Source organism: Typopeltis vanoorti, chromosome 20 (genome assembly GCF_054136105.1).
Source record: "Typopeltis vanoorti isolate ZY-2024b chromosome 20, IOZ_Tvanoo_1.0, whole genome shotgun sequence".
NCBI lineage: Eukaryota > Metazoa > Arthropoda > Arachnida > Uropygi > Thelyphonidae > Typopeltis > Typopeltis vanoorti.
In genome coordinates, this window is record NC_143568.1 from 100106801 (window position 1) to 100361931 (window position 255131).

At 35.9% G+C, this 255131-nt stretch overlaps 2 protein-coding genes across 3 annotated transcripts; one reads left to right on the plus strand and one right to left on the minus strand.

Annotated features, from left to right (window-relative positions):
- Nucleotides 1–5308: 5308 nt before the first annotated feature.
- On the minus strand, nt 5309–205314 carry LOC150095712 (uncharacterized). Of its 2 annotated transcripts, none has more exons than XM_090410298.1 (13): nt 204964–205314; nt 178365–178483; nt 154573–154717; nt 147015–147121; nt 123467–123576; nt 101193–102554; nt 67916–68022; nt 63481–63615; nt 47580–47668; nt 43550–43608; nt 33931–33997; nt 11883–11998; nt 5309–5369 (listed from the first exon to the last, which is right to left on the minus strand). In XM_090410298.1, exons 1-13 carry the CDS (start codon nt 205048–205050, stop codon nt 5314–5316), a joined length of 2559 nt encoding a protein of 852 aa, XP_090266424.1. In that variant the 5' UTR covers nt 205051–205314; the 3' UTR covers nt 5309–5313. The 2 variants fall into 2 exon arrangements, with proteins under 2 accessions (XP_090266424.1, XP_090266423.1); XM_090410297.1 differs by having other exon boundaries at nt 43550–43620.
- A 12384-nt stretch (nt 205315–217698) lies between these two features.
- LOC150095713 (uncharacterized) lies at nt 217699–219147 on the plus strand. Its single transcript, XM_090410254.1, has one exon. It carries the CDS (start codon nt 218107–218109, stop codon nt 218872–218874), a length of 768 nt encoding a protein of 255 aa, XP_090266380.1. The 5' UTR covers nt 217699–218106; the 3' UTR covers nt 218875–219147.
- Nucleotides 219148–255131: the final 35984 nt, after the last annotated feature.

Genomic DNA, 255131 nt, shown 5'->3' on the forward strand with positions numbered 1-255131 from the left:
ATAATATTGTGCTCAGACAGATGAGAAGTTTTAGTCAATTGTTAACATTTGAGAGAATATCCTCTTATCATATGTGTGGAGTCTTTTTGTGGTGGCATAATCGCCTTCCCACATAGAGTTTAATAACCTATCTTTTGTGTTTTGTTAGTATTGCTTTGTATTGCTTCAGCTTAGTATTGAATTAAGTTTTAACGAATTTTAATGTACTGTATTGTGCTTATGTGTATAATAAACTTTCGCTCATTGAAAAGTCAGTTGTTTGAAATTGCCATTCAATGTGCACCGCTTGTAATAATACGAATCTAGCCACACAGGGGGGTGGGGGGGGTTAAGTTACGAGTTGACAGTCACGTGTGCATAACTGTTTCACACCTAAACATATTTAAGAAATTATTTCTTGTTTTGATTCTTTTCATAAACTAAATGTTCTAAATGGCGCAGCTAAAAAATATAAATGTTTTAGGACACTAAGGGGAGCAAGAGCTTAGATACCTTGTATTTGGGTGATATCATGTATAGTAAGAAATTTGTTACAAACAAGATAAAAAATTAAACTTGTAAGAGTAATTAACAATTATAGGATGGTAAAAAGGGAACACAACATTAGCATTCAAGAATGTGTCAGCAGAGCTAATCTATGATAGTATGGTCACTTAAATGGAATGTGAGAAGAAAGGTTAGAAAAATAGGTGTACTTGATACCAGGAAGATAGAAAAAGACACAGATCTAGGTGATGTAGCTAAAAGTGACTTAGAAGACTGAAAAATAAGATAATAATATTGTGAGTCGTGAAAGATAACACTATTTATAGAAAGAATATCGACAGAAAGTTAACAGTATTATACACTCATCACGGTACTATCAGTATGCAGTACATTCCCTGACAATACATATCAGAAATTTGTGATGATAATGTGCAAAACAACAGTATATTTTAAGAAGAATGACATACAGGCTGACCTTGATTAAGATGATTAATTCATTCTGCAAATCCATTGTCCCTGTAACTATCATCATCATCATCAAATTCCTGCCATGTACCCTCAAGGAGTGTACAGGATATGATAGTCCTACATGAAAAACATTACATCATTACTAACTTCCTATCTACAATTTTCCTCCAAATCAGTCCGTTACTTGTCAAGACTCCAACATTATCAGATCTTATATTTCTATTGTCTAAGGCACTTTGTACCGTATCAATCCACCTATATCTTGGTCTTCCTCTAGGTCGTTTTGCTGCCAACCTGGCATAGAACATTTGTTATGCTAATCTTTCCTCGCCCATACTGTTTAAGTGACCATACCACTTGAGATTAGCTCTGCTAATGCATTCCTGTAACTATATACCATGTAAAAGATAATGAAATTTCACTGTAATTATATAATTAAATGTTTATTGTATACTGGAAATATTTGAACAGTGTTGGCAGTGTTCAATATTTGAACAGCATCTCTTTCATAATACAATTTCCAATAGCTAACAAGTTTCTCTAGATCCTGGTGAAATACATCTGCTGCCAATGGTTGATGGAGCACACTAAGGCAGGTAGCAGGCAATAACATTTATCACTCATGTAATAAGCTTAGTGTGTGATTCAAATATTTTTCAACTGTCACATTAATTGGAAATTTACATCATTTAAAGTAAAAAGTGGTACAGTTTTTTCAAACTGCAGCAGTAACTGAAAAATGCATCAAATGAACTCACATTATGTGAGGCTTGGCTGTATAGGATTTCTGAATACTATGAAAATGGCAAGTAGAATTACAACCAAAGATAAATGTACAATTAAACCTGTGGAGAATTCATGACTAAACAAACACACGTAATAACATTACGTTAAAACTCATTAAAACTTATTACTGTGGTTATTACGTGTGTTTGTTTAACCAAAGATAAAGTTACAGAAAACCATAATGTAATTTATATCCTCTCCTTATACATTGTATTCTAAGTACAGTATATATTTGTATCATTCATTTCTTTAGTATTTTCACTGTGATTCTTTCAAAGAAACTTTTTTTTTTGCAATTAATAAATAAAACCCCCAAAAAGTGTCTGAGTTTGCAAATGGAGATTTCTGTTGCCATACCAATTTAAGGAATAGTATCACAATATCACAAAGATAGAAAAAAAGAAAAATTCAAATTAATCCAATCCTCTGTGGGAATTAACAGTATTCACACCAGAAATGAAAGGGGAGAAATGAGTGGAATTTGCAGAAGAAAGGAAATAAAAATAATGAACATTTTTTTTTTCAAAAAGAAAGTTAAAAAAAAATGGAACAACTAATAAGAATGAAATTGATTATATATATTAACAGACAAAGCATACATTGTAGACAAATATTTTAAACAAAGTAAGATAGCAATAAACCTAGGAATGGAAAGACAAAAACTGATTAAAAAAAAAAAAAGAAGAAAGAAACATCTTAGAAATATTTGAAAAGAAAAAAAGAAGAATTTTAAGTAAATTTATTAAAATACATTAAAAAATTTATCTAATATCGAATATTGAAAATTTCAACAGCATCCTAACAAAAAAGTATAATAAGGTGCTGAAAATCTATCTGGGAATTTAAAAAAAAGCACAAATAGAAAAAAAGACCTAACAGAAAAAAAGAAGAAACATGAAACAGGATGTACATAGTGTAAGTGTGAGAAACACAGAATATACTGAACTTTGCAGTACCCGAACCTGATGAAATATTAATAGAAATGATAAAAAATGGAGATCTCTCATATATAATCTATTAGAATAAAATCTTGCATACTATCACAATTGTATACTGAGTGTTTAAGAACACGAAGAACCCCTAAGAGTTGGCATACTGGAAAAATCATCTTTCTACATAAGAAAGATGATATAAAAACTGACATAAGAAATTATAGACCTATAACTCTTCTCCCAGTTCTTTATAAGCTTTTTCCAAAAAATTATGGATGGCAGAATAAACAATATATTAAATTTATCAACCAAAAGAAAAAGCAAGTTTCAGAACAACCTTCTCAACTAGAGATCATTAACAAGCCTTAAATTAAAAAAATTAAAGCCTTAAAAACAAAAAAAAAAAAAATATAACATACCAATTTCTGTCTTTTACAAATTATTAAAAAAAAATCTTTAATTCAACAGACCTATGTAAAATGCTAGAAGCTTCAAAACAGAGGAATAGACTATATTTATATTAATATATTAACTCATATATATAAGAGAGGCTCAGTAATAATAAATTTAAATATTTAAACTGGTTAAAAAGAGGAGTCAGATAGGAAGACTCTATCTTATCAAAAGTATTTGCTACAGTGAATACTTTTGGTGAGATATTGAATTCCTTGAATATGCTATGAGAAACTTGAATTGGGAGAAAAGAGGACTGAATATTGATGGAGATAGTTAAGTAATCTATGATTTACTGATGATATCATACTAATAGCAACACCACAAAAAGAATTATAATATATGATTATTAAATTAAATGAAGTTTGGAGATAGGCATGCAAATCAATATGGACAAACAGAAAATAATGTATAGTGAAAATACTACTAAAAGAGAGACTGAAATAGTGAGTTCATAACAAATATCTAAGACAAATCATTACAAACAACCATAAATTTGATAATGAAATTTCAGCAAGAATAACAGCAGGATGGAAAGTTTTAACCATTAAAGAGATATATTTAAAGGCAATTTACCAAACTGGTTAATAAGTAAGATCTAAACCAGTGTGTACGTCCAACAATGTCCTACAGTAATGAAACCTGGAGCCTGACTAAAAAACAGCTGGAGAAACTGAAAATAACACACAAAACATGGAAAGAACAATTATGGGAATAACATGGTTAGATAAAAAGAATAACTGGATAAGGAAGAAATCAAATGTAATGGCCATTGCATCAGTAAGAAAAGGCAATGGCATAGGGAAGGACATGTGATGAGAATGTCTAACAAATGGACAAAGAGAACAACAGAATGGATACCAAGAATTGGATATCGGAAACTAAGAGACTAGCAGTAAAAAGGGATGATGAGATTAAGGTATCGTGGACATTTATGGTGGTGGTGGAGAGATGCACAAGATTGGCCAAAATGCAGGAAGCACGGAGAGGTATTTGTCCAACAGTGGACCGAAGAAAGCTACTGCTGCTGATGATGATGATCATAATATATTTGCATAAATCCACTCAGAAGCCAGGCATATATAATGTAAACATATCAGTAACATTGATAAAGAGGGAAGTCATGTTTTAGTTTCCACACCATCTGAGAAAAAACAATATTATTATTTGGAATGAAGCAGCTGAAATGATCCCACTTTCATTTAATGTAATAAAAACCACAATATGATTCTGAATCATACGTAATCTGCTTTGATTAAGCAATTCAACCAACACAATATGTTGATCAAGTCAACAATAAAATTCACATTTCCTGACATATACATGCAGCATATGGTTATTCATTTAGTAATCCTGATGTATACCAGAGTGACTAATAGATAAGTAATAAAATATTTTATCAAAGCTTGTTGAAGGGGAAAGGAATAGGTAGTTGTAGGTAACTCCTACTAAATGCACTGAAAAATTTACTTAAGTATAAAGAGCTAATAAGCTTCATTTCGACAATGAAAACATTACTTAAATTAAGGGGATATTAGATCCCACATAGTTTTAAAACTGAATAAGAAACTCAAAGATTGGAATCAGAGAGTTTCATGCCGAATATAGTAAACTATAAAGTATCGGCGATCACTTAGCGTGAGCTAATGCAAGTGACCCTAGTACATAGTACAATACTGGACGACTCGTTGCAAAGGTGGGGGAAGTTCAGATCGCTATTCTTAGGTATTTTCCATAATGTAAAAACACATTTCCTAGGAAATGTATGCTGTTATTACATTATGGAGGGAGGTCATTACCCAATAACAGCATACATTTAATAGGTAATAACAGCATACATTTCCTAGGAAATGTGTTTTTACATTATGGAAAATACCTAAGAATAGCGATCTGAACTTTCCCCACCTTTGCAACGAGTCGTCCGGTATTGTACTACGTACTAGGGTCACTTGTATTAGCTCACGCTAAGTGATCGCCGATACTTTATAGTTTACTATATTCAGCATGAAACTCTCTGATTCCAATCTTTGAGTTTCTTATTCAGTTTTAAAACTATGTGCGATCTAATATCCCCTTAATTAAAGCACTGAAAAATTTTTACATTATATTTTAACATATTAAATAACCTTCATTTGCAGTTTAAATTATAAAGTTAAAAAAATAATAATAATTAAAACACTTACAGCATTCATAAAACAATTGCTACATGGTGTGTTGGAGCCCATAAAACTTTTAGTGGTGAACCTATTTATAAGAGAAAAATATTTATCTCGAAACCAGACGTAATGATTTTTTAAAGAGTAATTTTTCTATTATGAAAATTCATAATTCTAACAAGTAATATTCATAAACAATCCACTAGCTGCAGTAGAATGAGTATGTTGAATTTAAGGTGAGTACAATTAAAATGATGTTTGCAAGTTCTTTCACATATTTATCATAATGTAAATATAACCTTTAAAAAAAAATCAGCTAATGCCTTTTTATCCCGTATAGGGAGTATAGGCAAGGCCGTTTTAGCCCTATCTAACTTTTGGAGACTGAGTGGGCAGTTCAATCTCCACCGGTACCCAATTAGAGATAGCTGGCCCAAGGCCATCGCTAATTAAGAGGCATGCAGTGAAGAGAGATGGCTCAACAAGTGCCGTCATCTCGTGGTTCCTAATCCTAACACAATATATTTAATGTCTGAAATAGTGTGGGTTCTACAGTAGATTTTCTTGAGTTTATGGGACGAAAAACCTGAGTTTCTGGAGAAAAAAACCAGCCTGCCTGTGCCAGAGATCGACTAACTTGGGAACTGGTCGAAAAAAAAAAAAGGCTTCGAAAAATTTCCTCTAGTCATTGACTAGATTTAAACCATGGTGTGCAAACGCCACATTCACTGAGCTACACAGGCTCTTATAATTATTATTATTACGGGCAACTCCAGGGAGTCCTTAGACTCATCGAGGGAGGCCCCAAATCATGTTCATCACAACTATTCGACATTCATACAGTATCTATCATACCTCGCCTTAAACTCATTCACTGTCACAGCATCCACCACAGACTCTGGCAGCCCATTCCACTCATTCACCACTCTAAAAGTAAAGAACCCAGCTCTAACACCCTTACTAACCACACTTTTGCCCAGTTTCCATGGATGTAATATAATATAATGTAATATAAATATGATAATTTTATTGTATTTATCATTTATAGTAATGATTTTTAAAGAGAAATTTTTCTATTATGAAAATTCATAATTCTAATAAGTAATATTCATAAATAATCCACTAGTTGCAGTAGAATGAGTATGTCGAATTTAAGGTGAGTACAATTAAAATGATGTTTGCAAGTTCTTTCACATATTTATCATAATGTAAATATAATGTAATATAAATATGATAAATTTATCATATTCATCATTTATAGTATTGATTTTTAAAGAGAAATTTTTCTATTATGAAAATTCATAATTCTAACAAGTAATATTCATAAACAATCCACTAGTCAGTAGAATGAGTATATTGAATTTAAGGTGAGCACATTTAAAATGATGTTTGTAAGTTCTTCCACATATTTATCTAAATATTAGACTTCTTTTTAAGTGACTGTTTCTAACAATAATGATCAACAAGAATTTTGTAACTAAAATCAAAACAAGTGAATTTTATATATTTTAGAGGACAGAATTTAAAAATGGAACTTTTTTTTTTTTTATCATTGATTAAAACAAAAATTGTCAATTAGAAAAAAAAAAATACATTTCAGAAAATTGATTTAACCAGCCAAAATTCAAGCTTACATATATTACTATAGGTAAAAAAAAATTATAATAAAACATATTAAAAATATGACTTTAAAACTTAAATTCAAACTATTGATATACAACTTAAATATAAACTATGTACTGCTTGGCATTATGCCCTTTATATTCTGATCCTGACCTTTATTTGGTCTGAACCCAGTTTGTTCTTTTCCATATTTTTCTTTTGCAATTTTTCTTAGTCTCTTCCCAACTATGTTTGCAACACTCAATAGGGAAATTCCTCTGTAAATCTCACATTCAGTTTTATTTTTCCTTTTTATGGATGAGCACCATGAGAGTCCAATTACAATCATCTGTACTTCAACCTTCTGCTCAGGCCTTTTGAATTTTGAAGTGCAGGCATGTAAAACTTTTATATCTCCATATATAAGCATTTCTGATTAAATATCATCTGTTTGTGCTGACTACCATATTTCAAGTTTCTGACTGCTTTTCCCTATCTCTATATCATTATATTAGATTTATGAAGATGGTCACATTTCTGATTGAAATGTTTACCAGACAAAAAAGAAATGTTTTGGAAAAATCTGTAGAAAAACGCTATTCAAGACATAGATCATTACAAATGCCATGTTCCAACACAAAGATGCGAACAAATGTGCATGAGGTAGACACAAGAAATAAGAAAAATCTTGTTGACCATGTTATTATAGATAGTGATATCTTCATGATGGTTCAGGACACAAAAAAGTATACAAGGGATTTGAATTAGGAAGTGACAATCATTTAATTTTAAACTGGATGACACTGAACATACTGAAAAGAAAAATGTGTAAGAAAGTTTAAAAAACTGCAAGATTCTCTGAATAGTTGAATGAATAACTTGTAATAAATTTGGACTGAGAATCAGCAACAAAAAGACAATGAAAACAACTGTATCCTTAACAGTGAACCTACAGAACAAGAAAAACATTTCAACTATTTAGACATAATTTTTAGTGAAAACGATAAATTAAATATGGAAATAGACACAGAATTAGTAAAGCAGGTATGGAAGTCAGTTGCATAAATTTATATGGAATAAGAAAGAAATTAGTCAAAACACTAAATTAGCTGTGTATACAAGAGTGTTTAAACCAATTTTAACTTATGGATCTGAGAGTTGGGTTACAAATAAAATACTTGATCAAAGACTGGAGACCACAGATATGACAGTTCTGAGAAAGACTGGTGGAATCAATGGCAGTATCACATTAAACATGAGCATAATAGAAAGGGACGTGCCATTATTAGCATTCAGGAGTGTGTTAGTAGAGCTAATCTCAGATGGTGTGGTCACTTAAACAGAATACAAGAGGAAAGATTAGCAAAACAAGTGTTCTTTGCCAGGAAAGAGACTCAGAGGAAGACCAAGATGTAGATGGATTGATACAGTAAAAAGTGCCTTAGAAGTTAGAAATGTAAAATCTGATAATATTGGAGTCGTGACAGATACTAGATTAATTTGGAGGAAAACTGTTGATCAAAAGTCAGTAATGGTGTAACTTTTTCATGTAGTACTATGATAATTATCCTGTACACCCCCTGAGGGTACAAATCAGGAATTTGATGATGATATAGAAATATCATTCAAGAAAAAATTAAACAGTTTGAAAACAAACTTGAAGGTCTATCACAAATCTTTAAGGTTTGTGATAGACCTTGAAGAAAATATTGACTGATTCAACAACAGAGGCGCATGATGAGGTTGTCTGCATAGAATAATCAATACTATGTGGAGGAATCACAGGAAGTAAAAGAGGGAATTACAGTAAAAAAAAAAGTTGCCAAGCAATGTGTAAAACTAGCTAAACAAAATTCATGGGAAGATACATTGGTAAGAACACAGATAATAAATATTTATCAGGAAGGTGGGAAAAAATTCTGGAATCTATTGATAAAGCTTACAAATGGAGGAAAAGTATGTAAAAGGAATCAAAGATGATAAAGGTGACATGAATGATGATAAAAATATGTCTGGAGTAATTACCCTGAAAAACTGCTAAATGAAACAAGCAGTGGCAGAAGGGTGGTAGACAACACTCAAGAGAAATGCCCAGAAATTCAAACTGGAGTAGATGATATTTGATCAGAAATGCTCAAATATCGAGGTATCAAAGTTTTATAGTGCCTACACCGCATAAGGTCTTATGAGAGGGGTCAAGATGACTGGAGTGGAGCTCTCATAGTTCCCACTATAAAAAGCAGAATAAAAATAAATATGAGAATTACAGAGAAATTTCTCTACTAAGTGTTCCTGATAAAATTTATACAAGTACAGTCATACCTCAGTGAATGTTACCTCTGGTAACGAAGCCTCAATATAACGAAGTCTGCAATTTCAAGTCCCATTTTATGTAAAAATATTAAAATTTTAAGGTCAACCCCGATAATCATCTGATTGGCAAACAACAGCAACTTATCACATACTCCCAAGCTGTGGATGTGTCTGTTTTAACAGTTTTGCACGTCATCTGCATAATTTAGTCATTGCTTACCCGTCACAGGATGTGTTTCAGTGTGATGCATTGCAATAAATGACATATGTTCTCTGATAGCATTATTGTAGATTTTGTAAATATCAATATTTAGTTAAAATGTCAGAATCAAGGAAAAGAAAAGCAATTTCTTTAGAAACTAATTACATATCGTACAACATGTTGAAAGGGGTGAAAGAAAATCCGATGTGGTACATTCTTTAGGATTAGTGCAGTCAACTTTAACAACCATACTTAATCAATTAGAAAAAATAAAACAGTCTGCTCAAAATTGTACAGATGTTACAGCAGCAAAATTAACTCGCTTAAGGAGTCCAATTTTAGAAATAAATGGAGAAAATGTTGTGGATAGATGATATGTCACAATGCCTTTAATGATGATTCAAGAAAAAGCATTATTTTTGTTTAATCACCTGAAATCTAAACAAACTGATTTAGGAAGAAGTCATATTGAGGAAAATTTTATGGCTTCTCGTGGTTGGTTTGAGAAATTTAAAAAAAGGGCCAGAATTCATAGTGTAAAATTATCAGGAGAAGCTACAAGTGCAGATGTTGAAGCTGTGAATAAGTTTCCAGAAAAACTAAAGGATATAATTGAAAGGGAAAATGTTTCACCAAATTTGCTGTTCAATGTTGACGAAAGCAGTTTGTTCTGGAAACGGTTACCATCAAAAAGCTTCATTTCTATTGAAGAAAAATTAGCAGCTGGGTTCAAAGCAGCCAAAGACCATTTAATGTTACTCTTAGGATCAAATGCCTCTGGTGATTTTAAATTAAAATTGTTATTAGTTTACCATTCACCGAGAGCGTTAAAAGGTAACATAAAAACAAATTTACCTGTAATATGGAAAGTTAATAGAAACGTGTGGATTACCAAAGAATTTGCTGATTGGTTTGTTAACCATTTCTGTCCAGAAGTAAAACGGAATTGCCAAAGAAATAATTTTGAAGAAAAAGCTCTTTTGTTGTTGGACAACGCTCTGGGGCATCCTACTGATCTTAACAGTTTGTTAGAGACACGCATTCTTGTCAAAGTTGTCTTTCTTCCAGCAAACACATCATCCCTGATTCAACCAATGGATCAGGGAGTAATAGCAACATTTAAAGCTGATTTAAATATTTAAACATTTAAAGCTTATCTGCATGGTACATTAAGCAATTTAATTGAACTAGAAGATAAAGAGCAAATGTCAATTAAAACTTTTTGGAAAAACTACACCATTAAAGATGCAATTGAAAACATTAATAGTTCTTGGAAAGAAGTCACTCAGAAATGCTTATATGAAATTTGGCATAAATTGTGGCCAGAAGCTGTACTAGAAGAAGAAAATAACATTCAAGAGATTAGAAACAAAGTTATCCAGATGGCTCAATCAACAGGTTTCGAAAATGTCAACGAAGAGGATGTAAGATTTATTAAATGCAGAAGATAATTTTTCAGTGGAAGATTTATAAAACCTCGTTAGCAGCGAAGCCAAAGAAAATGAAGATGAAATTAAAGAAATGCCTACTGAAAAAGTGTTAGCAAACAAAGATTTAAAAAGGTGCTTGAATTACATTGGAAAGGTTTTACATTTTTTCAGTGAAAATGTTCCTGATTTAGGAAGTGATATTGTGAAGTGATCAGTGTTAAATGCAATAAATCCGTATAGGCAATTGTTAAATGAAAGAGAAAAAAAAAGCATAAACAATCCACTTTAGATTCATATTTTAAAATGTCATGATTTTATCTTTGTTAGGTATGTAATATTGACATTTTATTTAATAAAGTTTTTCTTTTTTCAAAAAAAAAAAAGTCTTTCATTTTCTTTATGTACGAACGTAAAGAAATTATTATGGCCATATTAATTTTACCTCTGAGAATGAAGTTTCGCTTAACAAAGTAATTTTGTGGAATGCAGCCACTTAGTTAATCGAGGTATGACTGTATACATGAGAAGAGACTTAAAAAATTGTGAAGGGAAACTTGGAAAAGAGAAAGCTGAGTTTCAGGTTGTGGAATGCATCCCATGACGATAGACCGAGGCTTTGTAGGTTGCAGAAGTTGGTTGATAAGCAAAAATAGAAGGGATATGAATAGAAACTTTTAAGTTACTTCAAAGATTTTATAGGATTGATGCAGGGGAAGCGTGTCATTCCTGGAAGTTGAGTCAAGTAGAGTTAGTAGTTAGTAGAGGAATATATTTTTCACTTGGAGAGTAGTGAATGAATAGAATGGGTTGCTAGAGACAGATGTGAGTGCTGTGTCTGTTAATGAGTTCAAGGAGAGGTATTATAGATATTGTGTGGATAGTTTGGGTCTCTTGTGATGAGCATTCAGACTCCATGGAGGTGCCAATACAACAATAATGTTTCACAATTGTATGAAGTGAAAATGTCAAAATTATGAAAGCTTTTGGGATGATCTTATAGTTGTGCTGTTAGAGTGTCTTATAGTTATATATAACATAAGGAAAATAAAATTACCTTTAATAACAGCTTCATTAGTCAAAACATGAACTGACTGTGCAAATGACCTGGGTATATACCATTCCTTCTGAAGACGCTGAACAGCTTGTAAGGCAGGATTCCACTCATTTGGTCTACAAGGGGAAATTATCTATTTAATCTATGAATAACAACATTTTTGAGAATAAAAATAACTTTCAAATTCGTAAGAGATTATACAACAATATAAATTTTCATGAATAATAAATCGATCACAAGTTAAATGACATAACATGGCAACTTGCATATCAGCCATAAATAAAGATACATTAATTTTAAAAAATTAGGGAAACAACTACCATGTTATAGTAAAACTTCATTTTAATATAAACCAGATTAATAACCCAACATTTTGACCTTCATATCACAGTCACCATGTGGATTATATACGCATATATATACAAAGAAACAAGCTACATTACAATCTACATAATATGATAAAATCACAGTAATTTGGTCAATCGTTAACACTACTGGATTAACCTTTGGTGGAAAAAAAAAAACTTACATCAAAGTTAGAGTTCTGTTGTTATTATCATCATCATCACCAAATTCCTGACATGTACCCTCAAGGGGTGTACAGGATATGATAGTAATACATGAAAAATTTACATCATTACTAACTTCCTATCTACAATTTTCCTCCAAATCAGTCTGTTACTTGTCAAGACTCCAACATTATCAGATCTTATATTTCTATCGTCTAAGGCACTTTGTACCATATCAATCCACCTATATTCTTTTCCTGCCAACTTGGCAGAGAACACTTGTTTTGCTAATCTTTCCTTGCCCATTCTGTTTAAGTGACCATACCACCTAAGATTAGTTCTGCTAACGTATTCCTGGATGCTGACAATGTCAAGTTCTTTCCTAATATCCTCGTTTTTAATATGATATTGCCATTGATGCCATCTGTTCACGCCTCTAATCTTTCTCAGAACTCTCATATCTGCAGTCTCAATGTTTTATTTCTGACCCAGATCTCAGATCCATAGGTTAGAACTGGTTTGAACACTGTCTTGTACACAGCTAATTTAGTGTTCCGACTAATTTCTCTCTCATTCCATATGAATTTATTCAATTGACTTCCCACCATACCAGCTTTGCTGATTCTGTTGTCTATTTCTATATTTAATTTATCATCTTCAGTAAAAATCGTGCCTAAGTAGCTGAAATGTTTCACTTGTTCCACAGGTTCTCCATTCACAACACAGTTGACATTTTCAATGATTCTACTTATTTTTATTGTCTTTGTCTTTTTAATTGAGACCTTCATACCATATCTATTAGAACAGTTATTCAATTTAGTCAGGGAATCTTGCAAACTTGTAGCGGATTTATTTAGAAGTATAACACATCATCCGCATAAAGCAAAGAGCTGACATTAACATCTCCAATTCTGATATCATGTTTAATACCACTTTCTTTCATAATGTGATCCATATAGATAATGAACAACAGAGGGGATAATGTACATCCTTGTCTCACACCAGATTTAACATTAAACCATCATCCTGTACTTCCTTAAATTCTAACTGCTGACTTACAACTCAAATAAAGACTAAGTATTGCTTGATATAATGCCCCATTGACACCATATAACTGTAGCGTATTGAATAGCTTCTCTCTAGGCACCTTGTCATATGCCTTTTCTAGATCGACAAAACTTAAATACAGATCTTTGTTATATTCCCATGCTTTCTCAACTATTTGTCGTAAAGTGAAGATCTGATCCTGACAGCCCCTATTTGGCTTGAATCCAGCTTGTTCTTTTCCAAGCTTTTCTTCCACAATTCTGCTCAACTGTTTCTCAAGTATACTTGCATAGATCTTGCCAGGAACACTCAGTAGGGAAATACCTCTGTAATTCTCACATTCAGTTTTATTTCCCTTTTTATATATGGGTACTATGAGAGCTCTACTCCAATCATCGGGAATTCGTCCCTCTGTCCAGGCTTTCAGAACTATGCAGTGCAGCCACTGTAAGACTTTTATACCAATATACTTCAGCATTTCAGGTCGAATATCATCTATTCCTGCTGCCTTTCCATATTTCAAGCCTTTGATGGCTTTTTCTACTTCAAGTATAGATATGTATTCTTGACTGCATGCCTGGTCAGTGTTTTTTTAACCACTGTGCTATCACTGCTTGTTTCATTTAGCAATTTTTCGAAATAATTACTCCATACTTCAAGGATAACTTCTTTTTCCCCAGTTTTCATGTCACCTTTATCATCTCTAACTCCTTTTAAGCACTTTTTCCTCCATTTCTAAGCTTCTTCAACAACCTCCAGAATATCTTACCACCTTCTAGATATTTATTTTCTATGTTCTTGCCAAAGTCCTCCCATGACTTTTGTTTAGCTAGTTGTACACAGTGTTTAGCTTTCTTACATTTGTCTCTGTATTCTCTAAGAGCACAAGCTGACTTATTTGCTAGGAACTTTTGATATGCTTTCTTCTTTTCCTTCACTGCCTCTTTAACTTCCTGTGTCCACCATGGAGTTCTGATTTTTCTATCCTTGCAGACAACCTCACCACATGCCTCTCTGGCTGAATCAATCAGGGTTTTCTTCAAGGTTTGGTTTCTGTTCTCAAACTCTTTCATTTTGTCTTCAATAATCTTTGTGCTACAGTTTACATCTGAGAACTGCTCAACTTTTATTCGCTTTAAAACTTTCTTACATGTCATTCTTTTCAATATGAAATTCAATTTTATCCTGCTCAAGACTAAATAGTGATCACTTCCAATTTCAAATCCTCTGTACACGCTGGTGTCCTGCACCAAGAAGAAAACATCACTATCAACAATAACATAGTTAATGAGACTTTTCTTATTCCTTGCCTCTTCACTCCATGTGAATTTTTGCACATTTTTATGTTGGAACATGGTGTTAGCAATAACAAGTCCATCTCCTGAGCAGAAATCCAACAGATATTTGCCATTATTATTAGCTTTGCTCTTTTCTCCAAATTTTCCCAAAATATTTTTGTATGACTCACAATCATTTCCTATTCTGCTAATTAGATCCCCAACAAGGACCAACTTTTTCTTTTTCATTGTGTCAGTTGCTTTTTCTAAAGCCTCAAAAAATTCCTCCACTTCTACCTTAGTAGAACCTTCTGTGGGACCATAGGCACAAATAAGTCTCATTGTCCAGTTCCCCATTCTCATATTTGCCCACATTACTCTACTTGAGACTGACTGCCATTCAAGAAGATCAGCCTCGTATTTTGTGTTGAATACTATGGCTACTCCTTCTTTTCCTTGACTGAATATAACATTTTGTGTTTATTGCTCAAAAAGATCTCACCAGTTTTGGCTTTTTTGTTTCAGTCACCCCTATTATGTCGATCTGGTACTTATCGAATTCTTCAGCTAGCTCCATTTCTTTGCCATTCAGGCTTCTTATGTTGACAGTACCGATCTTTAACTCTGGTCATGTTGAGTTCGGGTGTGCTTTCAGATTTGTTCCAGTAGCTGACTTTTCACTGTTCGCCCTGGTGAAAAGAACGGGGGCTTTGTTTAACCGGGCAACGCCCCAGCCGGCATGAAATTTTTGTCATGTTGTACCATAATTTTGTATATTGGTTTAAGCCAATAAGAATACAATTTGGTCGCCTAAATCTCAAATTGCCAGCCCATCCTCGTTTGTTCAGTATCCAGGTAGATACCCAACAGGATGCACCATGAGAAGGCGAGGATTGGATATTAGGTCTTCTGACCTAATCTGTTCTCCGCATTCCTTTAAAGGCTATGTGGAGGTCTCCTCTCAGTTATACAGCTTTGACCCTTAAGCATCCCTGTTGTTATTATTATTATCTGTTTGATTACAAATCATTAAGAGATATATTAAGGTAGAGAGCAACTTGCTCTTATATAATTTTAATAGATAAATTAAAACAAAAACTGTCTAGATGATGGCCAGTAATGGCTGAAATTATTTAGAGTCCTAAAGTAAGGGTTTGCTAGAGAACATGAAGAACTTATGTGGGCTGAATGTGTGCATCAAATTCTTGGGATTTTTATGCCACCATTACTGTTTAGATGAGGAGGGCCTGTTCAAAATTTTATAGGCTTCCTGAATTTGCATTTATACTAAGTTTTTGTATGATGTAAGAAACAGGTATTTTCTCTAATCAATTTGGTGTAGGGTGTTAAGAGCATGATCTGAGAGGCCTTCTTTACTAAAATTGTTAAATTTCATGTGTCATTTGTGTTCTTTATTATGGATAGGAATTGTGCATGCAGTTTCACCAATATAAGGTAAGTTACAGATGCAATGGATCCAGTATATGGGGGGGGGGGGGAATCCTTGTAAGAGTTGAATATGTTTTTTAATTTTATAGGTGGCTTAAAAGTAGCATGAAATTGTAATGGTATAGAATTCTATTTATTTTATCTGATAAACTTTTAATGAATGGGAGAGCTATGGTTTTATTATAATCTATATTATTTGAATTTTTTGATGAACTTTATTGATGGTATTTTTACTATAGTCACTGTTTATAAACATATTGATAGTAATTTGTAATTCTCGTTTAAGAGCCTGTTCATTAGAGAAAATTGTTATAGCTCTGTTTTTGACAGTGTTAATGACTCTGCATTTTTATGAAGGGTGGTGGTAAGAGTTAGCATGTACATATTGGCTGGTATGTGGAAGCTTGTGGAGACAGTGAGGAATAGACTACCTGAGGGAAGACGTGTGACCAGTGTATCCAGGAAAAGAAGTGAGTTTTGATTTTCAATTTCAATGGTAAATTGTATGCACTCATGATGTTTGTTCAGGTGGCTGAGGAAGGTGTTTAAAGTTTGGTGGCCATATAGCCAGATAATGAAAACATCAATGTATCCAAACCAAACTGTAGGTTTTTAAATTAAAGTAATCTAGAGCACATTGCTCAAAAGCTTCCATATAAAAGTCAGCAATTAAAAAAGGGGTGATAGTGGTGAGCCATGGCAGTACCTTCTTTTTGTAGGTAAAACTTATTTTACTACACAAAGTAACCAGAATGTAGTATGTGGGCAAAGAGAGCTGAAATATCAAATGGACATTTGTTCTGTAAGAGAAAAACTGTGTCACTGACTGGAATATTTGTGAAAAGGGCAGAATTGTCAAACTGACTAATAAATCATATTTTGCCAAGTGCTATGTTTTTAATTTTGTTTATGAAGTGTTGTATGTTCTTTATATAGGAGAGGGAATGACCAACCAAATCCTTGAGTGCTTACACTAATTTTTTGGCTAGGTAACAATCAGGGCTGTCTATATCTTCAACTATCGGCCAAAGCGGAACATCATTGTTGTGAACTTTGGGAACCTCATACATTCTGTGTGTGTGTGAGAGAGAGAGAGCATAATGCAGTAACAGTTTTTTAACAATGTCCAATGGCCAAGAAGTGACAGACTTAAGTAATTTAACAGTTTTCTTTTTAATCCTGTTAGCTGGATTATAGTTTACAAGTTGATAAGTGCTGCAATCAGAGACTAATCAACTCATTTGATGAAGTTAAGCAGATCTGTTTAGTATGACCATAGTCACACTTAATTATAACTATATTCTTATTGGCTTTTAATGATTTGAAGGCTGTTAGTTCTGTTTTGGTAAGATTGCTACATATGGCTTTTGTTAATACAAAACATTACAGGTTTCTAAATGAATTTTATCAGTTATGTTATGTAGAAGAAATTTAATACTTCTTTCTATGTGGTATATAGCATCCAGTTTATTAACAGTTCTAGGTACTACTATGAAGTTTATACCTTTATTAAGCAGCGAAAGGTCATCATTATTTAGGATGTGGCTAGATAGGTTGATTACATGGCATTACTTAATATGGTTCGCTGCTCATCATCTCCCTCGTTTGTGATCTGCTGCTGCTAAAGTAACATGCTGTAGAAGACATATTCCTGATTGATTAAATTTGTATGATCGTGTTCAAATTCTGCTACTGTTTTAATATATGAAATTTAGCTATAAGTTTTTCTTTGTGACTTCCCAGAATATGTTTAGCTGAGTTATCAGTGATCCTTTCAAGCACATTTCAAATATTAGGATTCATATAACCAGAGATTCACGTCTAAATTTTGTCAAACAAGGTCTAAACTTTGATTTTGGGCCATTGCTAGGTGTTTGTGGTCTGTTTGAATTTCCTCCCTAAGTATTGCTTTCTCTTAGAAAAATTAAACACGTAAACTAAAACTTACATGATATAAAATTTATTAGTTGCATAATTTTGTCTATATCTTTATTTTGTACTATTTTGTCTATATGTCTTTTTTCTATATATCATAGGCAAATTCAGTACAATATGAAAATGGAACACAATATAAAATTACAATTAAAGAATCGTTTTTAAAAGATGTCATGATAGCATTAACAGGACAACAAACAATCAGTAAAATTCCCAATTATTTATATATATATATATATATATATATAGACACACACAGATACAAAAAATTAATAATCAGTAATTTTCATAAAAGTGATGTAATAATATCTCCCACAAAGGAAAATATTTTTCTTTATGCAAGTTGACATGTTTTCAAAGTATGTTCAGCCTACGTACCTATATGAAATCTATATTAAACCAGCTATTGCTTTCTCTTGCAGACATTCAAAGTGCTTTGGCTGAAGTAAATTTCTTTTTCAGCTTAATGCAGTTAGGAATAACATTGCTGTTTCTAACACCTCTTCAAAAAAGCCAGCTGACTGATCAAAAGTGAAACGCATATCATCAGCATACCATAATGACTGCACTGCTTGTGAGTTGCATCTTCATGGATTATGAGAATCCTTTCCTTCATAATTACATGGTGATCAGCATTCATTTTTAAAAAATTGTGGAAACAACCACTGTGCTATAGTAAAACATTAATATAAACCAAAATAATCATCTGATGTTTAGACTTTCATATCAAGGTCATCATCTGGAATGCACACATATATACAAAAAAAAAAAAAAAAAAAAACCAAGCTACGTTACAATCTATATAGTAAAGTCACAGTAATCTGGTCAACCATTAACTGGACTGATCTCTGGTTTAAAAAAACAAACAAACTTGACAACATCAAAACTAGAATCCTATTATTATCTGCTTGGTTACAAATCATTAACAGATATATTAAGCTAGAGAGCAATATGCTCTCACATCTCATAGTTCTTCAAGTCCTCAGGCAAACCCTTACTTTAGAACTCTAAGCAATAATTTCAGCCCATATTGGCCACCATCTATACTGTTTTTGTTGTAATTTATCTATGAGTAATTATTTGACAGCACGTTGCTCTCTATCTTAATATATCTCTTAATGATTTGTAATCAAACAGATAATTTTTTTTAAACATTTTTATTATTTCTCAGATAAATTATATACATTATACGAACACAATTATGCATAACAAATACTTTCTAGTACATAAAGTTTTTTTAAATAATAACAATAACAATAATTGTTTACAACTTATATTATTATAATATTCATAATGATGATTATTACAGATGTTTCTTTGCAATTTTACACTCTATATATACAATATCAATGGATATAATCACTCTATATTGCATACTTTTGTTACAGTTATTACATACATTTGATTACATATGATACATTACTTACATTTGTTTACATATGATACTTACATTACATACATTTGTTTACATATAATACATACATTACATACATTTGGTTACATATGATACATCTTGGATGAGAACTAATTTCTCTGCTTTCATCCTTGAAGCTTATATGTAAGCTTATCTGAGGATGACACCAGTTGGTTATTATTTATTGTTTTTTTTTGCTGTGTTGGGAAGCTACGAAATCTATGATTGAGAAATTAGCGCATACAAGCACGCACAATAATAATAATAATAATAATAACAATAATAACAACAACGACACTAGCTTTGATGCCCAACCTGTGGTCAGGCCTGTAGTGTTAACAGTTCAGTTAACCATATTACTGTGACTTCAGCATGCTATAGATGTAACGTAGCTTGTTTCTATGTATATACATAAAAACAAGCTATGAAAGAAGAAAGAAAGAAGTCAATGGAACCACAGTGTGAGGAACAAATAGTCACGGAGCCCACCTTAATAAAATGTAGGACATCCTTTCCACAAGCATACAATAGTGAAAATTACGACTATTCTTCCTGTAGGCATGTAATGAGGTCCTGAACTGTTGCGGAGCAGATGTCCCTTTACCTCATCCAACATTCCAGTTCAACCTCAGATATTCAACAGAGTTGAGATCAGAGCTCTGTGAAGGCCAGTCTAGTGTGGTGACATTCCTGTCCACAAACCAAACCATGCAGTTACAGCAGCAGCCTTATGACATGATGCACTGTCTTGCTAAAAGAGACAATGGTCAGCTCCAAAGAAAGCCACAAACTAGGAAGCATTACATTGTCCAGAATGTTCAGATACCACTCTGAGTTCAGTGTTCCTGGCACAAACAGAGGTCCAAGATCAAACCATGAAAAACAGGATCACATACCATCACACCACCACCTCTGAATTTCAGAGCTGGGAATCTTCCCCACTCATCCATTTGCTCTGTAGAGGGTGTAACGTAATTTGTCACTCCATAACACAGCTTTCCACGCTTCCATGTTCCACTGTACATGATCTATGCACTACTGACAACAACGTTGCATGTTGGTTTGAGTATTGTAGGGATTGCATATTGTGGTCCTACCATGGAAACTCATATTGTGGGCCTCGGATTTGAATGTTTTTGTACAGATTCATGTTCCATTCAATCTGCAGAACTCTGTATTCAACATGTCGGCCAATGAATGGCGATTTTTACCCATTTTCTTTCGTAGCACCCTATGGTCATGTTCAGTGAGTATTGTGGGTTATTCACTGCATGAAGCATTTGCAGTTGACTCCCTGCATTTCCATCTCAGTATGATATAACTAATTGTTGATCTGTAAGGGCCCAATTTGTAAACAATCTGGCAAACGACGTCTTACAATATGCCATCCTATCACAATGCCTCTTTCAAACTCTGTCAGTTACCTTCTTGCAGCCATTTCATCCAGACACAGTTGCACTGACTTGGGAGCATCAATGCCTCTAAACTGGCTACAAACACAACTCGTTACATGGTACAATGCACCTTGCTCAAGGGGGGGGGGTGACCATTGTCCAAGCAGTGTTTATGTATACTCCAGATGATGATGACCTTGATATGAAGATCGAAATATCAGGTGATTATATTGGTTTATATTAAACTGTAGTTTTACTATAACATGGCAGTTGCATCCATAATTTTTTATAAATGGATGCTGATTACCATGTAATAACTATGAAAAAATTGAAAGTTTATTTTTCACTTGGTTAGACTATAATAAATTTAGTTTAATCCTTTATCCAAGTGTGAGCAAACAAAGTTTGAGCCTGAAAGTATCTTCAGGACTAGGACGGCTCATGGGAGGCCACTACCCAGACTAGTTTCGACCTTTATTGAGGTCTCTTCAGGGGGAGCCAGGCCCAGACGTGGAGATACCAGGCAGAAGCATTAGCAAGGTCATCTCTACCAATAGTCTGGGTAGTGGCCCTCCCCTTAATGCAAAACATTATACATATCAGCAAGGAGATGTGTTTTGCATTATGGAAGATAGTGAGATAGGAGTGATGTTATCTTCCTCCACCTTTGCAACGAGTTGGCCGGTGTTGTACTACCTTACCCCAGTCCTGAAGAAAGATACTTTCAGACGCAAACTTTGTTTGCTCACACTTGGATAAAAGATTAAACTAAATTTATTATAGTGTAACTATGAAGGAAAGGATTAGTAAATTGAATTTACACATAACAAATATATATATATATATATATATATATACGTAGAAAGTTTTTTACCTTGGGTATAATATATGTTAAAGATACCAAGTAATTTTAAATATAAAACTGTTTTTTTTTCTTTCTCCATTTCCCAAGTAAGCAAACAGACAAGTTTGCACTTGCACGTAGTGCAAGTCTAGCTGACCCACAAAGTAGTGCAAATCAAGGCAACTCGTGGTAAAGGTGGAATAAGCTCTGATCACTATTCTAATATTTACCCTTAATGCAAAGCCCATCCCTTGAGGAGATGTATGATGCTGTGCATTAAAGGCAAGGGGCCATTATCCAGACCGGTTTCGACCTTTATTGAGGTCTCATCAGTGGGAGCCAGGCTTAGAAATACCAAGGTTAAGTAATACAGAGCTTATAAGTATTTAACCAACACAAGTTACCATAAGGTGCTTTGAAAAAACCAGGTTTATATTTAAAATAACTTGGTATCTTTAACATATATATATATATATATTTTTTTTTTTTTTTCTTTAACAAGAAATTCCATTTCTGCAATCATAGTGTCATCATCATCATCAAATTCCTGCCATGTACCCATTGAAAAATTTACCTTATTACTAACTTCCTATCTACAATTTTCTTCCAAATCAGTCTGTTACTTGTCAAAACTCCAACATCATTATCAGATCTTATATTTCTATCGTCTAAGGCACTTTGTAGGTATCAATCCACCTATATCTTGGTCTTCCTCTGGGTCTCTGCCAACCTGGCAGAGAACACTTGTTTTGCTAATCTTTCCTCGCCCATTCTGTTCAGGTGACCATACCAATTGAGATTAGCTCTGCTAACGCATTCCTGGATGCTAACAATATCAAGTTCTTTCCTAATATCCTCGTTTTTAATATGATATTGCCATTGATGCCATCTGTTCATGCCTATAATCTTTCTCAGGACTCTCATATCTGCGGTCTCTAGTCTTTGGTCAAGTGTTTTACTTCTGATCCAGCTCTCAGATCCATAAGTTAAAACTGGTTTGAACACTGTCTTGTATACAGCTAATTTAGTGTTCCGACTAATTTCTCTCTTATTCCATATGAATTTATTCAATTGACTTCCCACGATACCAGCTCTGCTGATTCAGTTGTCTATTTCTATATTTAATTTACAATCTTCAGTAAAAATCGTGCCTAAGTAGCTGAAATGTTTTACTTGTTCCACAGGTTCTCCATTCATAACACAGTTGACATTTTCAATGATTCTGCTTACTTTTATTGTCTTTGTCTTTTTATTGCTGACCTTCATACCATATCTATTAAAACAGCTATTCAATTTAGTCAGAGAATCTTGCAGACTTGTAGCAGATTTATTTAGAAGTATAACATCATCCACATAAAGAAAGAGCTGACATTAACATCTCCAATTTTGATATCATGTTTAATACCACTTTCCTTCATAATGTGATCAATATTAGATAATGAATAACAGAGGGGATAATGTACATCCTTGTCTCACACCAGATTTAACATTAAACCATCTTCCTGTACTTCCTTCAATTCTAACTGCTGACTTACAATTCAAATAAAGACTAAGTATTGCTTGATATAATGCCCCATTGACACCATATAACTGCAGCGTATTGAATAGTTTCTCTCTTGGCACCTTGTCATATGCCTTTTCCAAATCGACAAAACTTAAATACATATCTCTGTTATATTCTCATGCTTTCTCGACTATTTGTTGTAAAGTGAAGATCTGATCCTGACAGCCTCTATTTGGCCTGAATCCAGCTTGTTCTTCACCTAGCTTTTCTTTCACAATTCTTCTCAACCATTTCTCAAGTATACTTGCATAGATCTTGCCAGGAACACTCAGTAGGGAAATACCTCTGTAATTCTCACATTCAGTTTTATTTCCCTTTTTATATATGGGTACTATGAGAGCTCTACTCCAATCATCGGGAATTCGTCCCTCTGTCCAGGCTTTCTGAACTATGCAGTGCAGCCACTGTAAGACTCTTATACCACCATACTTCAGCATTTCTGGTCGAATATCATCTACTCCTGCTGCCTTTCCACATTTCAAGCCTTTGATGGCTTTTTCTACTTCAAGTATGGATATGTATTCCTGACTGCAGGCCTGGTCAGTGTTTTTTACCACTGTGATATCATCACTGCTTGTTTCATTTAGCAGTTTTTCAAAGTAATTACTCCATGCTTCAAGGATATCTTTTTCTCCAGTTTTCATGTCACCTTTATCATCTCATATTCCTTTTACAGCACTCTTTCCTCCATTCTTAAGCTTCTTCAACAGCCTCCAGAATATTTTGCCACCTTCTTGATATTTATTTTCTATGTTCTTGCCAAAGTCCTCCCATGACTTTTGTTTAGCTAGTTTTACACACTGTTTAGCTTTCTTGCATTTGTCGCTATATTCTCTAAGAGCACAAGCTGACTTATTTGACAGGAACTTTTGATATGCTTTCTTCTTTTCCGTCACTGCCTCTTTAACTTCCTGTGTCCACCAGGGAGTTCTGATTTTTTTATCCGTGCACACAACCTCACCACATGCCTCTCTGGCAGAATCAATCAATGTTTTCTTCAGAGTTTGCCGCTGAATCTCCAAGGTTTGATTCCTGTTCTCAAAGTCTTTCATTTTCTTTTCAATAATCTTTCTGTATTTTAGTCTACAGTTCACATCTTAGAGCTGCTCAACTTTTATTCGCTTTAAAACTTTCTTACATGTTATTCTTTTCAATATGAAATTCAATTTTATCCTGCTCAAGACTAAATAGTGATCACTTCCAATTTCAAATCCTCTGTACACTCTGGTGTCCTGCACCAGGGAGAAAACATCACTATCAACAATAACATAGTCAATGAGACTTTTCTTATTCCTAGCCTCTTCTCTCCATGTGAATTTGTGCACATTTTTATGTTGGAACATGGTGTTAGTAATAACCAGTCCATGTCCTGAGCAGAAATCCAACAGATATTTGCCATTATTATTAGCTTTGCTCTTTTCTCCAAATTTTCCCAAAATATTTTTGTATGTCTGACAATCATTTCCTACTCTGCTATTTAGATCCCCAACAAGGACCAACTTTTCCTTTTTCATTGTGTCAGTTGCTTTTTCGAAAGCCTCAAAAAATTCCTCCACTTCTACCTTAGTAGAACCTTCTGTGGGACAATAGGCACAAATAAGTCTCATTGTCCAGTTCCCCATTCTCATATTTGCCCACATTACTCTACTTGAGACTGACTGCCATTCAAGAAGATTAGCCTCGTATTTTGTGTTGAATACTATGGCGCTACTCGTTCTTTTCTTGATTATCATTGCCTAAATATAACATTTTGTATTTATTGCTCAGAAAGATCTCACCAGTTTTGTCTTTTTTGTTTCAGTCACCCCTATTATGTCGATCTGGTACTTATCTAATTCCTCAGCTAGCTCCATTTCTTTGCCATTCAGGCTTCTTATGTTGATAGTACCGATCTTTAACTCTGGTGATGTTGAGTTGGGGTTTGTTTTCAGATTTTTTCCAGTAGCTGACTTATCGCTGTTCGCCCTGGTTCCCTGGCGAAAACAACAGGGGTCTTCTTTAACCGGGTGACACCCCAGCCGGCATGAAATTTTGTCATGTTGTTAACAGCACTGAGTTCTGCAACAAATCGAGGATTGGCTGCTCTGGACCTCAATTGTCAGTCCAGTTTGTCCCACAGGTGTTTGATGGGTGTTCACAGGTGTTCGTTTAACGCCCATCTTTTCATACCATTTCATAACAGCTGCAGCTTTGTAGCATGGGTCATTGTCATCTTGATAGTAACATGGATCCATTCCATAAAAACTCAACAGTGTAGGCAGCACCTAATTATCCAGAATATCAAGGTACTGAGCTGCTTTCATGGAACCATGGACAACAACCAGCGGTCCCACTCCAAACCAGCTGAACGCACCCCACACCATTACTCCTCCACTACTAAACTTTACCGTGGGTACAACACACTGTGTTAACAAGCGTTAACCAGGCTGCCTCCACACCGTGCCATTGGACTGGAAACAGGTGAACCTTGAATCGTCACTCCAGGGTAGTTTTCTATTGGTCAATTGTCCGGTTCACTTGCTCTTTGCATAATGCCAGGCGAGACACCTTGTTCTTGTTGTGATGTTTGGCATGTGTGCCGCTACTCTTCTTTGGAAACCTAGTAAATAGAGTTATTAGTTATTTTCGTACAGTATTAGTGCTCGCCATGGTGTTACTAGAACTCTGGAACTCATTATGGATGGTCTGTGTCAATTGTAGCAAGTTTTTGCGTGCCACCCATTTTAACACCCTCATGTCCCTGTCATTTATTTTCGGTGGCAGCCATGGGTGTTTTCCTGCACTACTGATGCCAGAACATCTTCATTTGATGATCACATCGCTAACTGTTGATTCTGGATGCTCCAGTTGAGTGACAATGGCACGTATGGACATGCCACCAATGTGACATCCCACTATGATGCCTCTCTCAAAGTCACTGAGTTCATGTCGTGTTGCCATACCACCTGTATTCAACAAAAACGATGAAATACTGCTTCCTACTATCTGTACACCAGTTTTTATGTTATTTACATTCCAAAACCTCAAATAACACGGGTGGCCAGACTTTTATTGTTAGATAGTGTATGAATCATCATGTCTTATTTATTTTTTTAACACTCATGATGGCCAAAAACAATCTACAAGTAAAAAAAAAAATACATGTTGCTTACTACTATATGCATCGCAGAATACTGCAAGCAAAAGCGGAGTGATGATAATATTAATATTATCCTTACTACTTCGCCACATCACCGTTGCTATGGTGTTATCAGTTTATTACTATTATTATTACTATTACTACGGGCTACTCCAGGAGTCCTTAGACTCATCGAGGGAGGCCCTAAACATCATGTTCACACAACTGTTCAACATTCTCACAGTATCTATCATACCTTGCCTTGAACTCGCTCACTGTCATAGCACACACAACAGACTCTGGCAGCTTATTCCACTCATTTACCACTCTAAAAGTAAAGAACCCAGCTCTAACACCCCTGCTAACCACGCTCTTGCCCAGCTTCCATGGGTGTCCCCTAGTTCTCCCACCACCAGTCCTGATCTCAAAAATATCATCTGAATTAATCCTATAGAATCCTTTTAGCAATTTGAATGTCTCAATCATATCTCCCCTCTTCCGCCTATCAACTAGTTTCTGCAACCCACAAATCTTCAACCTGTTCTCATATGGTTCATTCCATAGACCTGCTATCATCTTAGTCACTCGCCTCTGGATCCTCTCCACCTCCTCCCCATCAAGAAGGAACCGAGGTGACCAAATCTGGGCACAGTAGTCGAGATGAGGTCTTATCAGGGCTCGGTACAGAGGTACAATAACTTGCTTGTCTCTGCTCGTCAAGGTATTTTTCAACAACCAAGTGAGTTGATGAGCTGATTTAACTACTTTCGCAATGTGCCCACTAAACTTCATCTCCCTATCCACCAACACTCCCAAGTCCCTGGCCTCATCAATCTCTTGGAGTACAGTTCCACCAATGTGGTATACTGCTGCTAATCTTTTCACTCCGAAATGCATAACCTTACATTTTGTCACATTAAATTGATATCCATTCTCCTTAGTCCAGAACTCCAATCTATCTAAGTCATCTTGCAAGACTTTGACATCTTCTGCGTTCACTATCGCCCTACCAAACTTTGCATCATCAGCGAACAAATCAACTGTCCCACTTAGACCCTTCCCTATATCGTTAATGAACAGATTAAACAGCAGTGGTCCAAGAACAGAACCCTCTGGCACACCACTAGTCACAGGCCGTCTTTTGGACTCTACTCCGGAATAAACTACTCTTCGATATCTCTCCATCAACCACCCAGCTATCCATCTCACCAACCCTATATCCATTCCCATATGTTGTAGTTTACGGATTACAATTCCATGTGGTATCCTGTCAAACGCCTTTGCCAGGTCCAGCAGTATCACTGTAAACACTCATTTCCCTTATCCAGTTCAGCCGTCACCTTGTTATAAAACTTGAGCAAGTTACTGAGGCATGATCTACCCTTCACAAAGCCATGCTGTCCTCTGTACAGTATCTCATTTTCATCAATCCATTCCTGTATTTTTCCCTTGACTACTTTCTCCAAGACCTTGACAACGACTCCTGATATGCTGATCGGTCGGTAATTTGCAACCATAGTCTTGGATCCTCCTTTATGCAGTGAAACTATTTTCCCCTCTTTCCATGCCTTCGGGACTAAGCCAGACCCGAGACTCAGATTAAACAACATGGTCAAGGGCACTGATAATTCATTAGCCGCTTCATGCAAGACCCGTGCCGGTATACCATCCAATCCCACAGATGTATTCACATTAAGGTTCTGTAATAGACTATTCACCTCCATTTCATTCATCACAATTCCTGTATAAACTAATGGTTCCTTCATTTTTTCAACGTCACCACCTGGACGATATACTTTTGCAAAGTACGCACTCAGTAACTCCACTATATCGACTGGTTCAGTGAACTCTTTACCATCGTCATTCCTTAAAATCATTTTGCCATGTACAGTTTTTTTCTTGCTTGCAGCATATTGAAAGAACTGTTTGGGATTCTCTTTTGCTTGCATAGCTAGTTTCCTTTCATAATCAGCTTTTGCTGTTTTTACCACACTCGTTACCCTTCTGGCCTGCACTTTATACCATTCGTGTGCCTGCAGGTCACCCCTTTCTTTAAATTCCCTCCATAGTTGTTTCTTTTTTTGCAGCTCAAGCTTAATGGTGTTATTCATCCATTTAACCCCTCCTTGTTTCACTATTCAGACCTTAGGTATACAATCAGCCATAACCTCTTGTAAATGCTCTTTGACCACTTCCCATGCTCTATCGACGTCCAGCCCTTGCAGTTGTACATGCCATGGCACTGATCCAAGCAATCTCCTAAGCTTGTCATACTTGCCAGCACGGTAATTCCACATATACCCTGTCTTAATCACAAATTGCACACCTTTAGCCACCTATTGGTGAGACCTTATGATCACTCTCACCAATAGGTGGCAACATGGTCATATTCTTTACAGTCAAATTCTCAGATACTATTACCAGGTCAAGCACTCTCACACCCCTAGTATTTTCAATTACATGCTGTTTCAGATAGTTATCCCTTAATAATTGAATAAAATCCATTTCCTTCCTCACATGTGTCCTCTCCTCCTTCCAATCAATGTTACCATAGTTGAAATCCCCCATAATAATTACCCTCCTTCCACTCATTTCATCAATTTGTTTATGCATACCATCTCCACCATCTATTCCATCACCTGGTCTATAGCAGCACCCAACTGTATATTTTATTCTGCCAGTATCAATCTCACACCAAATAGCCTCAAATGAGCTCCTTTCACTATCCAGCAATACTTCAATTCTCCTTGGCTGCAGTTCATCAGCTATCATCAATAACACCCCTCCCCCAATTTTATTCTCTCTGTCCCTCCTAAACATACTATAACCTACACATTCTATCCCACTAACTATATCATCTTCCGTCAGCCATGTTTCACTAATGCCAATAACCTGTGGCCAGGAAGAGCCAATCAAGGCCAAAAATTCTTCCTTCTTGTTCCTAATACTCCTGGCATTAGTATACATGAATTGCAGTGATCCCTTTGTCCCACCCCTATCTTGATGCGTTATTCTAAATGTCCCATTTAGAATAACGCCATTCCCGTTTTTTGTCCTTAGTGCTGGCTCAGGTACATTATATACATTTTTACACTCAACTGTCTCACTGATGTCTGGATATCCACTTCCCCCCCTCCTTGGTAGTTCTAGTTTCCCTGGTTCTGCACATCCATTTTCACTTCATTCAGCAACACTTTTTCCAGTCTCCGCACACCAAGTCCATTCAAATGCAGGCCATCCATCTTGTATAAGTCCTTTCGCCCATCAAACTCATTCCACACGTCCACGAATTCCACACCACACCGTCCGCATAACCTGCGCATAATATCATTTGCGATTATAGCCCTCCTTCTAAACTCCTCTCTGTCATACCGTGGTAACAGACTCACCATTCTAACTCTGTCACTCTTTTCTTTCGCTACCTTTAACAATACTTTCAAGTCCTCTCTCATAAAAAATTTATCACCTTTCAATTCATTCGTACCCGCCACAATTGTTAATTCTTTCACCCTCTGTTTTTGCACTCTAATACTCTCACTTACATCCTTAAATTTCGCACCCGGTAAGTACGATTTAGTTACGCTCCCATCTATTACTCCTCTTAATAACGAGTCACCATACAACACTCTTTCCTTCATTTCGGAAACTCTCCCACGCTGTTTATTTACATTAGCTGAATCACCCTGGAAAGAGTTTTGCAGGTGCTCTAGTTGCCACTGCGCATTTTGTATCACTGCGTGCAGCCTAGCGATCTCACTTCCTACAAATAATTCCTCATTTTTTTTATCATTCAAACCATTTTCTCTTTCTGTATAATTGCTCTCACTCTTTCTTAGATCACCACTCACATTGCCATCTTGTACACCGCAATTCCCTATCGAGCCACTATTTTCACTCGCATTCCGGCTTTCTTCAACCATAACTGTCTCACAACCTGACACATACTTCGACTCCTCACTTTGCATACACTTTCTACACATTCTCCCGCCACTATCACTTTCAATCCAAACTCCAGCCTCATTCGGGAATGCATACATTCCACACACATCACATTGGACAAATTCTTTCACATTATAGTTTTTGAACAATGGCGTCGTATTTTTGGACGCCATTATCTTACGTCGCATTGGCGCCATATTCAAATCTATGAAACGTATCATTAAATACTAAATTAATTAACGGAATTTACACCAAAATCACACAGACACAACAAGCTACCAAATTTAGACAATATTACGTTATGATTTTTAACATATATTCTAATTTCCATTCAAAATTGTACTTAGCTTTCGGGAGCTCCCTGAAAACACAACCGTTCGCCTGGCCCTGTCCATCAGTTTGAACTGATAGACAGCTGAAAAGATGTAATCGTGCTTGAGAAACTGAGCTTATTCAGCCATGTATTAGTGCAAAGGTCACGTGTGTGTGACACATCGAATTTTCTAAATATTTTGGTTCGTGACAAATGTTTGTCAATCTCTTTAAAATTGGTGGATATTTGTGCAGTTCCTGGGTGTAAAAATTATACCATTAAAAAATCTAAAAACTCTGAAAATCACATTCAGTTTCACAGATAAATAAATATGTATTTAAATAAAATTTATAGATTATAACCAAAAAATTCTTTACAGATTTCCTTTCAAACGTCCTAATATCTTAAATTTATGGATTTAAGATATAGTTAATTTTGTCTAATGACTTCAGTAACTATGGCCAACAATTAAAAAAAAAAACTTAAATATAATGATAAACTATTAAGAAATTTTTTTTATTTGTAAAGCATACAGTATTTAAAATTCATGTCTAATACATAATTATGGTCCCAATCTCCCATGGAGGTGATGGGGATCCCTGATCTAGATGACTTCACATGAGGAATGACTTCACATTGGGAACCCCTGATCTAGATGATTTCACATGAGGAAGAATTATTCGAAAGCTTGAAGAAGGTTGCAGAATTACTGATATTGCCAAAAAGTTTGGAATCTCACATAGTGAGATCCAGGCTCTCGGCAGCATGTCAAACCAATGGAATGAGTTCTAGACATTTGCTAAGAGGTCACCCTTGTTCCACCATGGAGCATGAAGACAGATTTTTGGTTATAACAGCAAAACGTAATTGACACACCATGGCAGGTCAGGTTGCACAATTGGTTCCATTCAAGCATAGGTATGTGGATATCTTGACAAACTGTGGTAAGACATGCAACAAGTAGGCCTATATGCCCAAAGACCTGTAGTCTGCATCCCCTTTATCAACAGCTTAACATAGAGCATGTTTTCAGTGGTGTTGTCTCCATAAAAATTGGAGAAGACACCAATGGACTAATGTACTCTTTACAGATGAGACACACTTCAGCCTTCCCTCAGATTCTAGACGACACTTGATCTGGCATGAAAGTGGTACTGTTTACAGTACCACTTACATGCCAGAGGACTTTTAATGGACCTACTGAGCTACAAGTGCTGGAAAAAGGGACTATGACTGGTGAACAATATTGCAACAAAGTTCCTGACATTGACAAGACATTGCAACAATGTCATGTTCGATTGTTCTGTGGTGCTGTGGGTGAAGAATTGATTTTTATGGATGGCAATACCAAACCATATTGTGTACAAGTAGTGGAGATACTTCTGGAGACGAAGGATATTAATCGAATTGAGTGGCCAGAACGCTCCCCAGATCTGAACCTCATAGAACACGTTTGGGATGCATTGCTGTTCAAAAGTCCCTTCCAGAAAACAATCAAGGCCTTAGCCTTGCTCTGAAGGAGTAGTGGGCCAGTTTGTCTCAAGAACCCCTGATTCACTTGGTGCTAAGCATGGTACAACATTATGAGAGTTGCATCGCAGTTTGAGGCAGACATATTCCATATCGAAATGTTTCTCTGCATAGTTTTCTTGTAAGCACTGTACATTAATTCCTTAGCTGTCCTTAAGAAATTTGTAACTTTTGCCAAAAACGTATTGCAATTTAATTTGTACAAAATCTATAACACATTTTTTGTCTAATATAATTTATTAGTATGCCTGGCAATAAATTTATGTTCCCAGTTGGTTGTTGTCATGAAAATATTTTTTCATATACAGGTAAAAATGTTTGTCCTTAGCTTTTGGACAGCAGTGTACAAATGATAGAAGATGAACAAGTTCATACTGTGTTTGACTGGAGACTTAAAAAATTTGTAAACCATTTGTCAAATGACAATCATCAAGATGATATTCAACTTTATGCAACATTTTGTTCAATTTGTCTAGTGTCACCTCAACAAAATGGACACAATCTAAAAATTATATTATCTCCACTGCACAGATAAAATCTCAAAAAGCACATACCACTTGTAAATGCTCTTTTTCACTGGAGATTGTTAAGGAAACATTTTAAAGCACAATAAATTTCTGCATAGTAACAATTGATTTCATCTCAGCAAAATGGAGAATATTTTGTTTTCTACACCTTAATAACACTATCTGCATCTTTACTGGACATTATAGCAAAGTTTATTTCAATTGTTGAACTAAATGTTGATAATCTGCTTCACTATCATGTCATTCTAATAAATTTAATGAAAGGGCTTCACATTCTGAATGACCTTGTATATTGTATTTGACAAGATATAATTATACATGTCATATTTTACCTTGTATAAGCACACAACAAAAGTTTGCAGGGAAGATTTCATGATTATTTGCACACTTTGGTTGCTTGTATAGAGAGGGCAACTCATCTTATTACCAGTTTCTTTCAGTATACCATAATGCAAGGAATACTTTCTAGTATATGTACTATCCAGTACATACACTAGATGTGTTTTATCTGCTACCAAGGTCTTATCAGGCTTATAGTAAGATAAAATAACAATTTCTTTTATAGTTATGCAAAAAAATTTAAAGTTATGCTTGGTTTCAGAGGAAATGCAAGTTATGCATTTCCTCTGAAACCAAGTTTATAAGTGTAAAACTTTACAGTTTTACACTTATAAACTTGGTTTCAGAACAAATGAGGAGAAAATGAAAAGATAAAGTCTGTCCTTGTATGAAACTGTGCATATGAGGACAGACTGATGGAATATGATCTTCAAAATTTTAGCAACAGATGAAGAGAGGAATTATGAAAAAAATATATAAGTTGGTACAGAATTTTGCAGTATAGATGCAAATGAGATTTACAGCTCATGGCAGATGGGAAGAACTTGGGTCATCTCTGGAAACTAAGTAGTAGTGTGGTTAGGAAGCATGTGAAGCACAGATTCTTCAATGGCATGTAGTGAGTTGTGTGGAATGGACTACCAATAAATGTTGTGAGTACAACTTCACCGAATGCTTTTAAAGAAAGAAATGATAAGTATTCAGGCAAAGACCTGGAAGAGTCCATTCCTTGAATGAATGAAGATTATTGTTGCTTATAAATAAAAACAGTAATAAAATAATAATAAAAATCACTTTAATGCATTTATACTGTACTTAGTATTGTACTCAAATTACACATTTCCTCACCGCTTGTGTCTTCTTTCACAGGGATCACATTCCTTAAGTTCTTCAGTATCAATCACACAATACATTCCTGAAAATATAAAAATATACAAGTAGTCTAGTATTGAAGATACTTCACGCACATACTTTGTTCACTTGGGTAAAGATAACATTAAACAAGAATATAATTATAGGTATTATTTCTGGGAAGATTCCCATGTTACTCCTCTAAGTAAATATTATATTTATTCCCCACAAGCACTTTCCCCATGAACTCTGAAGACGACGCACTGTCGAAACAGCTCACACCCTGTTACTCCCACCCCTGATCTTATCCCATCATATCCTTCTCTAACCCCAAAATTTCTATTCTTCACCCCCCCCTCCCAAAGTATTTTCTGCCTGCCTTTAATAAAAAAAAAAACAAGGTTTCTCAAAAGGTTCACATACCTCTTGCCTCACCAATAATTCTCCCACATCTCTCTACCTCCACATTTCCAAACCTGGCTACTTCCTCTTAATCATACTTCCTTCCTTTAACAGCAGATGAATGTATATCACCATAAACCAGGATGCCACTGAATAAGAAGACAGTTGGCTACATCCTGCAAAGGTATGTCCGAATGATTCCTCCTATGTATTCTTCATATATCTCTCCATATAAAACATCAGTAATGCCTAAAATTTGAGTAAAAAGCCAATAACATTACAAAAGGGGCACTCCTAAACAAAAATAGGCTGAACAGCCATAAATAGAATCAAGAATATAATTTCTTGGCAAGTATAATTTTAGTTTGTAGCCAAGTGAAAAAAAAATTTCTACGGCAACTTGTGATTCAGTGTATTTCAATAATAAGGTGATACACTTTTTTACTACTTTTGTATGGGAAATATATTATGACACATGCATTAATTCAAATTTGATATCTTCCTAAATCTAGCTTCCACTGAGGGCACCTCAGAATTATGACAAGATAAGTACTTGTATTTTTTTCTTTTTTTTTACTTGGATATTTATGGGGAAAAAGGAAATCTTTGGGATTTTCTTTAGTTTGCTCAATTAATTTCCTCTCATAATCTAATTTTGCCTTATCATGCCATCTTTATTGTCTGTGCCTTGTGCTGCTCATGAGCTTGCTTTTATACCTTTCCCCTTACACATTCTCTACATGTACTTTTATCTGCTTAACAATATTACTCATCCATCTAACTCCTACCTGATTTATCCTGCTGACCTTCAGTATGGTCTGGTATTGCTTCCTTCAAACACCCTTTAATCATCTTCCATATATATATACTGCTACTATCCTTCCCTTGCAGAATTTTTATGCCATGGCAATACTTCAGGCTACCTCGTAAGCTTATTATTATTATCACCTAGCCTGTAGTTTCATATATATATATATACATCCCTTCTTAAGTAACAATTCCATGTATGGCAACTTCTCCAGTGAAGACTGCATGGTGACTCTCTTTCTGGCTAACTAACCTTCAGCTGAAAAAGCCTAATCAAGGTTCCTCATATCCTAGAATTAGAGACAATATGGTTATGGACAGACCCTCTTTGGATTCTGATACTATCATGAGATTCAACATTCTCAAAGTCCAAGCCCCTCCCCCATCATCAAGTAATAATAACCTAGTAGGTAAATAAATTCCAATTCCTTCCTGCTATGTAATCATCCAATCTATGTCCTCATTGTTGAAGTCCTCCCATCTCCATAATAGTTACAACCTGTGCTAATTTTCTGATGCTTATCATTCAAATTTTCCCTTATATTTCTGGCCTGCAGCAGCAGCTGACTGTATTTTTTCCTGTTGACCTCTATCTCACATCAGATTACTTCAAATGCACTGCCTTTCACAATGCTGTCTTCCAGATAACCTCCTAATTTATTATAATTATCATAATAATAATTATTATTATTACATGACACCTCCAGGTAGTCCAAAGACTCATCGAGGGAGGGAACCTACTCTACTCTGTCTCCACCACTCAATTCTGCAACTACAATGAACTGTAATTACCATCATCATCTACACCAACGCCATCTACTGCCCACCACCACTAGTATTTTCACAGACAATCACATCCATGCCCATGACAGGATTTGAACTCGCAGCCTTTTGACTGGAGAGTGGATATGCTAACCACTCGGCCAACCAGGCTGGCATATGTTATCACCAGCAGTATCCCCTATCTCACTGTCTTTATCCTCCTTGGAAGTACTATATATTCCTTCAATTCTATCCCATTAACTATGTCTAGGGAGTGTTTTTGTGAATGTATATTATTTGGAAAATTGAAAACAAGAACCATACTTTAGAAAATGAACTGCAACATCTGAAGAAAACATGACTAAGTCAGGGGGCACGTGGCACACAATGTTTACAAAGACAGACAAATCAAACTGTGAGGAAAACAGGAAATTAAAGAGAGAGGCAAAATAGGAAATAATCATAAAATAATTATTTACTTATTTTTAAAGCAGTGAAGAGTTTGGCAAGAATAAAGAAGATAATTACAGTCAACTCACAATCCAGCAAACCTGCAATGACTAAAGAAATAGTCATATAACGGATAATCAATTATCTACTATAACAGTGAATTTCTTTCAGAATTGCACCGTAACTATATTTGGTCAAGACTTTTTTTTTTGGGAGGGAATTTATTACATTAAGTAAGTTTGTTGTAATAGCTTTCATGTCATGAGAATTCACTATATCATGGAGGTGATCATATATTTGGAGATTACTAAGGAAGCTGAGAAATGGAAGAATGTGTACTACAAAAGGAATCAAAGATCATAAAGGTGCTATACAAACTGAGGAAAAGAATACTGTAAATGTCTTTAAAATGAATGAATTTCCTCACTCAGTATTATGCTACTGTCCTGCTTACTGGAAGCCTGAAGTAGCTATAAAAGTTCCATGTTTGTTCTCTGGAGCAAAATTTCAGGATTATGCCATTTTTTATAAAAAATATAAATAAAGGGAGTCATCTAAAAATAAAATAAAACTTTGAAAAATGCTTTGGTTTAGTTTGAATTTTAGCTACAGCAACCAAGGCTATTATTATGTATTGTTTGTTTAGTGAGTATGTTCTCTGGCCAATTTGCCTGTTTTGCAAGATAAAAAAAAATTTCCTTCACAGGATAAAAAGCTGTTCCACCTTTGTATGGAGGTGGCTAACTAACCTTCAGCTGAAAAAGCCTAATAAAGGTTCTTCATATCCTAGAAAATGGTTTAATGGTTTAAGCTAAAGATAGCAAGTGTGATGAAAAACAACCAGGAATGCAGTAATGTATAGATTTCAGTACTAAAAAAAAAAAAATCACTGGAATAGATGATATTTGAGCTGGAATGTTTAAATAACATACGGAGGTATAAAAGTTTTATGGTCCCTACTGCATAATTTTTAGTGGACATAATAAGAATGTTGAATCCCAGACTGGAAGAGAACTCTCATCATGTCTATTTATAAAAACAGAAATAAGATTATGCGAAAATTATAGACACATTTCCCTACAAATGTTCCATAAAGATTAAGGCAAAATTACTTGGAAAAAAAAAAAAAAAAAATTGTGGGTATTAGGAAACAAGTACATTTCAAGCTAAGACCTGTCAAGCAAAGAATATTGACAGAAATAGAAATACAGTTGACCCTTGAACAACGCAGTGGTTAGGGACACCGACCTCCTGCATTGTTCGAAAATCTGCATATAACTGCAGATTTTCGAACAATGCTATTAATTACTAATAGCCTACTGTTGAATGGAAGCCTTAACCATAACAAAAACAGTCGATCAACACATTTTATATGATATGTGTGTATAATATACTACAGTACTGTAGTGTATTTATCGATACCGTAAGTTTATGTCATCTGTTTACAAGGTGAATCGTATGCTTGTCAGTATCTACATCAATATTGCTTATATGATATAAAACACTGTAGATGTTATATATATTATTAACACTAGACATCAAAAATGAAAAGATAATGTGAAAAAGAAATGATTCATATTTATTTTCAGGTATAACAAATCATGCATTGATAACAAAGCAGCAGCAATATGATTGCTTTATGGTAGCCTAGTGCAATCGATGCAATTACTATTCTTACGATGAAGTATGCTAGAGAAAAGAAAAATGCTATTAAAGAAAATCATAAGGAAATGAAAATACATTTACAGTAGTGTACTGTATTTATCGTAAATGTAAGTTTATGTCGTCTGTTTACAAAATGAAGCTTATGTCTGTCAGTACCTACATCAACATTGTCTTATATGATACAAAACACTGTAGATGCTATATGTATTACTAACACTAGACATTAAAAATGAAAAGAAAACGTGAAACAGAAATTATTCATATTTGTTTACAGGCATAATGATTCATGCATTCATAAGAAAGCAGCAGCAATATGATTGCTTTATGGTAGCCTAGTGCAATCGATATGACTACTTTGCAGTAGCCTAGCCTATACACTAATGAATGAATCGTTATAAAAATTTATTTTATGCTAATTAATTAATTTGACTAATTAATAACAGTTAATTTTATGCAGTTATGATTTAACGCTGCATCTTTACGTTTGTTTACATTTCTCTTGAGTGCAAATGGCCATGTGCAGTCTGTAAGTGTTTGTGTGTAAGTTTTGACAAATTTTAACTTTTTTATAATAGATTTGTGTATACCTTATGGTAGTAAATGATAAAATAGACTAGTATCTACATATATTTTATGAATACATAATATACCTAACTTTTTCTTAATTTTTTTGATATTTCTAAGCTACGCGGTTCGTTTGCAATTTTTTTCAAATTGTTGCAAATCTCAAAATTTTCCAATATATTTATTCTTAAAAAAAAAAACGCATATAAGTGGATCCAAGCCTTTCAAACCCTTCAAGGGTCAACTGTACTAATCAATATAATACTGAAAAGTGTAAGGATATAAACATACAAAGACAATATGCAGAAAAGAGAATGCAGGAAATACAATATTCAATCTCTTCTATACCTGAGATAACAAAAATCAAATGGACTCAAATCATTATCAGCATTTCCTGATATGTACCCTTAAGGATATTATGTACAAGATATTATGAAAGTGCTACATGGTTGAGGCATTGGAATGCATTGCCTTGCATTGTGGTGAATGCAGATACATTGAATGACTTTTAAGTATAGTTTTATGGGCTTTGTGTGTAATGGTGCACATCTCCTGCAATGAGTCTTTGACTCCATGGAGGTCTGGTGTTAATAATTATGAAGAAACTTAACATTGTCAGCAGGGCTAATCTAAGGTGGTATAGTCAGTTGAACAAAATGGGAAAAGAAGGGTTAGCAAAACAGATGTTTAATGCCAAGATGGCAGGAAAAAGACCTGGAGAAGACAGAAATTTTAATGGACTGATTCAGTCAGAAGTGCCTTGGAAGACCGAAATGTTATCTAATAATACTGGAGTGTTGGAAGTAATAAGCTAATTTGGAGGAAAATTTTTGATAGGAGATTAGTAAGAAAGTAAACATAATTTACATATACATATACACATGTGTAAATTTTTTTTATTTTTAACGTGAATCCTACCTATAAAAGGATGTAAATCTTTTATGTGTGGACTAAAAAGCAGATAATCCAGGAACTCTGCTTTATAATGCAAAATAAACATGCAACAATTCATCACCCACTTCAGCCTTCTAATTAACAGGATTGTAGTCTAACAGTGATCTGAGAATTTCATCAATCACCTAAAGAAATTTACAAACATTTATGTCTGTTTCAAGAAAAGAGATGCTTCCATTTGGCAAAAGGTGCCTCCTTGACTAAATATATACCTCATAAGACAGAATAATGAGAGGTGACTTGTTTTGCTGGTCAGTTGCAACTAACCATATTGCATTTCAAGTGGCAGATCAACAGCACAGTAAAATCAATTATATATTTGGTTAAATACTTTATCCAAGTGTAAGCAAACAAAGTTTGCACCTGAAGTATTTTCAGGAATGGGGCAACTTGTGGTAAAGGTGGAATAAGTTCTGATCGCTTGCCTTAGTATCTCCCATAATGCAAAGCACATCTCCTTACAGACATGTATAATGCTATGCATTAAGGGATTATGCAGACCGGTTTCGACCATTATTGAGGTGTATTTAAGTAAAGACCTCTCTAAAAATTAGACGATCCCAAAAGATCGCCCAACTCAGATTTGTTCCACCCAGTGACAGGCTCACCCTGTCATCAAGAAGAACTTCTCAGCATTGGCTCTACCCAGTGGCAGGCTCACCCTGTCATCAAGAAGAACTTCTCAGCATTGGCTCTACCCAGTGGCAGGCTCACCCCACCACCAGACAGAGCCAAAATCTCAGTGGTGGCTCTACTCAGAGACAGGCAAAAACTTACCCCAAGCAGAGCCTCTCATATATCCAGCATGGGAGGCAGACCCAAATGTGAGGTCTCATCAGTGGGAACCAGACTCAGAGGTGGTGATACCAAGGTGGAAGTAATGCAGAAGTCGTATTACCATACACCAATTGCCAAAAGGTGTCAACACCTTATTATTAAAATTCTCTGGATTAGAGACAGTTGATGGAAGTTTTTTCACTTGGCTATGCTACCAATTATATATTTGGTTTAATCCTTTATCCAAGTATAAGCAAACAAAGTTTGCACCTGAAAATATCTTCAGGACTGGGACAACTCATGGTAAAGGTGGGGCAAGTTATGATCACTTGCCTTAGTATCTCCCATAAGGCAAAACAGATCTCCTTGTGGACATGTATAATGTACCTTAATGTTGGAAGTTTATTTTTCACTTGGTTAGACTACAATAAATTTAGTTTAATCCTTTATCCAAGTGTAAGCAAACAAAGTTTGCGCCTGAAAATATCTTCAGGACTGAAGTAAGGTAGTGCAACACCAGGCAACTCTGAGCAAAGGTGGACCAAGCTCTCATCACTCCTTGTCTCAGTATCTCCCATAATGCAAAGCACATCTCCTTGCAGACATGTATACTGCTATGCATTAAGGGAAGGGCCACTACCCAGACCGGTTTCAACCTTTATTGAGGACTCGTCAGTGAGAGGCAGACCCAAGCATGGAGATACTAAGGCAAAAGCAATAGGAGAGGTCATATTTACTTATAGGAGTTGCCAACAGGTGTACCACCTTATTATTGAATTACTCTGGATTTAGAGAAAGATCTTGGAAGTTTATTTTTCACTTGGTTAGACTATAATAAATTTAGTTTAATCCTTTATCCAAGTGTAAGCAAACAAAGTTTGCACCTGAAAATATCTTCAGGACTGAGGTAAGGTAGTGCAACACCAGGCAACTCCAAGCAAAGGTGGACCAAGCTCTCATCACTCCTTGTCTCAGTTTGGATCTGCCTCCCACTGACGAGACCTCAATAAAGGTTGAAACCGGTCTGGGTAGTGGCCCTTCCCTTAATGCATAGCAGTATACATGTCTGCAAGGAGATGTGCTTTGCATTATGGGAGATACTGAGACAAGGAGTGATGAGAGCTTGGTCCACCTTTGCTCGGAGTTTCCTGGTGTTGCACAACCTTACCTCAGTCCTGAAGATATTTTCAGGTATTTGCTTAAACTTCGATAAAGGATTAAACTAAACAAATTATTGTACCTTAATGTACCTTAGTATCACCACCTCTGGGTCTGGCTCCCACTGATGAGACCTCAATAAAGGTCGAAACCGGTCTGAGTAGTGGCCCTTCCCTTAATGCATAGCATTAATTTCCACAAGGAGATATGCTTTGCATTATGGGAGATACTAAGGCAAGTAATCAGAACTTATTTCACTTTTACAACGAGTTGCCCCAGCCCTGAAAATACTTCAGGTGCAAACTTTGTTTGCTTACACTTGGATAAAGGATTAAACCAAATATATAACTGGTAGCATAGTCAAGTGAAAAAACTTTCATCAGCACAGTAAAATGTGGTGAAAGAATGAGATGGAATTTTCTGTGGATTATAAGGTAAAGTCAACAAGTTGGACATGCTGAGTTCCTGTTGCACTGCAGCTTGAATTCAAACTATATATTTTACAACTTGCAAAATGGTCTTATTTTATGACCAGGGTTGTTAAGGAATGTGTTGCTGTGATCAAACAGTTCCATAACAGCTAGTTTAAAAAAAACATTGAATCAGCTTGCAATGATTTAGTCATTTGCAACAAGATACTTGAACTTCTGAATAATGAATCCTGTGACAATCTATGATGAGGAAAAGATTTGATGTTCTTCTTGGGATATGAGATGCTTTTTCAAGCATTCCTTGCTGCATGCAGATGTTTCATTCATAACAAAACATGAAACAAGTGACATTCCACTTTCAAAGTGAGTTCTACTTCTTTTCCCCATTAACATGCAGTAAGGTGGTGGTAGGAACACATTTTTCTTGATACATACAGATAATTCATTGCTAGCTATACATGAACCATGTGATCTATTTTTAAATCTGATTTTTTTAAATAAGATTCATTGAAAAAGAAAACAATGATAATCCTTTCCTTTACAGCATAACCCCACCCCAGCCTGCAACAATGTAGTGTTATTAAAATTTTACCAAATAGAGCTAAAATCATCTATCCTGCTCAGACCATACTAACCTGTCCAGAGAATTCAATCACTTTGGAGACACTTTTTTAGGTAATGGCTTTCTCCATCCAAAAATATCAACAAAAGAAATTACATTTTTCTTCCAGACCAAACCTTTCCCAAACCCAGATTTAAAAAAAAAAAAAAAAAAAAAAGCACTGCTATTCCTTACGTCCAGGATATTATCTCAGAAAAATTTTATGTGCTCTAAGATATAATATTTAAATTTCCTTCAGGCCTAACCAAAAATTGGCTGTCTTTATCTGCTGACTAAAAGATGTTCTCCATCATTTAGATCATGTTGTATCTACAGTATTCCTTCCTCCTGAAAAGTAACACATCCAACATTTGGATGGATGGACATAAAAATATATCTGACATGCTACATAGAGTCACTCTGAGGATGCAGACTATGCCATTGTAGCGGAGAATATCAATGAAGTAGTTAATGAAACTAGTTGGTTTAATAAGTATAGCTCATTAACTTTTTACAAAGTTAGTTTTTTCAGTTAAAAATTAAATTAAATAAAAAAATAACTGTCCTGTCCAAAACTTATTTACAGCATTAAAAGATTTAGGAAAATGATTGGAAAATTGAGACAAGGCAATGAAATGATGTCTTCATCTGTTTTTCAAAAAGTTAATTTATTGCAGAGTTTGGCAATTCTAAGGAAAATACTTTGTTTTTCATCAAAAAAAAAAAAAAAGCTATTTTTAAAAGAAATCCTAGTTTGTACTAACAATATTAAGCAAATTGCATTTAAAATATTTGTTTTATTCATAATAAACAGTAAAAAAAAAAAAAAAAAAGAAGAGAAAAAAATAGTGACTTTTGCTACTATTTAGTGACAGTGATTAAGCTAAATTCCTGATTAACATCACTAGCTACATATAACACTCACAGGCGTTCACAAATATAACAATTTAGCATACATTCATAAGTTTCTGATGCACAATGTAAAAAAAAATGGATACTGTGAGTAAACACTGAATTACTCTTATTGCGAATAATATTTCCGTACCTGTGTCTATATTCCATTCAAATTTGAAACCAGTTTGAAAAAGGCGTCGCTCAGCACTTCTATAAGATAAACTGATTTCAGAAAAACAATTCACAGTAATTTTAATACAGCAATATAAATATATAAAAAAAATACTGAAGCCCATTAAAAATAAAAATCCTTATAAGAAAGTACTAACCCTCATAACCTCCATCTCTCATAGTGATTAAACTCTAACGTACTATAGAAATGTTCTGTTCCATCATCAAATTAGAAACTTCAATTGTGCATGTTCTAAACATATCTTTGGCTAATGCATGCACATGCAAAGATCCCCCCCCCCAATGATTATTGAGTAACATACAAAAGATTTTTTTTAATCCCATACTCGAGAGGTATAAGAACTTATAGCACATCAATGCTGGGTGAGAGGTGTAGATAAGGATTGAGAAAGAAGAAATCTATTGACATTTTCCCTAAAGAGCTGGAAGTTGAAGTTGTTCCAGAGGTAAATAAAATAAATGAGGAAGACGAGCAGATTCGATGTGTTTACAGTTGTACTGAAAAGGGATGTTAAGCAGTAGATGCTGCACTTGTTTTAACATGCCCAACTGGCAAGTGGAGGAATGATGTTTGTCAACTCACTGGAATATTGACTTGTAGAAGAAACACAGAGCTGCAATATTGCATCTATGAGACAGAAGCTGAAGTGAGCTTGAGAAGGAAGAGTCATCTATGAGCTGAATTGCTCTCCTATGGACAGCATCAAGAATTTTTAAGGAATTTTTAGGTGCACAACCCTAAATGTGTGAACAGTATTCTAAGGATGGACAGATTTGGGATTTGTACAGAGTTAGTATCTAGATGGGTGTAAAATAGATTCTTGAGGGGAGGAAAAGTTTGCTTAGCTTTTTAAAGACTGAGGAAGCTGCTGATGTGTTTGTGCCAGAAGAGGCTGGAGGTCAATGTCAGTACAGGGAGAGATAGCTCATCCTATCTGGTGATGTGTGTGTATTACTGAGGATAACGGAAGCCAAGCTGAGATCATTTCTGTGAGAGAAAAGACGGGGCTCTGTTTTGGTGGCTGAAGGTGACTAGTTTATCTGGAGGATGGTATGGAGGTCAGTGTTTAAAGCACAGGTTGCAGATGATCTTGATGTAAGGGATGTTAAAGGAGTAGGATGAATGAAGAGTGCTATCACTGGCAAAGCCATGGACAGGATTTGTAGAGTAGGTCATTTATATATAAGAGAAAGAGGACAAGTGATAGAATGGAGCCCTGAGGTACTCCTGCATTGGTGGTAAAGCTTAAAGAGAGGGTGCCGTCCACCATGTTACACAAAGAACAACTAGAGAGAAAGCTAGCTATCTAGTTACAGAGCATGGGGGAGGGGTGGGGAGGTAGACTGAAGAAAGCAGTTTGCAGAGCAGGTCTTGGTGCCAAACATGACTGAAAGCAGTGAAAATGTCAAGGGCAACAGTGCATGTTGCTCTCAATCTTTATATGGCACAGGTCTGGTGATGGGTGATGTCAATTAAGGGATCAGACATGGATCTCAGTTGTCAGAACCAATACTAGTGGTCACTGATTAAGTGGTGAGCTAGGAAGAAGTTGACTATTGATAACTTTCTCCATTATTTCAGACAGGATTGATTTGATGGCAATTGACCATCCATCCCTTTTTGAAATGGGTTAGATATATGCTTGCTTCCATGAGATAGGATAAGTGCCAACTGACTAAAGAAGATTGAAAAGACAATCAAGAACATGTGTTAGCTCTGGAACACAATGTTTGAGTACAACAGGAGAGATGATGTCAGGACCACATGACTTTGTAGTGTTGTCTAATCTTCTTCAGTCTTTTTTGGTGAAAGACCACAGAAGGCATATGCTGCTTGGTTGCTGACATGAAAGGAAGTGAACTGCTTTTGTCATCTATGCAAGAGTTAGAGAAAAAGAGTGATGCCAGGAAGTCAGTTTTTTTCTTTGGGTGCTATAGCAGTGGTGCCATCTGGATGGGAGAGAGAGGTGGAAGCACAAGTGAGCAGAAGTTGCATCCTATAGCTTTTGCGAGAGACCAGAAGGCACGCTTCTGCTTGGACAAGAGGCAAATTTTCTGCTATTGGTCCTTATGAAGTTGGATTTGGATATGCTGATAGCTGTTTTACATTTATTGCTTGTTTCTGCATAGGCTAAGTATGAAGCTGGGGTTCTTGATGCAAGCCACCTGTAGTAAGCTGACTTTTTTCCTTCAACTGTTTTCATACATCTTCTGTTAAAAACCAGGGCTTGGAAAGTGAACTGGAATTTTGGATGGAATGAGGGATGAATAATTTCATGTCAGTGTGATGATTTCTGTGACTCGCTCAGTGTAGGTGTCCGAATCAGAACGGCAGAAGCAATAGTTATTCCATGGAAAGAGTAGTAGTTCCAGATGTCATTTCACTTTGTACCTTTATAGTGCCAAAGGACATGAGGCTGGGTGTGGTCAGAGGAGGAGCATTCTGTGACAGTGGAATTGGTAGGATTTGAAGAAGGGTAGCCAGTTGGAGTTGTGAACATTCAGGTCACCTAAGAAGAGGACTTTGCTGTTAGTATGGCTGGATTGAAGATGGTCAAGCTTAATGGAGAGAAAAGTGAAGAGGTCTGAGTGGTGCAATGTGGTGATACATGGTTGCTGGACATCCAACTTCCTGTCAACTGACATTCTGACCATCTTGATAGAATTTAATTCTATGCTTGATCTTGAGCACTATTCACAGTAGTAACATAAACAAGGGAGTTATAATGATCATAATTACTGTCTTCTGTTGATGGCTCTTTAAATAACTGATAAATGCAAACAGTCCTTTTTTAAATATGATTTATTTTATTTTTGGTTTTACAATCCTTATACAAACAGTTAAAAAAAATCAAATTTTAACATCAAGCAGATACTGAGGGCTACTAAATTAATTAACAGCATATCATGCGAGTATTTATTTAGCGTAAATAATGATTTTTTTTTCCTTTTTGAGGTATGTAGTTACTGATCATCACTTTAAAAACATCTTATGACTATATGCTTGTTGACAAGATGTTATTATTCTAATAAGGAAACTGAAAATGCTTTTGAAATGACAATACATCATACTCAAAAATAAATTGATATATATTGAAAAAAGTTCATATAATTGATATAACTGAAACCAAAAGAAAGCTATCAAGTTATAAACATGTACAAACAAGAAAATTCTAAAAGTAACTATTTGCATGCTAGTTACTTAATTACACCTTACCTTACCAGCCAACCAAATGTACATTTGGTTTATTAGCCTTTCACGTTGGTGGCTGCTGATATTGATGACAAATTATTTGTCAACTAGAATTGAACTTAGATCTTTCTTCGGGCAAACTAGTGCTGTGAATGCAAACATCACTTCCAATGAACTATACTGGCCTATTACTTCATGATATTATTCTATTTTTATAAGAATTAAGCCATAATGAAAAGTTCTATTCATTAAATAATTACAGACATTAAAATAAACATACTAAACCCTCAATCAATTAATATAATTCATTTTCTTTTGTTATACATGAGAAAAGCACACCATATTTCATTTCTTGATATTAAGAAATAATTACTGCACATTTATTTTCTGTATAATATCATCAACTCATACTATAGCAAACTCATTAGCATAAACTAGTTAAAATCCACAATTGAAGTTTAATGCATAATGCTATCATAAAGGAACTTTACTAAAGCAAACTGTCCACTATAACGTCATCTGTATACGTGAAGATCTGTCAAAATACGGTGCTTAATGGATTATCTCCAAGTAAGAGAAGCTTTCTTACTTTTTTTTTATATAAGGAAAACTGAACTGAAAAACGTTTAAAGCTAGTAGATTTGTAATTCTTCTTAGCTTAAAGGCAAAACAAGACATGTTCCTAGAAAATAAAATTCGCTAAATCAGGCTCATTTTAATATAAAATATACCCATAACTTGTTAACAATTTGTGTGAGATCAACAATAATTTAGTTTAGTCATGAAATTACAATACCTGACTGCTTTTGCAACTCCTTTTTTGCCAATAACAGCTTGAACAAGCATGACAACAAGAATAACAGCAGTACCTGATGCTGGACAAAGCTACAAATAAATAATAAAATAAAACACAAACACACATACAATTTTCATATTTTATAAAGTATGCTGCAATTCATAAATAGAAAATATTTAAAAAAAAAATTTATTATTATTATTATCCAGGGAGTCAGAGACTCATTGACGGAGGCCACATACTACACACTCCAGCTATCATACTTATTCTTGAATTCATTCACACCGCCTGCACTCAGAGCAACCAATGGCAATCCATTCCAATCACGCACCACCCTATGAAAGGAAAATCTAGTCCTCACCCCCTTCTTAGCAGCATTCATTCTCAGCTTCCAAGGATGTCTTACTGACCTATCCCCACCCTCCATAAATTGAAAAATTTCATCAACTGAAATCCTGCATGACCTTTCAGAAGTTTCTTTCTAAGTCTCAATCATATCACCCTCTTTCTCCTGTTTGCTAGTGTCTGCAGTCTACAAATTCTGAATTCGTCTTCATAATCAATATTCCACTGTCCTGATATCATTTTTAACACACACTCTCCAATATCAGAATCACAATGAAAACCAGGAGACCAGAAAGGTACACAATAGTCCAAGTGGGAACTCTTATCAAGGCTTTGTAAAGAGGCAAAATGACATTTTTACTTTTCTTCTTCTTCTTCATGTAGCTTCCTCAGTGAGAGGATGCAGCACCATGTCCTTCCAGTTCTCTCTGTTGGTGGCTTTCCTTTTTGTTTCTGCACAGCCATGTGATCCTGTCCATGATCTTATATCTTCAAGCCATGTCCTTCGTTTTTTGCCTCTTGATCCTGTTCCCATAATTTTTCCTTCTAAAACTGTTAATATCCTCTGTCCTACTGAACCTCTCAGTACATGTCCTGCTAATCTCATCTTTCTCTGGATCATTTCCTGTAATAAATATCTCTGTGTTCTCATTTTCTATAGGACATCTGTATTTGTCACATGTTCTGTCCATGGGATTTTCAGAGCTCTCCTATAGCACCACATTTTAAAGGCCATTATCTGTTGCCTTACTCTCATCTTGAATATCCAGGTCTCACTTTCATATGTGAAAATTGGCCACACTAATGTTCTTATCATTCTTTTCTGTCTCGATACTAACAGAACTTCTGAGCAGATGTTTATATCCTTCTGCATCTTTACCTTTACATGTGAATATTAATTTCAGCATTGAACTTATCTTTTGAGTTGTATTTGCAATCTTTACTAGATGGCCCTGATCTTCATCTTCCTATCTACTAACACTTCAAGATCCCTAGCTGCATCAGTTTCTTCTTGCATAATCCCACCAATATAATACGACATTGGATATCTAATCGTGTCGAAGTGAATGACTTTACATTTACTGACATTGAACTGACACCCATTTTCCCATGCCCACAATCCCAGTCTACTCATATCATTCTGCAAGTACTGCATATCGGCAGAATTCCTGATTACCCTACCTATATTTGATTCATCAGCAAATAGCTGTCGCTTATCAAATCCTTCCCAATATCATTACTGTACAGACTGAATAACAGTGGACCAAGCACTGATCCTTGTGGTACACCACTTGTTATTTATTTATTTATTTATTTTATTAATCTTTGTACTGGTTATGGGCAGTACTATCCTTATATCACGTCCAGACATCTCGTCCAGACTTGATACAGGCCTAAGCCTTTACAACGATAACTAGAACAGGCACAGGGTAAAACGCCATGCCACCCGTCTGCCCTGTAGGGCCCTCAAATAAAGAACTTTTATATCCTTCTGTATAAACCTAAGATGTTTTAAGTCCTTATAGCTATCTGCGCTCCATACGCCATGTAAAGAGATGATGGCACTGGTAAACCTCGGAGTTGCCCCATGCTCCTCCCGTATCTTACTAACTAGATCTTGGTTATTCTTGTAATAGTTTACCTTATTATTATGGCTATAGGCTAGTGGGCACCTATAGCCATAATAGGCTTAAACCTTAAGTTTTAAAAGAGGTATACTGTGAGTAGACATATTGATACAAAATTAATAACGGAAAAACTCACGTACAGAGATTATTTAACAGTATAATTTTTGCCTGTGGGTCACAGGCATCTTCAGTACATTAAGCTCAAATTAAACAATAACTGACAATTCCAAAAAGCGCCACCTAAGTAGCTGGTGTAAGATAACTAAAAAGGTCAATAACTTTCCTAAAAAAAAAAAAAAAAAAAAAAAAAAAATCGATACAATAAAAAGTTAGGAAAGATTAGCTGATTTGTAAAGTACTAACTCCCATACTGACTTTTGTGAAGAACTCGTCTTTCTCCAATGAACTCTATGTCTGGTTAAAATGGCATGTTCTGCAAGTCCAGACTGTTCAGGTTTAAGGTACTGAATGTAAGACTGGTGTTCTTCTAGTCGAATAGAGGCAGATCTTCCCGTTTGTCCGAAATAAGATAATCCACAAGAGCACGGAATCTGGTAGACACCTGGATGATTAAGATGTGGAAGCTTGTCCTTAGGAGAAGTGAGAAAGGTGGAGATTTTTCTGAACGGTTGAAAGGCAACAAAAATATTCAGTGGTTTTAAAACTTTTGCTATACGTTCACTGATGCCTTGTACATAAGGGATAGTAATGCGTGTTATTTCTTCTGTGTTTGAAGAGGAAGACATATTAAAACTACTCAAAGTTCTTTTAATGAAGCAATTCTTATAACCATTAGATAGAAAGGAAGAAGTTATATATTGTAGTTCTTTCTGTAAAAGATCGTCTGAAGAACAAAAGGAGTGGGCCCGATGAACCAGTGTTTTAATAGTTCCTGCCTTTTGACTGGGATGGTGATGAGATTCCGCATGGATATAATGGCCTGTATGAGTCTTCTTTCTATAAACTGAGAAATGTAGGTTACCATCTGGTTGGCGAAGAATTAGAAGATCTAAAAAGGCTAACTGCTTATTTGATTCTACTTTTAGGGTAAACTTGATCCTAGGATGAAATGCATTTAACTTAGTGAGAAATTGTTGAAGTTCATCTGAAGAGCCATTCCATATAGCAAAAATGTCATCGACATATCTGAACCAATGAGTAGGTCTGGAAGAAATGTTGTCAAAGATACATTGTTCAAAATGTTCCATAAAGAAATTGGAGATAGCAGGAGAAAGAGGATTACCCATTGCTGTTCCTTCAATTTGTTGATACAACTTATTTTTAAAGGAAAAATAACCAGAATTTATTACAAAATCAAATACATTTACAATGTCTGAAGGAAATTCCTGCTGTAGTAATTCAATGCTTTCCAAAAGAGGCACATTTGTAAATAAAGAAACAACATCTAAACTGATCATGATATCAGAAATGTCCAAGTGAAGATCTGAAATTTTATTTTTGAAATCCAAAGTATTTTTTATATAAGTATCAGTTCTTCTAGTTGAAGAGGAGAGTAAATTTGATAAAAATTTTGAGATTTTGTAAGTGGGGCAACCTATACAATCTACGACTGGTCTTAACGGAATGCCTGGTTTATGAACTTTTGGAAGTTCATAAACCAGGCATTCTTTTTGATATCTGTCAGCCAGCCATCCTCTTATCCATGCTAATATTCTATAATCCAAATCCATTTTCTCCAATTTATGCAACAGTCTACCATGCTGTATTCTGTGAAAAGCCAAAAGTATCATGGTGTATCCATTCCCCTTGTCTAGTTCAATGGTAACATTGTTATAGAACATGAACAAGTTGCTAAAACATGACCTTCCTTTAGTAAACCCACATTGTTCATTGCAAAGTAGAGATTCACTGTCTACCCATTTCTGAATGTGAGCCTTGACCAATTTTTCCAAAATCTTCACCACCACTCCTGAGATACTAATTGGTCGATAGTTGGATAAATCGGTCTTTGCACCACAATTGTGCATTGGAATTACCATAAATTCTTTCTGTTCCTGCAGAATCTTCCCTGTTCTGAGCCTCATATTAAACAGCCTGGTCAAAGGAATACCCAGTTCAGCTGAACACTCTTTTAGCACAAGTGCTGATATCCCATCAACTGCTGCATTTCTTCATCACTAGCAACCAATTCACCGGGTCTGTAACAACACCCCACTATGTAATCGATCTTATTAGATTCCACCTCACATCAGATGACTTCAAACTCACTGTCACATGAAATATTCTTATTCAATTTGTGCAACAGCTCTAATACCTCATCCTCATACACCTGCGTTTCTTCATCTAGTGAAGAGGTAACAGTGAGCTCAATGTTGCACACACTGTTACTGTTATCTATCAAACTGCCAGGTTGATAGCTTTTAACAAAATGGGCACTCATTAACCGAACAACCTCTTCTGCATCTGTAACCCTCACACCATCTGCATTTAGAAGAGTTATTCTTTCATATTCATTCTTTCTTTTACTAGCAGCATATCAATAGAATTCTTGTAAATTGTCTTAGCATGCAGAGCCAGTTTCTTTCCATACTCACACTTTGCTTTACGTTCAACAGTTGTGATTATTCTAGCCTGCTGCTTATAACGTTCATAATGGACATCATCCTTATGTACTATAACGTTCATAATGTGGAAAAAATACACGGTATTCTTTCCACATTGTCCTTTTCTTACAAATCTCTTGCTTAATAAAATGGATTACTCATCCATTTGACTTCTACTCTATTTATTCTTCGAACTCTAGGGGCACATTCTGATATCGCATCAATTAAGTATTGTTTAAATGCTTCCCTTGCACTGTTGATATTCTTTCTGTCGCAACTGATCCCATCCACTGAACTCAGTATACTCCTCAGTTGGTCATAATTTCCTGCTTTGTAGTTCAGCATGTAACCTTTTCTGAATGGAACATTCATAAACTTAGTCACTTCCCAAGTGAGTACTGCATGATCACTATCACAAACCGGAGGCAGAATAGTTATGTCTTTAACTGAAACGCCCTCTGACACTATAATCAAATCTAACAATCTTGCCCTCAAGTTCCCTCAAATGCTGCTTGAGGAAGCAGCTCAATAAATGCATTTTCATTCCTCTCACAAGATTCTACTGCTACCCAATCAATATTTAGATAATTAAAGTCTCCCATGATTACTCTTTTTGTGCTCATCTTTTCTATTTGGTGCTGCATTTCTTTATCACTAGCAACCAATTCACCGGGTCTGTAACAATACCCCACTATGTAATTGATCTTGTTAGATTCCATCTCACATTAGATGACTTCAAACTCACTGTTACATGAAATATTGTTAGTAACAGTACTACAAACTCCAATATCATTAGCAGCACTACCCCCTCCTCTTATCCTGCCTAAAAATACTGTACCCTTGACGCTCGATACCAGTTAGTTGGTCTGATTCTGATAGCCAGGTCTCACTCATATCTACAATCCGAGGTTGCAACATATTGCCTAAGGCAACAAACTCTATCCCTTTATTTCTGATACTCCTAGCATTCATGTACAGAACATAATAATCTACCTGTTTGTTCTTTTGTATTGTCTTGTCTGCAGTCTGCCTGACACAGTTGGAGAACTTGTAGATCTCTATTCTTCTCTAATGCCTTACATATGTAGATCTCTTTGCACATATTTGATGGGTCAGAACCAGACGAACACAAACCTGAAATTGTTCTCTCCTCGTCAACATTTCCATGACAAAGCCCATTCCCGTCATTAACAGAGTTATATAACACTGTCGCTCTGACACTCATATCCACACCATTCCTTCCTTTATAATTTAGTTTCCCTGACTCTGCGTTACAGAGAGTCAGGATTTAAAATTTTCATTTGTAACGAAATGGCTAAATTCAGTGTATAAAATAAACATTAAAATAAAAAATAAAATAAAATAAAAAAATTATGAAATATCTACAGTGTTGCTATCACTAATATAGAATAGAATTGTTGAATCATTCAAAAGAGATTTTCTGCATTGCTATAAGACAAAACACTGCTGGGAGACAGCAGTATTTTGCTTTTAAATACATGAGTGTCCAAAACCTAAGGACAAACATTATTTCTGAAGATTACAACTGCAAATCCAGACAAATCAGCTTGTGGCAATTTGTATAACTGACAATTTTGAGTAGAAAGCAGGTACACATTCAAATTTTAGAATCACATGCAAAGGGATCATGTGGCAGCCACTCAACAGGATAAAAGGCAAAAAGCTGCACTGAGTGAATTGTGTTTGAAGGAAACTATTTTCATGAAGGAATAAAGTTGCAGACTTGGACATCTTGTAATGTCTCAAAGACATCATCTAGATGATTTCACATGGAGAAGAATTATTGGAAAGCTTGAAAAAAGGCCACAGAATTACTGATACTGCCAGAGAGTTTAAATCTCACATAGTATTGTATCCAGGCTCTGGGCAGAGCTTCAAAAAAATGGAATGTGTTCCAGATGTTTACTAAGATGTTGTCTTCACTCTACCACAGAGCATGAAGACAGATTTCTGGTTATAACAGCAATTTGGTTATTTCAGTGGCATTGTATCAATAAAAATTGATACAATGCAACTGAAAAGACACCAATAAGCCTGAGTAGTGTCCTTTCCCACAATGCACAGCATCATACACATAAGAAAGGATGTGTGCTTCGTATTATGTGATACTAAGGCAACTGACATAAAGTCATTAGGCCTCTGTGTACAAGTATCCTAGTTGTGAAGATATTTATACACAAAATTTATTTATACACAAAATTTATACACTTGGTTAAAAGATTAAACAAGAAAATTGCCATATAATTTCTTGGCAAGTTTAATTTAATTTATAACCAAGTGGGAAAATCTTTCTAATACTACCTCTGATCAAGAGCATTTTAACAATAAGGTGATAACCATTTTGTTACTTGTATATGAAATATATATGTTCTCCATTAATTCAACCTGTTCTAAATTTGGCTCCCACTATGTGGTTTTTTTTACTGTGGATGTGGGAAGTAGTCCTGTGGAACCTTTAGTGGATGCTTTTCCCTGAGATACAAGCAGCTTTGCTCGATGATAGGGTGGGCCTGTCACTGGGCAGAGCCAAAACTGAGGGCTCTACTCGGTGCTAGTTTGGGCTTGGCACTCCTGAGTAATGAGTTAAATGATCCTTCAGGGTAACTGTCAGGTAATCTGAGGGATTGTGCAAGTTTTTGGAGAAGTATCCCTGCACTTTAATGTACCTCAATAAAAGTTGAAACCAGTCTGGGTATTTGCCCTTCCCACAATGCATAGCATTATACTGCCTGAAAGGGTAATGCTTCGCATTATTGGAAGAATAATGCTTTAGTGTCCCATATTTTTATTTTATTGCAAGTTTAATTTATTACCATGTGAAAAAACTTTTTACAAAGAGATTTTTAGCGAAAGATGATCAAATAGTGGAAATAGTAAGTTGAATGCTCCATGACATGAGATATCAGTCATATGACCTAATCATATTTGACAAAGACACACCTGGAACACTGACGCTTATAGACCTTCTCCCTGTACACCTCCACTTAGGGAAAAGTTCTGATGCCACATATTTTGGCATTTCCAAACAGGTTAGGTTACTGGGATAAAATGAAAATATGAGAAAGAATGGGACCAAAGACTTGAAAGAAATATTGAATGATTTGAGAGCAGCAATGTATGAGGATCTGATGATTAGAGATGCAGTGAATGAAAAGATTGTTTTCCAGGCGGTGGAATGAGCAGGGTTATTGAAACATTGGATAAGAGAAGTACATGAGCAAAAAAAGTTGGTAGTGGTAGTTGGTACAAATGATTTGACTGGTAACAAGGAGAATATAAAGATGAATGTCAAGAGATTGTTAAGTAGAGTAAAAGATATAATAGTGTGGTAGGTATGGTAGTCAATGTGTTGCCCAGGTATGATAATGATGAATTGAGAAGATGAGCAAATTTATGAATATATGCTAGTAGAGTTGTGTGAGGAGAAAGGAGTTCATTTTGTAAATGTGTAAGATGAATTTGAGGGATGGATAGAGTTGTATAAAAGAGATGGGCTACAATTAAATGGATATGGTGTGAGTCTGTTGCTGCAAGAGAAAATAATGACTGATACTAGCCTGTGTAGCTCAGTAGAAGTGGCGTTTGCACTTTATGGAGCTTGACTGCATGACAAAAGGCGTTCGAATACTAGTCGCTGACTAGAGGAATATTTTCTAAGCCTTTTCTCAACTAGTTCTCGAGTCAGTTGATCTCTGGCACGGGCAAGCAGGTTTTTTGTCCCATAATCTCAAGAAAATCGGCCGTTGAACCCACACTATTTTCAAACATTAATAATATTCTGTAAAGGTTAGGGACCACGAGATGGCAGCATTTGCTAGCTGCCTTCTTCACTGCATACCAATTAATTAGCCTTGGGCCAGCCAATCTCTGATTGGCTACCAGTGGAGAGTGAACTGCCCACTCAGTCTCCAAAGTTAGATAGGGTTAAAACGGTCTCACCTACTCCCAATATGGCAACAAAAAGGTGTTATCTGATTTGATGTGAATGGAAGACCTCAGGAAGCAAGAAGCGGTGTGGCAGAGTAAAATAGGCAACTTTGCAAAAGGATAGGCGATTGGCACGAGTAAAGAGAATGAGAGAGAAGGAACACAGGTGGATTGGATAGGGAAAAGGGGGAGGTCAGGGTGGATAGGAAAATACTACATGAGAAGTGTAGATAATTTCCGGAGTAGATATGCGAGTATACAAGAAAGGAAAGATAGTCAAGGATGTGGGAGTGACATTTAGGGGGGGGGGGTAATATCAGTGATAATAGAGAGGAATGGACTGGGGGGGGGGGGGGTTGGAGCAGCCATATCCGATAAAGCCGGGTCAGTGAGACTTGTTATAGACACAAGGAGAATGAAACTAGCATTGATAGAGTTCATTCACCTAAAAATTGTTGGAATAAGTGAGACATGGTTGAACAAGGATGACATTTTGACAGTAATAGAAATGGAGGGATATGTGGTCTTTTATGAAGACAGACAAAGGCAAAAAGGGGAGAAGGAGTGCTAATTGATGATGGTAGAGGAATTGTGCTCATCTACGGTGGAGATACAAGGAGCAAATAGTGAAAATGGTTTTGAAGCAGTATGGTGTGAAGCGGAGGTGGACAGAATGAAATGTTTAGTAGAATTTTGCTATAAACCTGGTAATGTGTGAGGCAGTGAGAAGGAAATGAGAAAATTGGTCTGGCTAAGAAAAGGGTAATCATTACAGGCAATTTCAATTATTGTAATATAGACTGGAATGAAGAGACAGTGTCTGAAACCAAAGAGAATGAGTTCTTTGCATTTTTGAGAATCAACCATCTTAAGCAGTACATAACAGAAGCTGCATGTGGATCAAGCGTCTTGGATTTGATTATCTCATCAGAAGATACTATTTTAAGTGAAGTGTCATATCTTCCTCCAGTTGATGAAAGTGACCATGAAGTCATCACTTGGGTGGTGGCCAGGCATAAGTGAGAAAGTATATGTGGAACTATAAGGCAGATGATTATGACCAAGTCAGGAGGCAGATTGCAGTAATAGCATGGAATGGGGGAATTGGATGGGAAGAAAATCAATGCTGCTTGGTTTCTACTTGAAAACTAACTGGCAGAAGCAATTACTGAGTGTATTCCAAAGGTCAGGAGATTAAATAAGGTAGCCATAAAATGGATGATTGAAGAGGATGATTAAATCATGCAATCTTGAAGAAAAAAAGGAATTGTGGAGGCTAAACAAGATAAGTGGCAATAATCAGTTATATGAGGAGTACAAAAAAGCAACAAAGAAGGTGACTTGCTTAGTAAGGTTAGCAAAAGCGAAGTATGAACAGCAGTTAGCAAATGAGGATAAAGGAAATCATAGGGAGTTTTTTTGATATGTGGCCATATAGCAGATGTGTTTAAAATGAGGAGGATATAACAGATGTGTTAAATGAGCAGTTCATTAGAGTATTCCATCCTTGTGATTGAAACATGATGCCAAACTTGAGAGTGGGAATGGGAGAGGAACCAATGATGGTGAGAGCAGGAGTTATATGAGGGATTGAGTAAACTCGATGTCATCAAGGCCATGGTACTTGATGGTATATCACTGCATGTCTTGAAGGAATGTTCCAGAGAATTAACAGCTTTAACTTAATTTTTTAACATGAGTCTTAGATTGGCTCACATTCCAAAGGAATGGAAAGAAGGCAAATGCTTATCTGGAGTTGTAGTCAGGTTGTTAAAGAAACCAGTAAGGACAAGGATTCAGAACCAGGTTGACAGGAGCAGAATTCTCTTTAATGGACGGGTGTGCTAAAGGAAGATCATGTTTTAGTAATCTGCTAACTTATTATAACAAGGTGATGAATACATTGGACAAGGGGAATGCTCATACAGTAGTATAAGCATCCCTCTTGATTTAGATTTTGCAAAGGCTTTCAATTACCACATGACAAGCTAGTAGTTATATTGCAATAGATGGGGGTGAAAAGTAGATTAGTGTGTTTGATAGGTATTAGACAGCCAGTCTGATACCTATCCGGTTATGTATGGGGAGGTGATATCTCAGAAGAGGAAAGTCACTAGTCGTGTGCTCCAGGGGTCTTTTGGAGCCATTCTTGTTAAATTTGCATGTAAATGACATTGGAAAGGACATGAATGGTGATATACAGTTGTTTGAAGATGATGCAAAGTTGGAGAGGGTTATGAGCAATAGAGCAGATGCCGTAGCCTTGCAAGAGGACTTGAATAGACTGTCTGAATAGATGAGTTTAATGTTGCAAAGTGTAAGGTTTTAAAATTTGGGAAGCAAAGTTGGATACAGTGTTAGTATCCAAATTTGCTTCCCAAAAAAAAAAGTTTGCTCTGGCATGTGGTGGGCAGTGGAGAACCCATATCAGAACTTTCTTTCCACAAGTTAAAAAAAATGTTATTCCTAGTTTAATATGGAGTCACCCTTCAGAACAGACTCCCACAGGACTCTGTGTTATCCCCTTTACTCTTTAACATCTACGACTTACCACATACCAGATCAAATAAGTATACGTATGCTGATGACCTAGAAATCCTACATCAATCTACCTCCTTTGCCAACCTGAAATCAACCTTGAACAAAGACCTGAACATCCTGGAAGAGTACTTCAAGCAGTAGTACTTGAAGCCAAATCCAACAAAAACTGTGTCCACAGTATTTCACCTGAACAATGCAGAGGCGAATTGACACCTCAACCTTCCTTTCTGTGGAAAAATGGTAGAATACGAGCCTCACCTGAAATACCTTGGAGTGAGCCTGGACAGAAGCCTAACCTATAAAAAGCACATCACCAACCTGTCCAACAAAATTAAAACAAGAAACAATATCATTTCAAGGTTTGCTGGAACAACCTGGGGTTGTGGTGCAGAAGTCCTAAGGTCGTCTGCACTAGCCCTCACATTCTCTGTAGCAGAATATTGTGCCCAATATTCTTCTGTCTGGGAAAGAAGTGCACACACTAATATTATAGACACCCAGCTAAACTCTACCATGAGCACAATCAGTGGGACAGTGAGAAGCACCCTCTCTCCTGGCTGCCTGTCCTATCTAACATTGCTCCACCAAACATATGAAGAAGACAAGCCTCAATTAAAGAATCTCATAAAGCAATGAGCAACCCACTCCTGCCTCTGCACCAGACTCTCATAAATCCATCTAGTCTTCACCTAAAATCTAGAAAGCCTTTCTGATCCATGGATGAACTCTCTTCAGTTGCCCTGTCATGAACGCCTGACATGTGGAGAGAATACTGGTCCAACAATCTCCCAACAAACGGCTTCCTGATAGAAGATCCCTGTGCTCTGCAGCATGGTTTTGCTCTTCCTAGGAAGATTTGGTCATCAATCAACAGGATCAGAACTAACCAGTGCAGATGTGGCTACCTACTACATAAATGGAGGCTGTTAGACAGCCCTTATTGTGATTGCTCTCCCGTGGCTCAGATGATTACTCATGTTGTGAACAATTGCCCAAGGCGCAATTTCATGGTGGTGGCCTATAGGGCATTCACAAGGTGACAGATGACGCCTTGGATTGGCTTTCAAGACTGGACATTGACCTGTAGCTGTTCTATATTCCTTTTACCATAAGAATAAATAAATAAATATGGAATCTTTAAATGTTTGATGATTATGTCACCCAGAAGCTGATGCTAATAGCTGATGACAATAAAATGTTAATAACTAAGATCTTATATCAAAGGTAATATTAACAAATGTATGTATAATGGCAACATATTTTATTCATATAAAAAGAACTGCTAAAAAAAGTTAACATTTTCACTTAACAAATAGCCTTTAAATCTAGAAATGCCTAATACCCCCCCCCCCAACACCACCACCCCCGCCAACAAAACCAAAGTGTTTAAAGACATGCATGTAAACCATATTATTATTATACAATCAATACCAAAATAACAAAACATTTTGGGAAAATTTGGAGAAAAGAGCAAAGCTAACAATAATGGCAAATACTTGTTGGATTTCTGCTCAGGACTGGTTATTACTGACACAATGTTTCAATATAAAAATGTGCACAAATTTATGGAGAGAAGAGGCAAGGAATAAGAAAAGACTCAATGACTATGTTATTCTTGATAGTGATGTTTTTCCACTAGTGCAGGACACCAGAGCATCCAGAGGATTTGAAATTAGAAGTGATCACCATTTAGTCTTGAGCAGGATAAAATTGAATTTCATACTGAAAATAAAAACATGTAAGAAAGTTTTAAAGCGAATAAAAGATGAGCAGCTCTCAGATGTAAACTATAGACTAAAATACACAAACATTATGAAAGAGTTTGTGTATTTTAAAAATGAAAAAATGAAAGGGTTTGAGAACAGGAACCAAACCTTGGAGAGTCAGTGGCACAACTCCAGAAGAAAACATTGATTGATTAAGTCAGAGAGGTATGTGGTAAGGTTGTCTGCAAGGAGAGAAACATCAGAACCCCCATGGTGGACACAGGAAGTTAAAGAGGCAGTGAAGGAAAAGAAGAAAGCATATCAAAAGTTCCTGGCAAATAAGTCAGCTTGTGCTCTTAGAGAATATAGAGACAAATGTAAGAAAGCTAAAAACCATGTAAAACTAGCTAAACAAAAGTCATAGGAAGACTTTGATAAGAACATAGAAAATAAATATCAAGAAGGTGGCAAAATATTCTGGAGGCTGTTGAAAAAGCTCAGAAATGGAGGAAAGAGTGCTGTAAAAGGAATTAAAGATAATAAAAGGTAACATGAAAACTGGTTAAAAAGATATCCTTGATGCATGGAGTAATTACTTCGAAAAATTGCTAAACGAAACAATCATTTAGATTGTTTGACATTTTTGACAGCACCGTAGTTAAAAACACTAACCAGGCATGCAATCAGGAATACATATCCATACTTGAAGAGAAAAAGTCATCAAAAGCCTGAAATGTGGAAAGGCAGCAGGAGTAGATGATATTCAACCAGAAATGCTGAAGTATGGGAGTATAAAAGTCTAACAGTGGTTGCACTGCATAGTTCAGAAGGCTTGGACAGAGGGACAAATTCCAGATCATTGGAGTAGAGCTCTCATAGTACCCATATATAAAAAGAGAAATAAAACTGAATGTGAGAATTACAGAGGTTTTCCCTATTGAGTGTTCTGGTAAGATTTATTCAAGTATACTTGAGAAACAGTTGAGAAGGATTGTAGAAGGGAAGCTTGGTGAAGGACAAGCTGGATTCAGGCCAAATAGCGGCTGTCAGGATCAAATTTTCGCGATATGACAAACAGCTGAGAAATCGTGGGAATATAACAAAGATCTGGATTTAAGTTTTGTAGATCTGGAAAAGGCATATGACATGGTGCCAAGAGAGAAGCTGTTCAAAGTGCTACAGTTGTATGGTGTCAATGTCAATTGGTGAAGGACAAGCTGGATTCAGGCCAAATAGAGGCTGTCAGGATCAAATTTTCACGATATGACAAACAGCTGAGAAATCGTGGGAATATAACAAAGATCTGTATTTAAGTTTTGTAGATCTGGAAAAGGCATATGACATGGTGCCAAGAGAGAAGCTGTTCAAAGTGCTACAGTTGTATGGTATCAATGGAGCATTATATCAAGCAATGCTTAGTCGCTATTTGAGTTGTAAGTCAGCAGCTATAGAATTGAAGAAAGTACAGGAAGATGGTTTAATCAGACAAGGATATACGTTATCCTCTCTGTTATTCATTATCTATATGAATCACATTATGAAGGAAAGTGGTATTAAACCTAATATTAAAATTGGAGATGTTAATCTTAGCTCTTTACTCTATGCAGGTGATGTTACATTTCTAAATAAATCTACTACAAGTCTGCAAGATTCCCTGAATAAATTGAATAACTCTTGTAATAGGTTTGGTATGAAGGTCAGCAATAACAAGCCAAAGACAATAAAAATAGGCAGAAGCATTGAAAATATTAACTGCATTGTGAATGGAGAACCTATAGAACAAGTAAAACATTTCAGCTACTTAGGCACGATTTTTAGTGAAGATGGTAAATGAAATATGGAAATAGACAACAGAATCAACAAACCTGGTATGGTAGGAAGTCGAGTGAATAAATTTACATGGAATAAGAGAGAAATTAGTCAAAACACTAAATTAAATGTATACAAGACAGTGTTCAAACCAATTTTAACTTATGGATCTGAGAGCTGGGTTAGAAATAAAACACTAGATCAAAGACTAGAGACCACAGATATGAGAGTCCTGAGAAAGATTAGTGGGGTAAACAGATGGCATCAGTGGCAATGTCATATTGAAAACGAGGATATTAGGAAAGAACTTAATGTTGTTAGCATCCAGGAATGTGTTAGCAGAGCTAATCTCAGTGGTATGCTCATTTAAACATAATGGGAGAGGAAAGATTAGCAAAACAAGTGTTCTATGCCAGGTTGGCAGGATAAAGACCCAGAGAAAGACCAAGATATAGGTGGATTGATACAGTAAAAAGTGGCTTAGAAGACAAAAATATAAGATCTGATAATGTTGAAGTCTTGGCAGGTAACAGATTGATTTGGAGGAAAATTGTAGATAGGAAGTTAGTAATGGTGTAAGTTTTTCATGTAGTACTATCATATCCTGTACACCCCTTGAGGGTACATGTCAGGAATTTGATGGTGATGAATCAATGCTATGCCTTTATGCTTTCTCGTAAATTCATTCAATATTAATACATGTGTCCTGTACTAATGCATTTTCACACATCTACCCTTTCTAAAGAAATATCTGCTCTCTTCTTTACACCAACTTTCTGTCATATTCCAGTCCGGTATTTCTTGCTATTTACTAAACTCCATAAATCTACATTCTTTCAATTAATTCTCAGAGCTGGCATTCATCCCATAGCCCTCATAACATTTCGGTTACTTGCTATAATTGTATTTATCTCTCATAATTGATGCAACCAAATCTAAACATTATTATTAAAGGTAGAGAAATGCAATATAATAATAATTATTATTATTATTACGTGTTACCTGCATGGAGTCCAAGGACTCATTGTGGGAGGGCACACAATTCCACTACAACTCACTGTTTCCCTTCACATAATTAAAGCATAAATGTGATCTCTTAAATAATGTCCCCTATTTTTCATTTTTAAAAGGCACAGTCAACTTTCTCTATAGCAAACATTATAACATTTTATTATAACCATTATAACAATTTCACACACAATAAGAGTCCTAACTGAAGCTTCACAAGCACAATGCTATTCGAAAGAAAATTCAATGCGAAAAACCATCAACTATAACAAATATTCTTGTAGTCTCTATGAGTTTACTATAGTGAGAGTTAACTGTACTAAAATAGGTTTTATTGAAAATTCTTACTTACATCAATTAACTGTACATCATAATCATTGAATGCCAAATATTTTTTTCCTGCTTCAGTACATAACTTTTGTGCCATTTCATGAACATACTGCTCAATATCAAATACAGCTTGATGAACCACCAATACTGGAAATTTCTATAAATTTAAAAAAGTACTAAAATTAATCAAAATAAGAACAATTTTCAATGAAAATGGTCACTTAGTCTACTCATATCTGATATAACAAAAAATTTAATTTATTATTATTACTCATATTTATTAATTTATTGTATCAGGAATAAGTCCTGATAAACAAACATCCTCACTAAATACTTTTTGTGATACATGATATCAAGTATACATGAGAGAAACACTTCTGTTATGGATATTAATTAACACTATAATTTCAATATTGAATCTAGCCTGTTATTATTCAGGATCTCTATGGAGTCACAAGACTCATCATTGAGGCCCATCTTAGATAATACAAAGTCTATCATGCCACTCTTTAAACTCATTCATCATTTGTGATTTCACTGCCTTATCAGGCAACAATACATTTCATGGTACTACTACCCTCCATGCAAGAAAGCTGCTGCTCACCTCTTCCATTCATCACTCCATGTCCTCACTCCCTATCTCCCCTTGTTCTACCATACAAAAGAATTCCCACTATCAATCCCAACTACTTCTCAACAGTTTAAATGTCTCAATCATATCACCTCTCCTTCTTCTACCACTAACCTCTACAGTCCACATCTTCAGTCTATCCTCATAGCTAACTCTACAGTCCTGATATCAATTTTTGTTATCTGCCTCTGCATCCTCTTTAACATTAATTTATCCCCTTTGAATCCCAGTGACAGTCTGGGCAAAATAATTCAGATGTGGTCTGATATTTATCCTCTTTGAATTCCAGACAATCTGAGCATAATAATCCAGATATGGTCTGATCAGGGTTTATACAAGGAATCACCACTCTTCTATCTCCTGGTCATTATCCTTCTCAGTATCGCAGCAATTCTCTGGGTTATCTTCACCAACTTTGTGATATGTCACCCAAACTTCCAAGTTTCTATCAATCACCCCAAGGTCCTTTATTTCCTCCAGTACAGTTCATCCAACAGAATATGCAGCCTTCCATCAATGGATCCCAAATGAATCAGAATGTAAAATGACATCCATTCATTAGCCCATCTGTACAGCTTATTCCAACCATCCTAAAGGACTACAATATTGGCACTATTACAAATAACCCTTCCAAGCCTCATATTATCTGAAAACGTCTCAATATTCCCCGCATCCACTGATAATATCATTGATATAAAGGTTAAGCAATACAGGTTCCAAGTACTGACCCCCCCCTCCCCTGCAAAACCCCACTTATACCTTCTGATTCCTTGGTACCACTCCCTCACACACAACTCTTTGATAGTTATCAAAGATCAAATCCAATTCACTAACCTGATATCTAAACCTATATTCTGTAACTTAAATATCAACTTATCATGTGGTACCTGGATAAATGAATTTGTAAAATCCAAAAAAATGGAAGTACATGCCTTTTCCCCATCAACCACTCATTACTTGACTATAAAAGTCAGTCAGATTACTAAAACAATGCTCCTTAACAAAAAAAAATCCATGCTTTCCCTCACAGAAAACATTACTCTCATCTGCCCAGTGCTGTATACCATCTGTAACTAATTTTTCCAAAATCTTAACTTCAGAAGTAGTTTGAAAGTATCATTTTGCCACCATTCCTTGGGCACCATTCATTATTGACCAGACTCTCACTGAAAAGTCAAGTCAATGAAGCAATCAGTTCTTTAGCACATTCTCTTAAAACAGGTGACAAAATCCCATCCATTCCCAATGCCTTATTGACATCCAAAGCACTTAGTATTTGAAATACACTCTCCTCATGTAATTCTAAAACCTTGAACTCTTCCTATGCCTCTGGTAATAAAACTTATTTTTCCAGGATGAAATACTCCAATAAAGTGGTCATTAAACAACTTCAGTGTGTCTTCTACATTAGTCACTCTACTTCCCACTTTCTTCTAACAATGTCATTCTCCCACAATCGTTTCTCTTCCTTACTACATAATGAAAGAATACCTTTGGATTTTCCTTGAATCTCACCTTATATTCAACCATGCTAGTTACTTTCCTGGCCTGAGTCATATATTCATCATGCAACTGGCCTCTACCCTTCTCTATATACTTTTTCCATAAATTCTTCATTTGTAGTTCCTGTTTGATATCGTTAGTCATCCAATTTACATCAAACCATGTTCTCTTTTGACTTGAAATATACAACTTGTCATGGCTGTTAATAAATATTTCTTCACTAGCTCACATGCACTGGTGATATCACGTCCTTCCAATTCTTCCATCTATGGAACTGCAGAAGTAGTTTATGATAATCACCTGTCTTATAATTCACAAATAAATTCCTTTCTCCTTGATACTGCATGTCTATTCATCCCCCAAGTCAAGACTACATTGTTGTTTTCTCCAACCAGGGAGAAGGATGACATCTAAGTTACAGGACCAAATTCAAAACTCTTGAACCTTATGTTCCTTCTACTACTTGCCTAAGACATTTGCCCCTCAAGAATTCCAAAAATTTCATACTATTACTAACACATGCTGTTTCTTCTTCCCCATTTATACTGCTGCAGTTACCCATACATGGTACTATGTACTATAGGTTGATCAATCAACCTCTCATGTGTGGGCCTAACATAAAATCTCCCATAATGTTCACATGTTATGCCAAATTCAACTGCTTAAACATCTTCTGCTCTTTAACTTCTGTATTCCCTGACTTATAGCAACATCACTAAATATCCCATCCTGCTGACCTCCACCTCACACACCATACTCTCCCAAAATCATTACTCACTGAAATATGCTATAAAAGATTTAGTCAAGGATTCACACTAACAATGTTTTAACAATAGTTAAAACATTAAACTAAAGGTTGGTGGTTCTTACAGAAATCACATACATACTAGTCTTTATTTTTTTTTTTAATATACGAGGTGTGACAATTTAATTCCCAGAATGCCGTGTAGTGATTTGGTTGGAGTCATGTGAGTAATCGTGTTTTGTACATCTTTTAACTAATGTGTGTGCAAACCTCAAGCCGATAGAACCATCTGCTAGTTGGCTATTGCAAAAACAATAGAGATCTACACATAAACTTTGGCATAAAAATGTGTCATCAAAACCTGGAGCAGCATGTTAACATCAAATATTGGAGCTGTTGAAAGTGGCATATGGTGTGGATGCTCTGAAAAGTCAAGTGTCTTTGAGTGGCATAAGAGATTAAAAGGTGGGTGAGAAGATGTGAACAATGACGAAAGAAGTGAGCAGCCAAAAACAAAAATGACGGACGCAAATGTGAACAGAGTGTGAGATTTGGTACGGTCTGACATATGATTAAGTGTGTGATTAATGACTGATGAACAGTCATTTTCAGCACCTATTTAGAGGTGTTGAAAAGATTACAAGATTCTGTTTGGGGAAAAAGACCTGAATTGTGGCCTTCCATCATGACAATGTGCCAAGCCATAGTGCGCTCATCGTGAGAGAGTTTCTGGCCAAAAAATCGATTACCGAATTAGGTCATCCTGCTTATTCACCTGACTTAGCTCCCTGTGATTTCTAGCTGTTTCCAAAATTAAAGACTTAATTAAACCAGTGTATAAATGCCCAAGGGGATTACTTTACTTTGAAGACAACAGTAGCCACTAATGTATAGTTCCGAATGTAGGTGTTTTACAGGTGCATTCCAGGAATTAAATCGTCACACCTAGTATAATATCAATTCCATACATAACAGGTTGCAAAACTTATAACATAACACTGCCATTTGACAGTAAGTGATTATGTTGAAATAGTTGGGGGAGGGAGAAATAAAATGGAGATGGATGCTTCCAAAAAACAGAAGTAGATGGAATGAAAGAGGAGGTGAGAAATTGGTTTGGTTCGGTAAGGCTGTGGATGAATATGTGGTGGATCAGCATCTGTTTTACAAATTTAAAGAAAAGTAGAAGAATGGTGGCAGCCAAATTGGCCATCACCACTACCATTCTTCTACTTTTCTCTAAATGAGGCATAATACCCATGGAATCACCTATAGAAAAAAGAAGAGGGATCCAATAAGATCTGCCATTATCTGGATAGCATTCATATTCGGCATTCAAAGAGAGGTTTTTGGCAGAGCATTCCAAATGTTTGAGCAGCATTCTAAGGTTAGGTGATTTGGAAATTAAATGGTATTAGGAGATGTAAAGATAAGAAGTAGTGTCTTGAATGGAAAAGGAAGGACATCAAATTTTTAAAATGGCAATTAATTTAAATTATGAAGATAATCCAGAAATGCTTCTTTCACAATACTTCATTATCTAACTGATGAATATGATAACAATACAGATTAATATACCATATTCACTGATTTTTCTAGTTGCATTATCTTTAGTGGTGAATTTCCATTTCCACATACTTCCAACTGAAGAACGTTGTGAAATTCTGAGCACTCTGATTCCTCATCTGTAAAACATAATTTATTAATTAAAGAACAATATTCTATGGCTGTTTTATTAAACAGCTATTTATAACAATTTTATCATATAAATAAATTTCAATAAGTAGAAAACTTGGAAAAATTTTTGAAATTAAATCATCTGAATTGTACATTCCAAAAAATGTTAAAAATCACATTTATGATCAAACTCTTTATTATTTCAACACAGGATTTATTCAAAAAGAGCTATGAGCTTATAACAGGTAAGTTATTCATAGAGATTACTATAAATGTAGTTGCCAGATTTCCTATTTCCAATAAGCACCAAATTCAATATCTTGCTCACATCATAACAAAACAAAACACAGCAGCTGTTACCCATCATTTATGTTTACCTCATGTGTCACAAAAAACAACATGAAGCATCCAACTCAATTATCAATAATTTAAGGAAAGCAAGTAAACAGATATACATACCTGTTGAAAACTACAAGACCTATAATGGCAAATGCCTAAGCACAGCTGAGACTTTATGTTAGTAAAAAGACAAACTCACATTCCTACCTTGGCATATACTCATGGAATTGAATTGAACTGAAAAGCCCATTACTAACAAAATATTAACATTTTTATAAATAACATCTAACTGCAGAATAACTTAAGTGAGCATTTATCTGGCATAGAATTTTTGCCTTAGTGTCTGGGCATCTTCAGTATGACTTTCAAAGTAAACAAGTGAAAAATTAGAAGACTCAACAATGAAAATGCATGAGCTACTTATACATGATATAGTGGAACAGTGTAAAGTACATTAAGGTCCTCACTGTACAATTTTAAACATGAGACAAAGTATTGTTTATTAATAAAAAAAAAAAAACTACTGACTTAGGTGTGAACTATTTCCCATAACAGGGATAATTTCAGACCATCATTTCTGTTCAGATTCAGATGGTGAAGGCAAAGTTTCACTCACGACTTTCTTTGTATATATGTTCCATAAGATTACCACTTTTGTGAAGTACTAATCTTTTACTGAAAGACTTGATATTTAGTGGAGATGCATGTTCTGCAAGTCTCGACTGTTCTGAGTCGTGGAATGTGGTATAAATAGGATGATCCATGTTGAAATTTATGGAATAAAAACCATGCAGAAACAGGAATGAAAATAATTTACTACTAAATTAAATATTTACATCAAAGGCACACAGTCAGTGGAGATTGAAAATCAAAAATAACTTCCATAACATGCACAGTCGTGTATTGGGGGGGGGGGGCAACAATGGTACTCTATGCAATGATGTTCTGTGATTACTGCTGTTGGGTGGATAAGAGGGTGCCAAGATTTATATACGATTACATAATCAGTTCTATTAAGTTTACTGGATTCGGTAGCATATGAGCCACTTCCAGGAACAGTCTGTGATTTAAATTGGAATCTGTGTAGTAACTTAGTTTTCTTCCACCTGATGAAATAGTCATCCAAACCATGTTGTACTAGTACACTTTTTGGTTGTCCACAGCAAATATGCTTTTTATGTTCTTTTCTTCTTACCATGGTAGGCCATACTATCTGTCCAAAGTACTGGATTCCACAATGGCAGGTGATAGTGGCAGTCCTTGATTTGTCTGAGAAACAGAGACTTTGTCCAGAGGTTTGTAGGCTGTTATGATTTTGTGTTGTTTTAGGAGCAAGCCCAGGTTATCTGTTGTACCTTTAAGGTAAGAATATGATGTATATATAGTATGGTTCAAGAGGGATCGAGAACTATTCTAGGATCCAGTACTTTGGACGGATCATAGTAAGAAGAAGAAAAGAATGTGAAAAGTATATATTTGGTATGAGCAACCAAAAGGAAGACTAGCACAGCATACTTTGAATGAAGCCTATTTCATCAGGTAGAAGAACACCAGGCTAGTACACAGATCCCAGTTTAAATCACGCTGTTCCTGAAAGCGACTGATGTGCTAATGAACCAAGTAAACTGCAATCGAACATCATAGAAAGTTTTCCCACTTGGTTACAAATTAAATTAAACTTGCCAAGAAATTATATTCTTGATTAATCCCTAATCCACCTGTAAGCAATGTTTATAAGTGAAGTATCTTCACATCTAGACTACTTCTATACAGAGGCTGAGGCATTGGTTGCTAGTATCCCATAATGCTTTCAGGGCTACCTCTTTAACTTCTAAAGTCAACTATAAAGTATTGATTTTTCCATCCTTGCAAACACTCTCACCATCAACTGACTTACCCCTGCAAGTTGCTGAAGTCTTAATTTATTTTTTAAGACGTTCATAGTCACTTTTCGTTTTGTTATTATATTCATTCTTATTCTGCTGAAAACTCAATATCACTACTTTTTTCATAACAGGATACATTTTTCTTTCAGGATACTTTGTGCCCTGAATGAACATGGCAATATCATTATCAAAAACAATATAGTCAATAACTTTTCTTATTTCTTGTATGCTCACTCCTTGTGAATTATGCACATCTTTACACAGGAACATGACATCATGATTACTTTCCACATCCTGAATAGAAATCAAGAAGACACTTTGTTCTTTGTTATAAACTTCACTTTTTTTTTTCCCTCCAAATTTTCCCAAAACATTTCTAAAGATCTGGTATTAATTTCCTAATGTGACATTTATATCTCCAATGAGAACGAACCATTTCTTTTCATTTTTTTGCTCCCTTATGTTTTCACTAATGAAGTGGAAAAATGTCTCTATTTATTAATTAGCAGAAGTTTCTGTGGGACCCTACAGACAAATAAGTCTTAATATTAAATTTCCTATTTTTAAATTTTCCACTAGCACTGAAAGAGTTTCTGTTCACATTTAGGGCAAAATACTACAGCTACACATTATTTTCCCTGGTCATTACTGCCCAAATATACCATCTTGCAGTTGCTATTTAGCAGTATTTCATTATTAACCTAACCTGTTTTAATCTTTTATGTCTCAGTAACAACAGTTGTGTCGCCATAGTATTTCTACAATTCCTCTGCTAGCTCAAAATCCGTTCGAGTAGAAAGACCAAGCTCCTAATGCCATCTAGGATGCAAAGAACCTTTATGAGGTTGTGGATGTTCAAAATTACAGCTAGTTCTGGCCAGTCTGCTGTTTTGAGGTATGAAAAACCTTGCCATCTCATATGAAATTGGATAACTCACATTCAGATGACAAATAAAAAAAATAAATAAAAAATTAAAAGTTCATTTCTCAGATAGAATTTGAACCCAAGTCAAAATTTCCAACTAAAGCGCTTTCTTGATACCACCTGAGTTTTGGAGGCTCACCTTTGTATGGGCATTTCAAATAAGAGTGAGTTAGCTTTTCATATGCAGGTGATAGGATGTTACCTTCTGGAAATTTGGGTTTTTCATTACACAAAACAGGCAAATTGGCAAGGAGAACATGCACAATTTACAGACATAATATAGAGGCTCCCTCAGTAATTCTGTAATCCGTCAGTCTAATTCCATTAATGTTTCTTAAGAACGGAAAAAACTCACGTACAAAGATTATTTAATAGTATAATTTTTGCCTGTGTGTCACAGGCATCTTCAGTACATTAAGCTCAATGTATATATACACATACATACATTTTCATTTATAAATTATTTGATATCTATTATGAATTGAACTGCTTTCACACTTGAAATAAAATAGCTGACCTATTAAATGCTTATTAAAATCCAACCACTAATGTACTGAAGATGCCTGTGACACACAGGCGAAAATTATACTATTAAATAATCTTTGTACGTGAGTTTTTCCGGTTATTAATTTTGTATCGATATGTCTACTCACGGTATACCTCTTTTAAAACTTATTAATGTTTCTTATGTTGATGGTGTCTATCTTTACCTTCTGCTGAAATTGAATATGTGTTTTTTAGCTCACTGCTTTCATCCAAGACCTAGGTGATGCCCCAGCCAATATGACATTTATGTTTGTTATTTATGCTGCTACACAATAAAATTTGGTTGGCTACACAGTGATGAGAAACAGAAAAAAAAAAAAAATGATGATGATTTGAGTTTCAATTCAAGTTCAAGGGTTTTAGAAATTTCTATATATACACATACATACATTTTCATTTATAAATTATTTGATATCTATTATGAATTGAACTGCTTTCACACTTGAAATAAAATAGCTGACCTACTAAATGTTTATTAAAATCCAACCACATGTGACTATTGTCTATGACAGACATTATACCTTTAAGTTGTTTCACTTTCTGTTTCAGAATACTCATTTGCATTATTTCACCAACAGCTCAATTTTTTGCCTCACTGCATCAGTGTGTGAGCAGATTAGAATGACAGACCTCAGATGGTGAGGTTTTAGGTTGGAAATCTGAACAGGGCACTGTTCTGGTGGTACCAGCATTGTTTGTTTACTAAGCGATTAGTTGCAGACTTTGAAGAGGAGGGGGAGGGCTTAATTCAGTCATAAAAGCCTTTACTGGACTAACTGTACCTAAAACAAGTTTTACCTTTACTAACACCTCAAATAATCTCATGTGGCAATTCCTTTAATAGTCAACATTGAATAATCATGGTGAGCATTATTTGATATACCTATGGGCATAGTAGGTGATTTTATACATCTCCAGGAAATTCACAGTCATCTCATTTATAATTTTTCTCTCATTTTCAGCAAATGCATATTAATCTTTTGCAATTACATTTTCTTTAATTAGTTGAGAAATTCATCTAATAGGTATAATTATTAACTGATAGATTTCTCAAAAAAGTAAAAATTTTTGAATGAAACATCATCATCATCAAATTCCTGCCATGTACCCTCAAGGGTTGTACAGGATATGACAGTACTACATGAAAAAATTACATCATTACTGACTTCCTATCTACAATTTTCCTCCAAATCAGTCTGTTACTTGTCAAGACTCCAACATTATCAGATTCTATATTTCTATCGTCTAAGGCACTTTGTACCGTATCAATCCACCTATATCTTGGTCTTCCTCTGGATTGTTTTCCTGCCAACCTGGCAGAGAACACTTGTTTTGCTAATCTTTCCTCTCCCATTCTATTTAAGTGACCATACCATCTGAGATTAGCTCTGCTAACGCATTCCTGGATGCTGACAATGTCAAGTTCTTTCCTAATATCCTCATTTTTAATATGATATTGCCATTGTTGCCATCTGTTCACGCCTCTAATCTTTCTCAGGACTCTCATATCTGTGGTCTCTAGTCTTTGGTCAAGTGTTTTACTTCTGACCCAGCTCTCAGATCCATAAGTTAAAATTGGTTTGAACACAGTCTTGTATACAGGTAATTTAGTGTTCCGACTAATTTCTCTCTTATTCCATATGAATTTATTCAATTGACTTCCCACCATACCAGCTTTGCTGATTCTGTTGTCTATTTCTATATTTAATTTACCGTCTTCAGTAAAAATCGTGCCTAAGTAGCTGAAATGTTTTACTTGTTCCACAGGTTCTCCATTCACAACACAATTAACATTTTCAATGATTCTGCCTATTTTCATTGTCTTTGTCTTTTTATTGCTGACCTTCATACCATATCTATTACAACAGCTATTCAATTTAGTCAGAGAATCTTGCAGACTTGTAGCGGATTTATTTAGAAGTATAACATCATCCGCATAAAGCAAAGAGCTGACATTAACATCTCCAATTTTGATATCAGGTTTAATAGCACATTCCTTCATAATGTGATTCATATAGATAATGAATAACAGAGGGGATAATGTACATCCTTGTCTCACACCAGATTTAACATTAAACCATCTTCCTGTACTTCCTTCAATTCTAACTGCTGACTTACAACTCAAATAAAGACTAAGTATTGCTTGATATAATGCCCCATTGACACCATATAACTGCAGCGTATTGAATAGCTTCTCTCTCGGCACCTTGTCATATGCCTTTTCCAAATCGACAAAACTTAAATACAGTTCTTTGTTGTATTCCCATGCTTTCTCGACTATTTGTCGTAAAGTGAAGATCTGATCCTGACAGCCTCTATTTGACCTGAATCCAGCTTGTTCTTCACCAAGCTTTTCTTCCACAATTCTTCTCAACCGTTTCTCAAGTATATTTGCATATAACTTGCCAGGAACACTCAGTAGGGAAATACCTCTGTAATTCTCACATTCAGTTTTATTTCCCTTTTTATATATGGGTACTATGAGAGCTCTACTCCAATCATCGGGAATTCGTCCCTCTGTCCAGGCTTTCTGAACTATGCAGTGCAGCCACTGTAAGACTCTTATACCACCATACTTCAGCATTTCTGGTCGAATATCATCTACTCCTGCTGCCTTTCCACAATTCAAGCCTTTGATGGCTTTTTTTTTTCTACTTCAAGTATGGATATGTATTCCTGACTGCATGCCTGGTCAGTGTTTTTTATCACTGTGCTGTCATCACTGCTTGTTTCATTTAGCAGTTTTCCAAAGTAATTACTCCATACCTCAAGGATATCTTTTTCTCCTGTTTTCATGTCACCTTTATCATCTCTAACTCCTTTTACACACTCTTTCCTCCATTCCTAAGCTTCTTCAACAACCTCCAGAATATTTTGCCACCTTCTTGATATTTATTTTCTATATTCTTGCCAAAGTCCTCCCATGACTTTTGTTTAGCTAATTTTACACACTGTTTAGCTTTCTTACATTTGTCTCTGTATTCTGTAAGAGTAAAAGCTGACTTATTTGCCAGGAACTTTTGATATGCTTTCTTCTTTTCCTTCACTGCCTCTTTAACTTCCTGTGTCCACTAAGGAGTTCTGATTTTTTTATCCTTGCACACAACCTCACCACATGCCTCTCTGGCAGAATCAATCAATGTTTTCTTCAGAGTTTGCCACTGAATCTCCAAGGCTTGATTCCTGTTCTCAAACTCTTTCATTTTCTTTTCAATAATCTTTCTGTATTTTAGTCTACAGTTCACACCTGAGAGCTGCTCAACTTTTATTTGCTTTAAAACTTTCTTACATGTTATTCTTTTCAATATGAAATTCAATTTTATCCTGCTCAAGACTAAATAGTGATCACTTCCAATTTCAAATCCTCTGTACACTCTGGTGGCCTGAACCAGGGAGAAAACATCACTATCAACAATAACATAGTCAATGAGACTTTTCTTATTCCTAGCCTCTTCTCTCCATGTGAATTTGTGCACATTTTTATGTTGGAACATGGTGTTAGTAATAACCAGTCCATGTCCTGAGCAGAAATCCAACAGATATTTGCCATTATTATTAGCTTTGCTCTTTTCTCCAAATTTTCCCAAAATATTTTTGTATGTCTCACAATCATTTCCTACTCTGCTATTTAGATCCCCAACAAGGACCAACTTTTCATTTTTCATTGTGTCAGTTGCTTTTTCTAAAGCCTCAAAAAATTCCTCCACTTCTACCTTAGTAGAGCCTTCTGTGGGACCGTAGGCACAAATAAGTCTCATTGTCCAGTTCCCCATTCTCATATTTGCCCACATTACTCTACTTGAGACCGACTGCCATTCAAGAAGATTAGCCTCGTATTTTGTGTTGAATACTATGGCTACTCCTTCTTTTCCTTGATTGTCATTGCCTGAATATAACATTTTGTATTTATTGCTCAGAAAGATCTCACCAGTTTTGGTCTTTTTTTGTTTCAGTCACCCCTATTATGTCGATCTGGTACTTATCTAATTCCTCAGCTAGCTCCATTTCTTTGCCATTCAGGCTTCTTACGTTGATAGTACCGATCTTTAACTCTGGTGATGTTGAGTTGAGGTTTGTTTTCAGATTTGTTCCAGTAGCTGACTTTTCGCTGTTTGCCCTGGTTCCCTGGCGAAAACAACGGGGGCCTTGTTTAACCGGGCGACGCCCCAGCCGGCATGAAATTTTGTCATGTTGTACCATCATTTTTTATTTTGGTTTAACCAATAAGAATACAATTTTGTCGGCTAAATCCCAAATTGCCAGCCCATCCTCATTCGTTCAGTATCAAAGTAGATACCCAACAGGGTGCACCACGAGAAGCTGAGGATTGGACATTAGGTCAGAAGCCCTGGTCGGTTCTCCGCATTCCTTTAAAGGCTATGTGGAGGTCTCCTCTCAGTTATACAGCTTTGACCCTTAAGAACCCCATGAATGAAACATTAAGCAAAAAAAAAAACTCAATTAGACATTTTAATATTAACAATGTTTCATAGAGATTAGGAACAGTATTAAAAATTTAAATAAATAAACAAAATGCTTAATAAAAACAGAGTACCAAAATGTATGGTTTAAAAAAACAGGAGCCATGGCCTCTCTATTCCCCACCCCTGCCCCAAGTTTCTGCCCACCTATGATTAAGCTGCATGATTATTTGGGTTTTTGCTTGAATGTAAAGTAGGATGGTTAAAAAATAGGTAAGTTTGCAATTAATAATATTAGAAAAGGTAAAGTAAACAAAACAATGCATAACGCAATTTATTACATATACAAGAATTGGTAGTATAAATAAAAATTTGAGCAAAACAACTAAAATATTGTCTATTTTCAGACAGTAAATTGCTTATCTGTAGATTTTCATTCTAAAAAGAGAAAACAGTCTTTCTACACTTACTTGTGTGATAGGGACAGCATGCACAACTAAAGCCAATTTATAAAGGCCTTGAATATTTAACTTCATGGTATTCCACCATGAAATTAAATTAGTTTCTGCTGGAATCCTACCATCATGTGCAAAATCTTTACATGAAAAGATGCTATGGTCTTTTCTATAACTTTCAGCAGCCCTAACTAAACTCTGTAAGTCATCTTCCCATGGATTAGGCGTAAATTTCAATTGCTCTACAGTCTTCATGTCTACTTGATTTTCATGCTAGAAGTTAGAATAAATTGCATACACCTTCTCATGAAGATGTGCCAGATGATCGATGGCATCTTCTTGCATTTCAGATACCAAAAATTTATTTAAGATCTAAATATAATAATGATGTTACAAATGCATTATTCTCTTAATGCTCTAATCTTTGTGGCATCTAAGATGCTGCAAGTCAACACATACACACAGTTTTCAACATATCAATTTTGTAATGCAACCAAAGTGTAGCCTTTTCAGTTGGTATTATAAAGCTAATTTTATTTCCTTTAATTTTCCTAGGAATTGCAAGTAAGTTGCATGTCATTCCCAATCATTTCAATGAACATCATCAATAAATGTTTGGGATTCCAACAAACAGGATATAGTTTCCCATATTGAGCCTCACTGAGTAAACACATCTACAATAGGTATATGAAAGTTTTTTTTATTTTCAGAAGAGTCAGTGTAGTATGAGACTTTTCACCAAATTTTTGCACTTCATATATAGTCTTTGCACACACAACACCATTTAAAATGTCTTTTACTATTACTATAAGATGTAAAGTGTATGAAACATATTTAATTGAATGAACATTTTCCATTTAATTTCATCAAATTCTTAATCATCAATTAATTCATTATTAACATTAGGTGCATTCTTCACTTGACAGCTTCCACCATATTTCTTGCACTGTCAGTCATAACTGAATACACTTGATTAACATTTAATCAAATTTACTTTAGTATTGTAACATTAGTATTGTATAACATTTCCTTGATGTTATCGACTGCAGGAGCACAAGAAAATTCTTAAAGAGTTAGTGTCCTTATTTATAATCTATTAATAAGTTTAAAACAATTTGACATTTTCAAACTATTTAAATTTTCTTTAACTATGAATTTCTTGCTGCCTTTTTACACGAAGGAAAGGGAAAATATACAAAAAACTAGATGTGACTACATATGTCTCCCCCCCCCCCCACCCACAAACATGCATGCACACCTGAATGTGTATGCATATTGGATGTAAAAGCTGTAAACTTATTAGTATTACTACAGATCATGGGTAGGCTAAGGGTTATACACTTCAGGCTTTTAATAAGCATGGTTGGTGGTGTCACGCTGGTGATGAATTCGTCTACCACCTAAAAACATTCATAAAACTTCACATAAGGAGGATTTGAACCAACAATCAGTTATGTAGAAAGTGGATATGTTATTCACTTCATCAAGCAGGCCAGCAAATTTATTTATTTAGTATATGGGTAAAAATACAAGAAATTAATGAACAAAAGCATACACAGACTGACAGTTCAGTTAACCAATCCATGGCAGCACTATTTGGGAATAAATGCAAGTTTTTGAGGCCTTCAGGAAAGGAGTGTGTGGGAATGTCATCAGTGATATAATACATAGTTTGTAGTTTATTCCAGTGTCATCTTCTCCTTCTTCACAACCATATTTATTAAGATTAGGATGGTTTTGTAAATCTGCTGCTGATTCTAAAAAAAAAAAAAAAAAAAGTCATTCAAGTTTTTATTTGTTGTGGTGAAGCATAGTAGTTTTCTTCCATTTGGTTGTGTGCAAAGTATCCAAGGTATGGGTCAGCTAGACCTAACCATGCCTTGGCAGCAGATGTATTTCTCATGTTCTAGGCAAATGTTATTAGAGATCACCCAGACTGACCATAATATGATAAGTTGCAAAGAACTTTGTGAAGAGAATTGACAGAGGAGGTAGAGGATCCTCAGGAGACCTCACGAGGGCATCCAGCATCAGATGAGGTTTGAATGCAGTGCAGAGACTGTACTTTTTTTTAGAATTGTGGCTATTTTTTCTGAAGTGCCCCAGATGAGGAACAATGATAACATCACTATAACGTGCATGTTAATGGGGGGGGGGGACAACTGATTTGTTGGTCTTTTTGGCATTGTAACCACTGAACAAGAAAGTCTAGCAAATAAAGGAGAGTTCAGTGCTTTGAAGAACAGAGATTAGAGGCTCTATTAACAAGGATTTTGATAACACCATATTGTTGGAGGTGGGGGGGGGGTGATGGGAAAAGTTTGTGTATGTATGTTATGTATGTATCTACCTGTGTGGATGAGTTTTCTGTAAACTGAGAAAGAAAAGGTGCTTTTGGGAAGACGCCTAATTAGAGGATCTAGAAAAAGCAGGCTATTTTTTTTTTCTGTAGTAAACTGGATTCTGGATTGCTGTCTGTTGAGATGGAGGAGGAAGGAAGGAATCTAATGAGTCTGAGCCACATGGTCAAATAGGGAATACATCATCAATGTATCTTAGCCAGATAGACGGTTTGAGAACAGCAAGATCATGAGCATATTTTTCAAAATCCTCCATATAGTAATTGGCTGGGGGGGGGGGGAATGAAAGAGCCCACAGCTGTACCCTCAATTTGTTTATAAATGGTATTTTTCCAAGTGAAACAACCAGAATGAATAGTAAAATTAAAAAGATCAGTGATATCAGATGAAAAAACATTTTTTTAGTAGGTTTAAAGTGTGTCAAACAGAGGGATACTAGTAAAAAAAGAGAGGTAGCATCAAAACTTACCATGATATCGTTATTATTTAAAACTAAATTTTGGATTAAAGATTTGAAACGAGGGGAATTTTTTATGTAAGATGAAGAATGGCGAGTAAGTGGGGATTAAGAATTTCGCTAAATATTTGGCTAACTTAGTAGAGGGGGGGGGGGGTCAGTAGCATCTACTATGAGATGGAGAGGGTTATTGGATTTACGAAATTTTGGCAATCCATATATCATGGGAACGGTGGGGGCAGGACTAAATGGTTTGAGTTTTTTAACTATTTCAGGAAGCCAAGATTTGATATTTTTTAGAAAAGTAAGTTTTTAATGTTGTTTTCTGGAATTGGCAGGATCATAATCTAGTGGTTTATAACTAGTGTGGTCTCTTAGTAATACATTCATTTTCTGATTATATTCACTAGCACTGATGAACACAATAGCATTATCCTTATCCGCTCTAGTGATTATTATGATACTGTCTTTGCATAATTTATGGAGAGTGAGAAGTTGGATGTCAGAGATTTCTGACAGAGATTTCTTCTAGGTGGCAGAGCTTGAGAAAGGATGTTCATTCACTATGTCAAGCCTGATATTGTTGGCGATGATAGATATGAAACAGCTTAATCTTCAGCTGAGAAAAATATCTGCAAAAATTGTTATATTTCTTGATGTGTTTTTTCCATCATTTTTAGAAATTCTTTATAGGCAGATTTATCTGATATATTAGATACAGCGATGATGTATTTTTTATTTGGCCACATGGCTCAGACATATCAGACTCCTTCCTCCTCCATCTCAACAGACAGCACCTCAGAATCCAGTTCATTATAGAAAAAAGAAAACAACAATGGCCTGCCTTTTTCTTGATACTATAATCACACATCTTCCTAACAGCACTCTTTCTTTCTCAGTTGACAGCAAATCCACGCACACAGCACTTCCTTCCACCCCCTCTCAACATATCGTGTTATCAAATCCTTGTTAATAAGAGCTTTCAATCTCTGTTCTACTCAGGCTGAACTTACATCTGAACTCTTCTTTATTCAACAGACCTTATTGTTCCAATGGCTAGAATGCCAAAAAGACCAATAAATTAATTGTTCTTTCCATCTTCTCACATCCCTCTCACCATACACACTATAGTAATGTTATCATTGTTCCTTATATCTGGGGAACTCAGAAAAAATAGCCAGAACTCTAGAAAAGTATACAATTTCTGCATTGCATTCAAACCTCATCTGATGCTGAGGATTGGATCCTCTACCTCCTCTCTCTCTGTTCCAGGTGTTTACTAAGTTCCTTGTTCTTGCAAGGTATCATTACATGGTCAAACTAGGAGATCTGATAACATCTGCCTAGATGAACATAAGAATACATTCATGTTCATAGAAACCACATCATCTTACATAAATATAGTTTTTAATAGTTAAATGGTCATTTTCACTGGTTTATCATTAAATATTTCATTCCCATGGGTTTCTGTATAATGTAACAGTTGTTATTATGATGAAAGAATTTTTATTTTTATTTTTATTTTTTTATGATATAAATAGATAGCGGGGTGCTTAAGGTTCAAAGCTGTATAACTGAGAGGAGACCTCCACATAGCCTTTAAAGGAATGCGGAGAACCGACCAGGGCTTTTGACCTAATGTCCAATCCTCAGCTTCTTGTGGTGCACCTTGTTGAGTATCTACTTGAATACTGAACAAACGAGGATGGGCTGGCAATTTGGGATTTAGCCAACCAAATTGTATTCTTATTGGTTAAACCAAAATATAGAATGATGGTACAACATGACAAAATTTCATGCCGGCTGGGGCGTCGCCCGGTTAAACAAAGCCCCCGTTGTTTTCGCCAGCGAACCAGGGCAAACAGCGAAAAGTCAGCTACTGGAACAAATCTGAAAATAAACCTCAACTCAACATCACCAGAGTTAAAGATCGGTACTATCAATGTAAGAAGCCTGAATGGCAAAGAAATGGAGCTAGCTGAGGAATTAGATAAGTACCAGATCGACATAATAGGGGTGACTGAAACAAAAAAGACCAAAACTTGTGAGATCTTTCTGAGCAATAAATACAAAATGTTATATTCAGGCAATGATAATCAAGGAAAAGAAGGAGTAGCCATAGTATTCAACACAAAATACGAGGCTAATCTTCTTGAATGGCAGTCGGTCTCAAGTAGAGTAATGTGGGCAAATATGAGAATGGGGAACTGGACAATGAGACTTATTTGTGCCTATGGTCCCACAGAAGGTTCTACTAAGGTAGAAGTGGAGGAATTTTTTGAGGCTTTAGAAAAAGCAACTGACACAATGAAAAATGAAAAGTTGGTCCTTGTTGGGGATCTAAATAGCAGAGTAGGAAATGATTGTGAGACATACAAAAATATTTTGGGAAAAATATATTGTTCTAAATGTTCCATAAGGTAATTGGCTGGAATTGGAGAAAGGGGAGTCCCGATAGCTGTTCCCTCAATCTGTTTATATAGTTTGTTCTGGCATCTAAAGTGTCCTGAATTAATTACCAAGTTGAATAATTTTACAATATCTGGAGGAAAGTCTTTGTAAAGCAAATCAATCGTATCTGTCAGAGGGATTTTTGTAACGTGAGACTACATCAAAACTATCAAGATGATTTGTGGGTTGTAAAGATAATCTTGAAATTTTATTCTTAAAATCTGTTGAGTTTTTTATGAAGGAAGCAGAATTTTCAGTAATTCTACAAAGAAGATTAGATAAATATTTTGAAATTTTATACGTAGGAAATCCAATCCAATTCACAATAGTTTTTAACAGCACATATTCTTTATGCAATTTAGGAAGGCCATATAGTCTTGGAGCAAAAGATGTGCTGTTAAGACAATGTGCTTTCCATCCAGCTTGCAAGCTTAAAACTTTCCTTATCTCATCAAAAGACAAATATCCTCCTCTATCTTATCTTGGAGTTTATAGAATCCCCCTGCTCTTGTGGCTTATGTTGTTATGGATAAACTGGTCAATCTGCACAAATTCATCTGAAAGAACATTTATCTTAACAAACTCAACAAATCCAGTTTAGCAAATCATGCGTTATCTGCAAAACACAGAATTCAGTGGAACAAAACCAATGTTACACAAAAGTTACTTTCTTCTAGAAAAACTCTACAAAGAAAGCTGTGAAGCACATATTCACAACCCAAATCTGAACAAAAAATGATTGCCTTAAACTTTCTCAATTTTGGGAAGTTATATTAACCAATACTCACCATTCATGCGTTCCTTAATTGTAATTGAATATTGTTTATAATTGAAAAATAATTAACTAAATCAATTTATTGTAATTTATTTTGAATGTCTATTAATGTAGATGAAGCTATTCTCCTGCAGCCGATATTGCACATATCACATACTTTCAATTGTTCTTTTTTGAGTTTTCCTATAACTGTATTGACAATGGCTATGACACTTAGCTGAAAATTTTACAATAAGAATATTAAATGTGTTTCTGGTATTAACATTTTATGATGAATTCTTCCACTTAATTCTTGATTTTCAGATGGATTAGTCACGAGATATGTAAACAGGAATTAAATCTGAGTTATAATGTAGCATTTAATAAGAACAGATAATCCATTCCGACATAGACACTAAAATATCAAACTTTGTCAAAGTAAATGGCATAATAAATAGTATATTTAAGCCATCCCTGGTACAAAAACACACTAGAATCAGACCATATAATGTCTTGTCAAAACCAACTCTACTATACGGAAGCGAAACATGGAGACCATGAAAAGGAAAGATGAAAAACGAATTCAAACAGCAGAAATGAAGTTCCTCAGAAAAACAGCTGGATATACCAAGTGGGACCACAAAACAAATGAAGAAATCTTACAATCCCTAAAAATCAAACCAATTAATTACTACATAAGACAGTATAAACAAAAATGGATAGAACATTTAAATCGAATGGACAACAGCAGACTACCAAAAATATTATACAGATACAAAATAAGTGGAAAAAGAAGAATCGGAAGACCAAGAAACCGGAAGACCATGAGACCAGAACAGGCCACATGGCCTATATTCCATGATAGGAAGAAGAAGAGAGATAATCCGTTCCTTGCAGTTTCAGATTTTAGACTGTTTGTAACAATATATGAAATTGATGACATATAATTAATATATAAGAAATAAATGTTTGTGCTTTCTAGTATGGCTCTGCTAAAGTTTGTTGTAACAAAATCATTATGTTGTATGAAAATAACCTCTAGCTTCTATAAATGATAAATTTGGAAGAAATTAGTAAGTTTTGGGATGTTTTTTCTTAATATTATGACTGTCCTTAGTTTAGGAAAAATGCAAGAATGTGATATTGATACTTTGTGATTTTGATATCTTCAATTTGAAGCAAGATTATTTCTCTGTCATTTATTGGAATGTTTCCTTCTCATTTCTAGCAGTAGTAACCAGTGTTTCTGGGAACCATTTGCAAAAAAAAGGTTGAAGCCTATAGTATAATACTACTGTGTATATGGGAGGGTCAGTGGTAGTTAAATAAACCTGTAACTCTATTCTTGAACCCAAACATGGTTTTTATGCCATACAAACCTGTATGGCATAAAAACTCAAATAACAATGGTATAATGCTGTTGAAGGAAATCAGCTACCTTCTAAATAGTAGTAGCCAATAGAACTTCAGAAGAATCTTGTCTTTTAACATTAAAAATGTGGATGAATATCATTTTTTTGTAATATCCAATTTTAATCGTAAAATGTGTGATGAAAATGTCACATTGATTCAGTACAGGTTGATTAAAGATTTATTTTTTCAAGTATTTTAATTCCAAACCCTTCCAGTGCATATGTACTAATTTTTTCTACACATTTTTTTTTTCCCATGAAGTATTTCATGTTGCAGTATTGAAACCCAAATCTGTGACTTCATTTTGCCATTTCATATAAATAAAGAATAAATAAAAAATTTAAAAAAATAAAAAGTAAATAATACTGTTTTTGTCTTTGAACAGGTGCTTCTGAAACCAGGCTATTTCAGAAAATATTTATTTTCTGGTTATGTTTACTATTATAATATATGTATGCTATGATATATTTTCTAGTTATCAAAATTTGTCCCACATTATTCATAAAAAGTTACCGTTTTGAGTTTAACTTCCTTTTCCCCAGAAAAAGGAGGAGAAGAAAGAAAGAAAAAGCTAAAAGTATAAAATGATTTTCAAAAACAAATTTTTCAAACATTAAATTGTTTCTGCTAGTTGAATGTCAGTGTAGAGTGACTTAAATATCTTAACCAAATTATAATTGTAACATAATTAGAGAATTCAAACAGCATCAATGATGGTGCATGAAGAACTTTTTTTATGTGTAGTTGTGAGGAATGCAGTTGAACATGATACTATTAGGATCCAAAACAAGGAAAAAAAAAAAGACAATTAAGTTCTCCAAATTTTGGTCATATATAATGTCATTTGAGGTTGAGATTAGGTTGATAAAGGACTCAGCACTTTCTTTAAAAAGATGCTCAAATTTGTGGGAGCAAGTGCACAATAATTTAGCATTATCCCAGGATCCTGTGGCCAACATTAATAATTTCATGTTCAGCAAGGTCAGATTTGACTTTTTTTTTCTTTTTGCTTCATTGTAGGAAAGGTGTTCAGAAATTTGTTTGACAGAATAGCCTGTTAGAAGTAAATTAACTTGTAATTATTTGGAACTGAATAGATTCAAAGCTAATAATAATGGCAAATATCTGTTGGATTTCTGCTCAGGACATGGACTGGTTATTACTAACACCATGTTCCAACATAAAAATGTGCACAAATTCACATGGAGAGAAGAGGGTAGGAAAAAGAAAAGTCTCATTGACTATGTTATTGTTGATAGTGATGTTTTCTCCCTGGTGCAAGACACCACAGTGTACAGAGGATTTGAAATTGGAAGTGATCACTATTTAGTCTTGAGCAGGATAAAATTGAATTTCATATTGAAAAGAATAACATGTAAGAAAGTTTTAAAGCGAATAAAAGTTGAGCAGCTCTCAGGTGTGAACTGTAGACTAAAATACAGAAAGATTATTGAAAAGAAAATGAAAGAGTTTGAGAACAGGAATCAAGCCTTGGAGATTCAGTGGCAAACTCTGAAGAAAACATTGATTGATTCTGCCAGAGAGGCATGTGGTGAGGTTGTGTGCAAGGATAAAAAAATCAGAACTCCCTGGTGGACACAGGAAGTTAAAGAGGCAGTGAAGGAAAAGAAGAAAGCATATCAAAAGTTCCTGGCATATAAGTCAGCTTTTACTCTTACAGAATATAGAGACAAATGTAAGAAAGCTAAACAGTGTGTAAAACTAGCTAAACAAAAGTCATGGGAGGACTTTCGCAAGAATATAGAAAATAAATATCAAGAAGGTGGCAAAATATTCTGGAGGTTGTTGAAGAAGCTTAGGAATGGAGGAAAGAGTGCTGTAAAAGGAATTAGAGATGATAAAGGCGACATGAAAACAGGAGAAAAAGATATCCTTGAAGTATGGAGTAATTACTTTGAAAAACTGCTAAATGAAACAAGCAGTGATGACAGCACAGTGGTAAAAAACACTGACCAGGCATGCAGTCAGGAATACATATCCATACTTGAAGTAGAAAAAGCCATCAAAGGCTTGAAATGTGGAAAGGCAGCAGGAGTAGATGATATTTGACCAGAAAATGCTGAAGTATGGAGTCTTACAGTGGCTGCACTGCATAGTTCAGAAAGACTGGACAGAGGGACGAATTCCCGATGATTGGAGTAGAGCTCTCATAGTACCCATATATAAAAAAGGGAAATAAAACTGCATGTGAGAATTACAGAGGTATTTCCCTACTGAGCATTACTGGTAAGATCTATGCAAGTATACTTGAGAAACGGTTGAGAAGAATTGTGGAAGAAAAGCTTGGTGAAGAACAAGCTGGATTCAGGCCAAATAGAGGCTGTCAGGATCAGATCTTCACTTTACGACAAATAGTCGAGAAAGTATGGGAATATAAGAAAGATCTGTATTTAAGTTTTGTCGATTTGGAAAAGGCATATGACAAGGTGCCAAGAGAGAAGCTATTCAATACACTGCAGTTATATGGTGTCAATGGGGCATTATATCAAGCAATACTTAGTCTTTATTTGAGTTGTAAGTCAGCAGTTAGAATTGAAGGAAGTACAGGAAGATGGTTTAATGTTAAATCTGCTGTGAGACAAGGATGTACATTATCCCCTCTGTTATTCATTATCTATATGGATCGCATTATGAAGGAATGTGGTATTAAACCTGATATCAAAATTGGAGATGTTAATGTCAGCTCTTTGCTTTATGCGGATGATGTGATACTTCTAAATAAATCCGCTACAAGTCTGCAAGATTCTCTGACTAAATTGAATAGCTGTTGTAATAGATATGGTATGAAGGTCAGCAATAAAAAGACAAAGACAATGAAAATAGGTAGAATCATTGAAAATGTCAACTGTGTTGTGAATAGAGAACCTGTGGAACAAGTAAAACATTTCAGCTATTTAGGCACGATTTTTAATGAAGACGGTAAATTAAATATAGAAATAGACAACAGAATCAGCAAAGCTGGTATGGTGGGAAGTCAATTTAATAAATTCATATGGAATAAGAGAGAAATTAGTCGGAACACTAAATTAGCTGTATACAAGACAGTGTTCAAACCAGTTTTAACTTATGGATCTGAGAGCTGGGTCAGAAGTAAAACACTTGACCAAAGACTAGAGACCACAGATATGAGAGTCCTGAGAAAGATTATAGGCGTGAAAAGATGGCATCAATGGCAATATCATAGGATATTAGGAAAGAACTTGACATTGTCAGCATCCAGGATTGCGTTAGCAGAGCCAATCTCAGGTGGTATGGTCACTTAAACAGAATGGGCAAGGAAAGATTAGCAAAACAAGTGTTCTCTGCCAGGTTGGCAGCAAAACGACCCAGAGGAAGACCAAGATATAGGTGGATTGATACAGTACAAAGTGCTTTAGACGACAGAAATATAAGATCTGATAATGTTGGAGTCTTGACAAGTAAGGAACCAAAATATTTATTAAACTCATTATATAATGCCACACAAGTTAAAGTAGTTATCAATTCTAATTTAATCTTCTACCTTTCTCTCACCCTCTCACTCTTAAAACAATTATGCATCGACTTCAAAATGTTAGCAAGTTCAATAACTCAACATATAATACATTCTTAATTACAGCTCAATTGGACATTTAGGCATTTTAGCACATTTATAATCTCTCTCAGATTAATTACGACAAAATCTCTATCTAACTGAAAGTTCTTGAAGTTCATTTTAAAAGAGTCATTTACATAAATCTTAGTTCTTCACTCTTTCTTCCATTATAAATTTTAAGATGCATTCTCTTAACACTGTTAGTCAATTCTCAATCAAGATTCTGGTTGTCTTGATCTTATCGCCACGTGGGTTACACGTGCTCACCTGAGTTGGGTGCTGTCTCTTTGCTAAGGTTTTACGTTGATTGCCCTCTCATTGACGGCCTACGGTTGATCTTGCCGAAATCTACTGCGGTGCCATGCCGGATCCTTTTGTAAGTCAGCACTCAAAAATGAGAGCTGAACTGCGATGAACTCTTGGAGCACACGAAGAGAAATGCAGGAACAAGGAAAAAACGGGGCGATTTACTTCCATGTCGTGAGTTTTATACGCTCCTCTAGAGTGGCACCTTTCCGAGTTTGAATTTCTCTTATCATCTCACCCGTTGGTCTCAGGCTGGGTGACTTCACCGATCAACATATGGGACTTCTTGTTTCCGGGAACGTATGCGTCATGATGTCTTCTCAGATGTGATGTGCGCAGGTGCTTACGCTGCTCTTATAGTATTAGGGCGATCTTTGCCCTATGTTGCTGAATAATACGCATTCTTTCATTTATAATATTTCACTAATGATCTAATATCTGCCCCTTTTGCTGACTTACATTCATGCTAGACATATAGATACATTAATTTAAATTCACATAATTCACAGTTTATCATACAAGATGTTGTTACAAAAAAAAAACATAGTTACACTGCGCTAAAAGATAAGAATGCATATATATTTTTTGTTAATTGTTAGATTCTGGAATGGTGACGTCATGTAAAATTTGAAGTCGCCTATTTCAGATCTAACAACCCCTTATCATAGGACACAAAGTGTAAGTAATGCTATTATAACCCTAAAATGTACCATACGAATTTAGTTTAGTATTTAAAAAAGCTTTAGTTTTTGTTACAGGTTAATAAGTGGCTCAATTAATACTCAATTTTGTGACTACCACGGCCAGGAAACAGCCCAGACTTTAAGAGCTCCAAGAAGTCAATATAAGAGTATGGAACCATGAATTGACAGTTGCATTCATCAGGAAATTGATTTTGTCAATGCCAAGCTGTAATAAAGACAAGAGGAGCACCCATGAAGTACTAAACAGCAAAAAGTGAATTTTTAGCATTGAATGCTAGTAAAACTGTGTAGTTGAATTAAATTTTGATACCTGTATTTGTTTTTCCAGTGAAAATATCACTGTCCACTCCATTTTGAAATATTTGCAAATTTGTCAAGTTTGTTATCATTTTCTAATTATGTCACATCTTGTACTAAAAAGAGCCAAATATTAATAAAAAATAAAAATGTTATGTTACCTTCTTCATTATTTGTGAAGAAGGTAACATAATTCAATCATCTGGTAATTAAATTTGAATAGGCATTCAAATTTAATTACCAAAAAACATGGATACAGCAGGGGATGTGGTTTCTATGAATATGAGTGTACATTTACACCATAAGTATGGTCAGTCAGGTCTAGATGACTATGCCTTGAATACTTTGCATAGAATCTAATGAAAGAAAACTACTATGCTCCACCAAAAACAAATAAAAACTTGAAAGACTTTTTTTTTTTAGAATCAGAAGTGGATTAAAAAAACTACCTGTATTAAATTTTTGAAGATTTGGGAAACTTCTTAGGCCTCTTGCTCAACAGCATCCATAGAGATCAGCCCTCATAAGACTTTAGGTTTTCAGTCTAATTTTTCCACCTATTGTTTTGTGCTTCTTTGTGTGTGTATTTTTAATTTGAATATTGTTTCCCTGATGATATCTCAGTGACTGAGATGATATATAGGATCAATTAAGCCTTGTGTTTATTTATATGTGTTGTATTCATTACATTAAACCTTATGGATTGATATATCACATTGGATTATTCCATTTATTCTTGTGTGTCCAAAGCAGGCACTGCCAATCCTGACTTGTCATAATAATGGCAGCAAATGTATTTCGTATATTCTCTGGGATGTTAACCTGCCTGTCCATAGCAGACTAAGTCACAGGGAACTTTTCTGTGACTTAGTCTCATACATTCCAGGATGATGCTAGAGGATAGACAAACCACATGTCAAATTATCAACTTTGATCTGCTCTCCTTAGGAAAGTTGATAATTTGACATGTGATTTGAATGTGGTGTGATGGTTACATTTTTTACTGTGGCTATCTTTTCAGATGCACCTGCCAAATACACACCACCACCTGTTTTTTTTTTTTTTTTTAACAAATTCACTTTCCAAAATCAGTATGGATATAATTTGTCTTGGCCACACAGATAACTTCATTCAAGCTTCCATTACCACAGAACAATATTCACTTAACAATTCATGGCCACGTTTCATTTGACATAAGTGTATACAAAAATGGGTTAACCTCTATGATATCTATTCCTCCTTTCTATGGTCCAACTACTGCTTCTATCCTCCTCATTCAAACATTTAAATAATCATCACTGAAATGAAAGTCTTCATTCCATCCAAAAACCACTACCAAGTCTTGGTTCTCCAACAGGTGCACCAAGACAGCAAAAAATAAAAATAAAAATAATAATAAATAAGTAAATAAAAGATGATGATAATTATAATTCTCGTGGAAAGGCTTAGACGTTATACATTCTTACTAAATAGCTTAAGGAAACTACAACGTACAATAGAATATACATTAAAATAAATTTTAATACACTTCCAATATTTTGGCAACGTCACGTTGCCATTATCACAGGAACTTAAATACGAGACACATGCACAACACACAGTAAATGAGGAATGAAGAAGGAAGCTATTCTTTCTCCTAAAAGTCCTGATGGTGCCCCTAGCGGGCAATGTTGGTATTCTTGGCCGACTGGGCTGAAGGTCTTCTGATGTAGGTTTCCCAAATTTGGGGCAGTCTCATGCACCCAAATTTGTTTAGGTTTGGATTGTTTCTTAGGGCTGAGGCTGATTCCATGTATAGCCTTTCGTATTTGAATTTACTACAGTGTATTATCGTGGCTTTCTTTCACTGTATTCTATGGCAAGTATCCAGCGCATGGTCTTGCAGACCATGCGCTGGATACCTGCTACCTGGATACCAGAGTGGGTGTATTGATGAAACCGGATGTAGTCCTTGTGTTCTGAAATTCTGATATTAGCTGTCCTGCATGTTTAGCCAAAGTAGGACAGCTTACAGCTGCAAGGGACTTGGTATACACCAGGTAGGTCCGGGGGGGGGGGGGGGTCTTTAGTGGAGCGGATAAGGGATGCCAATTTTTTATAAGGTCTGTAACAAGAAGTTAAGTCATGTTTTTTTAGGATTTTTGTAATTTTTTTTTGTAATCATTTGCAAATGATGCAAGCCTCCTGTTCACCCATCAAGACCACTGAGCACAACTTCTGCCCATGTCTCCACTACTCTCACATCCATATGATACTACAGTAACCCAAGCAATGCCAGTAGGTCAGCTTTGGGTGGCCTTCTCTTCCAATTCCTGTACTGATGATAAGGCAACCCCTCGTCTTACCAAAAACCACTCATTCTATGCCAACCCTAGTCTTCTGAGACAAAGAAATCAGAAGAAACCTAAATAATCCAGACATAAACAAGGCAACTGGTCCTGATAGTATTCTCCATACTGTGCTAAAACCTGTGCCCCAGAACTACCATTAATCTTATTTCACCGCTTCAATTTTTACTTCTTAACTGGCATCTACTCTTTTGCTTGTTTCTGTGCACTTCTACTGCATGGAAACAAGCCTACATTCAGCCTATAAGTCAACCAACGAACTACAGCAATTCCTCAATTAATGAGCCTAATGCGTTCTTTAAAACAGGCATATTAATTGAAAATGCACTAATCAAATATAATAACCTATGGGATAAAGTATAATTCATTCCTCAAATTTCTTTTTTGACCCTTATTTTTTTTAATAAAAGAATTAGGGTATGTCTCAGAGCCCAGTTAAAGGAAAACTACGAAGCTGGAAGACAATAAAACACATTCAGAATATAAATTTATTATTCTACTTCTTAACAAAGAATTGAGCTAATGTAGTTTGGGGATTTTGTTTCTTTTTTGCATACAACTGATGGTATTACCCTATTACTCTTTCTACTCTTTTGCAAATTTTACTGCTTCTCTCTTCATCAGAATCAGCATCTAAGCATTGCTGCTTAAAAACTTTGATTGTACGAAAAATATTTTCAAAGTGTTTCTGTGAATCTCTTTTGGCTAACTGCCAATGGTTAAATTTCCTTCATATTCTTCAGGATCTTCCCACTGTGGTACATCTAAATTTAGCAGGCCAGAATCACTCAATTCTTCAGAATGAGATTTAGCTAACTCTTGGACGTTATCATTGTCAATCTCATCAAAACTCAGTTCACACCTGATGTTGGCAATTTCCTCAACAACATTATCCATTTCATTTGAAAAGCCTCTAAAATCATTTGCATAATGTAGAAGAATGTGCTTCCAAATGGGTAATGGCTCACATATTGCATTAATTTCATTCCAAGATTGATGAATATTTTCAGTAGCAGATTTAACAATAAATTTCTTCCAGAATTCTACTAATGTCAAAGAATTTTCTCCAGATGTTGCTTCTATTGCTTGTTTTTATGTTCTTCTCAGGTAGTATGCATTAAAGGTTGTGATAATACCCTGTTCCATAGGTTGTATGAGAGAAGTTGTATTTGGTGGTAAAAATATCACTTTAATGTTCTCACACAATAAATCAAGAGAAGTAGGGTGACCAGGTGTGTTGTCTAAAATAAGCAGAGCTTTAAAATCAAGATTATTTCGTTTGCAAAATGCTCAACTGTTGGACGAAAATAACTTGTGAACCATCTTTCGAATAAAGCTTTAGTAATCCATGCATTCTTGTTAGACTTCCAAATAACAGGGAAGCTTGATTAATGGTTTTGAGGACCCTAGGATTTTGTGCCCTATAAACTACCATGGGTTTTAACTTAATAGAATGGGTTTTAACCTAATAGAGTCATTCTATCCTTTGCAACTTTATTATCAGGCTGAGATTTCTCTGCCTGATTATAAAAAAAGTCTCGGAAGCCATTTGCTTCGAAGAAAGGCCAGTTTCATTGACATTAAAATAGCCACCCCCCCCTTCCTTCTTCCACAATTTTCTTGAAAATCGCTGGATAATTTGCAGCCACCTGCTTATCTGCATTTGATGCTTTGCCTGTGATTCAAACATTATGTAGGCTATTTCTCTTTTGAAACGCATCAAACAACCCAACACTAGTGTGGAATTCTTCTTTTTCATCATTGATAGCCCTTTCTTTCAAGGCTGCAAAGAGACTTAATGCTTTTGATTTAATAAGGTCAGTGCTTAGTGGGATTTGTTTTTGGTTACAATCTTTAATCCACATAGAAAGAAGTCTCTCTAATTCAATCATTATAATACTTTGATTTCGAGTGGTGTGTATGCATGATGAACTTGAAGCAGCATTACCTTTCTCTTTGTATTCAGCAGCATTGCTTAAAATTGCTCTTATAGTTGAGTTGATCCACCCATTTTGTGTTCTTGTCCTATCTTTGTTCTGGACTCGCCTTGTTCATTTTTCTTTATTATTTCAAGTTTTTCTTCCAATGCGATTACTTCTCAAATTTTTTTTCATACTTCCACTTTTTTGTTCATTAATTCTTTTACTCATGATTAAAAGTTGGGAAAATACTTTAAAATAAAAAAGTAAGGAAAACAATTGCAAAGGAGGCACGAGATACGATCAGCAAAATGCTATGTAATTAGCAGATGACAAACTTTGGAGGTAAATTTGGAATGTAGTGTACATGGAAATGGTGCAGTGCAGTACTGCATGCCATTAAAAAATAACTTTGTAAAATTTTTTAAATCAGTAACTAAATTATTTCTCCTGGTGAGTGATTTTTTAAAATAGTTAGCCATAAAAAAATGTATAGAGAGAAAATTTTTTAAATCTGTAACATTTCTTTTTAAGATGTATATAGGCACACTAATTGAATTTTAGAGGCACATTAATTGCATCTGGGTATAGAAAAAAATGACGACTAATTGAAAATGCACTATTGGAGACACATTAATCGAGGAATTGCTGTACTGTTCAGTTGCTTTCACTACAGTTCTCTCAAGAACTGTAGAGATCACCATCACAACAACAGCCAACTTTTTCTTCCCACATTCTTCTTATTCATTCCTCATCTTGTTCTTCAGCTCATCAGTGACCATCAATATTTTGCAACTCTCGACCCACAATTGATCTTTTAGCCTTCACAACTCAGCTCTGGATTCAAGCCATGGAAAAGTTCAGACAAACTCACATAGCTGGGCTCAGCATTTTGAAGGATTTGACTGGTCTAGAGACCTGCTCAGCCAACTACCATCCTACTATCAGCTTTTTACCCTTTGCAACTGGGTTGCCAGCTTCCTCTCTGGTCATTCACTATTTGTCATAGTAGGTGGTTTCCTCTCCTCACATTTCTCTACCAATGTAGAAGTACCCAGGATTCTGTACTTTCACCCACTTTCTTCCTCCTGTACATCAATGACCCTGATCTTACTGACTTGAAACCCTATCTGTAGCTTCATTGATGAAAGTAAATTCCATTCCTTGACAAATTTTGAAGCATCCAATTATTAGAATCCTCCAGATCTACAATAACCAATATCTCAAACTGATCTTCTTGCTATACTTCAATAGGGAAAGGACAATCTTGTGACTTCAATGCCACCAAACTCAAGTCCTGTCAAATTTCTCGCAAGAAAAATCACAAGTACTTACTCCTACTTTCAATAATATCCAGATATTTTACGATAACTGGGTTTTCATTCTTGGGCTGACTTAGATCTCCAGTCTTTCCTGGCACACACAGCTTAGGCATAGCTTCTGCAGCTGCTAAAAATACTAGCATACTTTTCTGCTCAAGGAACTATTACTGACCTGTATAACTACCAATACTGTATAAATCCCAAATACACCAATCATGGAATGCTGCTTACATATTTGGGATAGTGCACCCAAAACCTCTCTAAGAACTTGATACTATTCAAAAGAGAGCAATTCAGTTAACTAATGATAATCCTCTTGTAGACATTCAGTTTCTACTTAATGCCTCTTGATCTATAGAAGAGGTTCAAGAGGCATAAAAGTGCTTTCATTCAATATTCTACTGAACTGGCCACTATCTTACCTCCACTTTCTTTCAAGATTATAAGAACAAGAACAGCTGCTGGTCAACATCCACCTCTTTTATTCCATCTACTTCTGTTCTTTGGAACAGCCTTCTTCATTCTGTCTTCCTCCAAAGATTATAATCTTCAGATGTTGAAAAAACACATAAACAAATTCCTTCTTAAAAGAAAAAACCATTCCTACTTTTGCACCAGTATAACACGTAAGAGAGCAATATATCACATTAGTGCCAAGGATGAGCAATAGGATATAGATCTTGTGACCTTTCCTGTATGGATCATATATATATATATATATATATAAAGTAAATAAATGTTATCAACTTATTCTGGTGTTCTGTCTTATAAACTTTAATCAAATATTCATGAACTAGCAAAGTTTACATACTTATATAGACACACGCACGTACTCCAGTCCCAAAGTGGTTTAAATGTGAATAACTTTTTTTTTTTTTTTTCATCATAATTTTTTTCAAGTATTCTAAGGAACATTTGGGAAATTAATCATGGAACCAAAATCGTGCAATTTTATTTTGATAAAAAGCATTTTCACAGATTAATAATTTTGCAAAAATCTGAATGCTCCTAATTTCTTCCTACAGGATTACCTGAAGGAAAGGATGTATGTTGTTAGATCCTGAATGGAGAGCTTTACAAGTATATTCTTTATTCAGGATTTAACATGATATTTACTACTAATTAAGGAGATATCTGCACATCAGCTAATAATTATGAAATATTATTTTATGTTATGTAATAATGTGTAGTCCATGTGTGCCATATAGTGAGAGTTATTCCTGCATAACTGAAATGAGAAGCAGAGAATTGTGTGTCAAAATAGTAAGAATTGTGTAAGGAAATTATTAAGTTATTTGTAATTCCCAATTTTAAGCTGTCTTGTACATTACAAAATTCTGAGAAAAATTATAAGTAGTAATCCGGAATAATCGCGGGTAATCTGTACGAGTCGAGCGTAGCGATGGAGGCTATACCTACGCGGAAAATGACATCAGAACGACAACCTGGAATAATGTCACCTAACAGATTAGGGAAAGTGTAGGATCACCCAAGGGGCATGAATGATGGGGTTCGTGGGTGAAAACCACATCGAACAGAGGGCGCCCGAAAAGGGGGAATAAAATACGAAGCGCGCCATTTTACAAGGCTTTTTCTTTTCAGTTCCTGGATTCGAGTTTTAGGTTTGTCGTGGAGTTCGTGAGAGAGCGGTGGATCGACTACGGTGATGACGGACGGCGGGTTCTTTACTTGAGAATGCCTGAAGATTTCCAAGCAGAGCTGATCGCGATATGACGGCCTATGCGGAATCGAGCCTTAGCAGAATGTCCCATCGGAGATAGTTTCCTGCGGAGCGATAGACAGCTCGCCACAGTCAGAAACGATTAAAAGAAAAGCGAAGTGCATCGCCAGGTGCAAAGACAGACAAAGAATTTACAATAAGGTAACCTAGATCTACATGAGATGGCGGCGTGAAATCTGAAAGATTCGGTAATGTAAAGATTTTATTCTATGTTAAATATCGCTTAGAAGAATAAGAAATTTGTGTGTACTATAAACTAGAGGACACTAGTAGAGAACTTTTAAGTGAGAATTGATTGAATTAAGACCCTGTCGAAATACTGTCTATCAACAAGAATTGTTGATAGACAGTATTTTGATTAAGAATGGCTAGGCTTGTTTAATGAAATTTATAATTAAGATAGATATTGGTAGAGTATTAATGAAAGTGTTCAATGCATGTTTTGTGAATGACTTGTGAAAGGAATTATATCATAGTAATATTATGCTTGCACTTAATCTTATCCTTTTGTAATTGAAGGATTTAGCATACTCAGATTCACTGTGATTTAGTATGAGCCTTAACTTAAGAGTAAATTTTGATCCATTAAATAATTGAATTTAATGTAGAGCCTGTGTAGCTCAGTAGAAGTGGCGTTTGAACTCTACAGCGCTTGACTGCACGAAGAAAGGATTTGGTGGTTCAAATCTAGTTGCCGACTAGAGGAAATTTTTCTAAGCCTTTTTTTGGCCGGTTCCCGAGTTAGTCGATCTCTGGCATGGGCTAGCGGGTTTTTTCTCCTGGAAACTCGGGTTTTTCGTCTCGTAAACTCAAGAAAATCGACCGTAGAACCCACACTATTTTCAGACATTAAAAATATTGTGTTAGGGTTAGAGACCACAAGATGGCGGCACTAGCTTGCCGCCTTCTTCGCTGCGTACCAATGAATCAGTGATAGCCTTGGGCCAGCTATCTCTCTGATTGGCTATCAGTGGAGATTGAACTGCACACTCAGTCTCCAAAAAAGTTAGATGGGGTAAACGGCCCTGCCTACGCCCTATACGGGAACAACATAGGTGTTAGCTGAGCTGATAGTATTATGCTTGCACTTAATCTTATCCTTTTGTAATTGAAGGAGTTAGCATACTCAGATTCATTGTGATTTAGTATGAGCCTTAACTTAAGAGTAAATTTTGATCCATTAAATAATTGAATTTTCTTAACTGTAAATGTTTTATGTTTTTCCAATAAACATGTTTTGTACCTTATACCTGAGTTTATGCCTGATTACAAATTCCAACCACTTATGAAATAGAACCTTACGGCAGGAAGGAATTTAGATATAATTGCTTGAGTGAGATTCGAGTCACGACTGCTAACTGAATCTGCACACGCTAGCGTGAGATAAATTATTGTGTGTGTTCCTTTTGAATTTAGAATTAATTCCCTGAACAAGAGTCTCCTCTGTTATAGGATGTTGTCTGGCGCAGCATAATACAAATTTTGCCATTATCCGAAGAGGAGATAAATCTGAATTAATATTTTAAGGGCACAACAGTAGATTAGAAGGAGGGCTATTTGGAGGTGGAACAAGACATAATATAGGGTAAAAATACAGATAACAAATAGATATTACAATGGCGCAAGTGGTAGGATTTTAATTGGGTAAGGTTTTAAATAAGAAAGGATTTTATCAAGTAAACAAACTAAATAAGTATAAATCACATAAATAATATATGTAACAATGTGAACAAGCTGCCACAACAATCCAACAGCTGAAGGAGAACATCATCATCATCATTATCAAATTCCTGCCATGTACCCCTCATGGGTGTACAGGATATGATAGTACAACATGAAAAATTTACACCATTACTAACTTCCTATCTACAATCTTCTTCCAAATCAGTCTGTTACTTGTCAAGACTGCAACATTATCAGATCTTATATTTCTATTGTCTAAGGCACTTTGTACACTATCAATCCACCAATATCTTGGTCTTCCTCTGGGTCGTTTTCCTGCCAACCTGGCAGAGAACACTTGTTTTGCTAATCTTTCCTCGCCCATTCTATTTAAGTGACCATACCACCTGAGATTAGCTCTGCTAATGCATTCCTGGAGGTTAGCAATGTCAAGTTCTTTCCTAATATCCTCATTTTCAATATGATATTGCCATTGATGCCATCTGTTCATGCCGCAAATCTTTCTCAGGACTCTCATATCTGTGGTGTCTAGTCTTTGGTCAAGTGTTTTACTTCTGACCCAGCTCTCAGATCCATAAGTTAAAACTGGTTTGAACACTGTCTTGAATACAGCTAATTTAGTGTTCTGACTAATTTCTCTCTTATTCCATATGAATTTATTCAATTGACTTCCTACCATACCAGTTTTGTTGATTCTGTTGTCTATTTCCATATTTAATTTACCATCTTCACTAAAATTCGTGCCTAAGTTGCTGAAATGTTTTACTTATTCCACGTGTTCTCCGTTCACAACGCAGCTGACATTTTCAACGATTCTGCCTATTTTCATTGTCTTTTAATTGCTGACTTTCATACCATATCTATTACAACAGTTATTCAATTTAGTCAGGCTTGCAGACTTGTAGCAGATTTATTTAGACGTATACATCGTCTGCATAAAGCAAAGAGCTGACATTAACATCTCCAATTTTGATATCATGTTTGATATAACTTCTGCATGAAGGAGAACATTCATGCAGAAATTAGGATACTGCAGCCAGAAATATTAACAGATGTCATGGAATATGTCATAGAAGGGACCAGCCTTTTTGAAGCCGAAAATGGAAGGGATTTACATGACATGGTCTTTCATAACTAATAAAAAAATCTGCAGGTTCTGTATTTATTCTGTATATAACAAAAAAAAATAAAAACAATTAATAAATTTAAAAAAGTTATTAAATGTTTAAACATCTTCAAGACTTATGGCCACCCTGTGTGTGTGTGTGTGTGTGTATATACAGGGTGTCCCAAAATTCACGCAAGATTTAAATTTAGCGCCATTTGTGCGGTAAAGTGTTGCCAATGAGAAAAAAAAGACAGCGTGACAGCTGACAGTTCAGGGTTATTAAAAATGACCACATACAGCGAAGAGAGTTCGTTGAATGGATTATGGAACAACAACAAGTGGATGCTTATTTTTCGAACAAAATCATCTTCAGCAATGAGGCTCATTTTCATCTTGATGGCTTCGTTAATCGACAAAATTGTCGCATTTGGGATTCAGAAAATCCACAAGTGATTGTTGAGAAACAAATGCATCCACAACCTGTCACTGTTTGGTGCGGATTTTGGGCTGGAGGCATCATCGGTCCATTCTTCTTTGAAAATGCAGCTGGTAAGGCAATAACAGTTAATGGTGCTCGCTATCGCAACATGATAATCCAGCTTTTTGTGCCTAAATTGCAAGATATGGATGTGGACGACATGTGGTTTCAACAAGACGATGCCACATGCCATACAGCCCGAGAAACAATTCAATTACTGCATGAGTCATTTCCTGGTCGTGTAATTTCCCATTTTGATGATCAGAATTGGCTGCCCAGATCATGTGACTTAACGCCGTTGGACTTTTTTCTTTGGGGTTTTTTGAAGTCTAAGGTTTATGCCAACAAGCCCACCCACGCCTCGAAGGAGGAAATTGAGCACTGTATCAACGAAATTCAGCCACATTTATGCAAAACGGTCATGGAAAATTTCGACAAAAGAGTGCGTACGTGCCAGCAAAGCCGTGGAGGCCATTTACCCGATATGCTATTCCATGCATAACCCTATCTGTATACTTTATGAATCAATAATTACATTTTTTAATTAAAAACCTGTGTTTTCTATCAAAATTACTTCTTGCGTGAATTTTGGGACACCCTGTATATATGTCAGCTGAATTGGCTGAATGGTGAGAGAACCTGCTCTCCGATCAACAGGCTGTAGATGCGAATCCTGTCATGGACATGGATGTTTGTGTGGAAGATGAATTTCATCACTCAGTGTGAGACTACTGCTCCTCTAATTGGAGGCCTAAACATGTTTGGTCTCTAGAATAGGATTTCTGGACTAAAAAAATAAAAAATAGAAAACAAAATCCTCAGTCCACCCACAATACTAAAAATGTACTATAGGTTTGCAAATAACCTTTCGTGGGTGGGAGCATATGCCATATTTTTGTTATTTTATTTATTATTTTTTTTTATTTTTATTTTTGTGTATTTGCTGCCATCTATCTAAAGCAAGGAAAAATAATCTATTAATATTTTTGCTACCGCGCGGTTAGCCTAGTGGCTATGCGCTTCGCAACCATATGCCTGGGGAAGGAGTGTCCTAGGTTCGATTCCCGTCGGTGACGTGAGGAGCTGAAGGATCTTCCTCAGCCATAGCCAAGTTAGCCAGTCTTGGGCGTGGACAGCAGGGTTTTTCCCCCAGTTTATTCTGGGGTTTTTTCATCCCGCAAAGCAGGCAAACTGGCTTTGAGAACTCAACACTACAGGCCATAGGATACACCAGGGCATAAGGCTGACCACCTTATCCTGTAAATGGAGTGAGGTCCGATGATCAATGGACCCTCGACACCGCAAGGTAAAAGAGGGTATAAGGAAGATGAGATGAGATATTTTTGCTACCATGGAAAATAATAATATAAGATCAAAAATTTTTCAGGTATTTATTAACATGGCCAAAAAAGTAAGAATTATCCATACTTTTGCACCAAGATAGTGCAACACTTAAGAGATTGATTACTTATGCACTGGAAAATAAAGTATTTTCTGTTTTTGAATATTTTAGATGAGTGAAGTCACTGTTAAAAAATAAGTAACAGTGTTCATAATATTCCCATTTATAAATAACAAGAACTATATTTTTATACTTTCTTATATATATATATTTTAAAATTATATTTTTATACTTTTTAATTCTGTTAAGTTTAAAAATATTTACTTACTTGTGCTGTCCACATTAGTGTATGCTAATTCAGATACCTGATTTTCTTGAACAAAGCAATGGATAGACTGTGTAACACACCACAAGCTGGAATTACGTTGTTCTTCATCAGTCACATTTCCACTGCATGACTTATGACATTGTTGGGAGGTATGCACATAACTTTCCGGATACCAGTCTATTATTTTATCTTCATCTCTTGTATACACTTCATCTCTTGATTTTGAAGTATTTTTAATTAATGGTGAAATGTTTTCTTTAATTGATTCTTCTTCACTTGCTTTTAACCATTGTGGAGTTTCCATTCTGTGAGATAAATAATGTTCATTTTTAACTCTTTCATAAGTGGAATCATCATCTTGAAAGTTTACATGTTTAGATACAGGTGTGTTAGTTATGATGTTATTTAGACGGTTTTTTTTCCCATTTTCTCCATAAAAATTGTGTGAATCAGAAAATTCATCAAATTTATCACTGCAAATTTGTTTGTGTTTTGATAAATTTGCAGTGGGATAAAATCCATTAGGTGAATGTTGTTCATTAGGGTCAAGCAGAGTGGCAATGCTTTTTGCTAACTGACATTTTAAATCATATTCACACTGCTTTGGACTCAAACAATTTGTCTTTGAAATTTCAGGAGAATTCTGATGTTTTAAACATGACTTTGCAACTTCTCGAGGTCCATACACACAAGGATTATCACACTGTAAATGAGTATCAAGAGGACTATTCACAGGTACTTCATACTGCTCTTTACTTAGTAACAAATGGTATTCTTCTGATGATACCCTTATCCTCTTATGAAGTGCTTTATCAACCTGTAAATATGATTCATCATTTTCTTCAGTAATACACTTTGGAAATTTTCTTTTAATAATCATTGAATTATTTCCATTACAGACACTAGTATGCAATATATCAGAATAATCATGAGAGTTGCTATACATATGTGAGCAATTACAGTTGTGAAAATCATCATTTAACTGATGGGAATGATACTCTGTATTAGAACAATGAACATCCGAAAGATTACATTCTTCACTACGTTCCCTAGATGATTTATTACATGTAAAGAAGGAATTTGATGAGCTCTGAATAAGAGTTGGATTAAGTTCTTTTTCTTTATTTTTAATAAATAAATCTACTTGTTGAGAGGACACCATGCTTCGAGGCTTTCGTATCTGATCGACATAAATAATAATGACATTATCTCCTGTATTAATCAAAACTATTCTATTCATTTTCATTGAAACAGAAGGATTAAAGGCTGGATAAGGAGGTACTAGATGATATTTTGTATGAATTGTAAAACTATGTTCTAGGCACTGACTTCCAGAAACATTTGAAGAAGAAAGATGACTATCTATGAAAAATAAATAAGATAATAACAATAAATAAATAATTTTTATTAAAATAGCATTTTTATTGACATACAGAATGAGGTTTTTAGCAGTAACAATCAATTCTCACTACAGCAAACACCATTAAAGTGAACCTATCCCCACTATAACCAATTTCAGAAAAGTACTGATCAAATTAAGGAATATTCACTACAGCAAGCTTTCACCTATAATAAACAATCCTATGATCCAAAAGTATTTGTTATAAGTGAGAATTAACTGTATATGTTAATTAGAAATACTAATAAAGTCAGAAAAACTTAATATTCAAACACATGCATCTGCAAAGTGCATATTATCCAATCTACAGTCAACCTTTCAAATAATTTATTAATGACATTTCTACTATTAATTTATGATCACAAAATTCTAGATTAACTGTGAGGATGAACGGAGGAAATGAGGGCCTCAGAGTTTAAGTAACATACAGAAGATACGACAGAGGCATATGAATTGAAGAGGGAGATCTTATATATAGACACATATGAAGTTTTACAGTTTACAGCAGGTCGGGAGGGGTGGGATAGTTAGAACTCAGAGTCATCTCTAGAAACTGAGTAAGGTGTAATTGGGAGGTATGTGAGGTTGAGATTCCTCTTATGACATGTAGTGTACGTGTGTATGGAATGAGCTGCCAATGGATGTTGCAGATATGTCTTCAGTGAATATTTTTAAAGAAAGATATGATGGTTTGAGCACTATTACCTGGAAAAGACTTTCTCTCAATAAGTCCATGACCAGCCTTAAACTCTTGACAGTAAATGGATGTTGACCAGCTTCTGATCAACATCAATTTCAGTGGATATTGATAGGATCAATTTCTTACAAATCAGATAATGTTCAACTTTATCAGTCCATATCTTGGACAAAAAAATTCTTTTTATTTCAGAAACACTTCCTTTCCAAGGAAGAAAAAAATTATATATTATTATTATGAATACACCTGCAGAGAGTCCAAGGACTTATTGAAGGATAGCCAATTTAAATACCCTTCACATCTCTCCTTGAACATATTTACTGAGATGCATTCAAAGCATCTAATGGTAGCCCATTCCACACATTTGCCACATGTGCCAGGGGAAGATACCATATGCTTCCTAACAATATTCCTTTCAGGAATGACTCAGAGCTCTACATGAATCATTTATAAGCCGAAAAACTCACTTATATCTATACTGTAAGATCCCCTTACTAACCTGTATGTTTCTATCATATCTCTTATTCACTATCTATTCCTCAAACTTTGAAAACCAAATGCAACTGGTTCTCATAATGCATAATTCCATAGGCCAATTATGATCTTGATTACTCACCAGTGAATCTTTTCAACTCTATCTCCTTGGAACCAAGGTAAACCAAAAATCTACACAAAATAATTCAGATGTGGTCATATTAGTCATGTAAAGTTGGAAAATAACTTCATTATTCCTACGTGTTCTCTTCAACAGTGTTATTATTCAATGCAATGACTTAAACACCTTAGCAATGTCACTCCTAAATTTGAACACACAGTCCAAAATAACCATCTCTAACTTCACTGACTACTTGTAGTAAATTCTCATTAATATAATACTCTACCTGTAATGTCCTCTGTCCAAAACATAACACAGAACTGATATTCACTGTCATTTACCCTTTAACCAATCTCATCAAATCAGCTTGCAGGGATTCTGCATTAGCTACATTTCTTATCAATCTTGCTAACTTAGCATAATCTGCAAATAACTGGATATCACACTCAAGATCCTCCCCAATATCATTAATAAATGTTAAACAACAATGGCTCAAGTACAGAAATGTGTAGTACATCACTGGTCATCATCCTCCTCATAGATTCAGCACTACTTTACATCATGTTCTGATAGTTGTCTGTCAGACACTCTTCTATCTATGTCACAAGTTTATTCTGTATATCCATCCTCTTCACTGTATGACAATCTTATATGTGGAACCCTGTCAAATACCTTGGCAAAATTCAGAAATATCCATCACCCTTATCCAACTCTGCTATCTCTCTCTATTGAACATGAGTAGCTTACTAAAGCAAGACATACCTTTAACAAAACCATGCCTTTCTCTCTTTGGAGATCCTGGTGTTATCTACCTACCTCTGGATGTAATTCCTAACCAGCCTTTCCAGTACCTTGATGACCACACTAGAAACAGTAACTGGTCTAGAATTTGCTGCACTAGTCTTAGCTCCAGCCTTATATAACAGAATTATCTCCGCACTTATTAGGAATCATGCATGTGTTGCAGTCCAACTGCTGTATTTGGGTTAAGCTCTTGTAAGAGATTTAACACTTTAATATAATGGGTATCCTTGGAATATATACCCTTATTAAAGTGATCATTTCACAACTCAGCTATTTTCAAGCGTGTAGAAAGGGTTATGTGCTTGTCATAGATGTTTATTAATTTTGACAGTATATTTTAGAACACAGACTGATAGCTAAATAATTAATTTATTGACTTATTGCTGATATTTTGCTGATATTCTAATCAGCATCTTCAGAGCACAAAAAACAGTATGTCACAGTGTGCGAGACAACAATCTGGTGTAACAATGGGACTAGTTGGAATAATTGTAGTTACAACACAAAAACTTAAAAATTTATTTATCACTAGGTTAGACTATAATAGATTTAGTTTAATCCTTTATCCCAGTGAGAGCAAACAAAGTTTGCTCTCACTGGTGTTGCACTACTTACTGGATAAGATAGTACAACACTATATTTAGTCCTGAAGATATTTTCAGGCGCAAACTTTGTTTGCTCTCACTGGGATAAAGGATTAAACTAGATCTATTATAGTCTAACCTAGTGATAAATAAATTTTCAACATCTTTCTCTAAATCCAGAGTAATTTTTAAAAAAAAAAAAAGGTGATAAACCTTTTGGCAACTCCCATAGGCACAGATGACTTGCTACTGCTTCTGCCTGGTATCTCCAGCTCTGGGCCTGGCTCCCACTGAAGAGACCTCAATAAAGGTCGAAACTAGTCTGGGTAGATGGCCAATCCCTTTAATGCATAACAGTATACATATCCACATAGGAAATGTGTTTTGCATTATGGGAGATACTGGGTTAGAAGTGCCTGGTAGCTTGCTCCACCTTTGCCACGAGTCGCCTTGGTGTTGCACTACTTACTGGATAAGATAGTACAACACTATATTTAGTCCTGAAGATATTTTCAGGCGCAAACTTTGTTTGCTCTCACTGGGATAAAGGATTAAACTAAATCTATTATAGTCTAACCTAGTGATAAATAAATTTTCAACATCTTTCTCTAAATCCAGAGTAATTTTTAAAAAAAAAGGTGATAAACCTTTTGGCAACTCCCATAGGCACAGATGACTTGCTACTGCTTCTGCCTGGTATCTCCAGCTCTGGGCCTGGCTCCCACTGAAGAGACCTCAATAAAGGTCGAAACTAGTCTGGGTAGATGGCCAATCCCTTTAATGCATAACAGTATACATATCCACATAGGAAATGTGTTTTGCATTATGGGAGATACTGGGTTAGAAGTGCCTGGTAGCTTGCTCCACCTTTGCCACGAGTCGCCTTGGTGTTGCACTACTTACTGGATAAGATAGTACAACACTATATTTAGTCCTGAAGATATTTTCAGGCGCAAACTTTGTTTGCTCTCACTGGGATAAAGGATTAAACTAAATCTATTATACAAAAACTTAAGTCCCTCCGTGTAAAAAAAAAAAAAAAAAAAGAGAGAGAGAAAGAAAGCAGGTATTAGTTATGTCTTAAGATGACGGTCTCTTAAATCTTAGGCAAATTTATACAGCCATACTTGGAACCATTCTTAGAATCAACAGAAGCCTTGAAATATACTCCGAACCTCAACAAGTATGGCTGTATAAATTTGCTTACGATTTGGGAGACAGTCATCTTAAGACATAACTAATACCTGCTTTCTTTCTTTCTCGTTTTAAATATATATATATATATATATATATATAGAAAGAGAGAGAGAGAGAGAGAGAGGGTGCCTAATTAGGACTTTAGTCTGTGTTGTAGCTACAATTATTCCAACTAGTCCCATTGTTACACCAGATTGTTGTTGTCTCGCACATTGTGATAAACTGTTTTTTGTGCTCTGAAGATGCTGAAGCAAAACATCAGCAATAAGTCAATAATTAATTATTTACTCATTGGTCTGTGTTCTAATATATAGCATCAAAATTAATCAACAACTCAGTTATTTTTTTAAAATGAGCAAAATAAAAAAAGAGGATGCTGTGGATCCAGTATTGCAAGGAGTAGTGATGATATTCTGGATTGCTATAAAAAGCAAGCTAGGAGAGTGACAGCCAGCAAGGAAAGCATTACTTGATTATGAAAAGAAGTTAGCAGAACAGGCCAAAGGAAATCAGCACGAATTTTATCACTGTGTAGTAAGTAAAAGGAAGAATGACCATGAAAGAATAACCACAGTGAATGTGAATGTAAAGGGTATAAAAGTGTTAGATACCCTTCACATTCACTAAGGTTATTCTTTCATGGTCATTCTTCCTTTTACTTACTACACAGTGATAAAATTCTTGCTGATTTCCTTTGGCCTGTTCTGCTAACTTCTTTTCATAATCTAGTAATAATCGCTGGCTCTTTATAGCACTCAAGAATATCATCATTACTCCTCTCACAATACTGGATCCACAATATCCTCTTTTTTATTTTGCTCATTTTAGAGTGTTATTTATCCATTTAACTCCCATACACTGTTGATTTGATTCCTCTACAATGCAGTTTCTCAAGTCAAAGCAATGCCTCAAGATACCTTCTCAGTTTATTATAAATCATCTGACTTATAGTTTCACACATACCCCTTCTCAACTAAAGCTCTTATATACAATGTCACTTCCTAAGTAAAAACTGTATGATCACTTTCACCAACTTATTTATCTATCTATAAAAATACTGTCATAAAGACCCTTTTTGACTGGTCAAAACCAGTCTACCAGCCTGATTGGCCAAGTAATTAGCATACCTGATCTTTTTGAATCCTGCCATAGGAATGGATGTTTGTGATTGTCTTTAGGTAGGAGATGAATTTCATCGCCCAGTGTTAGACCATGACCCCACTAACTGGAGGCCTGAAGTGGCTTGAAAAAGTTCCACGTTTGGTCTCTAGAGCAGGGTTTCCAGATTATGAGAAAAATAAAATTAAAATACAAAAAAAATATAAAATTGATAAAAATAGCAAAAAAATTCTTACCCCATCCACAGTACAAAATGTATTATAGGTTTGCAAATAACCTTTTGTGGGTGGGAGCAACATAAAAAAAAAATTTTTTTTTGAAAATATAAAAAAACAGAAGTTTGGATAGTAGCCTTTCCCATAATGCCGGCCTGGTTTGGCCGAGTGGTCAGCATATCCGCTCTCCAGCCAAAAGGCTGTGGGTTTGAATCCCACCGTGGGCATGGATGTTTGTGATTGTCTGCGAAAATAGTAGTGGTTGGTGGTAGATGCCGTTGGTGTAGTTGCAGCTCTTTGTAGTTGGTGGAGACAGTGCTGTAGAGTAGGCGCCCTCTCTCGATGAGTCCTTGGACTCCCGGAGATGTGAAGTAATAATAATAATAATAATAAACAAATATAAAAAAAGTATAAAAAAATTTTCAGAAAAGATTCACAAGAATAATAAAAAAAAAACATGAAACAGGATGATCTAATAATACATGCAACTTAAATGTAAATGAAACACACATAGAAATATGTATACACAGACATAACTCAACAAAAAAAAATCTGCATTTATTTAGAATTTTCAGTAAATGTTTTCACTACTTGCAAAACTATATGCAGATTTTCGAACTTTCTGTTCTCTATTACATAATGTTTAAAGAAAATAACTATTACAGTCTCCAAATCCTATGCTTTTGGCTTATGAAATCTTTAAAAATTTGTGAAAAAAATGTATTTCTTCACTACGTCATATTCAAGATAAATATCATGTTTAAACACACCTAATCTTTTGAGAAAAGAAGAAGAAGTAATACCTCCATTACTTTTGCTGCTAAATGTATTAGAACATTTTCAGCAGTTGAAGAAAATCAATCTATGAAAATTTTACTTATCATATTAAAATCATTGTTTGGATGCTTAAAGAAGATTCTGAAAATTTACTTTTAGTTTTGGAAGTGACGAGTTATGTTCTATAAATAGTTTAGCTTTTATGTGTATGATAATTTTGGTATATTGTGATTCACTCCATTCAATTTTTCAGAGGCTGTTCAGCACTAAACTATTCTTTAAATATTCACTAATTATGATTGGCCTTCCACCATGAGACATAAGACCATTTACAGTGGCAACAACATGAACTTCACATATTCACATTTATATTCAGATATACCTACACTGGTTGACCAAGTGGTTAGTGTATCCACTCTCCAACCCAACAGGCTATGAATTCAAATCTTGCTGTGGGCATGGATGCTTGTGATTTTAGGTGGAAGATGATTTTCACTGTGGGTGGGTGACCACCACCACCACCACCCAGCCTTTTTAGAGGCTTGAAAAAAAGTTCTAAGATGAACTTTTGCACTTTAGTGCAGGATTTCCGGGCTATGTAAAAAAAAAGCAACACAAAATTAAATAAAAATGGGGAAAAAAATCCTTAGCCCATCCATGGTACAAATATATTAAAGGTTTACAAATAAACTTTTCATGTGGAGAGCTGTGTAAAAAAATACCTATTATTAATAATTTTTTACACTTGGTTATATTATAAATTAAAGGCAACAAGAAATTATATTCTTTATTTAATCCTTTATCCAAGTATAAGCAAAAGTTTGCATGTGGAATAAGGTTGCAAAGTAAGTTTACTTCATGTGCAAACTTTTTTGCTTACATATACCTATTATTTTTATTGCAGGAATAAAACGACAAACTATAAAAATAGACAGAAACACACTGAGAACATCAGATGTATACTGAATAAAGAATGTACAGAACAAATTAAACATTTCAGTCTAAAGGCACAATTTAAAAATTGTGTGAAGATGGCAAATTAAATAAGAAAATAACTGAATAAGCAATGCTGGTAGAAGTGGCAGGCTTTTGAACCACTTTGAACAAGTGGTTCAAAAGACGAAAACGTAAGATATGACAATATTGGAATCCTGACAGACAGAATCATATTTTGGATTGGAGATTGGCTCTGAACAATACCAGCAATTTGTGTAAGATGGAACCGTCTCAGAAAAGGAAGGTGACCAGTGGCATGCCTCAGGGTTTTGTTCTTGGGCCCCTACTGTTTAACTTATTTGTTAATGATATTTCATGTGGATTGACTGGGGATGTTCAAATGTTTGCTGATGATGCAAGTTAGATGGAATTATCAGGAGTATACTGATGTTTCTCTACAGGAAGATTTTAATAGTTTTTAGCTTGAACAAATGAGTAGGGTCACAGTTTTAATGCTAATAAATGCAAGTTCTGAGGGCACATCGCACGTATTGCTGCTATGATAAAAAGTACATTGACATGTAGGGATAAGGAGGTAGTGCATCTATATAAGGCATTGGTCACACCACATATGGACTATTGTGCTCAGATTTAGTCACCTACTTTTCACTGTGATGCAGAAACACTAGAGAGAGTCCAAAGAAGAATAACCAAAGTGATATCAGGACTCTGGAGTGTTGGTTATGAAGAGCGTTTGAGAGAATGTGGATTACAGAGGTTGGTGGATAGGGGGAAAAGAGGGGAGATATGATAGAGACCTTCAAGTTGGTTAAGGGATTCTATCAGATTAATACAGAAGAAATTATAAAAAGAGTGGATGTTAAGATGGGAAGAACGAGGGGGGCCATCCCTGGAAGTTGTACAGGGATGTGGTGAAGAGAGGAGTGAAGAGTAGATTTTTTACATGGCGAGTTGTTAATGAGTGGGATGCACTGCCTGGGTGCATTGTGAATGCAGATAGTGTAAATAACTTCAATACTCATTATGATAAGCATGTTGCTGACTGAGTGGGCCTCCAAATTAGTTTGGATTAAAATGGCTGATAGGAAAGACAGATAATGTAAACTTTTTCATGTTGTACTATCACAGTAGTCTGTTCATACCTTGAAAGTACATATCATGAATGTCATGATGATGAACTAGTTATACACAGAACTAATAAATGAGTTGAAAGTTGATTTTGTGGTTTAAAACTGCTATTTTTATATACTCACATGTTTTATATATTCCCTCTACTTCAATTTTACTCATATTATAGCATTAAATTTTTTCACAGTTAGAAAACTCTTATCATAATTCATTTTTAAGACATTTTTTTATTATTATTATTAAATATCAAAGAATTTCTATGCTATATGTTCTCATCAACATCAAATTCTTGACATGTACCCTCAGAGAAGTGTACAGGATATTATGATAACACTACATGAAAAGTTGTTGTGGTTATAGTCTTTCAGCTGTTTAGGGGCAGCTATATGCACACCATCTAGGGAAATGACTATGAGCAAGGTGGCTTCCTGTTGCCTTCCTTGCCATACTATATCCTATGGCTGTATCCAGGAAGAAGACCCTGCCGTCCATGCCCAAGACTGGCTAACTTAGCTATGGCTGAGGAAGATCCTTAAGCCACTCATATCGTCGACAGGAATCTTATTTATTTATGCTTATGGCTACATGAAACTGGGAAGTGAAAAATACAATCACAATTTCCAGAAACAAATGATGAAAATCTTAACATATAAAAGTTCATTACATAAAAGGCACAACCTGCTTTCTAAGTCTTTCCTTTTTTTTTTTAAATAAAGCAAAAGTAACTTGTCATAATCAAGCCAGGGACAATTATCATCCTGCTGCAACAAGTATGGCAAGGCTGCATGTTCTCACAACACTTCGCAACATAAATGTAGCTGTATCCGAGGTTTAAGTAGAGAGCAGTTATGTCTTGTGTGAGAAAACTTGATCCATTAGAGGAGGCCTATTTCACATTGTATCATCATCTTCTAACATGAGGAGGAGTTCTGCTGATACTATGACGAGGACTATGAGAGACTACGAGAATAACGTTTTCGTGGTGAGACGGGACCGTGATCTTCTGTTTCCTTCATAACCACTGCCACCACCATACCAACTACAGGTCAAGGTCCAGGCTGGAAAGCCAATTCAAGGCCTCATCCATCACCTTGTGGATGTCCTGTAGGCCAACACCGTGAAATTGGTACCTTGGGCAGTCGTACACAAGTCGACGGGAATCAAACCTAGGACACTCCATCCCCAGGCATATAGTTGCAAAACGCATAGCCACAAGGCTAACATGAAAAGTTACATCATTATTAACTTTCAATTCCTCGAAATTAATCGTTTATCTATCAAGATAAATTATCATATCTTATATTTGCATATATTATATATGCTTCCACGGCACTTTTTACTGTATCAATCCACCTAGATCTTGGTCTTCTTCTGAGTCTTTTTCCTTCCAGACTGGAGAGGAACACTTATTTTGGTAATCTTTTCTCTCCCATTCAGTTTAAGTGACAGCACCACAAGATTAGCTCTGTTAACACAATCCTGAATGCTAACAATCTGAAGTTTTTTATTAATATCCTCATTTTCCGTATGATACTGCCATCTGTTCACTCTCCTAATCTTTCTCAGAACTCTCATATCTGTGGTCAAGTGTTATTTCTAACCTAGCTCTCAGTTCCATAAGTTAAAATTGGTTTCAACACTGTCTTGTATTAATTTAGTGTGTTGACTCATTTCTCTCTTATTTCATATAAATTTATTCAGTTAGTTTCCTACCATACCAGCTTTGCTAATTCTCTTATCTATTTCCATATTTAATTTGACATCTTCACTAAAAACTATACTTAAGTATCTGAAATGTTTTACTTGTTTTTTAGGTTCTGTTCAGGATGCAGTTGATGGTTTCAATGTTTCTGCCTACTTCATTGTTATTGTCTTTTTATTTTCATACTGATTTTCATACCAAATTTATTACAACAGTTATTCAATTTGGTCAGGAAATCTTGTAAACTTGTACAGGATTTATTCAGAAGTATAACATCATCTGCATAAAGTAAAGAGCTAAGATTAACATCACCAATTTTGATATCAGATTTAATACCACTTTCCTTCATAATGTGATCCACGTAGATGATGAATAAAAGAGGAGATAATGTACACCCTTGTCTGACACCTGAATTAACATCGAACCATCTTCCTGTACAGCCTTTAGTTCTAACTGCTGACTTACAACTCAAATAAAGACTAAGTATTGCTTGATATAATGTCCCATTAACACTATACAACTGTAGTGTTCTGAATAGCTTTCCTTTGGGCATCGTGTCATATGACTTTTCCAGATCTATGAAACTTAAATACAGATCCATGGTCTATTCCCAGATTTCTCAACTATTTGTCTTAAATTGAAAATCTGATCCTTACCTCTATTTTACTTGAATCATCTTGTTCTTCACCAAGCTACTCTTCCACAATCCTTCTTAGCCATTTCAAAATAAACTTGCATAACTCTCACTAGGAACACTCAGTTGGGAAATACCTTTGTAATTCTCACATTCAGTTTTATTTCCCTTTTTATCGATAGGCAGCATGAGAACTCCACTCCAATCATCTGGAATTCGTTCCTCTGTTCAGGCCTTCTGAACTATGCAGCCCCACTGTAAGACTTTTATACCTCCATACTTGAGAATTTTTAGTAAAATATCATCTAGTCTAGCTGCCTTTCCACGTTTCAGGTTTTTGATGACTTTTCTACTTCAAGTATTGATATGTATTCTTGATTGCATTCCTACTGAGTGTTTTCTATCAGTGTGCTGTCACAGCTTGTTTCATTTAGCAATCTTTTGAAGTAATTAATCCATGCATCGAGGATATCTTTATCTCCAGTTTTCATGTCACCTTTATCATCTCAGATTCCTTTTACAGTACTCTTTCCTCCATTTCTAAGTTTTTTTCAATAGCCTCCAGAATATTTTGCCACCTTCCTGATATTTTCTATGTTCTTATCAACATCTTCCCATGACTTTTGTTTAGCTAGTTTTACATACTGCTTTGTTTTCTTACTTTTATCTCTGTATTCTCTAAGAGCACAAGCTGACAACTTTCAGTATGATTTCTTCTTTTCCTTAACTCCTTTTTAACTTTCCGAGTCTACCATGAAGTTCTGATTTTTCTATCCTTGTAGATAACCTTACTACATGCCTCTTTGGCTGAAATAATGTTTTCTTCGGAGTTTACCATTAAATCTCTCAGGTTTAGTTCATGTTTTCAAACTCCTTCTTCACATCTGAAAGCTGCTCACATTTGATTCATTTTAAAACTTTCTTACATACTCTTCTTTTCAATATGAAATTCAATTTAATTTTATCCTGCTTAAGACTTCATGATGATCACTTCAATTTCAAAACCTCTGTATATCCCTGTGTCTTAAACTAGTGGGAAAACATTGCTATCAACCATAATATAGTCAATGATACTCCAATTATTTCTTGCATCTTCTCTCCATGCGAATTTGTGCACATTTTTATGTTGGAACATAACGATAGTAATAACTAATCCATGTCCTGAACAGAAATCCACCAGGCATTTACTATTATTATAAGCTTTTTGCTTTTCTGCAAATTTTCCAAACACATTTCTATACGAGTATCATATGTCTGGTAGTCATTTCATACTCTGCTGTTCAGATCTCCAAAAGGACCAACTTTTCCGGTGCTTGTAGCTGTCTTTTTTATTGTAGTATGTTGCTTGCCAGATCAGTGGATTGGGATGGATGGTAGCATCTGATAAGAATTTGTGTCTAATGCTTCAAAAAATTCCTCCACTTTTTCCTTAATAGAACCTTCTGTGGGATAGGCACAAATAAGTCTCACTGTCTAGTTCCCAATTGTGATATCTGCACACATCACTCTACTTGATATTGCCTGCCACTGAAGAAGATTATCCTCATATTTAGTGATTAATACTATAGCTACTCCCCTTTTCTCTTATTATTATTGCCTGAATATAACATATTGTATTTGTTGATTAAAAAGATCTCACCTGTCTTTGTCTTCTTTGTTTCAGTCACACCCATTATGTCAATCTGGTACCTATCCAATTCTTCTGTTAGTTCCCATTTCTTTCCCAACGTTGATAGTACCAATCTTGAACTCATTGATGTTGAATTAGAATGTGTTCTGAAATTTGTTTCAGTAGTGATTTTCGCTGTTTACTCTGGTTCCCTGACAAAAACACAGGAGACTTGTTTAACTAGGTGATGCCCAGCCAGCATGAAATTCTGTCATGTCGTATCATCATTTTGCACTATGGTTTAAGCCAATAAGAATACAATTTGGTCAGCTGAATTCCCAATTGCCAGTCTGTCCTCATTCGTTCGAAAGAAGTTGGTTCTGCACATTCCTTAAAAAGACTACATAGGAGGAGACCACCCAGTTATACAGCTCTGATCCTTAAGCATCCCTTAGTAGCTATAAGTTATTAAGCTGGGTGTTCTGCAAAACAAACAGAAAACATATGATGTTTACCTCAACAAAGAATGTAGACTGGACATTTCAACTAAAGTTCTTTCATTCACCATTAAAAATTTCATCAATTATAATATATCTTTTATATCAACAAACAGGAGTGCTGTTCATCAACAAATTATAAGAGTCAAGAAATTCTATTATTGTTTTAATCCTATACAAGGCACAAGCAAACAAAGTTTGTGCATGAAGTATCTTCATGACCAGGCTACTAGTAGATGGTGGCTTTTGATGTCCTGTAAACTGCCTTAGTTTCTTTTACTGCATAACATTATATACATCTGAAAGGAAGTCTGCTTTGCATTATGAGATGTTAAGGCAACTGACAGGAAGTCAGAAGCCCCTATATACCAGTAGATACTTCACACACAAAGTTTGTGCATGAAGTATCTCACCTGTGCTGGATGGTTTAATGAGCATTTAATCTCACCCTTTAGGGACAGACATATTTGTGCCCAAAAGATGACCAAAAGCAATCCTGCTTAGGTGAGCAGGATTTTGGGGGGGGGGGATCTGTGTTTGTAGCTGTCTTTTTTTGTTGTAGTCTGTTGCTTGCCAGATTAGTGGATTAGGATGGATGGTTGCATCTGAGAAGAATTTAGCAGCTAAAGAGCACAAGTAAGTAGTGATGTTCAGGATGTTAGTTTCTCAGTGGAGCTGTTCATTTCTTATGTACCATGGAGCATTTAGGATCAAGTTTAAGCTGGTCTGTAGCCTTTGAATGTTACTATGAGCCATATGGCTCCAGGCCAGAAAAGCTGTAGTTAGAAATGGCCTGATTGCAGTCTGATGCAGGACTAATTTGTTTCTTGCACTTAATTTATTATGATGGTTCAATAGAGAATAGGTTTGTCAAATAGCTTTGGAACATATAAACTTTGTATGGTCAACAAATTGCAGACCTTGATCTAAATATACACCAAGATATTTGACTCTTGCCAGAGAAATACCAAGATAGTCTGTAGCCTTTGAATGTTACCATGAGCTGTGTGGCTTCAGGCCAGTGGAGCAAAAGTTAGAATTGGTCCCCGATTGCAGTCTCATACAGGAATAATTTGTTCCCTGCACTTAATTTACTATGATGGTTCAGTAGAGAATAGGTTACTAACCATGTTTCTAGAATGGAGATGATGGCTTCTTTAAGTCATCTGATGGCTAAATGTAGGCACAGTGATCTTGACATGATGGCTGTGTTGTTGCCATATAGTGCTGCAATGGTTGTAAAATTTCTGGGAATAACTGCAGTGTAAATAGTGAATAGGAAAAGAGCTAGTAGGGAACCTTGGGTAATGCCTGCCAAGACTGTCCTTTGTCAAGATTGGATGTTGTTGATTTTAACTTAATTTACCTTGTAGTTTTCTATTGCCAAGATAAGATTTAATGACTTGAATCATGTTGATTGGGAATTCTGCTTTAATGAGTTTGTAGAGAAGCTCATAACCATTTTTTGTCAAAAGCTTTTGCAATGTCCAAAAAAACAGCAGCCATGTACTGTCTCCAACTTTATCCAGTGATAATATATTCAACTATTCTTTGAACTTGTTGTACTGTGCTGTGTCCATGACGAAATCCAAACTGCTTTTCAGGTATAATGTTTTCCATATCTGTTGTTTCTTGAAGTCTCAATAAAATGACTTTTTCTGCTATTTTTCCTAAGATAGAGAGAAGACTGATGGGTTGGTAATTTTGTGGGAAAGGTTTTGTTGCTTTTCCTGATTTGAGTACTGGAATTATATCTTGCCATTTTTTAGGGAGGGAAGCATTGAAATTTCAGTATTGCATTGATGATGGTGACTAGATGCATGATGGCTTTATGAGGTTAGTAGCTTAATGAATTTATAGGTTATGGCATCTGGACCAAGTGTTTTTATTTTGTAATTGAGGTTTTTCATTATATTGGTGATTTCTGTGTGCACAAATTCACATGGAGAGAAGAGGCTAGGAATAAGAAAAGTCTCATTGACTATGTTATTGTTGATAGTGATGTTTTCTCCCTGGTGCAGGACACCAGAGTGTACAGAGGATTTGAAATTGGAAGTGATCACTATTTAGTCTTGAGCAGGATAAAATTGAATTTCATATTGAAAAGAATAACATGTAAGAAAGTTTTAAAGCGAATAAAAGTTGAGCAGCTCTCAGATGTAAACTGTAGACTAAAATACAGAAATATTATTGAAAAGAAAATGAAAGAGTTTGAGAACAGGAATCAAGCCTTGGAGATTCAGTGGCAAACTCTGAAGAAAACATTGATTGATTCTGCCAGAGAGGCATGTGGTGAGGTTGTGTGCAAGGATAAAAAAATCAGAACTCCTTAGTGGACACAGGAAGTTAAAGAGGCAGTGAAGGAAAAGAAGAAAGCATATCAAAAGTTCCCGGCAAATAAGTCAGCTTTTACTCTTACAGAATACAGAGACAAATGTAAGAAAGCTAAACAGTGTGTAAAACTAGCTAAACAAAAGTCATGGGAGGACTTTGGCAAGAATATAGAAAATAAATATCAAGAAGGTGGCAAAATATTCTGGAGGTTGTTGAAGAAGCTTAGGAATGGAGGAAAGAGTGCTGTAAAAGGAATTAGAGATGATAAAGGTGAAATGAAAACAGGAGAAAAAGATATCCTTGAGGTATGGAGTAATTACTTTGAAAAACTGCTAAATGAAACAAGCAGTGATGACAGCACAGTGATAAAAAACACTGACCAGGCATGCAGTCAGGAATACATATCCATACTTGAAGTAGAAAAAGCCATCAAAGGCTTGAAATGTGGAAAGCCAGCAGGAGTAGATGATATTCGACCAGAAATGCTGAAGTATGGTGGTATAAGAGTCTTACGGTGGCTGCACTGCATAGTTCAGAAAGCCTGGACAGAGGGACGAATTCCCGATGATTGGAGTAGAGCTCTCATAGTACCCATATATAAAAAGGGAAATAAAACTGAATGTGAGAATTACAGAGGTATTTCCCTACTGAGTGTTCCTGGCAAGATCTATGCAAGTATACTTGAGAAACGGTTGAGAAGAATTGTGGAAGAAAAGCTTGGTGAAGAACAAGCTGGATTCAGGCCAAATAGAGGCTGTCAGGATCAGATCTTCTTTACGACAAATAGTCGAGAAAGCATGGGAATATAACAAAGATCTGTATTTAAGTTTTGTCGATTTGGAAAAGGCATATGACAAGGTGCCAAGAGAGAAGCTATTCAATGCGCTGCAGTTATATGGTGTCAATGGGGCATTATATCAAGCAATACTTAGTCTTTATTTGAGTTGTAAGTCAGCAGTTAGAATTGATGGAAGTATAGGAAGATGGTTTAATGTTAAATCTGGTGTGAGACAAGGATGTACATTATCCTGCCTGCTATTCATTATCTATATGGATCACATTATGAAGGAATGTGGTATTAAACCTGATATCAAAATTGGAGATGTTAATGTCAGCTCTTTGCTTTATGCGGATGATGTTATACTTCTAAATAAATCCGCTACAAGTCTGCAAGATTCTCTCACTAAATTGAATAGCTGTTGTAATAGATATGGTATGAAGGTCAGCAATAAAAAGACAAAGACAATGAAAATAGGCAGAATCATTGAAAATGTCAACTGTGTTGTGAATGCAGAACCTGTGGAACAAGTAAAACATTTCAGCTACTTAGGCACAATTTTTACTGAAGATGGTAAACTAAATATAGAAATAGACAACAGAATCAGTAAAGCTGGTATCGTGGGAAGTCAATTGAATAAATTTATATGGAATAAGAAAGAAATTAGTCAGAACACTAAATTTGCTGTATACAAGACTGTGTTCAAACCAATTTTAACTTATGGATCTGAGAGCTGGGTCAGAAGTAAAACACTTGACCAAAGACTAGAGACCGCAGATATGAGAGTCCTGAGAAAGATTAGAGGCGTGAACAGATGGCATCAATGGCAATATCATATTAAAAATGAGGATATTAGGAAAGAACTTGACATTGTCAGCATCCAGGAATGCGTTAGCAGAGCTAATCTCAGATGGTATGGTCACTTAAGTAGAATGGGAGAGGAAAGGTTAGCAAAACAAGTGTTCTCTGCCAGGTTGGCAGGAAAACGACCCAGAGGAAGACCAAGATATAGGTGGATTGATACGGTACAAAGTGCCTTAGATGATAGAAATATAAGATCTGATAATGTTGGAGTCTTGACAAGTAACAGACTGATTTGGAGGAAAATTGTAGATAGGAAGTTAGTAATGATGTAATTTTTTAATGTAGTACTGTCATATCCTGTACACCCCTTGAGGGTACATGGCAGGAATTTGATGATGGTGATTTCTGCTGGCAAGGTTCAGTGGACTTCTACCAGAGTGGGAGAGTGATTCAGTACATGACAAACAAGTCAATGAACCTTCTGTACAAAGTTTAGATCTGTGTCTTCATAATTTGGTCTACACTGGTTTTTCAGGCTGTCTGTGAGTCCTTCTGCTTTATCTATGTCTGTGTATACAATGCCCTGTAGGTATTGTATGGGGGAGAGGGGGGGAAGCGGTTTATGGTCTACTACTGACTACTCAACCGGAGTACAGTTTAAGTAGTCTCCAAAGGCAATGGTCTTCCAGTTTGATGGATATAAGTTTTTTTTTCCCCCCATTGTTCATTCCTATACTGTTTAAGTGCATTTTGGACTAGCTTAGTATAGCCTTAATGAGGAGTTGGCAGAATTGCATGGCCATTATCTGGTAGTATCTTTTATAGGCTTTATTCTTTCTCTAATGAACATGTCTTCATGGAGTCGGTCCAGTTGGGTATAAGCAGCAGTTAGTGATTCATAATGCAAAGCATACTTCATTCTGGACTTCTATATCGCTATGAATCATGGGAAGGGTCACAATTCCAACTGGTTTTGACTTTTATTGAGGTCTCATTAGTTTTTGCAATCCTTTCACAAAGGAAAGTTCTTGGTAAAGTAGTTATATTTCTTATGAGCCACAGTACATTGAACGCCATTAACATTTGTTTTCGATTATGTGTAGTTTGTTATGTTTGAATCTACCATCAGACTCCAGGGTGGGTGGGGAGTGAGCCATAGGACAGGACTGGCCTGATTAGCATCTTGTATAGGAGTAGTTTAAGTTATGTGCTTAGCTGGTAAAGTCAGGTGAGTAAGAAGTATAACTGTCATACTGCCCAATTTGATTTAATCAGACATGATTGAAATGATTTGTGAAACAAAATTTGACATATTGGCATTCCCATTCTATGGCAAACACTATAGGAGTACCAATCAGAAAGTCCTGCCATGCTATAGTATGTGGGTTCTGGAGGTCCTAGAATCATGATGTTCCTGGTGGCAGCAAAGTCATTGAGGGTTCTATGTTTTGGTTTGTAGTACTGTTGCTGTTCCAGGTTGTATGCTTAGTGCTTAAGTCTCCTACTACTAGTACTGCTTGGTTTGTGTTGTAATTTCAGTTAAGTCTGCTTTCAATAACTGTTTGTGCGGGGTGTTATATAAGGAGTACATTTTCCCAGGAATCTACATTTATGGTTTGGACCTCCATCCCGTGAGCTTGACAATGATGCCATTCTGACTGCCACTGCGGTACAAGGGTAAAGGCTAATCATAATCATCTGCTGGATTTATGCTCAAGATACAGACTAATCATTACTAACATGATGTTCCATCATAAAGATGTGTACAATTTCACATGGAGAAAAGACATAAGAAATAAGAAAAGCCTCAATGAATATGTCATTGTGGATGATGATGATGATATCTTCATGCTGGTTAAGGATACAACAGTATAAACAGGATTTGAAAGTGATCATCACTTATTTTTAAGCAGGATGAAAATGAATATCGTATTGATAAGAATAACGTGTAAAGAAGTTTTAAAATGAATTAAAGTTGCGCAGCTTTTAGAAGTGAACTATATCCTCAACTAAACCAACGTTATTCAAAAAAAATTAAACACTTCAACACAAGAATCAAATCTTGGAGTCTCAGTGGCAAACTTTGAAGAAAACATTTACTGATTCACCTATGGAAGCATGTTGCGAAGTTGTCAGCAAGAATAGAAAAATAAGAACACCAAGATGTTTAAAGAGCAGTTCTAAAAGAGAAGAAAATATACCAAAAGTTCCTAGCAAATAAGTCGGCAGATGACCTAAAAAGAATACAAAGAAAAATGTGAGAGAGCTATGATATGTGTAAAGAGTAGCTAAACAAAAATCATGGAAAAACTTTGGTAAGACTATAGAAGGTAAATATCAGGAACGTGGCAAAAACGTTTTTGGAAGTTATTGAAAAAGCTTAAAAATAAGGAAAGAATACTTTAAAAGGAATCAAAGATGATAAAGATGAAATGAAACTGAAGATAAAAATATCATAGATGTCTAGTAAGTATTTGAAAGACTGTTAAACAAAACAAGAAGTGACAGAACAGCATAGGAAAATTTTCAAGAGAAATGCAAACAGGAATACATATCAATACTTGAGATAGAAAAAAATCATCAAAAACTTGAAATGTAGAATTAACCAGAAATGCTTAAATATGGAGGTATAAAAGTTTTGCAGTGGCTACACTGCATAATTCAGAGAACCTGGTCAGAAGTTCCAATTCAGATGACTGGAGTACAGCTCTCATAGTTCCCTATAAAAAAACAGAATAAAGCTGAATATGAGAATTACAGAGGAATTTCTCTGTAAAATGTTCCAGTTAAGATTTATGCAAATCTTAACTGGAAGAGGCTGAGAAAAATTGCAGAAGAGAAACAAAGAGAAGAACAAGCGAAGTTCAGGCAAAATAGAGGTTGTCAAGATCAGATTTTCACTTTATGACGAATATTTGAGAAATCATCATAACATAACAAGGATCGATATTTAAGTTTTGTAGATCTGGAAAAGGCATATAACAAGGTGTCCAAAGAAAAGCCTTCTAAAACACTACAATTATGTGGAGTAAATGAACATTATAGACAGCAATATATATATTCTATATTTAAGTTGCAAGTCAGCAGTTAGAATTGAAGGAAATACGGGAAGATGTTTTGATGTAAAATCAGGATGCACATTATATCTACTCTTATTCATCCTCTATATGGATTGCATTAGGAAAGAAAGTGGCATTAAAACTAATATTAGAATCTGAGATATTAAATTTAGTTCTTTGTTTATATTGATGATGATGTACTCCTAAACACATTGAGGATTCTCTTACTCAATTGAATAATAGCAGTAACAAGTTTGGAAATAGGCAGGAACATATAAAACTTCATATGATTTCTCAATGGAGATCCTATAAAACAAGTAAAATGTTTAATCTATTTAGGCCCTGTTTTTAGTGAAGATGGCAAATGAAATATGGACATAAACAACAGAATAAGCAAAGTTGGTATGGTGGAGTGCCAGTTGAATAAATTTATAGGGAGTAAGAAAGGAATTAGCTAAAACACTAAACTAGAAGTATACAAGACAGCGTTCAAACCAGTTTTAAGTTAGGAATCGGAGAGGCAGGTTAGAAATAAAGCACCTGACCACAGATAAGAGAGTTCTGAGAAAAATTAGGAGAGTGAATAGATTGCATCAATGGCAGAATCATATTAAAAATGAAGACATTAAGAAGGAACTTGACATTGTTACCATTCTGAAAGTGTGAGCAAGGCTAATTTAAGATGGTATGGTAACGTAAACAGAATGGAAGAGGAAATATTAGCAAAACAGGTGTTTCATGCAAAGATAGAAGGAAATATCGAGAGAGGACAACCAAGTCTTGGTGGACTGATTCAGTCGGAAGTACTTTAGAAGAGCAAAATATTAGATACAATTGGTGCAGTGACAAGTAAGACTAATTTGGAGGAAACTGTTGATAAAAGATCAATAATAATGCACACTTAATCATGTAGTCTAATAGACAAACTCAGATGTTGAACATTATTCATAACTTATTTTACCAGCATTATGACACCAAACCAAATAAATGAAGCAAGTTAATAAACATCTTTTTTATCATTTTGTTCGTTTGGTGTTGTAATACTGTTAAAATAAGTTATGCATTAATCATGTAGTGCTATCATAGTAACCCAATCACTCCATGAGGGAACTTATGACATTAATGATGACAATTATACTTTACTATCACCAAGTAGATTTTCACTTTCTACAAAATTAATCAGCATTTAAGTTAAACCAGCAATTAGACAATCATTTTAATTCAAACTCTTTCAATCCTGTTACATATATGTTACATTAGTGCATTAATGCCTATACTAAAATACAGATTTGTAGTGGCATCTTCATGACAATTTTGTGCAACTGTGTTACTACTGATTACCACTTAAAATGATTAGTGGTTATAAACATAATATGGCATACTACCTTTTTTACTATGTTTTTCTTCCATATTAGTGCAGTCAACACAAGGCTGTAATGGGGGTGTTGATGCAATGGTTATGTAACACTGTACTGCATCTTGATGAGAAGTGACACTGAAAAAAAAATTAAAAAGAAGTTAATATTCTGCATAAAACAAGATTAAAGTGTAACATATATAAATATAACAGTACAGTCATCCCTCGACTTACGTCCGTTCATAGATACATCCATGATCCCATAAGGGAATAAATAACATTTTCAACTATACTTTCAAACAAGACGCAAGCGAGTATAAAGTAAAAAGGTTTCTATTTAGCAACAATGCATCATGCACACTGACAACAGAGGATTCAGTAGCAAGTTCAGTCAGCAATCCCTCTGCTGATAATAAATTACACGATAACGACAGTAATTAACTTTAATGAAATAAAGGTACAAATATTTCGTACTGAAATTAACAGTACATCATCAGTGTAGAACAAACAGTTCAAAGGAATGGAATACAAAGTACCTAATAGTTGGGGTGATTACCAATTAAAAATTGTTGCCGCATGCTAGAAGTTAATATTAATAAAATATTATTGAATAATTCTTAAAAATTATTTCTTCGATGGTTACATAAGATAAGAATCTCCCAAACTTTTGGGAGAGAGAGACAATCATTTTGATTCAAATTTGGCCAATGTAAAAGGGCTTCGCAACTTTCTTTGAAAAGGCATTCGTATTTAAACTTGAATCTATGGAGAAGACAAGTTTTATCCCACTGGATGTTGTGTTTAGTGTCAATACCATGTTGTGCCACACCAGACTTTTCAGGTTTCGTGTATAATATTGATGTTCCTTCATTCTTTTTTTCCCACAGAATGGATTGTTTGTCCAAAGTATATTAAATTACATCCACACAGTATCTGGTAAACACAAGCTAATGATAGAGGTGCCAGTTTGTCTTTTGTAGATGGCAATGAGTGAGAAATTTTGTTGATAGGAAAATGTGGGAATGAGATGATACTTCTTCAAAATTCTGCCAATCGGTTCTGAGATGCCAGAGATATAAGGGATTGGAACCCTGCGGTTTGCTGAAGAATCCCGAGGTGTTGGAACATAGGAATCAATTATCTGCTGGATTTGATTAGGGTTGTAATCATTAAATTCTATTACTTTTTGATAGTGAAAAGTTCTTGTGGTAAGCTTGAGGGAGAGGAGCACACTTTATGTGCTCTATTAATTAAAGACTTGATAACACCAATTTTTTGAGAGGTGTGCTGAGCAGACTTTTGAAGAATGTATCTGCCAGTAAAGGTTAGTTTTTGATAAACACTGGTTGATAAATTACCAGAGGCTGTGCGTGTAAGAAGGATGTCCAAGAAAGGTAAACTACCAGCCATTTCTGTTTCCATGGTGAACTGAATGCATGGGTGAAGGCTATTGATCTGTTGTAAGAGTGTAGTAAGTTCCTCTTCAGCATGCGGCCAAATAGCAAAGACATCCTCAACATAACAAAACCAAACAGGGGGTTGGGGATGAATGGATGAGAACAAGGTATCTTCCAGATCGTTCAAAAATAGTCTGCAAAAGGTGGAGACAAAGGGCTACCCAAGGCAGTACCTTCAACCTGTTTATAGATCTTGTTTTTCCAACTGAAATATCCTGAATGTATAACAAATTCAAACATCTTTGCAATATCCGGAGGGTAATCATCATATAATAAATTGACAGTGTCAGATAACGGAATATTGGTAAAGAGGGAAACAATATCAAAACTGACTAACAAGTCAGACTCTTGTATTTGAACATCCTTGATTTGTTTGAGAAAATGTGTCAAATTTTTGACGAAAGATCTAGATTGTCCAGTATGCGCAGTTAATGAACGTAACAGAAATTTAGCAATTCTATAAGTGGAAGAGTCAATACAATTCACGGTGTGTCTTCCTGGATAACTTTCTTTATGAATTTATGGAAGGCCATATAAATGAGTTCTTCCAAAATAAGTGCGCAACTTGTCCACGGTATTTTGATCCCAACTAACAACTTCATCAAGGAGTTTATTTAATTGTTTAATTTACAATTTTGTAGGATTATGATTGATTTCTTGATAGGTGGAGGTATCTTGCAAAAGGCAGTCTACTTTCCTCTCATAACCAGTCTTATCCATTACTTTTCCTTAAAGCTTTTCCTTTGTCAGCTTTTGAAAGAGATATTTTCTATTTTTTCTTAATGAGGTTAGCAAACGGATTTCAGCACTCGATAAATTACATGGCAGTAATGGCAGTAATTTGCATTTAAAAAGTGAAGCAGTAACTTCAAATCGTAGTTTATTAGCATGTTCGCTAGAAAGTCCCGACAGATCGCGTTCGATGTTATGCAAAAAATCGAGATACGGTGTAAAATTTGATGTAGCTTAAAATTTTATAAGCGCTTTACATTGATTTTTACAGATGTCTCAGCTCAAACGTTTCTGTCGTAAAAATAAACTTTGTATAAAAAATGTATATAGTCTGATGAGAAATCAACCTACTCAAATGTAGTAAACAAAGAATAGCTAAAACTAGTAACAACAAGAGAAAATGCTGTGTCACTGGAAACTGTATGTTATTGTTCTAAGTTAACCTACTCAAATGTAGTAAACAAAGAATGTTTAAAAATTAGTAACAACAAGAGAAAATGCTGTGTCACTGGAAACTGTATGTTATTGTTTCAACTAAGTGCTTTGGAACTCTCCGCAGAACAAGGTTCCGCTGTCCAACAAATCAGATTTTAGAAGTGCACTAGGAGAAGAAAGAAATGGTCAGCTTTAATAACAGATCAAGATTCACGCCGAATTCTTCGGGGGTCTAATCCCTTTGTGCAAGGTCCCGGAGAGGGGGAGATAAAAGGGCATAGAGGAGAACATCGGAAATTCACAGTCAGAATTAGGACACGACTATATGGTATGGTCACGCCAGAGATCAGAGGGAATGAAGAGGATCGCCGATAGATATACCGTAGACACCCTAGATCAGATGATGATGATGCAGCGGGAGGTCAACAAAGCCAATAACTGCAGAGCGAACTTTAGCTCTGGAAGACTTGCACTACCACTTGGACGAGATCACATCTGCTCCATTCACTGAAACCTCGTGCCAAAGCTATCGAGTACCAAAAATTTGCATTCCAAACCCTGCCACCATCCTGATGAGATGCCGGTAAAGCGAGACACTGTGGAAGAAATCCAGGGCCTGAAAGGAAGAAAAGTACTCTAGTGCAGAACCTTGAATGAGTGCGCGACACAGACAACAGAGCCTATATGAGTTTGTTCCATTTTATCTACCCAATATATATAAAATGATAAGCCTTGTTATATCACTTTTTTGTATGTCATGTTTTTTGAAACGTTTTGAAACTCAGGGGCTACCCTGAATGTCGAATTCTTCAAAATTCGAGTCATCAGAATTCAAGGAGAACCAGCCTACCAGTCCGGAACACGGGGGGATTGGCACCATAGGGGGCATAGCCCCCTTAGTACTATATATTTCTTTTATGTAATCTAGGAGAAATAATTTAGATGGACTGATAAGATTTAAAGTACTAGGTATACGCAGTGTCTATAGGAAAGCCTTTTGGTTTGTTTGTAATTGAAATACAATTGTGAGATTACTTGGCATAACAAGTTAATTTCTTTATAAGTAGTTTAGAGTTTTAATCAATGAGCAGAGAAGTAAATTGAATATTTATGCTGTGTAGTTTGTTTAAAATTGCAAGGGGAAGTTTTTTTAACGATGAATATTAGCAGATAGGGTAGAGAGAGTAACCTCCCCATCGTTTAACTGATATATTTTTGTCTTGAGTGTAAATAAATGTGTTTATTATTAGTCAATGCTGCCTGATCTTTTGCTTACAATGCACTGTTCCTAAATAAACTCGGACCTGAGAGCGGGAAACAAATAAGGCATTAGACGCGTAATTGAAGTGCTTGTAGACCACGTTTATGCTTATAGACCACGTACTGTTTATGCTATTTTATTTGAAGGAATATATGCTAGAGAGAGAGAGATCTACCGGCCATAGTACTGAGTCTTATGCCTAGAAAGGAATACCGGTGGCGCAGTCAAAACAAATAAATTTTCCAGTATTCTTAGATATACGACAAGTAATGTGAAAGGTGGAATAGATTTTTGTACGCAAGAATGAGCCACTAAGGAGACAACATAATAAAGTAGTAATAATATAAAGAGGCAAATATATAGAATAAAGATTACAATACAAATATAGAGCCTCTTTTACAATGGTGTAGCTGGTAGGATAAAATCCACAATAATTGAGATAAATAAGAGTGGATTGGAACAGTTTTGTAAAAAGATCAGGCGACTAAGCATAACCAAAAAGTGTATATATATATTTTAAGAAAAGTTTAAATCATGAATGTGGATAGTGTGATTTCAGAAGCCACCAGCAGTAACATGATGGGGGACAGGGAATTTTTTAGAACAATTAATCCTCACCTTATCATCCCACAATTCTCTGGAGAAGACCACGATGATGTGTTGTCCTTCTTCAAGTTTGTAGAGGAGTTAAGGAACGTCGGCAACTGGTCGGACTTCCGGCTTGTAATCATATTATGGAATAAATTGATTGGCAGGGCTAAGAATTTTTTGTATTCCTCTCCTATACTGAGAGATACTTGGGAATACAATAAATTCAAGGATACCCTGATATCCCGATTTTCAAAGGTTAGAAGTGTGGGTCCGAACCTGTGGAGGCCACAAAAATGCACACATGAGAAGAAAGAATCTATCACTAAATATTATAATAGGTTACGAACTTTCGCTAATAGCTTGAGTCGAATGATGAAAGGAGCCATCTTGATTGGGCAGTTTTTAACCAATTTAGGTTAGGAGTGAAAGAGGAATTCAAAGAGACAGCATACAAAAAGAAGATCAATAATCTGGAAGAATGCGACCTAGCAGTTAAAGAAAAAGAAGAAAGGCTAAGTGATTTGCATCCCGCAAGTAACACAAGTCAGATTGATGCAATAAAAAAGGAATCAGATCCAAAGAGTGAGGGTAAGAGAGAGAAAATTCCAGATAATCCTAAAGGAAAAACTAGGGACCAACAGAAGGGAGGAAGATAAGACCATAAAAATAAATAACATAGACCACAACAGATTAACTATCGCAGAATCCATTGACATGAAGGAACTACACTCTGTAATCAAAAGGGAGGGAGAAAAACTGCAACAACCGTTGATAGAAAAACTTGACTCCATTCTCAACCAGTTAGGGGGAGCTCAATGCAAAACCCTCCATGGGGAACTTAGACTCTGAACGAATGCACAACAAAAGGGAAAATAGGAGAGAAGTACCTCAATGCTATAGATGCAATAAATTTGGACACATTGCCAGATATTGCTTTTACAGTAGAAGGAGCTCCGACAGAAATATGAGATTTGAAGCTAATATGGTAATGACTCACCACCATCTCACATGGAGGACTAAGAAATTGCCAAGAAACATTAGGAATCAGCATGAAAATTCCATGACAGTAATACAGGGAAAAATAAGAGGACTAGTGCAGAGTTTTACTGGACACTGGATCACTATTCAGGAAGTTGAGATCCCGAGTATTCGACTGTATCACTAAGCTGAAAAAACGTGTCATGTTGAAGGAAATAGCAAACCCCACCATTTATGCTTTGGAAAAAAGTGAAGCTAAACATGTGGTTGCCTGATTTTAAATTAAACGTTTCACCAGAGTTATTAATTCTCCCAGAATCCTCTCAAACTATGGCAAAGGTAGTACTTGGAACCAACTTTTTAGAGAAACATAAGTTCTCTGCGGTTTCTCAAAAAGGGAGATTTCCATATTGGGATTTAAGCAGGTTGCCTAGAAGAGAGGTAGTCAAAGGCGTCACGCTGGTGGAAATATTGATGAAATCAACACAGGGAATGACCATTACTAGTCGATAAGGAAGGGAGCGGTGGAAAGAAAAAATTTAGGTCAGAAAGACAGGGAAAATCCTTTGCTTGATCCCCCCAACTATTAGAGACAGTCGACTAAAAAGGAGGGGAACCTTACACATCTCAAGTGTCAAGGTAGCAGCATATGAGAAGGAAGATATAGAGGCCTCGATAAAGACTGTCAAGGAAGTAATAGAAGTAAACACATTAGAAAGAAATGATAGTAGAAGTCACCACCCAGGTAATGGGAGAAATAAAAAGAGAGCAAGAGATCGGAAGGGAATTGGACGCCCAAGGGATAATGATGATCGTGAGTCTCAACATCCATCGCACCGGAGAGAGCTCACGGATCAAACTGACGCCGTTCCCAGCTCAAAAATAGATGACAAACCTGAGTATTGTCCGACTCAGAGAATGCACGAAGAACGACAAAGAAACACTGTAAAAAAAAAAAAATTTCATCCGCATTCATGGCTTAAAATTTTTTCATGAAGGGGTGGGCCTTTGTAAAATTTGATGTAGCTTAAAATTTTACAAGCGCTTTACATTGATTTTTACAGAGGTCTCGTCTCAAATGTTTGTATTGTAAAAATAAACTTTGTATAAAAAATGTATATAGTCCGATGAGAAATCAACCCTCCCAAATGTAGTGAACAAAGAATGGCTAAAACTAGTAACAACAAGAGAAAATGCTGTGTCACTGGAAACTGTATGTTATTGTTCTAACTAAGTCAACCTACTCAAATATAGTAAACAAAGAATGTTTAAAAATTAGTAACAACAAGAGAAAATGCTGTGTCACTGGAAACTGTATGTTATTGTTTTAACTAAGTGCTTTGGAACCCTTTGTTTACAAGCTCTGTGTATGCCCACCTCAAGGTCATTCTTAAAAGGGTCAGTGCAGATCAGACAAGATTCCTCTGTCCGACAAATTGGATTTTAGATGACGGCTTTTAGAAGATTTCCTCTCCTAGAACCACTAGGAGAAGAAAGAAATGGTCGGGTTTAATAACAGATCAAGGAGTCGCGCTGAATTCTTCGGGGGTCTAAACCCTTCATGCAAGGTCCTGGAGAAGGGGAGATAAAAGGGCATACGACTATACGGCGTAGTTATGCCAGAGGTCAGAGATCAGCCGGAATAAAGAGAGAATCGCCAATAGATATACCGGAGGCAGCCTAGATCAGATGGCGATGCAGCGGGAGGTCAATCGAAGCCAGTAACCGAATAGAGAACTTCAGCGCTGGAAAACTTGCACTGCCACTTGGACAAGATCGCATGTGCACCGTTTGCTGAAACCTCGTGCCCAAGCTTTCGAGTACCGAAAGTTTGCATTCCAAACCCCACCACCATCCTGATGAGGTGCCAGTAAAGCGAGACACTGTGGAAGAAATCCAGTGCCTGAAAGGAAGAAAAGTACTCTAGTGCAGAACCTTGAATGAGTGCACGACACAGATGACAGAGCTTATGCGAGTTTGTTCCATTTTATACTATATATTTCTTTTATGTAATCTAGGAGAAATAATTTAGATGGATTTAAAGAACTAGGTATTAACGGTGTCTATAGGAAAGACAATTGTGAGATAACTTGGCATAACAAGTTAATTTCTTTATGAGTAGTTTAGAGTTTTAATCAATGAGCAGAGAAGTAAATTGAATATTTATGCTGTATAGTTTGTTTAGAATTGTAAGGGGAAGTTTCTTTTTTTAACGCTGAATATTAGCAGGAAGGTAAAGAGAGTAACCTCCCCATCGTTTAACTCAGTGGTTGCCAAAGGAGTCAATATGACATTGTTAGGGGTCGATTTGGGCTCAGGGGTCAACAGAAAAATATAAGACATCATTGTATGGGTAATATTTAATTCGGTTAACTTGGATTACCTCCATGACAAAAGACATGGAGGTAATGACAACGCAATTAAGAGTGAATCGTGGGATCAGTACCTCCATCTTACAGGTCCTATTCGTGGACCTGTAAGATGGAGTAAGGTCATGAAAATAGTTACTGAGGCCAATCAAGTAGGCCAAAATGACGTATTTACCAATAAACGGATGTTGGTGGTTCCTGCCGGCCAGCGCAGTGGGAGCGAGATTGCAACACATGCGTGGTTCTTATTTACTGATACTTACAAGTATTCAATCCCAGTCTCATTTTTGAGCATCGACATACAAGTGAGCATATGTTGATGCACTCACTTGTATTATAACGATTGAATTATAATTCAATCGTTATTCATTCACGAACTAAACTTCTCTATGTTGAAGAGTTGAGCAGCACTGGTAGTAATACCAGTGATATAAATACCAGTAGTTTATTAATATCACTAGTAATACTAGTGATAGTAATAATAGTAGTAACAGTAATATAATAATATATACTATATTATACATACAATAAACATTGTAACTATAAGATAAACAATCTAAAAACTCACACATGCGTCTTTTTTTGCTTGTCCTATTATAATTACGTAATAGTAAAATATAGGGGGTTGATAAAAAGTCAAGAAACGCTTGAAGGGCTCGACACGCCAATGACTTTGGCGACCCGCTGGTTTAACTGATGTATTTTTGTCTTGAGTGTAAATAAATGTGTTTATTATTAGTCAACAGAGTGCCGCCTGATCTTTTCCTTACAATGCACTGTTCCTAAATAAACTCAGACCCGAGAGCGGGAAACAAATAAGGAATTATAAATGTAATTTAAGTGCTTGTAGACCATGACTGTTTATGCTATTTTATTTGAAGGAACATATGCTCCTTCAAATAAAATAGAAACATAGAGAGAGAGATCTACCGGCCATAGTACTGAGTCTTATGCCTAGAAAGGAATACTGATGGCGCAGTCAAAACAAATAAATTTTCCAGTATTCTTAGGTATACGACAAGTAATGCGAAAGGTGGAATAAATGTATGAAAGAATGAGCCACTAATGACATAACATAATAAAGTAGTAATAATATAAAGAGGCAAATATATAGAATAAAGATTACAATACAAATATAGAGCCTCTTTTATAACTGGATGCGTTTAGGTACTACGGCAAAGTCAAGGCCTTTAGCTAATGCACTAGTTTCAGCTTCAGATAACGGGCATCCAGATATATTCACAATCCATTTATTCGTAGGAGTGTGTCAGAGGTAATTTTTTTTTTTCCTTACTGTATAAAGATTCCTATTTTTGCATCAGTTTGCAAGAATATTTTTCATAAGAATGCACTAAAGATTGTTTAGAAACACGAAGAACGATATCCAATAATTCGTCATACAGGACAGCTAAAATTCTTCTTTCAAGATCCAAAATAGAATGAATATTAGATGCAAAATCTTTTTTTAGTCACCCAAAATTGGTTCCGTATCAAGGAAAAACTTGCACGAATATAAACTGTTATACATTCACAATATTTCAGCTGGAAAAGCACGATCTATAAACAAGTTGAAGGTACTGCCATTGGTAGTCCTCTGTCTCCACCTTTGGCAAACTATTTTTTGAACCATCTGGAAGACACCTTGTTCTTGTCCATTCATCCCCAACCCTCTCTCTTTGGTTTCGTTATGCTGACGATGTCTTTGCTATTTGGCCGCATGCTGAAGAGGAACTTACTACATTCCTACAACAGATCAATAGCCTTCACCCACATATTCAGTTCACCATGGAAACAGAAATGGCTGGTAGTTTACCTTTCTTGGACATCCTTCTTACATGCACAGCCTCTGGTAATTTATCAACCAGTGTTTATCAAAAACTAACCTTTATTGGCAGATACATTCTTCAAAAGTCTGTTCAGCACACCTCTCAAAAAATTGGTGTTATCAAGTCTTTAATTAATAGAGCACATAAAGTGTGCTCCTCTCCCTCAAGCTTACAACAAGAACTTTTCACTATCAAAAAGTAATAGAATTTAATGATTACAACCCTAATCAAATCCAGCAGATAATTGACTCCTATGTTCCAACACCTCAGGATTCTTCAACAAACTGCAAGGTTCCAATCCCTTATATCTCTGGCATCTCAGAACCGATTGGCAGAATTTTGAAGAAGTATCATCTCATTCCCACATTTTCCTATCAACAAAATTTCTCACTCATTGCCATCTACAAAAGACAAACTGGCACCTCTATCATTAGCTTGTGTTTACCAGATACTGTGTGGATATAATTTAACATACTTTGGACAAACAGGCCATTCTGTGGAAAAAAATAATGAAGTAACATCAGTATTATATCGAATACATGAAACCTCAAAAGTCTGGTGTGGCACAACATGGTATTGACACTAAACACAACATCCAGTGGGATAAAACTTGTCTTCTCCATAGATTCAAGTTTAAATACGAATGCCTTTTCAAAGAAAGTTGCGAAGCCCTTTTACATTGGCCAAATTTGAATCAAAATGATTGTCTCTCTCTCCCAAAAGTCTGGGAGATTCTTATCTTATGTAACCATCAAAGAAATAATTTTTAAGAATTATTTAATAATATTTTATTAATATTAATTTCTAGCATGCTGCAACAATTTTTAATTGGTAATCAACGACTGTTACGTACTTTGTATTCCATTACTTTGAATTGTTTGTTCTACACTGATGATGTACTGTTAATTTCAGTATGAAATATTTGTACCTTTATTTCATCAAAGTTAATTACTGTGGTTATCGTGTAATTTATTATTTATAGTTATGCCACAGGTATATTTAAAGATTAGTCCCTCTGTTGATTTTGTGTTCGAGAAATAGGTTATTTGTGTGTTTATCGTTAAATATTTTGCGATATTTTGTGCAACATGGCTCCCTACATGCCCAATCAAAAAAACTTAGTGAAGAATCACAGAAAAAGAGGTGAGCAATTGATCTTGAAATGATGTTGAAAATTAAAAAGCAACATGAAGCTAGTAAGCCCGTTGTGATTGCGCATGACTTTGGACGGTCTCATTTTACATTGACGACCATTTTGAAAAATAAGGATAAAATCGTAGAGGCTGTGAAGGGATCTGCTTCCGTTAAATCAACGACAGTGACAAAGCAACGAAAGGGCCTATCGGTGATATGAAAAAGCCACTTGCATCATGGATAGAAGACCTGAACCAAAAGCGCATATCCCTTAGCACTATGACCATAACTGCTAAGGCACTAAGTCTCTTCAACATGTTGAAGGGCCCGATTATGACTGAATTCAATGCGTCTTCCAATTGATTCATGAGATTCGAGCAAATTTTGTGCTGCATAATGTGAAAATGTATGGTGAATCTGCAAGTGACCATGAGAAGCCTGCCAAGGAGTTTGTGGAGAAATTGGATAATAATATTATGGGGGGGATTATTATTTGCCACAGGAAAATTTTTAATAAGGATGCGATCCCCTTGTTTTGGAAAAAATATGTCCAAGCAGACATTCATCCACCAAAAGCTATAATCTGTGCCTGGTTTCTAAACTCTTAAACACCATATTACGATTCTGTTAGGGGGTAATGTGGCTGGATATAAACTGACACCATTTGTGATATGGCACAGTGAGAATCCATAAGCCTTCAAAAACATTAGGAAGCATATTCTTCCGGTTCATACTGGTGCAATAAGAAGTCGTGGATGACTCAAAAATTGTTTGAGGATACTTTAATCAACTGTTATGCGAGTGAAATGAAAAACTATTGTGTGAAAGAATATGTAGAATTTAAAATAAATTTTATTTATTCTAGATAATGCTCCAGGCCATCCACCTTACATCGGTGATCTTTACCCCACGAGATCATGGGGTAAAGATCCAAACACAACTTCATTGATCCAACCGATGGATCAGTGGGTGGGTTCTTTCAGAGTTTAAGACTTATTATCTATGGAGAACTTTTTCACAAGCCATTTCTGCCACTGAAGGAAATGATCAGACTCTCATGCAATTCTGCAAAGCAATAAATATTTATTATGCTATTAAAAATATTCCCATAGCTTGGGACGAAGTGACCTCTCAGCATAAGAGTGGCATATGAAAAAAAAGACATTAAAAAGGTTTGTGCAAGATTTTGGAAATTTTGAAAAAAAATGAAACCGTTTGTAAACTGAGTGCAGAAATAGTGGGCCTAACAAACAATCTGAATCTCAAAGTGAATGATGATGACATGGTTCAACTCATAGAAAGTGCCCGTGAAGAGTTGACCAACGAAGAATTGGTTGTGGAGGAACAACGTTGCAGAAGAGGAAGAAGGAAAGGAAGAGTGAAAAGAGAAACAAGATGTAATTAAACAGTTCACAGTGAAGGGTCCTGCAGAAATATTCACTGAAGTTAGCAATGTTCTCAAAATCGCTGAAGAGATGGACCCAATGTTGAATGCTACTTATTAGTAGAAAGGAAAGTACATGATATGTTTGTTTGCTATAAACAAATTTATGATGAAAAGAAGAAGAGGAATAAGGGAAGCACATCAGACATTTTCATCAAAAAACAAAAGGTTACACCAGAAGAGCTGCAGTCTGGTCCTTCACATAGGGAAGGTAATGAAAATGTGATTGTGGAGGAAGATTTGGGTGATTATTCTCCTGTTTTATAGTGGCAGTAATGCACAGTACAGTTTTATAAGGTTTAAAAATTAAAATGACAATATACTAATTATGGTTAAGTCCCTAACCCCTATAACTCTGCTGATTTAATGTATCGACTTATGTCCAACCGACTTGCATCCTGCTGAATGGAACAGAACCCCGACATAAGTCGAGGGATGACTGTACAATCTTTCTATTAACAAATACAATATGTAGCATTCCACTTGCACTACTACTTCATCATATGAGTTCTTCAAAATTTTCTTACTTTTTTAATAAGCCGAAATATGTTTATTTTATTAATAAAAAAAGCTTAAATTAATATGTTTATATTTATTTTATTTATCATTTTCTTTCAATGGTAATTCCATCCACGAGTACTTGTTCAACCGACAGTACATTAGTACTGTGGATAGCAGAAAGGTGAGAAGAAATCTCTTAACATTGGATTTGAAGAGTGTAGATTGTACTTTGAAAAATACTTGAGGGGAAGACTGTTCCAAGAGTCAGCAATAGGAGGAATAAATGAATGAATGAAAATGAAGAAAAAATTTGTTCTAAGAGTTTGTAACTGAACTGGGAAAGAGCATTTGAATAGCTACTCCATGAGTTTTAAGAAATTCAGAAAGTAGGAAACATCAATGCATTCTGATGAGCCACATCAATGGAAATATTTTTAGAAAATGCAAACTATAGAAACTAAATGTCTGTGTGCAAGAGAATGGAGTGAATAAGTGACAGATGGGTCATTAACCAACTTAAATGCTCTTTTCTGTACTGAGACAGGTGTTTTTATGGAGTTGAAGACAAAAATACAGCTTACCGCAAGTGACTCACTTCAAGAACTCCAGCTTTATACTCTGCCTACACCAAAGCACACAACATATGCAAATCAGATATGAACAGATCCAAGTCTGATTTCACAAAGGCCAATAGCAAAAAACTAGCCTCCTGTCCAAATGGAAGTCTTGCCTTCTGGTCCCTCGCTAAGGATGTTGGATGCAATGCTTGCTCTCCTGCACTTCCACCCATCTCTCATCTTGTTGGCACCAATGTAACTTCACCCAAAGATAAAGCTGACCTCCTGGCATCACTCTTATCCTCAAACTCCTGCATCAATGACCAAAGGAAATAACCTCCTACCATACTAGAATCCAAGCAACAAATGTCTCCTTTAGTTTTTCGAGAAAAAGAAATCAGGAAACTACTAAAAAACTTGGATACTAAAAAGTCTCTTGGTGCTGATGGCACCTCTCCTATGGTTCTCAAATATTGTGTTTCAGAATTAACACCTATCCTGCAGTCCCTATAATCTGCTATACATATCTGGTACTTATCCCGAGGCATGGAAGCAATCTCATATCTATTCTATTCCAAAAAAGGGTGACAGAAGTCAACCATCAAACTGCTGACCAATTGCCATCACTTCAGTCCTTTCCAAAATAATGGATAAAGTCATCAATAGTCAACCCCTCCACTACTCAAAGGCCCACCAATTAATCAACGACCACCAATACAAATTCTGCCATTCAAGATCCATAGCTGGCCTTGCAGTTTACATCACCCACCACTGGACATGTGCCATGAAAAAAGTTCAGAGAAACTTGTGCTGTTGCCCTTGACATTTCGAAACCCTTTGAACATGTGTGGCATTGTGGCCTTTTCAACAAACTACCATCTTTTGGTCTCCCTTCTACTCTCTGTAATTGGATAGCCAGCTTTCTCTCTGGTCATTCTCTGTGAGTCATGGTAGATGGCTTCCTCACTTCAAGCTTCACTATCAACGCTGGAGTTTCTCAAGGCTCCATCCTATCAACTTTCTCGTTCATAAATGACCTACTCACAATCACCACTAATCCTATCCCCAGCTTTGCTAATGATAGTACCCTCCCGTCCTACTCATCATTCAAGAAACCATGCAGTATGCTGACATCCCAGGCTACAAGATCATCTACAACCAGTACTCTAAACACTGATCTTCATACTATCCTTCAATGGAGTGAGGACTACCTTGTTATGTTCAAGGCAACCAAAACACAGTCTTGTCTTTTCTCTTAAAAAAGAGCTCTCAGTACCATTAATAACACACAAATCACCAGACAAGATCAGTTCTTTCTGCATGGACTAATATTTACTTCTAGTCTCTCCTGGCATAAACACATCACATCAATAGCTTCCACAGAATCAAAGAAATTAGGCATTCTCTTTCGTTCAAAAGGATATTTTACACTCAACAACTCTTAACTATATACAAATCCCAAATCTGCCCATACATAGAATACTGCTCACATGTTTTGGGGTGGTGCACGTAAACTTGCATTAAGATTTTAGAGAAGTTAGTAAGAACTTAAATACAGAAATGGGTAGACAATCATTCTATACTCTGCAGGGAACAGCATGGGTTTACTAAAGGAAGGTCATGTTTTAGCAATTTGCTCATATTTTATAACAATGTTACAGCCGAGTTGGATAAAGGAAATGGGTGTACTATGATAATGTTGGATTTTTCTAGGGCATGTGATAGGATACCACACGATAGGCTGTTGCGTAAACTGGAGAATATGGGATTGGAATATAATCTATTCACTTGGATCAGGGGATGGTTAACAGACAGATATCAAAAAGTGGTATACAGTGGGTGTGAATCTACCAGATTTAAGGTAGCCAGTGGTACTTCAGGGTTCAGTCCTTGGGCCATTATTATTCAATCTATACATTAATGACTTCAAGCAGGGTCTATCATCAGATTTGCAATTGTTTGCTGATGATGCAAAGATAGGCAGGGCAATCAGGTATGCTACTGATATTCAGCAATTACAAAATGATTTGAATAGACTGGAAATCTGGGCAAACGAAAATGGCACTCAGTTTAATGTTAGTAAGTGTAAAGTTATGCACTTTGGCATGATTAGAGATCCAGCGGCATATTATATTAGCGGGGTTATGCTACAAGAAACTGAAGAGGCAAGGGATCTTGGTGTATTGGTGGATAAGAATTTAAAGTTCAAAGGTCACATAGCAAAAGTTGCAAATACAACTCAGAGGATAATTTCTATGCTGAAGCGAACCTTGACATGTAAGGATAAGGAAGTAATATTGCCTCTTTATAAGGCTTTGATAAGACCACACTTGGATTACTGCGTGCAGATTTGGTCTCCTGGGTTTCAAGGGGATAAAGAAGCTGTGGAAAGGGTGCAAAGCAGAGTTACAAAGATTATATCCGGATTATGAGGACAGATTGCGAGTATGTGGATTACAGACTAACAGGAGAAAGGGGGGGGGTGATATGATAGAGGTCTATAAACTTTTGAATGGGTGTTATAGCATTTCAAATGATGAAATTTTTTGTTATATGGAAGGCAGGGAGAGAACACAGGGACATCCATGGAAGTTAAGGTTGTTCTCAGCCAAGAAAAGGGTAAGAGCTAGGTTTTTCTCTCAGAGAGCAGTGAGTGAGTGAGTGGAATAATTTGCCCTTAGGAGTAGTGAGTGCATCTAGTGTAAATGAATTTAAGGGAAGGTACAATAGCTGGGCTGGGTAATTTACAGCATCCCTCGATGAGTCCTTGACTCCCTGGAGGTCTCAGATAATAATAATAATAATAATAAAATCATTAATGTCATCAAGAGGCAAGCAATTAGGCTCATAAGTGATCTCTCTCTTACAGATTCACTTCAACCTCTATCTCACAGATGCAGTGTTTCAGCACTGTGTCTATTCTACAGGTACGTCCATGATCACTGCTCCAGTGAACTGTCAACTATCATTCCTTCACTTTCAGTAACACCTGTTAATACAAGAGCAGCAGCTACTGCAGTTCCAGTAAAGCATTCCTTTACCGTGGCACTGCAAATACACTGAACCAGCTTCTTTTCTTCCTCTTTTATTCCATTCACTCTGTCCTCTGGAACAGCCTTCCTCGTGAAGTATTCCCAAACAATTACAATTCTTCAAAAAAACATCAATAAACGTCTTCAAAAAAACATCAATAAACTTCTATCTCAGTCCTCATCTGCACACACACACTAATGATGTGCTTATAGGTCTCTTCACCTCTTATGTATGATATGAGTATAAAAAAAAAAAATCCTAAATTATCCCAAAATTCCAACCACAAACAGCGTTTCAATCTCTAATGCTTAGTTACAACAGTTCACTGTAGTGCGTGAATGAAAAAGTATTTCTTTCTGTAGCATGTACAATGTTTTGATTTTTCTTTGTGTTAAGTTCAGCCATAAATGTTGACAAAGGTAAAAAAAAAATCTTAAGTTCCTATAATTCAATCAGAAATCTCTGAAGTAACTTCAGCTACATATGCTGAACAATGGTATGCACAAAAATCTTACATTGCTGCAATTCTTCCAGAAATGCCTCATATGGATCATATCTAGATTCCTTTTCTAGTAATATATCATAAATTTCAAAATACAGTGATATGTAAGTAAAGTTTTCCACTTTCTTTTTGAATATCATGGTTCTGGACATCATGCTTGAAGTGATGACTTTGTTCATTCTTTCTGCAAAGATTTATTTATTTATATCTAAACTATTACTGAGTAGCAGTTCAAGGGAGGGGAGGGGGATTTTTTTTTTTTTTTTGTAATATTAACCCCATACAAAAGGTTATAAACCTAGAGCACATTAGTGAGCATTAGTACTACTCACTGCTGGCTAAGTGGTTAGCATACTGCTCTTCAATCAACAACTGCAGGTTAGAATCTTGCCATTTGAGCACGGATGTTTGTTAATGTCTTTAGATGGGAGATGAATTTGATCACCTGCTGTGGGAGCACCACCACCACTGCTGTGCTTAATGGGGCCTGAAGTGACTTGGAAAAAGTTCCATGCTTGATCTCTAGAGCAGGAGTCCTAGATTATTAAAAAAATTAATAAAAAATACAAGTCAGCACAGTTAGCCTAGTGGCTGTGCGCTTTGCAACCATATGCCTGGGGAAGGAGTGTCCTAAGTTTGATTCCCATCGGTGATGTGAGGAGCTGAAGGATCTTTCTCAGCCGTAGCCAAGTTAGCTGGTCTTGGGCATGGACAGTACGATTTTTTCCCCAGTTTATCCTGGAGTTTTTCATCCTACAAAGCAGGCAAACCGGCATTGAGAACTCAACACTACGGACATAGGATACACCAGGGCATAGAGCTGTCCACCTTATCCTGAGAACGGTTTGAGGTCCGATGATTAATAAATCCTCGATGCTGCAAGGTAAAAGAGGGAAAAGGAAAATGAGAAAAAAATACAAAAGAAAAGACATAAAATTAATAAAATTAGAAAAAAAAATTCCTAGCTCACTCTCAGTATTAATGTATTATATGTTTACAACTGTTTGTAGATTAGGAGTCTAAAAAAAAATATCACTGATCTTAACCATTTGCTATGTTGTGTTGGAAAGTGGTTAAGAGGAGAAAAGAAATCTAGTGAGGTTTTTCTTGTACAGCTCAAAGCTGGTATCTCAGGGCAAACACTATGTGAAGAAGGCTGCTGCAGAACACAGAGGAATTCATCTGGCATATCAAAAGTTGGACTGTGAATGAATGTTGATCAGCTCACATTTTCCCATGCTTAGAGGCAATGGAAGAATGACCAAATCAATTCAATTCTATTAAAAGGCAAAAACAAAAAATGTCTGTGATAAAGTGATATAGGAGTGAACAAGTGAGATAGAAATCATCAATTAACCATGCTGCCTTCAATTGTCTTGTCTTGTCAGGTGTCTTCCAGGAGATCGACTATTGTGTCTCTCCAGCATGTCCTATTCTGCACCTCTCTGCTGCATTTGTCGTATGAGATAGATCAATTCATCTTATTTTTTTTCATCCACTCCAATCTTTGTTATCTTCTCTTTCTCTCAACAGTCCCTTTAAGAGTGTCCTTTGTAGGCAATTGCATCTAAGAATATGTCTGAAATAGCTGACTTTTCTCTTTTTAATTTATTTTATCAGGCTTCTGTTTTCACCTACAATCTCAAGTACCTCTTTGCTCTCAATTGTACAGCATCAAAAATTTTTTGAGGTTTTTGGTGCACTATCTAACCCAACTGGGTGAATAATGTTCTCACCCAAATGTGAGAACAGTATTCTAAAGTTGTCAAGATTTAGGATTTATATTATTATTATTATATCAGACCTCCAAGGAGTCAAAGCCATTGCAAATGCATTCACTATCTCTGCACTCACCACACTTTCAGGCCTACCACTCTTCACACAAAAAACTCACTCCTCACCTCCTTTTTCACACCTTCCTTAAGCACCCCAGGGGTGATTCTTGTTTTCCTCTGGTCTCCACCCATTCTATGAAATATCTTATTCACATTCATCTGATAATAACCCCTTACCCACTTATATGCCTCGATCGTGTCCTCCATCCTATCCACTAGACTCTGCAAACTGCATTCTCTTAATCTGTCTTCATAGTCAACATTTCAGAGACCAAAAACCATCTTAGTCAATCTTGTATGAACCCTTTCCAACATCTCTTTATCCTTCTGAAAACCAAGTGACCAAATCAACATCCAGTAATCCACATGCAGTCTGATCAAAACATTATAGTTCCACATGTCAATGTCTTACACGTTATTACAATAATTTGCTGTGCTAGCAAAATTGCAAAAGTTCAAATTAAGATAAAAAAAAAAAAATTTAGACTTAAAATATAACATATAAAAAATGGTCAAGTTTTATGGATGTTCTACAATACTCTTCTGATATTTGTTGGGAGGACACCAAGACAGTATATGTAGTTATACTTAAAAATATAATCATCATCATCATCAAATTCCTGCCATGTACTCTCAAGGGGCATACAGGATATGATAGTACCACACGAAAAATATTACACCATTACTAACTTCCTATCTACAATTTTCCTCCAAATCAGTCTGTTACTTGTCAAGACTCCAACATTATCAGATCTTATATTTCTATCGTCTGAGGCACTTTATACCGTATCAATCCACCTATATCTTAGTCTTCCTCTGGGTCATTTTGCTGCCAACCTGGCAGAGAACACTTGCTTTGCTAATCTTTCCTCGCCCATTCTGTTTAAGTGACCATACCACCTGAGATTAGCTCTGCTAATGCATTCCTGGATGCTGACAATGTCAAGTTCTTTCCTAATATCCTCGTTTTTAATATGATATTGCCATTAATGCCATCTGTTCATGCCTATAATCTTTCTCAGGACTCTCATGTCTACGGTCTCTAGTCTTTGGTCAGGTGTTTTACTTCTGACCCAGCTCTCAGATCCATAAGTTAAAACTGGTTTGAACACTGTCTTGTATACAGGTAATTTAGTGTTCGACTAATTTCTCTCTTATTCCATATGAATTTATTCAATTGACTTCCCACCATACCAGCTTTGCTGATTCTGTTGTCTATTTCTATATTTAATTTACCATCTTCAGTAAAAATCGTGCCTAAGTAGCTGAAATGTTTTACTTGTTCCACAGGTTCTCCATTCACAACACAGTTGACATTTTCAATGATTCTGCCTATTTTCATTGTCTTTGTCTTTTTATTGCTGACCTTCATACCATATCTATTACAATAACTGTTCAATTTAGTCAGAGAATCTTGCAGACTTGTAGCGGATTTATTTAGAAGTATAACATCATCTGCATAAAGCAAAGAGCTGACATTAACCATCTCCAATTTTGATATCATGTTCAATGCCACTTTCCTTCATAATGTGATCCATATAGATAATGAATAACAGAGGGGATAATGTACATCCTTGTCTCACAGCAGATTTAACATTAAACCATCTTCCTGTACTTCCTTCAATTCTAACTGCTGACTTACAACTCAAATAAAGACTAAGTATTGCTTGATATAATTGCCCCATTGACACCATATAACTGCAGCGTATTGAATAGCTTCTCTCTTGGCACCTTGTCATATGCCTTTTCCAAATCGACAAAACTTAAATACAGATCTTTGTTATATTCTCATGCTTTCTCGACTATTTATCGTAAAGTGAAGATCTGATCCTGACAGCCTCTATTTGACCTGAATCCAGCTTGTTTTTCACCAAGCTTTTCTTCAACAATTCTTCTCAACCGTTTCTCAAGTATACTTGCATAGATCTTGCCAGGAACACTCAGTAGGGAAATACCTCTGTAATTCTCACATGCAGTTTTATTGCCCTTTTCATATATGGGTACTATGAGAGCTCTACTCCAATCATCGGGAATTCATCCCTCTGTCCAGGCTTTTTGAACTATGCAGTGCAGCCACTGTAAGACTCTTATACCACACTTCAGCATTTCTGGTCGAATATCATCTATTCCTGCTGCCTTTCCACATTTCAAGCCTTTGATGGCTTTTTCTACTTCAAGTATGGATATGTATTCCTGAATGCATGCCTGGGCAGTGTTTTTTTAACACTGTGCTGTCATCACTGCTTGTTTCATTTAGCAGTTTTTCAAAGTAATTACTCCATACTTCAAGGATATCTTTTTCTCCCATTTTCATGTCACCATTATCATCTCTAACTCCTTTTACAGCACTCTTTCCTCCATTCCTAACATTCTTCAACAACCCCCAGAATATTTTGCCACCTTCTTGATATTTATTTTCTATATTCTTGCCAAAGTCCTCCCATGACTTTTGTTTAGCTAGTTTTACACAGTGTTTAGCATTCTTGCATTTGTCTCTATATTCTCTAAGAGCACAAGCTGACTTATTTGACAGGAACTTTTGATATGCTTTCTTCTTTTCCTTCACTGCCTCTTTAACTTCCTGTGTCCACCAGTTCACAAATAATTAGTACATGTAGTTATCTAGTGAAAGAAAGTAAAATTTGGTGAGTTTCCTCATAATACTACAAAGTGCTAGTTTACAAAATATATTACTTGTTATTGGTGATATTCTGCCAGACAAGCAGTATAAATCAATAATTAAAAGAAACACATGTATTAACCACAGTGAAAATTATTTAATTGTAAATATTTCATCCTAAGTATCTTAGGACATCATCAGTACAGTAGTTTAAAACAATAATACGAATAACATACAGTTAGGGAGCATGCTTACAATAGAATCTCATTAAATGTGCGTAACGTGTTACAGAAATTAAAAAAAAAAAAAAAAAATTATTTAACACAATTTTGTATGACAATTTCCCATACTTTAGGAATAGTAAGAACGTTGTTGCGGTTTAAGTTTGGTCTGCGTAGTAGGCTTCAGAACTTTCTTCGTATAAACGTTCATGTTTATATAAAGATCTATGTAAAAGTTTAGACTTTTCCCAATGGATCCTATGGTTTGGATTTTCAATTGCATGTTGAGAGAGGCCATATTTATGCGGTTTAAAAAGACGAATGTGGTCTTGATGTTCCGAGATGCATTTCTGAACAGACCTACCTGTCTGTCTTGTATGAAATTGTATGAAGAAATACAATTTTGCCAGTACTTACAAACCTATCAACCAAATTTACAACTTGTTACCTTCTCCTAAGGACAAACTCTCACCTTTGATGTTGCCTGGCATTTATGAGATTCCATGCTCATGCAAATTGTCTTACTTTGAACAGACAGGTAGGTCTGTTTGGAAATGCATCTCGGAACATCAAGACCACATTCGTCTTTTTTAAACCGCAGAAATCTGGCCTCTCTCAACACAGAATTGAAAATCCAAACCATAGGATCCATTGGGAAAAGTCTAAACTTTTACATAGATCTTTATATAAACATGAACATTTATACAAAGAAGGTTCTGAAGCCCTACTACACAGACCAAACTTAAACTGCAATGACGTTCTTACTATTCCTAAAGTATGGGAAATTGTCATACAAAATTGTGTTAAATAATTTTTTTTTAATTTCTGTAACACGTTATGCACATTTAATGAGATTCTATTGTAATCATGCTCCCTAACTGTATGTTATTCCTATTATTGTTTCAAACTACTGTAGTGATGATGTCCTAAGATACTTAGGATGAAATATTTACAATTAAATAATTTTCACTGTGGTTAATACGTGTGTTTCTTTTAATTATGATCGCACCACAGGTTTCGTCATTTAAAAAAGCATAAATCAATGATTAATAAACTACTAGTAGTTTATTAATAATTTGGATTTTTTCCATGCTATTTGGCTGATCTATATACAAGGTGGTATCAAAAAGTTTCGAGACTAGCTCTGTTTACGAGAAATTATTTTATTTATCTATGTTTACACACTATCACCTTCAAAATTGTTCCCTTGCATATCAATACAATGCTCCCAGCATTCTTGCCACTTCTGGAATGTGTCCTGGAAGTCTTCTTTTCGAAGCATGTCAAGCATCTTCTGCAATTCGCGTTGGATCTCTACAATGGTGTCAAAACGTGAGCTTTGAGCTGGATCTTCATCTTCAGGAAGAGGGTGAAATCTGCAGGAGCCAAATCTGACGAGTAGGGTGGGTGCAGAAGTGAGATCATGTTGTTTCTGACAAGAAACTCATGTGTGAGAAGAGCTCAGTGACAGGGTGTATTGTCGTCGTGGAGCATCCAGTTTTTCGCACGCCACAGATCTGGTTGCTTTCGCCGAATGTCCTCCCTCGGATGCCTTAAAACCTGGCAGTAGAACTCGCTATTGACGGTCTGGCCCCTGAGGACGAATTCTCGATGCACAATGCCGCGAATATCGAAAAAGACGATGAACATGCACTTGGTCGAGCTGCGGACCTGCCTCGCCTTTTTCGGTCGTGGGCTCTTCCACTGTGAAGACTGTTGCTTCGTATCAGGGTCGTACCCATACACCCAAGTTTCATCACCGGTAATGATCCTCGAATTTCACGTTTTTTTTAAATGTGAATTTCATGTTTGCTCTTTGTTTTAACTTGCTGTCCATGATGAAATCACAGCTGTGGTAACGCAGGTGGTCAGAATAACATCAGTTGCACAGTTCCTGATGTACAACAGGATGATGTCTTTTGGCACACTGACTTGTGAAGGTAGGTGCTCCCTGTGACTGTGCTTGCAGCCTTGTGCTGCCATCTGTTGGTGTGTTACAAACCTAGTCTTGAAACGTTTTGATACCACCTCGTATATCTCACAAATAGCTAAGTTAATATAGAGTATTTATGCATCTTACCTGCAGCCATAAATAAGCACTATGCTTTCATCTGTAGGCCACTGGCATACAGCAATCCTCAAATCTTGTGTAATTTCTTGGTTTCCAAAGAGATGAACTTCTGAAACCTACAGAATGTTTACTTATAAATACTAATAACAAGAAATAATGCCAATTAATCATTTAAAACAGAAGCAATAACAAAAATTTTCAACTGATATTTAAAAAAAAAATAAAATAACTCAAGGACCAGTGTTTTGAAAAGAATATTTTCACTGAAACTGTTTCAAAATGCACACACTGTTCAGAATCAGCATATGTGTATGTCTCATACATTAATTCTGAGCAAATATAGCTGCTCAGGGACTTATCTCCTCATATTAATTTGATGGTCATTCAAAAGACTGCCAATTTTTTTTGGGGGGGGGGGGGGGGGGAATTATTTCAGATCTCAATGGTACACATCTTAACTGATATATTTTTCATAGAAGCAAAGACATGCTTTATTTTTATTTTATTTTATTTTTTCCAGATTAATTAATGATATCTGTTTCATTCTACATCAAATTTTAATATATAACAATTTATTCATTTCATGATAATTAATAAATTATGTTAAATTATGAATTAAACATAATTTTAATGTCTCCATTATATATTAGATTCAAAGGTCTGTAATGGTTAAGTTACTAGGCTTCAGGAAAAAAAAAAACCTCAATAATGCTACAACACAGTCGTTAAGCCTACTTCCATAGTCTACTATGTCTGTTAACTGCATGCTGATTAATTTTAACAGTATAGATAAGAACACAGACAAATAAGAAAACTATTTATTAATTTATTGCTGATATTTCACTGGTATTCTATCCTGCATCTTCAGAGCACAAAAAAAAACAGTTTGTCACAGTACATGGGACAACAACAATCCAGTATAACAATGGCATTAGTTTGAACTGTGTGTATTTTCTACTGATTTGTTTTATAAGATATAAAACACTGCCAACTTTTATGAAACCAGATAACCAAACTTCAGCTGAAAATCCCTAATAAAGATACTTCATGTCTTACAGAGAATTCAAACCTGTCTTTCCAACTAAAAGGCATTATTATTGCTGACTAAGTTACAGATGCTCCATGCAGTTTTATTAAAAATAAATGAACTTTTTTATTTACTAAATAAATGACTACAAATGCAAGATAGGCATTATTTTATACATTATCCAAGTGAAATATACTTGGATAATGTATCTTTTTTAATGACAATCCAACATAAAATACTGGATGCCAACAGCACACAATTAGTACCATGAGCAAGGGAAAGAATCTCTGCACATATCTCAATAGCATGTGTGTGTGTGTGAGAGAGAGAGAGTGATAAGTGTGATTGGAATCATCATTTGGCTTGATCACACAATTCTTTTAAGCATATTCTGTCACAGAATGATCAAGTATTCTAGACACACTCTTTCTTCAACATCACTTCCATGGTCATATTGGTAAAGTGGACAGTGCTGATGGATTCAGTGGCAAGTCCTGAAGAAAACACTGAGTGATTCAACCAAACAGGCAAGTGGTGAGACTGTAAGGATAGAAAAATCAGAACTCCATGGTGGACACAGGACGTTAATGAGGCAGTGAAAGAAGAAGAAAGCATATCGAAAGTTCCTGGTAAACAAGTCAGCTTGTTCTCTTAGAGAATAAAAAAACAAATGTAATAAAGCTAAACACTGTGTAAAACTAGCTAAACAAAAGTCATGGGAAGACTTTGGTAAGAAAATAGAACATAAGAACAACAGAAGATAAGAACTCTAGGTCTGGCTCCCACTGATGAGACCTCAATAAAGGTTGAAACTGGTCTGGGTAGTGACCTAACCTTAATGCATAACATTATACATGTCTACAAGGAGATGTGCTTTGCATTATGGGATACTAAGGCAAGTGATGAGAAGTCATATCACCTTTACAATGAGTTGTCCCAGTCCTGAAAGTACTTCAGGCGCAAACTTTGTTTGCTTACACTTGGATAAAGGATAAAACCAAATATATAATTAGCATAAGAACAATATCAGGAAGGTGGCAAAATATTCTGGAGGATGTTGAAAAAGCTCAGAAATGAAGGAAAGAGTGTTGTAAAAGGAATTAGACATGAAAACTGGAGAAAAAGATATCCTTAATGTAAGGAGTAATTACTTTGTAAATTTGCTAAATAAAACACGCAGTGATGGGAGCACAGTGGTATCAAACGCTGACCAGACATGCAATCAGGAATACATATACAGGAGTAGATGATATTCAACCAGAAATGCTCAAGTATGGAGGTATAAAAGTCTTGCAATGGCTGCACTGCATAGTTCTGAAGGCCAGGATAAAAGAACGAATTTCAGATGATTGGAGTAAAGCTCTCATAGTACAAAAAGGGAAATAAAACCGACTGTGAGAATTACAAAGGTATTTCCCTACTGAGTGTTCCTGGTAAGATTTATGCAAGTATACTTGAGAAACAATTGAGAGGGTTTCTGGAAGGGAAGCTTGGTGATGATCAAGCTGAAATCAGGCCAAATAGAGGCTTTCAGGATCTGATTTTCACTTTACAACAAATAGTTGATTGTGGGAATATAACAAAGATCTGTATTTAAGTTTTGTAGACCTGCAAAAAGCATATGACAAGGTGATAAGAGAAAAGCTATTCAAAACATTACAGGTATATGGTGTCAATGGGGCATTATATCAAGTAATACTTATTATTTATTTATTATTACTTGACACCTCCAGGGAGTCCAAGGACTCATCGAGGAAGGGCACCTACTCTACAATTCTGTCCCCCACCGCTCAATCCACCAACTACAACAACGGCATCTACTGCTAACCACTACTATTTTCACAGACAATCACAAACATCCATGCCCACGGTGGGATTCGAATCCACAGCCTTTTGGCTGGAGAGCGGACGTGCTAACCACTCGGCCAACCATGACAGCAGATAAAAAAAAGCAACTTATAACTCAAATAAAGACTTAGTCTTTATTTGAGTTGTAAGTCAGCAGTTAGAAGTGAAGGAAGTACACGAAGATGGTTTTATGTTAAATCTGGTGGCAGACAAGAATGTACATTATCCCCTCTGTTATTCATTATCTATATGGATCACATTATGAAGGAAAGTGGTATTAAACCTGATATTAAAATTGGAAATGCTAATCTCAACTCTTTGCTTTATGTGGACGATGCTATACTTCTAAATAAATCCACTACAAGTCTGCAAGATTCCCTAACTAAATTGAATAACTGTTATAATAGATACGGTATGAAGATCAGTAATAACAAGACAAAGACAATAAAAAAAAAAGGTAGAAGCATTGAAAATATTAACTGCATTGTGAATGGAGAACCTGTGGAACAAGTAAAACATTTCAGCTACTAAGCACGATTTTTAGTGAAGATGGTAAATTAAATATGGAAATAGACAACAGAATCAACAGAGCTGGTATGGTAGGAAGTCAATTGAATAAATTTATATGTAATAAGAGAGAAATTAGTCAAATTTCTCTCTTATATCTATAACTTAAATTAGCTGTATACAAGACAGTGTTCGACTCAATTTTAACTTATTGATCTGACAGCTGGGTTAGAAAATAAACACTTGACCAAAGACTAGAGACCACAAATATGAGAGTCCTGAAAGATTAGGGGCACGAATAGATGGCAGTATCATATTAAAAACGAGGATTTAAGAAAGAACTGGACATTGTTAGCATCCAGGAATGTGTTAGCAGAGATAATCTCAGGTGGTATGGTCATGTAAACAGAATGGGAGAGGAAAGATTAGCAAAACAAATGTTCTCTGCCTGGTTTGCAGGAAAAAGACCAAGAGGAAGACCAAGATATAGGTGTACTGATATAGTAAAAAATTACGTTTTTAATATGATACTTGACCAAAGACTAGAGACCAAGAAAAAGTGCCTTAGAAGACAGAAATATAAGATTCGATGATGTTGGAGTCTTGACAGATTGATTTGTAGATAGGAAGTTAGCGATGATGTAAGTTTTTCATATAGTACTATCATAATATTCTGTACACTCCCTTGAGAGTACATATCAGAAATTTGATGATGATTTAGGTGGTAGATGATCACTGCCTGATATGAGACTACCACCAGACAGCTTAGTGGAGACCTTATGTGGATTGAAATAAGTTTTATTTTTGGCTTTCAAAGCAGGGTTCCTAGATTGTCCACCATTAAAAATTAAAGATGCCAATAAATTATATTCTTGGTTTAATTCTTTATCCAAGTGTAAGCAAACAATGTTTACATGTGAGAGGCTAATGATTTCAACATCAATTGCCTTAGTAAGGGCCACTACCCAGACTGGTTTCAACTTTTATTGAGGTATACTCTACAAAAACAAAATCACTAAATCTCACTGTAAGGATCACTAGTAAACCCATCACTTCTGACCCGAATCACTCCAGAGCAGGAATCTCAGTTGCTCCACTCAGTGACAGGCAGGGCCCCACCACCTGGTAGAGCCTCTCTACTCCTCAGCAAGCAAACCCATATGGAAGCCAGACCCAAACCCAAGGTTGAAGTAATGTAGAAATCATATATTTATCTATATATAAGTAGTCAAAAAGTGTCACACTTATTATCAAAATACTCTAGATTACATATAGATGTTGAAAGTTTTTTCACTTGATTATACTATAAATTAAAGATGCCAAGAAATAATATTCTTGGTTTAATCCTTTATCCAAGTGCAAGCAAAAAAAATTTCCATGTGAAGTAACATCACAACTGAACTAGTTGTATATAGAGGCTAATGACTTCACATTAATTGCCTTAGTATTCCATAATGCAATGCACATATCCTTACGGACATGTATAACAGATACTAATGGTTCTTTGTATTTTTAAACCTTTTTTGCATTTACCTTTTTTTTTGTACTATGCAAGCCTTGAGAAAGCTAGTCAGTTACCAGCGAAACCGGTAGGCAATTTGTAAGAACACAAGTACGTTATAAATATATGGTCTATGTAACAATAAGTCTTTATTTTGTAACACTTTATGATCAAAAACATGTACAATTTAAATGGACATGTATAATGTTATGCATTATGGGAAAGGCCATAGCCAGAAGAGATACCAAGATTGAAGTAATGCAGAAGTCATATATTATCTATTTCTTGGATAATGTAAAAAAAAAAAAAAAAAATCAGCTAACGCCTTTTTGTTCCCGTATATATACGGGAGTAGGCGAGGCCATTTAGCCCTATCTAACTTTTGGAGACTGAGTGGGCAGTTCAATCTCCACTGGTACCCAATCAGAGACAGATGGCCCAAGGCTATCACTAATTAAGCGGTACGCAGTGAAGAGAGACGGCTCAAATGTGCCGCCATCTCGTGGTCTCTAACCCTAACACAATATATTTAATGTCTGAAATAATGTGGGTTCTGCGGTCGATTTTCTTGAGTTTACAGGACGAAAAACCCGAGTTTCCGGGAGGAAAAACCTGCTTGCCCGTGCCAGAGATCGACTAACTCGGGAACCGGTCGAAAAAAGGCTTAGAAAAATTTCCTCTAGTCGCCGACTAGACTCGAAACCAAGACTTCCTTCGTGCGGCCTAGCGCGGTGGTGTGCAAACGCCACATCCACTGAGCTACACAGGCTAATGTATATGTTTATATATGCTAATGTATATGCTTGGATAATGTATATGTTTATAAATATATAATATATATAAAATATATTTCTTAAAATTTCTTGGCATCTTTAATTTATAGTATAACCAAGTGAAAAAACTTTCAACATCTAAACCAGAGTATTTTGATAATAAGTGGAACACCTTTTGAGTACTTTCTGCATTACTTCAAACTTGTATCTTGGTCTGGCTCCCACTGATGACATTTAATAATGTTCATGTATCGGTTTGCTTGCATCCTGAGGAGTAGCAAGGCTCTGCTCAGTGATGGGTATTTGCATGTCACCAAGTGGAGCAACTGAGTTTCCTGTTCTGGAGTGATTCGGGTCAGAAGTGATGAGTTTACTAGAGATCTTTTAGGGCCATTCAGTGAGATTTTAGGGTGATCTCGTAGGTCAGAATTTTTGGAGAGTTATCCCCCCACACTTTAACAATACCTCAATAAAGGTAGAAATTGGTCTAAGTAGTGGCCCTTCCCATAATGCATTGCAATGTAAACATCTGAAAGAGTGTGTAATTGCATTATGGGATACTAAGGCAAGTGATGTGAAGTCATTAGCCTCTATATAGGCCAGTCGTGAAGATACTTCACTGCAAACGTTGTTTACTTACACACTTGGATCAAAGATTAAACAAGAATATAAGTTCTTGGAATCTTTAATTTATAGTATAACCAAGTGAAAAAAAAACTTTCAACAAGTTTACAACCTTTCATGGGTGGAATTCACAAAAAAAAGGTATCAGTATTGGAAACTGATTTAGATTCACCCAAGGTTCCAGTTCATTGCAAAGATGTTCTACTGGGTTGAAACAGGGACTCTGAGCAGACAGTCAAGTTTTACTATATAGTTTTTTTCAAACAATGTTGTAATAGCAGATGCAGTATAACACCATGATGCATTTTCAACCTAAAGGTTTCAAGACTTAATCAAAGACAATAATAAAATGCAAAGGTATAGGTTTGATACTCAGGCAGATTTCTAGTCATTTAGATGTGCAATATCTTGCCAACTGATAGAAGAAAGCCCATATTTTATCTCTCAATCATTTTTGGAATCCTTAAAATTTCAAAAGCAAACATGTTTACTTATGTAGCTGTAAAATAACAATGGATATTTATTATCCTTTTATTTAACAGTTTCTTATGACAACTTGAAATATTTTAGACTTTTTAGACTCTTTTCTTTAATAATAAGGCACTGTGTTTTTAAAAAAGTTAGATATGTATTAAGGTCTCACTCTCTCCATATTTTTTGTGTGTGTGTGTGTGAGAGAGAGAGAGAGAGAGATGGCTTAGTTTACAATTGTCTCTCTACCTCTTAATACATTAAGAGCACATGGTCCATTGTGATCAATCATTTCTTTGAAGAGCACATATGATTTTATCAAATTTCTGCATTGATTCTAATGTGTTATGCAAATTTGCTTACCTAGCTGACATCTCAGAAAATCAAAATATACATTATTAGGCTATGTAAGAGAGTGGGGTAGATGAGTGGTGAAAAGGACCAATGTTTGAGGCAAGCAACATGTTATCAATGTGTAATTAGGCATGAAAGTTGATATCATGCCACATTTGACATCAACGTTTTTTTCTAAACTGAAATATAAACCTTTCTTCTAATTTCTTTCCTTATGTTTAAATAGTTCACAACAGGTTTCTGAAAATTTACATTTCTATTATATTTCTTCCAAATTATGGAAATTTCAAAAGCAAGCCTCCACTGTCTCATCCCTTCAGATGGCACTACACTTCTTGCCCTCCCTTTTCATCAGCTGATTCTTTTTAAAGCATATATATATATATATATAGAGAGAGAGAGAGAGAGAGAGAATAATAGAAAGGTCATTTAAAAAATTATAATTATGTGAAATTCACTTACTTTCTTCAGCGGCTGGTATGGAATGAACTGCCACCAGTGCAGTCGATACACATAGCATGGATAGCCTGTTAGTTCATCAGCTTCAACATGCAACGTATAAGACAAAACAAATTGTCCATCTTTGGTGAAACCAAGAAACACATGCCTAAAAGATACATATATTTTATATATTAAATATTAAAAAGCCCAATTCTGTCTTTTTTTTTATTTTATTTTTTTATACACTGATACACCTACTGCTCTCTCCAAAAATGCAGGCTTATCATTATTAGTCAAGAAGTTTTGTCTGGCACATGCAATGATACAACTGCAAGTTTTGGTTTCATAAAAAAAATAAAGAAATAAACATGAATGTTGAAATATAAAAATCATGACATGGTTTTTAATTCTCTGTTTCTCCTCTTTAGGTTAGTTCCTTTTTTTGACATTTTCTTAACTTTCTTTTGAAATATTTTAGCATACAATAGGAAGTGCTCCTTTAAAAAGTCAAAGGCATCAATCTACTTTAACTTGTGCAGAAATCTCACAAGTTCATCTAGTGGTTTTCAAAAGAAGACTTCCTATTGCAGTGATTCCCAAAGTGGTACTCGTAACCCACAGGGATAAGTGAAAGGTCTTTTTAGGGGGTATGAGGCAATTTTTTTTTTTTTTACTTTTATATTTTTGTCACCATACTGTTGCAGATAAGTGCAGGTCTATTCTATAAGTAATTTTTCGATAACTAAAAAAAAAAAATTTTAAAGCAAATTTTTAAACAATACGTGTCTCTTAGCATGTATCAAATGACCTTGGTTAGGGCTGCTTCCAATTGATAGCACAAGCTCTTCCAAGTGCATGGTTCGAACTGTTTGCATTAAAAGTTTAAATTCAAATAGTTCAAACAATGTGGTTAGAACTCGCCACTAAATTTCATTCATTTCATTAAATGTTTTTATTACTGAAAACTTAACTTTCATAATTTTTGTCTTTATTGTATGTATAACTAAACATTTATTTAATAATTTTTAAAAAATTGTTACATTTTTTTAAAATTATTTAAAAAATAAATACTATGATTATTCATATTTGAATGCAATATAAATTTATATTTATAAATATTTAGTGTTCAAACCAATTGTAACTTTTGATCTGAGAAGTGGGTTAGAAATAGAACACTTGATCAAAGATTGGAGATCGCGGAATGAGAGTTCCAAGAAAGATTAGGGGAAATGACCAGATAATATCACTAGATAAAATCCTATTAAAAATGAGGATATCAGGAAGGGAGAGGCAACATTAGTAAAAGAAGTGTTTCTTGCCAGGATGGCAGGAAAAAGATCCAGAGGAAGACCAAGGTCTAGGTTCACTGACAGAGTAAAAAGACTTTAGTTACTTATTTCAGTCTTCTAAGAAGACCTTAAAAGAATGAAATATAAGATCCAACAATATTGACAATCGCAACAAGTAACAGACTGATTTGGAGGAAAATTGTTGATAGGAAGTTAGTAATGATGTAAATTATTCATTTAATACTATCATAAATATTCTGCACCCCCATATTCAATGAGAAAATAGAGCATGTATATATGTGTGTATAATAGGTTATGTTTACAGTAGCAAATATATTCGTTATATTTCATTTCAAAATATATATAAAATATATAAAACCACTTTTATATATTATACTGTTTTCTGTGGTTATGTTTTGTAGGTTTGTTGTTTATATCTTGTGTAATTATTTTATTTATTAATTATTATTTATAATTATTCGGACAAAATGCGGAAAACTGTTATAATAGGAGGTGTTACAAAATTTATGTCTTGCAAAGTGGGCGGTGGCCCGAAAAAGTTTGTGAACATATGTACTACATGAAACGTTTGCGATATTACTAACTTCCTATCAACAATTTTCCTGTAGATTAGTCCATTATCTGTCAGGATGACAATTTCTAAGGAATTGGTACTACATCAGCCCACTTAGATCTTGGTTCCTTTCATCTTCCTGCCACATACAACTCTTTTTGCTAATCCTTTCGCTTACATTCTTTAAGCGATACAACTTGAGATTAGCTCTGCTCTCTCTCTCTCACTCCCCCCCACCCCTGACATTTCTGAATGAAAATAATATCAAGTTCCTTCCTGATATCCTCATTTTAAATATGATTCTGCCATTGATGGCATCTGTTCACTTCAGGAATCTTTCTCAAGACTCTCATACCTGTATTCTCCAGCCTTGGATCAATTTCTAACCCAAATGTTAGATCCACAAGTTAAAACTGATTTGAACACTATCTTTCATACTACTAGTTTAGGATAATGACTAATTTCTCTCTTATTTCATATAAATTTATTCACCACAATACCAACTTTCTTTATTCTATTATCTATTTCTATATTTGTTTGGTAATGTTGATAAAATCTACCTGTTAACAAAATCGGTAATATTAAACTGAGCTCTTTGTAGAGGATGTTATCCTCCTATATAAAATAATTAAAAGTCCTCAGGACTTAAACAGATCCATAGGCTTACTTGCTTTAATTAAATTACACGTAGTTTGTATAACATCCTGATGAGATGTCTTGAAGAATAACAATGTCATTAATATTGTGTAGTTTTGTTTTGTTTTGTTTGCCTTGCGTATTTTAGTGCGTCTAATTTTGGTGTGTTATAACGTTTAATTTGACAAAACACGTTACAGATAAATATGGCACCTGTGCGTAGGAAAATGGCGGCCAGTAATGAAGGTTCGCCATCGTTATCAAAGAACGGTAGCATAAAAGAAATGAGTCAGTGTACTAGCTGTGAAATGTACGCTTTGCGGAGTGCGGTCGGAGTGTGGTTAGATGATGATAAAGGATTGAATGTGTGTAGAAATTGTAGGGAGAATGCAGAATTGAAGTGTATTTCGGATCGTGAGTGTGATATTTTTGTCAACCTTCAGAATGAAGTAAATAGGGATATGACAAGAAACGGCAAGGTTGTACATGAAAATTGTGAGAGTGTGAATGTAGAAAGTGTGAATGATAGTATAAATGGTTTCTCAGAGAACAAAAAAGATGAGATAGATGCATTGAGTGAGATGGCGTTGTTGAATAGTGCGATAGAAAGAGCAAAACAGCAGCTAGAGTGCATGAACAAAAGTAGACTGAATGAACCAACCAATAATAAAAGGTATGACAGGAAAAATAGACGTATGAATGTGAACATGAACAAAATGAAGGATAGAGTGCTGTATGGAGACTCGTTAGTACGAGGTGTGTTAGTAGAGGATTTGACAAAATCGTACCAGCCTGGTGCGACCATAAAGGACGTAACTGTGTCTATTAGAGAGCAAAAGGAAAGGGTGAAAGAAATGATTGTTGTGGCAGGTACGAATGATTTGAAAGGAGATAAAATGGAAATGATAGAAGACCTGAATGAATTGTTTGAGGTAGCAAAAGAAAAGAGTGAGAGAGTTAGAATGATTAGTCTTTTGCCACGGTATGACAGTGAAATGTTTAAAAGGAGGGCTATAATTGCAAATGACGTTATGCGTGGGTTATGTATGACGAGTGGTGTGGAATTTGTGGATGTGTGGAGTGAGTTTGATGGGCGAAAGGATCTATATAAGATGGATGGCTTGCATTTGAATGGTTACGGTGTAAGAAGACTTGAGAAAGTGTTGCTGAATGTAGTGGATGTGCAAATTCAGGGAAACTAGATTTGTTAGGGGGGGGGGTAGAGATACAGTCCTTATGGAGGCAGTGAATGTAAGAATGAATATAATATGCCAGAGCAAATAAGGACAACAAATCAGAGTGGGATAGTTAATATAAGGCATCAAGGTAGGGTTGGGGCTAATGGGGGTCTTAAATTCATGTACACTAATACTAGGAGTATTAGGAACAAGAAGGAAGAGTTTTTGGCCATGGTTGGCACTTCCAGACCACAGGTTATAGGTATTAGTGAAACATGGCTGACTGTAGATGATATAACTAGTGGGATTGAATGTGATGGGTATAGTGTGTTCAGGAATGACAGAGAGAATAAAATGGGGGGAGGAGTATTGTTGATGATAGCTGATGAGCTCCAGCCAAGGAGAATAGAAGTTGAATTGCAGGATAGAGAAAAGAGCACATTTGAGGCCATTTGGTGTGAGATTGTGGCTAGCAGAACTAAATATACAATTGGGTGCTGCTATAGACCAGGTGATGGAAAAGATGGTGGTGACAGTATGCACAAGCAAATAGAAGAAATGGGTGGAAGGAGGGTGATTATTATGGGAGATTTCAACTATGGTCGCATTGATTGGAGTGAGGAGAGGACACACGGGAGGAAGGAACTGGATTTTATGCGGTTATTAAGGGATAACTATCTGCGACAGCATGTAATGGAAAATACTAGGGGTCAGAGAGTGCTTGACCTAGTAATTACATCTGAGGATTTGGCTGTAACAAATATGACCACATTGCCACCAATCGGTGAGAGTGATCATAGGTCTTAACTTGGGAGGTGGCTAAAGGTGTAGAATTTTCAATTAAGACAGGGTACATGTGGAATTATCGGGCGGGAAAGTATGACAAGCTTAGGAGTTTGATTGGTTCAGTGCCATGGCATGTACAACTGCAAGGACTAGAAGTTGATAGTGCATGGGAGGTAGTTAAGAAGTGCTTGCATGAAGCAATGGCTGACTGTATACCTAGAGTCCGAATAATAAATCAAGTAGGGGTTAAATGGATGAATAACACCATTAAGCTTGAGTTGCAAAAAAAGAAACAACTATGGAAGGAATTTAAGGAGAAGGGTGACCGGCAGGCACATGAACGGTATAGAGCGCAGGCCAGAAGGGTGACGAGTGTGGTAAGAAAAGCAAAAAAGGATTACGAAAGAACATTGGCCATGCAGGCTAAAGAGAATCCTAAACAGTTTTTTAGATATGTAGCAAGTAAAAGGAAAAATGTACATGGCAGATTGATTTTAAAGAATGCCGATGGTAGGGAGGTAACTGAATCAGTTGAGATAGTTGAGTTACTGAGTGAGCACTTTGCAAAAGTATATCATCCAGGTGGTGACATTGCAGAAACGAATAAACCAGTAGATTATACGGGAATTGTGGTTAATGAAGTGGAGGTGAGTAGTCTATTGCATAACCTCAATGTCAATACATCTGTGGGATTGGATGGTATACCAGCTGGTGTTGTACGAGAAGCAGCTAAAGAATTGTCAGTACCCTTGACCATTTTGTTTAATTTGAGTCTCGGGTCTGGGTTAGTCCCGAGCGGGTGGAAAGAGGGGAAAATAGTTCCACTGCATAAAGGTGGTTCCAAGACTGCTGTTGTAAATTACCGACCGATTAGCATATCAGGAATCATTGTCAAGGTCTTAGAGAAAATAGTCAAGAGGAAAATACAAGATTGGATAGAAGAAAATGGGATACTGTATCGGGGATAGCATGGTTTTGTGAAGGGTAGGTCATGCCTCAGTAACTTGCTCACGTATTATAACACAGTGACGGCTGAACTGGATAAGGGTAATGGGTTTACGGTGATTCTACTAGACCTTGCCAAGGCCTTTGGCAGGATTCCACATGGAATTCTAATCAGTAAATTGCAGCATATGGGAATGGACATAGGGTTGGTGAGATGGATAGGAGGGTGGTTGACGGAGAAATATCAGAGAGTGGTTGACGGAGAAATATCAGAGAGTGGTTTACTCGGGAGTAGAGTCCACAAGACGGCCTGTGACTAGTGGTGTGCCACAAGGATCTGTTCTTGGACCACTGCTGTTTAATTTGTTCATAAATGATATAGGAAATGATCTGAGAGGAACAGTTCATTTGTTTGTGGATGATGCGAAGTTGGGTAGGGCAATAGTGAATGCAGATGACGTCAAAATTTTGCAGGATGATTTGGATAGATTGGAGGTCTGGGCTAAGGAGAATGGATGTCAGTTTAATGTGGCAAAATGTAAGGTTATGCATTTTGGGGTGAAAAGATTGGCGGCAGTTTACTGCATTGGTGGAACCCTGCTCCAGGAAATTGATGAGGCACGAGATTTAGGAGTGTTGGTGGATAAGGAATTGAAATTTAGGGGACACATTGCAAAAGTGACCAAAACAGCTCATCAAATCACTTGGCTGCTGAAGAATACGTTGACAAGCAGAGACAAGCAGGTTATTGTTCCTCTCTATCGAGCCTTGATAAGACCCCATCTAGACTACTGTGCTCAGATTTGGTCACCTAGGTTTCTTCTTGATGGGGAGGAGGTGGAGAGGATCCAGAGGCGAGTGACCAAGATGATAGCAGGTCTGTGGAATGAACCGTATGAGAACAGGTTGAGGATTTGTGGGTTGCAAAAATTGGTTGATAGGCGGAGGAGGGGAGATATGATTGAGACATTCAAATTACTGAAGGGTTTCTATAAAATTAATTCAGAAGATATTTTTGAGAACAGGGCTGGTTGTGGGAGGACTAGGGGACATCCATGGAAACTGGGCAAAAGTGTGGTTAGTAAAGGTGTTAGAGCTGGGTTCTTTACTTTTAGAGTGGTGAATGAGTGGAATGCGCTCCCTGAGTCTGTAGTGGATGCTGTGACAGTGAATGAGTTTAAGGCGAGGTATGATAGATACTGTATGAATGTCAAATAGTTGTGATGAATATGATTGGGGCCTCCCTCGATGAGTCTAATGACTCCCTGGAGTTGCCCGTAATAATAGTAATAGTAATAGTATTAGCATAGGCCAACAGGATGTTCCAACCATTCATTTCCATTCTCCTACATTCAGGTAGGTCGCTAATGACTTTTTCGAATGCTAGATACTGATGAGAAAGAGAGAGCATCTCCTTGGTGATGATCAGAGTTTATTTCAAAACCTAAAGAATATTCTTGTAGGAAACAAACATAAAAGATCTTCTCCAAGAATTATCTAAACAGTAAGATAAAGCTCCATGAAACAATGGATGACAAAAACCAAGGAAATGGCTGGAAAATGCATACAACCTAACAGACACAATCTTGCTAGGCCTATATTTTTGAAAATCTCTAAGCTTAACATTACAATTCAGATCTGAAATGTCCTTCGATAATTTGAACTTTCACTTAGAGAAGAAGATGATCTAAATTTTCATGATCTAAAAATGATGAAAATATAGATTCTTGTATCAAACGGTACTTTGCTAGGTTGATGTTTAACAAATACCACCATGAAAATCAAGAGATGTTCCTCTTTCAGTGAGAACGGATAGTAAGAAATGATTAAGATCTAAAATGAAAATAAATTACGTATAAAATATGACCTAATTCTTCTCAATTTAAACAAATTAAATCCATCGTATGTATAAGTCCTATTACTTTTTGTATCATGTATTATAGGGTTTAGATTATTGGGCTTAAGATATATTTCAATAATCCTTTGCACTTATCTTCCATCTTACCAGTTAAAACATTTCCCTCCCTAGAAATGTAGCAAAAGACTGAAGAGTTAAATTGTTTTGAATCATGGACAAAGCAACTAAGAGTACGAGGAATATTTATGTCTATTAATTATAGCACTCCCTGGAAGTTATACTATTTTGCCAGGCTGGCTGGATGTTTGGAATAATGGCCAAAACAGCTAAGGGTAATGATTTTCAGAACAGGTGTGGTGGTGGGAGAACTAGGGCCATCTGTGGAAAGTGAGTAAAAGTGTAGTTAGCAAGGGTGTCAGAACTAGGTTTTTTGCTTGGAGAATGGTGAATGATTGCAATAGGTTACTAGAGTCTAGTGTGGGTGCCATGACTGTGAGTGAGTTCAAAGCCTCCCTCAATGAGTCTAAGGACTCATTGGAGCTCTCCATAATAATAACATCCCCTCCCTCCTCCTATTCATGAGGCTTTGCAAATGTTTCAATCTGTCTTCATAATCCACATTCCAAAGGCACATTGTGTGTTGGAATTCACAAATTTTTTGAATTTTCTCTGGACCCTTTCTAACATATCCTCATCACCATGAATACCTAGTCACTAAATCTGTGCATAATAATCCATATGAGGCCTTCTCAAGTCCTTAAGCAATGGAATCATAATCTCTTCATTTCTGCGTGGCAGGGTCCTCTGCATCTTTGCCATTATCCAATGTGATGACTTCACAACTTGTGCAATGACTTTCAGGTCCTAGTCAACACAATTCTCAGATCTCTATCTCCTCTACCTCCTTTAAAGTTTCCCCAACCAAGTGTATACTTTGCATCCCACTGTTGCTTGCCAATTTTCAAAACTTTACACTTTACAACACTGAACTGACAGTTCCACGAAACCCAACTCACTAGTCCGTTATCCAATCCCATCCATTTCAATTTATTTAACAGCTTATCCTGTGGTAGTCTATCAAAAGTTTTTGCACAATCAAAGTATAGCACTGCATACACATCTCCCTTGTCCAATGCATTTGTCATCTTGTTATAGTACATAATTAAGTTGGTAAACATGATCTCCCTTTAACAAACCTATGCTAACAATCACATAGAATACTGCTGTTATCAACTCATTTCTATATTCTAGTTCTTCCTAATCTCTCCAATACCATAACCACACCTACAGATATGCAGATTGGCCTATATGCAGTTGAACAATTTTTCTGTCTTTCCATTCTCTTGGAACCTGTACTGTTGTGGGACTCTTATTAAACAGGCATGCCAATGCTGCTGCGCAACTCTCTGGAACATATCCTTAAGATGTCATGATGTATCATCCAATCCTACTGCCTTACTGGCATCAAGCTTATTTACCTCACATACTTCCTGCTCACTCATAATTAAGCCACCTCCTCCTATTTACTCTGCACTTGAGTTTCTCATGATTTTACCTTGATGAGAATGAAAGACCCTTATAAATTGTTCACTGAATACCTAAACTATGTCCTCTGTAGCAGTTACTATTTTATCATCTTAATCCATTAACAGCATCTTACTATGATCGTGTTTCCTTCTACTTGCCACATATCTAAAAAACTCTCTAGTGTTTTTCTTGGCCTGATTTACTAATTTCTGCTCATACTGCAGTTTTGCTGTTCTTAACTGAGTCACCTTACTGGGATACTCTCTTTATATTCCTCAAGCAACTGACTGTCACCATTATTCATTTTGTGCTACCTCCACAGTATCCTCTTCTTCCAAATTTCATGCTTAATCCTTTCATTCATCCATTTGATACCTACCTTATTCATAACCATTTAACCTTCAGAATTCATTTACACATTGATATTGTTAATATCTTTTTGTCAGTTTCCATGCAGCATTTTTCTCTCTCCTGCTTGCTGTTCATTTTATGCTATAGCTTCACGCCATCTCCTAAGCTTTTCATAATCATTAGGCCTAGTAGTTCCACATATATCTTTTCCTCACTGAAGTCTTCATATGGCTGTGCACCACCCAGGTGATCGCCTAATGGTCACTCTTGCTAACTGGGAGAAATGTGACACCCCCACTCACAATCTTATCCTCTGATGAAACAATTAGATCTAAAACTCTCGATCCTCATGTGTTCTCCCCCTGCCACACATGCTGTCTATGAAGCACTCAAGAAATTTATTTTCCATATTCCCAAATGCCATCTCTTCATTCTAATCTATACTACCATAATTAAAATCATCCATAATGATCACTCTGCCTTTGTTTGTTAACCAATGTTGCTTATACATTTCTTCATCACCATCCTCCATTTGACTTAATATGTCTACCTGTCAACCTCCATCTCACACCATACTGACTCAAAACCATTGCCACTATTTACATCTCACATCTCCACAGTATCAACATGTGCCTACCATACACAGCAAAGATGGCGGCAACAAAAGCCAACGGCAAACGAGCACCCCTGTCTCGCCAGCACAGTGCCGTTGATCGCCGCCAACAAACCTATTATGTGCCGCAGCTGCAGAACTGGTGTCACAGATAGAAAAAAGGGATATTCTGGAAATTCTGTTGCCACTGGCTGCACGCTTCCTGCGCCAAAATAGACAAATCTGCGCAAAAGCTATTTATAGAACTTAACCAGCCATTCTTCTGTTCACTGTGCCTCTCTTCGGTAAAACAACTTCTGAACATAAATAAACATGTCAAAAACCTCGAACAGCATATCAATGCTTTAAATGAAACTTTTACCTCCAAAATACATGCAGTGGAAGTTAAGCTCGAACAAATTGACGACCAGCGCAACGCAAGCTGAACTTTGCCCACAAAAGAACTCCGCGATCTAACTGCATCAAGTAAATGACTTGATGGAGGGCAAAAACAAAAAATTCAACATCACCATTTTGAACTTCCCGACGGAAAATGGAAGATCATTAAAAGAGGACATCAACAAACTAGCTGAAAAATGCAACATCGATTCTAAGAATATCGTCAGATGCATTGTTTCAGGCCTATAAATAAAAGAAAGGATGGAACGAACTTTCCACGCCTAGTAAAAGTGATTTGCAACACGCCGACAAGCACTAATAACAGCGATCAACAACAAGTTCAAAAACACCTGTCTCCAATTGTGCATGTGTGCTCGACCAGATTCATTATTTGCACAAAGGGAACAAAGATGCCAGCTTCGAAGACAACTCGAAGAAAAACATCAAAATGGTGACAACAGTTGGATCATCGACTACAGACAAGATAAACTGGTGCAAAAACCAAGTGATGCCACTAGCAGCCACCACAGAGACCAGTATGGGCACTGCATAGGAAATGTGCAAGATGCTTGCGGTGAAACATATGACTCACAAAACTCTACATATCCACTTCACCAACATCCGTGGCCTAAACTCCAACCTTAACAGTGTCCACTACCACCTTCAGTCTACCAAACCCCATCTACTCTTTCTGGCAGAAACTCAATTCTCACCTCCCCCCAGCACCAATTATCTCAACCTTCCAAACTACTCATTCTTTAACAACTTTCATCCCAAGGGTGTTTGTGCATACATCTGCTCTGACATACCTTGCTAGAGAGTACCCAACCTAGAATCAGCCAACTTTGACCTTCTTTGGTTGAAAATATCCCTCACCCACTCAGTCCATTTGCTGTCTCTATCGCTCCCCCAACACAACCAACCACTCTGAGCTCTTTAATTTCCTCTCCTTAAAAATTGACTTTCTCCAATCCCACTTTCCCAACAGCAAAATTATCCTCCTAGGAGATTTTAATGTCGACAACACTAGCTGACTTTCCTCCTCCAGTTGTACAGATCTTGCAGGCAGAGATGCTGAAACATTTGCCATCACTAACAATCTTACACAACTTGTTCAGATGCCAACCAGAATACCAGATAACCCTAACCACTCCCCAAACACCCTAGATCTCTTCCTCACCAATGAACCTTCCAAATACACAGTGAAAGTAGTGCGCCCCCTGGGCACACAATCTAGTGCTCATCTCCATGATCATGACTTGGGAGGTAGCAAAACATGAAAATTCCAGTTAAAAAAAAAGGGGGGGGGTATATGTGCAACAACAAGGCAGGTAATTATGATACACTTGGGAGGCAGCTTAAAGCAATACCATGACATAAAGATCTGTCTGCAAGGGAAGGATGTTCACATTGCATGGGGATAGTCAAGGAGTATCTGGAGGAAGCAATATCACACTATATACACAAGGTCTGGAAGGTAAATTGGATAGGAGTTAGATGAGTAGTTTCACTCAGCATGAGCTGCAAACAAAGAAAATGTTGTGGAAAGTATATAAGGAGAAAGGTGACCAGCATTGTAAGGAAGGCAAATTAAATTATGAGAATTAGCTAAACAAGCAAAAGGAAATCCCAAAGAGTTGTTTCATTATGTGGCAAGTAGGAGGAAGAATGCTTATGAAAGGATAACTTTAATGAGTGCAGATGGTAGAGAGGTAATAGAGGCAAACAAAATTGCTGAGCTACTGAGTGATCATTTTGCAAAGGTATATCATCCAAGTGAAGATATTGTTATAACAGAGATGTCAGGGACTGATGTGAGAATAAAGGCTGATGAACTGGAGGTACATAGGATATTGCAGAATCTGAATACAAATACAGTAATGGGATTGGATGAGATATTGGCTGCAATTTTAAGAGAATGTGCAGGAGAAACAGCCTAATCAAAGGCATCAGGAGAACTGATGCCTTTGATTAAGCTGTTTAATTTAATTCTCAGCTCTGGAAAAGTCCCAAGTGAGTGGAAGGAGGGCAAAATAATTCCTTTGATTAAAAGAGGATCTAAGTCTGTGTTAGCAAATTATATACCAATTAGTATCTTAGGAGTGGTGGTAAAAGTACTGGAAACGTTAGGAGAATGGGTGGTACTCAATACTCTATGAGGGGCAGCATGGCGATTTTACAAAGCTGTTTAACAGGATACTACATGGAACTCTGTTAAGCAAACTACAACAAATAGGGATGGATAGGAAATTGGTGATGTAGATAAAAGGGTGGCTCATAGGCAGATACCAAAAAATAGTATATGGAGGAGCAGAATCCCAGAGAAGGTAGGTGACTAATGGTGTGCCACAGGGTTCTGCACTTGCACCACTGTTGTTTAATTGCACATAAACGATAGAGGAAATAACTTGAATGGAGATATTCAGTTGTTTGCTGATGATGCAAAGATGGGTAGAGTAATAGTTAATCAAAGTGATGCAGAGAGCTTGCAGGATGATTTGAAAAGCTTTATAATATGCGCAAAATATAATAGTTGCCAATTTCATGTGGAAAAATGTAAAGTTATGCATTTTAGGATACAAAGATTACAAGCTGTGTATCACAATGATGGAACTGTGCTCCAGGAAACTGAGCACAGTTCCATCTGTGCTCAGTTTATTGAAGAACACACTAACAAGCAGAGATAAGGGAATTATCTTCCTCTTTATAAAGCCATGATACAACCACATCTGGATTACTAATTCATAGTTTAGGTGCTCGGTTTTACAACCATCCATGTCTCACGTGAGATTTGAACTCGTAGCCAGCATGTTGTAATGGGAAGTCAGAAGGCTATTGTTAAGCCTCAACTAATCTAGTGGATCATCTGTCCTACCAATTACACCATACAAGCTGTCCACAGTCTTGGGTGTGGACAACAGGGTTTTTTTACACCAGTTTATCTCGGGTTTTTCATCCTGCAAGCAGGCAAACCGGCTCCGTGAACACACGCACGGATCAACAGTCATAAATACTTAACCCCCCATGAGGGGGCTCAACTTGCCTCAATAGGAACGTGGGAGAAAAGGGAGGAAACTCCATATGAATAGGGGTGCAATCCTAGCTCACTTCCTCGTGGTGCACCCTGGATAACGCTAAATGAGCTAGAACGACCTTGGCAGCCAGTCTATCCATGGATCTCCTGGCTACTAACTACATGCAGCAATCAGAAGTGAATGGTTTGAAGAACCAACTGACTAGAAATCTCGAACCCCAAGTCGGAATCTGTCATCTTAACATCGAAAGAATTAGCAAATCAAAATGTGAATACCTTTCAAAATTCCTTCTTGACCAAAATATAGACATTATACTCCTCCAGGAAACACATGCTGTTACTGAAGAAGACTTGTACAGAAGAGGGAGAATATATGGCTACCAGCTTGTAGGAGCAACTTACCACCATGCATATGGTGGCATAGCGACATATGCATGCAACAACATTGAGCAGACTGAACTTGTTACTGCATCAAGTGATGATGATGTCAGCTTGATCGTGACAAAGTTGGGCGAACTGACGCTTGCTAATGTCTACAAGCCACCAAACGTCCAATGGCCTCAACAAGTTCTCCCTCTTTTGAGCCACCCAACTATACATGCAGAAGACTTCAATAGCCACCATGAGTTATGGAAGTATGCTCAGAATGATGAATGCGGCATAGCCCTCACCGACTGGGCTGACACTTCCAATATCTACATGGTCTTTGACACTAAAGAACGTGGTACCTTCAGATCAGCAGCATGGAGAAGGGACTATGATCCCTCTTCGTCAGTCACCTCTAACATGTTGTTAGAGGAACAACATGAATGAACCTCTACCTGCTGAAAGAAGAGTTTTCGGTGACTTCCTTCACAGCCAACATCGACCAGTCCTCTTTGAAGTGGGCATAAAAATACCTCTTGTCCGATCAATTCCCTGCCCAAAATGGAACCTTCAAAGAGCCGATTGGGAAAAATGTGCCACTGACCTTGACAAGTGTGTTCGTTTCATACCTCCTGTACCCAATAACTACAATCGATTTGTAGGAGCTGTCATCTCTACAGCTAAAAAACATATCCCCTACAGAAAGGAGTATATCCCTGGATGGAACGAACAGAGCAAACAGCTCTACGAGAAATTTATGGAGAGTGGTGATCTGGAAATCGCAGAAGATCTCCTCCACGACTTGAATACAGCAAGACAATGCTGGATCGAAACAGTTGAGGGACCGGACCTCAGGCACTCCAGCAGGAAGGTCTAGAGTGTATTACAGAAGCTAGGATGTGCTACAATGATGACTACTAAAAAGACAGATGTAACACCAAACCAAGTTGATAACCACATTACTAGAATCTCGAGATGCCAACGTGATAAAAACCATACCATTAAAGTTAAAAGAGAAGCCAGAGACCTGAAGGGAAAACTACAAGACAAATCAGAATATGCAAGACCCTTCAGTGATGAGGAAATCAACAATGCACTAGCTGATATAAATATGGGAAAGGCCCCAGGGTTTGATAGAGTTCACCCGAAATTTCTTATTCATACCGGCAAAAATACCAAAAAAATGGCTCGCCCGTTTCTTCTCGGAAATAATGAACACCGGATGTGTTGCCAAAGGAATTTAAGAGAACTAAGATCATAGCCCTTTCCAAACCTGGAAAATCAATTGACAACCCACAAAACTATCGTCCAATCACACTACTAAGCTGCACATATAAATTACTGGAAAGACTACTGTACAACCACATAAGTAACACCTTGAACATGTTCCGATAGAACAGGCAGTCTTTAGGCCCGATCACAGCTGTTGTGACCAGGTTCTGGTGCTGACATCATTCATTGAAGTGGGCTTTCAACAAAATCTTAAAATTTCTGTAGTTTTCCTTGATTTAACTGCCGCATATGACACTGTCTGAAGAGAGGGCATGCTGTATAAACTAATGAAAGTACTACCGGGATGAAGAACAATATAGCTTATTAATAATATGCTAAGAAATAGATATTTCCGTGTTATCCTTGGAGAAAATATCAATAATCAAAAGAAACTCAACAACGGCCTACCACAAGGCTCAGTGCTGGCCCCTCTCTTATTTAACCTATACATAGCTGACCTGCTAGATACAGCATCTAGAGAATTCTGCTATGCAGATGACATAGCATTAGCCACCAGAAATAGGGAACTAAAACGGATGGAGGAAACTCTCACAAATGACCTTGGTGCTATGCATAACTACTTTAAAAAATGGAGACTGCAACCAAGCCAAAGTAAAACTGAAGTGTTACCATTCCATCTCAGCAATAAACTGGCACATGACGAGCTGAACCTCCGATTTGGAAACTCAATTCTACACCATAACAAATATCCTAAATACCTAGGAGTTACACTTGATTGCACCTTATCATATAAGAAACATGCTGAAAACACAGCTGGAAAAACTAGAACCAGAAACAACATCATCCAGAAATTATGTGGCACATCTTGGGGTGCAGCAGTAACCACATTAAGAACATCCGCACTTGGACTGGTTTTTCGGTGGTAGAGTACTGCACTCCTGTTTGGCTCAACAGCTGCCATACCAAACTAATTGACTGCCAGCTTAACATCGCAATGCGACTTATCACTGGAACCATAAAAAAGACTCCTATTTACTGGCTCCCAATGCTGAGTAACATAATACCGCCAAACTTACAAGGACATGATGCTCTACTACGTGAATATGATAAAATACTCAGAAACATTGAATTGCCTATACACAATGACATACTAGAGCTACAGCTCAACAGACTGAAATCAAGAAAGCCCCCTCGTTGTGAAGCTAAACACCTGAGAACAGCCAACTACAACACCAAAGAACGATGGAAGCAAACGTGGAGCATAAATACCAATGCTCCAAACTTGGTTTGATAGGCATCATCTCAACATCCTGGGTATGGAACTGAGCCGAAAGACTTGGACAACGCTGAACAGGATTCGCACTGGACATGGAAGATGTGCAAGCTCTCTCTCTCTACAAGTGGGGGAAAATTCCCTCACTGGAATGTGACTGCGGGCACCCGAATCAATCAATTCACCACATCTCTACTGAGTGCAGTCTTCGTGCATACACAGGCCAAAGAAACGACTTCCTGGAGGCGATACCACCTGTTATAGACTGGATTAGACAACTTGATATTAACCTATAAGTGTTTTGTTTGTTGAAAGTATAAGTGTCTTTGTTTTATTCTAATTGTTTGTCACTTACTTTCTATATATTTATTTTGATTTATGTACCTTTATAACTGCACGTAGATTGCCATATGCTAAATAAATAATAAATCCATACGAATAAATAAATCTGCATTACTGTGCTCAGGTGTAGTCACTTTGGTTTCTTGGGGATAAGGAAGTGGTGAAGAGGATCCAGAGATAAGTGATGAACATCGTTAGTGGTCTGTGGAATGCTCCCTATGAGGATAGATTAAGGGTTTGTGGATTGCAAAAGTTGGTTAATGAGCTATTGTTTCAGCACTTGACTAGTGGGAGCAGAACAAGAGGTCATCCCTGGAAGTTAGATAAGAGCGTGGTTAGCAAGGGCGTGGGGACTAGATGTTTTGCTTGGAGAGTGGTGAACGAATGGATTGGGTTGCCTGAGTCAGTTGTGATTGCTTTGTCTGTTAATGGTTCCAAACTATCAATACAGATATTGTGTTGATATTCAGATCCTGACTCTTTTTCATCTTGATCCATGAATATACAGTAAAATCCGCTTATTGTGATCGCGGATAATATTATCAATAGGCTATTGTTATTAGTTGGTCACAAAACACACATTTAAAATGAATTAAAAATAATCCATCTATTCTAATATCCATCTATTATTAAAATACTCAAATGTTTAGTCTCTTGCGTCTCAGAATTCTAAGAAATAAGAGTTAATCAGGAGAAATTTGACAAAGAACATTTGTCGAAATCTGACTTTCTTGCTAATCTTCCTTTAATCTCCAGGCAAATGCAGGAGGTCTAAATACAGTCTAATTCTGAATTTTCGAGTTTGTTTTCGTGCTCTCTTTCAGTAAGTGAATTTGACTTTAAGTGCTCATTAAAACAGCCCTTGGCATTGTGGCAGAAGCAAAAACTTAAAAATTTATCTTATCAAGAAAAGCAAAGAATTTTGAGTGCTATGATAAGTTTCCCAAAATGAGTCAGCGTAGTTGCAGCTGTAAAAAATTTCACAACCACTCTTGTATAAAATCTTAAAAAAAAAACCATCAACCATTGAAACTTCAGCTCTTACTAATGAGAATATGGATTGGAAGAGAGCCCAATAGGTAAGGATACTCAAGTTGAATCAGCATTAAAAATTTGGTTTAGTAATGTTCGTGAAAAAGGTGATTCGATTAATGAGACTTTGATGAGTCAAAAAGCAGAACTTGCAAAAACAATGGGCAAAGAAAATTTCACCGCAACTGATGGATGGTTTAACAGGTGGAAAAAAGCAAGAGAATATACAAGCGTATTCATGGTAAAAAAAAGTGCTGATTTTTTATCAGCTGATGTGTGGATTAAGACCGAGTGGCCAACAATTATTGCTGAATATTCTTCTAAGGATAGTTACAATGCAGACGAAACAGGACTCTATTTTCGTGCAATGCCTGAGAATACATATTTTTTTTAAAATGAAAGTACTGTACTAAAGGATTTAAATCTTCAAAAGAGCGAGTGACAGTTCTTTGTTGTGCTAATATGAAAGGTGAGAAAAGAGAGCTCCTAGTATTGGAAAAAAGTAAAAATCGTCAGTGTTTTAAAGGTATCAGAAGTTTGTATGTTCGCTACTGTTCTAGTGCAAATGTTTGGATGACTAATGACATTTTCAACAATTGGTTAGGTAAGTGGAATCTTAAATTAATTAAAGAACATCAAAGTAATTTTCTTGTCTTCAAATACTACATCGTTAATTCAACCATGTGACCAAGGCATCATACGAGCTTTTAAAGCTTATTATCGCAAGGAAGTTCGTGCAAGAATTATAGCTGAACTTGATTATATAAAAGACCAATCTGATGCAAGTGAAATTGCAAAAAAGATTAACCATCTTGATGCATTGCATTTGGTAGCAATGTCATGAAAGCAAGTCTCGGAGAAGACTACTGAAAACTGCTTCCAAAAAGGTGGATTTTTTAAAACAAACTCTGAAACTCCTTCTTCTGAAGAATTTGAATATCTTACAAATGAAATTTTTGATAAAACCCCAGACGAAGAATTTGAAAATTGGTCGGATATCGATAACAACATTGAAGTGGTGGCTACAATGACATTGTCAAAAATATGTTAAGCTGCTTCCAATGAGAACTTTAAACTAATACAAGAAAGTGAACCTAATAAAGTATAGAATAACAAATTTTAGAATTTGCTCCAACCAATGTCCAGATGCAAGAAGCTCTACGAATACTTCGTCACGGTGTGTGAACAACATAAAACGACAAACTTCGAAAGGCATTATAAGTATGAGCAATTTATTCATGAACTACTGTATTCACACACAAAACAGACAATACTAAATAAGTTTTTAAAATAAATTTTATGTTGTAGGATATTATTAAAAACTTGTTTATAACAATAAATTAAATTAAATAATGTTCATAACAATAAAGTGAAATAAATGATGCAAATTTTATATACTTTGCTTAATGTTATCAACCAGTTATTGTTATCCAAAAGCATCATCATCATCAAATTCCTGATATATACCCTCAAGAGGTGTATAGGATATGACTACGTGAAAAATTTATCATTACTAACTTCCTATCTACAATTTTTCTCCAAATCAGTCTGTTACCTGTCAAGACTCCAATATCATCAGGACTTATATTTCTGTCTTCTAAGTCACTTTTTACTGTATCAACCCACCTACATCTTGGTCTTCCTCTGGGTCTTTTCCAGCCAACCTGGCAGAAAACACTTGTTTCGCTAACTTTTCCTCACCCATTCTCTTTAAGTGACCATATCACCTGAGATTAGCTATTGCATTCCTGGATGCTGACAATCTCAAGTTCTTTACTAATATTCTCGTTTTTAATATAATATTGCCATTGATGCTATCTGTTCATGCCCCTAATCTTTCTCAGGACTCTCATATCTGCAGTCTCTAGTCTTTGGTCAAGTGTTTGACTTCAAACCCAGCTCTCAGATCCATAAGTTAAAACTGGTTTGAACACTGTCTTGTATACAGCTAATTTAGTGTTTTGGCTAACTTCCTTATTCCATATAAATTTATTCAGTTACAGAAAGAAATGTCTATTTCCATATTTAATTTACCATCTTCAATAAAAATCATGCCTGAATAGCTGAAATGTATTACTTCTTCTACAGGCTCTCCATTCACAATGCAGTTGATATTTTCAATGTTTCTGCCTATTTTCATTGTCTTTGTCTTTTTAATGCTGACCTTCATACCAAATCTATTACAACAGTCATTCAATTTAGTCAGGGAATCTTGCAGACTTGTAGCAGATTTATTTAGAATCACAACATCATCTGCATAAAGCAAATTAGCATCTCTAATTTTAATATCAGGTTTAATACCACTTTTCTTCATAATATGATCCATATAGATAATGAATGACAGAGGAGATAATATACATCCTTGTCTCACACCAGATTTAACATTAAACCACCTTCCTGTACTTCCTTCAATTCTAACCTGACTTATATCTCAAATAAAGACAAAGTATTGCTTGATATAATGCCCCATTAACACCATATAACTGTAGTATTTTAAATAGCTTCTCTCTTGGCACCTTGTCATATCCCTTTTCCAGAACTACAAAACTTAAATACAGAAGTTTGTTATATGTCAATGATTGCTCAACTATCTGTCATAAAGTGAAAATCTGATCCTAACAGCTTCTAGATGTTGAAAGTTTATTTTTCACTTGGTTAGAGTATAATAAAATTAGTTTAATCCTTTATCCAAGTGTGAGCAAACAAAGTGTGTGCCTGAAAGTATCTTCAGGACTGGGGTAAGGTGGTACAACAATCTCCAAATCCAGAGTAATTTATTAAAAAAGGGTGGCACACCATTTGGCAACTCCTATAGGTGGAGATGTCCTGCTAATGCTTCTGCCTGGCATCTCCACTTGGGCCTGGCTCCCACTGAAGAGACCTCAATAAAGGTCGAAACTAGTCTGGGTAGTGGTCCTTCCCTTAATGCATAACATTAGATATATCTACAAGGAGATGTGTTTTGCATTATAGGAGATACTGAGATAGGAGTGTTGGTAGCTTGCTCCACCTTTGCAACGAATTGCTCTGATGTTGTACCACCTTACCCGAGTCCTGAAGATACTTTCAGGTGCAAACTTTGTTTGCTCACACTTGGATAAAGGATTAAACTAATTTTATTAGCCTCTAGTTGGCCTGAATCCAGCTTGTTCTTCATCAAGCTTCTCTTCTACAATCCTTCTCAACCATTTCTCAAGTATACTTGCATACATCTTACCAGGAACACTCAGTAATGAAATCCCTTTCTAATTCTCACATTCAGTTTTATTTCTCTTTTTACATATGGGTACTGTGAGAGCTCAACTCCAATCAACTAAAAATTTATTTCTCTGTCCAGGCTTTCTGAACAATGTAGTGCAGCACTGTAAGATGATTATACCACCATACTTGAGCATTTCTGGTTGAATATCATCTACTCCTGCTGCTTTTCCACATTTCAGGTTTTTGATGCCTTTTTCTACTTCAAGCATGCCACTGAATCTCCAAGGTTTGGTTCCTGTTCTCAAACACTTTCATTTTTTTTTGAATAATGTTTGTGTATTTTAATCTACAGTTTACATCTGAGAGCTGCTCAACTTTTATTCGCTTTAAAACCTTTTTACATGTTTTTCTTTTCAATATGAAATTCAATTATATCCTGCTCAAGACTAAATGGTGATCACTTCCAATTTCAAATCCTCTGTATACTGTTCTGCACCAGTGAGAAAATATCACTATTGACAATAACATGGTCAGTGAGATCTTATTCCTTGCCACTTCTCTCCATGTGAATTTGTGCACATTTTTATGTTGGAACATTGTGTTAGTAATAACCAGTCCATGTCTTGAGCAGAAATCCAACAGGTATTTGCCATTATTATTAGCTCTGCTCTTTTCTCCAAATTTTTCCAAAGTATTTAAATATGTCTGACAATCATTTCCTACTCTGCTATTTAGATCTCTAACAACAACCAACTTTTCCTTTTTCATTGTGTCAGTTGCTTTCTCTAAATCCTCAAAAAATTCCTCCACTTCTACCTTAGTAGAATCTTCTGTGGGATCATAGGCACAAATAAGTCTCACTGTCCAGTTTCCCATTCTCATATTTGCCCACATCACTCTATTTGAGACTGCCTGCCATTCAAGAAGATTAGCCTCGTATTTAGTGTTGAATACTATGGCTACTCCTTCTTTTCCTTAATTGTCATTGCCTGAATATAACATTTTGTATTTATTATATTATTTATTATTTATAAATATTATTTATTATAACATATAATATTATTATCATCATCAAATTCCGGCCATGTACTCTCAAGGGGTGTACAGGATAAAATAGTACTACATGAAAAATTTACATTACTAATTTCCCATATACAATTTTCCTCCAAATCAGTCTGTTGCTTGTCAAGACTCCAACATTATCAGATCTTATATTTCTATCGTCTAAGGCACTTTTGTACCGTATCAATCCACCTATATCTTGGTCTTCCTCTGGGTCGTTTTCTTGCCAACCTGGCAGAGAACACTTGTTTTGCTAATCTTTTCTCGCCCATTCTGTTTAAGTGACCATACCACCTGAGATTAGTACCGCTAACGCATTCCTGGATGCTGACAATGTCAAATTCTTTCCTAATATCCTCGTTTTTAATATGATATTGCCATAGATGCCATCTGTTCACACCTCTAATCTTTCTCAGGACTCTGATATCTGCAGTCTCTAGTCTTTGGTCAAGTGTTTTACTTCTGACCCAGCTCTCAGATCAATAAGTTAAAACTGGTTTGAACACTGTCTTGTATACAGCTAATTTAGTGTTCCGACTAATTTCTCTTTTACTCCATATGAATTTATTCAATTGACTTCCTACCATACCAGCTTTGATGATTCTGTTGTCTATTTCCATATTTAATTTACCATCTTCACTAAAAATCATGCCTAAGTAGTGGAAATGTTTTACTTGTTCCACAGGTTTGTCATTCAGAACACAGTTGATATTTTCAATGCTTCTGCTTTTTTCATTGTCTTTGTCTTGTTATTGCTGACCTTCATACCATATCTATTACAACAGTTAATTAATTCAGTCAGGGAATCTTGCAGACTTGTAACAGATTTATTTAGAAGTATAATATCGTCCACATAAAGAACTCCAATTTTGATATCAGGTTTAATACCACTTTCCTTCATAATGTGATCCATATAGATAATGATAACAGAAGGGATAATGTACATCTTTGTCTCACACCAGATTTAACATTAAACCATCTTCCTGTACTTCCTTCAATTCTAACTGCTGACTTACAACTCAAATAAAGACTAAGTATTGCTTGATATAATACTCCATTGATACTATATAGTAGCACATTGAATAGGCTCTCTCTTGGCACCTTGTCATATGCCTTTTCCAGATCGACAAAATGTAAATACAGATCTTTGTTATATTCCCATGATTTTTCAACTATTTGTCGTAAAGTGAAGATTTGATCCTGATAGCAGATATTTGGCCTGAATTTCTTCAGTCCAAAATGAAGTTTAGATTTTATATCCTTGCACACAACCTTAATGCCTTTTTATCTAAATCGATCAACTGTTTCTTCAGATTTTGCCACTAAGTGTATAAGGTTTTCTTCTCGCTTTCACGCTGCTCACCTCTGAATATTACTCAACTTTAATTCTTTTAAAAATTTTCCTACAGGATTTTCTTTTCAACATCATACTCATTATCATTCTGCTCAAAACTAAATATTGATCACTTTCTGTTTCAAATCCCCTGTATATCCTAAATTGTTGTAAAGAAATCACTATCAATAAGACTTTCCTTGTTTCTTGTGTTCTCTCCATGTAAATTTATGTACACATTAAATTTGAAACACGGTGTCAGTAATGACTAGTTCAATGTCTTGAAGAGAAATCCAGTAGGTACTTATCATATCATTAATCTTATTCTTTTTTGTAAATATTTCCCAAATCCCAGACTTTATGTCTGGGATTCATTTCACACTGTACTGTATTTACTACAAAAAACTTTTCCTTTAGGGATCAATTTGATCCCTAAAGGAAAAGTTTTTCCTTTAGAGATCAAATCATAGGCAAAAATAAATCCGATTGTTTCTCATTTTGAAATCTGACCATATTAATCTACTTGAAATTGCCTGCACTTCAAGAAGTTTATCTTTGTGTTCAGTGCTGAATACTATAGCTACTTCTTCCTGAGCACTACTGCACAAATATAACATTCCATAGTTATTATTTAGTAACGTGTCATCTATTTTAAATCTTCATCTCAAAGACTAGTAATATAAGAATAATAATAATATTAACATAGGAAAGCGTTATTTCATTCTACACATATTCCCAAACAAAAAAACGTTTACAAAAATTCATTGCAAGAATATGTGGGGTAAAAAAAAAAAAAACTTACCCAGAAAAAAGAACAGATTCACTAACTAGATCAGCTAATCGAAATGCTAACCGTCTAGGCAGCTTCTGGAATAATTTCATATGATGTGCATATTTATGTCGCTGTAAGCTTCCTTTCAGCTAAAATGGTAATCACAAAGGAATGTGATAATTAAATTCAAGAATTCAGTAGCAAGAAAAGTATAAATGTCAAGCAAATAATACCTTCAAAATAATCTAATTCTAATGTATGAACTTCAACTTCTTGACACTTTCAAAGAAATTCAAATATTCATCAATTCAACTGTGATGCATACTTAATTGATATAATATATATATATATATATATATATATATAATAAAATAATCAAAATTCAGAAAGATTTTCATCCATTTATGATGAAGGAACACATTCAGAATTTACCATTTGTGAAGAATGTTTTCAGCATTTACTTGGGCATTTTGAGGAACAGAAATACCATTTGAATTTCATCCAAATAATATTAACATATGAAAGCATTATTTAATTCTACACATATTCCCAAACATATTCCCCAGATCATATATTGTTATATTCAAATATAACAACATATGATTCTCACTTGTTGCAGCATTTTTATTTTAAACATTTTGAAATGGCTTTATTTATTTGCTGGAAACAAACTGTTGATATCTGTTGAAGTGTTTATCATATAAATATATCTAAATACAAGGGTGGTCTGAAATGTTCTCGGCCTCGATCATAGATGGCAACGCTATCAGCAAGATTTTTTTTCCCTAAGTTGGTACATCTGTCATAAGCATCCATGTGAAATTGCAAATCATTCTATCAAGTAGTTTGTTTTATACAGCTGTCTGAAGCAAAAGTGTTGTATTCCCTGAAATCGATAAAATTGAGTATTGTGCAGTTATAAAATTCTTTGGTAAAAGAAGGTATAATAGATTCAAAGTTCATAAAAGTTTATGGACACTCTTCTCCTTCATCTTCAACAATTAAGAAATGGGCTGCCGAGTTTAAACATGGCCATACCAGCCATGCAGATGATTAACGTGAAGGATGTCCAAAAAGTGTAACAACATCAGAAATCGTTGATCGAGTGCACGATATTATTGGATGACCAGTGAGTCCAAGTGCATGAAATTGCTGAGACTATAGGCATTTCAAAAGAACATGTAGGATATATTTTGCATGAAGAATTGCATATGAAAAAGCTTTGTGCAAGATGGGTGCCGTGCTTGCTCACAGCAGATCAAAAACGCACTCACGTGAAAATCTCTGAACAATGCTTGGAGCATTTTTAACAAGAATAAAACTGATTTTGTGCATCGATTTATAACTATGGATGACACTTGGATTCACCATTACACACCAGAATCCAACCAGCAGTCAAAACAGCGAACAGAAGCTGGTTGTTCACCACCAAAGAAGACAAAGTAGGTTCCATCAGCAGGAAAGGTCATGGTATTGGTGTTTTGGTGCTAAAAGCATTTTGTTTATTAATTATCTTGAAAAGGGTAAAACAATAACCAGGGAATATTATTCCGATCTTTTAACCAGACGGTGAAAAAGTTCATGAGAAAAGACCCAGGTTTGCAGAACAAAAAAATCATCTTTCATCAGGACAATGCAAAATTGTCCTGATTTTGGCAATGGGAAAATTAAGGGATCTGCATTATGAATTGTTGGAACCTCCACCCTATTCCCCAGATTTGGCTCCCTCTGACTTCTATCTCTTCCCAAAATTAAAGATCTTCCTCTCTGGTCAGTATTTTTCTTCGAATCAAGAGGTGATTGCAGCTGTAGAGGGGTATTTTGCAGATCTTACTGAGAACCACTGCAGAGACAGGATAATGGCGCTGGAGCATCGCTGGAATAAATGTATTAGTCTTAACGGAGATTATGTTGAAAAATAAAAATAATTTTGAAATTATAAATTCGTTTTTTCATTGTTGGGCTGAGAAATTTTCAGACCATCCTCGTATATAGTTAATATAGCTAATTAAGCTGAAAGAAACACACAAAAAAGAGTAAACTACTGTGATTTATTTTACAAGAATGACAAGCGTCATCCTACTCTTGGAGACTTCATGTAGTGCAAATATACACATTCAGAAAAAATACAACAAAATGCAGTAAACATATCATTACTCAAAAAAAAAAAAAAAAAAAAAATTCACTATAGTCTGAAACAATTCTGGATGTGGTATTGTTGAGCATGTGCACATGGTCCTATTTTCATGACAGTTGAACTGTGGTTGAATAACATCCTGATAAGAGCTGAAGTTTACATGCAGATGATTAGGATTGGGTATTTTTGTGGATTCGATTATCTTTCCACCTGATATAGTACAAGACTGGATAGCGCTGAGGCACTGTATGTCTCATATGTGATGTCTGATGTATATCTCTACTTCTGTTTATCTGTAATATGGGACCCAAAAATCCTACCAAAGGGTGGCATACACCTGGGTACTTTTTGGCTGCTGTATTTGGGATTAACTGAATAAAGCATGGACTGTAATTTGCTCAGAATTGCAAATGTGTTCAAATTTTGCATTTCTTGAGAATTTTTGCTAACCTGGTTGTAATGAAGTTCGTATATGGGAGGCACGCAGAAAGAGAGAGAGACTGTTACCAGACTTTTGTTATAAATCATTCTTCTGGAATATGGTAGAGAGAACTCAGAGTTCTTTGGTTATTTCAAAATCATCATTAATGAGAATGTGGGCTCAGGCTGTTAATGATGAGATTGAGCATGTAAATATCTATTAATGTGAGATGGTTTTCTGTATATTAAAAAGATTCTGTATTCTATATTCACAGCTACTAAAAAAACTAAGTAATGCAAGATTTCTCCATACACACAACTTCAGTTAACAGTATAATTCAAGAATACACAATGGCACTCATCATTATTATTACGGGCGACTCCGGGGAGTCCTTAGACTCATCGAGGGAGGCCCTAAACATCATGTCCACACAACTATTCGACATTCTCACATTATCTATCATACCTTGCTTTGAACTCGCTCACTGTCATAGCACCCACAACAGACTCTGGCAGCTTATTCCACTCATTTAACACTCTAAAAGTAAAGAACCCAGCTCTAACACCCTTGCTAACCACACTCTTGACCAGCTTCCATAGATGTCCCCTAGTTCTTCCACCACCAGTCCTGATCTCAAAAATATCCTCTGAATTAATCCTATAGAAATCCTTCAGCAATTTGAATGTCTCAATCATATCTCCCCTTTTCCACCTATCAAACAATTTCTGCAACTCACAAATCTTCAACCTTTTCTCATAAGGTTCATTCCACAGACCTGCTGTGGAATGAACCTTATGAGAAAAGGTTCATCAATCCACCTCCTCCCCATCAAGAAGAAACCTAAGTGACCAAATCTGGGCACAGTAGTCGAGATGAGGTCTTATCAAGGCTCGGTACAGAAGAACAATAAATTGCTTGTCTCTGCTCGTCAAAGTATTTTTCAACAACCAAGTGAGTTGATGAGCTGATTTAGCCACTTTTGCAATGTGCCCCCTAAACTTCATCTCCCTATCCACCAACACTCCCATCAATCATCAATCTCCTGGAGTACAGTTCCACCAGTGTGGTATACTGCTGCTAATCTTTTCACCCCAAAATGCATAACCTTACATTTTGTCACATTAAATTGACATCCATTCTCCTTAACCCAGAACTCCGATCTATTCAAATCATCCTGCAAGATTTTGACATCTTCTGCATTCAACATTGCCCTACCCAACTTTGCATCATCAGCAAACAAATGAACTGTTCCTCTAAGATCCTTCCCTATATCGTTAATGAACAAATTAAACAGCAGTGGTCCACGAACAGAACCCTGCGGCACACCACAAGTCACAGGCCGTCTTTTGGACTCTACTCCTGAATAAACTACTCTCTGATATCTCTCCATCAACCACCCACCTATCCATCTCACCAACCCTATATCCATTCCCATATGTTGCAGTTTACTGTATCCTGTCAAAGGCCTTAGCCAGGTCCAGCAGTATCACTGTAAATAAACCCATTACCCTTATCCAGTTCAGCCGTCACTGTGTTATAAAACTTGAGCAAGTTACTGAGGCATGATCTACCCTTCACAAAGTCATGCTGTCCCCTGTACAGTATCTCATTTTCATCAATCCATTCCAGTATTTTTCCCTTGACTACTTTCTCCAAGACCTTGACAACGACTACTGATATGCTGATCGGTCGGTAATTTGCAACAGTAGTCTTGGATCCTCCTTTATGCAGTGGAACTATTTTCCCCTCTTTCCACACCTTCAGGACTAAACCAGACCCGAGACTCAGATTAAACAACATGGTCAAGGGCACTGATAATTCTTTAGCCGCTTCACGTAAGACCCGTGCCGGTATACTATCCAATCCCACAGATGTATTCACATTAAGGTTCTGTAATAGACTATTCACCTCAACTTCATTCATCACAATTCCCATAGAAATTAATGGTTCCTTCATTCTTTCAATGTTACCACTTGGATGATATACTTTTGCAAAGTGCTCGCTCAGTAATTCCACTATATCGACTGATTCAGTGACCTCCTTACCATCGGCATTCCTTAAAATCATTCTGCCATGTACAGTTTTTTTTTTGCTTGCAACATATTGAAAGAATTGTTTGGGATTCTCTTTAGCTTGCATAGCTAGTTTCCTTTCATAATCCGCTTTTGCTTTTTTTACCACGCTCGTTACCCTTCTGGCCTGTGCTTTATACCGTTCGTGTGCCTGCACGTCACCAATTTATCAATTTCAATTCATCATATCAATTTATATCCCACTAAACAAACTAAAATTGATAAAAATACAGTGAAATGGCAACCCAGGGTATATTAATAAAATATTCCTAGAATAGCTCAAATGGCAATCATTTTATCTAATCATTATATCTAATCAAACCCTAATAAACCCAACCAAAACTTAATAAAAAGTTTTGGTTGGATATCAATAAATACAACCTAATCTGAGCTGTAAACATATTGTGTACCTACCCCCCCCCCTCCTCCATCTGGTTGCTTGAAAATATGTTTGTAGAAATTAGTATTCAAAAGTCATTCATAATGACCACTACAGTGTTGCACACTTCTTCATTCCACTTGATTTATGAAAATGATACACAGCTACTATTGCCATTGCATTATAATACTGTTTCAATTTCAGAGGAAAACATTCTTAATAATATCAGGCGAATAGCCACTTCTAAATCACAGCCAATCTTCTCAGTACTTGGCACCTTTTTTTTTTTACACATAAAGTTTTTTATTAGATATAATTTAAATGCTTTTTGATTATATATTTAAGCAACTCCTCCTTCTATAAAGTAATACTTCAACAAATCAGTAATACTTCAGCATAATTAATTATTTTCAAAATAATCATGGCTCCTTTATCTTTAATCCAGCTCAATTTTCCCGCTCTAACTTTAATTATATAATTCAACTGTGCTGTGGGGCATATTACCTCTGCTTTTTTACTACACTGATTTTTGAGTAAATGGCTCCACTATTGAAATGATAGAGAAGTAGTAGAGAATCATGGCTGTTACACAGAATTACATTAAATCTATTTCTCTTTTTTTTTGATATAACAACCCATATGGACTAATGATTTAGAAGCCATAGAAATAAGTTCAATAAAGAAACCAGAACTAAATAAAATGGGGCTTAAGTTACTTTCCTTCTGTCCTTATCTCTATGACTTTTATTTAAATTCTCAGGCAATATAGACTATTATGTGTAAAAAAAAAAGATTTAATTATGTAATTCGGTGTGACTGGCAATTATTCTCTACATCATTAGTTTCTCTAGTGGAATTTTTTACTCAACAAAATCCACTAATACAGAAGTGATCCAATGCTCCATAACAAAGATGAATTATAGAGAAAAACTTAGAACAGGAAAAATCATGGCTAAAGGGAAATGATAACTTAAATGATAATTTACAGCTTAGTTTCTTGGCTGATGCTAGAGGTTAATCTTTAAGCAATTTTGATCAAATTTAGAATATAATTGTTTTTCTGTTCTTGAGATTTGATTAGTATTTCACTCCAGTCATAGTAAAATATAAGAGAAGTTGTTTTTTGGGATGGTGACTCCTCTGAATACCTTTGCAGGTTTCATTGTACAACTCACTACATTTAGAATTTAGTTGTTCTATATGTTTCTTAAGATGACCTGAGAAATTCAGCCCAGGATTTAAGCTAAAGGTCAAAGAGATTAAACCATGCAGGTTGCATTTTTATCCCTTTGATCAGATGTGAAAATAGTCCTTTCATATGGGTGTTAAGAATTTCACTTTATTCAGACCAAATTGAAAGGCAGGGTGAGAATGTCTCCATTGATACTTCTGCTGTTTGTATTCTTTAGCTGATTTCAACAAAATCTGGAATATAGTTATTTTTTTACATTGCTTTTTCAGTTCACTTAGCCTTAGTAAATAAAGCCAATCCATGTGGAGAACCCTTTCTTTTATTGATACCACTGCAGGCCTCGTCTTCCAACTGATGATTTAGACCTATCTTGGAATAGCATAATTTCTTAATTTCTTATGTTATTCAAGATCCCCCACTGAGAATTTGATACAGATAGATCTAAGTGGAGGAGAGTTTGAAACGGTGGAAAGAGAATGACCCCCCCTCTCCAACCAGCCTGCATTTTATTGGCAGAATTTTTCACGTAACCATAAGCAACAATTACATTCCAAATTTTGTTCAAAATTAGATGAATACAATCCACATAGGTAGGGAAAGTAAGAAAAATGACACTTTTTTTTTTTTTCTGACAGAATTTAGTCCTTCATTCACTGTATTTAATGCTTCAACTTTGGTGAGCTACATCCTGCTGAATATCTTCTCTGAATAGAGTGGTGGATACCAATAATATTCAACTTGGAATTGAAGTTGTAGCTAATCTCATCAAGATGCTAAAATGATTCAGGTAATGAGCAGTCAGTGACAATGAAACACTCGGCTTAAGAGCTGCAAATCCTTATATAAAACAAATGATAGTTTCAGCTGCTTTTGGATTTATCAATGCAAAAACAGCTAAACAGATCATATCCAAATTTTCATTAGTTATCCATCAAGGCCCTGGAAAGGTAAATATATATAATATAAATACATATAGTGGCAAAGCTATCTCTATAAAAAGCCACATATTTCCAATGATGGAGATGCAACATGGCAAGATGTAACCACCATTAAATAAATTACAGCCACTTGGATGTTGGGGCAACAACAGCATTCATCTAAAATCAGCAGAGGATAACCCATAAGTGACAACAGTGTGAAGGATATTGTGGTATGGGGATAATCATGAAAATGAAAAACTACTAGCACACCAAACCTCTTTAGAAGGCATAAACTATTTTATAAAAAGGTGTTTATTAACTTGCTTATATTTTGCTGAATTTTAAATCAGCATCTTCAGGGCACAACATAGCATATATACATGACAGTAAGTGAAACAATACAAATTGTAATAGACAAAAGATCTAAAGTCCTAATTTGGCACCCTCTAATGTCGTAAAAAATAAAATAAATATATAAAACAAAAGAGAAAGTAGTTACAGCTATGTGGGAGTTGCTCTTAAGATAACGGTCTCCCAAATTTTGGCAAATGAATGCACCCATATTTGTTCAGGTTAGAAGAATTCTTCATGGCCATGGCTGACTCAAAACATAATCTTTCTGCTCTGTAACAACTTGTAAATAGTACATTCATTTTCTTCCATCCAATCCTGTGCAAAGGGGTGTCCAGTGTGGTCTGCCAGTCTTGACTTGCCATAATAATGGTAGCGAATGTATTTTTCAAGTTCTTCCAGAAAGATGTTAACAGATCTTCCTGTCGACCCATAGTAGGCCAAGTCACAGTTACAAGTAACTTCATACATTCCAAGATATGCTAGAGGGAGAAGTTTATCCTTAGGAGAGCAGATCAGGGTTGCTAATTTAACATGAGGTTTCAATGTGGTACAAAGGCTATGTTTTATTAGTACTTTGGCTATTTTTTCTAATATACCTCTGACATAGGGAATAGGAATGGTAATGTTCCTATGTATTAGAGGAGGGAGAAGTAATGAGGCTATGTAGTATCTTATCTATTTTGTAGAAATTGTAGCCATTGGCCAAGAAAGTATGGCATAGATATTTGCATTCTGTGGACAGAGCTGTATCATTAGAACAAATGGTTCTGGCTCTCTGTGTAAGTGTTTTTAAAATACCATACTGTTGGACTGGATGAAGATGTGATTGTTTATATAGGTGTGTGTGTGTGTGTGTGTGTGCACGTGCATGCATGTCCATTTACAGAAAACCAGCATGCGTGTGTTAGTTTTCTGTAAATGGAAAATGATAGTGATCCATCTGAAAGGGTGACTAATGTGTCAAGAAAAGGTCAACAGTTATTAGATTTTTTTTCCTACTGTGAAGTGAATTTTGGGGTGTTAGCTGTTTAGGTAGGTGATGACAAAAGCATCCAAAGTGTTGTGTCCATGGGGCCAAATAGCAAATACATCAACAAAGTGTAACCATAATAGGGCTTGTATGTAGCTGTGGTAAGTATTCTGCTTTCAAAGTGTTCCATGTAAAAGTTTGCTAAATCGGGGAGAGGGGAAACTCACAGCAGTACCATTAATCTGTTTGTAGATTTTTCCTCCCCATGTGAAGCAGCCTACATACATAGTAAATTTGAATAATTCAAAGATATCAGGGAGAAATTTAGACTTGTTCAAATCAAGAGTATCCATTAGCGATAGATTGGTAAATGAAGAAGTTACATCATAACTAACCATTATGTCTGAATTTTTAAGGATATGATTTGAAATGGACTGAATTTTTTACAAAAGTACAGAAGTTACCAGTAAAAGGGGAAGGGGAGCCAAGAGACTAGGATAACTGCTGGGCAAGTTTATAAGTAGGACTATCTAGCTACTGAAGTGTATGAAGTTCCCTGTGACCGTTACTTGGCCTACTATGGGCAGACAGGAAGATCTGTTAACATCCACCTGTAAGAACGTAAAAAATACATTCGCTACCATTATTATGACAAGGCAGGACTGACAGACCATACTTTGAACACTCCTTCACATAGGATTAGAATGTGATATTTAGAAGTCATTAGAGATTAGAAAAATTATTTGAGTCAGCCATGGCTATATAAAGAATTCTCCTAACCTGAACAAATATGGTTGCATTTGCCAAAAATTTGGAAGACTGTAATCTTAAGAGCAATTCCTACATGGTTGTAATACTTATTCCTTTTTTTTTTTTTTTTACATCAGAAGGCACCAAATTAGGATATTAGATCTTTTGTCTGTTACAATTTGTATTTTTCATTTACTCACTGTCACGTATACATGCTGTGATGTGTTCTGAACATGTGGATTTGAAATTCAGCAAAATATAAGCAAGTTAATAAACATCTTTTTATAAAATAGTTCATTTGGTGTTGTTAATACTGTTAAAAAAACGTTATGAATAACCTTAAACACCTAAGCTTGTCTGTTAGAATAAGGCTATTGCTGGACAAGGAAGGCAACGAGAAACCACCTTGTTCTATTTTTCCCTAGTAAGGTAGCAGTATGGATGGAAGTTCTAAGTGCTTTATTATCTCTTAGAACTTGATCTTGAACAATGACTCGATACTTGTGCATGACAGGGGAAAGGACAAGGTTTCTTATATTGTAAACCAGTAAAATTCTTGTCCACTCATTGGGACATGGAATGTGAGAACCCTCCTACAAATTGGAAAGTTAGAAAATATAAAGAGAAAAATTGATATATTAAAAACAGCCATACTAGGAATTAGTGAGATGAGATAGAATGAAACTGGAGACTTCTGGAGTGGTAACTAGAGAATAATTTATTCAGGTGATGACAGCAAAAAATGGAGTTACAATGGGGAAGAAGAATAATCAACTCAGTAAAATATAGCAGAAGACTGATAATGGTAAAACTCAAACAAAAACAACAAATATAATAATACAAACATACATGCCTACCAGTGACCATAGTCATGACAAAGTTGAAAAAATATGTGCATATATTGAGTGTTTGATAAACTTGCCAAAAGCAAAGACAATGTCATTGTCATAGTTGATTGGAATACAATGAATAGAGAAGGAAATGATGGTAGAGAGATAGCAAAACATGGACTGGGATGCCAAAATCACAGAGGCAATAGGCTTCTAGAGTTCATCTGAGAATCTCCAACAGCTGGTTTGCGGTACCAAAAAGAAAGTAAACTTGGAAAATACCAGTGGATATAGGAAGGTAACAAATAGATTATATTATGACAAGAAACAGATATAAAAATCAAGTAAAATCAAGCAAAAGTTGCCCTGGAACTGATGCAGACAGTGACCACAATTTGATTTTTATTAAAAGGTAGTTTGAAATCAAGGAAAAGGCCAAACTGGAATATAGATAACCCAAAAATAGAGGAAAAACAACAGACTCTATAAACGAAGACTGATGAAAGCATTAAAATAAGAGAAAGTAGAAAGGTAAACACAGAAGGAAAGTGGACCCATTTTAAGGACACAATCAACTCTGCAGTCATTGACTGCAGAGGAGTAAAATGCAGGTTAACAAAAAAAAAACTTTGGATCGCCCAAGACATTCTAAACCAATTAGATGAAAGAAGAAAATACAAAACCTCTCCATATGAAGAAAGGTAAAATAAAAACATCTAAAAAATATGATAAATACAAAATTCAAAGAAACAAAAGAACGATGGTATATAGAGAAGTGCAACGAAATAGAAGATATAACCAAGACTGGGAGGGTCGATAAAGCATATAACATTATAAAAGGAATGAGCCAGCAGAACAAAACAAGCAGTCATTAAATCTAAACATGGGAGCATTCATGCAGATAAGGAAGAAATTTCTGAAAGATGGAAGGAGTACCTAGAAGAACTCTATAAAGGAAAAGATCTAAACAAAGGGTATAGAAGATGAAACAATGAATGATGCAGAAGATATTGATCTAACCATATTACAAGATGAATTTGAATCAGTGCTAAACGAACTATCTTCTAACAAGGCACCAGGCGATGTTAACATTCTCTCAGATTTAATAAAATATTCAGGAATATAACTAAATCATACTCATTCAAAATCATAAATGATTATTAATTCACTTAAGGAATTCAACATACACTAAAATATAAATTAAATTAAACTTTAATATATATTTCCAATATTTCGGCAACGTCATGTTGCCATTTTCAAAGGAACTTACAATAAAGACGTGCATGCAGGCACTACATACAGTAAATGAGGACGAAGCGAGTAAGCTATCATTTCTCCTAAAAGTCCTGATGGCGCCCCCTAGCAGGCTATGTAGGTATTCTTGGCCATTGGGCTGAAGGTCTCCTGATGTATGTCTCCTAAATTTGGGGCATTCTCATGCAACCAAATTTGTTGAAGTTTAGCATGTTTCTTAGGGCTCAGGCTGATTCCATGAAAAGACTTTCAAATTTGAACCTGCTACGGTATATTATTGTTGCTTTCTTCCACCATATTCTGTGGCGTGTATCCAGAGCATGGTCTGCAAGACCAGAGTGGCTATACTGGTGAAAACGAATGTAGTCTTTGTGTTCTGAAATTCTAATATTCACTGTCCTGCTTGTATGGCCAAAGTAGGACAGCTTACAGCTGCCCTACTCTGTGTTACCAACATATAAGCCTTTCTACAAGAATGTGTTGTATACAGCTAATTTAGTGTTCCAACTAATTTCTCTCTTATTCCATATGAATTTATTCAGTTGACTTCCTACTACACAAGCTTTGATTCTATTGTCTATTTCCATATTTAATTTGCCATCTAAAAATCTTGCCTAAGTAGCTGAAATGTTTCACTTGTTCTATAGGTTTCACATTCACAATGCAGTTGATATTTTCATTGTCTTTTAGAAGTATAATATCATCTGCATAAAGCAACGTGCCGAGATTAACATCTTCAATTTTGATATCAGGTTTAATGCCACTTTCTTTCATAATGTGATCCATATAGATAATGAATAACAGAGTGGATAATGTATATCATTGTCTGACACCAAATTTAACATTAAACCATCTTCCTGTACTTCCTTCAATTCTAATTGCTGACTTACAACTCAAATAAAGACTAAGTATTGCTTGATACAATGACCCATTGACACCATATAACTGTAGCATTTTGAATATCTTCTTCCATGGCACCTTGTCATATGCCTTTTCCAGATCTACAAAACTTAAATACAGATCTTTGTTATATTCCCATGATTTCTCAACTATTTGTCGTAAAATGAAAATCTCATACTGACAGCCTTTATTTGGCCTGAATCCAGCATATTCATCACCAAGCTTTTCTTCCACAATTCTTCTCAACCGTTTCTCAAGTATACTTGCATATATCTTACCAGGAACACTCAGTAAAGAAATATCTCTGTAATTCTCACATTCAGTTTTATTTCCCTTTTTATATATGGTTATTATGAGAGCTCTAATCCAAACATCTGGAATTCGTCCCACTGTCCAGGCCTTCTGAACTATGAGGTGCAGCCGCTGTAAGCCTTTTATACCTCCATTCTTTAGCATTTCTGGTCAAATATAATCTACTCCTGCTGTCTTTCCACATTTCAGGATTCTGATGGCCTTTTCCACCTCAAGTACGGATATGTATTCCTGACTGCATACCTGGACAGTGTTTTTTACCACTGTGCTGTCATCGCTTGTTTCACTTGGCAAATTTTCGAAGTAATTACTACATACTTCAAGGATATCTTTTTCTCCAGTTTTCATGTCACCTTTATCATCTCTAACTCCTTTTACAGCACTCTTTCCTCCATTCCTAGGCTTCTTCAACAATCTCCAGAATATCTTGCCACCTTCTTGATATTTATTTTCTATGTTCTTACTAGTCTTCCCCATGACTTTTGTTTAGCTAGTTTTACACAGTGTTTAGCTTTCTTACATTTGACTCTGTATTCTCTAAGAGCACAAGCTGACTTATTTGCCAGGAACTTTTGATATGCTTTCTTCTTTTCCTTCACTGCCTCTTTAATTTCGTGTGTCCACCATAGAGTTCTGATTTTCCTATCCTTGCATACAACTTTGAAGAAAACTCTGATTCAGTCAGAGAGGCATGTGAATCAGAGTTTTCTTCAAGGCCTGCCACTGAATCGCCAAGGTTTTGTTCCTGTTCTCGAACTCTTTCATTTTTTTCTTCAATAATCTTTGTGTATTTTAGTCTACAGTTCACATCTGAGAACTGCTCAACTTTTATTTGCTTTAAAACTTTCTTACATGTTATTCTTTTCAATATGAAATTCAATTTTATCCTGCTCAAGACTAAATAGTGATCACTTCCAATTTCAAATCCTCTGTACACTCTGGTGTCCTGCACCAGGGAGAAAACATCACTATCAACAATAACATAGTCAATGAGACTTTTCTTATTCCTTGCCTCTTCTATGTGAATTTGTGCACATTTTTATGTTGGAACATGGTGTTAGTAATAACCAGTCCATGTCCTGAGCAGAAATCCAACAAATATTTGCCATTATTATTAGCTTTCTCTTTTCTCCAAATTTTCCATGTATGTCTGACAATCATTTCATCATCATCAAATTCCTGTCATGTACCCTCAAGGGTGTACAGGATATGATATTACTACATGAAAAAAATTACATCATTACTAACTTCCTATCTACAATTTTCTTCCAAATCAGTCTGTTACTTGTCAAGACTCCAATATTATCAGATCTTATATTTCTATCATCTAAGGCACTTTCTACCGTATCAATGAACCTATATCGTGGTCTACCTCTGGGTCGTTTTGCTGCCAACCTGGCTGAGAACACTTGTTTTGCTAATCTTTCTTTGCCCATTCTGTTTAGGTGACCATACCACCTGAGATTAGCTCTGTTAACGCATTCCTGGATGCTGACAATGTCAAGTTCTTTCCTAATATCCTCGTTTTTAATATGATATTGCCATTGATGCCATCTGTTCACGGATAATCTTTCTCAGGACTCTCATATCTGCGGTCTCTAGTCTTTGGCCAAGTGTTTTACTTCTGACCCAGCTCTCATATCCATAAGTTAAACTGGTTTGAACACTGTCTTGAATACAGCTAATTTAGTGTTCCGATTAATTTCTCTCTTATTCCATATGAATTTATTCAATTGACTTCCCACCATACCAGCTTTGCCGATTCTGTAGTCTATTTCTATATTTAATTTACCATCTTCAGCAAAAATCGTGCCTAAGTAGCTGAAATGTTTTACTTGTTCCACAGGTTCTCCATTCACAACACAGTTGACATTTTCAATGATTCTGCCTATTTTCATTGTCTTTGTCTTTTTATTGCTGACCTTCATACCATATCTATTACAACAACTATTCAATTTAGTCAGAGAATCTTGCAGACTTGTAGCGGATTTATTTAGAAGTATAACATCATCCGCATAAAGCAAAGAGCTGACATTAACATCTCCAATTTTGATATCATGTTTAATACCACTTTCCTTCATAATGTGATCCATATAGATAATGAATAACAGAGGGGATAATGTACATCATTGTCTCAAACTAGATTTAACATTAAACAATCTTCCTGTACTTCCTTCAATTCTAACTGCTGACTTACAACTCAAATAAAGACTAAGTATTGCTTGATATAATGCCCCATTGACACCATATAACTGCAGCGTATTAAATAGCTTCTCTCTTGGCACCTTGTCATATGCCTTTTCCAAATAGACAAAACTTAAATACAGATCTTTGTTATATTCTCATGCTTTCTCGACTATTTGTCGTAAAGTGAAGATCTGAGCCTAACAGCCTCTATTTGGCCTGAATCCAGCTTGCTCTTCACCAAGCTTTTCTTCCACAATTCTTCTCAACCATTTCTCAAGTATACTTGCATAGATCTTGCCAGGAACACTCAGTAGGGAAATACCTCTGTAATTCTCACATTCACTTTTATATCCCTTTTTTATATCCTTTTTATATCCCTTTTTTATATCCTTTTTATATCCCTACTATGAGAGCCCTAATCCAATCATTGGGAATTCGGCCCTCTGTCCATGCTTTCTGAACTATGCAATGCAGCCACTGTAAGACTCTTATACCACCATACTTCAGCATTTCTGGTCGAATATCATCTACTCCTGCTGCCTTTCCACATTTCAAGCCTTTGATGGCTTTTTCTACTTCAAGTATGGATATGTATTCCTGACTGCATGCCTGGGCAGTGTTTTTTACCACTGTACTGTCATCACTGCTTGTTTCATTTAGCAGTTTTTCAAAGTAATTACTCCATACTTCAAGGATATCTTTTTCTCCCATTTTCATGTCAGTATTATCATCTCTAACTCCTTTTACAGCACTCTTTCCTCCATTCCTAAGCTTCTTCAACAACCTCCAGAATATTTTGCCACCTTCTTGATATTTATTTTCTATATTCTTGCCAAAGTTTTACACAGTGTTTGGCATTCCTGCATTTGTCTCTATATTCTCTAAGAGCACAAGCTGACTTATTTGACAGGAACTTTTGATATGCTTTCTTCTTTTCCTTCACTGCCTCTTTAAACTTCCTGTGTCCACCAGGGAGTTCTGATTTTTTTATCCTTGCAGACAACCTCACCACATGCCTCTCTCTGACAGAATCAATGTTTTCTTCAGAGTTTGCCACTCAATCTCCAAGGTTTGATTCCTGTTCTCAAACTCTTTCATTTTTTCTTCAACTTTTTTTCTGTGTATTGTAGTCTGCAGTTCACATCTGAAAGCTGCTCAACTTTTATTCGCTTTAAAACTTTCTTACATGTTATTCTTTTCAACATGAAATTCAATTTTATCCTGCTCAAGATTAAATAGTGATCACTTCCAATTTCAAATACTCTGTACACTCTGGTGTCCTGCACCAGGGAGAAAACATCACTATCAACAATAACATAGTCAATGAGACTTTTCTTATTCCTAGCCTCTTCTCTCCATGTGAATTTGTGCACATTTTCATGTTGGAACATGGTGTTAGTAATAACCAGTCCATGTCCTGAGCAGAAATCCAACAGATATTTGCCATTATTATTAGTTTTGCTCTTTTCTCCAAATTTTCCCAAAACATTTTTGTATGTCTGACAATCACTTCCTGCTCTGCTAGTTAGATCCCCAACAAGGACCAACTTTTCCCTTTTCATTGTGTCAGTAGCTTTCTCTAGAGCCTCAAAAAATTCCTCCACTTCTACCTTAGTAGAACCTTCTGTGGGACCATAGGCACAAATAAGTCTCATTGTCCAATTCCCCATTCTCATATTTGCCTACATTACTGTACTTGAGACTGACTGCCATTCAAGAAGATTAGCCTCATATTTTGTGTTGGATACTATGGCTACCTCCTTCTTTTCCTTGATTGTCATTGCCTGAATATAACATTTTGTATTTATTGCTCAGAAAGATCTCACCAGTTTTTGTCTTTTTTGTTTCAGTCACCCCTATTATGTCGATCTGGTACTTATCTAATTCCTCAGCTAGCTCCTTTTCTTTGCTATTCAGGCTTCTTACGTTGATAGTACCGATCTTTAACTCTGGTGATGTTGAGTTGGGGTTTGTTTTCAGATTTGTTCCAGTAGCTGACTTTTCGTTGTTCGCCCTGGTTCCCTGGGGAAAACAACAGGGGCCTTGTTTAACTGAGCGATGCTGCAGTCGGCATGAAATTTTGTCATGTTGTACCATCATTTTTTATTTTGGTTTAACCAATAAGAATACAATTTGGTCGGCAAAATCCCAAATTACCAGCCCATCCTTGTTTGTTCAGTATCCAAGTAGATACCCAACAGGGTGCACCACGAGAAGGTGAGGATTGGACATTAGGTCAGAAGCCCTGGTCGGTTCTCCACATTCCTTTAAAGGCTATGTGGAGGTCTCCTCTCAGTTATACAGCTTTGACCCTTAAGCACCCCGACAATCATTTCCTAGTCTGCTATTTAGATCCCCAACAAGGACCAACTTTTCCTTTTTCATTGTGTCAGTTGCTTTCTCTAAAGCATCAAAAAAATTCCACCACTTCTACCTTAGTAGAACCTTCTATGGGACCATAGGCACAAATAAGTCTCATTGTCCAGTTCCCCATTCTCATATTTGCCCACATCACTATACTTGAGACTGCCTGCCATTCAAGAAGGTTAGTCTCATATTTTGTGTTGAATACTATGGTTACTCCTCCTTTTTCTTGATCGTCATTGCCTGAATATAATACTTTGTATTTATTGCCCAGAAAGATCTCACCAATTTTTGCCTTTTTTTGTTTCAGTCATCCGTATTATGTCAATCTGGTACTTATCCAATTCCTCAGCTAGCTCCATTTCTTTGCCGTTCAGGCCTCTCATGTTGATAGTACTGATCTTTAACTCTAGCGATGTTAAGTTGGGGTGTGTTTTCAGATTTGTTCCAGTAGCTGGCTTTTCGCCCTGGTTCCCTGGTAAAAACAATGGGATCGTTGTTTAACCGGGTGATGCCCCAGACAGCATGAAACTCTGTTGTACCATCATTTTATGTTTTGGTTTAAGCCAATAAGAATACAATTTGGTCGGCTAAATCCCAACTTGCCAGCCCATCCACGTTCATTCAGTATCCAGGTAGATATCTAACAGGGTACACCATGAGAAGGTGAGGATTGGACATTAGGTCAGAAGCCCTGGTTGGTTGGTTCTCCACATTCCTTTAAAGGCACTATGTGGAGGTCTCCTCTCAGTTATATAGCTTTGGTGCCTATAGCAAATAAGTTGCTGGAGTCAGTTGTCAGTGCTACATCAGTGAAGGAGTTCAAATTTAGGTATGACAGATAAAATACAAATGATAATATTTGGTTTTTGGAATGTTAGTGGATCTTCTGCAATGAGTCTACAGCTTTTGCAGAGATCTTAATAAAAATAATAATAATAAAATAATACGTTGGCTAAGTCATTAGGTGACAAACTAGAAAAATTTCTTTTGCATTCTATAAAGCATCTGCCTTGGTTAGTGCAACCTTATCAAAACTTATAGGCATTAGTGAAACTTGACTAACAGCAGATGATGTAGCTACAGGGATAGAATGTGAAAATGTGAAAGAGATAGAAAGAGTTTAGTATTTTCAGGGAAGATGGAAAAGATAAGATGAGTAGAGAGGGGTACTGCTAATCATAGCAGATGAATGGCAGCCAAAAAAAAAAAAAAAAAAAAAAAAAAAAAAAAAACAGGAGACAGGCAGGAGGGTAGCTATTCATTTGAAGCAGTCTGGTGGTAGATCACGGCACATAAGACAAAATATACAGTTGGTTGTTGCTATAGATCAAGGGATTCCACAGATGATCTGGAAGACATTCACTGCCAAATTAGTATGCGTGCAGATTAATTGATTATTATGAGGGACTTCAACTATGGAGATATAGACCAGAAGGAAGAAAGATCACATGGCAGGATGGAAATAGAATTTATACACCTGCTAAGAGATAATTACTTAAGGCAGCATGTGATGGAAGGGACTAGGGCTGAGAGTAATGTATACCTGATCATAGGATCAGAAGAGCTATCCATAACCAAGATGGCCACATTGCCTCCGACTGACGTAAGTAACTATGCGGTCTTGACCTGGGAGACTGTAAAACATAAGGAATATTTTGTAAAGAAAGAGTATATGTGGAACTACAAGTCAGGTGATTATGACAAGCTTAGGAGGAAGGTTAAATCTGTACTATGGCATTAAATGCTACAAAGAAAGGATGTTAGTAGTGCATGGGAGTTAGTTAAGGGGGGCATCTAGAGAATGCTATATTAAATTCAAGGTTCTATATCTAAGGTAAGGAGAATTAATCAGGTAGAAGTTAGATGGATGAGAAATATCATAACTCATGACAGTAAGAAAGGCATATCAGATTACGAGAAGAAACTAGCTAGGCAGACCAAAGGAAATACCAAAGAGTTCTTTCATTACGTGGCAAGTAAGAGGAAAACTGACTATGGAAGAATAACCTTAATGAGTGCTGATGGCGAAGAGGTGACAGAAAGATAAAATAGTTCAGTATGTAAGTAACCACTTTACAAGAGTATATCATCCAAGTGAGGGTAATGCTTGACATATGTGATAGAGACTGATGTGGGAACAGAGGTGGATGAATTGGAGGTTCTTATGATACTGCAGACTCTCAGAGTAAATATAGCTGTGAGATTAGATGGGATCTCAGCTTGCATTTTGTGAGAATGTGTAAGGCAATGCCCCTGACTTGGCTCTTTAATTTAAGTCTCAGTTCTGGTAGAGTAGTGAATGGAAAGAAGGCAAAATAATTCCTCTGCATAAGATGTTCTAAGACCAGTAGTAAATTATACATCAATCTGAAAGTACTGGAAATTTTGGTCAAAAAAGAATTCAAGAATGGTTGGATAAGAATATGATATTCTGTGAGGGACAACATGACTTTGTGAAGGGTCAGTTAAGCCCTAGTAATTTATTAATTTTTTATAATAGAGTGACAGGTTAGTCAGATAAAGGAAACGGTTATGCAATGATTCTGCTACGGTGTCTAACAGAATACCACATGGAACTCTGTTATGCAAATTAGAACAAATGGGCATCAATATGACACTGTTATTTGTATAAGAGAAGGGCTGTTGAGCAGAGCAGGTATCAAAAAGTGGTATATGGAGGGGCAATATCTAAGAAAAAGCAGATGACTAGTGGTGTGCCACAAGGTTCAGTGCTGGGACCACTATTGTTTAATTTGTACATAAATGATATAGGATATAAACTGAAAGGAAAAATTCAATTGTTTACTGATGATGCGAAATTAGGTAAAGTAATAGTTAATCATGGTGTTGTGAAGAGCTTGCAGGACGATTTAGATAGGCTATCAGTATGGGCAAGAGATAATGGGTATCAGTTTAATGTGGAGGAATGCAAAGTTATTCATTGTGAAGTACCAGATCAACATAATAGGGGTGACTGAAACAAAAAAGACAAAAACTGGAGAGATCTTTCTAAGCAATAAATACAAAATGTTATATTCAGGCAATGACAATCAAGGAAAAGAAGGAGTAGCCATAGTATTCAACACCAAATATGAGACTAACCTTCTTAAATGGCAGGCAGTCTCGAGTAGAGTGATCTGGGCAAATATCAGAATGGAGAACTGGACGATGAGACTTATTTGTGCCTATGGTCCCACAGAAGGTTCTACTATGGTAGAAGTAGAGGAATTTTTGAGGCTTTAGAGAAAGCAACTGACACAACGAAAAAGGAAAAGTTGGCCCTTGTTGGGGATCTAAATAGCAGAGTAGGAAATGATTGTCAAACATACAAAAATATTTTGGGATAATTTGGAGAAAAGAGCAAAGTCAATAATAATGGCAAATACCTGTTGGATTTCTGCTCAGGACAGGGACCAGTTATTACTAACACCATGTTTCAACTAAAAAATGTGAACAAATTCATATGGAGAGAAGAGGCAAGGAATAAGAAAAGTCTCATCGACTATGTTATTGTTGATAGTGATGTTTTCTCCCTTGTGCAGGACACCAGACTGTACAGAGTATTTGAAATTGGAAGTGATCACTATTTAGTCTTGAGCATGATAAAACTGAATTTCATTTTAAAATGAAGAACATGTAAGTTTTAAAGCATATAAAAGTTGAGCAGCTCTCAGATGTGAACTGTAGATTAAAATACACAAACATTATTCAAGAAAAAATGAGAGTTTGAGAACAGGAACCAAACCTTGGAGATTCAGTGGCAAGCCTTGCAGAAGACACTGATGATTCAGCCACAGAGGCATGTGGTCAGGTTGTCTGTAAGGACAGAAAAATCGGAACTCCATGGTGGACACAGGAAGTTAAAGAGGCAGTGAAAGAAAAGAAGAGAGCATATCAAAAGTTCCTGGCAAATAAGTCAGCTTGTGCTCTTAGAGAATACAGAGACAAATGTAAGAAAGCTAAACACTGAGTAAAACTAGCTACTGTAAACAAAAGTCATGGGAAGACTCTGGTAAGAACATAGAAAATAAATATCAAGAAGGTGGCAAGATATTCTGGAGGTTGTTGTTGTTGAAGAAGCTCAGAAATGGAGGAAAAAGTTTTGTAAAAGGAATTAGAGATGATAAAGGTGACATGAAAACTGGGGAAAAAAGATATCCTTGAAGTATGGAGTAATTACTTTGAAAAATTACTAAATGAAACAAGCAGCGATGACAGCACAGTGGTAAAAAACACTGACCAGGCATGGAATCAAGAATACATATCCATACTTGAAGTAAAAAATCATCAAAAGCCTGAAATGTGGAAAGGTAGTGGGAGTAGATGATATTCGACCAGAAATGCTCGTGTGGCAGTATAAACGTCTTACAGTGCTGTGCCACATAGTTCAGAAGGCGTGGAGAGAGAAACGAATTTCAGATGATTGGAGTAGAGCTCTCACAGTACCCATATGTAAAAAGAGAAATAAATTACATAGATATTTCATTACCAAGTGTTCCTGGTAAGATATATGCAAGTATATTTGAGAAACGGATAGAAGGATTGTGGAAGAAAAGTTTGGTGAAGAACAAGCTGGATTCAGAACAAATAGAGGCAGGCTGTCAGTATCAGATCTTCACTTTATAACAGATAGTTGAGAAATCATAGGAATATAACAAAGATCTGTATTTAAGTTTTGCAAATCTGGAAAAGGCATATGACAAGATGCCAAGAGAGAAGCTGGTCAAAACACTACAGTTATATGTTGTTAATGGGGCATTATATCAAGCAATACTTAGTCTTTATTTGCGATATAAGTCAGGTTAGAATTGAAGGAAGTACTGGAAGGTGGTTTAATGTTAAATCTGGTGTCAGACAAGGATGTAAATTATCCCTTCTGTTATTCATTATCTATATGGATCACATTATGAAGGAAAGTGGTATTAAACCTGATATCAAAATTGGAGTGCTTTATGCAGACGATATTATACTTCTAAATAAATCTGCTACAAGTCTGCAAGATTCCCTGATTGAATTAATAACTGTTGTAATTGATATGGTATGAAGGACAATGAAAAAAAAGCAGAAGCATTGAAAATGTCAACTGTGTTCTGAATGACAAACCTGTGAAACAAGTAAAACATTTCAGCTACTTAGGCACGATTTTTAATGAAGATGGTAAATTAAATATGGAAATAGACAACAGGATCAACAAAGTTGGTACTGTAGGAAGTCAACTGAATAAATTCATCTGGAATAATAGAGAAATTAGTTAGAACACTAAATTAGGTGTATACAACACGGTGTTCAAACCAGTTTTAACTTATGGATCCGAGAGCTGGGTCAGAAATAAAACACTTGACCAAAGACTAGAGACCACAGACATGAGAGTCCTGAGAAAGATCAGGGGCACGAACAGATGGCATCAATGTCAATATCATATGAAAAAACGAGGATATTAGGAAAGAACTTGACATCGTCAGCATCCAGGAATGCGTTAGCAGAGCTAATCTCAGGTGGTATGGTCACTTAAACATAATGGGAGAGGAAAGTTTAGCAAAACAAGTGTTCTCTGCCAGGTTGGCAGGAAAACGACCCTGAGGAAGACCAATATATAGGTGGATTGATACGGTACGAAGTGCCTTAGACAATAAAAATATAAGATCTGATAATGTTAGAGTCTTGACAAGTGACAGACTGATTTGGAGAAAAATTGTAGATAGGAAGTCAGTAATGATGTAAATTTTTCATGTAGTACTATCATATCCTATACACAGTGGCATGTTGGTAAATTTTTAACAACCGGCTCACTTTATGAAAAATTTGATTCTTCACAAAGTTCTATTTGATTTGATTCTTCACAAAGTATCTTCAGATGTCTTTGTTTCTGCTTCTTCAAATTTTGTCCTTTTAATGTTTAAGAAGTTTTGTTCTATTTCATTTTTAATTATTAAAAAAATATATTAATTATTAAAAAAAAATAAAAAAATAAAATAAAAACATATATTAAAGAAAATTTTCCTATATTACCTACAACTTACCTGTTATCAAACGAAATCCTGAACAAAAAAATGTAACACTAATATTACCACTCGTAGTCTATCAAATGACCAGAGACTGTAGTCGTCGTGACAAATTTTTGCATTTGACGATAGTGCAACAATGTTGTATTTCGAAGAACTTAATGTTGCGAGTTCTTGGAAATTCGCCGAAAAATAAGGTATTATTGTTTATTCAAATACCCAGTTTGGGAGTTTTAATAACGTGTTTGTGTTTTAATGAATACAGACATTGTTTAGTAAATAAAATCGTTTCCAAATTCCCATTCGTAAATTGAGTTTGTGTTTTGTGAATTCTCCTTTATGCATTTATTTTTGATAATAATAATAATAATAATAATATATGTAAGTGTTTATTATACAATTTCAAAATATTTACAAGAAAAAGTATATACCACCATTCTTCATCTATCCTTTCATAAATTTAATAACTGGCTTGCTCTACTTAAAAACATTAACAACCGGCTCACTAAATTTCAAAAATTTTAACAACCAGCTTGCACGAGCCGGTCCCAACACACCACCGCCTATACACCCCTTGAGGGTACATGTCAGGAATTTTATGATGACTTGCATATTCATGAATGGACAGATAGACAAATAGAATCATCTAATAGGTGTGTATGTATTTTGTAAAGCATGCCTGATGATTCGCCGTTTCAATGTGACATTTTGTAATTATAGTTTTGTTACGAACAGGTAGCCCCATTAAAATTAAACATTTTCTTCTAAGTGTGTTACTGTTTTTAGTTCAAGGGTTCTGCTGCCATGTACATAAAACAAATACAGTATCTAATCTTGAAAATTTTGTCATAATTCTTCTATTCATAACTAGTATGAATAGAAGAAATATTCTTGAAATTAAAAACAAAAAAAAAATTTAAATATTCATGGTATGACTTAGAAATGCAAACCATTATTGGCAAGCTAACCAGTCAGAAATCCTGACTGGTCAGCTAAGTGGATAGCATATTTGCTCTCCAATTGACAGAATTCTGCTCACCATCCCTCTCAAAAATGCCAAATTTTTGAGAGGGATGATGAGCAGAAGTTCCATCTCCACAAGCCGACATTTTCAGATCTATCACAAGCTGACATTTTCAGGTCGCTACATTCACCATACTTCTGCTCACTATCCCTCTCAAAAATTTGGCATCATTAAATCATTGGTAACCAGAGCACACAGATTTTGCTCCTCCGAAGATTCTCTAAAACAAGAATTGGAAATAATCAAAAACGCAGCCACTCTAAATGGATACAATCTCAAAACAACTCAAAAAATCATCAGCAACTTCACTACACATCAACCTAGACAAGAACAAGCCCATAGGATTCCCATACCTTATATCAAAGGCATCTCCGAATGGCTCTCGAAAATTATAAAGAAATACAATCTTACCGCCACCTACAAACCCATCAACCAGATCCACAACCTGTTATCTTCGCCCAAAGACAAACTTTCACCTATGCTACTACCTGTTGTATACGAGGTTCCATGCCCCTGTAAACTCTCTTATTATGGACAGATTGGTAGATCAGTTTTCAAATGCATTTCAGAACATCAAGACCATACGCCTCATCAAACTGCAAAAATCAGGCCTCGCTCAACACAGAGATGAAAACCCAAACCACAACACCAACTGGAAAAAGACAAAACTCATACACAGATCTTCATATAAATATGAATGCTTATATAAAGAAAGTGCTGAAGCCCTACTTCATAGACCAAATCTAAACCGCAATGATGTTCTTACCATCCTAAAGTATGGGAAATTGTCATACGAAATTGTATAAAAATAACTTAACTGTAATTTAATTTTAATTAAATTTAATTTAATTCAATTTAATCTAATTTAAGTTCAGGCTGCAACGCACCACTGCACGCAAATTTGGATTCCATTGTACATAAGCACTCTATCCTTTGTTTCATTCCTAGTATTGTTCTACTGTACTGATGATGTCCTAAGATGCCTAGGACAAAATATTTACGTAATAAAAAACCTACTATTGTGGTTCACGTGTGTTAATTTTAGTCAGTTTTCCCCTCTTGATGTGTTTCCCAAGGAATACAATATACAGTCTTTTAAATCAAATGTAAACAAGCTACTCCTTTCCCAACCCACTACCCATATATGGTACTATGTATTATTATTATTATTACGTGACAGCTCCAGGGAGTCCAAGGACTCATCGTGAGAACTTATTGCACATTAATACAGTGGGCAGAATGATAATTAATTGTTCCAGCCACACTGCTCAAGAAATCCCTGCAGGCCTCCAATACGGAAAATGTGTCACTCTAAGTAATGAAAATCATCTTCCATATACAAGCACGTTAACAATGTCTATGCCCAAGTGACATGTAAATCCATTTTCTACCACAAAAAAGATGCACTCTCCATTCAGCACCAAGCAAGCATTTAGAAGCGTGTGTAGCCTTGTGGCACTATTTCTTGTACCATTATGATACAATCAAAAGAAAGACTTGTGTGCTTGAAACTCACTGCCAACCAGAAGAACTCTAATATTTTTTTCAGCCAGTTTGCAAGCTAATAGCATTTTTCCAGGAGAAAGTACTACTTGAGGCAAGTGGGTTTCCCTCTGCCTTCCCCCAATTTTTTTTTTAACCCTGCATCTCAGAAAATCAAGCACAAAAGTTCAAGATGGTGCTGATCAACTGCATCCTCTCCTTCACCAATTTCCAAAAGTTAAGATGAAAAAAATCTGCATACTCCCTTTGGGAAATAAAAAGCATTAGAGGTGTTTACTCATTTTAGGTAGATTATTACATTTTTTATATAGGCTACATAAGTTTCTATAGGTTAGGTTATGTTAGTCTGGTTAGGTGCATAGGATATATTGTGTTACTTTACATATATTAAGTTTCTTTACATTGACGGTTTAATTGGTTAAAGTAGGTGAAGATAGTTAATTTACTGTAAAATTTAGCCATTTATATCTGTTACATTGGTTGTATTTTTGTTAAATTAGGTTTTCAAATTTTCAAAATCTTCAAAATTCTGTGGGTTTTATAAAGACAATACCACTAATAATATAATGACATGCTAAGTTCTTTACTAGAGATTAGGCGTGAAATTGAAGTTGTATTTGTAAAGATTTTCCCGTTTTGTAGATTACACTATAGTTTTAATGCTAGTGAAAAACATGTATATGATATTGCTGGATTATCTGCACACCTCAAATGGAGTTCATATAACAAATACCTTCATGAAATATTTTTTCGTATATTGTTTTTAAACTTCTTTTAAGGCTGAACCGTTTTATCAGTGATTTTGACAGTTTATATAACTTAATAAAGAGAGCGTCGTATCTGTCATTTCTCATCGCATCACATTGGCGTATTTTAAAATCAGCTTTCAACATTTTGGTGCAAAAGTAAATTGAGTGATAAATTAAACCGCTTTATTTAAAGAAGATAATCCTATGAATGTCAGATATATAGATACTTCGTAATTTCACTGTATACTCATACTGAGTAAACGAAATATATAATCCATGGAATGTCAACAGAGCTGTCAATATTACCTGAAGCAATACCATCTTTTGTAAAAATCCTTCATGGGATAGCTTAGAGGAAACAGAATACTGATGAGGATTCACTTTTTCGTTCATAATGCAAATTTCAATTTTAAAATAAGAGTAATGCTATATGGTCGTTTGATGATCCACATAAATAACCAGGGGTAGTCTTCATTCACCGACGCTGAAATTCTTATTCTGAAATATCATAATTACATTCAGTAAGAAGGTTCTACATTTATTGAATATAACCAGATATTCCCAACTTCCGGAAACTTGTCCAAAAACATTACAAATTCTTAAAACAAATATTACTTTAAAATTAATAATTTTTACTTTGATTACGCGTCTTTCGCATGTGGCGCGTTCTTAGTAACGATATGTTACTAGTAGATGGCGTGATTGTCGTGGAAAAAAACTGAAACTGATCATTGAACTAGTCATAAATTGGAAATTTCGCAGGAATCATACATAACAATCAACGTTAAAAATAAAGAATGCTCGCCTCTTTAAAAAAAAATTAAACTAATTCTATATAAGCCAAAGATCTTTTAAAATTAATATTATTTAATAATGAAGACAAAACTTAAAGGCGATTTTCACTTGGTTATTTCAGAAAGCATTTCATCTGGGATACACAGCTCGCGGGTTCTGAATATCTCAGCGAACGTGATCCAAACAGTGATGGAACAGAAGATGAGACAAAGGGGGGCAAGAAAGAAAAAGAGTGCATTGTTTTAACGAACGAAAATAAGTCGTTGATGAGAAAAAATCGCTGATGAAGTAAAGTCCATCAATGTTGACTACCTGCATTATATTCGGATGTGCAGAGGCCCATCTCTTCAAGCGAGCAGAGAATGTCGTTTATCCCATATGCTAGCTAATGCTTAAACTGTAGTTCATTGGTAGATAACATACTAATTACACTAAAAACTAGCCTGTGTTTTTAATTTCGACATTAATTAATTGAACCTTTCTTTAGATAGAATCTTTAGAACCTCATAAAGAGACCTGCCGAAAAAAAGAAAAACAAATGAAATCAAATTTGCATTTGCATTGTAAATCTGCATGGAAAAGAGTCAACAAACACCAACCATGGCCAAGCTGAATCGCGCCATGTAATGAATCACGTGTTTATATCCGGTATAAATTGAAGAAATGTGATACTTCCAACTCAGAGCAACAGTGTCCAGCTGATATGACTACAAGAAGGAAATTGACGGAGACGCTATGATTTATGCCAGGTTGTAGGCATATCTGTTCGACATATTGTTGCCTATTTGGGCATCCGAGGTCAATAATCAATGATACCATATTGAGATGGAAGCGCAAGAAGTGAACTGCAAGCGCATCCGACAGTGTACAACCCAGTACACTCATAGACCGTGACCGTAGCGTGCTACGAAGGATAATATACAAAAACTACAATTCGTCGGCCGACACGTAGAATGCAGAATTCCAGGCATCGAGCAAAACACAAATATGCACTAAAGTATACAAAACCGGTGAACACAACATGGGTTATCATGGTAGGACAGCAATATGCAAGCTCCGCATCACTCGAACCAACATGGAGCGTCCTCTTCAGTGGTGCAAAGAGCGTGTACAGCGGAACAGGGAAGCTTTAGAAATGTGTTATGGTGTAACACATCAAGCTACACCCTTTACCGAGAAGATTGACGATGTAGATGTGACAGATGCCGGGTGAACATCTTTTAACAGAGTGATCAACCCTAACTATAAAATTCGTACATGGCCGTGTGATGGTGTGATCCTGGTTTTGCCTCGTACATTTGTTTGTGGTGTCATGACCACGATCATTGAACTCTGATAGAGATCTAAACATTCTTGACAGTGCAAAATTTCCTACTTTTTGGTGCACAGTGGCAGCCAGTGAAAATTTTAAGTGGGGGTGCTGCATATACAAAAATAAAAATAAAAATATTTTTTTCCTAATCAGTCACGAATTTATTAATATATAAGTTTACATCTTAAAAATCGCTTTATTAAAAATATTTCATCCTCACCATGAACAAACACCAATAATACAAATTTTGTATCAATAGCAATGACAAGCGCAAACGAATATCGGCGTTAGATCGCAGTGCATTTGTTTCGTGTAACGATAATTGAAATAATATAATTATTTTCATATTTTCAACAGTGACAATCGTCATAATTCAGCCTTGTATCTATAATAAATAAATAATTAAATGTTATTTTAACAAAATAAAAAAAGATTAACAAAAAAAAAAGAATTAGGGTAAACGGCCCCGCCTACTCCCGAAACGGGAACAACATAGGCGTTAGCTGATTTTTTTAAAAAAAAAAAAGAGTTCGCCATTCACACAAGCACCAATAATAAACGTTTCATATCTCACAGAAATAACGTGCGCATGGATACGTAAAATACACTGCTGTTTGGGAAGTATGAGAATGACGTAACGTGCAATTACAATCGCAAACGAATATCGGTGTTAGGTCACAGTGCATCTGTTTTGTAATCTAAAGCGTTAATCGAACAATTCCAATTATTAACTATTCAATCAATGTCAAAACATAAGCTGTAACCCTTAGCATGTTGTATTGCATTTATATAATGTTGTCAGCATTGTTATTATTTATAAACACAAACAAAATTTAAATTTTTCAATTTTTCCTTGGGGGTGCTGCAGTGTTGCAGTGCTTATGTACGGGCTGCCACTGGTGGTGCAGGAAGTGACCATTGTCTTTTTCAACAAGGCATTGCACTGTGTTCATAAGTTGCTCCTGCTGTAACTCAGTGGTTTGTGGACAGGAATATCACGATTGACTGGCCTCCACAGAGTCATGAACTCAATCGAATTGAACATCTATGGAATGAACTGGAGAATCGGGTGTGTTCAAACGACATCCGCCCCACAACAGTCCAAGATAACATTACATGCCTACATGAAGAATGGTCCAAATTCCCATTGATCGATATGGTACACCTTGTGGAAAGTTAGTCCGCAGGTTCGCAGCAGACTCTGCAGCAAAGAAAAGCGGTCCTGCATCTTATTAAGGCGGGCACCATGACTGTTTGTAAATCACACTATGGTGTCCGATGACTTCTATCCAAGCAGTGTGTGTGTGTGTGTGTGTGTGTGTGTGTGTGTGTGTGTGTGTGTGTGTGTGTGTGTGTGTGTGTGTGTGTGTGTGTGTGTGTGTGTGTGTGTGTGTGTGTGTGTGTGTGTGTGTTATAAAAGAAAAAACACTAAACACTGAAGGTTAAAAACTATGAATGACTATCCGGGAGGTTGTAGCTCAAGTTATTATTTAGATTTTCAGGGTTGAGGATGATTTCCCTAGATTCTACGATTTTTCTCTCCAATTCATCATGGCAATGAAAGATGTTAGTAGATCTGTCCCAGCGGACTGTATGACTTGGGGTTTCATCATTAGGATTAGCTGAGAAAAGGATATGGCTTGATAAGACACTGGCTTGCTGTCTCTTGTAAGCAATGTCCCTCATGTGCTCCTCCATGCATAATTCAATAGGTTTGTCTGTCTGGCCAAAATAAGGAATATCACAATCACACCAAATTTTGCACACACCAGGAAATTTAAGATGATGATGATATGGTTTTGGGTGGCTTATTAAGGAGCCGATTTTTGGAAGTGGAATGAACAAAGTTCTGATATTGTATTTTTTTAGAACCTTGGCTAATTTTTGTGAAACTGAAATTATGTAAGGAAAAAATATATTGCGTTTAAATGTATTTATTTCTGCTGTGTGATGACTAGGAGGATTAAGAAGGAATTTCTCAATAATTCTTTCAGAATATCTATTAAGTACGAAAGTAGTTTTGAGATAGTTGATTTCTTTTTGAAGTTCATTTGGATCATCAAGGAGATAGCGAGCTGTATGTCCCAAGGTAGAAATTATTCCAAGTTTTTGGGGAGGGAAGTGATGGGACTGACTATGAAGATATCTGCTGGTATGTGTAGGCTTTCTATACATCGAAATTTTAAGTTTACCAGAAGACCGGGTCAGTTTCAAGCTCTGCGGTGAACCTTATATATCCCACTACGTCCCATTGTGGAAGGTATTGATTCTCCTATGTACAAACTTTCTAAACATCTTGCAAAATACCTCAAATGTTTTTCAGGCAAGTCCTCATCCTTTATCAATAACACAGCGGACTTTGTTTCATATATTAAGGATGTGACAGTTAATGAAGATGGAATCATGGCTAGCTTCGACATAATTTCCTTGTTCACTAATATCCCAACAGACGAAGTCATAACATTACTCAAGGACAAAGTTATCCAAAAAAATGTTGGCTTACTTACCCATTGCATCAATTCCGGTTACTTTAGATTCCAAGATACTATATACAAGCATAATCATGGGCTGGCGATGGGTAATCCTTTATCCCCTCTTCTTGCAAATATTTACTTGGAGGATTTTGAAGCCAAGGCTATCTCTTCCTTTGCTTTAACTCCTAAAGTTTGGAAACGTTATGCGGATGACGTTTTTCCTCATTTGGAGCCATAGACATGATTCCCTAATGGATTTCCTGGAACATCTCAATACTTGACATCCAAGTATCAGGTTCACAGCAGAGCTTGAAACTGACCCGGTCTTCTGGTAAACGTAAAATTTCAATGTATAGAAAGCCTACACATACCAACAGATATCTTCATAGTCAGTCCCATCACTTCCCTCCCCAAAAACTTGGAATAATTTCTACCTTGGGACATACAGCTCGCTATCTTCTTGATGACCCAAATGAACTTCAAAAAGAAATCAACGATCTCAAAACTATTTCGTACTTAATAGATATTCTAAAAGAATTATTGAAAAATTCCTTCTTAGTCCTCCTTATCATCACACTGAAGAAATAAATACATTTAAAGGTAATATATCTATTCCTTACATAAGTTCAGTTTCACAAAAAATAGCCATGGTTCTTAAAAAATACAATATCAGAACTTTGTTCACTCCACTTCCAAAAATCGGCTCCTTAATAATCCACCCAATATCATGTCATCATCGTCTTAAATTTCCTGGTGTGTACAAAATTTAGTGTGATTGTGATATTCCTTATTTTGGCCAGACAGACAAATCTATTAAATTACGCATGGAGGAACATGAGGGACATTGCTTACAAGAGACAATGAGCCAGTGTCTTATCAAGCCATATCCTTTTCTTGGCTATTCCTAATGATGCAACCCCGAGTCATACAGTCCGCTGGGACAGATCTACTAACATCTTTCATTGCCATGATGAATTGGAGAGAAAAATCGTAGAATCTAGGGAAATCATCCTCAACCCTGAAAATCTAAATAATAACTTGGGCTACAACCTCCCAGATAGTCATTCAGCTGAAATCATGTAATGTCGTTCACATGATGCTGCAAGCACGCACTCTCCTAGCAATGCAACAAACGAAAGAACAGCTTTAAATACAAGTACAACGTTTTCATAATAATATGTTCAGAGACTCTCTATGTTGTTCATAATTTTTTAACCTTCAGTGTTTAGTGTTTTTTCTTTTATAATGTCACCTGATGAAGACTGTTATAAACTGAAACTAGTCGCGTTTTACTATTAAACCCTCTTTTACCTAACTCCCGGTTTGAAGTCATTCAACTCTTTTCACTATATATAATCAGTTAAAGCATTTTTATTCACGTTTAGAGTATGTGAGCCGTTTTAGGCCTATATAACTTTTGGATATATAAATCTACGCAGCATACAATCCTCCATTAAAATCTTTACTGCTTTGGATTTGGATGCCATCATGGATATCGGAGAGCCTGTTATCATTGCTGAGGACTGGAATGCCAAACACCCTGCCTGGAACAGTCGAACTTCCAATAGAAATGGCCATACACTCGCCAACTATACAGTCGTGGAAGGTCCCACTGAACCTACCCATCACAACACACATGGCACTGCTGATGTCTTAGACATAGTCATGCTGCAGAATGTGAGACTCCAGCACAGTCTGATGACACTAAATGACCTTTGATCTGACTATAATCCTATACTGCTACAGCTGCGAAACCAAGAAAAACTCTCCCATCCCCATACACATTCATATCATGGGATAAATTATCCAAAGTACTTCCAAAATATATCGCTCCTATACCATTTATAAAATCTAAAGAAGAAATTGAAATAGCTGTTAAAGATCTTTTGCAACAAATTATTACAGCTCTCATGACAGTCACTGCAGCCACAACTGCCCTCAGGCCCAACCACTACCCGACGACATTATGAACCTAATCAAGGAGAAAAACAAAGCAAGAAAAGCTTTTATAATACCCGTGCACCACAAGACACATAAAACCTGAGCAGACTAAACTCTGAGATGAGAGATGCCCATAAAACACATAGATATCAAGTATGGGAAAAATGATTAACTTCTATCACTCCTGACAATCACTCCATATGTAAACTGATAAGAAACATCAAAAACAAAAGCAAACCGCCCCTCTCCAGTCAGATCTGGGTCTTATCCACTCTGATGCAGATAAAGCAGAAGCAATTGCCAAAAACTTAGACAAGCAGTGTAATCCCTAATATGAACATCTAGACTTCAATCACATCTACAAGATCCATCAACACATCCGAGGTTCATTAAAACCCTTTAAAAGCTGTTCTAAACAAACTACACCCAGTTCCCCAGCATATATATATATATATATATATATATATGACATGATCAAGAAATTAAAGAACAAGAAGACTCCTGGCTCAGATGGCTTCACGAACAAAGTAATCAAGTTGATGCCTCGAATAGTCATTATACACCTAATCAATATAATCAACTCCATCCTCCGTTTCAAACATTTCCCTTCCAGCTGGAAAGTGGCAGATATGATCCCAATCCATAAGCCAGGAAAAGACCCATGCTTACCTCAAAATTATCAGCCCAACAGCCTCATCTGAAACTTGGGTAAGATCGTAGAAAAAGTTACACTCACCAGACTCCAAACCTCTGTACACAAACTAAACATTCTTCCTAAAGAACAGTTTGGATTCCGCCAGTACCAGAGCACCACCCAGCAGATACACAGATTAGTAGAATATATCTCCACTGAATATAACTAGCACCAATGCACGGGGGCTGTCTTCCTTGATATAGTCAGTGCATTTGATAATCTGGCATTTTGGACTGCCACATAAAATGATCTCATCTGGAATACCACTGGAAATGGTACAACTAATCAAATCATACCTTTCCGACACGCATATGCAAATCAAGATCAAAGGCACAATATCAGCCCAGAAATATCTCACGGCTGGAGTACTACAAGGATCATTACTAGCTCCGATTCTGTTTTCATATACATGGCTGATATCCCACACAATCCATTGTCATCCATATTGGCCCTCTACGCAGATGACACAGCGGTATTAACCAGATCTCTAAACCCATACAGAGCCATCAAAAAACTACAAGAAAACATTCTACAGATTGAGAACTGGTTCTCTAAATGGAGACTACAAGTAAACCCCCAGAAGAGCACAGCTATACCATTCACCAGAAGACTGATGCTTCCGAAAGAGGATATCCTCCTATTCATTACAAAAATCCCCTGGGAAACAGAACTCAAATACCTTGGCGTACTCCTAGACAGAAGGCTAACCTTAAATTCTCATATCAAGGCTCTCTGTGCAAAGGCATCAAAAGCCATTGCTCAACTCTATCCGCTAATCAACAGGAACAATAAACTAAACACCAGAATCAAACCAACCTGGAGTCATACCGCTGATACTAACATTTTCAAATTACAACGAGTACAGAATAAATGCCTTTGTATGATCCTAAGCGCCCCATGGTTCAATAGAACTGTGTAGCTCCATCGAGACACAGATGTCCACTACATATACATTTTTCTGCAAACAACAGCAACAAGGTTCTTCGAAAAAGCATCTGCACACCCCAATGAACTGGTTCAAGTAGATACAAATGACGATGCCATAGACTGCTTCAAATACAAAAGACCCAAAGCCATACTAATCCCCCCTCTGACATTTAACCTCCAAGCATGCCCAGGGCGAGCAATTAGCTCACAAACATTTCCTCTCACTGTTTCCATGTCAGATAGCAGGGAACATGAAAAGCGCTTTGCTTCACCCTAAGAGTCAGAAACTTTTGGAGACTGAATGGGCAGTTTACCGATGGTCCGCCCTATACTCACTTATGCTTCTCCAGCCTGGAGTCATACCGCTGATACTAACATTCTCAAATTACAATATGTAAAGAGCGAGCGGCAAGGCGTATGTTTGATAACGATGTCTTTGTTGTTCTTAAAAACAACAAAGACATCGTTATCATACAACACTTAGCATATCATACAACATTTAGCACTACAGTTGCGTTGTAGTGCTAAATGTAGTACTAAATAAAACAGATTACCATGAAAAAATCTTGGCATTATTAGAGTCAGATACATACTTGGAAATTGAGAGAGATCCAACGAGGGACATACATAACAAATCAAAGAACCTCTTACAAAAAGCCACAGCACTTCCAAGAAACATACGCCTTGCCGCTCGCTCTTTACATCCACTCATCCCAAGGTTATATGGTCTCCCAAAGATACACAAGGAAAACTACCCACTGAGACCAATAGTAGATAGTATTGACTCGCCTACCAACAGCTTATCTAAGTTTCTGGCTTCTTCTTTAAAAGGTTTTACAGGAAATTCTTCTTCATATATAAAAAATTCAACAGATTTCATCTTGGAAATCAAAAATTTCAAACTCCAGCCTTCAGATATCATGGTGAGCGTTGACGTGGTGGCTCTCTATACAAACGTACCAATTCAAGAGGTTTTCGATATTTTAAAGAACAAAATTTCAAAAAAGATGTTTTCCATGCTATCACATTGCGTTCACTCCGGCTACTTTCAATATGAGAAGAAAATCTACAAACAAAATAAAGGATTGGCAATGGGAGGCCCCTGTCTCCTATATTAGCTAACATCTTTTTTGAAGATTTCTAACGAAAGGCAATTTCCTCAGCTACTCTTAAACCAAAAATTTGGCTACGATTTGTAGATGACATATTTCTTATCTGGGACCATGGCACCGAAAACCTTCGGTCTTTTTTAAATCATTTAAACAACTTCCACCAAGATATCAAATTAACAATGGAGGTTGAAAAAAATGGGTCTCTTCCCTTCCTGGACGTAATACTAAGTCATCTGATTCTATTAAAATATCAATCTTTAGAAAATCTACACACACATACAGATAGACACCTGCATGCGTCCTTCCTCACATCACTATCCTGCAGAGAAAGTGGGTATCATCTCAACCCTAGCACATCGTGCTAGATCTATACTGTCAGATGGTGAAGATCTAAATAATGAACTACAACATCTACAAAGAACCTTCACAAGTAATGGCTACTCGTCGAAAACTTCGTTGTATAGAGGCTTAAGTGCTGTGAAGACAATGTTGGAGGTTAATTGGATTTTTTACAACACTAAGAAAGGATTAAAAAGAATTTAATACTTCCTATATTTCGTCCTAGTCACTAGGACATCTACGGGGATTACAAAAATAACTAATGTAACATAACACAAATATCATACAATACTAAGCCCAACCACGTGAGTGACACTAAAGTCCTATCTAGGTGGAGCGCCCTCTAAGGGCGGTTGTAAGTGGCCTGGAATATAAAGTAGGATCTCTGGTGATGAGTGTTTCCCAAATCTTCGGAAGCTTAATTCAACCGTATTTATTAAGATTTGGTTGATTTCTAAGAGCTGCTGCTGCTTCTAAGAATAGTCTTTCTTTCTTGAATTTGCTGTGATGGAGCATGGTGGTTTTCTTCCATGATACTCTGTGGGTGGTGTCCAAGACATGGTCAGCCAAGCCTGAATGACCATAGTTGTGTTTACAGATGTAAGACGTGTTCCTCTAGGAGGATGGATGCTGATCTGCCTGTCTGTCCAAAGTATGCCAGCTTACAGGAACAGGGTACTCTGTAAACTCCAGGCAGAGAGAGAGGAGGGAGCTGATCTTTTGTAGAACGGATAAGGGTAGTAAGTTTGCGGTGGGGTTTATATGCTGTGTGTAGGTTGTACTTTTTTAGAATCTTGGCTATTTTCCGGATGTGCCACGGATGTAGGGTATGGTGATGGCATTTTTAAATTCTTGTTGACGAAAAGGACCGGGAATGGGAGAGGAACTAATTATTTTTTTGATACTGTGATCGCTGTAGCCATTTGAGAGGAAAGTGTTGTGTATGTAGTTAAGCTCAGTAGTGAGGGCGGTTCCACTGGAACAAAGATTGTGGGCTCTCTTGGTAAGAGTTTTAATAATGCCAAATTGTTGAGAGGGGTGGTGGTGTGAGAGTTTGTGAATATATCTGCCTGTGTGTGTGGGTTTTCTGTATACAGTGAAGGCAAGTGTATCATTAGGCAGGCGTGTGACTAAGGTGTCTAGGAAGGGTAAACAATTGTTCTTTTCCTTTTCCATAGTAAACTGGATTCTTGGATGTAGGCTATTGAGATGACTGAGGAAGGAGTCTAATGTGTCTGGGCCATGAGGCCAAATAGAGAACACATCATCTACATATCTTAGCCAGATAGAAGGTTTGAGTGGGGCTGAGTCTATGGCTCGTTTTTCAAAATCTTCAATATAGAAATTAGCAAGGGGGGAGAGAGGGGGGAACCCATGGCAGTTCCCTCTATCTGCTTGTAGATTTTGTTCTTCCAAGAAAAATACCCAGAGTTAATGGCATTAACTCTGGGTATTTTTCTTGGAATTGCACTAATTGGGAAAGTCACGTTTCATCGTTCAGTTTATATCGGTTACAAAACACGTGACTCGTTACATCGCATGATGTTCCTTGCCCATGTGGGCATCCTCAAACAAATACAAGCAGTGTATTTGTTTGAGGTGCATTTGCATGGTACCTGGGTCTTGTTTATCAGTGTCAAAGTAATGCGTTTGCTTAACTGAGTAGTGTTATCGGTGTTTGCTGTTAATATTTTATGTGCTGACATTGTATGCAGGTGGCATGATTTTTTTTTATCATCTCCTTTCTTTATCAAAAAGATTATATTTTTATTTTATTCGACAGTGATATTAATCTGTTTAATTTATACTCTGCATAGAATGCATGCATTGATATAGCATATCTTAATACGTTTTCAATAATGCCTTATATATAAGTGCTTTCATGTATTGTTATTATTATTATTATTACGTGACACCTCTAAGGAGTCTCAGGACTGATTGCTCTGAATAGTGGTCACTCTACGCATCCCACTGCATTTACTTCTATACACAATACCATCTGCCTCTACCAATAGTATGCTTTTTGTTTGTAAACTGGGTGTGTACCAGGGTGATTTGCGGGAAAGTGGGATGAGATACTTTAGTTTCGGGGAGAGAAAGCCCTGCTATCTCCGTCTGAGAACGGCTAACTCATCTTTAATTGAAAAAAAAGTCCATATAAGGATTCCTCTAGTCCAACTTGAATCGAACATTGTCTTTTCCAATCTTGCAGTTTTTCTATCAGGGCTACACATGCACTCTACATGTAGGACTAAATCTTTGTCTGTGTTGGCAGTAGTTTCGACCGGTTCCCGAGTTAGTCGATCTCTGGCACGGGCAAGCAGGTTTTTCCTCCCGGAAACTCGGGTTTTTCGTCCTGTAAACTCAAGAAAATCGACCGTAGAACCCACATTATTTCAGACATTAAATATATTGTGTCAGGGTTAGGCACCACGAGATGGCGGCACATTTGAGCCGTCTCTCTTCACTGCGTACCGCTTAATTAGTGATAGCCTTGGGCCATCTGTCTCTGATTGGGTACCAGTGGAGATTGAACTGCCCACTCAGTCTCCAAAAGTTAGATAGGGCTAAATGGCCTCGCCTACTCCCGTATATACGGGAATAAAAAGGCGTTAGCTGATCTGATATATTATGAAAAACTCGGTATTAGTCATTAAAGGTTTTTCATATATATATATATATATATATATATATATATATATAGTTTGCATTATTTTTCTGGGTGTTTTACAGTTGTAGAATTAAAGCGGGTTGTTAGCCCGAGTTGTCGCTATTCCGTGCTTTAAAGCTGGGTATGTTGATTTGCCTTCAAACCTACGGTATTTTTTCTAGCGTTTTTCTCCCAGAAACTCCGGTTTTTCGTAACGTAAACTCAGGAAAATCGACCGTAGAACACGCATTATTTCAATCATAAATATATTGTGTTAGGGTTAGGGACCACGAGATGACGGCACTTGTTGAGCCGTCTCTCTTCACTGCGTGCCGCTTAATTAGTGATAGCCTTGGGCTAGCAATCTCTGATTGGCTGCCAGTGGAGATTGAACTGACACTTAGTCTCCAAAAGTTAGATAGGGCTAAAAACGGTCTCGCCTACTCCCTATATACGGGAATAAAAAGGTGTTAGCTGATTATATATATATATATATATATATGTGAATTCTGAATATATGAGTAAAAATGAATTCTGAAAAAAAAAATATATATATATTAATAATAATAATATATATATATATATTTTTTCAGAATTCCTTTTTACTCGGTTGGAATATTATGAAAAACTCGGTATTAGTCATTAATATATATATATATATATATATATATATAGTTTGCATTATTTTTCTGGGTGTTTTACAGTTGTAGAATTAAAGCGGGTTGTTAGCCCGAGTTGTCGCTATTCCGTGCTTTAAAGCTGGGCATGTTGATTTGCCTTCAAACCTACGGTATTCCATCTGACACTTTTCCCCAGTTGTATGTATGCCCGTTTGCCCTCTCACCATGTTGAGGTCGAAGGTGAGATTGAGAGATATCGCTTTAGTGTACTCTAACATTACGAATCTCCTTTTTTTTAAGGTCGTGGTCTGGTACCGTTCATAGAGGGCGGTTGATCCTTTGACTCTAATTTATTATCGTATTACAAATTTGTTTTGAAAATGTTTTGATGTATTTTGTCTTAGTTTCTTTGATTTGCAGAAGTTTAAATTATAAAATTAAATTATATACATTTAAAGATAGGTGTAAAAGTTTTTCTCTGTGGCTAGAACAAGTATCTCATTTTCATTCATGCAGTCATAGATTGTCATGATATTACTAATTGTTAAAGATGTCACCTTTGCGACTTAGTTCGGCTACAGAGACATGTTGAAAGAAGAAATTGTATTGTTTCCACCTAATATAAAGAGAAGGAGGCTTATATCATCTTTAATGAGTTCATATTCTTCCCAGAGTAAACAGGATGAAGGATTTCAGCTTAAGAATAATAGTGACGATTTTGCGTGTAGGTTGAATTCTGTTTTTAGTGGTTTAAATGTTTTGGAGCAGCAGCACAAGGAGTGGTGTGATGGCCAGGATTCTGTGTCTGCTAAGAAGTTATTTAAATCTGAACCCGCCGTATGCGATGAAATCGGTACAGAGAAAGGCTTTAAAAGACCGCTAGATTCACCTCCTCATAAAAGAAAAAAAGTTCGACGCAGCTATGTACCAGATTTCGAAAGAAATCCCGAAAAGTGGGTAAAATATTCATTGGCTGATGTATCTAGTAGTGATATGTCTGATGCAACTAATACTCACACTGCAGTAGAATTTCTCAGCGAGATGAAAAGAAGAAAATCAGCATCACGTGATGTGGAAATGAACGAAAGCGTTCCCTGTAAGCCACATTTTACTAAACCAGATAAATCCAAAAGTGGTCAGATACACTCGGGTGAAGAAGTTGCACATACGCCACATGGAATGTTTCAGTGTGGGAAGTTAATCATGCCAGAATGTGTTGTTGGAACAAAAAAGAAAAGGTTAGAAAATAGGCAAAACGAAAAAGAAACTGGCTCTGCTGGACAGATTTTTCTACAACATTTACATGAAAGTGAAGAAGATGAGGAGGAGGAACAGCAGCAGCTGCTGCAATAGTAGATGCGAAATTTACCTACATTAAATTGTATAGCATGTTTGTTCAAATATGACAGAAAACATGCTATGGTTTTTCTTATCTAGTTGTATGTACATATGGCACTTACGTGCTGTAGGTTCCACAACCACTTGTGTGTTGTGTAGGACTAATATATATATATATCATTGTTGTTATTGGGATAAGCCAAAAGAAATTCAGTAGTGAAGTTCTTGAATGTGTATTCAATTTTAATTCACATAATTTAAAACCATCATAAAGACATGACAAGAGAATAGTGTCGTTTTTTTAAGTACAGCTCCCATCCATGATAGAAATGTACTATAGGTTTGCATATAACCTTCCATTTGTGGCTAGCCACATGAAAAAAATTGTTATTCTTACATTACAAATCCTGTTAAAAGTATTTTTACTGTTAGCATATGTCTCATCAGATAACTCCTTTGCTGTAGGCATGATTTAATATTATTAAATGAATACATCTTAAAATGCAACTTTTATATATATATATATATGATAATATATATTTGATGCAATGGATTTACCTGATTATATGACAAAGAAATTTAATGACTAGAAGCTCAGAGACAAAATAGGAAGAAAAAAAAAACTTATTTAAACACATAACTAGTTTTGATTTCTTAAAAGACTTCTTCATTGGGTGCATTACATGAAAAGAGAAATACAAAAATATACATTACAAGAGAACAATAGCTATAAATTAATTTGCGAATGTATTGTTGACATTTGAAGGTATTTTGGATGCCATAGTATTGTTGGACCCATTCACATGGACATGATATTAGTATGCCTAAGTTGGATAGCTGAAGAGTGACAGATAAGTTATAACTAAGATTAGTATTAAGATGGACCAGATTGAGGACAACTCAATGTATATTTTTGTATTTCTCTTTTCATTATATTTCATTATATATATCTGATGAAGTCTTCTAAGAAGTTGAAACGAGTTGTGTGTTCAAATAATTAATAGGTTTTTTCTGTTCTGGTACCTCTTAGCTTCTAGTCATTAAATTTCTTTATATATAATATAATAATAGATGATAGCATATACCAGTAGTATCCATCTTTCTAATCCATAGGCTACGTTTTTTATAACCACCCAGTTATGATTTACCATATTTTTGAATTTTCTATACTTTATTTATGTTGGGTGTGGGGTTAGATGTTTAATTTAATCTTACTCTTTAATATGAATCTCTTCTTACATAAACATCTTGTACATTTACTGTCAGATAAGCTAATGGTTAGATAATTCAGTTTCCTCCTATACCAGAAGCAGGATGGTTTTCTCACATCATGTGTCAAGATGTGGAATTAGAACCCACAAGTTTTAAAGAAGAAATCTCTCATTGACCAAGCTTTCCAGTAATATAGAAGTTATCTGCTAGTGTTTCATGTGTAACTAATAAAATAATTATCCCTTGATTTTGTTAAATATACTGACCAAAGTAAGAAATTGAAAAAAAAAAAAAAAACCTTTTGGCATTTGTAATATTTAATTCAGAAGTATGTTGCCCAAGTTAATCACCATTTGACACTATAGCTATTATATAACTAGCTTTTTACTGATTCCAAGATTGACATCCAGAATATTCAGATGGATGCAGCTTATCTTTTATTCGTGTGAATTCATGTTTAACAGATCTCTTAAATCTTAAAAAAGAAGGGGAAAAAAACATTTCCATGTCAAGTACACGCATACATATATATATATATACCATTTGTTTGAGAAAGAAACATTTTTTAAAGGAAAGGATCGTATATGGAAATATGATTTCTGCATTGCTTGAACCTTAGTATCACATCTGGGTGTGGCTCCCACTGAAGAGATCTCAATTAAGGTCGAAACTGGTCTGGGTAGTGACCCTTCCCATAATGCATAGCATTATACATGTCTGCAAGGAGATGTGCTTTGCATTATGGGATACTAAAGCAAGTGTTGTGAAGTCAGTTCACCTTTGCCACGAGTTGACCCGGTACTGAAGATACTTCACGCGCAAACTTTGTTTGCTTACGCTTGTATAAAGGATAAAAAATATAAGGAAAGGATAAGTTAACTTACAATAGATGGGTTTTCCTTTCTTGACAGTGCTAGTTTTTCTTCTTTCAGAGTATGCGGATTGAATGTGACAATACAACTGTCAAACTGTAGGTATAGAGGTATAAATTCCTTCTTCTCTTCCGTCTAAGACGGGTTGAGTCTTCTCTTGAGCAGGATCTTCCAGTCTTCTCTATTCCTTGCTGTTTGAAAAAGTTCCTTATATGTTCTGCATCCCGAGATGTTCTTTATTAATTTCAGCCAGGTAATTCTTGGTCTTCCGGGTCTTCTTTTTTCAGTTGGAAAAATATTGATTAGGATGTTAGGAAGTCTGTCTGCGTCCATGCGTACAGTGTGGCCAAACCATCTCAGTTGTTGTTTTCTAATTTTTTTCTATTATTGTCTTTTTATACAATAGTTCTTGTCTGATTGTGAAGTTTGTCTTCTTTTCTATCCAACTTGTTCTACTTATTTTTCTTAAGCATTTCATTTCAAATGCCAGCAATTTTTTTCTCCTCTCTTTTCTTAACTGTCCACGCTTCTGCTCCATAGATGACTGTTGGTATAATTATTGCTTCATATAATTTGATTTTGGCTTGCTTAGATATCTTGTTTTGTTTTCCAGATTTTCTGTAATTTTCCCATGATGGTCCATCCTATTGCTATTCTGTGTTTGATTATTTTGAGTTCATCTATTGTTTCTGTTAGTTTTGATCCAAGATATATGAAGTTGTCTACTTGTTTGATTTGTTCTCCGTTTAGGGTGGCTGAGATGGTAGTTCTTCCGTTCCTCCCTATTTTCATCACTTTTGTCTTTTGTATATTTATTGTATGTCATATGTTTTACAGGTTTTGTTTAGCTTGTTTATCAACTTTTGTAGTTCATTTGGGGTTCTTGCAATAAGGACGAAATCATCCACATATTTCATATTATTTATGTTTAAACCATTGACATTGATTCCAAGCTCATTGTCTATTGCTTTCTTTACAACTTCTTCTAGATATATGTTGAATAGGCATGGGGATAATGGGCATCCTTGCATTACTCCTTTTTGGATCTCTATGGGTTCTGTTGTGAGTGTGTCCTTTTTAATTATTGCATTTGTCTGAGAGTAATATTTTATCAGAAACTGTATTATATATTTGTCTATTGCTTTTTCTAGTAGAAGTTTAAGAAGGATTTCAATGTTGATGCTATCAAAAGCTTGTTTAAAGTCCACAAAACAACAACATAGTTCTTTATGGTCTTCCCAGCTGAGCTCTGCTAGTTGGTGCATTGTGAAAATTTGGTCTACTGTTGAATAGTTTCCTCAGAAACCAGCTTGTTCTATGCTTATCATTTCTTCATAGGTGTTTTTTTAATCTATTTTGTATAATTCTTATGAATATTTTATAGGTGTGAGGGAATAAATTGATTGGTCTGTAATTTCTGCAGTCTCTTTTGTCTCCTTTCTTGTATATTGGGATGATCTTTCCAGTTAACTCCAGTTATCTGGGATCTCTCCTGTTTGTAGCATTTTATTGAATAGGGTTGTTAAATATTCTATTGATATGCTGCCTCCATATGACCACAGTTTAGTAGAGATAGTATCAATGCCTGGTGCTTTATTGTTTTTCATCTGTTTTATTCCGTGTCTAACTTGTAAAATTTTTGGATGGTCATTATTTTCTTCTATTATTGGCATTGTAGTTTTGTTTCCTTGGTGAAAGATAGTCTTAAAATGGTTTGACCAGATTTTTCTTATATCTTCAATATTCCCTGTTTCAGTCATCTTGTTGTTTATCATTGTTACTGCTTTTGCTGAGAATTCCTTTGTAATTTCTCTTACAGTATCATGGAAGACTTTTAGGTTGTTTTGTTGGTATGCTTCTTTGCATTTCTTAGCTTTTTCTTCACCATTTTTCTTTGGCTTTTTTGCATGGGTTATCAACTTTATTTTTTAGTGCTCTGTATTTTTCTCTATTCTCTTCATTGTTTTGTTGGTTGACAAGTATCTTGGCCTCTCTTTTCTCTTCTATTGTAGCTATGATTTCTTGGGTTATCCACTGTTTGTTTATTTTGGGTTTGGAACGTAGAGTGTTTTTTGCAATTGATAACACTGTTTCTTTTCCTTCTTCCCAGTATTTTCCGCTGTTCTGGAAGATGGGGGTTTTTAATTTCAAGCGCATCTGTTCTAAAAATTGACTTCTGCTTGAGCTGTCGTTTAGTTTTGATAGGTTGATGTTTTCTTTTCTGATATTGTTTTTCCTGTTGAATTTTATCTTCACTTTGGCAGTTAATATTTCATGATCGGTGTCGAAATCAAAACTTCTTAATGTTCGTACATTATTTACTGATCTTTTCCATTGTTTATGATGATGTAGTCTATGCATTTCTTTATATTACCATCTGGGGATGTCCCTGTATATTTATTATTAGGGCGTTGATAGAACAATGTGTTTGTAATCATTAGATCGTGTGCTTTACAGGAGTGGAATAATTGTTCTCCTCTGTCGTTAAGCTCTCCATATCCAAATTTCCCCATCACATCTTTTTTGTCTGCTGTGAACTGTCCTATTTTAACATTAAAATCTCCCATCATTATCATGAGTTCTCTATTTTTGGGATTATCTATTTCCTGTTGTAGTTCTTCATAGAAATTTTCCATTTCTTCCTCTGAATGGTTACTGTCTGGTGCATATATTTGGATTATTTTAATTGTTTGACCTTTTTCTTTTGCTTGAAGTTTGGCTGTAATTATTCTAGGAGACACTGGGTTTATTTCAATTACTGAGTGTATAAGCTTCTTTTCAATTAATAATGCAACTTCTTCTCTGTGTATGTTATCTTTTCTTCCTGAGAAGTATAGTCTTCCTCCTGGTAAATCCATGAATCCATTTCCACACCAATGTGTCCTGATAAACCTAAAATACTCCATTTCAGTCTTTTTAAATTTTCCTGGACTAATTGCAATTTTCCAGGTCTCTATAGTGATCTTATGTTGAGAGTGGCTACATGTTTCACATCCTTGGCTGACCACATTGCTGATTTCTCACCTACTCTGTGTGGTCTTCGAGTAGGCGCGTCGGTTGTCCAGTATGCAGTAGCACTATCTCGGTTTGTAGACTTTCTCCTGCTCATGAAAGTTACTGGCATAATAATGTAGCCAGCTTGCCATGCCTCTGCTACATCCTTTGGTCCACGGCTCTTTATTCTTTATTCAGAGCAACCCATTTGGGTTTCCCCCATCCACCACCTGGGGGGGGCACGCCTGGTAGGTGTGGTCTCCCCCAAGGTATAAATTCCAAAAGCCTAAATTTCAGATAATTGATAATAATTAGTTAGAATAATTTTGTTATGTTTATCATGTATTTTCCTTTACATATGAGGCAAATTTATTATTATTATTATTATTATTATTCGTGATACCTCCAAGGAGGCCGAAGACTCATCGCAGGAGGACACCCACTGTACAACTGCCTCCACCACTACACTGAACCTTACTACCGATCATCTCAATCAACACCATCTACCGCTACTACTAGTATTTTTGTCTGTAAATTGTGTGTATTCTGAAGGGCCAATTTGTCTGTATGCGGGATGAAAAACCTGAGTTTCCAGGAGAAAAAACCCTGCTAATAGGATCCCCCACAGTGCAGCTGGTAATGATGATACCCCCTTGATTTGAAAGATCTGGGTTCAAATCCAATCTAGATGTGAAGAATTGCTATGATATATGAACTTTCAGCTGAAGGTGAGTTAGTCAGTCTCATATATAGGTGACAAGGTTTCTCCCGCCTCGACACTCAGGTTGTTTGTTCCTAAAAATAAGCAAGAACAAATGCATAATTGACAGACATAACACATGAGTGTCGAGGCGGGAGAAACCCTGTCACCTATATATGAGACTGACTAACTCACCTTCAGCTGAAAGTTCATATATCATAGCAATTCTGAGTGCAGCATAATAGTGCCAACTATTATGCTGCACTCAGATCATGCTTTTTGATCCGTTATTACGTGCAACTGCACACAGACATAATTCTCAATATCAATATCAAATCACTATTCTCAAAAGCCTATGTGCTTTTTATAGCCTGAAATGAGTACACAACATTGTCCTTGATAGACTGAGTGCCCATTAATTTGGTTCCTATGAATCCAAGTCACTTGACCATGATGGGCACTCAGTCTATCAAGGACAATGTTATGTACTCATTTCAGGCTATAAAAAGCACATAGGCTTTTGAAAATAGTGATTTGATATTGATATTGTGAATTGTGTCTGTGTGCAGTTGCACGTAATAACGGATCAAAAAGCATGATCTGAGCGCAGCATAATAGTTGGCACTACACATGCCAATGTGAGTCACAGAAAATGGTACTCTGCTTTAGTATGGAACATTTATAACTACAGTGAGAATAATGTTACAGCATGAATTACTAGATCCTTTATGCTAAATTGCATTTTTCAGTACACTTTAGATTCCTTGTTAATGCATGCATGGTATATTATGAGGTTTCCCAAAAAGTAAACCTGAAGTAGATAAGGGATTGGTGGGATTGAAATTTTCCTCTAGAGACCAAACATAGCACTTTTTTAAGCCACATCAAGTCCCCAATAAGTAAGGTGATGGTCTCATGTTTGAGACCATCACCTCCACTACATAAAACAACAGTTTTATGTAGTTGTTTCCCAACATGCTTAGCTTTATCAGCGTGGTAATGGTTACTTTCAGTAGTATAATACACTGTGCTACAAAGTAAAGAGAATTTGAGAAGAGTTCCAGGAAATATGAATGACTTAGCCATATATTATTGGCTTGCACACTCTGGATTTCAGCCCAGTTAAGCATTTGTTGATGATGTTGATTGAGCTAGTCATGATAGGGATCCAAATCATTCCATTCTGAGGCTATAGAACGAAATAGTGTACATTGGCTTGACATCCCTGTGGAATGTTCTTGGCACCTTGTTCTAATGAGATAAGTCTGTTCTGAGAACTAAAGCAGTACTTTTATTATTAAGTGTATGCAATAAACTGATCATGTCATTTATAATATCGATAGTAGTAGTATAGGATTTTCCTAATGAGGGGACATTGACTTATTGTAAATGAATTTTGTTTCTGCCATTATATACCAATATGCTATCAGCAGGTAACAAATTCACACAGTGAAGACAAATGTTAAATTTAGTAATGAAAATAATCAAAATATAAATATCTTTTGGCAGAGGGAGGTCCAGACTTCTTAGAACCTGCCCTGCATAACTAATGATTCTATGAGCACTGCTTGCTTAATAAAGTGCTTTTGTCATAAGTATCACAAAAAAAGTGTTAGTTGTTCCAATCAGAAATTTCTTTCTTCTGACTCATTATGTACAATAAAATAATTCAGTTGTCCAGTCTTTGAGAAGTAACAAAGAAAGATGTGTGTGTGCTGGGGGGAGGTTCAGGAAGTTAGAGGCATTCATCGAAATAAAGAAAAAGCAATGTGTAAAAAGCAGCTAAACAAAAGTCATAGGAAGGCTGTAGTAAAAATACACAAGCCAAATATGAGGAAAATAGCAAAATGTTCTAGAGACTGTTGAAAAAGCTGGAGGAAAGGATACTTTAAAAGCATCAAATGATAAAAGTGACATGAAACTGAAGATAACGATATTCTACATATCTGGAATAATTACTCTGAAGGATTGCTAAATGCAATAAGTGACAGAATGATGATTGATAATATTCAAGAGGATGCAATTAGGAGTATATACCTGTAGATGAGATAGAAAAAAGCCATCAAGAAATCTGAAAAGTGAAAAGTCAGCTAGAGAGTGATATTCAACCAGTAATGCTCATGTATGGAGGCTTTATAGTAACTGTACTCACTGCATGATTCTGAAGATGAAACTGTTGTCGAGCTCTCCTAGTACCCATCCCTAAAAACAGGAAATAAAACTATGGGAATTACAGAATAATTTTCCTACTGAGTGCTCCAAGAAAGATTTGTGCAAGTTATTCATCACATCTAAGAAAAATTGTGGAAGGAAACTTGGAGAAAAACAATCTGGATTCACACCAAATAAGAGTTGCCAGGATCAACTTTTGACTTTAACACATACAGTTTAGTAGAGATCATGGAAATATAAGAAAAATGTATATTTAAGTTTTATAGATATGACAATAATGGGCCTGTGTAGTTCAGTGAAAGTGGCGCTTGCGTCCTCTGCACTTGGTCGCTCGAAGTTAGACTTAAGTTCAAGTAGTCGCTGACTGGAGGAACTTTTTCTAAGCCTTTCTTCGACCAGTTCCCAAGTTAGTCGATCTCTAGCACGGGCAAGTGGGTTTTTCATCCTGTAAACTCAAGAAAATCGACCATAGTGCCCACATTATTTCAGACAATGACATCTTGTTAGGATTAGGTACCAAGAGATGGCAGCACTTGTTTGCCAGCCTCTTCATCGGTGGCTGCTATAATTAGTGATAGACATGGACCAGCTATCTCTGATTGGCTACCAGTAGAGATTGAACTGCCCACTCAGTCTCCATAAAGCTAGATAAGGTATAAAGTCCTCGCATACTCCCTATAAGGAAATAAAAGGCATTAGCTGTGATATGACAAAAGAAACGCTGTTCAAATCACTATAACTATATGGTATGAATGGGGCATTATATCAAGCAGTACAGTCCAAAGTTCTAAATCAGCAGTTAGAAATGAAGGAGGCAGAAAAATTGTTCAGTGTTAAACCAGCTGTGAAACAAGAGTGTATATTATCTGGATTGCCAGAGGTGGTTATGAGTGCCCTAACAGTGAATAAGTTTAGGGAGATGTATGAAAAGTATTGTGTGTCTGTTGCAGTGAGTCTTGGAGTACCTGTATAAATAATAATAAATTGAATAATTGCTGTAACAAATTTGTCATTAAAATCAGCAATAGCATTCCTGATTGAAGAAAAAAATATATATAGAACAATAAAAACATTTTAGCTATTTATTAGTTTTTAGTGAAGCTGCGAAGTTAAATATGGAAATAGAACATTAGCAAAGCTGGTATGGTAGTGATTCAACTGAATAAATTTATATGGAATAAGGGGGAAATTAGAAAACACTAAGCTACAAGACATTATTCAAACCAGTTTTAGCTTACAGATTTGAACGGTGGGTTAGAAATAAAACACTTGATCCAAGACTGGTAACGACCATCGACTATAGATATGTGCATTTTGAGAAAGATGACATATTATTATTATTATTACTACCGGCGACTCCAAGGAGTCCTTAGACTCATCGAGGGAGGCCCTAAACATCATGTCCACACAACTATTCGACATTCTTACAGTATCTATCATACCTTGCCTGGAACTCATTCACTGTCATAGCACCCACAACAGACTCTGGCAGCTTATTCCACTCATTTACCACTCTAAAAGTAAAGAACCCAGCTCTAACAGCCTTACTAACCACACTCTTACCCAGCTTCCATAGATGTCCTTCCACCACCAGTCCTGATCTCAAAAATATCCTCTGAATTAATCCTATGGAAATCCTTCAGCAATTTGAATGTCTCAATCGTATCTCCTCTTTTCCGCCTATCAACCAATTTCTGCAACCCACAAATCTTCAACCTGTTCTCATAAGGTTCATTCCATAGACCTGCTGTCATCTTGGTCACTCGCCTCTGGATCCTCTCAACCTTCTCCCCATGAAGAAGAAACCTAGGTGACCAAATCTGGGCACAGTAGTTGAGATGAGGTCTTATCAAGGCTCAATATTTATATTAAAAATGATATTACAAAAGAACTTGCTAAACTTAGCATTCGGCAATGTGTAGAGCTAATCTCGTGGTATGGTCGCTTAAACAAAATGGGGGAAAAGTAAAACAAGCTTTTTTTTTTTTTTTGATACAGTGATAAGTATCTTAAAAGATTGGTATTGGAGCTCTCACAGATAGCAAATTAATTTGGAGGAAAATTGTCGATTGGAAGTTATGATATAATCTTTTTTCCATATTCTACTATCACAATATCCTATAAAACTCTTAAGGGAATATATATATATATATATATATATATATCAGAAATTTGATTGGTTAGGTTGATATATCTAAAAGCTAGGTTAGAAGCAAAAGAAGTTGATCAGGGACTAATGACCATAGATATGAGAGTTCTGGGAGAATAGTGGAGTGAACACATGGCATCAGTAGCAGAATAATATTAAAAATTAAGATATTAGTAAAGAACTTTACACTGTTAGCATTCAGGAATAAGTTAGCAGATCTAAGGGGGTATAGTTCGTCTGAATAGAATGGGAGAGAAAAGTTACCAAAGCAGATGTTTGGTGCCAAGATGGCAGGAAAAAGACCTGCAAGAAGGACGAGATCTAGGTGGACAGATGCAGTTAGAAGTGCCTTAGAAATACAAAATATGTGATATCATAATATTGGAGCCCTGACAGGCTACAAAATAATTTGGAGGAAAATTGTTAATAAGTTCATAATGATGTAAATTGAATCATGTGGTACTATCATAGTATCATGTGATGGTACTTGTACAAATCAGGAATATAATGCGAATGACATTCAGGCATATGAGAATTGGTGTTAAACAATAGTATCATTTACAAAAAAAGAAATGATACTGTCATCATCAAATTCCTCATATATATATATATCTTTAGATGTACAGAATACTGTAATTCTACATGATTAAGTTTGCTATTAATACCAGTCATCCTATCTACAACTTTCTTCCATAATACAGTAATATTTTATTTGTATGATCAATATTCAGCATAAAACATGAAACAACTTTTTTTTTTATTAAATTAAATTAATTTAAACTTGCCAAGGAATTATATTCTTGGTTTCATCCTTAATCCAAGTTTAAGCATGCATGTGAAGTAACTTCACAACCAGGCTACTTGTATATAGAGACTAATGACTTCACATCAATTGCCTTAGTATCTCATAATGCAAGGCATTTATCCTTACAGACATGTATAATGCTATGCATTATGGGATTGGTCATTACCTAGACCAATTTTGACCTTTATTAAGGTCTCATCAGTGGGAGCCAGACATAAGTGTTTGTAAGGATATGTGTCTTGCATTATGGGATACTAAGGCAATTGATGTGAAGTTATTAGCCTCTATATACAAGTAGTCCAGTTGTGAAGTTACTTCACATGCAAACTTTGTTTGCTTACACTTGGATGAAGGATGAAACCAAGAATATAATTTATTATCATCTTTAATTTATTTATAGTATAACCAAATGAAAAAACTTTCAACTTGTGTAATCTGTTACCCCAGTGTAATCAAAGTTTGTGTGTGAAATATCTTAACCACCAGTCACATGTAGGGGCTGATGACTTCACGTCAGTTGTCCAAATATCCCATAATGTAAAGCACACTTCCTTTTGAATGTGCATAATGCTGTGCATTCTGGGAAGGGCCATAATGCCCAGACCAGTTTTGACTGTTATTAAAGTGTGGATATATCTCTCCCAAAACTAATGATCAACAAGATCATCACTCTAAATCTCACTGAGTGATCCTAAAGGATCGGTACTAAATTCACCACTCCTGACCTGAATCATTTCAGGACAGGAAACTCAGCAGCGGTTCCACTCAGTGATAGGCAAAAACCTGCGACTGATCAGAACCGTTGTACTCCCCAGGAAGCAAGCAGACCCAAATGAACATTATTAAATGTTATCAATGGGTGCCAAACCCAGAAGAGATGCCAAGGTTGAATCAATGCAGAAGTCTTGTATTTCCTGTATACAAATAATTAAAAAAGTTCGTCACCTTATTATTAAAATACTCTGGATTAGAGATAGTTGTAGAAAACTTTGCAGTCGCATGCAAATTTTTCCACTTGGTTAAAAATTAAACTAAACTTGCTGAGAAATTATATTCTTAATTCTTATATTCATGCTTTGTCTGCTTACCCAAGTGTAAACAGACAAACTATGTGCATGAAATATCTTCAGTTGCTTAATATCCCATAATGCAAAACCAACTTCCTTTCAGAAAGACTGGGAAGGGTCACTACCCACACTGGTTTCAACCTTATTGAGGTCTCATTGGAAGCCAGATCCAGCAGAGATACTAAGGTTGAATTAACCACATTGCCGTCAATATGGATAAAATACGTCACTCCTCATACACTTTATATCCATATATTTTAATGTAATATCAATGGTATTCCAACTTTAATATGCACTTCACACCCATGGTAACTTTGGCATGTATATACGTCATGGCCAGTGGAGTGGTTAATGCAGATGTCATATTTCCCCATACACAAGTAGTAAAAAGATATATCACCTTATTCTTGAAATACTTGATGTCAGAAATTACAACAGTGAAGTCACGAGCCTCTATATATATATACAAGTAGCCTAGTCTTGAATAAAGTGGCATTCAGTCATCAGATTGTTTAAGAAATTTCCGCTGAGGTGAAGTAGGCCTGTGCAGATGTGAAAAAATGAAGCATTCATTATACCAAAAAAAAAAAAAAAAAACTTCCAACATTCATTATACCAAATGATTCAGCTTTACTTCTGTTTTAATAATAGATGATGCTAGAGAAGGTGGGGGGGAGCCAGTGTCAGTTATGAGTATTCAAGTTTCATATGTTCCTTATTGATGAGACCACTTTAAGTTGATCTCACAATTTGGGTAATTAGAATGCACGAAATCAATTTTAGAGACATAATCAGAGATTATGAAAAATATGAATGCTGTGAAGCGAGTCAAGGAAACATACATATCATATAGCAGGGAATCCAGGTTTGATATTATCCGACTGGGCAAAAACACGTTCTGACCTTACAGAAAGCATTATGTATGATTTAGTCAGAATACCCAAGATAAAGTAGTTGTAGAGGATGCAAATTGGGATTGGTCAGAATAGCAAATTGGGTTTTGATGTAACACAAAATGTTGATGCACTAGATGTTAGTGAAAACATGCAAGTGCTTTTTATTGTGTGAAAGTTTGGTGTTATTTTCGGTCTGCATGTTGGAACACTGTAAATTCCCTCTGGGTATGACCCGAAAGAGTAAGCAGCAGCATGATTATTTGCCTGGAAAACCTCTGAACATGTTAGCATTACATTCAATCCTCTACTATGTAGCAGCTCACCTGCAGAAACCATTTAACTAAGGAATCTTGCAATTTTTATCCACTCATCTCATATAATGGATGACTTTTTTTCATATGAAAAATCTATAGAAAAATATAGATTCTAGAAGAAGACTCATTACTGGAGTTATTAATTTCCTTAACTAATTTTTATTTAATCCCTTAATGTACCAATTAAAAATCAGAAAGCGGTCGTTTTTCTGCCAATTTTTTGGGCGAGGGTGATATGCTGGAACAAATTCATCATTATTGAAAAATGATGAATTTGTGCAAACGCAAACGAAATAGCCAATACACGCCGTTGGCAACTTTTCTCGGCTGAAAGGAAATAGGCACAAGATGTCTAGCGTCTATATTCGGTTGTATTTATATGTGAAACCAAAATTCAAAATCAATTTTGGTGCAATAAACAAAAGAGGTGTCACAGACATCTTTGTATGTTAAGGGGTTAACGACATCAGCAATAACTGTCATAAATATTGTACATTTAATGTACTTTGGTACCTGCATTTAAAACAGCCAAATTCAAATTAGGTAATTTGACTACTTTAAGTATTCAAACATTTTAGAATCTGGCGTGATTGGCCAAGTGGCTAGCGTATCTGCTCTCCAGCCAAAAGGCTGCGGGCTCGAATCCTGCCATGGGCATGGATGTTTGTGATTGTCTGTGAAAAATACCGATGGTGGTGGTGGACAGTAGATGGCAATGGTTAGATGATGTAGTTGATGTATTGAGTGGTGAAGACAGTTGTAGAGTAGGTGCCCTCCATCGATGAGTCTGGACTCCCTGGAGGTGTCACATAATAATAATCTCTCTCTTTAAAGGATTGTTTCCTAGGTGATTTTTGGCCATGTCTATATCATAGCATTTTCTTGTGAAAATTGAATGCCTCATGAACCCAAATGTTTCCATTTTGAAAGAGCCTCAAAAATCTTATAACAATCTACAAGAAGGGTCACTACTTGTACCTCTCAGCAGTCCTGGGTTATTGTTTATGCATTGTATATCGTGCTCATAGTTCAAAGAATAAGAATATATAAATTTATCTTATTTTGTATTACAGTTGGCAGTGAAGCAAATGAAAATCGGTCAGGTTAAATTAATTTTATTATTGAATGGTATTTCTGATTTTTACAAGAAAGGTGATATGTATGCAAGTTATGCAAACTAAAATGTTATTTAATTAAAAATTGATATCTGTGGATGCAGAGTAGCCTTAAGTTTATAACAGAGGGTGAGAGAAAAATAGTTCCTTTTGTTGTCATAGACCAAATTCAATTCTAGGAAATGAAAATGAGACATATCTTTGAGAATATCTTCATACAGATTAACGTTTGACAGTTAATCTGTCAAAGACAGTCTATGAAGGAATTAAACTCAATAGTTACATAAGATACTATCTCCTCGTTGAAAATAAAAGATCTTAATTACATTAAAAATGTCCAGTTCAGCTCACAGCTAATGTCCACAAACTAAACCATGCAATTAGTGCATCAGCCTTATGACATGGTGCATTATCTTGCTAAAGGAGACAATGGTCAGTCCCATAGAAACGCCCCAATGTAGGAAAAATTGCATTATCCAGAATGTTCAGATACTTCTTGGAGTTAGTGTTTGAAGTGCCATAAGAATAGATCTGAGGCCAAATCATAAAAAACAGGACCATACCATCACCTCTGAATTTCATAGCTGGGGTTATGCACTCTGGTAAGGGATGATCGCTGAGTATCTGGTATATCTACACCTGTCCATTTGCTCTGTAGAGGATATAATGTGATTCGTTGCTCCATAACACAGATTTCCAAGCTTCTACACCCCATTTTACACCATTAAAGAGGATGCTGCCGATACATGTTCTAGTGGATGCCTGGAATTCATCATGTCACCAGACAAATGGCAGTTTTTACATATCCATCATAGTACCCTATGATCTCGTTCAGTGAGTGGGATATGTCGTCCACTGTAGGTAGCTCTTTCGTTGAAATTCCTGCACGTCCATCTAAGTAAGATATCACTGTTCATTGACCTGGGACATCAGATAAGCCTGCAACATGGAATCCTGACATAGTATCTGTTTCAAACTCCATCAATTCCTTTCTCCCAGGCATTTCTCTTGGATACAGTTGCACTGACTTGGGAACATCATATTCCTCCAGTTTATACTGGCTACAAACATGTTACTCTTTACATGCACGATGCACCTTGCCCATAGGGGTTTCCCATTGATTTCGTTCCAAGCAGTTTATATAAATATATAAAATAAAAATGACAGCCAAAGCTGGCACTCTATTATAAATAGTTAGTAAATTACTTTCACAAAGCCATGTTAACCCTCATAGACTAACATACTTATCCACACGTACTTGAATTCACTTTTTGACAAATTTTTCTAGGACTTTTACCACCACTCCTGAGATAATGAGTGGCCTATAATTGGGTCTGCAGTTGTGGGAACTCCGTTATGCAATGGAATTATTTTGCCCTCTTTCCACTCCCTTAAAACTCTACCAGAGCTGAGACTGAAATTAAGAGCCCAGTCAGGTATATTTAGTTCCATTGCACATTCCTCAGCAAACTGGCTGATATCCTATTTAATCTAACAGCATCACTTCATATTGAGATTCTGTAATATCCCAAGAACCTCGAATTCATCCACCTCCCCACATAAGTATCTATCAGATAGTTAAAGCAGTAACATCATTTGGATGATATACCTTTACAACATGGTTTGCACTCAGTTACTCAACTATTTTATCTTCTTCTGTCACATTGTCAACATTAGCACTCATTAAGGTTATTCTTCCAGAGCCATTCTTCCTCTTACTTGCAATATAGTGAAAGAACTCTCTGATTTTCCTTGACCCGCCTGGCTAGTTTCTTCTCATAATTAGATTTTGCCTTCCTTATCATACTGATCACCCTTCTTCCCCGAACCTTGTACTGTTCATGAGTTGGCTGGTCACCATTCTCCTTATATGCGCTCCACATAATTTTCTTTTTCTGATGTTCATGCTTAATGATATTACTCAGTCATCTAATTTCTACCTGATTAACTCTCCTTACCTTAAGTATACAATTTAATATAGCATGCTCTAGATACATACCCCTTGACTATCTTCTATGTGCTACTTTATTTATTTATTTATTCTTATGGTGAAAAGAATACAATACAGCCAGGGCTGATGCGAGAGTATCTTACGCCCCTAGGCAAATAAAATTTAGTCACCCCTATACAATGTCTCTATGCAGCAATTAATGCGTCATTTTTTTCGATACCCAAATTCAATTAGTGCGCCTATATACATCTTAAAAATAAATGTTACAGGTTTTAAAATGTTTCTATCTATACATTTTTATGCCTAACTATTTTATAAAATCACTCACCAGAATGAAATAATTTAGTTTCCGATTTAAAACATATTACGAAGTTATTTTTAATGGCATACTACACTATTTCCATGTACACAATGTATACCAGGGTTTCCTAAACTGTGTTCCTCGAGAGATTCCGAATTTGTCATTTTAGTTTTCTAAGCATTTTTTATGAATAAACATTTTATAGTGGAAATATTCTGAGAAGAATAATATTCAAGAATATGTCGAAAATCTCGGACCCAGAACGCCTAATAACATTTGTGTATCGTTAATTTTCACACATCGAAACCTTTCAACATTTTGGAAAGAGAATACCGCTGTTTATGATCGGTCATAAAATTTGCCTGCAAGCGGATTATAACAATCGGCAGCGTATAATATTTTTCGTACAAGCGAAGTTTTTAAGCAGCAATGCAGAGGCTCATCCTGATGAATACAGAAGCAGTAAAATTTGCAGAAAAGTAGAAGAGGCAATAGGGCTATACTGTCGGTTGTATGAAAAAAAAGAAACAAAATGCCCGCCAAACTACGTTAGCTCAATTCTTTGTTAAGAAGTAGAATAATAAAATTTATATTCTGAATATGTTTTATAGTCTTTCAGCTTCATGATTTTACTTTCACTAGACCCTGAGACATACCTTAATTCTTTTATTAAAAAAATTAAGGTTCAAAAAAGAAATTTGAGGAACGAATTATACTTTTCCCCATAGGTTATTATATTCGATTAGTGCGTTATCGATTAATGCGCCTGTTTTAAAGAACGCATTAGGCGCACTAATCGAGGGATTGCTGTATATATATTTTGTCAACTCACACAAGCACACGTACACCCACACATGTGGATATTTATAAAAATAATATCATTATGAACATTTATATATAAAATTTATTAATCAAAACCAATACATTTGTATACATATATGATTACTCCTAATATCTGTATAGCAAGAAAATTATTACATCTTAAATACAAAATTATGAAAAATTAATCTTTTGGGCTTTTGCTTTGGCAAAGTTTTGAATTAATTCATTTATATTGATTGTAGATGCAATTTCATTCGCTATAGATATTATTGCTAGACCAGTGAGTCGTTCCTGAGCCATCGTAGAGCAAGTGTAAGTTTTAATTTCGAGAAACTCCTTTCTGAACTTGCTACCGATACTGGCAATGTCGAAAAAATTCTCAGAGCAATAAACACATTTGGAACAAAAAAAAAAAAAAAATCAGCTAACGCCTTTTTTTTTAAATTATTTTTTTATATATATATATTCCAGTATACGGGGAGTCGGCGAGGCGATTTAGCCCTATCTAACTTTTGGAGACTGAGTGGGCAGTTCAATCTCCACTGGTACCAATCAGAGATAGATGGCCCAAGGCTATAACTAATTACGCGGTACACAGTGAAAAGAGACAGCTCAAATGTGCCGCCATCTGGTGGTCCCTAACCCAATATATTTAATGTCTTAAATAATGTGGGTTCTACGGTCGGTTTTCTTGAGTTTACGGGACGAAAAACCCGAGTTTCGGGGAGGAAAAACCCGCTTGCCCGTGCCAGAGATCAACTAACTCGGGAACCAGTCGAAAAAAGGCTTAGAAAAATTTCCTCTAGTCGCCGACTAGACTCGAAACCAAGTCTTCCTTCATGCGGTCAAGCGCGGTGGTGTGCAAACGCCACATCCACTGAGTATATTTTTTTTATTAACACTAAAGCATCTATGTACAATCAAAATAAATATATATACAACTATTTACAATATATACATTTGTACATAGAATGCTTATTCTAATTGACATTTTGATTTACATTTCTTGAGTCTACTTCTACTGAGTTTATTTGTATCAACAACAGCAGCTGTGTACATTTAAAAATAAATATATATACAGCTATTTACAATTTGTACATAGGTTGCTAATTCCATTAGGCATTTTCATTTACTCGTTACAATATACTTATGACACCTGTTTTACAATCACTGTTTAAATAAGATACAACATCACATGCTCAATTTCTATTTTCCTTATTGTCCTATTGAATTGTTTGAGCTGTTATTTTTGTTGGTATATGTTACATAGTGATTTTAGTCTATTATCTGATCAGATAATAGACTGAAATTCCATTATCAGATCAGTCTATTCTCGTTTATATATATATATATATATACATCCACATCCACATATACATATATATATATACATACATATATATGTTAGCATTGATATTTTCCATATGTACAATTTGTTTTACATATATCTTCATTTTATATCTTTGTTCACATATTTTGGATGATTATTTTATTAACTTAATTTAAATGCACATCTTATTCTTAAAATACATACATTGCTTATGTTTTTATTTACATTTATATATGCATATATTTTGGTAGTATCTCTATATCTCATGCAGATTTTATTTTTTTGTAGGCACTTTTATTTTTACAAAAAGGAATTCCATCTTGCTTTAACATTATATTGTTTGCTTAACTTAAGAGGTAAATCTGTAATTTCTTACATACAAAGTTTTCTGAATTGCAGAATTAGTTACAGGTCTATAAATGGATAATATATCCTATTAACATTTTGGGTTATTATCATGTTATGAACTTATGTTATCTGCATTACTTACAATTGACATTTCTACCATCCTTGTGTCTGTATATACAAGAACATACACATATTTGTGGTAATATATCTTAATCTACATATTTATTACTAGAGTAGTATTGACTTATCTTAAGGAGTAATTTGCTATTTACTTTTTTTTTTTTTCTCTCTCTTACACAATTAGATATATATAACATTCTTATCCCTTATATATAGGCGTACCTATATATTATTATTAATATTTAAAAAAAAAAATCAGCTAACGCCTTTTTATTCCCGTATACGGGAGTAGGCGAGGCCATTTAGCCCTATCTAACTTTTGGAGACTGAGTGGGCAGTTCAATCTCCACTGGTACCCAATCAGAGACAGATGGCCCAAGGCTATCACTAATTAAGCGGTACGCAGTGAAGAGAGACGGCTCAAATGTGCCTCCATCTCGTGGTCCCTAACCCTAACACAATATATTTAATGTCCGAAATAATGTGGGTTCTGCGGTCGATTTTCTTGAGTTTACAGGACGAAAAACCCGAGTTTCCGGGAGGAAAAACCTGCTTAATATTAGTTAACGGAGTTAATGAGAGCTGTGAGGATGACCTGTGTTTCACGAAGAAATCTTTTAGTGGAGGTTTCAGTAGGGTTTGATAGGCTGAAATTTTGTAGCATATTTGCTAGTGAGGCCGTAATAACAGCTGTTAGATTTTTAGGTGCTGTTGGTTGATTTTGTTCTGGATTTGGTCTAGTTGTACAGGTCACATCGGCATAGCTTCTTGTTTGCTTTCGGGTGTCTCTATTATTGACTGTGGCCGCTGAGTCTCCGGTTTTGATGTCTGGGCCTCTGATGTTCTTGTACTGAAGGAGGAGGGCTGATTGATTGCCTCCGTCCGTCTGTTCATTGGGTGCTGAGTACATCCTTTGTAGTTCGCGGGATGAGGGCCACTGCAGTTGGCACATTTGTCCGAGGTAGTCCTCGGCTTTGTGCAGGTATTGGTTGGGTGGCTGTCTCTACATTTGAAAGATCTATATTCCGCTCTGCATAGATTCTGGGCATGGCCAAACTTCTGGCACCTGTGGCACTGCCCAGAAGATGATCTTTTACGGAGTGGTTCCGGTGTGATGATGAGACCACAGACTGTTTTTAAGTTGTAAATGTCCTTGTATATTTTATGAATCTCAACAAGGACCAATGGCATGGGAGTCTTGTCAGCTTTGTACATTCTGCTCACTTTGACTGGGCAGATCCTGAGAATTTAGGTCAGCAGCTATTTCTGCTGTGAGAATTTAGGTCAGCAGCTATTTCTGCTGTGTCAATGTCTTCACAGACACCACGAAGGACTACTTTTAAGTTTTTTTCGGAGCTGAGCGCAAAGGTATGATACTAGATGCATCTGTCGTCCAGTTCTTTGGACAACCTTCTATAGTCTGTCACTGTTGCTGGCTGGATCTTTATGCCTTCACCCATGTTTTTGGCCTTAATGAAGCCAATATGCAAATTGGACATTGTGGATCTTAAAGCTGCCCGCTTATGCTTTTCTCTAAGGATGATCGGAGGCACCTTTTCTTTGGGAGAAATAGCGGCGTCCGAACCCTGAGAATCCTGTTCCATTTCAGTATTGTCATTGTGCGGTTCATCTGTTGTTCTTCGCTTTTTGCGTGCGCGCACTTCTACAAAGTCTGAAGAAGTAGAAGGCACCGATTCTAAATGATCTTCAGCTGCAACGTCTGAGACACATTCGGGGGAAACGTGTCATACAATTTCACTATTCCCGGCCAATTATCACTCAGCAGCTTTCCCAGTCTGAGGAATTCCTTGTATACTTCCTCGAATTTGGTTTCATTCACAAGTTTAGCCATTTCAAGACACAGATGGAGAAAGAGTAGAGATTTCTGAGGAGTCCCGAGCAGGTAAAGATAATCCTGTGGACTTTTGAGGGTCCATTAGCAAATTCCGTAGATACTCTTAGGTATCTACCAGCAATAAAATGTCACTATAAGAAACAAACAAAGGCGATACTAGCGGCTGTAGGCCTAGGGTATCGCCCTTGTAATTACAAATGACTTACCTGGATAAAGCACTATGGAAAATAAAGTGACTAATTATGGTAGAAAGCAATTAACTACTATTACTAATGAATAAGCATAAATATAAATTGCTAAAAACATATCAATCCAATTTACAATTCATCGTTTACAATTCATCATTTACAATTCATTCATTCATCACATACACGACATTAAACACTAACAAACGAGCCGCCATTTTTTTTCTTATACCCCTTGACAAATGAGCTTTGCATTATTTGGAATTTCTATACTGTCCTACGATATTTGACCCTTTTTTGTTGCTCAATTTATTTATTATGTCTCTTCCTATATAAAAAAGAATTTCACATGTGAGAAAATAAATAATGAAAACGTTTGTTTACATTGGAAATATTATGTCAAACACAGTATTTATATTTTTTAAATAACATTTATTGAAATAAATATGACACTTAGCTTTCTTTCCTTGCAAAATAAAATTACATGGGTCGCACATTTCAATTTAAGGAATTATTTATTTTTTATTTTTTAATGAAAAACAAATGATGTTAAACTGCATTACTCAGGGTTTCTGATTGTGAGTCTTTATAATATCAAAAATTTATATCCAATGGTATTTTATCAGAGATTCATCGCCTTTATCTTTAAACTGCAACAGTACAATTACTTTGGAAAAATAACGAATTCATACAAAAAGAAAGTGCACATATGTTATCTAGCAGTATTTTTTTTGTGTGTTGGTGATAATTTTGGGAGGGGGAGGTTAGCCATTAAAGGCGAATTAATTCTGTTATGAAAATGCTCCTACACATGTTTCGAAGGATAAAGTGTAGGGAAAATATCTCTACATCAAAACTGCCGCATAATACCGAAAATATGTACATAACAGTTAACTTCATAATTGTCGTTTATTTCGATTTGTAGGGAGTGATTGGGAGAAACCAGGAAAGTTGAAATGCAAAAACCTACAGATTACGTTTATAAAATTATGCATTACATGATATGATTTAAGATTAATATATAGTTCTCTATAACGCAAAATTTAAAAGTGCAAATCTTCACGTAATCTGCGAACTAACCTTCGAACTAAGATTATAAATAATAAAGAAAACTTAAATTGTAACAGATGGAGGCTGTATTCATTTAGATTCGGATTTTCATGAATTTATAAAATAATTGTTTGACAAAAATAATTATCTTCAATCAAGTTCTGGGAGAATTTTAAAATCTGTTGGCGATTAAAATAATTAGCAAAAAAAAAAAAAATGATAGTGACATTGATCTTCCAAAGTGATACAATATGAAGTGAAGAAAGTATGAAAGGATTTCTTATTTTGCGATGTCATTAAAAACTATAATTATACAATAAAAACAAGCAGCAAAATGAATCTAACCCATAGGTATTTAGTCTGATATAACTTAGATTCCGGTTACCGAACAAACGGCAAGCAACTGAGTTTCTTGCTGTAGGCAACTGAACATAGCTACTACATACACCAAGTAATCTAGTTAAGTGTTCCTTTCAGAGTGAAGGATTATTGCGCCTTCTAATGGACATGACTGTCAAGCTACGCTTCTTATCCATGTTTTTTCAGCAGGTGGACACAATATTATCCAGCAAACCTGGATAATATTGGACAGTATTGGACAGTATACCAATATTATCCAGCAATAAAGAAATGGTATACTTACATGAATTTTATGGAAAACAGGAGTTCCTGTTAGTTTTATAGTTTTACATGTAGCAAAATCTGGCGCCTCGAAATATTGACGCCCATAGGCGATTGCCCAGGTTCGCCTAATGATAAAATCGGCCCTGAATACAGCTATAGGTCAGTGTTTAGTCCAGAAAGCCAATCTATGACCTCATCTGGCACCTCATGGATGTCTTGGAGGTTACCATGAAATTGGCGCCTTGAGCAGTCGTTCACAGTATAAATGATGGCCTAGGCTATGGGGAACAGTCACAATAAGAGTAGTCTGACAGTTTCCATTTATGTAGTAGGTAGCCACATCTGTCCTGGTTAGTTCTGATCCTGTTGACATATGACCAAATCTTCCTAGGAAGAGCAAAACCAGACTGCAGAGCACAGGGATCTTCAACCAGGGATATGCACTGCTAACATCGTCTCCTTGCAGGGATTAATGCCACAGCTCAGATTCCCTTTTCTTCCTAAGCAGGTGATTATGACCAGGGTATACAGGTTAATACTCTGTAGTTACATGTATACCCCTACTTGACAGAATATTCCTTATTTTTTACAATCTCACAGTCAAGACCGCATGACTCTCCAATTGGAGGCAATCTGACCAGCTTACTTATGGATAGCTTTTCTGATCCTATGACAAGGTCCAATACTCTTGAACCTCAGTTTCCTCCATCATATCCATCCTCAAATAATTATCTCTGAGATGGTGTATAAATTCCATTTCTTTCCTACCATGTGATTTCTCTCTCTCTCTTACTTCCAATCCATATCACCATACTCAAAACTCCCATGATACTCGACCTGCACTCGCTGTACTAATTTGCTGACCCATATCTTCCATATTATCCCGGAACCCCTGACCTATAGCAGAATATAAACCGTATAATTGGTTTTGTTAGGATTGATCTCACATCAGACAGCTTCAAATGGACAGCCGAACTCCCGCATATCTCCTATTCGTTTTGACTACAATTCATCTGCTCTCATCATCAGTATCCCTCTCCCCATCCTATCTTCACTAAAAATACTAAACCCTTAACATTCTCTCCAAGTAACTACCTCATCTGCTGTTAGCCAAGTCTCACTAATGCCCATAACTTTAGGTGAGATTGCACTAACCAATGCCAAAAACTCTTCCCTCTTCTTCCTGGTATTTCTGTCATTGGTATATATAAACTAAAGCATCTCTTCAGGCTCCCAACCACCTTTGCTTCCAGAATTGACTATCCTATTCAATATCTTGGTTGTTTGAGAGAGTAGATTCTGCATTTGTTGGTCATTCTTACACTCACTTGCCTCATAGGTTCCATCATACACATTCACTTGTATCCACCCTGGTTGATTCCGTTATTCTGAAGTTACACTTCAGCATGCTTCGTGAACAAAGAATAATGACAGGTGGCGTATTCAGTAAAATTGTATTGGTTTCAGTTTTCATGTTTATATTATTAGTTTGTTCAGAAGTTGGAATACATTAGTAGTCTATGTGTGATCAGAAGTTCTTACGATGATTGTAGTCAGCAAAGTGGTGAGAAAAGTTAGTAATCTGATATGATTCTTTCATTGAATGAAGTTTTGTACATGTGCAAAGCTAGGTCTAATTTAAATGTCAGTGACGATTAGCCTTGTATTGCCACTAAAGACATAACAATCCGTTACTCATAATCTAGTTCTATTTTACAATTTGGTATTGGTTAACATAAAAAAAATTAACGGCCTCGCCTACTTCCTATACGAAAATAAAAAGCGTTAGCTGTTTTTTTTTTTGGTGAAAATAGTGCAGTATGCATAGAGTTCTCTCTTTCGTAGGATATTCTCGAGGATATAAAATACACAAATTTAAAAACGATAATAGATTTTATGTACGAGAGTGAAGTGAAGATTTCTCAGGACGTACCTTTTACGTTACTTATGCTGCTGAAAGTCTAAATATGAAAAAAAAAAAAGTTGAAAATGCCCATATTTTGACAGAGGTTGCAAATTGGGACGCTTTCACTATTAATCTTCATGAGAAGTCCAAACATGACTCATGTAACCGAGTCTTGTTTCTTGCGTATATTCTGGTGTGTGATTGTTGCTGCCATATAACGATGTATTTCTAATTCTTGTAGGAAGCTGAGACAGTTTCTACCTGGGAGTCTATATATTGTATTTATCACGTACTTGTGGATATGTCTGCAGCCTGTGGAGCTCTTTGGAAGTGACACTTTCATCCCCTGTGCTACACCGCACAAAGATAAGATTTATAGTTCGAGTCTAGTCACCGACTGGAGGAACTTCTTCGAAGCCTTTCTTCGACCGGTTCCCGAGTTAGTCGACTAAAGTGGATTTTTTTTCCTCCCCAAAACTCGTGTTTTTCATCCAGTAAACTCAAGAAAATCGACCGTACAGTCCATCTTCTTTCAGACAGTAACATATCCTCAGGTATAAATAGTGATAGATATGGACCAGCTATCTCTGATTAGCTACTGGTGGAGATTGAACTGCCCACTCAGTCTCCAAAAGCTAGATAGGGTTTAAAGCCTCGATTATTCGCTATAAGGAAATAAAAGGCATTAGCTTATTATTCTTATAATCTGTTGATAGTCGTGATTTCCAAACGTAACGTTTCTGCATGTTCGAAAGTGGTTATTGTTTTGGTTACATTTTCATTTACAAAAGTGATTATGCTGAATTATCTTTTATATGGTCCACATAATTTGTAGGACGTAATTGTTAATGTTATAACCCACACGCTTCTGTATCAGATATTGAAACTTTGGCCTAGATTAGAACATCGATATATCACGAGGTTGTAGAGCAATGTTGATAGTATAAACCACTATTGCATTATGTTTTTTATGTACAATCTCCTTGTACAATCATATCAAGTTCACCATTAAACATAAATTCAATTACGTAGGAAATTACTGGCTTATACATCCAATCAGGGCCGACCATCTCGGGGGTGCAATGCACCCGGGCTCCACGATCGAGTGGGCACAGTCGGTACACATTTGAGGAAACGTATTCTATTTCGAATGTGTTTTTTTTTTTATTTTCCTGTGCCAAAATCATTTGCAGGTAAGAGGTTTTACAATACGTTTATTTAGAATCCTTTCATTTTTACCTTTGAAAAATATCTTAGGGCACCAAAAGGTTTCTTGCACTCGGGCCCCTTTATAGAGAAGGCCAGTCCTGCATCCAATACAATATGTTTTAATCACATATTCATTCTTCACATACCATCCATGACGAATAGGGAATGTGAGAAAGAAAGCAATAAAAATTCTCGGATCCTTGATAAATATTGATTCTTGAGCAGACTATAGTCCGATGGTAAAATGTTGCTATACCCTACTTAAAAGATATCGGAGTGAATAGCATGAGTTCTTCACAAGTTTAATCTATACATTGCCATCAAATCTTTTTGCAATCTCTCATCCTTTCTGCACACTACAAAGGAGAAATTACCTTCTTTATCCCTGTTCTAGACAATTTTATTCACCCAGAATCAGCATACCATTCTCAAAGATGGAAAGTTTCGTGACTTTTGCATTGGAGTAGAATCAGTGAACTTTGAAATAGAGTGGAATCGGTAAAGTTTGATGCAGTGTGTATCAAATAACGCAGATGGAAAACTGATTATTGAATGAAATCATACGAAATTACAAATAATGGGTGGGCTTTTAACTATATATCGGCACATAAATCTGACAGCCAGAAAATGGGAATCCTGTTCAATATGAGAATCTACGCTAAAAACCAAAGGACGAACATTATTTCTGACAATTACAAGCGCAAATTCAGACAAATCAGCAATTTGTATAACTGAAGATTTCGATTAGAAAGCGGGTACACATTCATAGTTTGGAATCGCGCGGGAAGGGATCACGTGGTAATACTCAATATGATAAAAGGTAAATGGATGTACTAAGCGAAGTGTGTTTGAAGAAAGCACTTTTTGTGAAGGAATAAAATTGTAAATAAACTTGGATGTGTTGTAATGTCTCAAAGATATCACCTAGAATCTAGATGATTTCAGGTGGAGAAGAGTTATTGGAAAGCTTGAAGAAGGCTACGGAATTACTGATATTGTCAGAGAGTTTGAAACCACAAGTAGCATTATATCTAGACTACGAGCAGTGTTTGAAACCAATGGAATGCATTCCAGACGTGTGCAAAGATGTCGCCCTCGCTATACCACGGAGCATGCAGACAGATTTTTGGTTCTAAAGGCGCAACTTAATCAATGCACCATGGTAAGGCAGCTTACAAATCGCTTCCGTTCAAGCACAATTATGTATATAGCTAAATAAACTGTGGCAAGATGTTTGCTATCAGTGGTGTTTTAAAAACTGAACAAAATACCAATGGGATAATTTATTCTTTACAGTTGAGAGTCGTTTTAATCTTTCCACCGATTCTAGATGACGTCCGATCTGTGGTGAAAGTGCTACTGTAGCACTTTCACGAGAGATTTCATTATAACGATACGCAGCGGCACTGTTACTGCTTATCATTATTATTTATTATTATAAATATTATTATTAAGAGAGACCTCCAGGGAGTCAGGGACTCATCGAGGGAGGCCACATACCACACAGACAAGCTATCATACTTGTTCTTGAATTCATTCACACTGCTTGCACACACAACATCCAATGGCAATCCATTCCAATCACGCACCAACCTGTGAAAGAAAAATTTGGCCCTCATCCTCTTCTTAGCGGCATTCACTATCAGCTTCCAAAGGCGACCACTTTCCTTTTCCTACCCTCCATAAATTGAAAAATTCCATCAATTTTAATCCTGTATGACCCTTTCAGAAGTTTGTTAGTCTCAATAATATCATCCCTCTTTCTCCTGTTTGCTAGTGTCTGCAGTCTACAAATTCTCAATGTCTTCATAATCACTATTCCACAATCATGATATCATTTTTAATACTCTCCTTTGTATTCTCTCCAATATATTAGAATCACAACGGAAACCAGGAGGCCAGATCTGCATAGTATAGCCGAAGTGAGGTCTCATCAAGGCCTTGTAAAGAGGCAAAATGGCATCCTTATATTTACATGTGAATGTTCGTTTCAGCATTGCAATTATCCTTTGAATTGCATTTGTAATCTTTGCAGGATGGCTCCTGGACTACTAACATGCCAAGATTCCTATCCTCATCAATTTCTTCTAGCATAATTTCACCAATATAACAATCTAATCGACATTGGATATCTAATTACACTGAATTGCATGATTTTACATTTGCTGATATTGAACTAACACCCATTTCCCATGCCCTCAATTACAGCCCATTCAAATGATTTGGCAAGTACAGCATATCAAGAGCATTCCTGATTACCCTATCTATCTTTGCATCATCAGCAAATAGCTGTATGTCACATGTCAAATCCTTCCCAATATCATTAATTTATAGATTGAATAACAGTGGACCAGGCACTGATCCTTGTGGTACACCACTGGTTACCTTGAATCTTTTAGACTCACTTCCCCCATATACCATTTATTATATCTGTCGGTCAGTCATCCACTTATCCACTCTAATATTCTATAATCCACACATATGTTCTCCAATTTATGCAACAGTCTACCAGGCTACATTCTGTCAAAAGCCTAAGCATAATCCAACAGTATCATGGTGTACCGTTCCCCCGGTCTAGTTCAATGGTAGCATTGTTATAGAATGTGAGCAAAACATGAGCTAAACCTGACCTTCCCTTAGTATAATCCCATATTGTCCATTGCAAAGAAGAGATTCACTGTCAACTCATTTCTGAATGCGAGCCCTGACCAATTTTTCCAAAATCTTCACAACCACTCCTGGGATACTAATTGGTCAACAGTTGAATACATCGGTCTTTGCACCACTCTGATGCAATGGAATTACCATACATTCTTTCCATTCGAGAGAAATCTTCCCTGTTCTGAGACTCATACTAAACAGCCTGGTCAAAGGAATAGCCAGTTCAGCTGAACACTGTTTTAACACACGTGATGATATCCCAGCAGTCCCTATTGCTGAATTCTTATTTAGTTTATGCAATAGTTCTAATACCCCCTTCTTCATACACCTGAATTTCTTCATCCAGTGAAGAGATAGCAGTGAGCTCAGTGTCGCGTACATAAGGTTGATAGCTTTTAACAATGGGGCACTCATTAGTTGAACAACGTCTTCTGCATCTGTAACCCTCACGCCATCTGCATTTAGAAGTGTTATTCTTTCATATACAGTCTTTCTTTTACTTGCAGCATATCGACAGCATTCTTTTGGGTTATCTAGCACTCAGAACCATTTTCTTTACAGACAGAATTTCCAAACACAAGTGGAGATTTAAATGGACAACTAGGATATGTTGTCTGAGCAATACAAAAAGTTGGTTTCCTTCTTAGCAAAAAAGAGCTGGAAAGGCACTGTTAAGCTACAAACCAGTCAGTGAACGAATCATAATAACAAGATTTCAAGCAATTCGAGATTTTTATGTTTGACATAACCACACCGCGTCTCGTACGAGCAGTGGAGATACTTCTGGAGACTGAGGATACTGACTGACCCCAGTCACCAGCACGCTACGCAGATCATCTCATTCCCATAGAACACATTTGGAACTCAATTGGGAGATGCAGTGCTGCTCGAAATTCCTCTCCAGAAAACAAACAAGGCCGTATCCTTGCTCTGAAGCAAAAGTGGGCTAGTTTGCCTCAAGAACTCTTGAATCACTTGGTGCTAAACATAGTTCTACAATATTAAAGATACCAAGCAATTTTAAATAATAAATTTGTTTTAATCCTATTTCCCAAGTAAGCAAACAGACTAGTAAGTTAAGTTTGCGCCAGCACGTTGTGCAAGTCAGGGCGATTCGGCACGTAGTGCCAGTTTAGTTTTTATAGTACTACAATGTTCCAGTTGAACATTTTATCATACTGGAATGTCTCTCCGCATAGTTTTCTGTCAGTACTGTACATTAATTCCTTTACTACATCCCTATGAAATATGCAAGATTTGCCAAAAAACGTATTGCAATTTATTTGTACGAAATTTATAATACATTTTTGTGTAATATAATTCATTAGTATGCTGGCAATAAATTTATGTCCACATTTGGCTGTAGTCATGAATATTTTTTCCCTATACATATAAAAATGTAGTTTTTTATATACATATAAAAATGTAGTTTTTTATATACATATAAAAATGTAGTGCGAACGAATCATAGTAGCAAGATTTCAAGCAAAACCATTTAAATCTCCATTCCACAATATAGAACAAAATGTAATGAGGTGAAAAAAGTCAGAATGGATAAGAAGAAATGGTTAGACGCCCAGTGCAATAATATAGAACAGCACTGTCGAGAGCAGAAAACTAGGGAGGTGCAACAAATTATTAGAACCATTAATAGAAGCCAGGAACCAAACAAATTAGACCAAAATTAAAGATGATGAAGGCAAGTGTTGATGAATAGAGATAAAATTGTACAACGGTGGACAAGATACTTTAATGAGTTATACGAAGAAAAACTAGAATTATACCTTCTGGGCCCAAAAGAAACCGAACTTTTCGAAATAGAAAATAGAAGAAACGTTTGGTGCCACCTGTTGTATCTTTTAGTTGTCGAAAGCAGTACCCTTCATTAGTGTTGTGTCAACTGTTTATGACATTTGTTTCATTAGAAGCCGAGTTATAGTGCCAAGAGTGACAGTGTGTTTTGACGAACGATCGGTCGTCACGATATTCATGCCGTACGCGACGAATTCTTGCTATCAATCGCTTCAAAAGTTCGAGATAAAACTCAATGTTGATCGTTTGGCCAGGCGAATTCTTTGTAGATAATGTCCTTGGAATCGTAGTCACAAATCAACATTCTCTTTACATTTGACTTCTCCAAGCGACTTTTTTTCGGATGTCCCCGCCCCCTTTTCTGATGGTCTCCACTCAGCACTCTGGCGCTTTGTTTCGGGCTCATAATCAAAACACCACGTTTCGTCACCAGTAACGATCGTTTCAAGAAAGTTTGCGTCCTTACGAACGGTTTCAATAAGATCCTTGCAGTGTTCAATTCGGTACATTTTTTGGTCTTCGGTCAACTTGTGAGGAACAAATCGCGAATTCAATTTACGAACAGTATCGATTTGAGAGTTGATTTTGGAATCCCCCATTCATCTTTAATCAATCTCACGGACGATTTAGGGTTTTCTTTGATGAAATCACGCACTTTTTGGATGTTAACTTCTCTTAGTCCAGTTTTTGGACGGCCCGGATTTTCTTCGTCCTCAAGTGTTTCATGACCACTTTGAAATCGCTTAAACCACTCGTAAACTCGAGTACGGGATAGCCATTCATCAGGGTATGCTTTTTTGAAGCATTCATTGCGTTTCGGTAAAACTTTTGCCAAGTTTAACACAAAGTCAATCGCAGCTCTGTGTTTGAAACTCATTTTCCGACCGTTCGTCAAAACACACTGTCACACTTGGCTAGGGTTACCATATTCTAAAATGCCAAAATGCTGACACCCCCATCGCCTGACCAACTCGTTCCGGACACAAACAACTAACACAAAAATAAATACATATGTTTGAAATCTTTTACTTTTGTTAGCTTTTCATTAATTAGATGTGAGGAGTATGCTTATTAGAACACACAAAAATATGAGATTTTAAGTGTCATCAATAGTTATGAAACAAAAGTAGGCCTACATGACAAAACGGGGGGTTTTCGAAAATGTATGCAGATAGATATATTGATTATCAAATTGCGGACATGTCCGCATAAATGCTAACGTATGGTAACCCTACTCTTGGCACCATAACTCGGCTTCTAATGAAACAACTGACACAACACTAATGAAGGTTACCGTTTTCGACAACAAAAAGATAGAACAGGTGGCACCACTAATTTCTTCTATTTTCAAAAAGTTCGATCTCTTTTTGGACAGAGGGTGTAGATAGTGTTGAGAAACGTATTGAAGAATTAGATATCACTACCAGGTAATGAGTATGATACGGACATTTTAAGAGGAGAGGTAGAACAAGCAATAGGACGGCTAAAACACAACAAGAGTCCTGGTGATGATAAAATTACTGGAAAAAGTATTAAACATGGTGGCGAAAGTGTACACACAGAAATTATATTACGAACTATGTAATATGGTATGAAAAGAATGGGAAATGCCAGAGGAATGCGTGAAATCGAAAATAATGATAATATACAAGAATGGAAATAAGATAGAATGTAAAAATTATGGAACAATTGCTTTGACAAGTCACCTTGGTAAGGTAATGATGATGATATTGACAGAGAGATTAAGAACACAATTGGAAGCATACCTTACAGACGAGCAAGCAGGATTTATGGAAGATAGAAGTACAATTCGACAGATTTTGACAATGTGGTGAATAACAGAGAAAAGACAAAAATATATACTGTATACTTTATTGATTTTCAGAAGGCATTTGACAGTATCGACTAGAAAGTGACAATAGCATTGCTAGAATCCTATGTAATTGATAAAAAACTAATCGCTATATTAAAAGGTATATAAAAGAATACAGTTGCAGCAGTTAGAATAGGTGATGATTTGTGAAAATGGTTTAGAACAAGTAGAGGTTCAAGCAGGGGAACCCATTATCACCAAGCATTTTCATCGCACATTTAGAAAAATCATTGGATAAAAGGAATATCAGTACATGGAATGAGAATTAACCATCTGAGATTTGAAGAGGCCATTGTTATTATTGAAGGAACGAAAACTACAAAAAACATTCACTCTGTTAAATGAGGAAGGGAAGAGATTTGGCCTTGTTATGAATTTGAAAAAAACTAAGACAATGGTATTTGATGAGAAGAACATGAAACAAAAAATACAAGTGGATGGACTTGATATAGAAAATGTGGAACAATTCATATATTTGTGAAGTAAAATAACGATGATTTGTAAAAAAAGAATAAAAAAAAGTAAGAGTACCGGAAACATCCATCTCTAGTGGTGTACTACTTTATGGATCTGAAACTTGGGTAATAAATAAGAAACCAAGAAAAAGAATTTTGGCATTTGAAAGACCTTGTTACAAGAAGATTCTAAAAATAGAATGAGTGAGGACCCTAAGATAAAGACATTCTTGTTTGGTATTATGGATGGTGTAAACAGAAGAGCTAGATCGTACAGAGAATGGATAGACAACATAAAGAACTGGAGGGAATGTGGTTACAAAAATTGCGACACGACACTGTGCACTGACCAAAGAAAGGTGGAAAGGTGAGGTTGGCTTCGGACATGTAGTTTGTAATGATGATGATGATGATATGAAAATGACCTTTTCTAACTAAACTGTGCAAACACAAAATCCAATTAATTTACAGAGCACATTTCTATTTAAATAATTATATTACCATATAAGGCCTGTGTAAATCAGTGGAAGTGGCGCTTGCCTCCACCGATAGACTGCACGAAGATAAGACTTATAGTTTCGGTCTAGTCGCTGACAGGAGAAATTTTTTCTAAGCCTTTCTTCGACCGATCCCGAGTTAGTCGATCTCTGGCACGGGCAAGCGGATATTTTCTTCGGAAACTCTGATTTTTCATCCCATAAACTGAAAAAAATCGATCGTATAGGCCACATTATTTCAGACAGTAACATATCCTGTTATAATTAGTTATAATTAGTGATAGACATGGGCCAGTTATCTCTGATTGGTTACCGGCGGAGATTAAACTGCCCATTCAGTCTTCAAAAGCTAAATAGGGTTTAAAGGCCTTTACTACTCCCTATAAGGAATTAAAAGGCCTTAGCTTATTATTCTATTATTAATATCGGATAAAAATTCACGTAATATATTTTATTAGCGTAGAAGTTTCGCCTAATTTTCGTAGAATTTTTACTGAACATGCCTATCATAGGCATCTTCAGTAAAAGAATACTAATGGCAATTGAACATTAACAGACAATTCTAGAAAAGCACCATCATCACCATTTTTATCCGATATTATAATTGTTCAAATATGCCTACCCATGGTATTTCATTATTGAAAGAAATTTCTATTTCTGCACAAACCTGAATGAAAATGTACTGTATTTGGGAACATGCAATTAAAACTAACTCAGAAAAGTGTCATATTTTAATGAATGGAAAATAGATGAAATGGCCACTAAATTGTTCTGTTAACAACAGTATAGTAATAAACTCTGACATAGAATTATAAACGGCCATATAACACTTCTCAGCACTTTGAAATCGCCAGCAAAAATAGCAAATAAATATAATTGCAAACATGTGATTCTTTCCACCATAGAAATTTATTATGAAACATTATAAAATAAAGTAACTGAGGTGTCAAAAATCTCGGATGGTTTATCAAGATCATTCCAGAGCTTACCTAAGAATGTATAATCCATCCATTAAGTATCAGCTAAATGTTTGATCACCATGGATAATTCATCTCAACGGAAATGTATGATGCAGGCTGCTGAAGAACTCTTAAAGAAATACAAACGGGATTAAATAGAAGTATGGGAATTGTAGGTTGTATGATTCTATATAACCGCGCGGTTAGCCTAGTGGTTATGCGCTTCGCAACCATATGCTTGGGGGAGTATCCTAGGTTCGATTCCCGTCGACGACGTGAGGAGCTCAAAGAACTTCCTCAGCCATAGCCAAGTTAGCCGGTCTTCGGTGTGGACAGCAAGGTTTTTCTCCCCAGTTCATTCCCAGCAGGCAAACCGCTGGGGATGCGTGTTCACGGAGCAGGCAAACCGGTTCCATGAACACACACGGATTACAGTCATGAATCCTTAGGGGATGCAGCAGAGGATTGACAAAACAGCTGAATTAATACACCAGTAACCCCTCATTAGGAGGGGGGGGGGCTGAACTCGTCCTAGGATGGACGAGAGGGATAGGATAGGATATAGTAAATAATTCTTTATGCACCAAAAAAAGGAAGAAGATGTACTAACGATCCAAGTTTAAAATGGCATGATATGGAAAGAACACACTCTGAAAGCAAAAATTTGAAAAAGTGTTAAAAAAATTCTACAGCGAATTCTCTGGAGACATTCTGCCAAAATTAATAATCTAATACTCATATAGAATTTAATGGAAAGAAACAGCAAAAAAAAAAAAAGGAGGAATAATTAAACAGCAGATTTAAATTTCCGATATTTCGTCTATGTCACACAGAATCTTCAGTATTACAAATTACAATTGCAATAACATATACAAAAGCAAGCACAAAGCAATGACTGGAAGAAATTATACTATTTAAAGCCTTAAGTCGTATGAAGAATGCCCTCTATGTGTGCTGTTGGGCAATAGGACTAATCATTAAAGTTTCCTAAATCTTGGGAAGGTTAACATAACCATAATTTTTAGGATCAGGCTGTTTTTTAAATCTACTGATGATTCTGAAATATCTGTCAAATTTATATTTTTTTAATGAAGCATAATAGTTTTATTCCATCTGATCCTGGTCAAGGAGGCATGGCGATTGAGATCTGACTCACCATAGTTGCAGCAGTGAATGTATTTTTTGTGTTTATCTACGCATATTATTATTATTATTATTATTCGTGACACCTCCAATGAGTCCGGAGACTCATCGCGGGAGGACACCTATTGTACAACTCTCCGGTTCCACCACTACCACTAATCATCAACATCAGCGCCATCTACTATCCACTACAGGTAGTTTTTTTTGTCCGTAAATTGCGTGTGTTCTGAAGGGCCGATTTGTCTGTATGCAGGATGAAAAACCAGAGTTTCGGAGAGAAAAAACCCTGCTACCTTCGTATGTTAGTAGATTTCACAGTTTGATTTTAATATCATAATTACAAGAAAAAGGAAACTTGCAAACACCACCTGGAACAGAGAGGGGAGTTAAACGATTCTTACGAGGTCAGAGAACGGAAGACAGCTTGTGATGAGGCTTCAAAGCAGTGCAGAGAATATATTTTTAAAGTTTGGCTGTTCTGAAGTTTCTTACTATTCCCTATATCCGGACACTTCAGAACAGCCAAACTTTGGCTGTTCTGAAGTTCTTTGATAGGGATGGGAGAACATATAACTTGTAGATCTTTTGCCATTGGACAGGAACGTTTGGCGAATAAATGCAAGTTCAGCTGTAAGGGAATCCTGGGTAGAACAGACGTTGGAGGCCCTGTTGACAAGTGTTTTGATGACACCATATTGATGAGAAGAGGATTGATGGGAAAGTTTATACACGTACTTGTGTGTACATGTACATGTATCTACTTGTGTGGGAGAGTTTTCTGGAAACTGAGAAAGAAAGGAATTCCATTAAGAAGTGTGGTTAGACTATCTTAAAAACAGTAGGTTAAAAAGGTAGGATAAACAGGTAAGAAAGCC

Coding starts and splice junctions, on each gene's coding strand:
- LOC150095713 (XM_090410254.1), top strand. CDS start 218,107: ATGTTGAAAGAAGAAATTGTATTGTTTCCACCTAATATAAAGAGAAGG.
- LOC150095712 (XM_090410297.1), bottom strand. CDS start 205,050: ATGAACGAAAAAGTGAATCCTCATCAGTATTCTGTTTCCTCTAAGCTA. Junction 147,122..154,572: donor CATACCAGCCGCTGAAGAAA/GTAAGTGAATTT, acceptor AACATTCTGTAG/GTTTCAGAAGTTCATCTCTT. Junction 47,669..63,480: donor ATGATGTACAGTTAATTGAT/GTAAGTAAGAAT, acceptor ATTTATTTGTAG/CTTTGTCCAGCATCAGGTAC.